General features: G+C 39.8%; 2 protein-coding genes across 2 annotated transcripts; both read right to left on the bottom strand.

Annotated features, from left to right (window-relative positions):
- Positions 1 to 57809: 57809 nt before the first annotated feature.
- Positions 57810 to 201978, bottom strand: LOC150077712 (clavesin-2-like). The gene is made up of 10 exons (XM_090385218.1): positions 201885 to 201978; positions 161658 to 161822; positions 158863 to 159105; positions 148155 to 148351; positions 81199 to 81271; positions 70917 to 71072; positions 62174 to 62416; positions 60740 to 60930; positions 59704 to 59814; positions 57810 to 58290 (listed from the first exon to the last, which is right to left on the bottom strand). The coding sequence occupies exons 2-10, from the start codon at positions 161809 to 161811 to the stop codon at positions 58090 to 58092; spliced, it is 1569 nt and encodes a 522-aa protein (XP_090241344.1). The 5' UTR covers positions 161812 to 161822; positions 201885 to 201978; the 3' UTR covers positions 57810 to 58089.
- Positions 172481 to 172933, bottom strand: LOC150077713 (uncharacterized). Its single transcript, XM_090385217.1, has one exon. It carries the CDS (start codon positions 172931 to 172933, stop codon positions 172481 to 172483), a length of 453 nt encoding a protein of 150 aa, XP_090241343.1.
- Positions 201979 to 227024: the final 25046 nt, after the last annotated feature.

Raw genomic sequence — 227024 nt, 5'->3', positions numbered from 1 at the left:
AAAGAACGGACCCAGCTACTTTTCAACAGAGTCACCAACTTCATAAACAACTCTCTGTTAGAAGATTCTCTATTCGATCCGCCATGCAAACCTCCAATACTACTCCCAAGAAATACCCAAAGCAACCTGATCGAAATTGAATTCCCTCTGTTTCTAATAAACATATGTAGCAGTGGAAGTGGGGGGGGATATTTTTTTATTTTTTCTTTCTTATTATTATTTTAGACCTTGTTTTTTCTTTCCCCCTTTTTTCTTGGAACCATAAAGGCCGATGCTTAAGAAATTTATTTGATTTTCTTTTCTTGAAGCAAGGGAGGGGGTTCTCAATTTCCTTCCAAGGCCCACATGCTACCTGCTGCATAATATATATTATCCATTAATTTTATCAGAAGATACAAGTTCTAAGGACTTTATTTTATTATTTTTCTCTTTACTCTAGCTTCCCTAGCTTGGATAGTTCGTACCACTAATTGTTAATAGTTGGTGTCAATATCACACATAAGCTCAAGATAAAACAACAAACTAGATTTATTTTACACAAGATATTTACACACACTTTGTAATTCATAATATCGAAATTTTACAACAATCAACTATTACTATACATGTTATGATGTCTACACTCATCTTTGTTCTTCTAACCATAATTGTAACTTCCTCATCTGCTATACAGAATGCTAATAACTAACCAATACAATCATTTGAGGTTAACACAATCATTTGAGCCTTTTCAGGCTTAACAACTTTCCTTGTTCTCAGACACTTCAAATCACAGATGAGTAACTCACACACTTTCTTTCTCTCTTTCTCCCAAGTTATTGACTCTACTTCCTGTCTCTTACAATATATTCTGTCCCCCTGGTTTCAGTCCTTTACAAAATGTCCTGTCCATTACTTTTTTCTTTCGTTTATTTATTTCTAACACCGTTTCTGTTAATAAATATTCTACATAAACTTACTTGCTTTCCTTTTCTACCACCTGGATGAGTTTTCCTTCTTTGCTTCTACAGCTATTTCCTCGCAGGACTTGGCCACCGCAAACTCGCTAGATGTGCTCCCGGCTCGACCTCAGATGTTCCTATTGCGCACAGAATCTTCCTCCAGGACTGTTGCCTTTTTTTTCCTCAGTGGATAACTCGAACGACCTTTCTTACTCTGACCCTTCTGCCTTTTTTGCTATTATTCTACCCACTATACTTCCATTTTTTCGGAACTCTCTATATACGCTTCCCGCACTCCCAAAAATATCTTTCCGCCACTCTCACACCTCTCCCCGGAATTTCCTCCGGATCCTCCTTCCAGGCTTCGGGACTCTGACTTTCGGGCTCTCTTTTTCCGTCTTCTTCCTGCATTCGAGTTTTGTTTCCAACTCTCCCTTATTTTTCGTCCAATCATATTTTTCTCTCTCTCTTCATCTTTAATTTCATTCGCTTATTTTTTTTTCTCATCGCCTGGACCGCGTCTGGTAGGTCGAGCTCCCTTCTTTGTGTTGACAACATCCGGGCTCTAACCAATCTCAAAAACTATCTTTGGGATGCCCGCAACCTTCCTTCCTTCCTTCCAACCTCTTCCTTCACGCTTCCTTCCAAGACACCGTCTGTGAAATTGGTGAGAGTGCCTCCCGTGTCGGCCTGTTTGTAGTTTGTTTACCGCTCGAACACGGAGAACTCTCTGATCTGGGTCTTCCTTTTGGCTGGAGTACCAAAACCACTTTAGGGTGTGTGGGCGTTCTTTTGTCTCCCGCTACCGTCAGCAGCCACATCCCTTTTTCTGTACACACGAACTGTGTCAAACTGGCCTACCCATTGTATCACAGTTCGGTCAGCGTCCCTCCTGCTGCTACGCTAATCTCTCACTTTCGAAGTGTAAACAGACCAGCAATTCTGCTGAGTGCTTAAATGTTTTTTTAACTTAGTTATTTATTAAAATTTGATAATTTAAATTCCTAAAAATATAAGTGTAAGAATAGATCTTACATTCCCTAACACTCCGTCAAAAAAAAAACAAAACGTTTCCCTTTTTTTTTTTTTTTTTCTATACCGACCAATCCTCCTCACTAATTTGTTAATCTTTGCCCTACCTATTATTTATATATATATCTCTCTATCTCACTTATGAGTAGCTCTCTATACAATTTTTTTTTTTTTTTTTTTTTTACTATCCTAATTTACATTAGCACTGTCTAATTCTACTCCCATCCTATGTACTCATGAATTAATCCTCCCACTAAATACAATTGCTGGAGCCTGTTTCATTCTTTCAGTTTATTTGCCCTTTCTGCACTTTGATTCACAAATCCTGCTTTCCACTGTCCTTTGATTCTACTGCGGTTTGCTACTTCCGTTCGAGGCCTGTGATCTTTATTTTCTAGTCTCTCTTCCTTTTGAGATATTTGACCTGAATTTTGTCTGACTTTCTCTGTTAGTTCTATTATTCCCACATGCACCATTTTGTTTTCTGCCTGTTGTCTTGTTCCGTCATTTTCTCTAATTCTTCTCCTTCTCCTTAATCTTCTTAACTCCTCCTGTGCAATCAGAACTTTATCAACACCTTTTTTTCTTTGCGGTAACCTTCGGCTCGTTCTTTGCATTTGCCTCTCATTGCCTTTCCTTATGTTTCTATTCGCTTCCACCACTGCAGTCGGTGTCTTACTTTTAACATCATTTTCTGTCATCTGATAACTAACCTCGACCCTATTTGGTCTATTCTCGCTTGCACCAGGCCTGGATTTCAGGTTTGCTGGGCGCCATGGATAGAACCGACCCCTCTTCAGTTTCCATACCATTCTTGGGTCATCAACTTTGTATTCGGCTCTGTGATGTACCCTTCGTGCTGGGCAAAATCTACCTATATGCCCATAGTTACCACAGCTATAGCATTTTACCAGACAGTGATCAATTTTTCTATTATTCGGTGTGACACGAAATGAATGATTACTGTCCTGGAACTTACCTCTCTGATTGCTGTACCTTCCCTTATTCCGGCCTGCTCTATCTTCATCTGCATAAAATGACTTATGTCTAATTTGCCTATGATCTAAAGAATTGACACGTATGTGTTGTCTTTGATCTTCAGCCTCCCTTGTTCTTCTGTTCCTGAGACGTTCACTCCTACCATTTGACCTTTGCCCTCGCGTCTGAGTTGGCCGACCTGCTCCCTGCTCATATGGATAGTGGGTGCCTTCCTGATACCCCCTCTGGCTATTCCTGAGTGGACACTGTCTTGCGAAGTGTTCTCTGTCACCGCAAATGAAACACCGTTTCGGCCAGTCCCATTCATTGCCAAACCCTTCAAAATTTACTAATTCCCTCTCACGTTTCCGGTTCATTGACCCCGTATTGTCTCTATCGCTTTCAGCCTGTGAATTTACCCTTTTTCTTACTACCGTCGTCAGTTCGGCCAATTGTTTTCCGAGCAATTCGATCTGATTTTCCAGATTTTTTCTTTCCGGACCATCATCTTTGTCTGGCCGAAGGCTCTTATTCTCTATAGATACTTGGTATACACTCTCCTTTCGTTCTTTCTTAAAATATATCTCTAGTCTCTCCTCATCACGTGCCAGTATAAGGGCGTGTGCCAAAGAAGATGGGCTGCGTCTGAGGAGTTCTTTTTTGTATTTCTCTTTTACTCCGGCGATGAATTGTGCCATCAGTATTTTGTCTAATGCTTGTATCTCCTCTATTTTGCTCTCAGTGGCTAATTTCACTTCTACGAACTTCCTATGGAAATCTTCTACAGTCTCCTTACCCGTTTGTATGCAATTATTGAAGCAATTTATGCCTTCCATAAATGTGTATTTCTTATGGAACAGATTTATCAATATTTCCCCGAATTGCCTAAGTGTGTCAACGTCAGTAACTTGTGTAGCTCGCTGATATTTAAGTAGGGCTTCGCCTTCTAACTTATATTCTGCCAACGCCACCACCTCTATGTCCCCTAAGTTTTCATTTTCCTGGACTATTTCTAGTTTACGTAAGAATACGTCTACCCTTTCAGTGGGCTCACCCTTAAATAGTTTCAGGTATTTGCTCATTTTAAATTTATTACTTACCCTCGAGTGCACGCCTAATTCAACGGAACTCTCCCTCTCCCGTTCATCTCTCTCGCTAGTTGCCATCTGTGATCTTAGAAGCATTGTTACAATATATTCCCTCCAAAATGTATAATCTTATCGATTATTCCAATTAAACAAAATAATCTACTATGACTAACCAATTAAACAATCAATACTAATCAACTCCAATTTAAACAATCAGTACTAATCAACTTCAATTTAAACAATCAATACTCATCAGCTTCACTTTAAACAATCAATGCTAATTCAATCTCAATTAAACAATCTTCAATAATCAAGCACCATTAAGCAATCCTCAATATTCAATTACAATTTATCACTCAATACTTGTTAACCACAATTAAGCAATCACCAATAATCAATTACAATTTATTGATCAATAATAATCAACTACCATTAATCAATTAATAATAATTCACTTCACTTAAACCTTCAATATTACCTCAATCAACTTCAATTAAACAATCAATGTTAATCTACTACAATTTAAATAATCAATACTAATTCAACTCTCAAGAAAATTAAACAATCTTCAATAATTAACCACAATTAATCAACCAATAATCATTAACCACAATTACTCAATCATCTACCTGTTGAATGGATTACAATCACAATAAATTACACCTTCAATAAATCAAATTAATTTTCTGGCTCGCCAACTGATTTTGAATAGTTCAGTAACTATTTTCTTTGGTTCTCCTTGCCTGGGAGAATTATCACTCTCCAACACTCTAAGGCCAAATTTTCCAGGCTGGATACATCACTTTTGGGGGGAACTATCTTTGTTATCCGATTTCGGGAAGCTATCACTAACTGTGAGAAAAATTCTGGCAGGCACTCGCCAATTGTGGGGGGGGGGTTATTTATTTTATTATCTTCTATTTATATATTATCTATTTATACACAATATATATATTCATATCCCTCCTTGGAACCTTCATTAGGCCGATGCTTAAGAAATTTATTTGATTTTCTTTTCTTGAAGCAAGGGGGGGGGTCCTCAATTTCCTTCCAAGGCCCACATGCTACCTGCTGCATAATATATATTATCCATTAATTTTATCAGAAGATCCAAGTTCTAAGGACTTTATTTTATTATTTTTCTCTTTACTCTAGCTTCCCTAGCTTGGATAGTTCGTACCACTAATTGTTAATAGTTGGTGTCAATATCACACATAAGCTCAAGATAAAACAACAAACTAGATTTAGTGACAAATGGGCCTGGAGTACTGGGGTCCATAGTTTAACAGATATTTATTTAAAGTATACCCAGTAAAATAAAATAAAATAAAATATTTCCAGAAGCTTTCGGAACTCGTGTCCCTTTCTCAACTGACAGAATTTTTAAATACATTACAAGCAAACTGTGGCACGTTACTCTAAGGCCAAATTTAACGAGTAACGTGCCACAGTTTGCTTGTAATGTATTTAAAAATTCTGTCAGTTGAGAAAGGGACACGAGTTCCGAAAGCTTCTGGAAATATTTTATTTTATTTTATTTTACTGGGTATACTTTAAATAAATATCTGTTAAACTAGATTTATTTTACACAAGATATTTACACACACTTTGTAATTCATAATATCGAAATTTTACAACAATCAACTATTACTATACATGTTATGATGTCTACACTCATCTTTGTTCTTCTAACCATAATTGTAACTTCCTCATCTGCTATACAGAATGCTAATAACTAACCAATACAATCATTTGAGGTTAACACAATCATTTGAGCCTTTTCAGGCTTAACAACTTTCCTTGTTCTCAGACACTTCAAATCACAGATGAGTAACTCACACACTTTCTTTCTCTCTTTCTCCCAAGTTATTGACTCTACTTCCTGTCTCTTACAATATATTCTGTCCCCCTGGTTTCAGTCCTTTACAAAATGTCCTGTCCATTACTTTTTTCTTTCGTTTATTTATTTCTAACACCGTTTCTGTTAATAAATATTCTACATAAACTTACTTGCTTTCCTTTTCTACCACCTGGATGAGTTTTCCTTCTTTGCTTCTACAGCTATTTCCTCGCAGGACTTGGCCACCGCAAACTCGCTAGATGTGCTCCCGGCTCGACCTCAGACGTTCCTATTGCGCACAGAATCTTCCTCCAGGACTGTTGCCTTTTTTTTTCCTCAGTGGATAACTCGAACGACCTTCCTTACTCTGACCCTTCTGCCTTTTTTGCTATTATTCTACCCACTATACTTCCATTTTTTCGGAACTCTCTATATACGCTTCCCGCACTCCCAAAAATATCTTTCCGCCACTCTCACACCTCTCCCCGGAATTTCCTCCGGATCCTCCTTCCAGGCTTCGGGACTCTGACTTTCGGGCTCTCTTTTTCCGTCTTCTTCCTGCATTCGAGTTTTGTTTCCAACTCTCCCTTATTTTTCGTCCAATCATATTTTTCTCTCTCTCTTCATCTTTAATTTCATTCGCTTATTTTTTTTTCTCATCGCCTGGACCGCGTCTGGTAGGTCGAGCTCCCTTCTTTGTGTTGACAACATCCGGGCTCTAACCAATCTCAAAAACTATCTTTGGGATGCCCGCAACCTTCCTTCCTTCCTTCCAACCTCTTCCTTCACGCTTCCTTCCAAGACACCGTCTGTGAAATTGGTGAGAGTGCCTCCCGTGTCGGCCTGTTTGTACTTTGTTTACTGCTCGAACACGGAGAACTCTCTGATCTGGGTCTTCCCTTTGGCTGGAGTACCGAAACCACTTTAGGGTGTGTGGGCGTTCTTTTGTCTCCCGCTACCGTCAGCAGCCACATCCCTTTTTCTGTACACACGAACTGTGTCAAACTGGCCTACCCATTGTATCACAGTTCGGTCAGCGTCCCTCCTGCTGCTACGCTAATCTCTCACTTTCGAAGTGTAAACAGACCAGCAATTCTGCTGAGTGCTTAAATGTTTTTTTTAACTTAGTTATTTATTAAAATTTGATAATTTAAATTCCTAAAAATATAAGTGTAAGAATAGTTCTTACAGAAGTCAATTATTTTCTCGGAAGAGAAGAAATTCAACTTGCATAACTCTGATGGGAGACAAACGAGACGTGGTGAAGACTGTGTGGTGCCTACAGTGAAATTCCCTACAAGCCAAATGATTTGGGGGTGCATTTCGTATCGCGGATTAGGACACCTGCAGTTTATAAAAGGTTCCGTAGATGCCAATGGATACCTGGCTATATCGAAAGGCAAATTACTATCAACCATTAGAAACCAGTTCAACCTGCCAAGTAACTGCATCTTTTAGGATGGCTCTGCTCCTTGTCATCTGGTGAAAAGTGTAAGTGGGCACTTCTGTAGTTACTTTAGCTTCATTTCTGCATTAGAGGTTCGACAGTAATGTGTTTACATTTGTTACAGGTGAAAGAACGGTCCATTACAACTGTAGCTGGCCAGAAAACAGCTCCGCCGGACCTGAATCCTATAGAACTGTCGGCATCGTGTGGAATCTGTAGTTGCCAGCCAGAGAGAAACCAAAGACCCTTCGTGAACTTCATAATTGGTGTTTGGAACCATGAACTCTCAGTTGATTATCTTCAGAAATTGATCTTTTCAACGCCTGGACGGTGTGCTGCTGTCATCAGGGCCAGAGGCGGTTCAACTAAATATTAGTTTTCACCCGGTGAATTGTTCATTTTGTTTTCCATTTAAAAAGGAAACTGAAGCAAATTCTGATAACATTTCAGCCATAATTGTCGTGTTTACCAAAACTGTTGTTTAAAGGTTGCAAATGCTCATTTTGGAATACAGACAGTCCTCGTATAACATTTGTTTACACTACACAAATTCAATCATACACGATTTATAAATAGGGGAACGATATCGTATATAAACACGAACCAAATTCGCTTATGCACGATTCGCCTTTGTGTTTACAAGAAATGGCAGTCGGACGCGAAATCACCCCAACTGAACGCAACACATTAGGAATGAAGAGAAGATTCTGAAAATGTATTTATGTTTTTGATATCAGTGAAGGGGAAACGCATTTCACCATAATAGCGTAAAAACCCACATAATTCCAGCTATCGGTATTATCGCAAATGCAATTAGATCGAGTTTACTATCAGTTTATAACAGATTCCACTAGCAGGATCTCAACTGGAAATTGTTTTTATTGTTTTATGGTCGTAACTCCCAGAAATGTGCTTTAGTAAAATGTGAGGTGTTAATAGTGTATCTCTGCCTTTACGGTGTTGTTTATTCAGTTGCTACACGCTCACAGCTTTGTTTATGTGTATCAAGGGTGCCTCCTCAAACCGCGGGCTGGGTTAAAAATTTGTAGTGGCCTCACACTAGCGTTTATGGCCAAAATCACACCGGTCCGCGGCCCACCGGGGTTTCCCCGGTAAGGCTTATGGCCAGTCCTCCTCTGTCGATAAAGAAAAAAATATTAAATTGTGAAACGCTTTGAGCGAAATGAAAGACCATGTGATATTGCACGTGCTACAGACCTAAATGAGGCAACGCCGAGAATTACAAAGAATGCAGAGAAAATAAAAACAACTTTCATATCGGGAACAACTCAAAGTGTAATTAAAATCCATTAGATTAAGACACAAAGAATTGGAAGAGATGGAACGGCTGTCATCTGTTTGGATAGAAAATCAAACAAAAAACAAGTTTGCTTATGATAGAAGCAAAAGCATTAGCAATATTTTATTACGATTATTTATTGTGTTTGGTAATGTTTTGGTTACAAATGTGTGTTCAATCTTGGGTGGTCGGCACCTAACCCTATTTTTCCCATAGGACCTGTTGTTTATATTGCACGAGGGTTTCTAGGAACACAACTATCCTGCCATACGAGGACTGGCTGTATTTTGAGAGCACCTGTCAAATATTACTTAGCTTTGCCTTAACTATTAATAAATATCTTTTGTTTATATTTCTATTTGTGATGCTACTCATTAATGTAACATACCATCGTGAAAAAGAGTTAGAAATGTGAAATTCCTAGGTGATGCACTTTCTTCGAACGTTCTCCCCTCACTCAGTAGAAAAATCCTGGTTTCGAACCCCCGTCAATGCCGCTGGGAAGTTTTATGGGCTTTTTCACAACATAGCTGAGTTAGTAGGTTCCAGGTGGCGGCTACATGGTTTGTAGTAGTAGAGGCATGCGATGAAAGAAAGCAAACATATGAGTTTATGTAGCATCAGCCAAAAATACTAGAAAGCAGAAAGATCTCAAAATTTGAAATGTGTACTATATCCATCCACTATATACTTGAACTATACACTGGTGTTCAAAGAAAGTGCATCACCTCTTAAAATTCTAATTATCGTCCGAATAACGTAAGTATTCCCTAAAAAAGTTCGTTCAGTTCCTCCTTGAATTTATTTAAGCTATCAACTTCCTCGACAACAGATGGAAGTTTGTTCCAGAAAACAACTACCCGCTGGCTAAAGAAAAATTTTGGCAGATATATTCCACAACTGCCTTTCCTAAATTTGAATTCATGCCCTCTCAGGTTGGTAATCTGAGTAAACCGAAGAATCCATTCAGAATTCAGCGTGCTCAACCCATTCAAACCACTCAATCAGATCACCTCTCACGTGCCTAGTCCCCAGTCGCTGCAATTTGCTGAACTTCAGCCTCTCTCTCTCTTGGTAAGAGGACCCCTTCGTTCCCCTCATCAATCTGGTTGTCATTCTCTGTATTCGCTCAAGCAAATCTACATCCTTCCTAAAATGAGGCTTCCAGACCTGTACGCAGTACTCAAGGCGTGGCCTGACCATTGCTTTATACAAACGGATAATCACCTCCTTTTTCCTACTAGAAAAATTCCTGTATATCATTAACAATACCATTACCTACTCTGTCAGCCTGTCTGCACTGCTTAGAAAACTTCATATCTGACTGCACAATTACTCCCTGGTCTTTTTCAAGTTATACCGCCCTAAGTGGAGTACGCTGTTGTGCAAAACGTAAGGACTAGTCAGGTTTTCACATGTAGTTTCTCATAGGAGTGGCCTGGAAATGGGAAAAGCAAAGGAAAGGAACCTCGTGAGGTACAGAAATGATGAAGAAAACAACACCGACACAACAAAGGATACAAAATGGTTCAGAGGGACTTTATTCAAAAATGGCAACATAGCACTGGCTGCCATGATACAGATGCATCACTGCCAAAGATGGAACAAAGGGAAGAGGTGGTCCTCAGTTGTAGATATGGCACCCCTAATGCCGATGCAGGCTTTGCACCGCTTGTCCATACTTAGAACAATGTTGTTGGTATGTTCTTGCGGTAACATCGTCCATTCCTCTGTCAGCGCCATCTTCAGCTGGTGAACATTTTCTAGTGTGTGTGGACATGCCGCTAGGCGTCTCCCCCAGAGCCCCCCATATGAGTTCAATGGGCTTTATATCTATTGAACGGGCAGGCTAATCCATACAAACAATGTTCTCACTTTCCAAAAGCATATCAGCAGCTGCAGTGCGATGGGGTGTGGCGTTATCATTCATAAACACGAACTCGGGGTCAATGACACCTCGGAACAGACGCACATGGGCAAGGATTACCTCAGTTCAGTAGCGTGCACCGGTTACAGTACCCCCCTTCCAGTATCTGGAGTTGTGTACGTCCATCCAAGATAACGCCTCCTGGACGAGAACACCTCGACCGCCATCGATCCCTTTCAATTGTTTGTGGGGTGATACTGTGTGCCAACCTCTCGCCGGATTAGCTGACGACCAGAATCGCTGCTGAGACTGAATCTACTCTCATCAGTAAAGAGTACCTTACCCCATTGCGCTGCTGTCCAGTCCTTGTGTTCGATGCTCCACTGTAAACGGTGTCTCCGATGGGCAGATATTAAAGGGACACAGCGTACAGGGCATCGGGTAAACAGTCCACCTTTGTGGAGTTGCCTGGCCACAGTAAACCGCGATATCCTGCATCCTGTGCAGCTGGTTTGCAATGGATCCCGCTGTCTGGTGCCGGTCCCTCTTGGCCTGTAGAAGTATATAGCGGTCATTATTGGGCGTTGTTTTTCGTGTACGACCACCACTGGTCGTTCGAACAGCTGTACCTGTCGCTCTGAAAGCCGACCACGCACCTGAGATGATGCTATGGGCGATACCGAACTCTGCAGCCACTCTCCTCGCACTTCGACCTTCCTCGAGCTTCCCAATTATTAGACTCCGGGTAAAGTGATCCAAATATTGTCTACTGGCCGCCATTTCGTTGTCTGTAGCACTGTACGAAACCAATCGAACGGCTGTAACAATCCTGCTCACCATTCAGAATTTTTCACTTAACTGCTGAACTGCTGCTTTTATCTGTTTATCTTTTATCTTTTATCCTCGTGAGCCTTCTCATCACGATTCAAATTTTTGCACGTGCACTAGCTTTCTACTGAACGGCCAGTTATGCAAATCGCCACAGGCTGTTTCGTTTGATTTTGTGGTAGTAACCTTTAGAAATAGTCTTGATCTTTAAGTTTTGCACACCAGTGTACCACACAGTTGGTACGTTTCTCTGGGGTTACTTCTACTCATATGCAGTACTTTGCATTTTTCAATGTTAACTCAGCCCATCTGCGCAACTTTTCTATATCCTGTTGCATTAGCACAATGCCATCACCGTCATTAACAACTCTACCAACCTTTGTATCATCTGCATACTTGGACATTAAACCTGATATACCTTCATCAATATCATTGATAAATATACAAAACAACAGTGGACCCAACACCGAACCCTGTGGGACTCCACTAATAACTTTAGTCCACGAAGAGCAGCGTCCATTGATTGAAACTCTCTGTCGTCTTTATCCATTGTAGAAACTTGCCCTTAATAACATACTGCTCCAATTTCAGCATCAGCCAAAAAATATTTTCGAAAGCAATTCAATTAAAAAGAAAAGAAAAACCTCCCATTTTACCCCTCCATTCGTTCCAAATGCCTGTCCAGTTCAGCCTTAAATTTATTTAGGCTATCAACTTCCACAACAAAAGATGGAAGCCTGTTTCACCAATCAACTACCCGCTGGCTAAAGGCAAATTTCCGCACATCTATTCTACAACTGTCTTTCCTCAATTTGAATTTATATCCCCTTAGGTTCGTAATCTGAAGAAGTGGAAGAATCTCAACAGCATCCAGCTTGCTCAAGCCATTCAAGGTCTTATACAGCTAAATCAGATCACCTCTCAGGTGCCTACTCTCCAGGTGCTGCAATTTGCAGAACTTAAGCCTTTCTTGGTAAGAGCACCCCTTTGTTCCCCTCACTAATCTTGTTCCCCTTCTTTGTACTCGATCTAGCAGCTCAACATCCTTCCTAAAATGAGGCCTCCAGACCTATAGACCATGTTTTACTGTAGGTGTGGCCTGACCATTGCTTTGTATAACGGAATAATCACCTCTCTGTCCCTGCTAGCAAAATTCTTATATATCATTGACAAGGCTCCATGACCTGCCCTGGCAGCCCGTCTGCAATGCTCAGAGAACTTTATATTCGACTGCACAATTAACAACAGGTCTTTTTCACTTCCCTGAGTGTTTTTCCACATTAATATACGAAATTTACTGAATAATGTATAAGGCGCGGACCGAGCCACGGACTGAAAAAAGCCCATAAAAAGTTGCTTCCATTATTGAAGGCGAAGAGACTGTCCTGCATATGTGCAGGACAGTGTTTTCGCCTGCACTCAACAGTCTCGTAGCCAGAATGAAGGATCTTTGAGCAGTATTTAATTTCGTTCGCACACTAACGAGGCTGGTGCATCACGTCTTGAATAAACCATCCTTTAAAATAGCATCACCTGTTTTTTTTTTTCTGACACACACACACACACACACACACACACACACACACACACACACACACACACACACACACACACACACACACACACACACAGAGAGAACTCGTTTGCTGTGGTTAAAAAAAAAAGGCAAAAGAATCTAGAAGCCAAAGAGTCTTCAAAGGCCAAAAGGAGGAAGGAAACCCATTCATTCATTTTTTTTTATTTATTTATTTACACACTCAAATATTATGTACAATCTCAAGAAACATAACAAAAATAAATAATTGCTTAACCGTACAGTTCTTAACTGTACGGTTAAGCAATTATTTACAATTCTTCAAGGTTAGTTTCCTAATAATTTAGGCACGTTTATACACAAAATCTCTTGGTTAGACGTCCAGCATCACTTAGAGGAGAAAGGAGTCTACCTGTCATTTCCTGTTGCGTTGATGGCTATCTTCCGATATGATCTTCCCAAAAGTAAGTTAATCTGGATCATTATGACTGCGCAGTAGAGTTTCTAGCCGCAAGTCTTTTCTTGAAAACTGCTGCAGAGAACTGTTGAAATGTAGTGAAGACATCACAATTTTCAATGAGCAAATGTACATTATTTTCTGTGAGATCATTTATTTTACTCAGCAGTACCTGTCTTTCATTCAGATAATCGTTACATTCAAAGAGAATATGCTGCCATGTTTCAGATGCACCGCAGTGACAGAAAGGTTCCGGCTCAAGGCCCCTTTCAAAAAGTTTATCCCTGAGCGACCCGTGGCCAGTCATTAAATGTGATGTGGTCATGCTAGGCCCAAAGTATTTTGAGACTGTGGGTAATGATGCTAATTCAACATTTGGAATGTATCTTCGTGTAACCTCACCATGTTCACTTTGAGCTCATCTTTGCTGCCAAACAGAAGTGAGTTCCACCCAGAGTCTTCGTTTTTCCTCTTTTATTCTGTTCGTAGGGTCTGTTAAAAAAAACAATGTTAAAAATATTTACAGAAATTTCTTTTTTGAGATTGTAAATCATACCCCTGTAGGAGATAAAGATCCAGAGGCAGGGTTCCTGCTAGAACGTATAGAGCATTATTCGACACCGTCCTAGGAGCTTGAAGAAGAGTGAGTAACACCGAACGCTGCAATGAAAGAAGTTTAGTCCTAATCTTAGTTTTTGACACCCTCCAAAACCAAACACCTGCTGCGTACGCAGAAATCGGTAGGAAGATAGTCTTATAGTATAAAGACAATGTCTTTTTGTGAAGCTTTTAATTTTCTCAGAAATTTTGGACACGTGAGTATGAAGGTTTAGTTTGTTATCGATTGTAAGTCCCAAGTACTTGGTGCTGGATACGTAGGGGATTTGATAACCCTGGGACATCTGCCATAATTGAATTGCTTTCGAAAATCCATGAAATTAGCAGTAGCAGCCCCTAGTTCCACTACAGTAAAAAGGCAAACATCGGTAGATCCAATAGAATTCTGGTTTTTCCTCCTGATCTCTGCCTGTTCTGGAGTATCACAGTGGGGTAGATCCTTTGAAAACAAATTAGCATCGATCGTTCCAACAGTAGAGTGCCAGTCTGTTGTTGCTAGGTTATTACTAATTACAGTCTGATCTACTACACTATATCTACACTTATCTACACTTATCAGTTTATTCCTCATTATTTTATATATGATCCCCCAGGGGTTGGTATTCCCAACTTCCTTGACCAAGTTTTGCCAGCAGGTCCTCTTACTTTCAGATATGGCTCGATGGAATAATTTTCTTTTCTCTCTATAACTGTTTTTCAGCCATTCAACGTCCTCGTTAGAAAGATGTCTACTATGCTGATACAAGCGTCTGGCTTGTTGAGTTTGAAGCCTCAAGTCAGAAAGCTGAGCATTCCACCATGGCATTGAAGGCTTTCTTATGTTTGCTTTTAGTTGAGTTTGACAAAGCTATATATAGATGTTGTTGAACCGTGTCTACATATTCTGAAGCCGATAGCTGGTTTAATACTTTAGCATCCTCCCCATTAAATACCGTACACAGATAATCCTTGAATTTTTTCCAGTTGACTTTATCCATACGGTATCTTCTTAAGTCATGGACAGTCAAGTCATTGTGTTGGGAGTTCTTTGATATGTTGAACGTGATAGCCCTGTTATCGCTGTTCACCAAGGAGGGTTTCACGTCACAGTTTCCAATTTTGTCTTCCATCCTTATGGAAGTAAGTGTGACGTCAATGTTTGATTCTTCGTTGGTAGTAGAGAAAGTAAATGGTTTATTTTGTACATTTTTAATACAAAGGCCGTGAGCCATAATTAAATCTTAAAATTGAGCTCCCCAGAGACGGTCGTGTTCCAAGCCGCTAAGTGGATTTTTCTTATTTATTGATTTGAAATTATTGTTTTTCTAAAACTTTTGATTTAAATTTAGTGGTATAACATTATTTTGTGATTTTCTGATTACCTTGGTGTATTTATTCTTTACTCGGCCTTGTAATTGCATAAAAGTATCGGTAAAGGTTTCCACGTGTTTCAACTCCGCTACCGTTCGTAAATTTCCCGTCATTGTGATACGATAGTTGTATGCCGTACTAGATAGCGTTAGTTGAACTTCGTTAGCAGTTAAATTGTACGTTTAAATAAATACATATAACGACTTAGATTACAAACGTAATATAATTAATTATATTTAACATAATTAATAACATAACATAATTAATTATAATTAATTAATAAATTAATAGAATCATGACTCAGACCAGAGCAGCAAAGCAAAAGGCTCAAGCTAATGGAAGCGCTGTGGCTCAGAGCAGAACTGAGGGGGGCAGTTGTCCTCTGACTCACAGCCTTATAAAATGCACTGTTTGCTTGATGTTTGCAGAGCAATCGGGTACGGGACATGATACTGCCAAGGGGGATGTCTTCGTGTGTGCGCGATGCAAGGAGAGTATCGATATCAGGCAACAATTCGGCGTTCTTGTGGGCCTATATGAGAGCTTGAAGGACAGGGTGGATGCCCTCGAAGAAACTAAATTGAGGGGCCCATCAAGCTCTCAGCTGCCCACATCAACACCAGAGCTTGCACTTGGGCATCGCGTGACACAGAGACAACCCCCAAGGCAGAATGCGCTGGTCCCGAAGGAACTAGTAGTTGTTGGTGACTCTATTGTCAGGGAAACGGGGAACATGCTTTGTAAAAAAGATAGGTAGAACAGGACCAGGGTATGTCTGCCAGGGGCAAAGGTTGATGACGTTGTAGAGCGGATATCATCTTTTAAGGGCACAAAAGGTGATATAGTTGTACACGTTGGCACTAATAATATTAAGAGTAGCAGACCGGCAGAATTACTTAACAAGTACAGGTCACTGTTGAACAAAAGCCGAGAATTAGGGTTGAATTTGAAAGTGTCTGCAATTCTGCCCAGACACGATAGGAAGGAGTATATGATGAGAGCCTTGTCGATCAATTCGGCCCTGGAAAGATTGTGCAAGGCTCAAGGGGTAGAATTTTTTTCAGCCTGGACTGTACTTGTTAACAGGAGAGATTGCTTCTACAGGGATGGGATACACTTAAATAGAAAGGGTGCAAGAATATTTGCTGATGCTATCGAGGCAGTGTTAGGTGGGTCGGAAAACTGCTAGCTTGGGGGGAGACAAAGACCAATAGATTGACAGTAGCCACTGGCAGAGGTGAAAGAGATTCTGGCACTGCTTCTATTAGAATGAGCAGAAGCCTGGAAAACAAGATGCATGGTATTTCAGAGACTGCTGGGAGCCATTGCGGTACAAGTAAACACATGGGTTGTGTTAGGGTAGCTAAGAATAGAAACAGGTGCAGGTATACTTGCGTGTACACCAATGCTAGGAGTTTAGTAAACAAATTTGATGAATTTCAGGTATTGCTCAAAACATCAAAGGCAGATATTGTTGGGATATCAGAGACGTGGTGTCACACAGATATAAGGGATGCAGAACTGCAATTTGGGGAGTACAACGTCTACAGAAAGGATAGACAGGATAGGAAGGGGGGAGGGGTTATACTATTAGTTAAGAAACACATAAAAACCAAGGAAGTGAAGCCAGTCGACATCGCTGGACAGTGCAGTGTTGAGTCAGTTTGGTGTGACATAAGCATTGGGAGATCAAAATTGAGAGTAGGAGTGTGCTATAAGCCAAATGACTCTGATGAGTATAATAAGGAACTGTACAGGGAAATAGAGTGGGCCAGTAAATCAGAGAGTCTTATAATGGGAGATTTTAATTTCCCAGATATTGAATGGAATTTGGGGGCTGGTTACTCACACACTAGCAGGGCTTTTGTGGATTTATTGGATGATTGTTTTCTACATCAGCATGTTCGGGAGGCAACTAGAGGGAGGAATACTCTTGATTTGATTATCAGCAGTGATTCTTCATGCATTAAGAATCTGCAGATAAATGAACCACTAGGTGGCAGTGATCACAGTGTGCTGAAGTGGGAGTTAGTGAAAGAGGTAACTACCATTATGGGGTAAAGGGAAGGGTTATTGCTTCCGTAAAGGCGACTACGATGGACTGAGACAGTATTTAAATTCTATACAGTGGGACCAACTGATGATGTTACCAACAGCAAATTCAAAATGGGAAGCATTCAAAGAACTTATCTTGGAAGCTACTAGGCTTTACATACCAACTAAGAAATATTGTTCAAGGTTTAGGCCTAAATGGTTGTCAGATGAACTAATGAGGCATATGGCAGAGAAGAAAAATTCATGGGATACTTACAAAATAACACATGACACAGAAGCCAATGATAGATACAAGTTGATATGCAACCAGGTTACAAAGGAGGTTAGGCAGGCGAAGGCAGATTACGAGAAATCCTTGGCAAGGGATGCAAAGAAAAACAGCAAAGAGTTCTTTACTTATCTAAACTCTAGAAGGAAGGGGATGAATCAGATTGGTCCACTTGATATTGATGGGTCAACTGTTGATGATCCTGCTCAGGTAGCTAACAAACTAAATGAATATTTTGCATCGACATTCACACATGAGGAGTTATTCAGCAAGGGGAATGCCAGAGGTGTATTCAACTCTAGCAGTCAGCTACAGAAACTTGTAATAACTGGGAGTAAAGTGGAGGAGAAACTGTTGAAGATAAACACAAGAAAGGCACCCGGGGTGGATGGGATCTATCCAGTTATATTAAAGGAGGCAGCAAAGGAAGTAAGCAAACCCTTAGCCATAATTATGAGAGCTTCCTTGGACTCAGGGGATGTACCCATAGACTGGAAATGTGCAAATGTGACCCCAATCCACAAAGGAGGATCAAAGGCTGACACAAGTAATTATAGACCTGTGAGCTTAACTTCTGTTCCAGGAAAATTAATGGAGGCACTGGTTAAAGAAGCACTGCAGGATCATTTAGACAAGACTTCAGTTATAGCTCAGACACAGCATGGTTTTGTTAAGGGGAAGTCTTGCCTGACCAACTTGATTGGATACTATGATGCAGTCACAAAAGAACTGGATGCAGGGAATAACTTTGATATTATATACTTGGATCTTAGAAAGGCTTTTGATACTGTTGCACATGGAAGACTGCTACACAAATTGGAGCAGTGTGACATTGGAGGCAAATTGCTGCTATGGATAAAGGAGTGGTTGAGGGGGAGAAGACAGAGAGTGGTAATCAATGGACACTGCTCATCGTGGACTAATGTTATTAGTGGAGTCCCTCAGGGCTCAGTGTTGGGTCCATTATTGTTTTCTGTATTTATAAATGATATTGATGATGGTATATCACGCTTAATGTGCAAGTATGCAGATGATACAAAGGTTGGCAGGGTTGTTAAGGACACTACTGACGCTATGCTGCTGCAACAGGATCTGGAAAGGTTGACAAGATGGGCTGAGAGGTGGCAAATGAAGTTTAACATTGACAAATGTAAAGTACTACACATGGGAAACAGCAACCCCAGAGCAACGTATCAACTCTGTGGTACTACACTGACAGTGGTAGAGAATGAAAGGGACTTGGGGGTGATTGTGCAGGCAGATATGAAGTTCTCTGAGCAGTGCAGACGGGCTGCAAGAGTAGCTCATGGAGTATTGTCAATGATATACAGGAATTTTTCCAGCAGGGATAAGGAGGTGATTTTTCCATTTTATAAGGCAATGGTCAGGCCACACCTAGAGTACTGTATACAGGTCTGGAGGCCTCATTTCAAGAAGGATGTAGAGCTGCTGGAACGAGTACAGAGAAGGGCAACAAGATTAGTGAATGGAACAAAGGGGTGCTCTTACGAAGAAAGGCTTAAGTTTTGCAAATTACAGTGTTTGGAGACTAGGCACCAGCGAGGTGATCTGATAGAGGTGTATAAAGCCTTGAATGGTTTAAGCATGCTCAATGCTGATGAGATTCTTTCTCTAGTTCAGAAAAATCACCTGAGAGGGCATAAATTCAAATTGAGGAAAGACAGATGTAGGATAGACGTGCGGAAATTTGCCTTTAGCCAGCGGGTGGTTGGTTGGTGGAACAGACTGCCATCCCTTGTGGTGGAGGTTGATAGCCTAAATACGTTTAAGGCTCAGCTGGACAGGTATTTTGAACGAAAAGAAGGATGAAGTGGAAGTGGTTATTTTTTATTTATTTATTTATTTATTTTTTTTTTTTTTTTGGCTGATGCTGCATAAGCTTGCTTTCTTGCATCAAATGCCTCTACTAATGCTAATGCTAATGCTAATCAGTGAAGCCACTGTTCCAGAACGTCGATTTGGCGTTCAGGACCGCCGCAGGTCCGTCAGGAAGGAAACCCAATGAGTATGGAAAGATAAATATTCGCGTTATTTTCAAGGTTTGCTTTAGTTGCTCTTAATAATGATGAAGAGATCATCAGCATACGCCAACATTCAGATGTCATGTTGATCATTACTGAAGGAAAACTATTCATCTAATACAAGATTCCATATCAGTGGGTCCCAAGATGGGCCCTAGACACTCCCTTTTTAAAGAGGTCTAGACAGAGACTGATTTTTTTCTTTTTTCTTTTTTTTTTTTTGACTTAGATTGAACGTCAGATGAAGTAACTTTTGATGAAGAGATAAAGCATGCCGGGAAAATTTGCACATCTCAAGAGTCGGTGGTTGCCCACTAAAGGGTGTAGAAGTCTCCCTCAAAGTCGATGAAAATAAAATCACGTATATTTGTACGTTGATTCATTAATAATTCCTTTTAACTGAAAAAGGGCATCCTCGTCCTTGTTTGAATCCATGTTGTAATGATGACGCAAGATTAGTCTCATTAAGAAAGTTTTTGAACCGAATATACAGTACATTGAACGTTCTAAAAGTTTTCCGATGTGCGAATGTGCGACCGAAGGGCAACAGGCCTATAAGACTTGAGATAATGATGGAACTTATTCGGCTTAGGAATTTATTTAAAATATCAGTGGGCTCCATATATCCGGATATGTACCTCTTTACAGACATATAATTATATAAAAATAATAGATGTAAAGGAAGAATCGAGTAAAATATTTTTAAAAAGATGCATTCTATCATACCAAAGCTAGAACATTTGTCCTCTCTGGCGGGCAGGACAGCAACGTGTAATTCATCGTTATGGTTCAAATGATGTGAGTAAAGATAAAAGCATAAAGGCAAGCAAAACCAATTGAGGTATATTCTTCATTTAGCTTATGATTTCAGATTAGAATAAGGTATCAGTGGTTTCGTCGTTTTGTGGGAAGAGCTGGTCAAGGATTTTATTCACAGTACCGTTCCAGTTTAAGGAGTCAGTATCACTGGTAATATCGGTGTGTAGAACTTCTCCTGGAGAAATTTTATTACGGTTTAACTCGAAAATGGGTCTCCAAGTGTGAATCCAGCATGATTGACGAAATCTGGCCGTGGTTTTATTTTTTATTATGTATTGCTTTAATATGTTCTCTTTTTATGTTTTCATATTCCTCACCAAGTCTGCCGATATAAGAATTGGAGTAGCTGGGAGTCCTACTCGTTCTCCAAAGAAAACGTTCGGGCATGATGGACTCGTTGCTTGATTTCTCTCAACTCATTAATCCACCATGGAGTACATTTGTTGGTTAAGTCTTTTTCCTTGTCGAACTGGAAACAATTTTATATATGACCTTTTGAATGAAAATAGACAGTTCTTCCAGATCTAAACGGGACAAAAATTCAGGATTATCAAATGGTAGGTGTCCAAAATGGTATCAAAGTTTTACTATGTTATGACGAGAAAAGTTTCACACATCTCTGGGAGTCGAATTAGTAGACCTCATTCTTTTAATCTTTACAAAAAACTATAATAGTTGATTTGTGGTGATCATGTGAAGGGTGCATGATTCGAGAGGTGAGAAGGTATTCCATGCTTTTCCTTCACAGATGATATGGTTCGTGTAGATACACAAGATTTCATAGAATGTGCGGATCGCACCTTTGGAGATTGTGGTGATTTACCACCTAGCACAAGACAATCTATAGACCCAACAATCAATAACACCCCTCTGGCACAGATAAATTTCCCCTTTTCATCATTAAAATATGTAGTCCTTACCTGTGGGACTTACTGGCCCATACGTTCAACAGGATAATTGAAACGGCCACTTTTCCTGAAGCCTAGAAAACGTACCAAGCAAAACGAATTCCCATAACCAATAGACCTAAAACCTGGAAAGACTACAGACCAATTTCCATAGGATGCAACTTATTAAAAATCTTTGAGAAATGCATAACCAAACAATTAAATATGACAATTTTGACCACCGTCCATCCTATATTCACTCAGTCATTGAAAACAGATCAACTATTACAAATCTATTAGAGACAAGTTGCAGGATCCAAACCGCCCTGAACAATAAAAGCCAGATGGATATCCTCTTCCTGGACATTAAAGCCGCTTGTGACAGGATAGCAATTCAACCCCTTCTTCCCTCCATGGAAGCTCACTGTCGCATTACAGGAAGCTTAACAATAATGTCCTCACTAACAGAGAGGATATTATCATTAAGCATGAAAGCTTTTAGTATCGATTACCTACGCCGATAAAATGTTCTTTCCATCCAGCAATAATGTTAGTGAACACAAGGTTGCTCTACAAGCCACGCAGCAGTTAACAGACCTGGCCAACTTCCTGGCTTCGATTGGTCTCGAAATAAACCTTCTCAAAATTGCCCCGATGTCTTTCTCCAGAAAGCATAACAAGCATAACATTACCATACTCTTAAATGGTCAACCCATACAGAGAGTTGAATATCACAAAGATCTGGGAATTACCTGGGACAACAAGTTATCCTTCACGGAGCATTTCACTACCACAAAGAAGAAGACCCTAGCCGCCATCTAGCCCTTAAGACAGGAATTAACTGGGGTTCATAATGCTGAACTAGTGAACGAATGCATTATTAGGTGCGTTGCCTCGGTTGCTTTATACGCGTCGGTCATTTGGTCATCTCTTCCAGAAACGTATGTTAAAACCTTCCTAAGCATTGAATATTGTCTTCTTAAGTGGTTAAAGCGGACCTTCCAATTCCCTTCACTGTATCAAGAGGCATTCTGTATTTAAATATGTAGTGGACACCTTGTTTTCAGGATAAATATTCATATCCTGGCCAAGTTACTGACAGGTATATATGATGCTTGAGTCCTATCAGTCATCATCTTGCACCCCACGAAATCTGGAACAAACACGCAGTCTGCAAATCAAACCACTCTGGTCCAACCTAATCTCCTTGAAAAGCTTTAAGAGAATGTTCCCGCATAACACAATGGAAATCCTGAACCAGTTTCAATTAAACTGTGAAAATTTATGCTCCAGCAAGACTTACAGAACTTCCAACAAATAACAGAGTCACAACAGTACTAACTGGAAACCATAGTCTCCTGCATACGGTGCAAGTAAAAATTAAATTTGAAGCCTGCCGCCGTTGATGGCCGGCCCAATGCGGAGTTCTCTCAAAGTCCCTGCCACGGTTTCGGATTTAGTTTTGGAGGTTGACTGCCTAGCAACACATCTTTTTGCTTCTCAATGTTATGCTACCGTCAAGCAGTTCGTGTGCGAAGTTTTGTAAGCTTTGCATGTTGTGGATGCACCCCTTTGCGACATCCCAGCACGAAGAACCTTTTTATTTTTAAATTGCTAATTTTTTGTAATTATATTCTGTGAGTTATAATTTTTTATCCCCTATAGCTTGCACGATGTACAAGGGGAGATTGTAAGTAGCAGTCGCCTGAATAAATAAATAAATAAAGATCAGTGAGTAGAGTATCTGATAAATGCTGAAATTCGTCCGTGTGTGGGAGCTTTTCACGATGTGCATTAAGTTAGATGATTCTTAATTTAGAGACCAGAATGTGGGGCTCAGGAGGAGAAGGACTTGGATGACTAGTAATCTCAGTCGAAAGAGTAAGCATTTTTGTTTTTCTTTTACGACATGCACAACTGGGGTTTTATATGCGCAGTTTGTATAAATACGCGTATGTACAGATTGGACACAGTGGTCTCCAGTGGATATTTCTTGTTTGCAGGTTGAAATGCGACCACATGAAAGACAGCAGTAATGCTTGGTTACAACGATAAAAGTAAAATCATAGTTTTTAAGACTTTTAAAAATGTCTTCTGATATTTCATTTTTATTTAATTCATTATGCACATCGAAAGATAAGTCTTATCGGGCCGAGTTATTCGTAGGAAGTTGAATTGTAGGAGTCACAGTAGGAGAAATCCTAGAAGCAGATGACCGTTTTCTTTCACTATGTGGTTGAACAGAGGTAGAATGATCTTTCAAAACAGAAGCATCAGATCGAGTCGTAGATGCCTCAGAAGCAGATTTAGCTTTAAGTTCCTCTGTACGAGGGTCATGAATCCTGCCCCTTGCCCCATTTTTGCAACTATGAGTGTTTTATTTTTAATGTAAAGATTAACTGCCTACTTCGGGCTGTTCCAGTATCTGGGCGGAAATTTCGCATTTTCTCGAACTAATGACGAACTTTGTTCGTGTCTTTTTGATGAGGTGAGCCGTCCATTTTTGCCAATGTTTGAAGATTCCTGGTAATGAAGATCGTCATGTTTTTTCTTAAAACTTTCTTGGCCTCTAGGGGAGGGAAACAAGAATGGGATCCATATTATAGGGTTCTGGAACAAGGTCTGAATTTATTGTAATACTGTACTTATGATTTTAAGAACTTTGTTGGGTCAGCCTTACGATTAGTTGATTTTTATTCTCAGAAAGGGAAGAATCAGAGTTAGTATTATAGAGATATATCCCGTGTAATGCAAGGGTTCCAAGGGCGAGAGGGTGACACAGCGCTAAGGTATCATTAAGTAACTGGGAGTTGCCCATTTTCGTGTTGGTTCCGGTTCTGAAACCTCGGGTTCCGAGAAGACGCACGATGTTATCCTGGCGTTAGGTTGTCATTTTCAGTTCGTGTCTTTCTCATGAGGAGAGCTGTTGGTTTTGATACGAGTACGCTTACATTTTTTAAAATTTTTCTCGACTTTTTGTTGGTTTTAGACAGAACCAGACTGCCTATTTTTCTCTTCCTGGAGTCGGATGCCTGTTTTTATTTTTGTCCATGTTCGCCCTCTTTAGAAATGTCTGCAGCGTGTGGATTATCCTCCTCGACCTCACTATCAGATATCATAAATAAGAGGCAGTAAGATCTTGAGACGCAGGAAGAAGGAAGCATCTTTAGTTCTTCAGCTGGAGAAGCGCGTTATTTACTGGACGCTGCCACGAAGAAATTGTCAGCCAGGCGGCAGACGGATGTGGTAAATGAAATTTCCAAGAGACAGAATGACTAGCACTGTAGAATGAAGGGTAATAAAAGGGCGTGAAGCAGACTTTTATGACTTTCTGTAAGTCTGTGAGGAATTATTTTCCGAGGATGATTTAGGAGAACTATTTATTCTAAAACAGCAGAATTTATGCAGCATATAGACCAATCTTCGAATAAAAATCGGCTTGCACCAATAAATGTTTTTGTCTAACTTTTTAAATTTAAGGTCGGAGAGTTTCTGGCCATGCGTTTCTGTAAGAAAAGAAAAATCGTCCGAATAAAGCAAACAAGAGCATGTGGATGGGTGCAAATTTTTCTGAAGGTAACCGAGGAGGCTTACAATTAGGCGTATAATTTGGCTGTCCTGTCTCATCCGAGAACGAACTAAAACTCTGAAATGGTATTGAGAAACGAGCCTCTCGGAAGTAGAAGAAGCAACCGGAAGTGGTAAGAGTATCTGAGAAATAAGATAATGAGGTATCTAGCAATTATATAATTTATGATTTTGGGGGAACTGGAATAACTGGAATACTTAAATGGAAATATAAGGCAGTGGAGCGAAGCAATCAGGTGGAAAAGCTTTCTAAAGTTAGCGATTGGCAGCGTCACAATCGATACGATCAGGTCACCGGTTTAGACCCTAATAGAAAGTGAACACGAAGCCTCACAGCCTCCGCAGGGCTGTGTTTTATGAAAAATCTCACATTTTTCTTTCATTCATGCAATCATCAAGACATTTAGGCAGACAACTGATTTTACTGCAAAAGGTAAGATAGCTGTCGTTCATCCCATATAACTTATTCCCACAAGTTTATCTAATTAAAGCGGAGCTGGAAAGCAAGGTTCGACACCAAGCACCCGACAAATTTTAAGATATAATTTTGGGGACAATCTATAGTGTATCTAGGACAATTTATGACAACCTATAGAAATGGCCATATGATGCAAGGGCGCCTAAAGCTTATCCTGCACCAGCTAAAAATTAAGTAAAATAGGATATAAAATAAATAATTAATAAAAGAAAGGGAAACACTGACAATCTATGCATTACCCACCTCCCTTAGGTAAAATGTAAAGTGCGTTTGGGGTCAAACGACACCAGGGGTTTCCCCCATCTCCGCGTACTTTACATTGTCGTGTGATACAGTTCGCTATAAAGGCCAGAGATTTAAAAGTGTATGAATAGTGTAGTGTGTAATGTCATGACCTTTGTTCTTCTGGCCATTTAGCCGCCAGACCCCTGCTGAGACCCGACGTTTCCCCCCCCCCTTCGCCCCGTGGAGGCAGACCAAGTACACCAATATTTTGAATAAGTACTCTGGCAGGTCCTGCCACCTTGTTTCTGAGATTTTAGTGGCTAGAACCTAAAAAAATAAATAAATAAAAAATAAAAATTTGAGAAGTGACACGTGGTGGTAGCGCTAGAATTATGAGGCCGAAAATTGTGGCCGAATCTAATTTGGCTGTAATTAAATTTGGATGTGTGGGGCTTTCGCTTACCTGCAGGTAGAGTGGGGGGAGACTGGAGGCTGGGGGGGCGACAGACAGAAGAATGGAGTCGATAGGGAGGATGACTCCAAGATTTGGTGCAGCATACCTTAGCCCGGCCAGAAGGGAAAGTGTGGGTGGAAAGGAGTGGAGGAGACAGAAGTACCATCGCCGTCCCCCGGCCAGGGAGAGGGAAGAAAAATGGCCCAGGAAAGGGTGCCGCCTGACATTGCCAATAAGGCTAGTGTGCAGTTCTTCAGTCGGTGGAATGTTATTTCTGGGGCATTGCCTGTCCGAGGTTTCCAAAAGTCCAGTTTATTTTGTAGCCAATCATGGGTTATGGTCCAGTCCGAGGTTATTTACTTAACAAGTACAGGTCAATGTTTAAAAAAAAGCCGTGAATTAGGGTGGAATTTGAAAGTGTCTGCAATTCTGCCCAGACACGATAGGAGGGAGTATATGATGAGAGACCTGTCGATCAATTCGGCTCTGGAAAGATTGTGCAAGGCTGAAGACGTAGAATATTTTTCACCCTGGTCTATACTTGTTAACAGGAGAGATTGCTTCTACAGGGATGGGATACACTTAAATAGAAAGGGTGCAAGAATATTTGCTGATGCTATCGTGGAAGTGTTACGTGGGTCGGAACACTACTAGATTGGGGGTATACAAGGACTAATAGATTAACAGCAGCCGCTGGCAGAGGTGAAAGTGATTCTTGCACTGCTTCTATTGGAATGAGAAGCAGCCTGGAAAATAAGATGCAGGATATTTCAGAGAACGTTGGGAGACGTTGCAGTACAAGTAAACACAAGGGTTGTGTTAGGGTTGCTACGAATAGGAACAAGTGCATACAGGGTGATTCACTACCAGTGCGACAAACTTGCAGAAGGTGTAGGGGGCACAAAGACGAATCGGAATCACATAGCATTGCAGGGTCCGAAATGCTTTCGTCATGAGGTAGAGGACGTTGAACGGAGGTCGTGTGAACAGGGATCCCGCTGAAATTCAGCAATTTCGAACCGGTTCCCGAAGCAGTAGGATGGACGAGTTTTCAAACGTTGAACTGGCCGACATGCACCTCGCGTATGGAGCTGCGGACTGTAACGGGCGCGCCGCTCTGCGCTTGTACCAGGAACGTTTCCCGCACAGGCGTGCTCCTCATCATACGATTTTCGCACATGTGCACAGGTTATGTGAGACTGGTTGTTTCACGAGAGGTACCATGAATCGAGAGCGAACGATGAGGACGCCAGACAATGAGGAGAATTCCTACGTCTTGCAGAAGGCAATCCGAGTACTCGAGCGATAGCCCAACGATTGGGTATTTCCCAATCCACTGTATGGAGGATACTGTCAACAAACCAAATGAGTTCATAACATCTTCAACGCGTCCAATCATTAGAGCCTGCGGATTATCCACTCCGGAGGACTTTTGCTACTTGGTTTCTTCAACAGAAACGGTTCGCAAATGCTGACTTCCAGCGGGATCGCTGTTCACGCGACCTCCCGTTCAACGTCCTCTACCGCATGACGAAGGCATTTCGGACCCTGCAATGCTATGTGATTCCGATTCGTCTTTGTGCTCCCTACACCTGCTGCAAGTTTGTCGCACTGGTAGTGAATCACCCTGTATATATACGTATACACCAATGCAAGGAGTTTGGTAAATAAATTTGATGAATTTGAGGTATTGCTCAAAGCATCAAAGGCGGATATTGTTGAGATATCAGAGATGTGCTGTCACACAGATATAAGGAATGCAGAACTGGAATTTGGGGAATACAACGTCTACAGAAAGGATAGACATTTGCTACTTGGTTTCTTCAACAGAAACGGTTCGCAAATGCTCACTTCCAGCGGGATCGCTATTCACGCGACCTCCCGTTCAACGTCCTCTACCGCATGACGAAGGCATGCGGTAGACAGGATAGGAGGGGAGGAGGGGGTTATGCTATTAGTAAAGAAACACAAAATCCAAGGAAGTGCAGCCAGTCGACATCGCTGGACAGTGCAGTGTCGAGTCAGTTTGGTGGGACATAAGCATTGGGAGATCAAAATTGACAGTAGGAGTGTGCTATACGCCTAATGACTCTGATGTGTATAATACGGAACTGTACAGGGAAGTAGTGTGGGCCAGTAAATCGGAGAGTCATATAATGGGGGATTTAAATTCCCGGATATTGACTGGAAATTCGGGCTGGTCACTCACACTCTAGCAAGGCTTTTGTGGATTTATTGGATGATTGTTTTCTACAGCAGCATGTTCGAGACGGAACAAGAGGAGTAATACTCTTGAACTGATTACCAGCACTGATTCTTCATGCATTAAGAATCTGCAGATAAAGGAACCACTAGGTGGCACTGATCACAGTGTGCTGAAGTGGGATTTACTCAAAGAGGTAACTACTATCAGGAGTAAAGGGAAGGGGTATTGCTTTCGTAAAGGCGACTATGATGGTCTGAGACAGTATTTAAATTCTATACAGCGGGACCAACTGATGATGTTACCAACAGCAAAGTCAAAATGGGAAGCATTCAAAGAACTTATCTTGGAAGCTACTAGGGTTTATATACCAACTAAGAAATATTGTTCAAAGTTTAGGCCTAAATGGATGTCAGATGAACTGATGAGACATGGCAGACAAGAAAAATGCATGGGATAAATTTAAATTAATGCGTGACACGGAAGCCTATAGTAGATATAAGCTGGTCTGTAACCAGGTCACAAAGGAGATTAGGCAGGCAAGGGCAGAATATGAGAAATCCTTGGCAAAGGATGCAAAGAAAAACAACAAAGAGTTCTTTACCTATATAAACTCTAGAAGGAAAGGGACGAATCAGATTGGTCCACTGCATATTGATGGTTAAACTGTTGATGATCCTGCTCAAGTGGCTAACAAACTAATTGAGTATTTTGCATCTACATTCACCCATGAGGAGTTATTCAGGGAGTGGAATGCCAGAGGTGAATTAAACTCTGGCAGTGAGCTGGAAAATTTTGTAATAACTTAGAGAAAAGTGGAGGAGGAATTGTTGAAGATAAACTTAAAAATTCACACGGGGTGGACGGGATCTATCCAGTTATATTAAAGGAGGGAACAATGGAAGTAAGCAAATCTTTAGCCATAATTATGAGAACTTCTTTGGACTCAAGGGAGGTACCAATGGAATGGAGACGTGCAAATGTGACCCCAATTCACAAAGGAGGATCAAAGACTGACACAAGTAATTATAGATCTGTGAGTTTAACTTCTGTTCCAGGAAAATTAATGGAGGCACTGGTTAAAGAAATAGTGCAGGATCATCTAGACAAGACTTCAGTTGTAGCTCGGACACAGCATGATTTTGTTAAGGGAATGTCCGTATACAGGTTTCTGGCAGCCTTGTAGCGCTGTCTCATGACTTCTACTTCAGCTTCTGGCCAAGAGCGCCGGGCTCTTTGAAATTCTTTTCTGCGCGTGATGACCTCCTTCCGCAGTGACTGCAGATCCCGATTCCACCAAGGCACTGCCCCTGGGGATGGAATTTTCTTCTTAATTGCTATCTTGCTGACTTTGGTGATGAGTTCAGTAATCTTTCGTTCAAGGAGATCCGGATCCTCTTCCAGCACCAGGTCCTGCAGTCCAGCATTTACTGCTGTGAGGAGCTTCTCAGCAAACAGATTCCAATCTGCCTTGTTAATTGCATATCGGTTGTCCAGTTGTCTTGGGATCGGAGTTCTGATTAGTGTCCTAGAGATTTTCAGCGTGATGACACGGTGATCGGAGGTTGTCCAGGAGATTTCTACCCTCCAGTCGAAGACGTGGGCGGCCGTGTTGGTGGATGCAAGTGAGATATCAATCGTTGCCTCCCACAGTGTATTGCAAAAGGTGGGGAGGTGGTGCGGCTGGTTGAGTATGGCTAGGGGTGACCCCGCAAGGAAGTTTTCCAAGAGTTGGCCATTATTTGTTCCTCTTCTATCTTCGGTTGCACTATGCCAGGCAGGTGAGCGGCAATTGACATCTGCTCCGACGATGATTTTCTGGTTTGGAAGGACATCCAAGAGGTGTTGAAGGTAGTTTATGGAAAAAGTGATTTCTACCCCCGGTCTACAATATAAGGAGACCACATAGAAGGAACCTATAGGTGTGATTACGTGGGCACAAGCTGCCCAGGTCGTACATAACTGCGTCACTTTGGTGGCTGTTATATTAGGATTCCTGATGGGCACTGCCGCCCAGGGAGTATCTTCGTCACACTGAATGGTATTTTAAGTCAAAAGGTACCCCTTTACCTTTTTTGCGTTGGAATATGGCTCTTGGACAATAATTATAGCGGCATTTTCCTCGTCGGCCTTCACTCTGAGCTGGTCAGCCACTGCTCTCTGCCCGCTGTGCGTTGTGCTGAAAGATTTTGATTTCCGTGGTATTGAATTGTTTTGGCCTAGTTCCCATAATCGGTCCTACTCTGGTACATACTCTTGGCTTTTGTATACGAGGGGCACTTGGGATCTCTTATGGAATGATTGCTATTCATTTTTGCTGCCTTGCAGTTCGCACAGACGGGTTCTTTGGACTTGTTTGGGCAGCTATTAAAGTTGTGCCCTTTGTCGGAGCAGTGGCCGCATGTTGTTGTTGTTTGAACACAGGTGTGGGAAGTGTGGCCAAACCTGCAACATTTAAAGCATTTGGGAACGATCACATGTTCCCTGAAGCGGTGACAGCTCCACTCGATGTATATTCTCGTTTGGGTTTTTATCGCTTGCCAGGCCTCAGGGGAGAACTCCACAATCCAGTTATTGGCGTTTCTGTCTTTAGGCTTGGTCGCATATTTTGGAATTACTGACATTTGCGGGTTTTGGTCGGGGAGCCGATCCCGAAGGTTCCTTGTATAGATTTCCTCTGTTAGTTGCTGTGGGGTAATATTTTTTCCAACGTCAAAAATAATGGCAATTGGTCCCCTTCTCTTTGGCAGCTCTGCAGTTAAGCCTAAAGTCGCGATTTTAGGATTCCCTATTATTCCTTGTATTTCTTCTCTCGTCTCAGTTTCTGTCGCTATTCCCGTACTTCTAATCTTCCTTATTGACTTGATTCGTGTTGTCTTGAAGTCGTCTTTCATTGATTCCATTACTTTAGTTTTAATTTCCTCACTGGTGGTTGCTGGTTCACTCTCCTTCGGTCTTAGGATGATCAAATTTGGCCGCTGGACAGGTGGTTTCTTTTTTGTTTGTGCTACATCTGCCGAGGGAGAGGGAGCGGCGAGTGTCCTCAGCGCAGCAGAGTAAGAGAGAGAGCGCTGTGGCATTTGCTTTTCTCTCCCTTCCATGAAAGCTTCAAGCCTAGCTTTCGCCTTTTCTTGTTGGAAGTGTTCGTTCATTGCGATGGTTTCCAGTTTGTTCCAAAGGATTACTATGTCTCCTCTGACGGCCGTAGTGATCCTATTGTTGTTGTCTTTCATTATATTTTCCAGCTTGGTTCGAAGTATCGAGATCTGATCCAACACAGTATTTTTGTCAGTAGTGGGAGCTGGGAGAGGGCAAGCTGGAGTAGCAGGGGGGCCCTGCACATATTTCTCCAAGGATTCATTTGCAGCAGACGGGACACGCAGGACTGGAGTGGCAGTGTTTAAGCTAGAGGAGATAGCTGCAGTAGTCGAGTGAGCTGGTGTTGCGGGTGGGAGCTGAAAAGCTGGAGTTGACGCAGGTGGAGCATTAGCAAGGGACTCCAGGATGGAAGCAGCCACTGGTGTGGAAATGATAAAGTCCAGTTCACCCGTGAAGGACTGGTCCGGTTGAGTAGTACAAGGGCTTCTGTTTCTCTGTCTTGTCAAGGGATTTTTAGTAAGTTCTCCTGGGTTAGTAGCAGCTTCAACATGGCTTCGTTTATCGAGCTCGGTGGAATTCACTTGGCTGTTACTGACATGCCGCCTTCTACTACTCTGCAGCGGGCAAGGCGGCGTCAAGTGGGAGTCAAGCAGCAGTTTGGGAGAGAATCCACGGCTGAGTGGGAAGGGCTCCCTTGCCCATTCGCCGGCTTTTTTCGGCAGCAGCATGCAACGAATTTCGCGCGGGCTGCGCTTGATAATTTTTTCAGGCTTATATAAGAAAGACCTGAGCAGCCCTGGCAAATTTGTAATTTGCATTTGGAGCATTTAATGTATGCACCTTTGTTTTCTTCGTTGGTTTCTTTTTTGCAAAATCTGCAGATATTTTCATTTTTAAAACTATTCTCCCTTTCCATAATAAACAAAACAACTGGACGTGAGGACTACGTGTTTGGTAGTTACACAAAACTTAAGCCTGTTAGTCGCTGCAGCGAAAGAAAGCTTTCTCCAATTGTGAACGGGACCTCCTGCTGTAGAGTATTGCCACAGGCAGGGAGGTGACACGAAACGGAGAGGGAGCGAAGGGAAAATGTTATTGGTCAGCGAAGCTAGTGTCCACTAACTGCAAATTATGCTATACAAGAGTAACTACAAGCTAGCGTCCATCTTGAAGAAGTGCATTGTCCCAAGCCAAAAGGAGAAATATACAAAATACTTAACTTTTGCTGGAGCAACGCTGCTGAAACTTCATACACAAGTAGGCGGACGTTCACCGATGGTTACTGGATCACTTGAATGGTCGAGCATTTAATATAATTCACTTAAGCTACCTTTGATCAAGAGCGCTAAACACACACGGTATACTAATAGGCGCCACCTGGCGGTGCAGTCATTTCTGGGGACAGTGATACTAGTGGAGGGAAGAAGGTTCTATCGAAGATCTAGGTATTGATGGCAGTGGTATAAAATATGTTCCCAGTCTGCTGTGGCGCCACAAGAACAGAGAGGTGATTCAGCGAGGTTGGAAGTTGCAAGTTTGGCATTAAGGGAGCCATGACCAGTGAGTAAGTAGAGAGTGTACAGACCAGGATGAAACCATTTCTGAGTGGACTCTAACGTCGCAAAGGTGACGTTAGGGATGAACTTTAAAGTAACAAACCCTTAGAGGTAGCGGACCATCTCTCTTGCCAACTCTGCATCAAAATATTCCAATAGCGTCTTTTGTCTACCTTGGGATGCACAGTAACATCGATAGTAATACCAAGGAAGGTAACAGGGACAGCGTGCCTAATGTAGGAGCACAGGCCTCGATACACAAGAAAGAGATCGAGGGGCAGACAGCCATTAAGGGCCTGCAAAGCAGGAGTAGATACAGTCCTACAGGCCCTGCACGCTGCACAATTTACGTTGAATGCTCTGAAGTTTAGTCTGCACTGAAACCGTCTTAACATGCCAGAACGAGGGGGCCGCGCCATAGGAACAAATTCCATTTCTTCAGAATTCCATTTCTATCTAAATGATCCTGAATTCCACCCTCGATCGTTAGAAGAAGGAGAACCCTTTATGAATACATAAGGCACACGCCGTACACAATACCCTTCACGACTACAAACCAGGGGTTTACAGTAAAGGCTAAAACAATGTAATAAACAAGGATGAGATAGTAGAAAAAAAAACCCAATATTATTACTAATTATACGAGTGTAGGATTAAACATTGGAGAAAAAAATGGCAAATTTACATATGAAATATAAAAACAACAGCATGTTATCAGGTTAAATTATTCTCCAGGGAGCAGTCCTTTTACAGTGCTAGTGTTATCTGAGCAGGTGCAGAAAGTGAGAACAAGGTAGTGATGGATCCATGGCAGTGATAGGCAGGTCCTCGGGAGCAGGTTCTAATGTCCCGTGACGTGGTCCTGAGAAGGAAGTCGTTGGAGTATGTTCTGCCTTTTTTTTTTTATCGACTGCGAACTTGTAGAAGTCACCGTCCAATGAGTTCATGAACTGCAGCATTTACACGGGTAAGAACCCATCGGATAACTTTAACCGGCTTGGGGTGGCGCGAAGAACTGGATTGGCCCGGTGGCTTGGTGGTACCGGGATTCTCCATCCGTAGTTAGCCCAGAAGTCTGGTTTGGAAATAATGCCAACCATCATTTTAACAGCAAACACGGGAAGGACTCGTGTCTTTCTCTCATTATCCATGAGAGAAGGACACGAGTCCTTCCCTCATGGATAATGGCAGGAAGATGTCTGATGTTTAGAGCTGCCGCCATCCGGGTGGCCCTCCGGGTGCAAGGGGAAGCCGAAATTTCCACATGGCTGTCTTCAGTAATCAAAATTCGCCCACGAAAATCCGTCTCAGATACGTTGTGGCACTTGAGGTCCAGACTCCTGCGCCTTAAAGTATGACCTGTTAGACACATGTCTTAATATATCTGCACCCAACAGCCTGGTCATGGACATGCATAAGTTCTTGCTTAAGCATCCGCCGGAGTTGACAAAATTTTATTTGCATGTGTTCTATGTGTGGTAATAAGGAGAGCTTCAGGTCAAATATAACGCCCAGATCGGCGTGTTGCTGAACAACAGAAATTGGGGATCCTCTTAGATTGGTTCCGTTTGAGCGAGAAGGTCAACTGTTTCGACTTCTCAGGATTGATGTGAAGGCCGAAACTGGAGAGGAAGGCTTCGAGGTTCTGGATTTTCTGCAGGATTAAGGCATTTGCATAGTCAGCAGTGTCTGCAGGATTGATAGCAGTGAACAGCTTTATATCATCAGCAAAGTGATAATATCAGTTCGGCTCGTCACGAAAGGCAGAAGAACACCCGAGAACAAGATACCAAACAGGACCCCACCTTTTGGGGCTCCAGCTGTAATAGTTCTGGTGTAGCGCCGATTAGCATCGCGAACAATATAGTACTGTTCTCAAGCGTTGTCTGAATGGACCAGAGCACGTCTCCACCAATGAGGTAATAATCACGTAGTAGCCTTGCCAATGCGTGAACGGATACGGAATCAAATGCCGCCTGGACGTCGATATAAGTAACGGTGAGTTCGGAATAGTGCTCAAATGCCTTGAGGATCTTGGTAGTGGTGGTGATTAGATGTGTAGCGGTGAATCCTTGGTAGCGGTCTTACTAGATAGACATGCCATATAGGAGAGAAGAATTTTTGATGAAGGATTTTGTTAAATAACGACAGAATGGGATCAACAATAAATGTACTCAGGCATTTCAGCATAAACTACGGAATCCCGTCGGCGACAGATGCGGCTGTAGGTGCTACACTATTCATTGCATCAATCAGTGGTTGAGCGAACTGAATTTAAGGAGTCTGTTGAAATCGGATTGATTGGGAATTCCATTGGTGTAGTGGATTCTGGGTGAGCAGCGAATCTAGTTATATAATCGAGCCAACTGCTCAGATTGAGTGAGTCGATGGCGTACTCTGATTTGCTGCTATGGAAGGGCTTCCCCTTATTTATGGTAGCCTTTAGGTGAAGTTTTATCGCCTCCGTGTTGTTCCTAATAAAAAGCGCCGTAGCTTGGGAGAACGCAGTTCTGTCCAAGGGTGAGCCGGAGTTTTTCTACCTCTTGTGCGTGTTCTGTTTGACGTGGAAGCTTTCAGAGACTTTTGGACTCCACCAGGCCCGTGAATGCTTTGTAATGGTTGACTTCTTCGTTGCAGCATAGAGAGAGATAGTGGCTATCCATCTTGTCATTAGGTCAGTCCTGAGTTCAAGGTCGCATTCCTCAAGTACATCCCATGGGATTTCTTGGGCCACATAAACACCCCTTTTAGGATTGAAGTATTTGAGCGCTGTAATTGTTTTGGCTGTAACTTTCCTCCTTACAGAAGTGATGGCCATTTCTCTTAGCCATATCATTTGGTCTACTTTCTATTCATTTTTTTACGGCCATGTTCAATACTTTTTATTTATTTACTAACCATTTTAGTTTTGTATATCCTATCACTTTCTTTTGTTGCACAGAGAGAATGATGGGGTTATGATCAGACTATGTCGCTTGTCGGGTTTTGATTAGCTACACAATTTGCTGACGCGAACGCTAGGTCCAATGTGCTTTCGCCCCTCGTGGTTGGTGTGCTCACCAGTTTAAGACCTAATATGTCTAGACACTAACTCAGTCTTTTCTTGAGGCTCCCGAGAGTATTTGGGAGATTGAAATCCCCACACACGACGTGCTTCAGTGATGAATGGAGATGTTTAAGTTTGTGCGTCTGGAACTGGTGAGTTATACACTGCGACAATGTCGAGAGAAACGTTCTGGCTGTCGTTGTGTTTAGGCTTTAGTTTAACTAGAACTGCCTCGAAAGAGTCAGACTGGTTCGATACTGAGTGGAGGATAGAAAATACCTGCTCATTGAAAAAAAATGCAACTCCTCCTCTCCCTGCGGTTTTCTCTAGACGTGCACACCATCTGATATCTTGCCTCCATGACTTTCCAGATCCATGGTCTCCATGACTTTCCCTACTACTGAAGTTAGAGTGAACGGCAGGTAATTCCCCACTACACTCTTAGAACCGCCCTTATGTGTTGGAGATGCATTTTTTAAATTATTATATTTTAATAATTATATTAAATTATTATATATTTCTTACATAAACCTGTATTTGTGTAGTTAATTTGTGTGTGTGTTCTCTTGTCGATTTGCCTTGTTTTTCTGGACGAAAACCCAGTTACTGGGGGGGGGGGGGAACCTTGCTCTCTATGCATGAGACCGATTAACTCAGCCATAGAGTGAAAACAGCCCATTAAACTATTATATTTAGGCCACCCGAATAATTAAATTCATCTGCCGTGCTATGTCTTATGTCTGTTAATTGCGTGAATTATATAGTCGATTGGTCTGTTTCCTGGGCGAAAAAACCCCCAGATTCTGGGGGAAAACCTTGCCGTCTACGTCTAAGACCGACTAACTCAGCCACGGAGTGAAAAAAGCCCATTAAATTTCCTCGCGTTATCGACGGGATTCGAACGCGGGCCTTTTCCATCCGGTGTGGGGAGGACGGTTACAAAACCACTGTGCTACCGCGCAGACATATTGGAGATACATTGGCACCTTTCCAATCAAATGGATTCACTCCCGAGTCCAGTGATGCTCTGATAATTACCCTTAATGATTCAATGCACTCACTTGCCGCCTCCCTTAAGATATTATGGTATATGCCATCAACTCCACGCCCGTAGGCTCGAAAGATTTTTCATTAAATAAACATCTGAAATTTCAACATCATTACTTACATTTTTTTCAGCTTCACTCCTAGAATTTCTCATTGACGTGAAGGGTTTTCTTCTGTAAATATCGATGCAAAGTAACTGTTGAGTTTACCTGCAACTTCATCTAATACTATGCAACGTCCATTACATAAGGGTCCGATCTGGTTTGTTCTTCTCTTCTTTGAATTTATATATGTGAACAATTCCTTAACCCCCCCCCCGCCTCTTTGCTCTCTTTTCCAGCGATTTCCCATAATCTGCCTTTGCCAACCTATCCCTTTCAGTGGAGTGGCATTATTACACATCACTTTGTAGCTCTTATAGGCTTCAGTACTTTTTATTGCTCTATAACTTTTCCATGCCGTCTTTTTCTGCTCAAGTAATCTGGCAACTTCATTATTCATCCAACTTGGAATCCTCCTCGTGCAGTATTTTTTTAATGGTATATACGCGTTCAAAGCTTCTGTAATTAATGTTTTAAAGGCATACCATAATTGAATTCAATTGTATTCGCTATCTGTGGGATATGTACCCACGTACATCTTAACCCATCGTAATTTCCTTTCCTCAAGTTATAACCTATTCCTTTGCCTTTTATTACTGTTACCTCTCTCTTCATCATCCACCGTAGAACTCCGTGATCACTTCCTGCTACTGGTTCCTCTACTGTCAGCCCTGTTATGTCATCTGATTCATGTGTGGTGATGAGGTCTAGGATATTCTTTTCCCTAGTACTTTGTCTGACACGTTGATACAAATAGCAATCATCTAGTTGAATTAAAAATGTTGTCCCCCCATACGGAGTTTCGTTCCCATTTACTCCAATTAATTAGAGGCAAACTGAAATGACCCACAATAAGACATTGACTCTTACTTTCCCATTCCATTTGCATGTAAAGGCTTTAGTCATAATTTTCACAATCACCTGGTCTGTAGATTACTCCCACTCTCATTATACCTTTGCTTCCAACTATTTCACACCATACACATTCTACACTAGCATGCGAAATGACCGAATCCGGGACAGCTTTGGTCGCGTTCAGGCAGCTTTTGATAAGAAAATATTATTTACTGTTTTGGGGCTCTGGTGGTTTCCCCAAACTCCACGTAGTATACTTTGTGTCGCAGTACAAACTCTGTATTGGGACCACTCATAAAAGTCAGAGTGTGTAAGTTACTGTGCAGTCTGCATAAATCTGCGTTGTCCCACTGGCCAACTAGCTGCGGGGCCCTTAGAGAACCAAATTTCTTCGTTGCCCGTCCATCACAACGTAAAGGTGGGTAATCTATTAAGGTATAGGTTTCTGGCTTGGGCGAACCTTGGCGTCGCCTGAGCTTTCCAGCGAAGGCCCCTAAAAACATTCAAAAGTTTTTTTATTGGAATCAAGCGCGTGAGCGATAGTATTAGATGAGATGAAGAGTAAGGCAAAGGTAAAGAAGGTGGACGATAGGAATACTTCCACTTGTAGTGCAGAGGTTAAAGGGATAGAGGGGCGCCTATGTGAGGACTGTTAAGAGTAGAAAAAAATATTTGGAGAGGTAGAGCCCACCGGGAGAAAGGTTTGAATTGGAAGTGTGGGAATAAGATACCGAGGGGGCAGTGAGTAAAATCATAGAATCAGAGTGTCCTATGTGGCAAAAAGCGGACAAATTCTTCAAAACTTGGTTGCCTGGCAAATAGCAGACAAATAAAGAAGCGGTTGATTACTTTCTTCCAACTTGTTGCCGAAGGCATTCTCATAAGTACAGTAACGGGAACGTAAAATAGGTCAGAGTTGCAAACGTCGTGGAATAGAAGGGGTAAACTGGCATCAAACTCCCAACGCAATGCAACTGCTTGATCTTGTGATGCAGCGGGCAGGAGTTAGCGAGCAGTGAAGGCCAATAACAACGGAGTTAATATATCCGGCCTTCATGGGGGTAATCTTCCACAAGGATGCAGAGGATAACTCGGGAAGTCACTCTACAAAAATATTAGTGTAATTCACGAAAAAAATACATTAAACACTAAAAACGTGCAGAGCTAAAGATTAGGAAGCTGTCACACCGACGCGCACGCCACTTCCCTCTACACACACACACACATCATCCATAATACACACTTATTCTCATGCCCTTCCGTACGCCTATATTACATATTTACACATTTCGACGTTCTCTTGCACTTAAACATGAATATACAATAAGGGGGAGGGTTATCTTTATTCAAACAGACACTTTCTTGCAATCTCACTCACAAGTAAACACTGACGTTCAATCTCATTTTACAGTCACATGAGGGCCCACCCATGACGAGTCAAATGTGCACCCAGTCATACCCAAAACGTACATTTCCAAAATATAATTCGCATCAAAATGTTCACACAGGACAGGAAACACTGTCCTGTCTAACATTTTGACAGGCTACTCTTATCTTGGGTTGTCACAGTTTTGGTAATTGGGATCAGTCTGTGTTGAATGGTGGAGGGGGTCTTTAAAGTCTGGGTAGTCATGGGGGTTTCATGATCTCGAAGACCTTTTGAGGAGACGTGGTTGTAACATTTCCCCAACGTCAGTCGGTCTTAAATGGGGGCGAATGTCGAGAAATGTTTTGTTTTACTATGTGTGTTAGGCGCCAAAGCGACTAATTCAACGCACTTGCGTGTGTTCTTTGGTCGGTTTGTTGTTTGCTGGAAGAAAACCACAACAGAGATTGCTGGAGTAGGTACATGCGATCCTCGACTGGGTCCTCATGTGTGAAGATTGCAGTTATAGTAGATGTTCTACCCGGAAGGGCCAAGTGTATAATGGTATCTATAACCCTTATTGTGTGGGAGGGAAAGCTTCAGACTAATGTCAGGGACAGTTTCTCTTTACCTTCTTTTTTACCACGTGTAATGCTATCTGTACGTGCACCATATTCCGTTTAAGTCTTTTATTTAAAGTACGCATTTTTTTTTAATTTTATTTCTACTATTATTTTACCTCTTAGTTTTTAAGAAGAAAATTGAGATAATTTCCTTCTTAAAAAGGATTGAAAGGCGCTTCAAAATGACGGATCGTAATAAAAATAGTGCAGCCAGAATACCCCAGAATTCCTCTCCGCCTAAACTATTTTTGGAATCACGAGCCAGACAGTGATCAAGAATAAATCTTAAAAATCAGAAACAACAGCCCTCGTGGATACACAAGTGGTATAATCACTGTTCTCCTCACACCCATGGGAAATACCTCAGTTCGAATCCCGTGAACGACGCGAGGAATAATTACGAGTCTTTTTCAAATGGTGGCAGAGTTAATCAGTTTCGGGAGCTGCAGCATGATTTTTTCTCCCAGAAACTGGGGTGTTTCGTACACGAAACAGCAAACCGACCACACAATACACGCAATATTGCTATATAGCCTAAAACCCTCTTTAAAAAAAAGTTTTTTTTTTATCCTTAGAAAATTGTTTCGTAGAAATAAGATTTAGAATAGAGGCTGCCATCAAACTATGAAACAAACGATTGGCTTTCGTAAATAAAGAGAAATGGTCACTTACTTGAATAACCTTAATGCAAGAGCGAGCATCATACAACTCATATCCGATGCGATATATGGGAAAAGGAGACAGTCGAGCTGGCGCCTGCCTTGGGCTTATTATTTTTAATTATCCGAAATGAACCGAGTTGTCGACGCGGCGTCTTCTTGGCTTATATTAACGCTAGAAATGAAAAATGTTGAGGAGGTCAGCGTACTTCCTGTGGACTTCCCGCGAATTTCATCCCCTCTGATATTTCAAAGGCGGAGAAATTCGTCAGAGTAAAAATAATTCCACGAACCAAAAATGTTCGTTGATTATGAGGGGGGAAAGAAACAGCAGGTACTGAATTCTGATGAAGCTGACAGTATGGATAAATTTCGACTGTGTAGGATGTGTATGAAATAATGTAAGTGGCATTAGTGTGCTAGCAATTTTGATTTCAGAGTGTAGTAGGTTTTCTTTTTTTTTTTTAGGAGCATTAGCGACAAAGGCCTCATTGCTCCGTGTATATGGCTGTAAATTGTGTTCTGAGGGCCATTTTCTGTTTTCTAGACGAAAAACCTGCGTTTCAGGGAGGAAAAACCATGCAATCCTCGCTGAGACCGACTAACGCAGCCACGTTATGAAAAAAGCCCATAAAACTTCCTCACGTCATCGACTGGACTCGGACTCAAGTATTTTCCATCAGGTGTGGGGAGGACGGCGATTCAATCAACTATGCTAATCACGAGGGTTTGATTGCTTGCATTTTATAACCTAAATGAATTATGAAAATAGCCAACAGAATAACGAATATACTTACAGACCAGTACATGGTGCTTTTTCTATAATGGAGTTTTGGTTGCCTCGTAGGAATAATACCTTCTTCAAGTCAGGTCGTGAGTACTATATTTTCGTTCGGAATCCTCATGCGGATCTGCTGGAAAGTCGGCAGCCAAGAGAAAAGAAATCGAATACACTAAGTTAGTACCCTCTGGATAGGATGATGGTTGGTTGGTCTAGGGTCCTGCCCATCCAACAGACACCATACCATGGCTACACAGCCAGAGTGGTGTCCAATACATACAGTGGCTGGTGGCTCGCCCATGGCCAGGGTGGGACAGAGCACCAATGTAGGCGCTTCTACATAGAAACTCTTTCCCTATGTTCTTTCATTCTTATTACCTGGGTTGTTTGATCCCTCACTCCCCCATCCCTTTCCCCAAATTGGATGGTGCCATCCAACTGGGAGAAAGGGATGGGGGAGTGGATAGATGGCACTATCCACTTCGCCTGCTGGGTTTCCCTACTCCATCATATTCCACCCCCAGAGCAGGATGAGCATCCTAACCTGGGATTAAATGACTATGATTAAATACGTGCAGTCTTATAAACTGCGTCAATGGTACCTTCCCAAAGAAAGTAAAAGCACCCATAAATTCATGGATAGCCACAACATAAATGTATAAAATACACATTTGATTTATGGATACTTCAAAAGTTTTGCTGAACAAGAAATCAAAAAAAAAGTTCTTCGATCTCGAGTAGGCATATACTGTATGCCTGTCGCAAGGTATCGTCGTTCTGTAATTTCTAAAAGTATGAAGGATTATTTTTTTAAGTAACCGTGGTAATTGCATTTTGAAATTCAGCTAAAATTATTATTGCACTTTTCTTTTCTTTTCTTTTTTTTTTTTTTTTAATGGAAACCCCAAACAAGACAGGTATTAGAACCTATAGTACTTGGGTTTGAGGTTGAGAAGACGAAAGAAGATATTTGTTGACATTGGACTTGAACTTCTGTAGACTGTAATTTTCAGGAAATACGTATGAAGGAAGGTTGTTCCAGAAAACGGCAGTTGAATGAATAAATGAGGAAGATGAAAAGTTGGTTCTGTGCGTTTCAAGTTGGACAGTGTAAATGGATGTTGACTGGTTGTGACACGTGTCCGGAATGTTTTGAAAGAGAGAGAGCGGGAATTATAGAAGCCAATTCAGAAGAACAGTGCCCATGGAAGTATCTGTAGAAAAGGCATGCAGAAGAAACAGTATGTCTATGAGACAGAGAGTAGAGAGGCTCTGTTAGAGATGAATCATTAATTAACATAACTGCCCTCTTCTGAATGGAATCTAGAAGCCTGAGAGAGGTTTTGGGGGTACCACCCCACTTGTGGGAACAATATTCCATGGCAGGGCGGATTTGCGATTTATACAGAGTGAGCAGCTGTTTGGAAGAAAAGTAACGCCGAGAACGAAAGAGAAAACCAAGTTTTTTAGATGCAGAGGAAGCAATATTTGTAATGTGCTTGTGCCAAGAGAGATTAGAAGTCAGGGTAATCACCAATAGACATATGGTCTTGCCTAGAAATTAGTGTCACAGAAGATAAGCATAGGAGCAAAATAATTCTTTTTGCGAGATACAAGAGAGAATTGATTTTTAGGAGGTTTGAATCAACTAAGTTATCTTTGCCCCACTGGAGATCAGTATCTAAGGAATTGGTAGTGGATATTCTTGAGGTTTAAGCTGTTTATGAGGGGCACGTTTCTCAAACTGGTAGGTGGAATGCAATGTGCTATCATCAGAAAAAATATGGGGAGGATTTTCGGTCAATAAAAGAAGGTAATTAATATACAAGTGTGAAAAGATTGGGAGAAAGAACTGAACCTTGAGAGAGACCAGAATTAGTGGAGAAATTAGAAGACAAAGAGACATCTACTATCACCCGCAGTAAGCGGTTAGAGAGAAAACTGGATACCCAATTACAAAATACGTTTGGCAAACCATAAGATGGAAGTTTGTTTAGAAGACCTTTATGCCGAACACGATCAAAAGAAGCCTTTAAAATGTCAACAGCAACTCTTTGAGTTTCAGAAAGTTTTTCCATTGAATTTGTCCGTAGATGGGTAATATAAGCTCGACACCGACTAAATCCATACTGACAATCATTGACCAGATGCAAGGTGTCTAGATAGTTAATAGTTGGCAGTTAAGTGATTTATCCATTCCTATAGAAAGAGTAGAAGTAAGTGTAGTGAGACATAACGGCATGGGAGGGATTTGTCACCATTTTTAGGAACTGGCTAGATATGAGCAAATTTCTAAGCGGAAGGGAAAACACCTTTGATATAAGAAAGTAAAAACAAAATAAAAAAAAGCGACACAAAACAAGGTTAAGTTTAGAAGCACAGGTTTTGAGGACTAGTGGAGGAATACCATCAAGTCCTTGAGCTTTCTTAGCATGAGCATTGTTCAAAATACTTCTGACATCCTTTTGACGGACCACAGGATACATTTAATTGACAGTACTGGGAATGGTAGGAGGTGTTTACCAAAATCATCAATACACGAACTGGAATTAAAATAGTATGCTAGTAGGTCAGCTTTATCTTCAGCTGAAGTGGCAATAGAACCATCTGGTTTTGACAAAGGTGGGAACAGAGATGGAGAAAAGTTGCTGCGAATAGCTTTGGCACTATATCAGAATGCTCAGCTACCATTTCGACAAGAAGCACATTTTCTACTTTTTCTGTGTTCGAAAACTGGTTGAGTCGATCAATAACTGCTTTACAATTGTTGTGAGCTTTGGCGTAGGCGGAAAATGAAATTAAAGATTTGGATACAAGCCAATTACGACATACAACATTTTTCTTTTGAACAGCCAACAGATTTATTGGAAAAACAAGGTTTAGGTAAAGAACGATATTTTAATGTGGAGTGTAGAATAAAGGATTTCATCCCTACAAGAATAATTTCGCTGATAAGAACTGAGAAAACGCTGACATCAAAATGCTTGAAACATTAATGCGATCAAAGGAAAAGATGAAAAGAAATTTCGCAGATTATCCCATTTTGCGTTCTTGTTGTGCCAAACAACCCAAGGTTGACAATGGTTACGAGAGAAAGGCTCCGTTGGAACAGAGACCATCAATAAATTGTGATCTGAGGTGCAGAGAGCACCACTTAGATCGACCGTGTACTTCGAAGTGTTGTGAGAAAAAGATCAAGTGTGTTCGCTGCGTGGTTAGTATTGTCCGGTATTCTAGTAGGTAAATGAGCAATCTGTGCGAGTTCATTAGTAATTGCAAAAGTCTCAGTATCTCGAACACCTAGGACGCTGTGACTACAAAACAGAAGCCAGCTGGAGTTGTGAACATTAAAATCACCAAGGAAAATTACCCCAATGTTAGGAAAGTTGGACTGGAGAAAGTCCAGTTTCAAAGAGAGGAAGTCAAAGAGTTTCAAATGAGTTTAGTGGAGATAAAATGAATTTGAGAGATTTTAAGCCTCTGTCGGGTATTCTTCAGAGTTCTTGGCTTCAGCTTCCGTATCTATGCTCGTTGCATTCAGTCTGTTTAGTGTTTCACACTGTTCAGAATCTAGATATAGATCTCCATCAATTTACCTGAAAAAAAGAAGTACAGTATAGAAAAGAAGTCATCGCAAGCATAGAACAAAGGATTTATGCCACCACGATCATCCAGTTGAAAAGTGCTCTTATCTGCTGTAATTTGTTTTCTAAATTTTTTAATTTTCTGTAATTATTTTGCTTTAATTGTCTACTTCTCTAAATTATGCAATCCAGAATGTTTAATGTACCTTACTCAATCTTAAACTCACACTTTTACCCGTAATATTTGACAAATTTACAGTAGAAGCCTACAGACTCAAAATTTCGATGCGAGCTGTATAGCCTTAAATCATTTCTTGTTCTTCTCTTTTCCCGACATAAAACCCCTGTTTGCTGGCCGTGAAGAGCCGTGTTATTGCAGTGCAGTAACGATTAATTAATTAATCTTCTAAGCCGTTCATCATAGCGATAGAGCTATGAGGAACGGCTTAGAAGGTTAATAAATTAATCGTTACGAATCTAGCTCTTCACCAATCTAGCCGCTATACTTTGCACTTTCTCCAGAAGTTCTATGTAATCTCCAGACCTTGCTAAAATATCCCAAGTGTGGTTGCAATATCGTCTTATAAGGAGGAATAATGACCTCCTTTTCACTTCTTAAAATTCCAATAAATCATGGTACTCCATGTAACTTGCTTGTCCCCGTTTACATATCATGTTGAACTTCATATCCTGCATCGCAATAGCTCCTAATTGCAGTCGGTCCTTCTGAAGTAACAGAGACTGGTTCTAATCATTAATCACTCTTCATTTAAATCATCGACAAAATTGCACAGTTTCCCTTGTATTCCTCCATCAATATTATTTAGGAAGATAAGAAAAGAGAGGTCCAAGCTCTAATACATGAGGGATCCCTCTTGCTACTATATTCCATTCTGAAGAACTTCCGTTTATGAGCACCATGTCCTTCAACCATTCCCTAATCCAGCGATCTATCTTCCCTTTAATCCCGACTAGTTTTGATTTATACAATAACTTCTCATTAGGAATCACTCCAGACGCTTTCTTAAAATTTAATGTATAATATCAGAGTTGTTTCTCTCATTTAACTGCTTTATAACATCATAATAGTAATTTACCAATTTAGTAAGGCAAGATTTTCTCAACACGAAACCATATTGAGACACAATTAAGATACCATGCTTGTAGAGATGGTTGTATTCTCTATTAATCATAGTTTCCATAATATTGCCAACCATTGGAGTCAAGCTCACTGGTTTATAATTGTTTCTCTCATTTAACTGCTTTATAACATCATAATAGTAATTTACCAATTTAGTAAGGCAAGATTTTCTCAACACGAAACCATATTGAGACACAATTAAGATACCATGCTTGTAGAGATGGTTGTATTCTCTATTAATCATAGTTTCCATAATATTGCCAACCATTGGAGTCAAGCTCACTGGTTTATAATTGCCCATCGTATCTTTAGTTCTTCCCTTAAGGATTGCAGAGACATTGGAACTTCCCCAGTCCTAGGGAATAATTGGTGAATCTGATGATGATACTGGCATTAAAATTACTAATGGTTAAATGAATTCATGTGTCGACTTTTCAGTAAAATTGGACGTACACCATCCGTCACTGGGACTTTGCACTCTTTTAGTCTAATTAGTTTTTCAGATGGACTTCTCTCATCACTTCAGTATTTTCTCTTGGCACTAATGTGGTTTAAATAGTAAAATAAGATCAACATACCTGTTCATTCAACTCGGCAGCCATTTTTGCTGGATTGTCGATTATGCCTCCCTCACAGTTAGTCATTTTTAAAACTGATATAGCACTTCATTTTTTATTATTTTATTATAACCACCCTGTGCAGCATTCCAGGTGTACCAGATCAGCACGAGGTTCAGATATGCGCTGGTATTCACAGTATCTTCCATTTGGATCATGTGACCAATGGTATGTCCAGGAAACACGCTCCACACCACCACATCCAACATTCTGTACCGTCTGCGCAACAGGATGGTTCCGGTGCACTTAAAGACTAGGGTGGCGCTCGTCTTTGAATGCTGTTGCTGTAGCACTTGCTAAATCCTCACCGACAATCATACTTCCTTGGAAATATGTTAAATGCAGTCCATTTCAACTTTCTTGAGAACCGATCTGTGTACTAGTCTGTCATACGGATTTATACCACTTACCTGCACGCGTCGCACACTCTAGGACCTATTAAATTTTCATATTTTTGCATAGATTGTTGCACATGGCTCAAATCTCCATGTTCTTAATAAAGTGGCAAGCCAGTGCAGCATGTACAGTCGTCGTTTAAAAGTTGACAATGAATCTTTTAATTTCGATTATTTTATGTTCGGATATGACTTTGCCCTGGCGCATCCCCTGCTATGCCTGACAATTATCAAGATATAATATTACAGCCTACATAAACGTCGAAATTTTGTGATGTCACCATCACGTGATCCATTGCGAAACACCCTTTCCACGTTCACAGAATTGCAGCAATTTTTTTTAAGCGACGGTGATTGATGCCTTTGTTATTTTCTGAGTGGGTTTGGTCTCGCTTCGATTGACGCAGTATGAACAGTTTTTTTTTTCTTTTTTTTGTGCTTTCCAAGAATAATGCCGTGTATTATCTGATCCTAATTGCCTGTGTAGAACCACTTAAGTCAAGGTCACGGTGCAGATATCGATTCTAAAATAAACCAAAGAAGTTCTTGTGTCCTAATTACTTTTTATAGAGCAAAAATTTCGTCCATTTTATTTCAGAAAAGCGAGTTTTTCTGGCAGAGGAAATTTTGTTTCATAATTTTGTTATGATTTCATTATTTTTCACTTAAATTTTCCATTATTCTCTTTAACATAAAGAAATACAGATTTTTAAAATTTAAACTACCGTATTTGCTTTACATTATTTTACACTAGTTTATAGTAAAATTGGGCCTGAAAGAGAGTGAGGGCTCTGGAATATACTATGTATTCAATTATTTTAATGTAACATATTATGCCATTAAGGTTAATTACCGGGCTTCATTAGACTCAGGTGTGACTCCCTTGTACTGGAGATATAAACTGTTATTATCACTGAAATCCGTTTATTCACCGAATTCACTCCGACACACCCATTCCACTAAGATGGTTGTTAACGAAATGCCATTGTCCTCATGGGTAGCACAGTTGATACCACCTCCGTCCTCCTCACATCGGATGGAAAAGATCTCAGTTTGAATTCCCTCGTGACACAAACAATTTTTAATGGCCTTTTTCACAATGTGGCCGAGTTCATCGGTGTAAGGAGAGGGGTGCATTGTTTTTTTTCTCTCGGAAACACGAATTTCTCGTCCACAAAACGACAAATCGACCACAGAACACAAGCAATTCTACAAACAATATTTTATATTGCGCAATATGGTCTAAGTTGCTGATGAGACTAAAAACTCGACAACAACTAACAGCAATGCCATCATGTGGAATTGTTTATGAAAAAAGTTAAACGTGTGATGGAGACCTCGGTGTACGAGTAAGTCTTTTCTATTAATTTGCCACTATAGAATTTGTGGTCACAAATATCTCCCAAAATCAATTTGGTGGGCACTGAAAAATATTAGCGAGTTTATGAGGGGAAAGAAAATCTGTTGTAGTGTTTTAGGAGCAACAGCGACTAAGGCGATATTGCTCCTTGTATATTGGCTGTAAATTGCGTATGTTCTGAGGTCAACTTTCTGTTTGCTGAACCAAAAACCCGAGTTTCCTGGAGGAAAAAAAAAAAAAACATGCTACCCTCGCCTGAGACCGAAACTAGGCGCCATTGTGAAAAAAAGCTCATAAAAATTCCTTCCATCATCGACGGGACTCGAACTCAGATTGCTTTCATTCGGTGTGGAGAGGACAGCGTTTCAACCAACTGTGACGAGGGCTTACCTGTATCGCACTCGGGTGCAAGCACAAGGTACAATTCTTGAGAGAGGGCTGGGATGAGGGCTCTGAACTCTCTTGAAATAGCAAATGCGATAGGAGATTCATTAAAGTACGAAATTGTATTTTGAAGACATTGCTACAAAACATGCAAGTCCACTTCAAAAGCAAATTTCCGATGTGATGTTTGTCAGTGATCTGGTTATCATGGCCGTGATCGAATGTGATTAGTCTACCAATATATTATGATCTTTCACAGAGTGTAGGTAGATTTTTGTGGCAACCGTCAATATTGAGTTCTGAGGTGCAAATACAAATTGCAAAAATAATTTCCGCAGTTTATTACTGTAATTTTTAAACCCAGTAAGAAAATCGATGTTACGTTTCTTCGGGCGTTGCAAATTTCAAATAATTCACGTTGCTCTTGCTGTTTGAGGTCTCTGTAAAATCAAATGAAATTGCTCAGATTCTTCAAACAGACAACCTGCTCGTCTGTTACATGTAGGAGAGAAAGAAGGAAAGGATTTAGGAGTTACGATGATTATAATCAAACTACCTGAATTTGATTGGCTGTTGAAGGCAGTTCATGAATCGGCCAATCGTTCGAGAATGTAAGACCAGGGTACGTTGGCATTACATGCAAACACTCACAATTTCTCAAATTTTCTCAAAAAGTTAAAGTGCAGTTTGATAGGAGAAAGGAGCAGGATGGGATGATAGCATTGCTCAATGCGATGCCATTTGTTTTGCAAATATGCCGGAGTCACAGCCCTGCGAATTTTGGCAAAGTGCCTTTCCTTTGGGTCATCCGGAAACTGAATATTGCTTTGATAAACTCTTTGGTCAGAATGGGCCCGCATTAGCAAAATCCAGAGAAATAACGTGGTCTGAAGCACCTGTTGAGCAGAGAATTCGCCTTCTTGGGTGACTCACAAGTGGGGTCCCTCAGGGATCGGTGTTTGGACCGCCTCAGTTTCTGATTACTGAAGGGGCCAATGGATAAGGTTCAAATATTAATTTTAATATTACTTCAGAAAAGCAATGGCAGATCATTTTGTACAAAGCAATTATTTCATCTGCCAATTCGTGTTCCAAAAGCGGGTTTATTGTGGCAACGTTTATGTTGGCGCATGCTGTAACTTACCATAAAATTTGTTTGTTATTTTATGCAAAACTAACCGAAGATGTGTTTCATAAACCTTATTTACCTGCTTAACAACCTTGCCTTGCCGTTCTGGTGCGGGATTGGTGGCACTCTGGAGAACTCCTGAGTGCGGGATACAGAGTCCATTGGCCTCTGGTGATCATGCAGGGGCACCTGTCCCCTGCTACTTTAACTCCCACCCCCAGATCCCTATTTTCACCTCACAAAGAGCGGACTGCTCCTTAACTTCAGTCCGTCCTCCTTTCCCTCTTTCTGTTCCTTCTAACTCGTACTCCTGCTCTGTTTTCCTCCCCCCCCACTTTTTTATTTTTTATTATTATTTTTTTTTATTTATTTATTATTTTTTTTATTTTTTATTATTATTTTTATTTATTTATTATTTTTTATTTTTATTTATTTATTATTTTATTTTTTATTTATTATTATTATTAATTTATTTATTTTTTTGATTTTATTATTATTATTTATTTATTTTTTTTTTTTATTTTATTATTATTATTTTATTTATTTTTTTTTTCACTTGACCTTTGTCAGGAAGCTTAGGCAACCCTGGCAAAGGCCAGCCAGAGTATAATGGGCAGCCTGGCTCACCTCCCAGTGGTGGTGGCGGGCAACGTGGGGTCCCACTAGGGGCTCTGCGGCCAAGCAGCCAGAGACACAACAACAAAACTTAACACTACTCTGACAGAAACCAGACATTACACTTTTTCTGGCTTTTACAGAGATTCTGTACTTCTTCACAAAGTACCATGGTGCAGATGTGGGAAACCACAGGTGGCGCCTTTCACAAAACACTATGCCACTATTAACAACCTTGCCGGTGAAGCTATTTGTCTGCTACTGGTCAGTAGTTTCCAAGCCGCGCTCTAACTACAAAGTCGAATAAATGAATCAGTATTAACAAGCGTTGCATGGTCACCTTTAAAATCGATATAGTTCAGGTCAACGCACGTAACTATCAATAGATAAAAATCACACAATGCGATGGGGACAAGGAAACTAGCAAAACTGCTGGAGTTGTTTACTGCCCCGAAATTGAGAAAAGCTCCGACTACAAGTAATATTTGCTTGTAAGTCGTGTGTCTCCAGAGAAATGAATAAAATGAATTTTTAGTCGGGGTGCCCGTTCAACTCTTCATACATTAGAGAATGAGTTGGCAGGCCCGTGCTTATGGCACATGAGCGCGCTATCTTCGGTTAATTCAAGAAATCAGTTTGATATCTTGAATTAACATTGAGGTTGAAACCCTTCCTGCGATTAAAAGCAGCATTGTAAAAGGTTTGAAGGGCCTGGAAATTGTTGACAGAAATGAGTATCTTCTCACCTCCGGGACACAAAGTTTGGTACTGTTGCCTTAAGAGCCAATCTTAGGTCCTCGTAAATGGAGCATTCAAAAAGTACGTGGGGAGAATCTTCCCGTAGCCCACATCGACAGCAGACCGTATTGAAAAGTCTAAATTGGTAGAGTTTTGCGTTAAGCCAACCATGCCCAGTTAGTATTAGTATTAGTAACGGCCGCATGGTGCAAGAAAGCCTATGGCTTATGCTGCACCAACCAAAAAAAAAAAAAAAAAAAATCCGAACAAAACAATGATAAAAACAAAAAAATAAATAAACTAAATAATAATAATTAATAATAAAAAAAATAAAATATAAATAAAAAGGAAATTAAACCTATCATCCTATGCGCTTCCCTTACCCGAAAGTACTATCCAGATGACCTTTGAATTTCCCCAAACTGTCGGCCTCTACCACCCATGAAGGCAACTTATTCCAGTAATTTATAACTCGCTGGCTAAAATAAAACTTCCTGCAGTCCAATCTAAACATTTCCCGCCGTAACTTGAATTTATGTCCCCTAGTTCTAGCATCATTTATAATCTTGAAAATTTCGTCCTCATTCATTTTACTGATGCCTCTCAGAGCCTTAAACACCTCATTCAAATCTCCTCTAAGGTGTCTAGTTTCCAAACTCTGCAACCCACATATTCGAAGTCTTTCTTCATAAGGACGCCCTTTTGCCGATCTCACCAGGCGAGTTACCCTTCTTTGCACCCTTTCAAGGAGCTCGATGTCTTTCTTTAGGAGCGGTCTCCATACTTGAACACAGTATTCCAAGTGTGGTTTAACAAAAGCCTTATATAATGGGATTATCACGTCCCTATCTCTACTTGCAAAAGTTCGATAGATCATCGATAGGACACCATGGGCCTTCCTTGCAACCTTTTTTCAATGCTCAGAGAATTTCTGTCTGACCGTATCGTAACACTCAAGTCCCTTTCCTCCAGTACTAGGTTTAGTTGAACTCCACCAAGTGAATAAGTTTTTTTGGGATTACTGTTTCCCAGGTGTAATACCTTACACTTTGTTGGATTAAACACAGCTGCCATTTTTCTGACCATTCCTGAAGTCTATCTAGGTCTCTCTGAAGAAGCTCAGCTTGACAGTGATCATTAACTACTCTACCAATTTTAACGTCATCTGCAAATTTAGACATCACGCCCTCTATTCATCAATGTCGTTTATGAAATCAAAAACAACAGTGGCCCTTGGGGAACCCCACTTCTTACATCAACCCAATCTGAGGAATAGCCATTTATCACAACCCTCTGCCTCCTGCCCTGAAGCCATCCTTCTATCCATCTAAGGATTTTCCCAGTGATTCCAACCTGTTCCAGCTTATAAAGCAACCGCTCATGTGGGACTGAGTCAAAAGCTTTGCTGAAATATAAATAAACAATGTTGAAATTATTCCCTAAATCTAGCTCGAGAGTGACCCTTTCGAAATGGCGAACCAGATTTGTTAAACATGATTTTCCTTTTACAAAATCATGCTGAGTATCCTTGAGAATTTCAATTCGATCCAAATGATCCTGAATTCCATCATTGCCTCCATGATTTTCCCTACTACTGAAGTCAGACTGACAGGTCGATAATTTCCAACTTCACTTTTAGAGCCACCCTTATGTATGGGAGATACATTTGCACTTTTCCAATCCAAGGAATCTCCCCAGATTCTAGTGATGCTCCAGTTAGTATGTAGGAGGTAAAAGCGAGGGTGAAAACCATTTTCTGGTGGGTGGATGATGAAAGTAGTGCAGTTACGTCGGGAAGGAAGTTTTTGGTGATATCCCCTTTTTCGGTAGAATTTCGATCAGCCTGAGGGTTAATAATGATTCCCTGAAATTCCGCAGAAATGGTTCTAATAGGTATAAATAAATCATTTAATTCAAAGAAATATTTATTTCAATTACCAACAAATCAGCCTCTCCACACGAGTACGCGAAAAATATTTAGCGCCCCTCACTCTACTTCAAAGCTAACAAAAACTACAGATGGAAAACAGATATTTCGTGGAAATAATAGGGATGGCACGTTTTTATCTTTATTCCGTAGAACAGCTTTTCTTAAAGTGAGGTATTCGAACACCTAAGGCCGCAGCACTGTTATTGTCCGCGAATAATATTCTTTATTTAAAAAAGTAACTTACTGAATTAAATTAATTTCGTGCGAATTTAAATAAAAATATATAAATTAAGCACACAGTGCAAAAAGTTGTGTAAACATTAAAATAGTTCTGTTTTAGGTAACACAATGTACAATTAATAACGAAACCTAAAAATCTCAGGAACTTACCTCTGAAATGCTTTATTAGTTAAGTAAAAGTTAAAATGTAATCAACTGATTAAAATAGTCACGTACAGAAAGGCGCACCTTCTCAATTGAAATTATCAAATCACCCTACGCCTATAATGATTTGAAGCACTGAAACCAAGAGCCTGATGGAGAGGCTTTCGTTATCATCATCAGTTGGTTAGTGAGGCCGGAATGAAGAAGAGTGATTATACATGTGTTTCAATTCCCATGATGCAGTTTGTCCGCATACAGAAGGTTTAGAGACCTTCATTGACAAGGTCTTCTGGCCACATTGCAAACTTTCTGAAAAAGTTGTTCAGTAGTAGTTTAACAGTGCTTCAATGCAAAATTGCTAAATTTGCATTGAAAGATGTTTTCAATTATTAAAAACGATACATGTAAACGCACCCTTGTACGTATGTCAGTATTATTTCAACTTCGATGGAAAAATTATCTTATCTAACAGTTGATAATTCTTGGAAAGTATACGCTCTTGATATCAGAGGATGCAGTTTCTGCTGATAAACTAAACAATGTGTTAAGATCGTTATGAGAAAAATTGGGATCACTGGGCGCAGCAATCGCACTTGAACTGATAATGTGCTTAAACCACTTCAAGAAAAAGGTTTATAAAAGTGACATACAGATGGCACTTCAAAGCTCTCAATTAACAACGTCTCCAAATCCAAATCATTTGGACCATAACAATAATCGCAGAACGAAATCCTTTGTTATGTGACCAAGGACTTAAACACGGTTTATTGAACAAAGCCAATTTTAACCGACACAGCCCACTGGCTAGGAGTATCATATATTATGCATCAGCAGTTTGGCCTTTGGCTTTCCACCATCTTATCTGAATAGTATCCCAATTGCAAACACTGCCTTGGAATAAACTAGATGACAAAACGCTTTCGCAATTTCTACATCGGTCCTCTGCACGTCTCTGAACATGAAAACTTGAAATTTCACAAAAATCGTCCAACACCAAATATTTTGCGCCATTAACGATGTACAAAAATACCGGATTCCATTAATTTCTTTTGTCTTTGAATGGAGAAGGAAGATCCTAAAAAATTCAACCGAGCTACCGCCTCAGAAGAAAACTGTACAACATTCCATGTCTCAAGCGCATTTTCCCTGACAGCGCTCTTTATCTTTGTAATTACTTGAAGATTGATCCAGTTACACGAACATAAAGGCCGGTTACATGACCTTGAAGTTTAAACAAATACAAAACTACTCTGTCTGCTGGACTTAATAAAATCAACCTTGTCGACTTTCTTGATCACTGGTCTTTCGTTATTACATGCACATGCTGTTACTGTATATATGAATAAGTTGAGCGAAGATGGCCTTATTGCCGGGCAAAAATTAAAAAGCTGATTTACAGAATACCGTGGAATCACTGGACATAAAGGTCGTTAATAAAGTTCAAGTTTAAGGTTCAATATCGTGTATACATGGCCTTATGGTTCAAATGTTATTATTGTGCTTTTCCACACGATGATTTAGAATTTCAGTTATTTGGGAAACAAAATTACGCCAGGAATAGTGAAAGTGGTTGAACAAACTTATCGAAGAAAATATCTAAACCTTAAATCTTGCTCATTCACTTTACAAATATATGTGGTCTCACTTCCAATCTCAGTAATGTCCATTTCCTCGTACAATTTGCCTGACCCCACTTATTTTTAGGGTCTATAATCTAACGATGGACCCTTATGATGTCACTCGGTTGTCTGTCTGTCCGTCCGTCTGTCACAGCATTGTATCTCTGGAACCACTCAACCTATTGACTTGAAATTTTGCGTGGGTTTTATTGTGCCATATTGAACGTTGTTGACAAAAATTTGTCTGAGAAATGGGGGAGGGGTAAAATGTGGGGGACAAAACTGTTGTCGATAACCTATAGCTTATTATATACACCGCTGGAAAGAGCTCAACGAGTAGGTTTAAAATATTTTTAAAATTAAAAATGGCGGCACCAGACAGGAACATGTCAGTCATTTTAGTGCCCGCCCCCCTATTTCCGTCGCTAATGGAGCTAACAATTTAAAAATCACCTTAGCTATGCGTTTATCTAAAGTCAAAATACCATCATGTCTCCAGGCCAATCACCAGGGGGGCATCTTCAGGGCTCAGTCCTGGGACCTCTCGTGTGGAATATGATCCTACAAGACTGGCTTTCTCGCTCCTTGCCAATACCAAGATTGTTGCCTTTGCGGACGAACTCACGATCGTGGTGTCCGGCCGCTCTCGAAAAGCCATAGAAGACAAGGCTAATCGGGTCCCTGACGACCTCTCTTCCTGGGGCGCACTAGATAAACTACGGATAAATCCAAGCAAGGCTAAAATGATGCTGTTTAAAAATAAACTGTACCTCAGGCGGCCTCCGCAAGTTGAAGTCTCTGGGATACAGCTCCCCATTGTTACATTTCTATAAAGACCTCTCCAGCATAATCGAAGTTACAGCTGTCTATGTGGACCCATGGTATACATGGGTGTTTCAGCAATTAGTCTTATTATCCTGTTAACGTAATGTTTAATTGTCATTCATATTATATTAACATATAATAGTTGGTCTATATTGCAACCCACGTGAGGGTTGCATGGTTTTTTCTTCTCCCGGAAACATGGGTTTTTCGTTCAGCAAGCCGACCACAGAGCACATGCAATTTAGTAGCATATTACATATGGCCTAAGTTGCTGATGCGCCTAAAACCCAACAACAACTACAATAACTAATTATTATTAGCCACAAGATTTGACGTTGTTCTTAGTAGAGAAGTGATGAAACGCAGGAGGCAATAAATTAGGGGCTATTTCAAAAATAATTGATACATTTACAAATAATTGAATATGAAATCACACATACTCCAAATTCAACACTGTACTGAATTTGGTATGACTCCATCGAAGTTACTCTTATAGGATGCTGATGAAAGAAAGATTAACGACATTGGGTCAAACTTTTGCAATTATGTGGTATCAGAATCTAATATTCTGTAAATGCATATTTTCCGATAAAAATAATGAAAATGCACTGAAATTATCCATATCAACCAGATATTTTGCGTTTAGTGTCGCCAATTACTAGGTCCAGCAGTAATTTCACCAGAGAGAACTAGTTCAAGGGTATGGTACATTCAATCGAAGTGAAGAAAGTTGGACTGACGTCAGCTGAAGCTGAGGAAAAAACGAAAGTTATTCCAAGAAACTTTTCTTCAAATAAGTGTGTTTGACCTATCACTAGGTTAGTATATGTTTTGATTTACCAATGACAAAAGGAGTGTTGTTTTTGTTAGTGAAATCAAAGGACGTGCTTGCATTATCATAGAGACATTAATTCTGGTGGAAAACTAAAAATTTCCATGTTTTGTAATGCACCCATTCAAGGGCGATTCCCTGAAACAAATGGGTCTTCTAGAGGGAAAATACACAGAAGATCACTAATACATTATCATGGATATTTCATAGTGAAATTTCATTAACTTCATGAAGAGTTCAAAAGTAAATTTCACGCCACTTGAAGATAAAATAATTTAAATGCTTCCCAGAGAGTTCCGATAAAAAGTAGCCATGTTTGCAGGTTCTCCAATATTATCTGAATACGCGTAACAAGATACATCCGTATCAAACTTTAAATATGACTTGCAGTCTTATTTCTTTTAGATATTTGGAGAGAATTGAGTGTACTATCTGAGAAAGAAATGTTAACACGATCGTGTTCAAAAGAAGATCCTCTTGATGTACTGTATTTTTTGATCTTTTTAAAAATTTAATTCTTGTGTATAAACATTATTAAAAATGATATATAGAATTTGCCTTATAAGAAATGTCATTCTTGCTTTGAAGTGAAAGTCTGAAGGCAGATAATGACTGCAAATCTTGAATTTTTCAATGTTGCTTGTGCTTTCTCTGGCACCCGAAAAGTTTGAAAGAAAGAAAAAAAGGATTAGTATCCGTAAAATGGTTACAATCAAGGTGTTGAAGGCAAATTATACAGATTTCAAGGGAAAGAGACAAGACAGATTCTAATGAGTATTAATCAGGCATTTCAGACTTTAATTTACAAAGTTTTCATAAAAGTCCAAATATTCACTATTTGTCGTCATTGTATTAAAATCGACAGATTGTATTGGACGGATGGCTTCTTGAATGCAACTGATTGTAAATTTATGTGAGGGTTCACACGTTGCCGTGGAGGTCGAATAATCAAAGAGTAATTAGAGACTTCCTCTGCAAATTGACTACAGTCATAAATGGGTCTTGTTTCCATGTAAGCAGAATAAATGATAGCAGACGAGGATCGCTAAAATTCCTCAGGGGAATCTTCTTGATTGTTCGAAATCAAACTTTATCAGTTGAAGATCAGGAGTTGTCGGAATCATCTGCAGATAAGTGAAACCCAAATTTATTGAGGTTGTGCTGCCAGGTGTCGTTCCAGGAGAGAAGAGACTCGAACCAGGGCATAGAGTTCATGGGTTCCAGCAGTCCATTGTATTCGTTGGGTAAAATTTCTGGTGGGAGGTAGTCATGTAAGGAACTCATGTCTCCTCCGTGGAACTGGAACTGAAAGGGAAAGCAAAATATGAGTAAGATTTTGTATTCTAAAGTGAACAAAGAGACCTCTTATTATTAAAATCGTACCTTATGGCTTTTCGCTTTGGTTGAATGGATGACATTGTATTTTAAGTTTCAGTTCTTTAGCAAGCAGATTCTAGATCATAAATGTAAGTTAATTGTAATGGTGAGGCAAAGAAGCTGTCATCGCATACAGTGGATGTGAAAAGTATTTTCAGTGAATTATAGGTATTTTTAAAGAATTTGAGACTCGAATTGCTGAATGGGTCCCTTCTTTTTAAAACATTAAACGCCATGAGAATCTCTTGCTTTCCAAATGGCACAGAATTTTATAATATACGAGAAATTATGCAGGTTTCAGAAAATATCATTTTAGAAAATAACAAACATTGTAAAATGGACAAATCAATACAGGCGTCTTTCGCTTAGCGTATTTAACTGGGGGCTTAAAACAGAGGGCTAAGTGAACCCGCGTTAAGCGGGGGTGTTTTATCCATCGACTATAATGCAAAAAGTTTTAACTGGTTGGCATGACCCGTGTTTATGGTTGATTTTAAGGCACCATTTCCCTATATAAGAATATTAAATGTAGCAGAAATATTTAAAGCTTTAAATATCAAAATTTAAATACATAAATTACGCGTAAAACAGAGTATATGCTAAATAAAATGCAAGTTTGCCTTAATGTTGCGCAACTTTACTGTATACTGTATTTACATTATTTGCTATAACGCTTTGTGATACGATTTATTTTAAAGTTGCTCAAAACCACTAAATGTAGTATAAATTATAATATCGGTTAAAGGTCAATTTAAATCGAAACACATGCCTTTGAAGGAGGTACTGTGAATTGAATTTGATTAAAAAACCGAATTAAACAGGAAAATTTAAATGGTTTTTTTAATGGGCCTCTCAGGCACTGAGACACCTCCTAATGGATTACTCTTCCCAAGGCGTTTGAAGTGAACAAGTGCAATTCCAAGGAAAACAGAGCACAATTCTTGGGGAGGGAAACAGAGCGCTATAGAGAACAAGTGCTGAGTGAACTGCTTTATAGCGGGGAACAATTGTATTAAAACCAAATGATTTGATTTGTTCATTTTATAATTAGAGAAAGAGTAACTGTGATTTTCAACATTATTTTATACTATTTAGTAAGGAATTAGCGATGAGACTGCATCATAATGAACTGTAAAATTTGAGAAATATTTATATTCAAGAACTTTGTTTAGAACTCCATAGAAGGTTTTAAAAAAGGGTTTAATAGGTAATAGCGTTTGAAAGAGAGATCGTCTTAAAGGAATACATGCTAAGGAGGAGGGGAGCTTGTGGTATTTTTATTTCAAATAGACTAACAAACTTCGCAAAAAAGTCATTTTTCTTTTAACCTTCCACACTTACCCTTTCCTTCAATTTTTCCTTCAGAAAAGGCTTCAAAATGGAGTACACAGCTTCGAAGACATAGGGATGGTTTACTATGTGAACTCCTTTTAAGCGAATCGGGAACGAATCCTAAAAATATAAAACTGAAAATCAAAGTTTGTTCAACCCGTGAGGTGATTATCCTTAGCTCCAGAAATACTGAGGCTATGAAGAATCATTTTCAGATGAAATAAATGTAATATCTTATTTAAAAGAACAGAACAAGGGAGAGAAGAGGAATGCAACATTAAAAGCTGTTAGTTTCATGAGCGGAAATGATGTGGCCATGTGTGGAAACTGTTAGTTGAAATTGGAAAATTTAAATTTGAAACCAATTCGCCGGACTGCAATGTGATTTAAAATCTCATGTGGCACTTTTAACACGCTGATACAAGCAGTGGTCCAGTCCAGCAAAAAAAATGAACTGCTGTTATTTGAGCGTTCTAACAACAGGTCTCAGTCTATCTCAGGAAAAGTGAAGCCACTGTTGATGATACATTTCTATCTGCTTGCTATCTATTTGTCCCTGAAAGTGGATCTCCCATTTCCACATAAACTGTTTCATCTGTCAAACAAGTGCGAGCCATGCTGAGAGAATTGATGATGACGCGCCTCAAAACACTATAATATTTAAACTGGTATCTCTAAGATGGGCAACAAATAAGGTTTATCAATATTAATTTGAAGTTCTCTTTGCTTAAGGGTGGGTTCTTGTTGCCTAAGGGTTAGTCATAGACAAACGTGTACGACTACTTCGGTCATATTTTGTCAGTTTTTCATGTTTTGTCATAATGTTGTATGCCCACAACTTTGCAATGGGTGCAATAACCAATTATTTTGGTCCAGATTGGAAATTAATAGGAAATGTCGTTTGTATTTATTTAATTCTTGAAATTCAGCAAATCAAATGTTTATTTCTGTTTGCAAAACAGAAGTTCACTCTAATCAGCCACGGTGTCTTTCGTGGCTGAAAGAATAAACGAAGTTCATAAAGACAAGGGACTGAAAATGGTACCTGAATTAGAGATAGGATTTTGAAGACGGCAGTCGGGCTGCTCATTTGTCGAGCATGGGCCCATTTGAATCCATTCAAATCAATTATGATTACAACGCCATTGATCTGGCTAATCTCGTTCTCAACGACTTTTTCCAAGGTGAGTACAGCAGCACGCATCCCTACGATAAACGGAAACCTTTCAGGTTCACCTGTAGAACAGAAATAAGTAAAATGTTATCGAAGATGTCTGAATATAAGCCTCTCAGACAATGTTTATTTTGATACTCAAACCAAACTCGGTAATGTTTACTTAATCAACTGAACGAATAAAATTTCATTATACAGAATTTGTCATCATATAAGAAAGGCATAGCGTTCTTTTGTATGTATGATTAAAAAGAAAATAGCTAGAAGAATATGTAGAAGTTTGTCGAGATGATCTTTTATATAAGCCTACCTTTCTATATATATAAATAAATCTGCAGCTGTTGTCAATCCACTGCAGAATGGATGCCTCCTCAACAAGTCATCTTGCGGGAATGGACCATAATCTGTCAATCTGATCCAATACGGGTTGGCAGATTGACCGTATTCAGCAGTCAGGGGAGATATATAAAAGGGAGACTTCTTTATATTAACAAGAATCCAGGAAGAAGATACAACTCCAGCAAAATATGCACCTTGATTAAACGCGCTAGAAATGAAATTTATATATAATGTTAAACGCTCTTCAATCAATGGATTCATCAAGGGCGATACCTCAATACGCTATTCCATCTTACTGTACTTTTTCTCCAAATTTTGTGCAAGATTGGTTGGGTATTTAGCCAGAAAACTTCGACTGCAGTTAAGTATTATCACACGGTTATTATAAATTTTAATTTAGGCTACTGAATAAAAAATTATGCGAATTTAAAATTTTCACAAATGAAGAAAAGAAAACCACTTATCGCGATCTGTCTATTTTCATGATGCGCAAAATCAGTTTTAAAAGCTCTGTGAGTAATTTTGGACCATAAACAAGGTTTAAAAGAATTTTAGCATAATTAATACATAGTAAATTTAATGTGTAATGGATTATTCGCACATAGCTGTGTCTGGCGATTTAGGGTGGCGAATTTGAAGGTTACAAGAGCATTTCATTTCCAATAATATTAGAATAACAAGTAGTTAATATTCTCAGTGTTTCATTTCAGATACGTTATTATGAAATATCAATAATTCATGATTTACAACAAAAAAAAAAAAAAAAAAGAAAAGAACAAACAGCAAATATTTCGCCTTTGCCCATCTCCACGTTGCCCATTCATTCCTTCCTTCCTTAACCAGCGCATGGCAACAAGAATAATATCCAACGTTTCATTACAACATATGGACAGCTTATGTGGAGAGCTTTGTATTATACGTACAAAAAAATAAATAATCGCTGACTTTCTATATTTAACAACTCACCCACTCGTAGAACCACGATGCTTCTCCCTTTGGAGTCTCTGTAGGGCAGCACTGCAACCAAATTTTTTTGGAATACTTCACTCAAGGCATCCGGAGAAAGGTTTCCATAGACGTCCGAGTGCTTCGAGCGATATTTGTAGTAATTTGTTATTAGTTTTGCTGCTCGTGTACAGTTGTACTTCCGGGCACGGAGGAACTTGAGCAGAAAGAACTCGTCCATTGGAAGAACCAAATCCGGAACACCTGAGAGGTTAAAAGACAAAAGAAAAAGGAGTCAAATATAAGTTTTCTATTTAACCATTTGAATATTAAATAAATTAACTTACAAAGAAATTATTCTTTTGGCAATTACGTGGGAAGAAGATTACACGAAAGAAATGAAGAAGATTATGATCAAACCTTTACTGTAAACTAATGTATGTATTTCTGAAGTTCGTAATAACTGTGTGGTTATATTAAGTTACTCAATGAACTATTCATTACTTATATGAGCAGTTCTTGATTTTAGAGTCGAACTTGCAACAGAGTGGATAATTGCAAAAATTTTAACTTCCCTACTAGCACAGTTCCCATCTTACATATTTAATTACTCAAGAGAAAAATGATAATTTCTAGGCATGATTCCAACTAAGTTGAAGGGAAAAAAATTGAGTGAAAATTTAAGTACTGAGGAAAAAAAAACTGTCCAAAAAAGTCTATGGTCTTGACTGTTTTCGATAGTTCATTTTTTATTTTATTTTATTTTATTAATAACAAGATAACCAACAGGTTACCATTAACAGTGTATCTGAGATGAGATCAATAAACATAATAACAATAATATGAAATCCAACAGGACGATAAACATTGATATAGATTCAAACAATAAAAGCATATGTACAAAAGAGGATTGTATTAAGTTAAGTTACCGGTAAAACAAGTAATAATTAATCCGTTAGAGAATAGAAAAATAATATAACAAATAATAAGCTACAATAATTAGATGTGAGCTAGTCACTTTGCAGTTTAAGTGAAGAGGCAAACTTGTGGATGGAGTTCATCAGTGATTGGGAGTTGTCAAAGAAGTCAATGCGAGAGTCATTTGCTGATTTGCTGATTCTGTTCAGTGGACTGAACTTCATTAAGTCCGTGTTGGCAGAGTCAAGGCGAAACGGTGTAAGGTTCCTGACTTGTCTACAAGGAGCATTGAAGTTTATTTTACTCAGGATATCAGATGCTTCGTAAATTCCAGTGATTACTTTGGCTAGAAGGGCGATGTCAGCAGTAACTCTTCTGGTGCACAGAGGCCTCAGATGAAAGTAATCACACAGCGATTCATAATACACTGAGTGATAGAATAGAGGATTGCGGTACGTAAGGTAACGGACAAAGTTTTTTTGGACTGCTTCAATTTTGTTAGTTAAAGTCTTTGTGTGAGGATTCCAGATGGGTGAACTGAATTCAAGGATTGACAGAACTATAGTTTTATAGAGGATAACCGCATATCTGTAGTTTTTGAACTTGTATGTGTTCCGTTTGATGAATCCCAGTGTTTTGAATGCTTTGCTGGTGATTTTAAGGACATGGGCATCGAATTTAGCACTGCTGGAAAAGAGAATCCCTAAGTCGTTAACTTGGTCACACCTTTCGATGATCACAGAGTTAATACTATACTCCGTATTTTCCTATTCCTAATACTATACTCCGTATTTCAATTTAGTGTTTATCTGTAGCCCATTCTTTATAGACATCTACTCCGATTTTTCTTTTCCAAAGATAACGGCAGCATCTTCCCTTCCAGGCATCTATAGTCAGACCGTGAAAAGGATCCTAGAAAGTTGGATGCATACTGCTTCAGGTTTTTGACACATTTATTACAATTTTGTAGAGGACTGCTTTGGCCACAGATCTCAGCATCCACACAAGAATGACCATAAAGGGGTCAAGAAACTAAGATATTTCACAACATGAGTCCAATATGCCGTTCACAAATAAATAAGAAGATAAACTGGACTTCCTGTTTCGCCGACCGGGCTAGCCAGGTGGGTAAAGTGCCTGCCCGGCAACCCAAAGGTCGCGGGTTCGAATCCCGCCTCGGGCTTGGATCAAAGTACTGCAAAAACCTTGGGAGGTGCATTATGGCCACAGAAGCTGATGCGCCAACTACAAAAAAAAACTTCCTGTTTCAGTCATTTGTGAATCGATAGCACCTCGATTTCGGCAATTTTTTCTATTCTAGGATGGCACTTCAACATGCAAGGAACCATAAGTATCAAAGCCATCCTTCAAGAAGTGAGTGCGGTTGTCTATTATTATAATATCCAAATTAGACGAATTAAACAAGTAACTGGAAGATTTACTTGGCAACACCAATTATGGCCTTTTGTGTTCACTAATCCTGCTTTCATCTTGAAAATACTTCCGTAAAGACAGACACATATACAGTACAAGGAGTACCTACCAAAAAATATCAAGACACACATTGGCGTCACTGCCAATCACAACCCTTAATCAGTCTCCTGTGGTAAATTTTAAGTGTATACCCCTGGCCCCCACACGAGACACTCCACCTTATTGAATAGGCTTTAAACCAATGAAATGATATACAGCTATAGTCCTCCATTCCTCTTGCAGAACAGCAACCAGCCCTACTACCGATATGAAACGCGATGGTCTGGTTCGCATTGGACATTGCAGTTTATCCCACAGTGACGTAAGGGATTAATTAAAATCTGCACCCTGCGCCGGCCACTCCAAGTTTTGTACATTCATGTCCGTTGGTTGGTTGTTGTTGAGTTTTAGGGTCATCGGCGACAAAGACCATGTTGCTCCGTGTCAATTTACAGACCATGTGGTAAACTAAGGTAGTTATGCGTCATACAGTGACAAATTTTGTAACTAATTTTTTTTCCCAATAAATGGCGAGCGCATTCTTTATTGTACCTGTTGTCCAAATTTCTCTCAGTACGAGCCTTAGAACTCGCTCTACATAGGGATACTTTAAAAGGGATATTTTAACAATTATATTATAGGGATATTTCAACAACCTTCTATATTAAGATTATTAAACTGTAATACTTAAACGTTTGATTATAATTTTTTGATTTTTGCAAATTTTAATCTGTGATTTTGATATGATTAAACTGCAATTATTGTCAGTAATCTGGTTTTTGTGAACTGATTATAATATCTTTATTGCAATCAGTGAATATAAATAAATTTTACATGGATGCTTGCTGCAATGCTCATAACAGCAAAAATGCTAGGAGTTTAACATAGAAACGAACTAAAACAGGAAAAAAAAAACAAAAAACAAGTTGTACACACGGGAAAACAGTTTTTTTTTTCACAATAGCAGCAAACCGATCAAGGAAAAACAATGACAGTCACTCGGCTGAAGACGAGCTGCTTCCTGATGATGCGTCTTCTGCAGGCTTTGTCCTCAATGAATTTCATGTAATCAGCATCCATCCCTTGGACGTTTTGGAGCATCTCCATTGGCAGGAATCTGTCGCCTGTCCTGAGACTCCATGCCACGGACTGTAAAGAAGGGAGGGCTCTTAAGGGTTTTGGGGGGATTCTCCATTTACACATCTGCCAAAAAACGTGGTGCATTAATTTCATTCGCTATCATTTTAATTGAGACGAGTAAGCGGAGAGTGAAGAATCGTTCTGAGACTTTTCTGCAGTTTAGAAGTTTGGTGATTTCTGAAGTGTGTAGCGTGTGTTTAGGGTCAAACGGCACCAGGAGTTTCCCCCATCTCCTTATAGTTTACACTGTGTGGTGATACCGTTAGCTACAAAGGCCAGAGGTTTAAGTGTATGGATCTTAAAACGTGTGGCGTCGTGTACCGTTGTTCTTCTGGCGATCTAGCCGCCGGACCCCTGCTGAGGCCCAACGTTGTCCCACTTTCGCCCCTTGGAGGCAGACCAGGAAGCCGGTAGTTTGCATTTAATCTGGCAGGTTCTGCCACCTAATTTTCTGAGATTTCAGTGGCTAGGACCTAAAAAAAAAACGCGCGTTGTATGTTGATCTCATACACATGATGTTTCTCCCGTTTTGAAGAGGGCGCATTTGAGATTTAATGGCCGAGGAGAGGGCGAAATAATTTAGAGAAGATAGAATTTTTGTGTGTGTCTTGCGCTGGCGTGCAGATAGAGAAGGGGGGTAGACTGAAGGCTGGGGGGAATAGCTGGGAAGGACAGGTCAATAGAGTAGACGACCCCAGCATGTGTCAGTCGGGCATGGCCATGCCCCGCCAGAGAGAAAGATGTGGGGTGGCAGGGGTGCAACAAGAAGACTTGCCTCCCCCCTTTGTCAGGGTAGGGAGGAAAGTGTTCCTGGCAAGGGAGCCGGCACAGGTCGCTGTATGGCCTGGAAGCTGCATGTCAGCTGGAGTCAGATCCTTGGTTGGGTCCATTTATAGGGTCCGAGTTTGTCCAATCCGGGTGTAGGTTCCTGTCCGTGGTTGTCACTTGGCAGCAGGACATGTCCCTTGGTCAGGTCCGTAGTTGTGGGTATTTAGTCTAGTCCGTGGTTGATTATGTCTCTGTGTGGAGTCATGGTTGATTTATGTCTATGTCTGGACTCATGGTCTTTAGTTGTTAGATCCTGAGTCCATTTGTTGAATCCAAGTTTGTCTAGTCCGGGTGTAGGATTCTGTTCGTAGTTGTCACTTAGCACCAGGACAGGTCCATTAGTCAGGTCTGGTCCAATCCGTGGTTACCTAAGTCTATGTTTGGGATAGAAATATTTAGTTGTTGGATCCTGGTGTTTGTGTCGTCCATGGTTTCTGTTTATAGAAGTGTTGCTGCTGTACTTGTCCATTCCTATGGTTGGGTTAACAGGTTCCGTTCGTTGTTTCTTCCTGGGACGCAGTTCCTTTGTGGATTGTCTTTGTGGTGACTGTCCGTGTGACTTATACGGTTGTTTGCAAAGTGAAACTTGTGGCTATGGGGCCGGAAGAGCATGCCTTCTGTCAAAAAGAACTTGTGCAAAGTTTGCCAATGCTTTGTAGCTATGCTCCTCACCCAGTAAGCGTTCCTCTTGATTCTCTGGTACATAGTGAAATTCGTCGGCATCGAAGTGTGCGCGCGAGGGGTGGAAGTTCCCAACGAAGAAGCCAATACTCATCAGGCGAGATGGTTTTTAGCGTGGTTTTCAGTGCCGACTGGCTGAAGAAACCGGTAAATATATTGAAGGGTGTAGTGAGTCTTTGTGATATGAAGGGAGTGCTGTTTGGCAAGCCATCTGGATCGGCATACCTTGTTGTGAATATCTGCGACATGGTGTTTATAGCTGAATTTTGGATCTAATCTGACCCTGCGATCTCTGTGGTTACTTGAGGGATGGAGGTTCCATGAATTTTCAGTTTTAGTTGAGTTGGGTATGATTTGAGTGAGAACACCATTTGTGGTAATCTAAAGAGAGAATTGTGCTAAGTATGTAACAAGAGTTTTTAGGCTGTTGATGATGGTTTCGGAAGCAACCTCAGGTTGGTAAAAGCTGATAAAAGTTCCTCGAGTCATGGACGGAATTCGAACACAGGTCTTTTCTACCAGCGTGGGAAGGACGGTGACGATACCACTGTGCTACACGCGCAGACAAAAATGTTCTTGTCTGTACTCCGGTACGACTACCAGGTCAGTAGAATTTACAATAAATCAATAAATACAAATGTTAATCGTATTTATCATTCACAGACTTCATACTCTGTCCACTCAAAGAGCGTGTGCTACTGCACTTGCGCTCTTGACCACTCAGCTAAGTCAGGCCTCTAGGATTGTGTATGTGTGTATATATATATATATATATATAATTAGATTTAAATAATGTTAAAAAAGGAATATTACATAATAAAAATAAAAAAAAAGGAGGGTACAGCACACATCAGGGGCAGCAAAACGCATAATCCTCTACATGATGCTTGAAATATAATCATATAAATTAGAATAAAGTTATATAATGAAATAAAATAATGCCAGCAGTACGGCAAGACAAGAGCGAAAAAACAAAATTAAACTTAAATTCAAAAGGAAGGGAAGAGAAATGTAACAAGAGTAAAAATATTGCAGCGAAAACTCTAAATTAATTTAGAAAATTTAAATATACAAATAATCATTCTTTGAAATTTAAAAGCCAATTAAATGAAATTTAGCGGTGCCCCCTCTGATGGGCACCAGGTCCAAATTTATGTGAAATATCACCAAACAGAGATTTAAACTGCTACAACAAAACCAAACAAAACAAAAATAGACTGACCATTATGCCCCATCTCAACAGAGGACCACAAGGCCAATAATGGTCAGGGAATCGCTGCATTTCGAACGCTAAACAAATCACCGCAAAGGAGAAACGATCGCAAGATCAGTCCGCCACACCGATCCCCAGATCGAATCGCCAATGCAGGGAATTGAACAGCGGTGGTCCTGATGCAGCGAAAATCAAAGATAGAACAGACATTAGCACTCCAGTGCAAAGCCACACTACTGACAAAAGCAAATTTAACCCGTTTATATAAATGAATAATGAACTATGAAATATGATTATATTTCAAGCATCATGTAGAGGATTATGCGTTTTGCTGCCCCTGATGTGTGCTGTACCCTCCTTTTTTTTTTTTTTTTTTTTTATTTTTATTATGTAATATTCCTTTTTTAACATTATTTAAATCTAATTATGTCACATGATAGTATTGGGCGAATTGCTAACGCTGCGCCTGTACTGCCATCTATAGTTCATTATTCATTTATATAAACGGGTTAAATTTGCTTTTGTCAGTAGTGTGGCTTTGCACTGGAGTGCTAATGTCTGTTCTATCTTTGATTTTCGCTGCATCAGGACCACCGCTGTTCAATTCCCTGCATTGGCGATTCGATCTGGGGATCGGTGTGGCGGACTGATCTTGCGATCGTTTCTCCTTTGCGGTGATTTGTTTAGCGTTCGAAATGCAGCGATTCCCTGACCATTATTGGCCTTGTGGTCCTCTGTTGAGATGGGGCATAATGGTCAGTCTATTTTTGTTTTGTTTGGTTTTGTTGTAGCAGTTTAAATCTCTGTTTGGTGATATTTCACATAAATTTGGACCTGGTGCCCATCAGAGGGGGCACCGCTAAATTTCATTTAATTGGCTTTTAAATTTCAAAGAATGATTATTTGTATATTTAAATTTTCTAAATTAATTTAGAGTTTTCGCTGCAATATTTTTACTCTTGTTACATTTCTCTTCCCTTCCTTTTGAATTTAAGTTTAATTTTGTTTTTTCGCTCTTGTCTTGCCGTACTGCTGGCATTATTTTATTTCATTATATAACTTTATTCTAATTTATATGATTATATATATATATATATATATATATATATATATATATATATATATAAAAATGCAATATAAAACATAAATAAAATAAAATATATATATATAAAAATGCAGTGATTCCCTGACTATTATTGGGATCTTGGTCCTCTGTCGAGATGGGACGTAATGGTCAGTCTATATTTTATTTTATTAATTGGTCACGTAATGTTGTTAGTCTACGTTTCCACTTTAGTGAGATTTCACATAATTCGGAAACGGGTGGCTTCAAGGGGAAGGGGGCGCCGCCTAAATTTCTTTTAATTGGCTTAATTTTCTAAATTAATTTAGGAACGTTGCTTCAACACTACCCTCTTCTTCTTTATCCCCCCATATATATTTTTCTGTTATTGTTATGCTATTTTATTTGGTTGAGTTCTTTTTCACTCTACTGGTTTGCCATGCTATTGGCAAATATCCTATTTTAATTTAGCTTATTATACGCAACATGTGGTGGATTGTGCTTTTCTGCTGCCACTGATATAAGCTTTCCTACTATTTTTCTTATTTATATATACATGTATTTTAATTTCTGTCTATTTTAATTTTTGGATTAAATGTGTATATATATATATATATATATATATATATATACACACACACAATCAGTATGTCGGAATTTTCGGCTGTCGAGATTTTGGGCCGCACCGAAATGGCTCATCAAATGGGAAGTCCCGATGGCTATGAAATCAGGGGCGTCCGTATACTTTTCTTTTTTGGAAGGTACTGTATGTATATTGTATTACAAATTTGTATTTATTAATAAAAAAAAATTCCTCCAGAATATGTGACTTTCGATTTCGAAAAAAATGTCTGCCGCCGGCACTGACCACTATTAATACATATTTTCTAATATTGGAAAAACAGCAATTGGCACACCTAAACAGTCCCAACAACCAATTAATGGCAACCTTTCGGATTTGTGTTGAAATTTGTCTTCGGGCCTGGAATTTTGGTTTTATAATATATACAAAGAGAAGTTGACAATCTACCATCTTAAAATTTGTATTTTTGGATCTCTTTGTATTATAGAACCAAAAATCCACTCCCGAAGACGGATTTCAATACAGAAATCCGAAACGTAGCCAATTAACGTATTTAGTTTTTGGGACTGTTTGGATCTGTTATAATAATTGTCCTCTCGTTCCACTACTAATTAAATCCTTCACTTGGAAAACTGTATTTACTGTTTGTGACTGAGGCTACTAAGCTGTAATGTTCTACTTTCATATCAATTAGCAAGTAAGCTGATGTAATAAATAATATTTGAAGTCCTTGACCCTATTGTCTTAGGTATTCGGCATACGAGCGTACGCCATTTGTTGGGCAATGTACTGAAAACTTCTATGCTAAGAATAAAACGTATATCATTATAAACACGCGAACCCAAAGAAACGGAGGGTTGCTTACCTTCCATCATCTTCTTAAGCCTTTCAAGTTCATCACCCATCGTATCAGGATGTTCGTGCAGCTCCCATAATGCCTTGATCCTGTCTTCGTCAGTTAAATTCCCATCATGGGTTCTGTACCATCCTCGAATGGAGCACATATTTTGGGACGGGAAATCTGTCGGAATTATAAGTTATAGAGGCAAAAAATTACTGTTTTATTTTTAGTAGCAGATTATTCCTTTCAAGAATAAATCAGGTTCTACAACAGTAGAATTTACAAAAGCATTTTGGTTGTCAGTAACGATTTTCGTATTTGGCCAGAAGTCTAACGCAACTAATCATAAGTTGTGTTAGACTTCTGTGCCACCGACAAACAATATCAAACGCAAAGACAAAATGCCTTGCTGCCATTGGTTATTATTATTATCAATTTATTTCTCTGTTGAAGAGACACCCCTGGAACAGCCATTGGCTAGAAGGGTGTGAGTTACTTTCTAAGATGTGAAGCGGACTCATGAGCAAAAGGTTACAAAGTCCATGGGACGTTCACCCTAAAAGGTTGAATACAGAATTTTGAAACACATGAGTAATTATGATTTTATAATAGAATGCTTAAATTTTTGGCATCTTTGAATATTATAGAATATTTAAAATTTTAACATCTTAGTTTGGCATCTAGAATACCGAGAATATATAGTTAAAAGGGATCAAAATTAATTACAGTTGCACAAGACGATAGGAGTCGGCAAAGACTTTCAATCTGTAGGCTTTTTCATTACAGCGCTTTTCAGGTTCGATTCTTAGTTGATTGAACAGTTCTATTGCGTTTGCTGGATAAAAAAGCGACTTAAGCTGTTCAGGTTTTTTAAATTGCTTTGAAGAGGATGTCTTGTTTCAGCAATCCTCGTGGCTTCTCGACGACAGTGAAACAGGCCGTCAATACTGGGAGCGTCTAATCTTCCTGTTAGCAGTTGGACTAATGTGAAAATGTTTCTTGTGTTGATTGTCCGTTTCCAGGGAGAAATGCTGAGATTGGAAAGTAGGATGGCCTAGAGATAGTAAATGTGTGATTCGAGATCCTGTTCTGCCATCTGAAGATTATTATTATTGTTATTTGGTTTTTTTAAGAGCATTAGCAACTAAGGCCATATTGCTCCGGGGATATGCGGTGGTCATTCCCTGACCTTTCTGCATCTTCCGTATTTGGTGGTGACGGGCTCGAACCCGGGTCTAATCAAGAAGCGTGTGCTACGCACTGCTGCTACTTCCCACCTGGCTACGGAGGCGCCTCCATCTGAAGAGCCTGTATTCATTACTTAGGAAAGCTTTTAGGTTGCTCGGGGGGCAGAGGACCAAATCTGTGAAGCGTACAGTGGGATGGGAAGTATACATTTTAAGATATACTTTTTAACAAGATCTGGATTTCTAATGCCAATTAATTCCTGTTTGGCAGCCCAGAGAGCTGCATATGTTTTTGCTTTGATGTAATCAAAGTGCTCGGAGAATGTTAGTCCCTCATATTTTAGGCTAAGGTCTACTTGCGATTTAACCTTTAGAACTTCGCATTCGCTTACCAGCATAGAGATATTGTTCCTGCTCTTTTTCTTTGTAATTGTCATCTGTGCAGATTTCCTTGGATTTAAATGTAGTCAAATGCAGTCGAGGTAATGTTCCAGTTCTTTTATTGTGTTATTGGCTGGTTGATTTGTTTGCTCAACTCGTTGTAGATCTTTAGATTTTACGAAAGATAGATTTCAGGTCATCAGCATATGTAATCAAGTTGTCTTTATGGTATGCAAAAAACGGTTCCAGAGCTGCAGAAAATAATGAGGAGAGAACGACTCCCTGTGACACTCGCTGCGAAATGAAATAACGGGTAATAAAATCGTCATTACGGATTATGAGACGTCTTTCCTTCAGAACGTTACAAATCTTCAGGAGATTGTCTTGTATTTTGAAGTAGAAAGATAAAATTTGTTCCAGAGCCTTATCAAGATACTGTATTGTCAAAATCTGCGAATATGTCTAGGAAGATAATATCGAGCTGTTCCTTATTGTTGAGAGCTTTCTGCATTCCAAAAAAAAAAAAAAAAAGGTCTAAAGGAGATTTGTAACAGTCGATCTTCCAGATAAGATGGAATGTAGGTGCAGAGGACGATGCCCGAAGCAGTGTTGGGTGAGGTGCAACTTATGGCTATGGGTCTATAGTCTTTGGAGTTTTTTTTTTTTTTATTTTGGGAATGGGCCTGACTACGTAGCTGTTCCATATACAGGGGAGTGTACCTTTATGAATGATTTCATTGAAGGTATGATGCAACACCTCGATAATGTAATTGCTGCTGATTTTTGCCATTAAAATGGGGAAGTTATCAGGATCAACTGTTGCTTAATTAGGAAGTTTATTTATGGCTTTCATGACGTTTTCTTTGGTAATTGTGATGATTGTTAGAAGTATCTTTCTGAGTAAGTTTGAGATGGATTCTTCTTTTACTGCGATTCGGTGAAGTAGGTCGGTTATTCTCTTCCTGTTTTCTTCGGTTCCTAATTGGTTGGGAGTGGGAAGTTGTCCAAATGTCTTATTGAACCGTTCGGCAAAGACCTCGGCAGTCATGACACCATTTTTTTTTTGTTATCACCAATAACCCTTTTCCTTGTTTGAGCTTTGATAATACAGCTGTGTAATGTGCTTGCCTTTTTAGCTTTATGAAGTGAGCACTCTTTTATACAGAATGTGGTCATTAGGATGTACTGTCTTCAGCCACTTTCTATGAAATCTTTGCTTATTACGAAAGACATATTTTATCAGTGGATTAAACCTGGTTTTTTTTTGCATTTCCTGATTATCCCTATGACCCGTGATCCGCCTTCATAGGCAATTTTTGTGAGCTTTAGTGCCAGTAGCAGGAGCGCTTCTTCTGCCAGCTTCGTGTTTAGTTCTTGCCATTTGTATTCTCGACGTTCTTTGAGGATGATGTTTGGCTTGATATACTTTAAAGAAAAGGTCGTTCTCTGCATGCCATTAAAATTTCCGCCATCCCTCTGATTGGTTCCAACAACATTGAATATGGTCTCTACAGCTATGGAACTGTGGTCTGACTTAAAGCGAAACAAGTTGTCCGCTAATATAATATTAAGTGTATAGTAATAAACACCATCTAACCGTTGTTCCCTCTAGTAGCTGGAGTAACCAGCTGTTTCAAATTAAGTTGTGTAAGAAGAGTCAAGATTTCTTTATGCGTCGATGTGTTTTGGAATTGGCATGTCAACGTCTCCTAACAGGATCGTATCTACAGCTGGATTGAGGTTAATGGTAAGTCATGAAAAGAGTTCATTTCTTGAATCCCTGGCATGCTCAGGAGGCAGGTACATTATATAAGACAGATTTGTAATTTTATTTTCCCATTGAAAAATGGTAGTACAGGTGGCTTCAAAGTCATGATTTGGAGAGGTGTTCCTTTGTAGACTGATATTCATCTTTATACAGGATCATGGTTCCTCCAACCCATTCAGTTCTTCCAGTGCCAACAGATTTGTATCCAAGCGGATTAGCTAGAATGTTCAGTAGTATTAGTAATGGCCGCATGGTGCAAGAAAGCCTATGGTTTATGCTGCACCAACCAAAAAAAAAAAAAAAACTGAATAAAACAATGATAAAAAAATAAAATAAATAATAATAATTAATAAAAGAAAAAAAAAATTAAACCTATCATCCTATGCGCTTCCCTGACCCGAAGGTACTGTCCAGATGACCTTTGAATTTCCCCAAACTGTCAGCCTCTACCACCCATGTAGGCAACTTAATCCAGTAATTTATAACTCGCTGGCTAAAATAAAACTTCCTGCAGTCCAATCTAAACATTTCCCCCCGTAACTTGAATTTATGTCCCCTAGTTCTAGCATCATTTATAATCTTGAAAATTTCGTTCTCATTCATTTTACTGATGCCTCTCAGAGCCTTAAACACCTCAATCAAATCTGCTGTAAGGTGTCTAGTTTCCAAACTCTGCAACCCACATATTCGAAGTCTTTCGTCATAAGGACGCCCTTCCCTTTTGCCGATCTCACCAAGCGAGTTACTCGTCTTTGCACCTTTTCAAGAAGCTCGATATCTTTCTTTAGGTGCGGTCTCCATACTTGAACAAAGTATTCCAAGTGTGGTCTAACAAAAGCCTTATATAATGGGATTATCACGTCCCTATCTCTACTTGCAAAAGTTCGATAGATCATCGATAGGACACCATGGGCTTTCTTTGCAACCTGCTTACAATGCTCAAAGAATTTCATGTCCAACCGTATCGTAACACCCAAGTCCCTTTCCTCCAGTACTGGGTTTAGTTGAACTCCACCAAGTGAATAAGTTTTTTTGGGATTACTGTTTCCCAGGTATAATACCTTACACTTTGTTGGATTAAAGCATAGCTGCCATTTTTCTAACCATTCCTGAAGTCTATCTAGGTCTTTCTGAAGAAGCTCAGCTTGACAATAATCATTAACTACTCTACCAATTTTAACATCATCTGCAAATTTAGACATCACGCCCTTTATCCCTTCATCGATATCGTTTATGAAAATTAAAAACAACAGTGGTCCTAATACTGATCCTTGGGGAATACCGCCTATTACATCAACCCAATCCGAGGAACAGCCATTTATCATAACCCTCTGCCTCCTGCCCTGAAGACATCCTGCTATCCATCTAAGGATTTTCCAGTAATTCCAACCTGTTCCAGCTTATAAATCAACCGCTCATGTGGGACTGAGTGAAAAGCTTTGCTGAAATCTAAATAATGTCGAAATTATTCCCTAAATCCAGCTCGTGATTGACCCTTTCAAAATAGCGAACCAGATTTGTTAAATATGATTTTCCCTTTACAAAACCATGGTGACTCTCTTTGAGAATTTCAATTCGATCCAAATGATCCTGAATTCCACTCTTGATCATTGCCTCCATGATTTTCCCTACCACTGAAGTCAGACAGACAGGTCGATAATTTCCCAATTCACTCTTAGAAGCACCCTTATGCATGGGAGATACATTGGCACTTTTCCTATCCAAAGGAATCTCCCCAGAGTCTAGTGATGCTAGCATAATTAGCTTCAATGGATCAATGCACTCACTTGCCGCCTCCCTTAAGATTATAGTGTATATTCCGTCAACTCCAGGAGCCATTCTGGCCTGTAGGCTCGAAAGTTTTTTAAACAAATAATCTTGCGAAATTTCAATATCATTAATTTCATATTTTTCAACTTCGGTCGCACAATGATCCGATCTGGTTTGTCCCTCTCTTCTGGGGAATTTATATATGTGAAGAATTCCTTATCCCTCCCTCTTTGCTCTGTTTGCTAGTGATTTCTCATAAACTGCCTTTGCCTGTCGAACCTTTTCTGTGGCTCTATTACAGATCATCTTGTAGCTGTTATAGGCTTCAGTACTTTTTATTGCTCTGTAACTTTTCCATGTCACCTTTTTCTGCTCAAGTAATGTGGCAACTTCACTATTCATCCAACTTGGAACCCTACTCGTGGAGTATTTTTTTAATGGTATATACGCATTCGAGGCATCTGTGATTAATGTTTTAAAAGCGTACCACAGTTCAATTGTATTCATTCTCTGCGCGATATCTACCCAGTTAATAGAGGCCATGTAGTACCTTAAGGCATCATAATTTCCTTTTCTGAAATTAAAACCCATTCCTTTGCCTTTAACTACTGCTACCTCTCTCGTCATCATCCACCGTAGAACTCCGTGATCACTTCCTGCTACTGGTTCCTCTACTGTCAGCCCTGTTATGTCATCTGATTCATGTGTGATGATGAGGTCTAGGATATTCTTTTCTCTAGTACTTTCCCTGACATGATGATACAAATAACAGTCATCTAGTTGATTTAAAAATTGTTCCCCATGTCGAGTTTCCTTCCCATTTACTCCAATCAATTAGAGGCAGATTGAAATCACCCATAATAAGGCATTGACGCTTACTTGCCCATTCCATTTGCATGTAGAGGCTTTCGTCATAATCTTCACAACCACGTGCCCTGTAGATTACTCCTACTCTCATTATACCTTTGTTTCCAACTATCTCACACCATAGATTCTGTACTAGCTCGTGATGTGGCATGTGAAACGACTGAATCCGGAAAGCTATCGTCGCACTCAGGCCGCTTCTGATAAGAAGCCTTACCCCACCACCCATTCTATCTACCCTATCCTTCCTGAATACATTATACAAGCCGTACTGAAACTGTTCATCCCCAATTTCCGGGTGGCACCACGTCTCTGTAAGTCCTATTATGTCCGCGTTACTTGTTTTAACCAGCAGTTCGAATTCGCTCATTTTACTGACGACACTTCTAAGATTACTATATAAACAATTAAGACTTACTGTTCTTGTATATTTAACAACCCTAACAAAACCCTTGAAGCTTTTTAGGCTCTCCTCCCTGGAATTAGCTACTCGCTCACTTGAAATGTTTCTGTCCCCAGAACATCTAGATAATATGTCCAGTTGGGGTAATAGATAAGAACTCTTGAGGTATGGGCAAGTATGTGCTTGTCTGTTATTGCGTAACCACATTTCAATAAAGGAAATGTAGTCAAAGTCAGCCATCGCTATGCAGGTTTGTATCGCAGGAAGCTCGTTGGAAATGCTTCGAACGTTCTGGAAAAAACGCCGCACGCTCACAAACAATCCCCTGTCTCAGAGAAGGGAGAGGATTTGGTTGCTACTGTGATGTTTCAGAATGGCTATTTGATCTTGATTTTATCATCCATCTATTCCTGTATGGTTTGACCAGCGACGCTGCCCGCCAGTCCTGAAAATTCAGTAGCAACGAGGACTGTCCCATTGGGCACATGACAACAAATGAGGCTATTTGTTGTAATGAAGTTATAAAGTTATGCTAGTAAACATGTTGGACTAATTAATATCAATAAATTATTTAATTTATATAAATAGACAATTTAAATTATTTATTATATTAAACAATTTTATAAATTGTTGACACAAACACACCCTTATATCGAGCATGGTTCACTGCTGTCTGGCCTGTTTATTCGTTGGAGGGGATCATACGCCGTACTTATACCACGTGACCATATTTTAGAGCATATTTTATCGATTTCTGTAGTGTGGTCTTTTTTGATAATTATTATGCAACCCCTATAAATGTCCTTTATACCTTAAGTTTCTCGCTGTCTCCTCATTTCATCGTTATACCATGATCCACCAACGTATCAAATTTTTGCCCAACTTAATCGCAAGATGCACGAGTTATACCACGATTTTTAGGTGTTCTGTTTATTTTGTCGAAGAGTATATGTAATATAGTGTTCCAAGAGAAATATGCATTTTATTTTGAGTGCTTTATGAAATGAAATGCTGATTCCTTCAATTAGATTATAAAAACTCAGAAGGGCAAAAGCATTAAATACATTTTAGATAATTTCGAAAGATTTGGAAATGGCTTTTAAAAGTTTGCCTTAAGGAAAGTGCATTTAAGGAATTAGTACTCATTGGCTGATTTATCTTAATCTAATGTAATTTAATGTGTTAAGTTTAGCGACTTCTTGAGTTTATTTTGTAAAAATATTTTAGAGAGAGAGAAGGAACACAAAGAAGGTGTTTAAACTTCACAATGATTTCGTTTTTAATGAGTAAGTTGAAGAACATGAAAATGAAGCTCCCGTTTTACGAACACCATATGCTCCTGCAAAGCAGTTCGTAAATCGGAAGCAATTTTCTCCCTAAATATCATGGTATTAGTATTAGCCGTATGGCGCAAGAAAGCCTATGGCTTATGCTGCACCAGCCAAAAAAAAAAAAAAAAAAAAAAAATTCGAACAAAACAATGATAAAAACAAAAAATAAATAAATAACTAAATAATAATAATTAATAAATAAAAAAAAATAATAAAATAAAAAATAAATAAAAAGGAAATTAATCCTATCATCCTATGCGCTTCCCTACCCGAAAGTACTATCCAGATGACCTTTGAATTTCCCCGAACTGTCGGCCTCTACCACCCATGAAGGAACTTATTCCAGTAATTTATAACTCGCTGGCTAAAATAAAACTTCCTGCAGTCCAATCTAAAAATTTCCCCCCGTAACTTGAATTTATGTCCCCTAGTTCTAGCATCATTTATAATCTTGAAAATTTTGTCCTCATTCATTTTACTGATGCCTCTCAGAGCCTTAAACACCTCAATCAAATCTCCTCTAAGGTGTCTAGTTTCCAAACTCTGCAACCCACATATTCGAAGTCTTTCTTCATAAGGACGCCCTTTTGCCGATCTCACCAGGGGAGTTACCCTTCTTTGCACCCTTTCAAGAAGCTCGATGTCTTTCTTTAGGTGCGGTCTCCATACTTGAACACAGTATTCCAAGTGTGGTCTAACATAAGCCTTATATAATGGGATTATCACGTCCCTATCTCTACTTGCAAAAGTTCGATAGATCATCGATAGGACACCATGGGCCTTCCTTGCAGCCTGTTTACAATGCTCAGAGAATTTCATGTCTGGCCGTATCGTAACACCCAAGTCCCTTTCCTCCAGTACTGGGTTAAGTTGAACTGCAACAAGTAAATAAGTTATTTTTGGATTACTGTTTCCCAGATGTAATACCTTACACTTTGTTGGATTAAAGCACAGCTGCCATTTTTCTGACTTTTCTTGAAGTCTATCTAGGTCTCTCTGAAGAAGCTCAGCTTGACAGTGATCATTAACTACTCTACCAATTTTAACATCATCTGCAAATTTAGACATCACGCCCTCTATCCCTTCATCAATGTCGTTTATGAAAATTAAAAACAACAGTGGCCCTAATACTGATCCTTGGGGAACCCCACTTCTTACATCAACCCAATCTGAGGAACACCCATTTATCACAACCCTGTGCCTCCTGCCCTGAAGCCATCCTTCTATCCATCTAAGGATTTTCCCAGTGACTCCAACCTGTTCCAGCTTATAAAGCAACCGCTCATGTGGGACTGAGTCAAAAGCTTTGCTGAAATCTAAATAAACAATGTTGAAATTATTCCCTAAATCTAGCTCGAGAGTGACCCTTTCGAAATGGCGAACCAGATTTGTTAAACATGATTTTCCCTTTACAAAACCATGCTGAGTATCCTTGATAATTTCAATTCGATCCTGAATTCCACCCTTGATCATTGCCTCCATGATTTTCCCTACTACTGAAGTCAGACTGACAGGTCGATAATTTCCCACTTCTCTTTTAGAGCCACCCTTATGTATGGGAGATACATTTGCACTTTTCCAATCCAAGGGAATCTCCCCAGAGTCTAGTGATGCTCGCATAATTAGCCTCAATGGTTCAATGCACTCGCTTGCCGCCTCTCTTAAGATTATAGGGTATATTCCATCAACTCCAGGAGCCTTACTGGTCTGTAGGCTCCAAAGTTTTTTCATTAAATAATCATGCGAAATGTCAATATCATTAATTTCATATTTTTTAACTTCGCTCCCACAATTTCCCATTGCCACAAAAGGCTTTTCATTTGTAAATATCGATGCAAAATAACTATTGAGTTCATCTGCAACGGCAGCTGGTGTATTTATTGCTATCCCCTTTCCCTTACGTAAAGGTCCGATCTGGTTTGTCCTGCTCTTCTTGGCATTTATATATGTGAAGAATTCTTTATCCCCCCTCTTTGCTCTGTTTGCTAGTGATTTCTCATAAACTGCCTTTGCCTGTCGAACCTTTTCTGTGGCTCTATTACACATCACCTTGTAGCTGTTATAGGCTTCAGTACTTTTTATTGCTCTGTAACCTTTCCATGCCACCTTCTTCTGCTCAAGTAATGCGGCAACTTCACTATTCATCCAACTTGGAACCCTCCTCGTAGAGTATTTTTTTAATGGTATATATACGCATTCAAGGCATCTGTGATTAATGTTTTAAAAGCGTACCACAGTTCAATTGTATTCATTCTCTGCGCGATATCTACCCAGTTAATAGAGGCCATGTAGTACCTTAAGGTATCGTAATTTCCTTTTCTGAAATTAAAACCCATTCCTTTGCCTTTAACTACTGCTACCTCTCTCGTCATCATCCACCGTAGAATTCCGTGATCACTTCCTGCTACTGGTTCCTCTACTGTCAGCCCTGTTATGTCATCTGATTCATGTGTGATGATGAGGTCTAGGATATTCTTTTCTCTAGTACTTTCCCTGACATGTTGATACAAATAACAGTCATCTAGTTGATTTAAAAATTTTGTTCCCCATGTCGAGTTTCCTTCCCATTTACTCCAATCAATTAGAGGCAAATTGAACTCACCCATAATAAGGCATTGACGCTTACTTGCCCATTCCATTTGCATGTAGAGGGTTTCGTCATAATCTTCACAATCACCTGGTCTGTAGATTACTCCTACTCGCATTATACCTTTGTTTCCTCTCATAGTGAAATGGAATAATTTGGTAATGATTTAATCAGCAGTGAAAGGTAAATAAAGAGCACTACTGCAGCGCATTATAAAAATCGGCCTCTCTGCCCTTTCTCCTCTCATTAAAAAAGAGAGGAGAGTTTTTAACTCTCCTCTCATTGTATAATGAGAGGAGAGTTAAAAAATAATAAAATCTTCACTTACAAAAACACATTAATGCTCGTTGTAACGGGCTTCCACCCTAAATGATAATCAGTACATGATAATGACCTTGATATTGATACCAGTAAGTCGATTCATAACTGAGAAAAACATTAGTGATGCGTGAAAATGTTACTAGGCAAGAAACTACTAAGTGTACGGAAGCAAAGGTGATTGACTTACCTTTTGTTTGACCTGAAGGGCAGAGGGGCAAAGAGGCCGATTTTTATAATGCGCTGCAGTAGTGCTCTTTATTTACCTTTCACTGCTGATTAAATCATTACCAAATTATTCCATTTCACCAACCTGGTGGAGCGAAGATGAATATCCAACAGCGGTCTGAACCTAAATATTTCTCTTTTCCAGAGTGCAAAGCGACTTCCTTGAGGCATGCTTTCTCAGTGACGCATTCGCAACCAGTTCTTACTCTTGCGCAACCACTTTCTTCTTGTCATTATCCCAGAGTAATAAAATAAAATTTAACAAACTTGCTCAACGAACCCATTAGATTAAAACGAACTTGACCCGGAGAGCAGGACAAGGAAATGAGAGCACAAGGTCTGCATTTTACTAATGCAGGTTGTTCGGCCATTCTGTTCGAAGGGTATGGAAAGTTTAGAATTTTTAAATTACTAATAAATTGTTATTCCTACTAGTTAAACTAAATTAGAATATTAATATTTTATAATCTGAGTCTTCATGTTATTCTCTAATTAGAAGCTTTGATGATCAAGCAGCAGGACATTAACTTTAAAGTAAACTAGATGTCAAAATGAAAACTAAAGCTTTAAATATATTTCGGGATAATCCTCTTGGCAGCCAGGCTCGAGATCGCTGGTAGAGCTGTTGGAAATATTTTTTTAATCATTTGAACTGACGGTCACCAATTCCTTTGCATTATTTATTTTATGGTTTTAAACTATCAAACTGTTCTTTTATCGTGGATTTGATTTCGGAAAATCAAGCAGTAAGCATATATAACAAGCATATTATATACAGCGCAATATAGCCTAAGTTGCCGATGTTCCTGAAACCATGCAACCAAATGTAGAATCAAGGCAGCTTTTGTCCATTATCCATACAATGCAGAACCTACTTTGCGCAGATTACTCGCTTTCTCAACTCTTCGGTCAGAATTGCACGAACCATTTCTATGTTAATGTGAAGTTTCCTTTCTATCATTCGAAGAGTCATTTGACGAGCAGATCATCCAGAAACGTTTCAAAATGTGAAAATCATGCGAGCGTGTTAAGGATTCGGTACCACACTTATTTTGTCAATTCGTAGGTTTCAGTTGCACTCGAAACGAAATTTAAACTACTTCCCCCTAAAATGAATTTGTAGAGGGAAGTGATAACTATAGTCAGTGCAGTTGAAATATGTAAGGACTAAAATTTAAAAAGAATTATATATAACATGCATTTTTGCACAACTGGAAATTTAAATGAAGTACAGACGATGAATATTAAATACGACATACAACTCGTGCCCATTTGGTTTATACATTGATTAGAAGTTCCTACAGTAAAAGGAAAAATTCATAAACAGCAACTTTCTCAAGTAACCACCACCAACCCCCGATGGAAGTTTCCACTTATTGATAAGGAAGCCAACCTCTTAAGGAAGCCAACCACATACTCTTAAGTATGCTGTTCGAGGGCCTATATTTGAAAAGCATACTTACAAAATTTGCCTACGAAACACTGGATTATTCACAGTTGCCCTACGGACTATGTTACAGATTCAAGCGTACTCATTACTCCACCAGGAGAAGTTCATTTTTCTCTTTCTAATACTTATTAAACATTGGCAAAGAAGGGGAAAAACCTGCAGTAGAAACTGTCGTATGGAGTGCGTATAATAACGAAGCTGAATAGGGTTTACTGTCAAGCGGCACCGGGGGTCCCCCCCATGTGCTTATACTCCACGTAGTATACGCTGTGTCGTAATACAAACTCATGAAAAATTAAACAGAAATGGATACTTTCTGTATTTAACAAACCAGGTGGAAAATCCTGCAAGACCAAAATCTTAAATACACGCGCAGATATTAAATTTCTGGTCAGAGCATTGCGTTGGCCTTGATCTCGGTAACAGCAATCTTTATATTATGTTTACAAATACCTCACCCTCCCCTGTTTATTCGAAGTTTCTTTAAAAGGTAGAAATAACACAAGAGACAAAGTTAATTTCGCACTATCCATTCGCAACTGCAGATTGAAAAAGTGTTTTCATATTTTAGAAAATTTCTGGTTGCAGTTTGGAACTGTCACTTCAACGCGGTTTTAATTTTACCGAAATCGCTATTTTTATAATTTTAAAACATTTCGCCACAAGAATTATAAACAGCCGAAGCAGATCACACGAACATCTGTATTACTTCAAACCTCATTTGCCTAATTAAAATTCTTACTTTTAATTATTGAAGGAATCATACTTACACCACAGAAAATGGGGAGATCTACGCCTTAAAGCAACCTAGAACACTACCGGTAAAGTGCATCCGCTGACCTCTAGTGGTAGGCACTTTAGAAACAGCGTCAAGAATATCATAAAACGAGGAAAATGGCTACGCTGTTTCAGGTTGAAATTTCAGAAATTTATTGGAGTATTAGCAATAGTCTTTCTTTAAAATGAGCACAAATTCTAAAATTATTATAAACTTCACAGAAAGGCGAAAATGATTCAATACTTTTAACTTGGAGTGCAAACATTAGCATTTCTCTCACAGGTTGTCTCGATAACTTTTGAACTGTGCCTCTGTCACCTCAATAAAGGCACTATTTGTCGATATTAAATCTAAATAAAAGCAGATAACGATGAGATAAATGCCAAAGTCCGATTAACTAGTGTCAGTGCATTCTAATTCAACTAGATTTCATTAGTTGCTGAGATAAGAGGAGAAATACGATACAGTATTTGATCTCGTGGTACAGGCTTCAAACTGTAGCTGCAACTACCTACTAATGACATGAACATGATTTTCTCCGGATATTTGACACTCACACACTTTCTCTTGTCAGCCCTGAAAAGTAATCAACGGTTTTTCACAACCACGCAATCTCTAGTGCATCTAGACGACGTCAGCTGGCGCACTTCTAGCTGTATTGTGCTGCGAGAGAATATACTTCCGCCAATAAAAGAGTTACAATGATATGGGATTAGATATACAATACAATACAAGAAGATAATTTCAAACAGAAAATTACCAAGTTTGAAAAGCACATTACAGTTCGTTTTTATAACAAACATTACAACGACCATTACGGTGTATTCACTGAAACTCAAACGGCTCACATTGCATACTATGAGCTCGTTAGCATTCAGTAGAACTATCTCAATAACTTTTCACATTGTGAGACAGTCCTACAGCAATCAGTAGGACTATCTCACAAACTTATCAGGTACAGGGTTCATTCTGCTATGGGTTCTGGTGCCAGTTGTGAATTTTATAAATGGGGGAAAGGTAAGTCTAATGAACATTTATCTGTCTGTTGCATAACCTCTTCGTGGCTTTAGAACTGGAATGCCTAAATTCGTTCAGATTCAATGGAAAGGTCAATGTTTTCATCCAAAACTTTAAATCTAGGATAGTACATCATTTACAAGTCTGTAAGGCTACTTTTTTTTCAAGTCCTTGAGACTGACTTGGGAACTGTAAGTGCAGTCCTTTCGCATTTTGAAATAAACATTAGAAAATGATTCAGAAACTTCCTTTGATGAGAAAATATCAATGATATTTTTTCAAAACGCAGAGTAGTGTTATCAGAAGTGCGTGGATTACAAACGAACAATTTCTGACAATTTTGACAAATTTCTCATAATTTCTCGTTTTCAAATAAACGCAAAACGTTTTCCAGTAATTATTGGGATGTTTATTGCTTTAAAATTCATTGACCTTGATTACCATGGGATGAATTTAACTTTAGTGATCAGATCCAATTAAAATTCAAAGACATTTTTTAATTATTTGTTATTATTTTTAATTTTTTAAAATTTATTATTGTTATTTTTTATTATATATATATATATATATATATATATATATATATATACAAGGACAGACGAAGGCTGTAGGGAGCCCACCTCCTGGTGGTTAGGGATACACTTATTTGTTGCCCACCTCCCCGTGGTGTAGACGTACAGTCTGCTGGTTTTCCAGGTGATCGCCTTCCTGGTGACAAAGAGTCCAGAAAGAACTAAAGAACACACACACACACACACACACACACACACACACTGTGCAAAGACAAAAAAAACTATTGTTTTTAGGCTACCAGAATAATTAAATTCACATTCAAAGAACAGACATAAGACACACAGCACTGCCGTGCTGTGTGTCTTATGTCTGTTAATTGAATGTGTTCTATAGTTGATTTGTCTGTTTGCTGGAGGGGAAAATCTTGCTATCTACGCCTCAGACCGACTAACTCAGCCACGGAGTGAAAAAAGCCCATTAAAGTTCCTCGCATCATCGACGGGATTCTAACCCGGGCCTTTTCCATTCGGTGTGGGGAAGACGGTGACGATACCACTGTGCTACCCTCGCAGACACAGCGCAAAGACAACATTACACGCATTTCTGGCCATTTTACAGAGTTTCTGTTTCATCACAAAGTACCTGGGCGCAATTGAACTAACGTTCCGGAGCCTCCGTACATACGATACTATACATGTCTCCATGTCTCCATGGACTTTGTGCGTGTGATCACACCGGGTAGAAAATGCCCGGGTTCGAATCCCGTCAATTATGCAAAGAACTTTTATTGACTTTGTGCACTGAGTGACTTAGTTATTGAGTGTCAGGCGTGGAAAAAAAGGTACTCCTCTAAAAAAAAAAAACAAATCGATCAGATATCACACGCAATTTACGGACGATACCACTGTGCTACACGCGCAGGCACTGCGCAAAGACAACATTACACGCAATTCTGGCCCTTTTACTGAGTTTCTGTTTCATCACAAAGTACCTGGGCACACGGGCAGATAAGAGAGTTCTTTGGTGGTCCTAATATGACAGATTATCTTTTGACCATAGATTTTTACCAGGGGACGATCAGCGAAGTTTCCAGGAGCACGATCCAAAGAACCCTCCTCCGTACGAGCCCTTGCAGTAGGTGAGTGGTAAATGTATTCATCCATACGGCTGCAAAATCACTAGCGACCCATAAAATTTGCATTTGAACAGCTCATTGGACCATGGACAACTGGAAAACAGTTGCCTTCTTCGATGAAGAAGGCAACTGTTTTTAACCACAATTAACCACAACCCTCGGCCTTCTGCCCTGTAGCCAGTGCTATTCATCTTAGAATCTTTCCAGTAATCGCAACATGTTCCGGCTTACACAGTAACTTAACTTCTCATGACGAACTGAGTCAAATGCCTTGCTGAAATCTGAATCAACTATATTGAAATTGTACCTTACATCCAGCTCATGAGTAACTGTGTCAAACTACCTTAGCGCGTTTAGTTACACATGAGTTTTCCTTAACAAAATCATGTTATTTTCTTTCAGAATGTCATTTCTACCTAAATGTGCAATCTTGATCGTTGCCTCCAAGATTTTTTGTACCACTGAAGTCAGACTAAACGGTCTGTAGTTACCGACATAACTTTTAGAACCGTCTTAGCGTATTGAATTGGCGATACGTTGGCATTTCTCGAATCAAACGGAATCTCTCCTGAATTAATTCAAAGTATTATTGTAGTAATGCGGTTCCCTGGGTTTCCCCTATTACCGCACGCCTGAATTAATTCAGGAGAGATTCCGTTTGATTCGAGAAATTACAAGGGTATCCAATGATACCCTTGTAATTAACCTCAGTGGTATAATATACTCTCTCGCCGTCTCCCTCAAATTTACTGGGTAAAATGCTATTAATTTAAACTGTTAATGAACAGTTCGATGAAGTATTGGTTGATCATTTTTAACAACAAATTAAAGATTCAAATTGAAGAATAAGGATAACATTTTCAAACGTAGAATGTTCAGGAAAAGTACCATCTTTAGGGGATTTTCTGATTAAGGCAGTTATTCAAAAAATCTAAAATATATTTTCGGAATAACATTTGCATCTTTTGGAACATAAGATTCGAACGATGAACCACACGGCCAACAGTATAATCGGAGGAACTTCAATGCACTCCATGGTAAATACTAATAGGATTTTCCGCCTAATTGTGACCTTAGAAAAAATAAATTAAAAGAACTTAAATCCAGATTATTTGCACACGATTTCTTCGTGACACTAACTTACAATCTACAGCAGCAACTGTAGCATCAATTAAAGTGATTCACCTTCTTGCAAAAAAAAAATGCAAACCATTTTCTGATGGTCAATTCATCAAAGACGCAATTTTAGAAATAACAGATTCTCTTTTTGAAAATTTTAAGAACAAAAATGAAATTAAAAGTGCTCTTCAAGATCTGCAATTACTCGAAATACTGCGAGGCGACGCATCAAAAAATGAGTAAAAATGTAAGCGAACGATTGCGTGCTCACATTGCTAATTTTACAACAGGATGAATCTACAGACGTCAGTGATACAGCTCAATTGCTCGTTTTTATTCGTATGGTTTTTGATGATTCTGCCACTAGAGAAGAACTGCTGGGTATGGTTTCGTTAAAACACAGAACTAGAGCTTGATATATTTAATGCACTCAAAAATTTTATTAAAAAAATTAAATTACCGCTATTTAAGCTCGTATCAATAACAAAAGATGGAGCTAAACCAGGGACAGGGCATCTTAACGGATTCATCGCATTGTGCCAAAAGGATGATGAATTCCCAGATTTTTTGAGTTACTACTGTATCATCCACCAACAACTGTTAGCCAGCAAAAGATTAAATACTAAAAGTGTTATGGACATAGCTTTCGAAATCTTGAATTCCATCAAAGGACAATCTCTTCAAAGGAAACTTTTCAAAATGCATTTCGATGATATTACCCACACATGTGAGGTGGCTGAGTCGGAGTAAGTCTCTACAGAGATTTTAAAATTTTCTGAATGAAATTAAAAAAAAAAAAATGTTGATCAAAAGGGAGATGATTAACAGAAACTACAAGATACGGAGTGGTTGTGTGATTTGGCTTTTTTGGCAGATTTTGCCAGTAAATTAAATGATCTGAATTTGGAATTACAAGGAAAAAATAAAAATGTGGGTGACACAATTATTAGTATTTCTGCATATAAATATCAATATTTGGCAATGGCTGAGGATCTCAAAGAAAAAAATTCGATCATAATTTGCAAATATGCAAGATCATTTGCAAAAATATCCAGTTTTTGAATTTAATAGTGAGAAATATGTTTCTGAAATTGAGAAAGTTGTGGATGATTTTGAAACCAGATTCAGTGATTTTAAAACAATTGAAGACATTGTTCAATATATTTCTTATCCATTTAATGTCCACTTAGATACGAAACAAATTGCAGAAAAAATCACTGAGATTTTTCACATGAAGAAAATATTACTTGAAAATGAAATTATTACATTTCGATACGATATCTTCCTAAAAGCCAGATCACAGGAAAAGGCTTTTGGAAACATGTTTGCCGAGAAAAGTACACAAATGTAAAAAAATACAGTGAACTTTTAAATTCCTATTTCGGTTGCACATATCTACGAGGGTGATTCAATAAAGAATCGTTCTCACCTGCTTCCACATGTCGCAGAGTCGTGATCTTTTGTGTGAAGCATCATACATATTTCTGTACTAAAGGTGTAAAAGTTCAGTCCTATGTCTTAATTTGTTTTTCTCTTACAGAGCTGAACGTCTGACAAAGTTGAAGCCAGAGCTGTAATCCGGTATCTGTTCGTGAAGGGGAAATCTCCTAAAGAAATCCACGAGGAGACTGCTGTATATAAGAATGAAGCCTCATCCTATGGCATTGTAAATCGGTAGAATCTGAGCCCATTCCAGGTCGTTCCCATTCAGCCATTATGACAGCACGATCAGAAAAGATATCCGGCGATCTTCCATTAATCATGGGAGATCGCCGGATATCTGTGCGTGAATTGTCCCAGGAGGTGGCGCGCCTCCGTAGCCAGGTGGGAAGGAGCAGCAGTGCGTAGCACACGCTTCTTGATTAGACCGGGGTTCGATCCCGTCACCACCAAATACGGAGGATGCGGAAAGGTCAGGGAATGACCACCGCATATTCCCGGAGCAATATGGCCTTAGTTGCTAATGCTCCTAAAAACCAAATAACAAACAACCCAGGAGGTGAAGATTAGTGTGGGCTCTATTGAAACTTCATGACCAACTCCATTTACGGAAGTTGAGTGCATGATGGATTCCCCGATTATTGACTGGTTTTCAGAAGGCTGATCGACAACAGAAATCACAAGAGTTGTTAGCCCTGTGCCAAAAAATTAAGGAAGACGTTTTCTCTCATCTAATCACTCAGGATGAAAGTTGGATACACCATTTCGACCCGGAAAATAAAAAGCAGTCCATGGAATTGGCGACATCGTGGTTCTCTACTCACCAAGAAGGCAAGGGCCCAAGCGTCAGCAGGAAAGGTCATTCTGACAGTGTTTTGAGATGAGAAATAATTATCTGCCGAAAGGTAGAACAATTACAGGTGCCTATTATGCCAACTTACTCACAAAATTGCGGGAGAAAATCAAAACATGTAGGCGAGAAAATCAAAACATGTAGGACCAGGGTATGTCTGCCAGGGGCAAAAGTTGATGACGTTGTAGAGCGGATATCATCTTTTAAGGGCACAAAAGGTGATATAGTTGTACACGTTGGCACTAATGACATTAAGAGTAGGAGACCGGCGGAATTACTTGACAAGTACAGGTCACTGATGAAAAAAAGCCGTGAATTAGGGTTGAAATTGAAAGTGTCTGCAATTCTGCCCAGACACGATAGGAGGGAGTATATGATGAGAGCCCTGTCAATCAATTCGGCCCTGGAAAGATTGTGCAGGGCTCAAGGGGTAGAATTTTTTTCAGCCTGGTCTGTACTTGTTAACAGGAGAGACTGCTTCTACAGGGATGGGATACACTTAAATAGAAAGGGTGCAAGAATGTTTGCTGATGCTATCGAGGCAATGTTAGGTGGGTCGGAAAACTGCTAGATTGGGGGGATACAAGGACTAATAGATTAACAGTAGCCACTGGCAGAGGTGAAAGTGATTCTTGCACTGCTTCTATTGGAATGAGCCGCAGCCTGGAAAATAAGATGCAGGATATTTCAGAGACTGCTGGGAATCATTGGGGTACAAGTAAACACATGGGTTGTGTTAGGGTAGCTAAGAAAAAGAACAGGTGCATGTATACTTGTGTGTACACCAATGCTAGGAGTTTAGTAAATAAATTTGATGAATTTGAGGTATTGCTCAAAACATCAAAGGCAGATATTGTGGGGATTTCAGAGACGTGGTGTCACACAGATATAAGAAATGCAGAACTGGAATTTGGGGAGTACAATGTGTACAGAAAGGATAGACAGGATAGGAAGGGAGGAGGGGTTATGCTATTAATTAAGAAACACATAAAATCCAAGGAAGTGAAGCCAGTCGACATCGCTGGACAGTGCAGTGTCGAGTCAGTTTGGTGTGACATAAGCATTGGGAGATCAAAATTGAGAGTAGGAGTGTGCTATAGGCCTAATGACTCTGATGAGTATAATAAGAAACTGTTCGGAGAAATAGAGTGGGCCAGTAAATCAGAGAGTCTTATAATGGGGGATTTTAATTTCCCAGATATTGACTGGAATTTGGGGGCTGGTCACTCACACAGTAGCAAGGCTTTTGTGGATTTATTGGATGATTGTTTTCTACATCAGCATGTTCGGGAGGCAACTAGAGGGAGTAATACTCTTGATTTGATTATCAGTAGTGATTCTTCATGCATTAAGAATCTGCAGATAAATGAACCACTTGGTGGCAGTGATCACAGTGTGCTGAAGTGGGAGTTACTCAAAGAGGTAACTACCATTAGGGGTAAAGGGAAGGGGTATTGCTTTCGTAAAGGCGACTACAATGGACTGAGACAGTATTTAAATTCTATACAGTGGGATCAACTGATGATATTGCCAACAGCAAATTCAAAATGGGAAGCATTCAAAGAACTTATCGTGGAAGCTACTAGGCTTTACATACCAACTAAGAAATATTGTTCAAGGTTTAGGCCTAAATGGTTGTCAGATGAACTAATGAGGCATATGGCAGAGAAGAAAAATGCATGGGATACATACAAATTAACACGTGACACGGATGCCTATGATAGATACAAGTTGATCTGTAACCAAGTTACAAAGGAGGTTAGGCAGGCGAAGGCAGATTACGAGAGATCCTTGGCAAGGGATGCGAAGAAAAACAGCAAAGAGTTCTTTACTTATGTAAACTCTAGAAGGAAGGGGATGAATCAGATTGGTCCACTTGAGATCGATGGGTCAACTGTTGATGACCCTGCTCGGGTAGCTAACAAACTAAATGAATATTTTGCATCGACATTCACACACGAGGAGTTATTCAGCGAGGGGAATGCCAGAGGTGTATTCAACTCTAGCAGTAAGCTAGAGAATCTTGTAATAACTGAGAGCAAAGTGGAGGAGAAATTGTTGAAGATAAACACAAGAAAGGCACCTGGGGTGGATGGGATCTATCCAGTTATATTAAAGGAGGCAGCAAAGGAGGTAAGCAAACCCTTAGCCATAATTATGAGAGCTTCCTTGGACTCAGGGGAGGTACCCATTGACTGGAGATGTGCAAATGTGACCCCAATTCACAAAGGGGGATCAAAGGCTGACACAAGTAATTATAGACCTGTGAGTTTAACTTCTGTTCCCGGAAAATTAATGGAGGCACTGGTGAAAGAAGCACTGCAGGATCATCTAGACAAGACTTCAGTTATAGCTAGGACACAGCATGGTTTTGTTAAGGGGAAGTCTTGCCTGACCAATTTGATTGGATACTATGATGCAGTCACACAAGAACTGGATGCAGGGAATAACTTTGATATTATATACTTGGATCTTAGAAAGGCTTTTGATACTGTTGCACATGGAAGACTGCTGCACAAATTGGAGCAGTGTGGCATTGGAGGCAAGTTGCTGCTATGGATAAAGGGGTGGTTGAGGGGGAGAAGACAGAGAGTGGTAATCAATGGACACTGCTCATCGTGGACTAATGTTATTAGTGGAGTCCCTCAGGGTTCAGTATTGGGGCCTTTATTGTTTTCTGTATTTATAAATGATATTGATGATGGTATATCAGGCTTAATGTCCAAGTTTGCAGACGATACGAAGGTTGGCAGGGTTGTCAAGGACACTACTGACACTATGCTGCTGCAACAGGATTTGGAAAGGTTGAGCAGATGGGCTTCGAGGTGGCAAATGAAGTTTAACATTGACAAATGTAAAGTACTACATATGGGAAACAGCAACCCCAGAGCAACGTATCAACTCTGTGGTACTACACTGACAGTGGTAGAGAATGAAAGGGACCTGGGGGTGGTGGTGCAGGCAGATATGAAGTTCTCTGAGCAGTGCAGACGAGCTGCGAGAGTAGCTCATGGTGTATTGTCAATGATATATAGGAATTTTTCTAGCAGGGATAAGGAGGTGATTATTCCCTTGTATAAGGCAATGGTCAGGCCACACCTAGAGTACTGTATACAGGCCTGGAGGCCTCATTTCAGGAAGGATGTAGAGCTGCTGGAACGAGTACAGAGAAGGGCAACTAGATTGGTGAATGGGACAAAGGGGTTCTCTTACGAAGAAAGGCTTAAGTTTTGCAAATTACAGTGTCTGGAAACTAGGCACCAGCGGGGTGATCTGATAGAGGTGTACAAAGCCTTGAATGGTTTGAGCATGCTCAATGCTGATGGGATTCTTCCTCTAGCTCAGAAAAATCACCTGAGAGGGCATAAATTCAAATTGAGGAAAGACAGATGTAGGATAGATGTGCGGAAATTTGCCTTTAGCCAGCGGGTGGTTGGTGGGTGGAACAGACTTCCATCCCCTGTCGTGGAAGTTGATAGCCTAAATAAGTTTAAGGCTCAGCTGGACAGGTATTTCGAACGAACAGAGGGGTGAAGTGGAAGTGGTTATTTTTATTTATTTATGTTACTTTTTTTTTTTTTTTTTTTTTTTTTTTTTTGGCTGATGCTGCATAAGCTTGCTTTCTTGCATCAAATGCCTCTACTAATGCTAATGCTAATGCTAATGCGTGGCATGCTGTCCAAAGGTGTGAGAATGCTTCAAGACAATGCCCCAGTTCACACTTCTGAAATTGCAACAACAAAAGCGGTCACTTGTGCATATATGAAATATTGCCCCATCCAGCCTACTCACCCGATCTTGCACCATCGGACTTCTTCTTGTTTCCTTCCCTTAAATCATTTCTTCGGGAGACTCACTTCCCTGACGACGTGACACTTATTTCTGCAACAGAATCATGATTCAAAGACCAACCTCATCTCTACAAAAATGGTATCCGTAGCCTCATCCATCGATGGGAAAAATGTGTAAATCTGCACGATGGCTATGTAGAGAAGGACTAAAACGTGTGCCAAGAATCGACCGGCTAGCACCTCTTCTGCTAGGTCAGGACGATTCTTTATAGAACCATCCTCCTACGTGAATCGGCCTTTTCGTATTTGAAAAATCAAAGACGAAGAACTGCTCCCGATCCTCACTAAGCAAATTCTGCCAGACAATCTTCCTCAAATCCATTATGCACTCCCACATAGATCAACTGTGATCAGCCCTCTACTCTTACGGATTTGCCTACAGAAGATTCTTTACGGTTGGCCTTATTACAGCATATGTCCGATTTTGAAAGCTTGGCAGATGACATGAAAACACGAACTTCACATAAATTAAAAAAATTAAATACGTATGAATTTAAAATAAGCTTTCTGAGTTGTATTTAATTTTAAAATTTATAAACAACATTTTTCAATATGTGTTGATTAACGTTTTTTAAACATGTGCATTGAAATTCTATTGAGCTGGTAGATCGCGGCACATTTCGAAGAAAAAAAGTATATCGCATCACAAATTAAGTTGGCCACCCCTGACATATAGGATGCCCTGTCCTATCGATGATTTATAAAACAATAACCTGTAGATAAAAGGGATATCATAATCCCATCGCACTTAGAAAAGTATCCAGGTATGGAGACCATACTAAAATACATACATACATCACAGAAACGTGGCTAGAACCCGGTCAAGAATGTATTGCGATCACCGTCCCAGCTGGATACGAGTCTGCCTTTACATCGAGATATAACAGAAGAGCGGAGAGGTTACCGCCATCTTTTATAGACAATGCCTTTTCACACTGATCTCTACCATTTCAAGTGAATCGCAAGATTTTGAAGCCCCCTCTGTCAAACTCAAGTATCAATCTACCGTACTTCAAGTGACTGTAGTTTATGTGCTATCATCACCATCTCAAGACTTTATCCTTGAAGTAGCAAACTGGATCCTGCACCAGCTGCAACCGGCCACTGTAAGCATCGTATGTGCTGACTTCAATCTACCCCCTCAACTTAATAACCTAAAGCAACTGTTCCTGTCTCACCTTCTTACCGCAGATCTCTGCTTGTCAGAGAACTCCCAACTCGTGGGCCTCACCAATTTGGTCTAATACTAGCCTCCATACCATGCATCATTGATAACACCTTAGAGAATGTGCTGAACCCTGACGATGACTACTTTTAATGCTATTTCAATTACCAGCTAATCGCCATCTTCCAAATCGGCAGAACAAAACCATGTCACATATCAGCTCTACATTCCTGAACATACCGAGATGCATCCAGACAGCGTCGTTAATCCCTTGGTCGACCCTAGAGTCAAGTGATGTCCAGCTAGCCGTAACCCTCGTTACCATTACCATTAGCAAAGGCACATGATGCAAGAAAGCTAGCTTATATAGCATCAGCCAAAAAAAAAAAAAAAACAAAAAAAAAAAACACTCATTTCACCCATCCACTCGCTCCAAATGTTCGTCAAGTTCTGTCTTGAATCTATTTAAGCTATCAACTTCTACAACGACAGGTGGAAGTTTATTCCAGCAATCAACCACCCGCTGGCAAAAGGCAAACTTCCGCACATCTATCCTACAACCGTCATTCCTCAATTTGAATTTATGCCTTCTCAGGCGATTATTCTGAGCAAGAGGAAGAATCCCATCAGCATTGAGCATGCTCAAACCGTTCAAAGCTTTATACACCTCAATCAGATCACCTCGAGGTGCCCAGTCTCCAGACACTGCAATTTGCAAACCTTAAACCTTTCTTCTTAAGAGCAACCCTTTCTTCCATTCAGTAATCTTGTTGCCCTTCTCTATACTCGTTCCAACAGCGCTACATATCCTTCTTAAAATGAGGCCTCCAGACCTATATACATTATTCAAGGTGTGGTCTGATCATTGCCTTATACAAGGGGATAACACCTCCTTATCCCTGCTAGAAAAATTTCTGTATATCATTGACAAGACACCATGAGCTACTCTTGCCGACCGTCTGCACTGCTCAGAAAACTTCATATCTGCTTGCACAATTGCCCCCTGGTCCTTTTCATTCTCTACCACTGTCAGTGTAGTACCGCAAATTTGATACGCTACTCTGGGATTACTGTTTCCCAAATGGAGTACTTTACATATATCAATCTTAAATTTAATTTGCCACCTCTCAGCCCATCTGCTCAACTTTTCTAGATCCTGTTGCAGCAGTGTAATGTCATTAGTGTCATTAACAGCCCTGCAAACCTTCGTATCGTCTGCAAACGTGGACATTAAGCTTGATATACCCTCATCAATATCATTTATAAATACAGAAAACAACAACGGACCCAACAGTGAACTCTGAGGTACTCCACTAATAACATTAGTCCACGATGAGCAGTGTCCATTGATTACCACTCTCTGTCTTCTCCCGCTCAACTAACCCTTTATCCATAGCAGAAATTTGCCTCCACTGCCACACTGCTCCAATTTCAGCAGCAGTCTTCAATGTGCAACAGTATCAAAGGCTTTTCTAAGATCCAAATATATAATATCAAAGTTATTCTTTGCATCCAGTTCCTTTCTGACTACATCATAGTATACAATCAAATTAGTCAGACAAGACTTCTCCTTTAACAAATCCATGCTGTGTCCGAGCTATAACTGAAGTCTTGCCTAGATGATCCTGCAATGCTTCTTTAACTAGTGCCTCCATTAATTTCCCTGGAACAGAAGTTAAACTAACAGGTCTGTAATTACCTGTGTCTCCCTTTGATCCTCTTTTGTGGATTGGGGTCACATTTGCACATCTCCAGTCCATGGGTACCTCCCCTGAGTCCAGGGAATCTCTCATACTTATGGCTAAGGGTATGCTTACTTCCTTTGCCGCCTCCTTTAATATAACTGGATAGATTCCATCCATCCCCCAGGTGCCTTTCTTGTGTTTATGTTCAACAATTTCTCCTCCACTTTACTCTCAGTTATTACAAGATTATCTAGCTTACTCTCAGAGTTGAATACACCTCTGGCATTCCCCTCCCTAAATAACTCCTCGTGTGTGAATGTCGAGGCAAAATACTCATTCAGTTTGTTTGCTATCTGAGCAGGATCATTAACAGTTGAATCATCGATTTCAAGTGGACCAATCTGATTCATCCCCTTCCTTCTAGAGTTTAAGTAAGTAAAGAACTCTTTGCTGTTTTTCCTTGCATCCTTTGCCAAAGATTTCTCGTTATCTGCTTTCGCCTGCCTAACCTCCTTTGTGACTTGGTTACAGACTAGCTTATATGTATCATAGGCTTTTGTGTCACATGTTAATTTATATGTATCCCATGCATTTTTCTTCTCTGTCACATGTCTAATTATTTCATCTGACATCCATTTAGGCCTAAATCTTGAACAATATTTCTTTGTTGGTATGTAAAGCCTGGTAGCCTCCAAGATTAGTTCCATGAATGCTTCCCATTTTGAATTTGCTGTTGGTAACATCATTAGGTGGTTCCACCGTAAAGAATTTAAATACTGTCTCAGACCACCGTAGCCACCTTTACGAAAGCAAAAACCCTTCCGTTTACTCTTGGTGGCAGTTATCTCTTTGAGTAAATCCCACTTCAGTACGCTGTGATCACTGCCACTTAGTGGTTCCTTCTTTATCTGCAGATTCTTGATGCATGAAGAATCATTACTGATAATCAGATCAAGAGTTTTACTCCCTCTAGTTGCCTCCTGAACGTGTAACAGAGGTTGCAGGATGTAAGCACTCAGGCTGTTAAGCATACATTTCGGAATTCAGTCAGGTCCAGTAGTAGAAGTACTAATTGGACTATATCTGTAACAAGCTATGCGGCTACAAGAAAGATCACAATTTCCTCTTACTCTAAAGCATGGTGGTTCCACGACTTTAAGGAGCGATTCGTCCTCAAGCAACACCTACATAAAGTTTGGAAGTAATCTCACAACGTTAGGGAAAGAATTGCCTATTCTAGAGCTCTAGCTGAGTTTAACCTCCAGAAATCCACAGCGATCAAATTGTACCTTGACAGGACCATACGCAGAGGGAAAGTTCCATATAAGGATACACCTTCAGGTTTTCCCCCTCAACTTGATCCCCAAAAGCTGGTTTGACTACATCACTAAGTTTACCACCACTGTCAACGCAGAAGACTAGCCCTTGCTACCAACATTTGACACCAGTTTTGACCCATTGACAACCATAATAATACCGAGACAAGAATTAGTTAATGCCATCAATTCACTGCCAGGAACCTCTACTACTGGACCTGATGGGATTCGGAAATTTATTCTTAAGAGCCTGAGTCCTCACATCCTGCAACCTTTGTTACATTTCTTTAACTCAGTGTTCTCAAAACACTGCTTGCCACAACAATGGAAGGAATACCTTGTCAAACCAAGGCCAAAAATTCGAGTTCCATCACTTGTGAAACATTACAGACCGATCTCAAATTCATCCTGTCTGTTGAAACTGCTAGAAAAAATACTGCTCCCGATCCTCACTAAGCAAATTCTGCCAGACAATCTTCCTCAAATCCATTATGCACTCCCACACAGATCAACTGTGATCAACCTTCTAGCAACGACTAGCAGACTCCTCACAGCCTTTGAGAACAGAGACGAGCTGGCAGCCACCTATGTAGACATTGAATCTGCATTTGATGCCGTGCACATTCCATCTCTCCTAAAACTACTAGAAAAGCACCATCAGACAGGAGGCGACATCTTAGCTTTCCTCACATCTCTGCTAAATAACTGAATAGTCAAATTATCTGTAGATAACTCAGGATACCGCAAAGTAATCTCAGTTGGAGTCCCGCAAGGGGCAGTGCTATCTGGCTTCCTCCTCACCGCCCTTATTGCTACACTGGTAATCCAAAAGTTAAATATCCTGTTATACATACTGACGATCTAAAGGTATTCACGCCAATAAACAATAAAAGCAAGCCAAAACCCTCACCAAGTCTCAGAACAGCTAATCTCCACTCTCTCCTCAATATGTATCTACCTCAAACAATTTGGTCTGAGTATCAATCCCGAGAAGTCAGAAATAATGGTCTTCTCGTTAAAGAAACTGCCAACAAAAATCTATCTAACCATCAGTGGAGCCTCCATCCCTCTTGTCCAACATCACATTGACCTAGGAATGAGTTTCGATCCGAAGCCTTTTTTCGGCCAGCAAGTAGACGTACTCCTCACAAAAGCCGCCAGACTGAGATGGATATGTAAGCAACATTTGTAACAGACAAATCCACCATGGTGAGATACTTCTCAAAAATAGTGTATCCGCCACTTCTCTATGCTGCAGAGATTTGGGCATCTGCATCGCCTTCTACCATCAAATCAGTTTTCTCACCTGAGTATTGGCTTCTGAAGTGGGCGTGCCACAAACTTAGCCTGCCTCTACAGCTCCGGACCACCGATATGGCCAATGCACTTACCATTCCAAGACTCAAGTTGCTCATTAATGAAAGAAGGCTCGTCACAACAATCAAACTCATGACCGGTCTCATCTCCTCTCCCTCCTTCTGGGAAAACTGTGCATGGAGGAAACCACCGGAACGACTACGAGCAATCACCCAGTTATGTCCTCTGCAAAGACGCCTTCATCTATCGGACCGGTTTCTTCCTCAGCAGATGTTATCTCGAGTCCAGGACCTAGATATTGACTTCAATAAGTTCTGTCGTGATAGACAATATAGGAAAGGAATACTCAGTGGGGTAGCCAAGGCTAGTACTATTATAATTTGATTGTTGAGAAATGTATATTCTTAACCCAAAGAACTACGTACATATTTATGCACTTCAATGTATATCCTTATTGTATGTATTGTGAAGCAAATGATTGTACACTCACTTAATGTTCTATATATGTAGTATACTAAAGTTATTTCTCCATTCTCTGAATGTTTTAAATTTTTGCACTTATTTATCATTTCTATTATTTATTTATGCATTTTGGTTCCTGAGGCAATAATGTCTCTGCAGTACAATGTTAATCCCTGGCCACTGTGCCGTGATGGGCTGTTGCAACTAATATTATGTAAATTATCATCCTAAGCGTTGCAATAAAGATTCTTCTTCTAAAAAGGACGCTGAGCTTCTTGAAAGGATCAAAAGATCGGCAATTCTCATGGTTAGATCGACCAAAGGACAACAGTACGAGAAAAGACTTCAATTGTGTGGTTTACAGTGCTTGGCAACAAGGCAAGCTCTGTAGGTCTCAGAGGGGACCCGAATGAGATTTATAAGGCTCTGAGGGGTTAGTAAAATGAATTAAGGCAGAAGTTTCACTGTTATAAAGAATTCGATGCCTTAAGTGCAAATTACAAAGAAAGATGTTTAGAATCTATTGTAGGAATTTTAACCAGTAAGCAGTTGAATATTGGAAAAACTTTTCTCTGCAAATAGTTGAAGCTGATAGTTTGAAGGTATTCAGAAGTCAGCTGGACTGGTGCATACATAAGGAGGGAAGAGCATAACTTGTATTGCTTATCATTTTTTTCTTTTTTGGCTGGTAAAGCAAAAGCCTTTTGGTATCCTTACCCTATATGGTTAATTCTAAGATTATGCACTTGTTGGATTCTAAGATTATGCACCAGAAGAACAACGATACACAACACTACACTTACAAAATCCATACACTTTAAATCTCTGGTCTTTACAGTGAACTGTCACACCCACAATGAAAGCAACGTGGAGATGGGGGAAACCCCTGGTGCCTTTAGACACGAACACACTATACATAATACACGATAGGAAGGAGTATATGATGAGAGCCTTGTCGATCAATTCGGCCCTGGAAAAATTGTGCAAGGCTCAAGGGTTAGAATTTCTCTCAGCCTGCTCTGTGCTTGTTAACAGGAGAGACTGCTTCTATAGGGATGGGATACATTTAAATAGAAAGGGTGCAAGAATATTTGATGATGCCGTCGAGGCAGTGATAGGTGGTCGGAAAACTGCTAGGTTGGCGGGATTCACAGACTAAAAGATTAACAATAGCCTCAGGTAGAGGCGAAAGTGATTCTTGCACTGCTTCCATTGTAATGATCAGCTGCCTAGAGAACAAGTTGCTGTTGTTTTCAAGAGCTGCTGGAGTCATAGTGGAACAAGTAAATATATGGGCTGTTAGAGTAACTAAAAGTAAGAATAGGTGCATGTATACTTGCATGTACACCAATACTAGAAGTATAGTAAATAAATTTGATGAGTTTGAAGTGCTGATCAAGGCAGCAAAGACAGATATTGTTGGGATATCAGAGACAATCCTTTCTGTTAGTTAAGAAACACATAAAATCCAAGGAAGTGGATCCAGTTGATATGGGTGGACAGTTCAATGTTGAGTCAGTTTGGCGTGATATAAACACTGGGAAAGGTAAAATGAGAGTAGTAGGTTTTAAGACCTAATGACTCTGATGAGTACAACAAACAATTGTGCCGAGAAATTGAGCGGGCCAGTAAATCAGACTGTCTCGTAATGTGGGATTTTAATTTCCCGGATATTAACTGGAACTTGTCGATTGGTCACTTGCACCCTAAGAAGCCTTTTGTGGATTTATTTTAGGATTGTTTTCTAGAGCAACATGTTCGAGGGGCAACCAGAGGAAGTAATACTCTTGATATGATTATCAGCAGTGATTATTCATACATTAAGAATTTGCAGATAAATGATAAATCGGACATCAGTACAGTGTGATCACTACCACTAGGTGGCAGTAATCACACTGTGCTGATGTCGGATTTCCTTAAAGGTGTAACGACCGTGAAGAGTAAAAGGGAAGGGATTTTGTTTTCTTAAAGGTGACTGCAGTGGTCTCAGTCAGTTTTTAAGTTCTTTGATGTTATTTACCTATGATGTTACCATTGGTGAATTCTAAAAGGAAAGCCTTCTGTGACTTAATGTTGGAGGTCACTAGGCTTTTAATACCAACTAAGAAATACTGTTTAAGGTTTAGACCTAAATGGATGTCAGATGAGGCTCTCGACAGAGAACTAAAATGAATGGGATGCATATAAATTATCAGGCGACACAGAAGCCAATGGCACAAATAAGATAGTCTGTAATCAAGTCACAAAGGTGTTAGGCAGACGAAGGCAGGTTACAAGAAATTGTTGGCAAAGGAATCAAAGGAAAACAAAAAAGAGTTCTTTTCTTATGTAAACTCTAGAAGGAAGGGGATGAATCAGATTGGTCCACTTAACATACAGTAGATGGTTGGTTTATTGTTGACCCTGCACAATTAGCTGATAAACTGAATGAGTATTTCGCATCTTCATTCACACGTGAGGAGTTATTCAAGGAGGGGAATGCCAGAAGTTTATCAAACTCTAACAGAGAAATAAACGATTTTGTAATAACGGAGAACAAAATGGAGGAAAAATTGTTAAAATTAAACATAGGAAATGCACCTGGGGCAGATGGAATCTATCCAGTTATATTGAAGGAGGCAACAAGGGAAATAACCAAACCATTAGTCATAATTATGAGAGCATCCTTAGAATCAGGGCAGGTCCCCCATGGGCTGGATGGGGGCAAATGTATCCCCAATTCACAGAGGGAGTTCAAAGAGTGACACAAATAATTATAGACCTGATAGTTTAACTTTTGTTCTGCGGATGATAATAGAGTCACTGGCTAAAGAAATAATGCAGGATAACCTAGAGAAGATTGTAGCAATAGTTCAGACACAGCATGGGCTTGTTAAGGGAAAATCTTATTTGACAAATTTGATTGGATACTACAATGTGGTTACAGAGGACTCGATGCAAAAATGAATTTTGATATCATATACTTTGATTTGAGAAAACCTTTGATACTGTTGCACATGGAAGACTACTGTTCAAATTGAAGCGGCATTAGGGGCAAGTTGTTGCAATCGTTAAAGGGAGACGGTAGAGAGTGGTAATAAATGGACACTGCTCTACGTGGACTAATATTATTACTGGAGGCCCTCAGGGTTCGGCGTTGGGCCCATTGTTGTTTTGTGTATTTTTCAAAGGCAATCGATGAAGGTATATCAGGCTTAATGTCCAAGTTTGCATATTAGTTGAGAAGTGGCAACTGACGTTTAACGTTGATAAATGCAAAGTACTACGTATGGGTAGCAGTAAGCGAAGAGAAACGTAACAACTGTGTAGTACTACACACAAGGAGGTGGAGAATGAAAACGACCTGAGGGTAATTGTGCAGTCCGATATAAAGTTCTCTGAGCAGTGCAGACGGGTTTTGTCAATGATAAATAGGAATTTTTTCAGCACAGATAAGAAGGTGATTATCCCTTTGTATAAGGCAAAGATGAAGCTACACCTTGATTACTATGTATAGGTCTGGAGGCTTGAATTTAGGAATGTTGTAGAGTTTCTAGAACGAGTACAGAGAAGGGCAACACGTTTGGTGACAGGAACAAAGGCGTGCTATTACCAAGAGAAGCAGTATCTGGAGTACTAGGCACTTGCGAGGTGATCTCATTGAGGTGTATCAGGCATTGAATGGTTTGAGCAGTCTCAATGCTGATGGCATACTTCCATTTGTACAGATTAAGAACCTGAAGGGGAATAGATTCAAATTGAGGAAAGACAGTTGTAGAATAGATGCACATAAGTTTTCCTGTAGCTTGTAGGTAGTTGATTGGTGGAAAATACTTGAATCTGTTGTTGTGGAAGGTGACAGCTTAAATAAATTCGCGGTTGAATTAGACAAAAATTTGGAGTGGCGAAATGGAACGTTTTTTTTTTTTTTGTCTGATGCTGTATAAGTTTTCTTTCTTACATCATATGCCTCAACTAATATGAAGATATGAAGTTTTCTGAGCAGTGCAGACGGTCTGCAAGAGTAGCTCATGGTATCTTGTCAATGATATACAGGAATATTTCTAGCAGGGATAAGGAGGTGATTATCCCCTTGTATAAGGCCAATGGTCAGGCCACACCTTGAGTACTGTATACAGGTCTGGAGGCCTCATTTCAAGAAGGATGTAGAGCTGCTGGAACGAGTACAGAGAAGGGCAACAAGATTATTGAATGGAACAAAGGATTGCTCTTACGAAGAAAGTCTTAAATTTTGCAAATTACAGTATCTGGAGACTAGGCACCAGCGAGGTGATCTGATTGAGGTGTATAAAGCTAATGCGAATTCTAACGTGGTTTACTGTTGAGGTTCTGCTACTCAGTGGGAAACAGGCGATCTCCGGTTGAACAAATCTTAGAACATAAATGTTTAAAAACTTCTTTAACATTGGGCTTTTATTCCTTTTATACTCAATTCTTTAAAGTGTTTGGCAAATCCCTCCTTAAATTTATACAAAATTCCATTTCCATAAGAGACGTCGGGAGATAACGTAAACAGTCACAATCAATGTGAATAATGGAAAATTTTGCAAGGATTTTTATTATTATTATTTTTTTGTGTTAGTTTACAATCTCGGGCTCTAAATGTGTGCCTCTCTCTACCATGTACCTTACTCTGGAAGCACCAGGGTAAGATACCGGGAAGTATCTCCTTATACGCTGTATTCTCTTCTAATTAATAAGGAAAAGGAAATTGAGGTGTTATGGCTTTTCTTACGCTTTCTTCCTTTGTCCTTATGTCACCGTAAGCATTCTTTTTCAGAGGTATATATCAAATACACCACAATTCCCTGCACTCTCTGCACTTAATCTCATTGTACTGCCTACCACGAACTGATATCGCACCATATATTGAATATCTCCAGTCAGTCATAATACCTTCCAGCAAAATCCTAGTAACGATGGATGCCAATTGTAGATCTCGCTTGTGGCATAGCCGGGTGGATGGTCACGTAGTTTCCCAGAATGTACAGCGATTAGAAGATTTCCTTTCATCTTCTCCATTTGAGGTCCTTAACAAACCACATCACCTTTCTACCTTCAGCAATACCCTGTGGGAAAGCAACATTGACGTTACAATCGCCACACGGTCCATAGCACAAAAGTTCTCATGGATGGTTCAAGAGGCCTGGACCACCTCAGACCACAGGTCCATCTCCTTCCATCTATCGAGACAACTTGATAGTACTCCTTCCATATACCACGATATCATCAGATACTCCACCAAAACGGCTGATTCGAATGCCTTCAAGGACAATATAAAATCAAAGCTACAAATGGATACATCGCAACTAAACCATCTTGATCCACAGGAGCACCTCTCCCTCCTAACAAGCACAATCAAACAAACATGTGAGAGAACTATGAAAAAACGTCAGAAACACCTAAAAGCAGTCCCTTGGTGGTGCAGGGAACTAGAAAACCTAAGGCGCCAAGTCCGCACTGCCCGAAAAGCCTTCCAGAGAGCGAGGCACTCCTGGCCTCCTGCTGAGGTCCAGGCTCTATGGGAAGCATATAGAAGATATCGTAACGACTACACAAGCCTCATTCGGCAGAAAAAGAAAGTGTCTTGGCAGAACCTTGTGACAACTACCGGGAAACGCAGATCCTTGGGGTGTCTTTAATCGCATTGTTATGAACAAGCTGCCCAGGGGAGAGATGTTAAATGCAACCCTGACTCCTGATGGCAATCCAACACACACATGGGCTGAATCCATGAATAATATTCTGAATGCCCTACTTCAGAGTGATGAGAGTCCCCTCAATGATGAACAAAAGCAAATTAAGCAAGACAACCAGGCATTCTCCAACAATAAAATAGAACCTCCTTTCACCTCTGAGGAAATGAACTAAGCACTTGACAGAACAAAAATAAATAAATGCCCTGGTCATGATAATATTGAGGTTGAGGTCATCAAGAAAGCAACAACACATCTCCCAAACCACCTATTAGCACTGTTCAACAAATGCCTTGCGAAAGGAATTTTCCCTGATTCTTGGAAGCAGGCAGTGCTTCGACTCATCCTAAAAGGTCCAGATAAAGATCCTACTCTACCCAAATCGTACCGCCCCATTGCTCTTCTCCCGGTCTTGGGAAAGGTAATGGAGCGGTTGCTTCAATCCAGATTATCCACCTACTACCAGACAGCCAACTTAGACTCTCCAAAGCAGTATGGCTTTAAGCCAGGATGCTCCACTGAAGACGCTATGAACAATCTCCTCAACACAGCAAACTGAACCACAGAAAAATATCTACTGGCTATCTCCATTGGCTTTGCTGGTGCCTTTGATTCCATCTGGTGGCCCAGCATTGTCAGGAGATTACGTCAACTCAATATTCCACTCAACCTCTACCGCTGTCTCCAGAACTACCTCTTCAACCGCTCAGTAACTGTTCAGACAAATTTTCAGAAAACCTCCCGACCAGTTGTTAGAGGGTGTCCACAGGGCTCAGTTCTTGGGCCCTATTTCTGGAACTTGATACTAGATGAATTCCTTCTTATGGATCTAGGTCCTGTGGACTGCATGGCTTATGCAGATGACCTCATCCTCCTTATCAAAACTGATTCTAGAACTCAGCTTGAGCAAATTGCCTCCCCTGCCTTAACGATCCTCCAAAATTGGGCAAACAACCACAAGTTAGTCATCTCTGGGGAAAAAACGAAGACTATCCTCCTCGAAGGATCCTTGGACATAAGAAGACCGCCCCAAATTAAAATCTCTGGGCAGACATTGCAACTCAAAACAGAACTAAGATATCTAGGAGTAACCTTCGACTCCCGATTAACATTCTTACCTCATCTTAATTACCTCTCCAACAAAATACGTCGTTATACTGCCATGATCGTAAGAATTAGCAGAGCAGACTGTGGTTTGAAGAGGAGGACTCTCATGCTACTTTACAAAACCATCTTCTTACCAGCTGGGTGCTATGGTGCAGCCATATGGTTCCCTCGTGCCATCATTGCACGTAATAAAGCAAAGCTACATACAATTCAACGCAATATCCTACTCACTGTGACTAGAGCTTGCCGCACAGTCAGTAATCCTGCCCTGCAGGTCTTAGCAGGTACTCTTCCTCTGGACCTGGAGGTTATTCGTCGCGGCCTTGCATACCACATAAAGAGAGGAATTCCCACCACCGTTCTGGATATAACACTCACTCTAGCTAATGATCCAAAAAACGAAATGAAACAGATTTACTCTAAGCTCTTCCAGCATTGGCAAAGATCTTGGGAGCAAACAACCAAAGGTGAAACAACTAAAAGATTTCTTCCACAAGTTATGATAACTGCACCAAAACCTCCTCCATGGTACTCACCAGGCCTTCACGTCTCGTTCTTCCTCACTGGTCATGGATCGTTTCGGGCCAAGCTGCATACCCTGGGTCTCACCGATTCTCCTCTCTGCACACGCGGCGACAATGAAGACTGGATTCACCTCATGTATAATTGCCCTCTTTATGATTTACCCAGAAGTCTCCTAATTACCAGAACTGGAAATATAACCAGTGGGCAGGAACATCTCTACATAATTGACGAAACCAACTACAAAGCCTTCACTACTTTTGCCCAGACTGTATTTGAAATGCATCAAATTCACCTACAGCAAACTGTTCAACGCACCCCCATCTTATAATGAACCCAAAAATCAATTCACAGAACATATCCCGAATGGAATCAAAGAAAACACAAACAGGATATTGATCTTTATCCTGACCTAACAGGAATCTCTCGACGTTCACAAAGGAAGCTATCTGACAAACCCACGAACCCAAAAAGGACTTTTTACAATAGACACAAGAACTCCAAGCAATCCTCGAACGTCATGAATCCATGGGCCTCCTCTCATCCCCTAAGAGAAGGTTGTCCAAGTCCTCTACCCAGTGTGGGACACTGCTCATTGCCCACAAGTCACCCCTGGAAGAAGAAGATTAAATTGCTGACACTGGGCCCCCTGCCCAATGTGGCACCCACTCACTTGCCGGCACCTCCTCTCTTCAAGGTGTAGGACAATATCTGATTTTCCTACTTGTGTAGGAACTCATATAAATACTCCTCTGGGAGTGGGACTGGTATTTGACATCAAATGCAGGGTCATGCTATTAGGCAATCTGACTTTGTGGGTCACTTGAACTCACAATCTTTTCTCTTCTTCCTGAGGTAGGGTGGGCTCCCCCCTTTGGGGGAGCCCACCCTACCTCAGGAAGAAACCCTGAAGAAGCTTACCTCAAGAAGCAAAGGGGAGCCCACCCTACTTCGCCCTCTTTCTTTTGCTTACCTTCTTTCTTCACCTCAATCTCTCACCCCTTCTCCTATTTAAAAAAAAAGAGAAGGGAAAAAAAGAAAAAAAAATTTATTTTATTTTATATATTTTTATTATTTTTTATTTTATTTTTTATTATTTTTATTTTATTTTTTATTTATTTATTTTTTTATTATTTATTATTATTTTTAATTTTTATTTATTTATTTATTTATTTATTATTTTTATTTTATATATATTTTTTATTTTATTTATTTATTTTTTATTATTTATTATTCTTTTAATTTTTATTTATTTATTTATTTATTATTTTTATTTTATATATATATTTTTTTTTATTTTATTTTATTTTATTTATTCATTTTTTTATTTTATTTATTTATTTTATTTTTTTTTTTGGCTCTCCCTGGGAAGCTCAGGCTAACCCCAGGGTCGGCCAGCCAGAGTTCTCTTCCCACATACCTGGTCCGGCTCCCAGTGCCAGTTACGGTAACTAGCAGTCTGTGGTGTTCCACGGGCCCCAGGCTAAGCGGCCAGATGAACAACATAACCCGCACTAAGCAAACATAAACATACACTAACACATGCTATCTGGTCTTGACAGTACTGTCTTACTTCACAAGAGATTCAAATGCGGAGTTGTGCAAAAGCACCTGTGCCGCTTGTCAAAAAACACTATGTCACTATGTCACTAGTCCGACGCTGGATAGATCTTATATCCCACCAACTACTTGATTTTCCTGTACATTGTAGCTGGCTCTGAGCGTTCATATTTTTCAATCTCTTGGCACTGCTCATTTAATCATGCTTCTTTTGCCTCTTTGCATTCCCTCTTAATTTCCTTGTCCGTCTTCCGATATTCTTCGCTGCGTCTTGAAAAAATTTTTTGCCTTTTCCTCATCAAGCTCAGGATGCTGCTCGTGATCCACTGATTTTTACTTTTCCTTTCTTTCTTTGGAATGATCTCACATGCTGTGTTGGTCAGGGCTTCCTTCAGTGCGTGCCATTTGCTGTTTCCTTCATTTGAAAAAAGTATCTCATACCTGCCTCTGACCGCCTCAGCATATGCATTCCTGATGCCATCATCTTTCTGCAATAGATCAAATTCCAAACATTCCGTTCTTGTGCTTTGTTTGAGTTTTTTCAGCTTGACCAGGAGTTTGACTACTACTGGTGCATGGTCCATTGTGGAGATGGGGTTAATTTAAAATTAACCGCATCTCCACAGTATTGAAGCAGTCAATAGGCAGCAATACAGCATTACTCTAGATCAAGTTTTCATTAAAAAATGTTACTTTTTTACTTATCCGTTATCGTTCCAACTTCTTGCCAGGTCAATAAGGAGACCAGTTTTCCCCACTAAGCTCTCTCTCTCATCCCAGCTAACGCCTCGTTTCTCCACATCGCTCTTCACCTCTTCTTGCCTTCTTCTCGGAATTCCTCTTGGTGTCTTATACTCCAAATTCATTTCTAATGTCCTTCCCTTTGGCAGTCTGTTATCCTCCATTCTCTTTACATGACAAAACCATCCCAGTCGGTTCCTCTCAATCTTTTTCTGTAATCGATCTTCTTTCAATTCTCTTTACATGACAAAACCATCCCAGTCGGTTCCTCTCAATCTTTTTCTGTAATCGATCTTCTTTCAATTTCTCCCGAATTGCCGCATTTGTTACTCTCTCTCTCTCTCTCTCTCTCTCTCTCTCTCTCTCTCTCTCTCTCTCTCTCTCTCTCCTGGTCTTTCTACACACACACCTCTCAGAAACTTCATTTACGTCGCTTGCACTCTGGTAATATCCCTATCCCCCATTACCCATGATTCCGATCCATAAGTTATTACTGGTACATAATAAACTGCAAAGAGTACAATCTTATACTTAACCCATACTTCCTTTCTCAAAACCGGATCTTTTTTCAGTTATAAAACACTCTTCCTTGATCTGCTCTTCTATTTCTATCTTCTTTCCCTCAATAAAGATGCTAATCCCTTCCTCGCCGTCCTTCTTTGTCTTCATTAAGTTACTCTTAGTATTACTAAACTTTAAATTATATTTCTTTCCCTCTACCACCCAGCTTTCCACTTGCTCATAAATTGACAAATCATTAGCAAACATCATCACTTTACTATTTTATTATTATTGTTTATTTATTTATTTGTATTATTATTATTATTATTATTATTTTATTTTTTTTTTTTTTTTGGCTGGTGCAGCCACAGGCTTCCTTGCACCATGTGGCCATTGCTAATACTAATATTATTGACTGAATATATTGAATGGGGGTAGCCCTCGTCAACGTACCATTTTAGGCATCCTATTATCAATATTTACCCTCATAATCATTATTTTATTTTATATTTTTGTTATTTTATTGCTAATTACATGTTTATTTATAGGGTATAACGAAGTAGTAGTAGTAGTAGTAGTAGTGGCATGTGATGCAAGAAAGCAAATGTATGAACTTATGCAGCATCAGCCAAAAAAAAAAAAAAAATCACACCATACCCTCCAAATGCCTGTCCAGTTCCTCCTTAAATTTATTCAACCTATCAACTTCCACAACGACAGATGGAAGTTTGTTCCAGCAATTAACCACCCGCTGGCTAAAGGCAAATTTCCGCACATCTATTCTACATCTATCCTTTCTTAATTTGAATTTATGCCCCCTTAGGTTCGTAATCTGAACAAGTGGAAGGATCCCATCAGAATTCAGCGTGCTCAACCCATTCAAGGCCTTATAGACCTCAATCAGATCACCGCGCAGGTGCCTAGCCTCCAGCCACTGCAATTTGCAGAACTTAAGCCTCTCTTGGTAAGAGGATCCCTTCATTCCCCTCACCAATCTTGTTGCCCTTCTCTAAACCAGAACACCTATCTTAATCTTTAAAGGGTTTTTTTTTTGCCTAATGCTCGCTTTGTACTCTTATACTTTGTACTCTAGAGTAATACGCTTCACTGTTTCTATTAGATAGCATAGTATTGACATTTAATTAATTTAATTTATTGATTTTATTAATTTAAAGTATCATGCCCCAAATTAGAGCAGAAAAGCAACACGCACAAAGTGGCAACAGTGCTGTGACTCGGGGGAGAACTAAGGGGGGGGGGATTCTCCAACGTATCAGAGCCTAAAAAAATGTGCGACTTGTGAAATGTTTGCCGTACTATCTGGAACGGAACATGATATTGACATGGGAGATGTCTTTGTGTGTGCGTGATGTAAGGAGTGTAAGGAAATCAGGCGACAACTCAGCGTTGTTATGGGCCTATATGAGGGTTTGAAGGACAGGGTGGATGCCCTCGAAAGATCTAAATTGAGGGGCCCATCAGGCCCTCAGCTGCCCACAACAACGCCAGAGCTTGCACTTGGTTATCACGAAACACAGCGGCAACCCCCAAGGCAGAATGCGCTGGTCCCTCAGGAAATAGTAGTTGTTGCAGACTCTATTGTCAGGGAAACGGGAAACATGCTTTGTAAAAAGGATAGGTGGAACAGGACCAGGGTATGTCTGCCAGGGGCAAAGGTTGATAACGTTGTAGAGTAGATATCATCTTTTAAGGGCACAAAAGGCGATATAGTTGTACACGTTGGCACTAATGATATTAAGAGTAGGAGACCGGCAGAATTACTTAACAAGTACAGGTCACTGTTGAAAAAAAGCCGTGAATTAGGGTTGAATTTGAAAGTGTCTGCAATTCTGCCAAGACACGATAGGAGGGAGTATATGATGAGAGCCCTGTCGATCAATTCGGCCCTGGATAGAATGCTCAAGGCTCAAGGGGTAGAATTTTTTTCAGCCGGGACTGTTATTGTTAACAGGAGAGACTGCTTCTATAGGGATGGGATACACTTAAATAGAAAGGGTGCAAGAATATTTGCTGATGCTATCGAGGCAGTGTTAGGTGGGTCGGAAAACTGATAGCTTGGGGGGATACAAGGACTAATAGTTTAACAGTAGCCGTGGGCAGAGGTGAAGGTGATTCTTGCACAACTTCTATTAGAATAAGTAGCGACCTGGAGCGTGGGGTGTTGGGGGTTTCAGGGACGGATGGCAGTCATCCTGAAATAGGTGGGTATATGGGATGTGTTAGGCTAACTAGGAATAGGAGTAGGAGCATGTATGCTTGCATGTATACCAATGCTAGAAGTATATTAAATAAATTTGATGAATTTGAAGTGTTGGTCAAGACATCAAAGGCGGATATTGTTGGGATATCAGAGACGAGGTGTCACACAGATATAAGGAATGCTGAACTGGAATTTGGGGAGTACAATGTGTACGAAAGGATAGACAGAATAGGAAGGGAGGAGGTATCATGCTGTTAATTAAGAAAAACATAAAATCAAAAGAAGTGCATCCAGTTGTATTTGGCATAAATGTCTTCTAAACAAGCTTCCATCTTCTGGTTTGCCAACTGTTTTTTGTAATTGGTTATCCAGTTTTCTTTCTGATCGCTCACTGAGGGTTTCTGTAGATTGCAGTTTGTCTTCTAACTTCTCCACTAATGCTGGTTCCCCCAAAGGTTCAATTCTTTCCCCCACTCTTCTCCTCTTGTATATTAATGACCTTCTTCCATTGACTGGAAAGCCTATCCATAGTTTTGCCGATGATAGCACATTGCATTCCACTTTCCATTTTGAGAAACCTTGTCCTGCTCAATCAGCTTCAACTTCTCGAAATCTGCTACCAATTCCTTAAATGCCAATAACCAGATAATTTCCCTATGGATCAAGACAACTTAGTTGATTTCAATCCTTCTAAAATTCAGCCGTATCTTATACCTATGATGACACAAGTTGAAATATCTCTTTTGGGGATCACCCTGACTTCTAATCTCTCTTGGCACAAGCACATTACAAATACTGCTTCCTCTTCATCTAAAAAACTTGATTTTCTCTTTCGCTCTCGGCATTACTTTTCTTCGAAATATTGTTCCCGTAACTGGTGCTTTGAACCCCAAAACCTCTCTCAGGCTTCTAGATTTCATTCAGAAGAGGGCAGTTAGGCGAATTAATGACTCCTCTCTAACTGAGTCTCTCCACTCGCTTTCTCATAGACGTACTGTTTCTGCTACATGCCTCTTCTACAGATACTTCCATGGGCACTGTTCTTCTGAACTGGCTTCTATAATTCCCGCTCTCTCTCTTTCAAAACAGTTCGAACACGTGTAGCCACCAGCCAACATCCATTTGCTGTCCAACTTCAAACCCACAGAACCAACTTTTCATCTTCCTCATTTTTTCATTCATTCAACTGCCGTTTTCTGGAACACCCTTTTCCTTCCTATGTATTTCCTGAAAATTACAGTCTACAGAAGTTCAAATCCAATGGCAACAAATATCTTCTTTCGTCTTCTCAACGTCCAACCCAAGCACGGTACTAAGTACTGTAGGTTCTAATACCTCTCGTGTTTGAGGTTTACATAAAAAAAAAAAAAAAAAAACCCAACCGTACGGAAAATTAAATTAAATATTATGCCACTTCAGTATAATTCCACGATAAAAATACTTTCGCTCATTTCAAAATTGATATTTGATAAAAGGGTTTTATAGTTGTTGAACGTGTTCTTCCTGTTTTTCGTATTGTCTGTCTGGTTATTGTGTGCATGCAGTTCCAAAAAAAAAAAAAAAAAAACCTTAAATATTATTCCCGTTCTAAAGCTCTAGATAGAAATAAAAGGCTAAATGTTGATGTTATTCATGTTACCCATATGTTTTTAGAAATGACACACGCAATATGTTATGCTACCCGAATTGCCGGAAGAAGTCAAGTGGGCACAAGGCTCCTGCTGAGTGTATTTCACAACCTCAAATGGTTGATACGCGCATATTCACAAGAAACACGCTTGGCTTTATAAACAGTGTAACCACCGACCTGGATAAATTCTGCCAGCTGCACACCTACAGACGCCAGAAGCTAATGGACACATACACGAACCTACGGTTATGACTCACAGGGACACCACCAGAAGGAAAGCATGGACTGCCTAAACGAAGGAAATATCTTCTTATACATATACTTCACGTTTTATCGTGCACTTTTGATCAAATATTATCTTGCTTAGTTTGGGACACTACAGTATTCCCCAGTTTTCAAGAATGTAATTTTAAAGGATTCTGTAAATACTGTTCCTTTCAGGTTAAGCACACATATGGCTCAATGTACCCGCAGACATATGTCCCTGCCTTAACCTGTGAATGTAATAATTACCCCCCCCATAGCTTATCTTAGAGTAAATTTGAAATCTTTGCCATTTGTAAGTTGTTAAATTCTTTCTTTAGTTGTTTATTTTGTGCAAGTGCATTAACTGAAACGTCTTGTGTTAAAACCAACTCTACTCCAAAGATTGCAGGCATGAGTCAAAATATATGCAAAAACTGCAACCTTTCGCTGCACGTGCTAGAAGTGGTATGTCATGGCTGTAACAATGGGTATCACTATCGATGCTCATTGAAAGAAACAACCTATAAAGGGATGGCGAAACAAAAGAAACAGCAGTGGAGGTGTATATTGTGCAGGAAAGAAGAGAGGGAAGAAAGTAGTGATATTTCCTACTCGGCCGAAGAATATCACGATTTGCTGCATTCATCAACTGTAGTAAACGAACACTTAGAGGTTACACAAAAGCAGGCGAACACCCTAAATATAGAGTACATACTAAGGAAGATATCCAGCAAAATCCATTTGCTGGGTTTACTAATAGAAATATTACCAATAAACAAGCAAATCGAAGACCTGCAGACAGAAGCAGAAGATATCAAGAAATCGATTTCATTTGTCTCAGATTCCTTTGACAAAATGCAAAAAAATCAAAAGTAAACTGCAGGACTCCAACGCTGCAATCAGCAAAAGAATTCTGGAACTGGAAGCTTCATTCAAGCAAAATGAGGAAAATTCCAACTTCCTTAACTTAAGGATTGACTCAATAGAACAACAGTTGTTAGCAAATAATGTAGAAAGAGTAGGATTAACTGGACTAGCGGGTCAAGATCTAGAGCGTGTTATACAGCAACTAGCACTTGCATTGAAGCTACATCATAATAAAGAAGAAGTAGCACACTATTACACACCTAAACAATAAGAAAAAAAATGACAAGCTTACACTAATTGTGAAATTTTCAAATCATGTAGTAAAGGGCAAATGGATTAGAAAGGCAAAGGAGATCCGACTGACAGCAAATGATGTATATCAGAACAATAGCAATATTCCAATCTACATAAATGACCAATTAACAACTCACCTCAAGCAGTATTGTGTTTTTGGGAAATTAAAACAATTAATAAGAACACACAGTTACAAATTTTTACGGTTAAAACATAGAAGGATTTATGAGAAGAAGAATGAATCATCAAGAGCCATAAGAATTTTGAGTTCAAAAGATCTGCAGTTTATAAAATAGACTCTTTTATTGTGCATAATTGAAATTTCTTGAAATCTAGAGCTAAAGTAAAATAAAGACATCAGGTATGCTTTTTGAGGAATCACAGGTTTTTAATTCACCATTACATTTTTTAAATAATTTCAATATTCAAGCCCTTATAATTGATAAAAATTAGTTCTTTCTGGTAGCTCTAAATATCAGGTCATTAAGAAAAAATTGGTTTAACTTTTTGCAATATATAATTGAAATGGAAGAATTTATTTCATGTATAGTTTTAACAGAGGTTAACATAAAAAGTGTGAAATTTCTAATTATACCATACAAGGTTATGACAAGATCTATAAGTTGAGACAGTTGAGAAGGGGTTGGAGGAATAATAATATATTATAGAATATGCTTAAAGGCAGTACAGGTTTACCACTTAACTCAGTCTTGTGAAAACTGCTGTGCCAAATTATTAGGAGGAGATGCAGAAAACACATTCAGGATTTGTGCTATCTATAGGCCACCATCAGAGTCTATAAACAGTTTCCTAATTGAATTAGATAACACAATTCTGCTATGGGAAGACATACAGGCTGATAAGATCTTACTAGTAGGAGATTTAATATTAATTTACTAACCGATGAAACTGATAATGTGACACTCAGATACTTTGCAATCTTAAACAGTTATGGATTTGAACATACCTTATTTGGAATAACTAGGCAACAAAGGATGGAGGGTGATAGAACAGTAAGCGCTTGTTTAGATCACTTTATAACAAACATCAAGTTCAAGTATGCTAATTCTTACATACTACTAAATCAATTTTCAGATCACAGAACATGTATACTAATAGTAGATTAGTATTCAAAACAACATCCATGTGTAGATATAAAATTAACAAATGTTACGAAGAAAAATTATTTATCAACAGGTAAACTGAAACAGAACATAGAAAACACGTTAAGACAAGAGCAAACATCTTACACAACAAATGTAAATGTCTTTTCAAATAAGATAATACAAATGAAAAACAATTCGAGGTTTAATCCAGAGAGAAAAGTAAATCATTCAGCTTGCAACACAAATTCTAGGAGTAGCAGGATTAAGCTTAAGAAACCTTGGATGACTAACGAAACAGAAGAATTAATGGTACAAAGGAACAAATACTTCAGGCAGTATAGAAATTGTCCATCAAATATAGAACATTATCACAATTATAAAACACTGAGAAATAAATTGACAGGTATGGTTAGAAAACAAAAACAAAAAAAAAAAAAAAACACTTTTTACAATCAACCTTTTCTGGATAAGCAGATAACTCAAAAGGATAAATGGAACATTATAAATAACCTGTTAAATACAAGGAAGAAATTATCAAGGGGAAATCAAATTGAAACACTATTAGAACAGATAGATGGTACAAACAAACAATATGAGGCTGAAAATAGGTTTGCCAAAGCTGTATCTCAACAGATCTCAACAGATATTACATTGATTATTTCCAAAATTCCTTTAATCAACAAGATAATCTTCCTCAGATAGTGAACTCTTGTGTAGTCTTAACTCCACAGTATACTGAGATTCTTAAGATTATAGAACAGTTAAATAACAATAAATCTTACGGACTGGACTGTATTACAGTAACCGAAGTAAAGAGAAATAAAGAGCAGTTCTCTGTTCTCTTGGAAGAGCTTATAGCAGGGATGCTAGAGTCGGGAAGCTGTCCTACAAATTTACTTTCATTTAAGGTGAAAGTGAATTATATGAAAGTAAATTACAAATTTACTTTCATATAATTCATTTATAAAAAGGGATCACCAGATGACTTTTGTAATTATAGACCAATAACAATACAGTCAGTTATAAATAAGATAATAGAAAATTATATTTTTTTTCCCACATAAGCAAATATTTACATCAATATTGACTGTTAAACAACTCTCTATTTTCATATCAGAAGGGTAAGAGCACACAGATATTATTAGAGAACTTAGTAGACTCTTTTAACTTACATTTAAACAACAATAACCTCATAATGATTTTATTTATAGACTTGACCAAAGCATATGACTTAATTGACATCCCAATCTTTAAACAGAAATTACTGAAATATGGTATAAGGGGAAGAATCAATCAACTCTTAACATCTTATTTAACCAAAAGAAAAATCACAGCTGAAGTAGAAAAGACAAAGGGAAAATCATATAATGTAAAGAGAGGAGTACCTCAGGGCACTCATGCTGGGCCAATCATGTTCAACATCTATATAAATGACATATTCGAAGTAATTAAGAACTCCTTTATAAAAATTTATGCAGATCATATAATCTTATATATAATTGGAAAGAACCTGACAAAAATGGCAAACGATTTACAGCAGGAAGTAATACATTTAAAAACTTGGTGGCATGATAATAAATTAGCACTCAGCTCTGAAAAAAACAAAATTTTTGGTAATTAGACCTCCTTATCAAACCGTGGACATACATCCCTCTATTAAATTACATGAACATGAATGCCTACATGATCAGAATTTCCAGAATTGCAAACGTCTGACTGTGGAAGAAGTTTCAAATGATTGTTACCTTTGGTTATGGATTGACTACAGTCTAAGTTGGGCAATGCATATAAAAAATTTGTACAAAAAATGAGATTTTATGTGTACTTTTTTACTACATTAAGAATAAGTTAAATCTTAGAACAAAACTTATCTTATATTATGCATTAGTGGACTCCCAACTCAATTATTTAGTAAATGTATGCGCAAGAACAAATATAACTGAAATAAGGGTAATAAACAACTTAATTAACAGGAATGAATTTGAGACGTTTAATGTGCACAAACTCATGGAATGACCTGGATAAGAGAAGAAAATTTTTGTTGAAATATAAAATACTTTATCCAGTTCAAAAACTGAAGTTAAATTTAATCTTGAAAAATCTTAACACTATTTTTGAACAGTCGAATCTGCAAAGGAATGTCTCACATAATTTAAGGAACCCAAAAGCAATTGTTTTGCCTCACCCTAGGGTACTAAATATACAGGGTTATTCAAAATGAAGTCTGAGGTTTGTGTACATCAATTGATTGAAACCCCGGACTTCATTTCGAATAACCCTGTATTTGGAGATAGGCATACAATGAATATAATAAACAACTTGTTGGCTAGTGTAGATTTCAGGCTCAGGAGAAGTTATTCTAGCTCCAAATTAAAATTATTAATAAGAAACTTTTTGATACTTAATGATATAGTAAATTAGAATTGCTATGCACATAAATTTCTATCTCTGTTAGCATTGCTGAAGGTACTATGTGTTGTGATTTCATTATCTTTTCTGTTAGATAACAAATGTTTATGCAAAAACTGTTGTAAATGAAGAATTACAACTTGTTTTCGAGAAATTTCCTTTTCTTAACAAGTTCATTTATTGTAAACAAATTCTCTGGATAAAAAATAAATTGTATTGTTATTATTATTATCATTATTATGAAGGATTACTTCCAGAAACACACAGCAGCACTCCACCAGGCCATAAGGAAAATAGACAAGCGGTATACGACACTCAAACTAAGCGAGGAGTCCCCCCCCCCCAACCAGGAGGTACAAACGAAGCTAGAAAGCTGAGCAGAGAAGACACTCCACGGCACACACTGCAATGATCTCCATCAGCGTCACATAGATAAAATTGTTCCAATGCATGGCTCACGAGCCGGACGCTCTTACCCGAGACTGAAGGATTCGTGCTCGCCATCCAAGACCAGGTAATCAACACCAGGAACTATAGAAAACATCATCGCCAAGGAGCCCGGAGTGTTAGATGGCACATGTCGACGATGCCACCTGGCCTCAGAAACGACCCAACACATCACCGCGGGATGCAAATGATCACCCAGACTGAGTACACTCTTAGACACGACTAGGTAGCCAGGATAATACATCAGAAGCTAGTAAGGAAATACCAGTTGATCGAAGAAAGTGTACCGTACTCCAAGTACGAACCCCAGGCAGTACTAGAGACCCCAACCCACAAGCTGTACTGGGACCGTGCCATAATAACGGATAGATCATTCCCACACAACAGACCGGACATAACCATTGTGGACAAGAAGGAAAAGGATACCTATCTGATTGACATAGCGATACTCAACACTGGCAACCTGCAGAAAACCCATGGGGAAAAAATCAGAAAGTACATGAACCTAAGACAGGAGATCAAAGAGATGTGGCATATGCAACAAGTAACGACCATCCCGATCATCGTGTCAACCAGAGGTATGGTACCAAAGACCCTTCATAACAGCCTGGCAGCAACAGGTCTCCCAGCGAACACCTACAAGGAACTCCAGAAAGTTGCAATCCTGAACACCTGTAGAATTGTCAGAGAGTTCGTCGACCAACAATATCACCAGACAAAACAATCACTCTGTGTAATTGGTAGCAATATCCGTCACGAGGTGGAACCCGCAATCAGGGAGAAATAATATAATAATAATGACCTCATCCTGATATTGCAAATTAAAATAGTAATCAGTATTTCTATGAATATGCTAAGTAATCAGGAATTCTATCTCACTGAGTATTAGTTTCAGTTTGGTTCTTTCAGCATGATCTAATGTGCTGTTAAATAACTGTGTATAAGGCTATTGCTAGACCACACTTGTAATACTGTGTTCAAGTATTCCGACCGCACCTAAAGAAAGACATTGTGCTTCTTGAAAGAGTCCAAAGACGGGTAACTCGCCTGGTGAGATCGGAAAAAGGGCGTCCATATGAGGAAAGATGTCGAATATGTGGGTTGCAGAGCTTGGAAACTAGGCACCTTAGGGGAGAGTTGATTGAGGTGTTTAAGGATCTGAGAGGTATAAGCAAAATCAATGAGGACGAAATTTTCACGGTTATAAATGATTCTGGAACTAGGGGCCATAATTTAAAGTTGCTGGGGATATGTTTAGACTGGATTGCTTGCATGGGTAGTAGAGGCCACATGGCGCAAGGAAGCCATAGGCTTCCTTGCGCCATGTGGCGATTGCTAAATTCTAAATACCAAACTGTATAAAAATGAGGTGATGAAGAAATGTACCAAAATAAATAGAAATCTAGAACCTTTCAAAAAACTTAAGATTATGTTTGAAATAATTACACAGAATATAATTGAATATATTCCATCCATCTCAGGTGCCCTTCGTATGTCCATCCTCAACAATTTATCCTGTGCTTTCCTTTCAGTTATCACAAAGTCATTTAACTCCTCGTTAGATTGAGAAACTTCTGGCATACCCTTCTCTAAAGAATTCCTCATGCGGGAATGTAAATGCAAAACATTTATTCAATTTGTTAACTACCTGAGTAGAATCATCAACAATCGAACCATCGATATCGAGTATCCCAATATGATTTAAAACTTTCCTTCTGTTAACATAAGCATAGATGTGTTTGCTGTTTTTCTTTGCATCCTATGCCAGAGACTTATCATTATGTGCATTAGATTGCCTAACCTCCCTTGTGACTTGATTACAGACAAATTCATATCTACCATAGGCTTCTGTATCACTTGATAATTTAGATGTATCCTGTTCTCTTTTCTTCTTTACCACGTTTCCATAGTTCATCTAATATATATTTAGGTGCAAGCCTTGAAGAGTGTATATTCAAGATTTAATATTCTTCTTAACTAACAGCATAACCTCTCCACTTCTTCTTCCTTGTCTGACCTTCCTTATAAATTGCACTACCCATATTCAAAGCAGCATCACTTATGTCTGAGTTACACTGTCTTTATAAGAATATTAATAAGATTAATATTCTTATTCACTAGATTCTTTAATATCTCTTTAATATGTCTTCGTCATCCCTACATTGTATGCATTTCATGACGTAATCAGTGCTCCAAATTTATTTAAAGTGTTGTTAGGATTACTGTACATGCAAGTATACACGCACATGTTCATGCTCTTAGTTATCCTAGCACAGTCCATGTATTTATTTGTTCCATGATGACCCCAAGCAGGGCCTGAACTCCCAGAGTTCTTGCTTTGCAGGCTGTACCAATGTACAAATAGTAGCATTACAAAGATCATTTTGGCCTCTGTCTGTGGCTTTAGTTAAGGTATTAGTCTGTGAATCCACCCACACTGGCAGTTTTCCGACCCACCTAACACTGCCTCGATAGCATTAGCAAATATTCCTGCAAAACCAGTCTCTTCTTAACAAGCACAGACCACCCCAAGAAAAAATTCTACCTCACGAACCTTGCACAATCTCTCCAGAGGCCAATTGATTGACAGGGCTCTCATATACTCCCTCCTATCGTATCTGGGCAGAATTGCAGACACTTTCAAATTCAATCCTAACTTGCGACTTTTTTCAACATTGCTCTAGACTTGCTAAGCAAGTCCTCAGAATCTCCTACTCTTAATATCGTTAGTGCCAACGTGTACAACACTATCACCTTTTGCGCCCTTAACGGATGACATCTGCTCTACAACATCATCTACTTTTTGCCGGTGGTAGGCATAACTCTTTTTTCATTTCAGAAGTAACATTAGACGAATTTAAGTAGTCTTAGCTTAGCATGCAACTGTTTGACAGAAAACCTTGATATTAAGCTTTAATTTCGGCGGCGTAAATAGAAAACAAATATAATACAATTAAATACAAATATTATGTGGGTAAAAATTTATCTCAAGAAAAGAATAATTAATTGGTAATTGAATTATTTATTCATTTATTATTAACACAAAATATACACAACAGTCAAGAGCCCAATTAAAGTGTATAACAGAGGAGTAAAGTAGATGAAGATTCAATGATTGTACATAAACAAATAATTAAATAGAAGAATAACACACAGTTACAATCATAGTTCTCTAAAGACGGGAAGAGTCCAATTCAACGAAATCCACGGAATTCATGACATAATTATCAGCATCCTGAAGAGAATCTCAAGCAGGCTGTAGCAGGAGATATTACCACACACACACACACACACACGACAACTTCCACCTTGAACACATCTGTCAACCAGCCACCCTGCTTCAGATAGTTCTATGAAATTCTTTGTTGTCCATAGCCATATCCAGTCATATTTGTACACGAGTATCAAGTTCTTTTGCAGAAGGAGTTCTTGGAAATCTTTGTCCTAGAGTTACTGATGTGGAAAGTGGTCCTCTGTCTAGTTGGCACCGGTGGAACGGGAAGGTAAATACTGCGCAGAAGATACGTATGGTAGGTTGAACCAGTGAAGATGTGATAAAACTGCTTTAGATACACAAGAGTTCGCTGAGTTTCCAAAGATTGAAACTTGAAGTAAGATCAGAAATTCGGGTAGAAAACCGTTGGTAAAACAAGGGATTACGTCTGGAAAGATAATGGATGTATTTCATTTGCAGAGATTCAATTTGTTGTAGGATTTATGTGTAGTGCAGGTTCCATATATGAGCAGCGAACTCCAGTATAGAGAGAACAGTTGCTTTGAACAAGAGCACAGAGAACTGAGGATCTATAAATCTGATTATCAGATTGTACTGATATCGCTAGACAGACAGAACTTACCTTTGAAGAGTAGTGGCCACCCTTGCTCCAGAACGACTCCCACGAGCATAATGCAAAAAAATATTCGCATTTTTACGGGATTCGGACCCATTTTTTTTTTTTTCGCATGGGGTGAAAGGACAACGCATTTGTATAAATTTAAGGAAGAACTAGACAAACGTTTAGAGCGGATGGACGGGTGACCCGGGTAGTTTTTTTTTTTTTTTTTTTTTTGGCTGCCACTACTAATACTAATACTACTCTTGAAAATGTTACAGTTCCGGGGCAGGTAGTTCGTCTTGAGGCAGCTGAAACCTCAGAAGACAGTTTCTGTGCTGTCCTTTACATATGTTTTCTATGAGTTAAAGTCAGGCATCGATATGTATTGGTGCTGTAACACTTGAATAACTTGGTGCAGCTCTTCGGGACACCTCTGCTATCTTAATCTGTTTCTCCACAAACAGACTCAATGCTACCTTCCGTTATGATTGGTTCAGTTCAATCCTGCAAGCTGCTGTTCACTGCAGTGAATCTCTTATAGGTTGACCGTGCAATTCGGCCACAAAGGACATGCTTGGTATTCTTGTACAACTGAATTCAGTGATGCATGTCGATACCAGTCTACTTAAAACTGCAGTGACGGACAAAAAAACTGCATCACCTGAAAAAAAAGTAACATTTGTAGTGAAACGTATGACATATTGTTCGATTATAGTCATTTTGTTTATATCAAAGCAAAGGTATTGCGTCAGATAACGTTTTATTGCATCAGAGAGTAATTGCAAGGTATTGCATCAGACAGTAATTGCAAGGTATTGCATCAGCCGTTTCTATATACACGGCGTTGGAAGGGTATACGCGCTCATTAGTATACAGTTTTGCAGAGGCGCAAGCATAGCTACATATGTTCAGTTCACACCAAGAAAAAAACGTGTAGCTGTTGCTCTGTCCCAGGAAGGGACATATTTCTACGGGTGATATCGCTGATAAACTAGGCAGCCACCAGTCAACAGTATCCCGGGTGCTGAGATTAAAGCATGAAACCAGAGATGCGAAGAGAAGACCTGGATTAGGCCATAAGAGAGTAACTACGCCTTCCCAAGATCGATATTTGAAACAGCTATGCCTTCCTAATCGCCATGCTAGTGTTCCTGATCTAAAACTGGGCTTTGACATGGTGTTGCAACAAGTGCACGAACTATCCAAAGACGACTTTCGGAATGTTGCCGGCATGGCTATCAGCCCAAGAAGAAGCCTTTGTTGACCCAACAAATGAGGAAGAAGCGACTTGTTTGGACTGAAACGAAAGTTTCAGTCCAACTCATCTTTTCTGACTAATCGTAATTCAGCCTGCATGGCTTGGATGGGAAGCGATATGTCAGAGGATGAAACTCGGAGGCATGACATCCTGACTGCATAACACCGATGTAAAGTCCCCCCCACCCGGTCAGATGGTCTGTGGATGGATAACAACCAAAGGGATGGGGCGAATAAGTTTATTAACGGAACGGTGAATGCAGAAACCTACACTGCTATCTTGGAGGAGTGCCTGAAACCTATGATTAGGGATCACTACAGACACGTCCAAAAGTGCATTTTAACAGGACTCAACACTTTGGGACACATCAAAATTGGTACGTTTTATGATATTTAGATTTAATGATGAGTTTGTCTTCTTGTCTCACAAGGCTTAGAACATACTTTAACCAATGCTTTCCCTCGTTTTTCTCCCTTAAGACATACTGTACCTCAGAAATGCTGGCATTACAGTGTTTGCAGTGTCATTACAGTGTTTGAACTGGCCCGGCAACAGTCACATTTGAAATCTGTTGAAAATTGCAGGTACATAATGTCGTGTAAAATTGCTCAAAAGAAGCCAATAAGTAAGATTTAGCTGAAGGAGAGCATTTCAATGGTGTGGCACCATGAAATTAGGCAACCGTATATCCAGAAGTTGATTAACTGTATTCCAGATCATTGCAAGGCTATAATAGCAGCTCGAAGAGGAACAACAAAATATTGCAACTTTATTTTGCTGATTTACAGTACATAATACTATTATGTTAACTTGACATTTCAGTTTGTACACGGAAATGCAATAAAATGTATGCTTGGTTTTAATGATTGCCATGTGCATGATTTCGCATATTTCCATTAATTACGCATTTTACACTTAGGAAAGATATTTATGGCAAGTAGGTATAGCAGGTGAAGTCTTTTTATTGGATTTCATTCACGGAGATATATATTCCAATTAAGAAATGCATTTCGAACATTTCTGCAACCTATAGTGCAGCGCAAAACACATTATTTGCAAAATTCACAAGTGATCCATTTTTTTTTTTATCCACCACTGCACCTACAGCGATAAACAAAATTATGTGTACATGTGCTTGTTTGCATTTGGATCAATTCCTTGAGCTGCACAATTTCAATTCGATTTTGCAACTCGATTATAATTTAATATTGGCTTTAATTTAGCTTGATATATATATATAATTTAGCTAAATCTGAATGGAAAAAGATCATCCAATCGTGTAAAGATGGTGAGTGTTTTGCACTCGATAATGATTTTCACGAATTGTCGATGCCACCGGTAGCTAATTCATCCTTGGTAGTTGGGTAGCCATATTTCTCGAACGAACTACACTCACTGCACCATTTCAGTATTTTTTCATAGAGTGCCATTCCATCGAGAGGCTCCAAAGTGCCCCCATACTCTGATGGCAAACAGCATGGTGGGATATATTGATGTAAAGAATTGAAGTCACTTCGGTGAAGAACGACCTGAAAATGAGAAGAAAAAAAAGTGATTAAAAGACAGAAAAGTCACAGAGAGCTAAAGTAATTTAAAATTCAAAGAAAAACATAATAGTGCATTCAAAAAAGTAGACATATGGGGGGGGGGTAAAAGTTATTAAACGTACACGATCTGACGATTTGTTGGAAAAATACAGGACCATGCTGAGGAAATGTCGCGAGCTAGGCCATAATGTCTATGTGTCTGCAATTCTGCCCAGACACGATAGGAGGGATTATATGTTAAGTGCCTTGTGGATTAACTCAAGACTTGAAGGAATCTGCAAGGCTTTAGGGGGTAAATTTCTGTCAGCAAGGCCCACAAACTGTAGGTAGAAGGAATTTGTTTTGTAGAGACGGGATACACTTAAACAAAGGTGGTGCAAACGTTTTTGCCAGTATTATTGAGGATACCTTAAAGGTTCAGGGAAACTGCTAGTTAGGGGGGATGTGGGTAATACTGACACGCGTTTATCTGATAATATTGGTCAATGTAACTCTTGCACATACTTTAAGAGTTCTTATCTGTTACACCAACTGGACATTATCTAGATGTTCGGGGGACAAAGACGTTTCACGTGAGCGGGTAGCTAATATCAGGGAAGAGAGCCAAAAAAGCTTCAAGGGTTGTGTTATGGTAGTTAAATATACAAGAACAGTAAATCTTAATTGTTTATACAGTAACGTTAGAAGTGTCGTCAATAAAATGAGCGAATTCGAACTGCTGGTTAAAACAAGTAACGCGGACATAATAGGGCTTACAGAGACGTGGTGCCACCCGGAAATTGGGGATGTTGAGTCTCAGTACGGCTTGTATAATGTATTTAGGAAGGTTAGGGTAGATAGAAGGGGTGGTGGGGTAATGGTTCTTATCAGCAGCAGCCTGAGTGCCACGATAGTTTTTCCGGATTCAGACATTTCACATGCTACTATAGAGTCTGTATGGTGTGGGATAGTTGGAAACAAAGGAATAATGCGAGTAGGAGTAATCTACAGACCAGGTGATTGTGAAGATTATGACGAAAGCCTCTACATGCAAATGGAATGGGCAAGTATGTGTCAATGCCTTATTATGGGTGATTTCAATTTTCCTCTAATTGATTGGAGTAAATGGGAAGGAAACTCGACATGGGGAACAAAATTTTTTAATCAACTAGATGACTGTTATTTGTATCAACATGTCAGGGAAAGTACTAGAGAAAAGAATATCCTAGACCTCATCATCACACATGAATCAGATCACATAACAGGGCTGACAGTAGAGGAACCAGTAGCAGGAAGTGATCACGGAGTTCTACGGTGGATGATGACGAGAGAGGTAGCAGAAGTAAAAGGCAAAGGAATGGGTTTTAATTTCAGAAAAGGAAATTACGATGCCTTAAGGTACTACATGGCCTCTATTAACTGGGTAGATATCGCGCAGAGAATGAATACAATTGACCTGTGGTACGCTTTTAAAACATTAATCACAGATGCCTTCAATGCGTATATACCATTAAAAAAATACTCCACGAGAAGGGTTCCAAGTTGGATGAATAGTGAAGTTGCCACATTACTTGAGCAGAAAAAGGTGGCATGGAAAGGTTACTGAGCAATAAAAAGTACTGAAGCCTATAACAGCTAAAAGGTGATCTGTAATAGAGCCGCAGAAAATGTTCGACAGGCAAAGGCAGTTTATGAGAAATCACTAGCAAACAGAGCAAAGAGGGGGGATAAAGAATCCTTCACATATATAAATGCCAAGAAGAGCAGGACAAACCAGATCGGACCTTTACGTAAGGGAAAGGGGATAGTAATAAATACTCCAGCTGCCGTTGCAGATGAACTCAACAGTTATTTTGCATCGATATTTACAAATGAAAAGCCTTTTGTGGCAATGGGAAATTGTGGGAGCGAAGTTAAAAAATATGTAATTAATGATATTGAAATTTCGCAAGATTATTTAATGAAAAAACTTTCGAGCCTACAGGCCAGTAAGGCTCCTGGAGTTGATGGAATATATCCTATAATCTTAAGAGAGGTGGCAAGCGAGTGCATTGAACAATTGAGGCTAATTATGCGAGCATCACTAGACTCTGGGGAGAGTCCCTTGGATTGGAAAAGTGCAAATGTATCTCCCATACATAAGGGTGGCTCTAAAAGTGAAGTTGGAAATTATCGACCTGTCATTCTGACTTCAGTAGTAGGGAAAATCATGGAGGCAATGATTTAGTGTGGAATACAGGATCATTTAGATCGAATTGAAATTCTCAAGGATACTCAGCATGGTTTTGTAAAGGGAAAATCATGTTTAACAAATCTGGTTCGCTATTTCGAAAGGGTCAGTCACGAGCTGGATTTAGGGAATAATTTCGACATTGTTTATTTAGATTTTAGCAAAGCTTTTGACTCAGTCCCACATGAGCGGTTGCTTTATAAGCTGGAACAGGGTGGAATCACTGGAAAAATCCTTAGATGGATAGAAGGATGGCTTCGGGGCAGGAGGCAGAGGGTTGTGATAAATGGCTATTCCTCAGATTGGGTTGATGTAAGAAGTGGGGTTCCCAAGGATCAGTATTAGGACCACTGTTGTTTTTAATTTTCATAAACGACATTGATGAACGGATAGAGGGCGTGATGTCTAAATTTGCAGATGATGTTAAAATTGGTAGAGTAGTTAATGATCACTGTCAAGCTGAGCTTCTTCAGAGAGACCTAGATAGACTTTAGGAATGGTCAGAAAAATGGCAGTTATGCTTTAATCCAACAAAGTGTAAGGTATTACACCTGGGAAACAGTAATCCCAAAAAAACTTATTCACTTGGTGGAGTTCAACTAAACCCAATACTGGAGGAAAGGAACTTGGGTGTTACGATGTGGGGGGGGGGATATTTTAATTATTCCTTCTATTTATATATTTTATTATTATAGACCTTATTTTAATCTATCCCTTAGCTATTTCTTTCCCCCTTTTCCTTGGAACCATAAAGGCTGTTGTTGTTATTTTCTTTATTCCTTAGAATAAAGGGGGATCCTCACTTCCCTTCCAAGGCCCACACGCTACCTGCTGCATAATATATTATTCCCTTAATTTTATCCTGTTTGTTCATCAGAAGATCCAAGTACTGAGGACTTTATTTTATTATTATTTTTTTCTTTATATTAGCTTCCCTAGCTTGGATAGTTCGTACTACTAATTATAACTCTGAGGTCAGTCTATTAAGACGAAACAAGGGGAATTAACATAACAAGTATTTATTAACCATTTGTATAACAATTATTTACACACACTATATATTCATGATTATCAAAATTTTACAACACAGTACTTATTATTATACATGAAATGGTGTCCTCCCTTAATCACTGTTCCTGAACAATTCATAAATTTCCACTATATTTTAATACTAAATCTTAAATATTCTATCTTGTACACCTTTATATGGTCATATATATATATCCTTTCCAACATAAACTGAATAACTCCAATAATTTTTCAGTCTCTCTCTTACATACTCTATGGAGGAAATTTCTACTGAATACAATTCACTCCGTTAATAGCATTTAGACAATTTATGAAATCAATTCTTACTTTTAACAAGTTTCTTTAAGTTTCTTATCAATATCTCTAATCACAGATAAGTAACATTCACTCACTCTCTTTCTCTCTCTCTCTATTTCTATTATATCTTATTCGTATCCTTACAATATAGTAGTTTTCACGTTACAATACTTCTCAAAGTGTCCTGTCCAATTTTCTCCCATGGATTTCTTTACAACACCGTTCTGGTTAGTAAAATTCACTAAACTGACTTACTTGGTATCTTTTTTCTACCACCTGGGTGAGATTCCGATCTTTCAGGTCTTCCTCCGATTTCTTCCCTGATCTGCTAGGCCTACAGCTCTTTTCTGCCTCCACGCCGATCTTCCCACACTCAGGACTTTCTCCAGGTCATTCTGCCTTTCGCTATTACCTTTACCCACTCAGCTATCATAATCGGACTTTCTATATGCGTTTCCCGCACTCCCAAAATTATCTTTCCGCCACTCTCACGCCTCTCCGGGGTTTTCCTCCGGATCTTTCCCTTCCTGGCTTCGGGACTCTCACTTTCGGGCTCTGGCTCCGTCTTCTTCCTGCATCAGAGTTTTTGTTTCCAAGTCTCCCTTATTTTTCGTCCAATCATTAGTTCTCTATCCATCTTCATCTCTAATTTCATTCACTTATTTTTATTTCTCGTCGTCCCGACCCGCGTCTGGTAGGTCGAGCTCCCTTCTTTGTGTCGAGAACATCCGGGCACTAAGCAATCTGTAGAACTATCTTTGGGATGCCCGCTACCACTTACCTCTTCCATCACGCTTCCTTCCAAGACACCGCCTGTGAAATTATTGAGGGTGCCTCCCATGTCGGCCTGTTTGGACTTTGTTTACTGCTCGAACACGGTGAGCTCTCTGATCTGGGTCTTCCCTTTGGATGGAGTATGAAACCACTTTAGGGGTGTGGGCGTTCTTTTGTCCCCTGCTACCGTCAGTTGGCTACTGCCCTTTTTCTGTACACACGAACTGCGTCAAACTGGCCTACCCATTGTATCACAGTTCAGTCAGCATCCCCCCTGCTGTTAAGCTAATCTCTCAGTATTGAAAGGTGCACCGCACAAGCAAATCTGCTGAGTGCTTATCTGTTAAAAACATTAGATATTGTAAATTATAAATTCCTAAAAATATATGTAAGTATAGTTCTTACATCGATACGGTCAGACATGAAATTCTCTGAGCATTGTAAACAGGCTGCAAGGAAGGCCCATGGTGTCCTATCGATGATCTATCGAACTTTTGCAAGTAGAGATCCCATTATATAAGGCTTATGTTAGACAACACTTGGAATACTGTGTTCAAGTATGGAGACCGCAACTAAAGAAAGACATCGAGCTTCTTGAAAGGGTGCAAAGAAGGGTAACTCGCCTGGTGAGATCGGCATAAGGGCGTCCTTATGAAGAAAGACTTCGAATATGTGGGTTGCAGAGTTTGGAAACTAGACACCTTAGAGGAGATTTGATTGAGGTGTTTAAGGCTCTGAGAGGCATCACTAAAATGAATAAGGATGAAATTTTCAAGATTATAAATGATGCTAGATCTAGGGGACATAAATTCAAGTTACGGGGGGGAATGTTTAGATTGGACTGCAGGAAGTTTTATTTTAGCCAGCGAGTTATAAATTAGTGGAATAAGTTGCCTTCATGGGTGGTAGAGGCCGACAGTTTGGGGAAATTCAAAGGTCATCTGGATAGTACTTTCGGGTAAGGGAAGCGCATAGGATGATAGGTTTAATCTCCTTTTTTTTATTAAATATTATTATTTAGTTATTTGTTTATTATTATTTATTTTTATTTTTTTTTAAAATTTTTTTATTTATTTATTTATTTTTATTTTATTTTATTTTTTTGGCTGGTGCAGCATAAGCCATAGGCTTTCTTGCACCATGCGGCCGTTACTAATACTAATATTAATATCATATAAAAGAGAAATCATGGGAGTCTAAGTATTCTGTTCTTATTTGCTGTTTTCAGATCATACAGTGTTTTGAGTTGTGGGAGGGATTTTGTTTCTTATTTTATCCTTTTATTATTATTATCATCTTTCTTTGTGTTATTATACATTTAACTCAGGGTTTCTTAGATGCCCTCACACCTACAAGACCCCACTGTTTGCCACCTGACTGCTATGCTCTGCAAAATATCACAGACGATTCTCAAGCTCTTGAGGGTAATTTCCATTGATTTCCCTTAATCAGAGACCAGGACTCTCTCGCGTAATTGCGGGAGAGCAAGCTCTTAACTAGGCAAGCAAGGCGTGTGTTGATTAGACTAACAGGACTCAAATGAAAACAAAACATAAAATTTATTACATAAACATGTTCAAAATTATATACAATTGAATAAAAGAAAACATACATTCCTAATATACAAAGTCAACTCAGAGGTACTTTGCATAATCATTCCCATCACATTACCTTTCACTAGATAATGTGAATTTACCATTGAATGAAAACACCTGATTCATTCTTCTTGCTCTAACTAACTCCTAACACTTATACATTCACTATACTCATTCATTACTCCTGGGTACTATTCCGTTTCTTACATTAACAATCAAATATGCTACTTTCATCATTATGCTCAGTGTTCTCACCACTCTGTTACAATATACTTGTAGACCAGTCAACTTTCCTAAAGTCTCTACTTGTCACTAGTCATTCAGATAAACCAACAATCTACATCAGTAAACCATTATGTTCATAGTTTCTCGTATAACTTACTTGTCTATAACTTTAAATATCCTCTACTACTTAATATAGTGCTCACCTACTTCTATCCTTTTCTTTCCTTTCCAGGGAGGTTTCAGGCTTGCAACTTAGGCTACCTTTTATGGCTCTCCTTCATCTGCTTTCTCCAGTATCTGCTTCGGATAGATTCCGGAACTCTTGGCTGCATGGGTCTGGCGTCCCTTCTCTGTTTTGAATGCGCTCCTCCTCCTTTACTAAAGATCGTTCTGATGGATCTTGCTCCAAGTGGTCGTTACCTTTCCTGGCACACTTACTGTCTTTCATAACTCCATTTCCTTATCATCCTTGCCTTTCCCGTTACTCCTACCATTAACTATTTTTTTCCATTAGCATCTAGGCTCCTTTCTATCACTCCCTATATTTCTACACTCCCGACTTACTTTATTTTTCTCTCCTCCGACTTTTTTTCTCCCCCCCAAACTCCTTCTTTCTTGCTTTTCCAGAGAGGACTCCTTTCTTTTTTCCGCTCTCTCTTTTTGTTCCCCTGAACTCCATACCACCCCCTTTGACCGGCCCGTTTCCGTTCGGGACTTCAACCAATCTTTTCTTTTCTATTTAAATTTACGTTTCGTTTCATTCGCTAATATTAAATTTCCGTGCTGTCCCTTTAGCGCGCCATCCAACCTCCCTTTTGAATATCTTTATTTATTTTCCCCAGGCAGTATGCCCCCTTGATGTCGACCGGCCACAGCCACAAAACTCATTTCCATTTTCGCACCTTGCCTTCTAAAGCATCAGAAACCTTCCATCACAGACAGCCAGACGTCAGTCTTAATTTGAAATCGAACATTTGAAGTGCATCTACTTCCTGTTTAGTCTGACGGTGTAACCGATCAAAGGAAACGCTTCGACTAATCCGGTCTCCCGACCTATTGTTTGCTCCCAAGCAACCCCTTTCACGCCTATTCACAAATGACCCCCGCTACCTATTCCTGTTGTCTTGTTTGTTTTCGTGTACATTGGGAGCTGCAAGTCTATCCGTCTGCTACTAGTTATTCTCACGCTTACCCCATCCCTTCATTAAATTTTTTCCTGATTTGATCTCACCGTGTGAAAAACCCACTATCTTTATTTTATTAAATTTGTAACATTTTTCATCTTTCAGTATCACTATATCTAACGTTTTTTTCTTCTAATTAATCTCTTAGTTTGCAAAAGCAATCCCACTGTCGTCATTGAAATTTACTTGTAAGATCTTATATCTTACAGAGTGATGGGAACCAAATTTTAATGTTAAATTTTAATTTAATGGGTGCTTACTCTTTTCAGGAGCTTCTTGCGAAGCAGGAGCTTCGCAACACAGTTGTAGATAAAAGTGAACAGAGCCGATTGATGCATAATGTGGAAATTCTTTGGACGTATTGGAAGGCCATTCTGAAAGAAAGGAAGCAGTTTAGTAGTAGTGATGGTAATCACATGTGCCGCTACGTAAAGACTTAATTAAACTTAATTACTTAATTAGACAAGATCCACTATTTTAAACAGAATAAGGCATAATTCCACACTGATGTGTTTCCCATACTGTTTTTTTTTTTTTTTCAAATTTGCTTTGTTCTGAAATTGAGTTAATAAAAATGGAAATATGCTTTTTAATCATACCTAAGGGTTGCCCAGGTTGCCGTTCAAATTTAACTCATTGTGTGAGTAATTTAAGTGGATATTTTTGTTTATATTTCTTTCAGGCTGGACTTAACGCAAAATGGGAACCTCTTAAAATTCCAATGTATCAATTGGTTGGTTGAAATGAAATGAAAGAACCACCGTGTGTATTTTCTGTCCTCAAACTTCATATGTACTTTGCCAGTAAATAAGATGCAACTGGCCTTTCGATGAAACAAGCTAATAGATCTGTGGTGAGAAGAAAGCAGTTCTTCTGCATTCACATGGATCTACATTTCTAATTTGCTGGCTAAAGTAATTGCAGGTTTTAGAAATAGGTGGCAGAATGTACCGCTATTATTAAACAATATAATAAGAAATATTTTCTAGCAGAAATTTCCAACAAGATACAATTCAACAGAATTCAGTTCCCGTTTTTACCATAGGTCCATTTAACTAAGGAGGTATTAATAAATTCCATTCTAGGTTCGATACTTAACGTAGGTATCTGTTGTAAACATAGATGTCTCATTTATCGCTAAAGTAAAGGAAATATTAACGAAAGGTCTTTTAGAAAAAAAGTAGTAAATTTGCAGTATACGCGTATATTCCAACCTTTAATTTTGTTGCATCAAATCTTTCAGTTGTTTTAAGACTTTGCGTTGGCAAACATTGGGCACTTTTCTCAATGATAAATGAACTAGCATATACCATTCACCCAGGAAAGGTTTGAAATGAACCTGTAATATTTTGTAATTCATTGAAAACAGCTATTGCTTCTTTAATTCACTTCAATCATCTATTAAACTTCAGGTCTCCTAACCGTCTTGCTATACCAAAATAAATGCCACTCCAGTATTGTGATTGTTCTGTTTAACTATGTAACAAAATATTTGAGATTTGATGAGTATTTAAATGAAACATTTTGTGCCCCTCAAAAAGTCCCAGATTTCTTAGTTATCACAATGCATCATGGGGATTCTTAAAGGAAAAAAAAAACGTTTTAAAAAACGTTTTGATTCCAATGATGGATAAAGAAAGCTGTAGAGGATGTTTTTCAACTGGTAACACCTAAGATGCTGAGCGGAATAACACCTTGAACCAGATGAAAATCATTATATGCATTGCATACTTATTCATTGGAGGGAGGATAAACTTGTTTATAACTATCTATAAGCTAGAATAATATTCAGTTATGTACATACTAATATATATCATAGTATTTTCTAGTATATAATTTAATTCACATAAGCAGAGAACACTAGAGGAATACAGTATTTCCATAGCAGTAAAAAGCCATTAGCATTAGAAGAGGCATATGATGCAAAAAAAAAGGGAAGCTTAGACAGCTTCAGCCAAAAAAAAAAAAAACTCCAATTTCACCATTCCATTGGTTCCAAGTGTTTGTCTAGTTCAGCCTTGCATTGTTTTAAGCTATCAACTACCACAAAGACAGAAGGAAGTTTATGCCACAAATCAGCTACCCGCTGGATAAAGGCAAACTTCCGCACATCTATTAAACAACTATCTTTCCTCAATTTGAATTTATGCCCCCTGAGGTTTCTAATCTGAGCAAGAGGAAGAACCACATCAGCATTCAATCTGCACAATCCATTCAAGGCCTTATACACCTCAATCAGATCGTCTCACATGTGTCTAGTCTCCAGACGCTGCAATTTGCAGTATTTAAGCCTTTCTTCATAAGAGCACATCTTTGTTCCTCTCACCAGTCTTGTTGCCTTTCTTTGTACTCATTCTAGCAAATCAACATCCTTCCTAAAATGAGGCCTCCACACCTGTAGCAGTACTCGAGGCGTGACCTGACTATTGCCTCATGCAAGGGGATAATCGCTGCCTTATCCATACTCGGAAAATTCGGGTATATCATTGACAAGACCCAATGACCTATTCTGGCGCCTGTCTGCACTGCTCAGAAAACTTCATATATGGCTGCACAATACCCCCAGGTCTCTTTCATTCTCCTCTACCATGAGTGTAACTCCACTCATTTCGTACATTCTGGGGTTATTCCTACCCATTGCAGTACTTTGCATTTGTCAATGTTAAACTTCAATTGCCACTTCTCAGACCATCTGCCAAACTTCTCCAGATAGAGGTGCAGCAGCAGCATACTCTCTTTACTGTTATTAACAACCCTACCAACCTTTGTATTATCTGCAAACGTTGACGTTAAACTTGATATATTTTCTTCAATATCATTGATAAATATACAAAACAACCATAGGTCCAACACCGAATCCTGGAGAACACCACTAATAATATTAATCCACGAAGAGCGTGTCCATTGATTACATTACCACACTCTGTCTTCTCCCACTCAACCAGCATTTTATCCATTGTAGCAATTTGCTCTTTATGCTAAGCTGCTCCAATTTTTATAGCATTCTTCCATGTGCAACAGTATCGAAACTTTCCTGAAATCCAAGTATATGATATCAAAATGATTTTTTTGCCTCCAGTTCCTTTGTGACCACGTCCTAGTATCCAACCGAATTGGTCACACAAGATTTCTCCTTAACAAACCCATACTCTGCCTGAAAGATTTCTGCAGTCTTGTCTACATGATCCGGCAACGCATCTTTAACCAGTGACTCAATTATTTTAACTGGAACACAATTGAAACTAACAGGTCTGTAATTACTCGTGTCTCCCTTTGATCCCCCATTGTGAATTGGACATACTTTTGCACTTCTCCACTCTGTGGGGACTTCCTTTGAGCCCAAGGATGCTCTCATAATTATAGCTAAGGGTTTGCTTACTTTCTTTGCCACCTCATTTACTATAACTGGATAGATCCCATCAACCGCGGTGCCTTTCTTATGTTTAACTTCAACAATTTCTCCTCCACAATGTTATCAGTTATTACAAAATCACTAAGGTCCCTGTTAAAGTTTGATAAACATCTTGTCCTCTCTTCCTTGAATAACTCGCCATGTGTGAATGTAGATGCAAAATACTCATTTAGTTCGGCAGCTATCTGAAAATGATCATCTACAGTCAATCCATTGATATCAAGTGGACCAATATGATTCGTCCACTTCATTTTAGAGGTTTTATAAGTAGAGAAACATTTTCCTGTTTTTCTTTGCAACCTTTGCCAAAGAGTTCTCGTAATCTGCCTTCGCCTGCCTAACCTTCTTTCTGACTTGATTACAGACTAGCTTATATCTGCCATAGGATTCTGTGTCGCCTGATAATTTATATGCATCCCATACTGTTTTCTTTGCATCCTTTGCTAAAGAGTTCTCGTAATCTTCCTTCGTCTACCCTAAACTCCTTTCTGACTTGATTACAGACTAGCTTATATCTGCCATAGGATTCTGTGTCGCCTGATAATTTATATGAATCCCATACTGTTTTCTTCTCTGCCACAACCATCATTAATTCACCTGACATCCATTTGGGCCTAAACGTAGAGCAGTATTTCTTAGTTGGAACAAAAAGCCTAGTAGCTTCCAAGATTACTTCCTTGAGTGCTTCTCATTTAGAATTTGCTGTTGGTAACATCATCAGTTGGTTCTAGCTTATAAAATTTAAAAACTGTCTGAGACCACTGTAGTCACCTTTACGAAAGCAAAAACCCTTCCTTTCACTCCTGATGTTTGTTACATCTTTAAGTAAATCCCACATCAGTACACTGTGATCACTGCCACCTAGTGGTTGCTTTGTCTGTAAATTCTTAATGCATGAATATTCCCTGCTGATATTCAGATCAAGAGTACAGAGTGTGTTTAGTGTCAAACGGCACCAGTGTATTCCCACGACCAACATTATTACTCGCTCTGGTTGCCTCTCTTTCATACTGCTGTAGAAAACAATCATGCAATAAATCCACAAAAACCTTATGCAGCATCAGCCAAAAAAAAAAAAAGGAAAACAGAAAATTTCTCATTTTAACTATCCATTACCTGCAACGGTTTGTCTATTTCTTCCTTGAATTCATTTAAGCTATCAACTGCCACAACGGCAGGTGGAAGTTTGTTCCAGGAATGAAACACACGCTGGCTAAAGGCAAATTTTCGTGCATATATTCTGCACATCTAGTCTTTATTCAAATTGAACTCATGCGTCAGGTGCGTAATTTGAGCTATAGGAAAAATGCCATCGGCATGGGCTTTGCTCAAACCATTCAAGGCCTTTTACACCTCAATCAGTTCACCTCGCATGTGAGTAGTCTTCAGACACCGCAATTTACAGAAATTAAGCCTTTCTTGGTAAGAGCATCCCTTTGCTCCCCCTCAGCAATCTCATTGCGCTCCTGTGTGCTCGTTTCAGCAGCTGTATACTTGTACCTTCCGGGTAGCATACTTGGTAGATCGTCGTCCTCCCCACACCGAGTATAAAGACCGAGTATGAGTCCCATCGATGAGAGCAGGAAGTTTTATGAGTCCTCTTCACAACGTGTCAGAGTAAGTCGGTCTCAAGCGAGGCTACCATGGTTTTTTTTTTTTTTTTTTTTTGGAAACTCAGTTTTACCTCCATAAAAAGAGAATAAACGACCTCAGAACATTCGCAATTTAAAGATAATATACGTTCACTGAGCAAATGGCTTTAGTTGCCGATGCTCCTAAAACCCTACTACAACAACATAAGCAGCACATCCAAGCCTCTAACCTGTATGCAGTACTAAAGGTGTGGCTTGAACATTGACAGAATCCCATGGTCTTGTTGGTCTGTCTGCACTGCTCAGAGAACTTAATATCTGAGCTCACAATTACCTCCAGTTCTTTTGCATTCAGCACTACTAATGTTTTTTTTTGTACTTTACTTCGTATTTACTACTAAAGCGTGCAGAATTTTGCATTTGTCACTATTAAACGTCAGTGCTACTTCTCACCCATCTGCATAAGTTTTCTTTATCCTGTTGCAGTAGCACACTGTCATTATTCTCATTACAAACCGTGGCAACCTTTGTGTCATCTACAAACTTGGACAATTACCTTGATATAACTTCACGAATAGTATTATAAATATAGAACACAATAATGGGCTCTAAACAGAACCCTGGAAGACTTTAATAATAACATTAGTCCACAAAGAGCAGTGTCAGCTGATTACCACTCTCTGTCTTCTTCCGTCATTTTATCCCCAGCAGCAACGTGCCCTTAATGCCATACCGCTCTAATTTGCACAGTATTATTTTAGGTAGAACAGTATCAAACGCTTTCCTGAAATCCAAATATGATTTCAAAATTATCTTTTTTTTATCCAGTTCCTTCGTGTCCCCATCGTAGTATCCAAAGAAATTGGTCAGAGAAGATTTCCCTTTAACAAATTTGGCTGTCCCTTGCCTGTTCGAATACAACAATAATTTGATAAAATATTTTACCTGGGAATTTTAACACTGATGGAACTGACATTCGGATGACACACAAATGAAGTGGACCTAATATCGGCGACGTCTGTTTGGTTTGTGGCAGAGAAATCCTCTGCTTGCACCTTCATGATGTTGGGACTGTTAGTAACGCTGTGTAAAACCCTCGTATATGTTTTGAAATACGACAAAAAATCTGTTATATTAGAGTCACTCCCTGAAATACGGCACCTAGCATAGTGGAGGTCACCCTTAGGTACGAAACAATGTAAGAAGAGGTTGAGGTGTGGCGTCACACCACATGGATGAATTCCCCCCTCTCTGTGCAAGGAGGCAGCCGTAGGTGGTAGATGACTCTTCAACTGTTGCAATACCACAAATTTTCTTAATGAAATTTCAAGCATCCAATAAACAAACACATATATAATCTCCAGAGAAAAGCTCTGGAAACGTCCCCATCCTTCCATCATGCAGTATAATTGATGCCTTTTGAGGTTATGATGGACATCATGACGGGATACAATCTTCCTTACATTTCGAACATACAGCTCTAAAACTGTGTTCGTAGGTCGGCTGCTAGGTAGTCCACCAGACCTAACTTATTGGTAATTCTCTAGGAAGATTCCAGTATAATCTCCATGCCTCTACTCTGCCAAATAGTCGATGCCACGTTAAGTTAAAGAGTGCGTGTTTGTGTGTTATGGAGGTTTAATGGCGCATAAGCTGCTGGGGCTATAATACACCTCAGGATGTTCGGCACATCGTGAGGTGTATTACGCCGATTCCTCTCTATGCTTCGGAAATTTTGTCATCTGCCTCATACCTTCAGAAGTATCTTAGGTTAGAGTATTGGTTGCTTAGATGGATGAACAGGGTGGTAGGCTACCCCCTAACTATCTCCAGATCTATCCTACAAGCAAATCTAGGCACCACTCCCTGGAGACATATCATCATGACAAAAAATGTTCTCACGTTTGCACGGCTTATAACGAGGTGAATTGATGCTCCATCAGTATCCGCATTAATCTCTGGTCCGAGGAGGGCAAGAGGGAAGCACCCCGACTCCTGTCTCCCTCTACGTCTTACTCTGTCAAACATTGATTCCTCAGGGAATCAATGTTTGACAGAGTAAGACGTTTCCAGCCAATTGTCTTCGGATCTTCAATAAATTTAGGATCCACCCTGATAGGTTCTGTGAAGACAAGCCCTACAGGAAGGAAATCCTCAAGAACTGTTACCAGATTATGAACCTATAATACTCACCTGCTCCTGGACAGACCTTTTTTTTTTTTTTTTTTTTAACTTGCCTATTTGTATATGACAAAGACTTTCTGTCTTCATGTAATCATGTATATTACTGTATATTTTGTACATTATTGTTTATTTAATCCTGTAAAAGTCTCGGGTCAAGCACGAATGTACCCTTGTTTATTGTACATTGTGTTCCTCGCGCCTTAGTCTGTATTCACATCCTTCTGGCACAGAGCCGTCCCGGGGTGACCCAAGGTTTCTTGGAAAATAAACTGATTTTAATAATAATAATAATAATAATAATAATAATAATAATAATAATGCGCCTATATGTTAAAGAGATGGATATGATCTTCCCACGTGTACACATGGTACGAACATATCCATCTCTTTCTCTGTGTACACCCAATCCAAAAACTGTATTGCTTTATAGAGCATGTCCTAGCCACATTTCCTTACTACTGAACACGTCGTGACTTGTCAAACTAATAGAAGAAACTTATCCGCGAAAAGATCTCAACCTGCCAAACACGAACTCATTCATTTCACAAATATACGTGGTCTCAGTACCAAACTCAATGATGGCAATTTCCTATTAGAATCTACCAAACCACCCCATGTACTTTTTCTGACAGAATCATCCTAGTTATCGGTTGCTTCAACCGCTGCTCATATCAGTTATGATATTATTTGGTCTATGATTCCTTTTGATTCAAAGGTGATACTTGTGCATGTGATATTCCTTGTAATTTGGAATCTCTGCTTTTCGAACTACTCTGGCTTAAAATTCCATTACTCCACTGTAGTAATTTTCCTGGGTGATTTTAATGTTCACAACTGCAGCTGGCTACCGTTTTCCAGTCACGCTGACGTATTTGTCGAAATGCTGGGGCTTTTATGATTACTAATGACCTCTCACAGATTGTTCATTTACTAAAGAAAATATCAGACAAACCTATCCACACACACCTTCAACCTTAATCTTTTCCTCGCACAAACAACCACTCCTAATACACGGTCCAGGTGAGTGGTCCTTTAGACATCCGGGATTACAACCTGGTGATGGTCTCTTCTCTGTTGAACCCTTTTTTGTCTTGGCTGTTCGGAACATTGTGTTGTTTGTTTTAACAAGAATGCAAAGGGGATGATATGCTAGATTTTATATCTTCTTTTCTCTGTCTGGATAACTGCTTTAGATCTTCTGATGCCAACGTTTTCTCTGATCATGCCAGTGAAATTATTCTTGTAGGGATGAAATGCTTTATTCCACACTCTACCTTAAAATCTTGTCCTTTATTTAAACCTTGGTTTTCCAAGAAATGTGCTAAGGCCAGTTAAGAGAAGACCGCTGCATATCGTAATTCGTTTGTTTGCAAATCTCTAAGTTCGTTTTCTGCCTTCACCAAAGCTCGCACCAATTGTAAAGCAGTAATTAATCAGTACAAACTAGATTTCAAACAGGATAAGAGTAAAAACTTGGCACCCTTTCCTTTAAAACGCATCTCAACTACACCAGGAAGAAAATTAGGGGCTACACGGCCCTCATCACCAGTGTCGCAAAAATGGACTGGGGGCTAAACAGCAAAACCCTCAAGCTCATATACAAAGCAGCCTTTATACCGATAGCAACCTATGCATCGGGAGCATGGTACTCTAAGGTCACCATGGCAGTAAACCACAGGTTACTCTACTCCATTCACAGAGCCATGCTATTAGCCATCACACGGGCCTGCAGCACAGTAAGCACACATGCGCTGCAGGTGTTGGCTGGAACCCTTCCTCTCGGCCTGGAAGTGGCCAGAATCGGAATCCTCTATGAAATTTCTAAGGGGAACGCCTGCACCTTCATGGGCTTCAATGCAGATCCCACTGTTAACCGAGCAACCGAAAAGAAAAGACTCACTGCCCACCTCACGCAAATATGGCAAACTAGATGGGACAACTCTTCCAAGGGAGAGATCACTAGGAAATTTCTCCCCAACGTGGAGAAATTACATCCGAAGGCCCTGCTGTGGTTCTCACCGGGTCTCTATACAACCTTTCTACTTACCGGACACGGAGCATTCAAAGCAAAACTCACAGCCCTGGGCATCACTGAGGACCCTGCCTGCTGCTGAGGAGAGTCTGAGAGCTGGCAGCACCTCATGTACGATTGCCGGCTCTACGATGACCATCGCTGCCAGCTTATCTCCAGGATCACCTTCTTGTCCAGAGACAGAGAAAAGCACCTACTCGACAGTAAAGAGCAATACATTGCATTCTCCAAATTTGCAGAAGACCTCTACAAGAGGAGACGTATCCTCATCGTACAACAACCAAACCGTGACCAACAGCAATAAAACAAATTCAAGCTGAGAACTGATAACGACTAGGTGTCATGACTGCCGCATCGTGGACCCTACAAGGAAACCGATTCTACTAAGAATAAAGGACACGCCTTATAACCATTAGAATGACCACAACCCTGGACTTTTCAAAGGAACACACCGACCTGGACCGTGCAGTTCGCTGCCACCAAGCCATATTGGTGAACAAAATCGAGCACCTGACTCGATTACTTTAAACCCAAACCCAGGCGGGAAGAGGGGAGACACCCTGTCCCCCCCTCTCTCCGCCGACCCTCCTTTTCCTTCTGGTGAGGCATGGACATGCCTCACTGACCACCTGGGGACACCTACTCTGTCGCCCCATACTTCTACCTTTACCCCCCCAGCCTTCTGCCTCTCCTCCCCCCACTCTATCTATACACGACGCAAACGCCCTACATCCTAAATTAATCAAATCCAAAATAATTTTCGCCCAGTCTCGCCTATCATATGCATTGCCGTGCTCCTCTCGTTTGAATGTATGAACGCTATGCGCTGTATGCAAACATTCAAAAAGAAATTACAACTGCATGAATATATATATATATATACACACTCTTATATATCTTCAATTATTATTATTATTATTTTTATTATTATTATTTTTTTATTTTATTATTTTTTTATTTTTATTATTTTTTTATATTTATTATTTTTTTATTTATATTTATATTTTTTTATTTTTTATTTATTTTTTTTTATTTATTTATTTATTATTTATTTTTTTATTTATTTTTTATTTTTTTAGGTCCTAGCCGCCGAAATCTCAGGAAATTAAGCGGCAGGACCTGCCAAAGTAACTTAAGTGAGTTCCTTGTCTGCCTCCACGGGGCGAAAGTGGGGCAACATTGGGCTTCAGCTGGAGTCCAGCGGCTAAATGACCAGATGAACAACGGTACACGACACCACACAAATACAATTCCCACACAATTTTAAATATCTGGCTTTTCCAGTCAACTGGTTCACCCAAAATGTAAACTACGCGGAGATGGGGGGAACCCCTGGTGCCGTTGGACCCTAAACACACTTTCACTTTCACTTTCCGGCATCCCCCTCTCCCCATACTTCTTCTTCAACCCATGCGCGGTACTAAGTACTATAGGTTTTGATACCTTTCGTGTTTGGGCATTTCATCAAAAAAAAAAAAAAAGACACGATAAGAGAGAGTATATGATGAGAGCCTTGCCGATCAATTCGACTCTAGAGGATTGTGCAAGGCTCAAGGGGTATAATTTTTCTCAGCATGGTTTGTGCTTTTTAACAGGAGATACTTCTACAGGGATGGGATACACTTAAATTAAACGGGTGCAAGAATATTTGCTGATACTATCGAGGCAGTGTTAGGTGGGTCGGAAAAATGCTAGCTTGGGGGGGGGATTCACAGACTAATAGATTAACAGTAGCAGCTGGTGATTCTTGTACTGCTTCTTTTGGAATGAGCAGCAGCTTGGAAAATAAGGAGTCGCGGATTTCAGAGACTCCTAGGAGACATTGCGGTACAAGTAAACACATGGGTTGTGTTAGTGTAGCTAAGAATAAGTACAGGTGCAAGTATACTTGCGTGAACACCAATGCTAGGAGTGTAGTAAATAAATTTGATGAATTTGAGGTATTGCTGTGGAGAACTGGAATTTGGGGAGTACAATGTGTACAGAAAGGATAGACAGGATAGGAAGGGAAGAGGGGTTATGCTATTAGTTGAGAAACACATAAATTCCAAGGAAGTGTATCCAGTTGACAAGGGTGGACAGTGCAATGTTGAGTCTGTTTGGTGTGACATAAACAATGTAAAGGGACAATGAGAGTAGAAGTGTGTTATAGGCCTTGACGGTGATGAGTACAATAAATAACTATACAGAGAAATAGAGTGGGCCAGTAAATCAGAGAGTCTTATAATGGGGAATATAAATTTCCCAGATATTGACTGGAACTTGGGGGTTGGTCATCCGCACACTAGCAAGGCTTTTGTGAATTTAGAAGATGGTTGTTTTCTGCAACAGCATGTTCGGGAGGCAACTAGAGGGAGTAATACTCTTGATCTGGTTATCGGTAGTGATTGGTCAGGCAAAGAGTTTAGGCAGGCAAAGGCAGATTATGAGAAATCCTTGGCAAAGGATGCAAAGAAAAACAGCAAAGAGCTCTATAGTTACGTAAACTCTAGAAGGAGGAGATAAATTGATGATCCTGCTCAGGTAGTTAACCAACTAAATTAATAGTTTACTTCTACATTCACACATAAGGAGTTCTTTAGGGAGGGGAATGCCAGAGGTGTATTAAGCTAGGGTAGTGAGTTAAATGATTTTTTAATAACTGAGAGCAGATGGAGCAGAGGAAATTTTGTTGAAGATAAACATAAAATGGCACCTGGGGTGGATGGGATCAATCCAGTTATATTAAAGGAGGCAGCAAAGGAAGTAAGCAAACAAACCCTTAGCCATGATTATGAGAACTTTCTTGGACTCTGGGGATGTTCTAAATGTTTCCCCAATTCACACATGGGGTTCAGAGTGGTGATACAAGCAATTACAGTCATGTCTGTTTAACTTCTGTTCCGGGGAAATTAATGTAGGCACTGGTTAAAGAAGCACTGCAAGAACGTCTAGACATTCTTAGTTATAGTTCGCACACAGCATGGGTTTGTTCAACGGAAGTCTTGTCTGACCAATTTGATTGGATAATAAGATGTAGCCACGGTGGAACTGGATGCAAAAAAAATATTTTGATATCATATACTTGAATATTAGGAAAACTTTAAATACTGTTGTATATGGAAGGCTTCGGTACAAATTGGAGCATTGGAGGCAAATTTCTGCTATGGATACTGTGATGGTTGGTTAGGAGAAGACAGAGAGTGGTATTGAATGGAAACTGCTCTCCGTGGACTAATGTTATTAGTGGAGTCCCACAGGGTGCAGTGTTAGGTCCTTTGTTGTTTCCTATATTTATAAATGATATTGATGAAAGTATATGAAGCTTAGTGTCTAAGCTTGAAGACGATACGAAGGTTCGCAGAGTTATTAATGGCCCTAATGATAGTTCGCTACTGCAGCAAGATCTAGAAACGTAGAGCAGATGGGCTGAGAGGTGGTAACTTAAGGTAAACATTGACAAATGTAAAGTACTGCATATGGACAGCAGTAACCGAAGTGTAACATATCAACTGTGTGGTACTACACTCAGGGTGGTTAGAAAATGAAAAGGACCTGGGGTATTTGTGTAGTCAGATACGAAATTTTCTGAGCAGTCAGACGGTCTGCAAGAGTAGTTCATGGTGTCTTCTCAATGATCAAAAGCAATTTTTTTCGTTAACCCCTTGTATAAGGCAATGGTCAGTCCATACTTAGAGTACTGTGTACAGGCCTGGAGGCCTCATTTTAGGAAGGATGTAGAGTTGCTAGAACGAGTACAAAGAAGGGCAACAAGATAGGTGAGCGGAAGAAAGGGGTGCTCTTTTGAAGAAGGTGGTGCTGTTTTTTCAAATTTCAGTGTCTGGTGACTAGACAATTGCGAATTGATTTGATTGAGGTGTATAAAGCCTTATATGGTTTGAGCAAGCTCAGTGCTGTTGGGAATCTTCCTCTTGCTCAGATTAGTTGCCTGCGAGGACATAAATTCAAAATGAGGAATCACAGTCGTAGAATAGATATGCGGAAATTAACCTTTAGCTAGCAGACGGTTGATTGTTGGAACCAACTTCCATTTGTTGTTGTAGAATCTGACAGCTTAAATAAATTCAAGGCAGAACTAGTCAAGCATTTGGACCGAATTGATGGGTGCAACAGGAAGGGTTTTTTTTTTTTTTTTTGGCTCATGATATATAAGCTTGCTTTCTTGCATCATATACATGCCTTTGAAAGGTTAATTGCAACACAATTTTGCACTTGACCTTTCAAAGGCAAGCACAACATTGTCAAGTGAGTGCCAGTCAACAGTTAACACTTGACCTTTCAAAGGCTTTTAATCGTGTTTGACGAAAGGATCTTCTAAATAAACTTGCATGTTATGTAGCATTATAGCCAAAGTAGCTTATGCCCCATATCAACAAGCATGTTATGTTTTCTAACTTTAGTTTTCTAAGTGGCTTTTGTAGTTTAGTATCTATCTAGTTTTCTCTCTGACGAATCACTGCGGTTGACTGTAGATGACTGTCTGTCTTCTAACTTCTCCACTAATGCTGGTGAACTCGAATGTTCAGTTCTCTCTTCCACTCTTTTCCTCTTGTACATTAATCACATTCTTCCATGGACTAGAAATCCTATCCATAGTTTTGCTAAGGGTAGGACGTCGCCTTCCATCTTTAAATTTGCGAATCCTCGCTCTGAACAAACAGCTTCAACTTCGCGAATTTACGGGGCAAGTTTAGCTTAGTTGATTTCATTTCTTCTAAAACTCAGTCCTGTCTTATATCTCGCAAAGAGGATTCTTCTGCTCATGTGTTCTGCTTATGTTTTGTGACACTCTGATTTCTACTCAAGGACATTCGCCTCTATTGCGGATTACCTTTTGTTATAATCTCTCATCATTTAAGCACAGCCGTCGTGCGAAACAGTTCGTAGGATCGCACCAGCACCAGGTGGAAAAGACCTGAGTTCGAATTCCGTCAATGGCATGAGGGATTTTTATGGGGCTTTTCATAACGTGGCTGAGGTAATCTGTGTCAGGCTAGGGTAGTATGGCTTTTTCTCCCAGAAACCCGGGTTTTCGTTTCGCAAACAGAAAATTCACCAGAGAACACACAATTTACAGACAGTATACACGAAGCAACATGGCCTTAGTCGCCGATGTTCCTAAAACCCAATAACAAGAACGCAACAACGGCTTAAGTACACAAATAAGGCTTCCTCTGCATCGAAAGAAAAAAAAAAAAACCTCAACGTCCTCTTATTGTCCAACTTCAAAAGAAGAGAACCAACTTTTCTTCTTCCTCATTGGTTGACTTCAGTTTTCTCGAGCAATGTTACTCTTCTCTGAATACAAAAGGAAAATATATGAGAAGAATAAAAAGGAAATGACTCAAACAGAAATCAGCAGTAGTACAAGCACGTAATAGCAGCAGAAAAATGGGCTGACAACAACTGAAGAGCTCTTTTCTATTTTCCCTTTCTAGTCATAACTCGTGACATCTATCAAAGTATTGCATATAACGTTTGGGGCTGTTCTAGGGCCCAACCCGTCTGCTCTTTGCCCTTTCCTATGATCTTTTATAATGAGGCACATTCATTTCTCATTCTGTACACTTTTGAAGTCCATCATGTCTTAGAACATTTCCGTTCGCCATCAAATTATTTTTTAAAAAGCAATATTGTATGGTGATTTCCGTGGTGTCATTTTTATGAGGGAATTGCTGTTTTCTTGCATTTTTTGGATATTTTAATAGTGCATTTCTACACTATAATCATTGAACTAAAGAGCAATTTTAGAGAAATTAATCAGTAGTAGAAAAAAGTATATGAAACACAGTGGATCACTCACCTGAAACATATTTGCGATGTTCATTGTTTTTCTGAATTGAAAATATTCTCTTATATGACTCCACGAAAACCCTTTAAAGTTTATAATAATGGACATTCCGTTAACTGTACATGGCGCAAAATGTAGGCTCCACTCCAATAGAAGCATAAATGCACGTGTGGTCATAGCCACAGATTGACTGGTCGGATCAGCAGAACCTGAAATTACAAAAAAAGCAGAAAATGTAGAAAATGGTGACGCCAATTGGTTTGAGCATTTTTCAGTGAAATATCCACTGATAGAGTTCATGCGAGTGACTGCTGTTTCTCAGTGCTCCGCTGTTACCCACGAATTCATATGGTTGCAGAGAGTGGTTTCGCAGTCAGTGACATAGTGCTTATATAACAACTTTAAAAATCATTCAAGAAATCAAGCTTATACAGCATCTCCCCACAGAAAAAATACAATTCTGAAAAAATAAAAGCCAACTCTCATTTCATCTATTCATGCCCTGCAGTTTTTCTAGTACTTCTTTGAATTATAATTTAAACTATATCGTACACTGAGATGAGAGAATTCATGGGATACCTGGTTCCTGGGCAACGCGACGTTGGTTGTCACCCCTCTCTCTAATGGACGAACCCACCGCTTGAAAGGTAGATAGGTACACTGATTCACTGCATTCACTTAGACGGTGATTCGATGTCAGTATGGACAAACATTGAGAGTTAACCGACTTTAAATGAGGGATGATAGTGGGTGTCCGACGCATGGGTCACTCAATCGCGGAGGTGATACAGAAATTGCACTATCCCCGATCAACAGCATCAAGAGTGTATACGGAATATTCCATTTCCGGAATGATTCCTGTCTTCTTTACCTGCTTTAATATTTTCTACTTTTATATCAAATATTTGCCTTCGTCAACACTGTACATTATACACTGAGTGATCACTGAATTATGACCACTCACTAATACTTCGTAGGTCTTCCTTTGGCCCTTAGTACAGCAGATGAATAAATGCCGACTTGGCATTTATTCAACAAGATATTAAAGTGATTCCACAAATATTAAAGTGACTCATCCGACCAGTACACCTTTTCCAGTCTTGTAACGTCTAACATGCATTATTTTTGCACCAGGCAAGTCTTTTAAGCCGATGAACCTTGATTAAGAGAGGATGCCATAGGGATTGTCCGCTGGTATAGTCCATACATGCCAGCATGCGACGCATGCTCATGCCAGATATTATTCCGGTATACCCCATGTTCTATTGGGCACTCAACTCTTCAACTGTGCTGCGCCTGTTCGGCTGGACGAGTCGTCGGACCCGGCGCTCACCTCTAACATCAACCTTCCGCTGAATTTTGCGTTTTACCATCGGCTCGTTGTTTTACCATTTTGCTCCAGTGCTGGTAAACTTTAACTAAGGCGGTTCTCGAACACCTCACCAGTTCAGACGTTTGGGGAATTGAGGCACCAATTCGTCGAGCACCCACAATCTGTCCTTTATCAAAGTCCGATAAATCCTTCTTTTTGCCCATCACGCTTGGAATTTTATTCCTTACTGAACAAGTATCTATGCTACGTAGGTCGACTAACTCTGGACCTCGTCCTCACGTGGTCAACGGGTCGCGTTCAGTTTTCATAGAGATGGTCATACTTCATTGATCCCTCAGTGACAAATATTTTCTTTCGTTAATTTTTTTTTCGTGCAAATATATTCACGTGTATCGTGATGAGTCCCAGCAGTTCTAAATCTGCTGGTAGATTCAAGAAACTACCATTCCAAGCCCCGTGCACTTGGAATGGTTGTTTGCGAGGAAAGCAATCTGTGCAAGGTCATTAGTAATCGGAAATACTTCAGAATCTCAACCTGCTTGGTCCTGTCACTTAAAAATGAAAGCCAGCATAAGTTGTGAAATTAAAAATCACCACGGAAAATTACCACGATGTAAGGAATTTGGACTGGAGGAAACCGAAGATCTCCAGTGATTTAGAGTTAGGATAACGATAGAGACAACAGAAGAATTTTACCGAATCTACTCAAGTGATTTTAATCTAAAAAAATCAAAAACGTAAGATTAAAATTATTAAATCTCTGACAGGAAACTCTCAGGAAAAGTACATGAGGCGTTGCAGTCTGTAATTACATATGGACATCATTGAGATTGCACTGAGACCACATATATTTGTGCAATAAATGAGGAAGTATTCGGAACGTTTAGATCTTTTCGCATACAAGTTTTTTTTGTATATTTTTGACTATTCGTGATGTATTCAGTAATAAGAAAAGAATGAGAGGACATGGAGCGTCGAGGGCAGTAAGATTATACACTAGCTGATCCGAAAGCATCTTGGAGAGTGTTACCTATAGTTTCGATCCGGTGGACTATCTGACTGCCTGCACTACTGAACCGTTTAGAGCTGTACACTCAAAATGTAATGAAGATCGTATGCATCTCCCCATGATGTCCATTATAACCTGAAAAGTTACAATTTGTACTGCATGATGGAACAGATGAGAGCAAATGGTCCGAGCTTTCCTCGAGACTAAAATGGGTTCCACTACCACTTCACGCCTCCAAAAAGCAAAAGTGGTGGTAGTGCAGTGGACGATAACAGTCAGCTACCAACTAGTATTGCCTGATAGCAGGCAATACTAGTTGGAAGCTGTAGGATGGCACTCCTCCGTGTAGTATGGACCAGATTCTTTCACCTACTGCTTAAATTGGTTCGCACCCGGTCACCACCAGTGCATTGGGCGCCATATTTCAGGCTCGCACATGGTGGGCCCTCGTGGGCAGCACACCGGGTGGAAAAGACCTGAGGTTGCTTCCTGTCGATGACGTGAAGAATCATTGCGGACCTTTTTTTTTAACATGGCTGAGTTGGTCTCAGTCGTGATTGTTGCTGTTATTGGGTTTGAGGAGTATTGGCAACTAAGGCCATGTTGCTTCCTGTATATTATGTGTGTAAATTTTCTGTTTGCTGCCCGAAAATCACAAGTTTCGGGAGAAAAAATGCTACCCTCGCCTGAGACCGACTAACTCAGCGACGTTGGAAAAAGGAGGAAAAAAATTGCTCTCATCATCTAAGTGATTCGAACTCAGGTGGGAATATTGTGATTTCAACTGTGCTACCCACATGGGTCTCAGTCTTGGGTGGCTTGGTTTTTTCTTTCTGTAATTCTGATTTTTCGTCAAGCAAAGAGTAAATCGACCACAGAACACATGCAAGGAACGCCTTAGTTGCGGATGCTTCAAAAACAACAACACAGGGAATTATTCTCAGGTTTAATAACAGCCCCACCATCGTAAATATGCAAGAAGAGGGTGTAGTTGTTGCAGAACGATTAAAAGTAGCTGAAAATCCCAAAACATGATTCAAGTATTACCTGAATATCATTTCCATCAGCGTTTTAGATCCCAGGTATAACAAGCCCAGCTTGTTATATTTAAGAAAATGTCTATGTCAACTTGAAGGACCACCAGTCCTTAATATGACAGCATTAAGGACCCTTATTGACACAATTTGTTCATGCTCTGTTGTACATTATTGACACCGGGCGTGGTTGCAGAAAGGGGGAGGAGTACTGATGGCTTTGAACAGTTAAAGTTTATATGTGTGGATGGTTGCCAGCACAATGGAAGGGTGATTAAATATTTAAACATAAGAGCATTAGACATGTGAGTTCCTTCTTGGAAACCTAAACTTGTTCTTGAGCAACGTCTGCTGGTCAAATTTATTTGATGTGTGTATGTGTGGTCTGTGTGAAAGGGGTTGACTGGATAGAAAAAAAAATGATGAAGTCGAGAAGTTAGTGCTGGCATAAACAACAGACATAGCTATGGTAGTGCAAATTTGGCTGTATCCCATAAACAGGAAACACTCACTTGCACACTATGTGCCAGTGGGTGTTTGCACATAGTGTGCATTTCAAGGGAAAACCAAATGTGGTGGGCAGTCTTGACTTTCTCAAGGATACACAATGCTTTCTCCTGCATTCAGAATAGAGTCTGTTTAATATTTTTATTGGGGAAACTGTTCTGGTGACACTGAAAACCACAACAGTTTCCTGGACATTACTACTGGAATGGCAAGTAGTAAGCAAATTCCTGAATTTGCTGCTTAACTATACCACAAATCAACGCAACTCATTGCATATGGAGAGTTTGATCTCTTACATAACCTTGAGCACCTGAGAAGAAGACTGCGTCTAGGTCTAAGTGAATTAGACTTAAAACAGCAAGATTTACATAAAATCAGAATTCTGAATTTATACAAAAATTATATTTAAAATAATTAAATGCACAAGGCATAATACTTTAAGAGTTTAGTATCTATATAATATCGGTGTTTTGATACACCATAGACACTCTTAAAAAACTACAAAGTAGTTGTTGTGGGCATCATTTGCTCTTTCTCATATTGTGCTCTGCCTTCACGACGAGTTGCCATGATGCTGCACTACCTCAAATAAGTAACGCTTCACTAATAGAGAAGGCTATTGTTACTTATTCTCAGTGAGTACCACCACCCAGACATGTTTTGAAAAAGGTATTGGATAAAGATGTCCGTTATCCTCAATATCCCTATTAGGCTGAGCAAAGAAAAAAAGAGGTAGGAAAGTGACAGTAAGAGAAGGAGAGGAAAAAACATGCCGTCGAAGAATGAAAGGGATTTTTTTAGTTGTTATTCACCTGAATTCAAAGCTCCTTGCCCCGAATGGGCAATGTGTCCCCCTGACGGGGATATTTATTACCCAATCGGAGTCCTACATGTTTCTGGCTATTTGGCCTTCATCAGTGGGTGGGTAGGCTTGCTGGTTAGACCAGACATGTTTTCCAGTTTCCAGATATTTGTATGGAAACTACCTTCAAGGATCCTATATGGATCCTGCTTTGGGATTGCCTAGCGGCCTGTATCGCTGAAAAAAAAAAAAAAACTCCCTGTAATGAGCAGACAGGGACGGACACCCTTGTCCGCTCATATCTTTCACCTCAACCCGATTGGGCTGCTCAATCTCCCACTGACACACTCCGGGAAAGGCCCAGTTCATATGACCACCTGGTTGGCGACCGCCTGGAGTTGGCTTGCCCTACATCGGTTCTAGGGTCATCCCCCTCTTCCACACTCCTGTTGCTTCATGCAGCCTTCAAAGCTCGGCTGCCGTTCATCTGGGAGAGAGACCAAACACCTGCAGCTGGCTTGGGCCCTTTCCTCTAATAACTAAACTAATCTGTTTGGTACATACGCTTCCCTAGCCTAGCCTCATCATTACCATCTAAGCTGCACATATATGTTGTCATCTATAAGCCGACATAAAGGTGTGGGGAAAAACCATAGTTGTAGGAATCTTTGTTTACCAAGTTGTCGTAATTCTAATAGCAAAAATCTTCTTATTGCACCATGCATCGTTCGAAGGGTGCATTTTGACACCTCCTGTGCAGAGCCGCCTTCTTTTCTTTTCCTGATTTTCCAGGCCTGATATTTACCTTCATTTAGGAGGTATATCAGGATGCGTGTTGCTCTGGAAATGGGGGCCGGGAACTGTAAGAATAGTACTTGTTCCCTGGTCAAGCGTGGTATTCCCATCGTTTTGTGTACACTAAGCCAGATGCGCTGAGTAACCGGACAAGAGAAGAATGCATGTTCCACTGTTTCACACGCCTTACAGAAAAAAACACTCAACATTCGTGTGCCCTCGAAATTTGGCTTTGTTCTTCTCCACTGGCAGGTGTCCGTGTATTATTCTCCATGCCAGGTCCTTCCGTGACTCATAACCTATATGATGGTGTAGGTTGTCCAACATCTGAGTCACATCTAGTCTCAGCCAACTGCGTGGCACCGGAACTGGCGGTGTATTCATGTCGGATAGCTTCCAGTATATTTCCTAAATCTTAAGCTTGGTTCCCATGTGCAAACCCCCTGCAGATAACTCTTGTAAGTGTTTGATTGCCAATTTGTAGAAGGGTGTTATTATTTCTACTGTTGGACCAGTGTGCTCCTCTCCTAGTAGTTTAGTAAACCGTCCCATATTGTACTTTGCTAAGGCAGCAGCTGCATGGGCTCCCCGTAGGGCAGTCCAAATGTGCTTTAACACATATGCCCACCTTAACCACTTTAACCGTGGTACTGCATAACCTCCCTCACACTTCCTGCAGTATAGTTTCTGCTGTGTCACTTCTTGCTGTCTGCTGTTCCAAAAGAACTTAAATAATCTTCGAGTAAGCTTTTTCTGCACGCAGTAATTAAATGATGTAATTGACACAGTATTCATCAGCATCGGTATCAGAATCGTCCACATAATACACACCCTTCCGGAGAAAGATAGCATCCCCAAATTCCACTCTGACAGAGCGACCTCCCAAGAATCTAGTAATTGCGGCACGATACTACCGGATATTTCACAAAGCGAACCCCTCGGATGGTTATAGGTGTTGTCGAGAATGTGAGGCCTGCTGGCAATTGTACTGGAGCCTCAGTTCCCCACTGTTGACATTTCGTCTTGCTTTTGTTTAGACATAGGCCGCTGGATAGGCTGAAATGACTGAAGGTTTCCAGCGCTCTTTGTAGAGAACTGCTATCCGCCAAAGTTAGGATCACGTCATCTGCATGTGCTACATATTTGCAATCAGAGTGTGGGCCAGGAAGATGAACCCCGCTAATGTTTTTAGAAATAGCTAATTGCCTTAATATGGGTTCTAATGCCAGCGAGAATAGTACAGGGCTTAGTGGGCACCCCTGTCTAACTCCTCGTTCCTGTTCTATTTTCTCCGAGCTGTGGCCATTAATCAAAAGAGTGGTTTGTGCCCCTTTGTACAGACTGATGATGGCTGTTCTTAGCAAAGAACCCGTTCGGACCGTATGCAGCAGATTTTTAAGGTATTCATGGGAAAGCTTATCAAAGGAATTTGCCAAATCCAGTACAGCCACCACTACACTGTATTGTTTTTGCTTGCAGTATACCTGCAAATCTTTTAGAAATGACAGATTTGCCATCACAGATCTTGTTGGAATTGCATATGTTTGATTGGGACCTATGATGTGCCCTACTGGCCTCCACTCGCCCACTTCTTTCCCCATTTTACCCTGTTTTTTGAGAAATATGGTTTGGGCTTCTATAAATTCTTTGGGGACAGCCCCTTCCGAGAAGAATTTGGAGAAAATGACGGCCAAGACTGGCCCAATTTCCTCCCAATGCCTCTTATAAAATTCCACTGTTAGCCCATCTGGACCTGGCGCTTTACCTCCTTTCATATCTTTCAATGCTGATGATAGTTCACTCATGGAGATAGGTTGATCCTGTTCATGTCGATGAACTGCCAAGAACCCTGGTAATTCCCAGCTTTCTAGTAAACCTGGTCCTTTAAATGCTGTATACATTTCTTTGTAAGCATGTGCAAAACACTTAATGATGTCACTAGTGTTCTGATATTGGTGTGGGCTACCTGTATTTGATGGATTAAACTGCTGTCTCTGCGTGATCTGTTGAATTGCTTAAAGAAGAAAGCAGACGACTTATCAGCTTTCTTGTAACATATACGCATCTGGATAGCTTCATTTTCTGCCTGCCTCTCTAAGAGCGACAGGATTTCTTTTTGTATTTCCCTTTTCCCCCAGATCATCCTGACAAGACTTTAGGAGTCTCCGAACTTCATACAGGTGTCTTAGCTCTCTCTTACTTTCCAGGTGCTTTTCCCTTGTTAATTTTTGAAAAGCTGTTTTTATTGAATTTTTGTAGTGCACCCAGCTCCCTTCTGTCCAGTGTTTATGATTTCTCAAAAGCTGTGTTAGTCTTTTAATATCCGGCGGGTCACCTTGCAAGAGCACCGGTTTTAACCTCCAGGGGCCCTTCCCCTGTTCTACAGTTAGGCTTAGTGGAAAGAGCACCGGTTTTAACCTCCAGGGGCCCTTCCCCTGTTCTACAGTTAGGCTTAGTGGAAAGTCCATTATAACTAATTTGTGATCTGTTATTGCGCGGGGTCCCGAAATGTTAATATGTCTTACCCGATTTATTTTATCTGATATCTTGCTTGGGACATAGAACCGGTCAATGCGGGTCCCTACCGTTCCCCTAGACCAGGTTGCTCCGTGACTTATGGGATATTTCTTTCTCCATATATCTATCAGGTCGTGTTTTAAGCTCAAGCTGTTGAGCTCCAAGGAGCCCTCTGTGCCAGTTGTTGGATCCCCCGTACCTGTCTTATCTTTAACTGGGTCTAACACGCAATTCCAGTCTCCTCCTAGTATAATCAATCGGGCCCCCACCATAAAAAGATGTAAACTACTAAATATCCGCCTCCGCTCTGGAGCGGTGTTTGGTGCATATACATTCATCAGTCTTATTGTATGCGACCCTATTCTCCAGTCAATGCAGACTATTCTCCCTTCTATGTCCCTTTGAAGATTGCAGAATTTTCCTATGACCGGTGGTAAGACTATGATGCCTACCCCCTTGGAATTGCTTGAGCCAAAACTCCAGAAGCTTAGACATTTGTATCTGTTCTGGAATTTTCGCACTTGGACACTGTTAAAAAAATGACTTTCTTGGATGAATAAAATTTTTACCCCTAGTAACAACATGCTTCTCCATACATGATGCTGAGCATGCCCTTGAGCAAAACCCCTTATGTTCCAAGTACCTATGATTACCATGTAGAAATCTGATCTATTGTGTCAGGGATACGCTTAGAGCATACAAGGTTCTGCCTAACTCTTGCTCATGTCCTAATAACCATGAGATTCGGGAATTGTTTAGCTGCTGCACTACTCCCAGTACCGTCTGTCCTGCTAAGTTTCCAAAAAATATGTCTCTCCACATGAATTGGATGTTGTTTACTTTACCTCCTTGAGCATGCTCTACCACTATTCTCGGCTTTCCTAGCCGCTGTTCCCATTCTTCTAATTTAACAGTTAATGTTTCCGATCCTACTGGCACGTATTTTTTTAAATGCTCCACCCCCAGTAATTTGTCACTACCCTCGCCTAATGTCCCTTCTGTTTCGGAGTCATCTGAACTTAGTTCATTCAGATCTTGTATTGTGTCCTTTCCTTTTTCCTCTTTCCTCTTTCTTTTTCCTTCTACCTCTAGACTTTCTTCGTCTTTGTTGTCCCCCCTCTTCATACCTCTTGCTATTTCCACTATTTCCATTGAAGTTGGGGTATCTTGACTTATGTCTATAACCCCTTTTTCTTCCCCTGTTCCTGTTCCTGTAATTAGATTCACTGGTTCAGCTGACAGTATCTTTTTTATGACTCCCTGTGGCCTTAAAATGACCATATTTCCCTTTTCCGAATTTTCTTCGCCTACTTTTTCTTCCCCTCCTCTGATGGCATCTGCATATGATCTAATTGAGCAGCTTCCCGCTTTATGGCTTGTCTCCCCACATTTGTTGCATGCTTTGGGGCAGTCACTGCTGATATGCCCCACTTCTTTGCAATTGAAACAACGCCCATTTGTACAATTCGCGCCTAAATGATCCAGGCTGCCACATTTTAAGCACCTCTTCTCTACCCCTCTGTAATTCAGAAGTAGTCGATTTCCCGTTACATAGATGATGTTTGGAACTGGTTTTCTCATTTCCATTTGCACTGTTACTTTTCCCGTATACAACTCTGGAAAGCCCTCCCACGCGTGCATTTCTATTCTCGAGACTTTTCCATATGCTTCTAATGAAGTTTTTAGATATGTGTTCGGCATTTCAATTGGGTAACGCTCTATGGTGATATATTTCCTGATACTACCCACCAAATGGGGGTGTATCACTTGGTTTTCAAAAGGGAAGCCCCTCAGCAATGTGTCTCTTGTCACGCAGTCTTTACAAACTACCTGGTATTTCCTCAAGGGTAGGAGGGTGAACCCCTGTAATCTAGATAAATTTACGCTTTTCGCTAAACCTTCAATTACTTGTCTCGGTTCATACTCTGCATCCAGAGTGAATTCCAAGGTCCTCTCACGTATATAGAAACTCATTTTGTAGAGAGAGAGAAAAAAAAAAAAAAAAGTAACAATTGTCGTGCCCGCAGGCACTAATCCCACCCTGGAAACTTTCGCAGGGTCAGCAAAAAAAAAACAACTTAATCTAAGAACTTACGATCTAGAAGAACCTTGAAGCAGCACAACCTCGTCAGGTGATTATACGAAAGAAGAACGTTATATCCGGCCTATCGTCAGTGGGTGGGCAGGTACCCTAGTATTGCAGACATGACGACCCAGTTGTGAAGTTAATCGCACAATATGAGAGATGCCAAAAGGTGTATAAGATAATATTTAAAATAATTAAATGCACAAGGCATAATACTTTAAGAGTTTAGTATCTATATAATATCGGTGTTTTGATACACCATAGACACTCTTAAAAAACTACAAAGTAGTTGTTGTGGGCATCATTTGCTCTTTCTCATATTGTGCTCTGCCTTCACGACGAGTTGCCATGATGCTGCACTACTTCAAATAAGTAACGCTTCACTAATAGGGAAGGCTTCACTAATAGTGAAGCGTTACTTATTTGAGGTAGTGCAGCATCATGGCAACTCGTCGTGAAGGCAGAGCACAATATGAGAAAGAGCAAATGATGACAACAACAACTACTTTGTAGTTTTTTAAGAGTGTCTATGGTGTATCAAAACACCGATATTATATACAAAAATTATAATATCACAAATATATGTATATTTAGAAAAGGCTTTCATTATGAAGTTCAAACTGAAATATCTTCTCACCCATGTCAGCAATGACAACTGTTTCTCCCTTCGATGTTCGGTAGGGCAAGACAGTGAAAATATCTTTCGAGAATAGCGGCTGCAGTTCAGCAATATCTGAAGTCTTGTAGTACTCTGGATTGTTCTTCCGACAGGTGTAGTAGTTCTTTATGGTGTTGAAAGCTCGTTCTACATTGTACTTCCTCACCCTCAAGAAAGATAGCAGAAAAGGGGAATCGCTCCTTGAGATAAAGTCCTTTTCCTCTGTTCAATAAATAATTCCAGTTTTATATTATCTATAAAAGGGAACAAAGAACATTTAAATAAATAAAATTGTTTTATAATTTAACTCACAGGTAACACAGTTGTAGATTTAATATCCTCCTAACACTTGGTGGAAAAAATTTGGGTTTGAATCACGTCCATGATGTGAGGAATTTTTAATCGCCTTTGTCACAACGTGGCTGACTTAGTTGGCCTCAAGGGTGCAATGATTTTTCTCCCGGAAACTCATGTGTGTTGACAAGAACACAGACATATTGATCACAAAACACACAAAAATTACAGACATAATATATATGCCACAATATTGCCTAAGTCACTGATGCACCTAAAACTTTACAATAACATTTTGTAATTCATTAATTCTACTTTAATATTTACATTATTCAGATTATAAAAAGGAAACAACTAAAATACAGTAAACTCCCGGTTAAAAGAAAGTGACTTTATTATGGACAGGTTTTCTAACCCCTTCTTCTGTCGTTATACCCCAGGGTGGGTCTTAGCCTTCTGAAGGATGTTCCACCAGTAAGCCCTCCAAGAATTCAATCTTCTGCAACTTCTTATTCTCGTATTCTTTAACTCTGCTTCTAAGTCATCCATCGCTCTTTTCCACGGTTTTCCACGGTTTCCATTTCATTATCCTCTTAGTTTTTCTGCTGTCATCCATTCTCAATGGTTACGAATAACAAGGGAGTGGTGAAAGGTTCAATGTACGTGGTGACATTATTGAGTAAAATTGCGTTATTAGACAAAATTTCTAATGTGAAAGTGTCGCGTCAGTGCAAAACATAAAACTAATGCGTCAACGGTACGATAAATCAAGACATTGGAACAAAAAAATCTTCCGCAAAACTGCAGCCATTATCATCCCACTGCAAGATGGAAGCCTCCTCGACGATTCGTGTTGGGAAATGGACCGTAATCTGCTACGCTGGTCCAGCGCGGGTTACCGGATTTACCGTATTTAGGAGTCACGGGCTTAAACCCCGGTTTACTCAAAGAGCGTGTGCTATTCTAAACCTGCTCCTCACCACTCGACTATGTGAAAACATTCTAATTGCTTCAAAAATTGGCTCTGTAACTCGTGTTGTTAAAAGAGAAAACATGGAAAAAGCTTTAAATCTGTGGAGAGAAGATCGAACTCAACTTAAAATTCCGTCAAGTTCGGTCATCATTCGTGAAATTCCAAAACACCTTAATCTACACTAGTGAAACTGGTGATAGAATTGGCGGGATACGTTTTTCAGCTGAAGAGGGTGGTTTAAAAATCGATATGGTCTTCATAAAGTGAAACTTGTAGGCGAGTCTGCATCAGTGGATTTCGTGGCTGCAGAAAGTTTCCCGACTGAATTAAAAAAATAATAATAATTATGCGTATGTTCCAGAACAGGTGTTCAATGCCAAATTGCTCACACCCACAACGGGATTCGAACCCGGGTTTTTTCCAGCAGGTGTGGGAAAGGTGATGACGATAGCACTGTGCTACTCGCAGAGACATGTGGTGATCACAGAGATGCTTTTAAGATTGTGGAATACGAGGTCTTGTGTGCTATTACATGTTTCATCTATTCTACAGAGACTATCACCATTCCCAGGGTTGACAGAACTTTACGCTCGACATTTTGTAAGAAACAACTCTGTCGCTAATTTCTTACCTCTCAGCTACTTTCACATGGTGCTTCTTTGCTGTGGAAGGTCTTTTGTCTCTGAAGATCTATTCGAAGTACCTCTTGGACACATCAACGAAATTTTAGTCCACACAGCTGAGTTGTAATCAACCCAGCTGTGTGGATACAGATTTACGTCGATTTCATTACATAAATGATTCGTTCATGCTTTTCTTCCTTTTACACAAGAAACAAAGCGATGTTCCCGTTTTTTACTCTCTTAACCATAATTTCTCAGAAACAGCATATTTATTTAAATTGCCTTCAGTAGCTTAACCACTAGCAAAGTTAAAGATAGCCGTTTAGCCGTTGTGGGCGTCAATACATTTCATCGCTCTGTATCTTTCCCGTGACCCATATTTCTGTTCTAGTAGTAACTTTGTACTTAGGAAGGCTGAGGTTCAAACTCTACGATGAATTTTCAAGAGTTGACTTTCTCTTTGCTCCCTTGTCGATAAATTATAAATTAATATTAATATTTATAAAAAAAAGTTTGGGGGCAATACGTTGGTTGTTGTGCTATTTTAGGTGCATCAGGAACTTATGGCGTATTACGCTTTATATAATTTGTCTGTAAATTGAGCTGAATTTTTTGTTGTATGAAGAACCCGAGTTTCTGGAGAAAAAAATATGACTCTCCTATCTGAGATCGACTAACTCAACCATATTGTGAAAGGGCCTATAAAAATTCCTCGCTCCATTGACTCACAGGTCCTTTCCACCAGGTGTGGGGGAGGAAGATGATTATAATAACTGTGCGGTCCACAATGAACAATACAGTGTCACCGTCGAAGTCATTCAACACCATTAATCACAATGGTCTATGAATAAGTGTATAACAAGCACGTAATTAAATTATCATACCTTTCAACTTGTCCCGGAGCAATTCGATGAATTTATCTCTCGTATTCGGGTCCTCCCTAAGTTCCTCCTTTGCCTTTTGTATATCAGCAGGAGAGAGATTGTGATCATCGTGTTTTCTGAAAGCATGGTTTGGCAATGAAACTTCGTTGGACATGATGGACAAATCTACATAAAGGGAAAAAAAGTCATAGTTAAATATATATATAATATTGATTTAAAAAAATAGGATATAATGATATAACTGAACGTCTAAAAAAGAAAGAAAAAGTATTAACTTATTAAACTGGATTGTGGATCCGGGGAACAACCCGAGTATTAGTAAAAGAAATACCGAGCAAACATAATGAAATATAGACAGAGGTATTTGTTGATGATGTTTCTTTTGTATTTAATGTTTTTTCGAAGATGATGAATTTTGATGATGATTCAAATGTATTTGATGTTTCTTCAACTGATATAAATATAGATAGAACTATCAGCCTGCATCTTTGGTCCCCGATGTAGCTCTATATTCACTACACTCCGCTAATTTCACCCATTCTGGTCTAATCATACAGTAAATTGTCAAAACATGACTATTCTTTTATCTTAAATTTCATACTGGGCTTTTTGCCTTCATTCATTTTTTAATTCTATCTTTCATTCAATTTTCCTTTAACAGATTTTATCAGAATTATGTCAGCATAATTCAGGATTTTACATTTATTTTTATTTAAATTTTATTCCTTCCTTTTGGTGTCTGTCGGTTCGTCTACGATGTATACGTTTCGTACCTGTACATCATAACAGAAACGAAGACCTTGCTTATTGCTGTGGCTCCTATAGTTTTGGTGCCAACCCCTTAGCGACGTAGTTAAAGTCTGAGGACCTACAGAATTAGGTACCATTTTTGTGATTTTTAGATTATTTTTATGCTAATCTTAATTCAGATAATCTGCTTTTACCTTTCGGGCTTTTTCAATTATTCCATTGTAATTACACTTGACATTTGTCTAAATAAATATATCCTCGTCGAGTACTCAAACTTGAAATACGACTCAGGGAAGCACCTGTCCTCGAATTCTTCGTCGTGAAAAAGTACTCAGTGATGATTTGTGGACTAACCACGGATGTTTGTCTGTGCCTATTTGTACTATTCCTCCTGAATCATTAGTGATTCTTTAGCAGCAGCCAAAGCTCGTGCCTGCAGTATCACGAACCTGATCCAATAGCTGTCGTCCGTGGCACATGGAACAGCCTTGCTGATTGACAAATGAAACAACTCACCTTAGGACATGATGTTGGAGGAAGTGGTAACACCTTGGAATTAACACCTAGAATATATTTAAAAAAAAGTAAGAAGATACGCGGCCCTCATCGCTAGAGTCACTCGCAGGGACTGGAGACTCAGCCGTACAACCCTGTCCCTCTACTACAAAGTTCTCTTCATCTCTGCCATCACGTAGGGCTCCCTTGTGTGGTACATAAGGGCGGGACTAGAAGTGAATAAACGGATCATCGAAACAATTCAGAGGACTATTCTCTTTACCATGACGAGAGCAACTAGAACGGCTAGCATGGCTGCCCTCCACGTCCTCGTAGGGGTTCTCCCCTGAACCTTAAGGCTACCCGCTGCGGTCTGCACTACTATCTTGCTAGAAACGCATCCGCTACAATATATGATTTCACCACTGACATCACTAATGACCGCAACTCTGAGAGGAGAAGAATCACCGACCACCTTGTACAGATTTGGCAAAGGAGATGGAGCGACACAGAAAAAGCACAGTGACTAGAAGATTCCTCCCCACTGTCACCAAGCTTTACCCTAATGCGCCAGCGTGGTTTCACCCCGGTCGGAATACCACCTTCCTCCTTACAGGACATGGCCCGTTTAAAGCTAAGCTTTACCAACTTGGATCATAGATAAAGCGGACTGTCCCTGTGGCAACCCGGATTCCTGGAGACATTTAATGTTTGAATGCAATCTGTATGACAACCTACGCCTAACCACGGCAATCCAATATATACCAGACAACCAAGAATCCAGAATATTAGACCCTCAAGAGGACCAAAAAATGCTCAGTCAATATGGCTTAGATCTATTTTCCAGAAGGAAAACAGTGACAGAAACACATCAAAGGCCACACGACTAGAAAGACTGCAGGGGGTCAAACAATTACGTGACATACACAGGACAAGACTTTAGGGGATTTGAATGGCCTACTAGTGACCCAAAACCGCACTCCCTTGTGTGGCCTTGTTTTTTTCCTATTTCCTGGGGAGGGAGGAGGAGAGTATTTGCTCTTCTCCCCTCCTTGCTCCCCATATTTTCACTCTGGTTGGGCATGACATGCCCCACTGAAAATGGGGGGGTCACCTTCCTATCCGAACCCGCTTCTTCCTATTCCAGGACTGGCATCAAAAATTTCAAACAAAGAACCGACGGCAAAACTGCAACTGTCAGAAAAGGTTGAAGTTAGAGGTGAGCGGTGGATCCGACGACTCGTACGGCGAACAGGTGCAGCACTGTTGAAGGGTTGACTGCCCAATACAATATGAGCCGAGCCGGAACAATATCTGGAATGACTATGCATCGCACGCTCTCACGTATGGGCTATACTAGTAGATGACCCTTATGGCATCCTCTCCTATCCAAGATTCATGATTCGTGTCCAAGATTCGTGTAAAAGACTCGCCTAGTGCAAAGGGCATGCAAGTTTGACGCTAGAAGACTGGAAGGTGTGCTGGTCGGAGGAGTCACGTTATTTACTCCACTCCGTGGATGGTCGTGTACGGATTTGGCATCAACAAGACGAGGCTCTTGATCCATCATGCACGGTATGAAAAGTGCAGGCCTCTGGAGACGGTTGTATGGTGTGGGGAGCATATTTCACTGACAGGAACGTGCATGTGGAACAATGTATCAGTGGCGTCCGCTATCGTCAACTGCTTGCTGACTGTGTACACTCCGGTATGATACACGTTTTCCAGAATGGGCGATGGTCTCTTCCAAGATGACAATGCGCTGAGCCATCGGGCACCCGTTGTGCAGTTATGGTTTGAGGAATAGTTCTGACTTCCAGCATATCGATTGGCCTCCGAACTCCGCCGATATCAATCTTATGGAGCACTTGTTGGACACTATGGAGAAGCATATCAGGCGTCTGGATCACCAATCACTTCCATACTTGCATTGCTGCACGCATTACACACAGCTTGGTTGGCCATACCTCCAGAAAACTTAGGACATCTTGTTGAATCAATGCCACGTCGGATAGCTGCTGTACTGAAGGAAAAAGGAGGACCTACGAAGTATTAGGTAGGTGGACATAATCCAGTGATCACTCAGTGTATATATTATTATTATTATTATTATTATTATCCTTTTATTAACCACAAGAAACTGTGAGTCACCCCAGGATGACAGTGTGCCAGGAGTATGTCAGATTTACATACTGAGGTGCAAGGAACCATGTGTACAATGTACAATAGTATATACGTGCCCGACCCGAGATATTTACATAATTTAACTTACATATGCTTCAAATAAAACAAATTTTATAGCAATGGACATCAGAATTAAAAATACAAAAATAATAAAAAACTAAAAAATAAAAATACTAGAATAAAAAAAATAAAAATAAATAAATAAAAAATGCAGCAGGAAAAATTTCCAGTTGTAGGTGATCGTCACAGGTTCAATAGTTGGAAACATTCCTTGAGGCATACCTTTCTATACAGCTTGTCCTTACAAAACTTATCAGGGTTGATGCCCAGTTTATTGTAGATTTGGAGGCAGTTGGCCGGAAACATGCCACTAAGGAAATCAATATTTGTAAGTGTAAACGGGAGAGGGTGGTAGGAGTCATGGCGTTCACATCTTGTCTTCTTTGGGCCAGAGCTTAACGGGGATACAGATCCATGTTAATCTCTGGCCCAAATGGAGCATCTATACGAACAGATGGAGCATCTATTCGGAATGTGATAAGCCAAGCGAGCATGAGTACATTTCTTGTCGTAATGAGAAATCTCCAGGTAAGTGGTCCCTAGATTAGCTTGGAGGATGGATCTAGAGATAGTAAAAGGGTGACCCTCCACCCTGTTCATCTATCTAAGCAGCCAATATTCTAGATTAAGGTACTTTTTTAGGTGGGGGGTAGGAGCAGATGACCAAATTTCAGATGCTTAGAGAGAGATAGGGGTAATGCACCTCAGATTGTTCAGACAGAACAGCGCTGGCTGATGCACACCAACGAGCTCCTGACGCACTGCCCAAAGTTCCGCGTATGTCTTCTGTCTCATCCTGACAAAGTGTGGCTGGAAGGTGAGTCCAATATCCAAGGTGGGGCCTAGGTCTATGTGAAAAATTACCCTTTTGCCGCCAACGAAGATTTTAACATCATTTTTAACTTTTTTTTTTTTTTTTTTTATCGGTAGTTGAGCAAATTTGTATGGGTTCATATGCGACCCAATTATGGCTAGATAGTTTTCCAGTTTCATTATCTGTGTAGAGGCCTGTTGGTTAATATTCAGTATCTTATCAGGATGGTTTGAATTCACGTAGAACTTCAGATCATTGGCATAAAAGACAAAGTTAGAATTACATGCTAGAAAGGTTCCAAAACTTCTGCGAAGAGAATTGTTGAGGGCACACTCCCTTGTCGGATGCCTCTTGTGATGTCGAAAATTATCTGGAAATCGTTAACAGTAACAGACAGATGTCTGAGAAGTAGGATGGACTTTAAGATGTGTAGAAATGTATATGCCAGACCGAAGTAGTGCTTCAGAACAGTAAAGAGAGTTGGTAGGTATAATCTGTCGTATGCCGATAAATGTCCTGGAAGATGATGTCAATCTGGGATTTGTGATTTGATGGCATGTTGGAATCTGAAGGGGGTATCTAGAAGATTTGTAGTTGTTGATCTCTTATGCAGAACGGTATGAAGGTACTCGGGCCTGTGACCAAACCAGTGCTGGGCAATTGCTGGCTGAATCGCTTTTTCAAAGATTTTAAGTAAACAGCAGCTGATGGAAATTGGTCGCAGATCTTTCGGAGATTTGGGTTTCCTAATCTTTGGAATGGGCTTGACATGGCAAGATCTCCAAATTGATGGAACTCTTCAAGATTGTAAGATTCGTCTGAAAATGTGGAGTAGAAGGTCAATAATGTACGTGCTGCATATTTTTACTATGAATAATGGGAAACCGTCTGGTCCAACAGTAGCTTTGTCAGGAAATTTGTTGATGACATTAATCAGGGTCTCACTAGATATTTTTATATCATTCATCTGTGCCCTAGGTAACCAGTCCTCCTGCGAAGGAGGGGATCTGGATCTGGAAAATTTGCCTGCAGAAGGTTACACTGTACCGATTCCTGGACAAGTTTTGATCAATGATACGATGGTTTGTCTCGTGTTGTAGAATCGTTCTACCCTTCTTCAACATATCAAGTCCAGCTTGTTTTAGGAGTTGTCTTTTCTTTTTTAGGAAGCAAGCTCTTTCTTTTAAAATATAGTGAGGTCTGAGGAAAGTTAAAATTTCTGCCATTTCTGGTTGGCCTTCTGCTTCCTGATGAAGACCAACTTGGTTTCCTAATTAAAACACCGATTCGACTTGCTACAAATCCTAACTTTCTTGGATGCACCACGGGGTGCAATTAACGTCAATTGTTTGTACAAGGCAATAGTGGCATCCACCATCGACTCAGAATAGAGTATCCCCAGTCAAATCTGCTCAAGCACTGTAAAATGATGTCCAGCTTGAGATATTTAGTAGATGAATTCCACACTGCTGAAGTATTTGCCAAAAATTTGTCAAGGATTGAGACTATTGATATAGAGCTTTTGGTTTCATTTTTGAGACCTCTTGATTAATGAGGATGACTAAAACTCATCATTGAAAAATCTGAAAAATGACAATACAAAAGACCCAGATGACTCACCAACCGTATTTTGGAAAAAGTCTGTCACTACTCTTAATGCTATCATGCTTCATATTTGTAACTTATATCTGAGGCTGGGCATTTATCCAAAGCATTTCAATCAGATTAACATACTTGTGGTATTCCAAAAACGTGACAAGTGGTCTGTATAAGATTTTTGACCACTCCCCAGAAAAAAAAAAAGCCTTTCTAAACTATTTGACACAGTAGTGCATAAAGAACTTTTCAATATTTTCAAGCCTTACATATATCAAAATTAATATGGCTTTGGTCGTGGAAAGTCAGCATGTGTATGGAAGGTTTCTCTGGGAGTCCTATTGCTGTTATCTAGGGTCACATTGCTGTTGTGGCTGAGGAGCTGTATAATACAACGTTCGAACAGTGTCATCATCCACCAAGTGAAGCCTGAACCATTTATCCAACTCTGTGTATATGTATGTTTGTTCTCTGTGAACATATTGCTGCGAGGCTGTTATGCAGGGTCACAGTGCTCTTGTGTCTGTGAAGATATATAATGCAGTGTTCCCAGTGTCATTAACAATCAAGTGAAATCAACTTTTTATCCAACTCAGTGTATATGTTTGTTTCTGTTCTCTATATGTCGTCATTCCACATTGTCATTAACTATCAAGTGAAATCTGAACCTTTAATTCAACTCAGTGTATATGCATGCATTGTGTTCTCTGGGAGCCCTATTGCTGTCATGAAGGGTCACATTGCTCTTGTGGCTCAGGAGCCATATAATGCAACGTTACCACAGTGTCATTATCAATCAAGTGAAGTCTGAACCATTTATTGTGTATTTGTATACTCAGTGTATTTGTATGTATCTGTTCTCTGTGTACTTATTTGTATGTATCTGTTCTGTATGTACTTATTGCTGCTAGGCTCTTATGTAGAGTCACATTGCTCTTAAGGCTAACGTTCCCATAGTGTCATCATCTACCAAGTGATTTCTAAACCTTTTATCCCACTCAGTGCAATACTTCACAAAATGTGATGTCACCTCTACAGATTATGAAATTAATGATTGGATTATGGACCGGACACAGTGCTTTATTATTAAAATTTTCTGTTTATACTCCGGCACGACAACCAAGTCAGTAGAGTTTACAATAAATCGTCAATACAAATATTTATCGTATTTAGTAGTCATGGACCGGTCACTTAAGGAACGCGTGCTAAGTATTCTCGCTCCTGACCACTCGGCTACGTCAGTATTGTTGTTCTTACATTATTACTGATTGGGTAGATCCACACCACGATGAGTATTACTACCAAGTGCCCAGGGTGGCTGTTATGTGTTGTGTTACTGTACATCTATGAACACTGACTATCCTACGGGTATTCAGGATTGCAACTCTCTTGAGTCCGTTGTATAAGTTCTCTGGGAAATCTAGTGTTGCTAGGGTCTTTGGCACCAACACTATACACTACGTTTGGCTATTATATTCTGGCTCTTCAAGTGGCATGATATCCTCTTGGTTATGCAGCTGGTCATAATCTTGTATATCATTGGGATACAACTGATAGGCCTGTCTGGATTCTGTTGGGTCTCTGTGGGGTTATTATTTTTATTATTATTAATTTATTTTTGTTTCTTGTACTGGGCATGAGTCTTTAGTCTTGCTTTTAATTTTATGAATTAAATCAGCATGCCTCTTTTTATATATATCACAGGACATTTCATGTGAAGATATTAGTAATTCAATTTGCATTGGACTACACATAATTCAAGTATCTTTCATATGAAATGAGAAAATTCATAAATAAAAAGAATTTTAATTATATAGTGGTTTTTTGTTTTTTTTTTGTTATTGTAATGCTAACTCAAATAATGATCTTTTTTTTTTTTTTTATGGAAACCCCAAACACGAAAGGTATCAAAACCTATAGTACTTAGTACCGTGCATGGGTTGAAAGAGAAGTATGGGGGGGGGATGCCGGAAGCTTTGCTCTAGAGACTAAACATGGGTTTCACCACTTCAAGCCTCCAATAAGCAAAGTGGTGGTATTGCACCGGTCGATGAGAGTCATCTACCACCTGAAATAATGCTAAATTCCTTTCGTTAAAGAAAATAACTAACCCAGCAAAGAAGCAGTCTAAATTTAGTCACATAGAATTCCAAATTATTCATTCATTCCAGATTCTTCGTATTCCTGTGAAGTGTATAAAAAACGAAAAATGTATTAGTGGCTCTGGTTAGCAGAGAAATATTAAAATTTATTACTAATTCAATAATTTTATTTAGGTGAAAACAAGCAAATTTCCATATTTTACCAGAGAAATGAATTGAAAATATGAGTAGGGGAGAAAAAGAAAACACCAAGGTTGAAAACGTGGGATTTGAACTGCGTTACTTTACGTTACCACACGACTACTATAACCATTTATGTAGGCTTCATATAGTCCGAAACCTTTATTTATGTTTGCTATTTATCCGCCGTTCTTAGGGTTCTTTTTTTCTTGTATTGGAATAAAAATAAATGATGAAAATTATATACTAATAATCGGCGAATTCATATATTTTGTCCAACGCAATAACAAAACTTTAGAAAATGCTCCAGGAACATTGCGAATTTCTTCGCACTGTTTCGCCCTCTATTATTCGCCCTCTATTTCAAATTTAAAATACACCAAAAATTTTCGCCCAACCTTTTAGGCACTTTAGAAACAGGCTTTCAGCGTCAAACCCCATATTAGTGCTTTAATGTAAGTGATTTAAAATCAACCGCGGTCGTTCCAATTTTATTTTAGGTCCTAGCCACTAAAATCCCAGGAAAGTAAGTGGCAGGACCTGCCAGAGTACAATTGACTCAATGGTAACACCCGGCTAGCCTCCACGTGGCGAGGTATGGGCAACGTCTGGTCCCATTAGGGGCCTGGCGGCCAATAAGCCGGATAAACAATGGGCACAACATATAACACTACTCATGACCCACACACTTCTAAATCTCTGGCTTTGACAGGGTACTGTCACCGATACATAGAACATTCGCGGAGATGGGAGAAATCCCAGGAGCCGCTAGACCCTCAATACCTCATACCTCTCTCATACCTCTATTATACCGACTTACAGAATGAACTACAACTCATTACTGGTTCTTATGACAGGGAGAATAAGCCTTCTCTGATCCAATCACAAGATGCATTTGAAGCTTTTAACTTATTTGCAACACGAGCATTTAAACGACGAGAAGAAACGAGAGCTGCTGCCATGAGATAGCCTGAACCCGGATCAAGAGAAAGACTTGAACAACGACTGAAATTATCTCTGAAGACTTGAACAAGGACTGCATTATTTCTGAAGACTTGATCAAAGACTGATATTATTTCTGAAGACTTTCAGACTTTCACAAGAACTGCAAACCAGAAAGAATTCATAAATATAAAGTATTTCAATATTTCAAAGAAGCTTCAACTGCTACTTTCTGCATTTTGTCTCACGAACTTGAGGTGATACATCGTGATGGAAACTAAATCCTTATTGATTGGAATGACGAACCTACTGTGTTAGAAATCGTAAATAGTGTTTATAGTATGTAGTTTGACTCTAGTGCTTCAGCTCTGCCATACCATATTTTTTTCCTATCCTGGAACTTTGTTTCGGTATAGACTAGCATGAAGGTAGAAGATCCTGGCCGCCTCCACGTGGCGGGGATGGGGGGTGGGAAGCTGTGACCAGGTGTTGCTGCTTCCCACTTGCTAAGAGCCAGGTACCGGCCGACTACATAACAACAGAACACATCATAACATTTACACACCCAACACACTACATACAAATGGCCGGTTCTGGCGTGAGCCTCAAAACAAGAAGTAGTAGCGGCTAATGGGAGAAACCCTGGGGTCCGCCACAACAACACATGAATATCCCCTGAACATCCCCTGTTTCTATGCCCCGAAATTGGAGCCTCCACTGTCTATGCGTTTTAACATGTAGTTGGAATTGCCATTATCGTCTATGGGAGTGCCCACTCCTCATGTTACTACTCTGTGATGGAGGGTACCTCTTCCTCTGAGATATCCGCCGGTTTTGAGTTACTTGTACAGAGGTGGAAAAGTCATTTTCTTCTCCTTTGTTTGCCCAACCGTTTAACTTTAGATGTTTGGCAATTACGGCAGAAGATTCTCCGGCACGAAAAGCAACGTATCGTCGGGGCCTCAGGTTTACTCTCACAGTCGGCACAGGACATTTGCTGAACACCTGTTCTATCCTTCATTGTATCAATCTGAATTGAAAGTGAAGGTGCCGACTTAAAAGGGGATGAAAGATAGGCAATCCTGCATTTTAGTGTCGTGAGTCACGGTCAGCCCGCAAGTCACCGCCAGTTCCAACCTGGCATGAACAGTATTCTGACCGGCAGTCCTCACTTGACTGACCATGCGCGACATTGAAGAGTTCGCTCATTTTCTTCGATTTCTGCGATGTTAAATTTCAGCAGCTTTTCTTGCCTTTGTTTCTTTGTTACCACGCATTTGTGCAACAGTTTCAGGTGATGTAAGAACTTGTGCGTGCCGCTTGCATTTGCTCATAAAACCACTGGGTCCCCTAACAACAGGTATGGCGCAATGTTTTCAAACAATTTGGGGGCAGCAGGAGTGTTATTAACAAGGCTTGTCCCAGCAGCTGTAAGCTCAGGTCTTTCCAGGTTATTGTTGTTTTCAGGTTCTTCTTGGACTGTGACAGTTCATCCAACATGAATGCATGGTCTGGAATTATTTTTGGATTCCAAGGAATGATTCCACAAGCTAGAAATCCGATATACTCCATTGTTGACTGTTGCTGCTTTACACCAAGCTGTGTTCAGTGGCTCTGGAAATTGAAGTCTGGAGATTTTTGGATCTGGATGATTATGCACCCATGTCCGAAAGGCTTGCCCCCAATACGTTTTAATTGCTTTAAAATGATCGATCCAAAGGTTGCAGCCAATGAGTAGTGTGCCTTGGGAGACATAAGAGTATAATGCCATTTTGGGCAACGAAATCCAAAAGTTCAACATTTAAGCAGTGTGAATTATGTCCATCAAAAATAAGTAAATGCTTGCCTGGTTCCTTTCGTTGGGTGAAATGATCCTGCAGGCATTTCTTGAAAATTTTTGTTCTCACATAAGCTGACATTTGATTGATAACTACTTGAATACCTGATGGCAGACCATCCACAAACTCCTTTTTCTTGTTTTTTCCTTTAAAAATGCAGTATGGTGGTAAGAAATTTCCTTCTCCATTCAAGCAGGCTATCAATGAAATAGTGTCTCCTTTTTCAGCACTTGCCACGCAGCTAACTGATTTTGCTCCCTTACTGGCAACTACTTTTTCTGGGTTATTGTTCAATTGTAGTCCCGATTCATCCATATTGCTAATTCGTCTCAGTTTATCTACTAAATCGTTTTCCACACAAACACTCTACAGGACGTTGAAATGAGCGTCACATTCCTTTAACCCTAACTATGGAAACACCATGTGCTTTCCGAATTGTTAATTCCCTATATCTCTTCATGAATAATTCAAACCAATCATATCCAGCTTTTTCTTTTTCAACACTAAAATGACGCGGAATGCTATCCTTGATGGCAAATGTATACTCGAGGTGTCTAATGTTATGTTGGGTTAATGCAAAACCATTTTTTCCCAATCTCTGAATGTAGTCAACCAGTTCCTTTTCTTCTACTGAATAAGCCTTGCATCCCAGTCACATCTTGTGGACGTTCCCATCTTTTATTATCCTTATTAAAGTGCGAACAGGAACCTCATAGGTTTGGGAAACTGATCGAACAGATGTCGTTTTTTTCTTAACTTCGTTAACAGCCTTTTGTAGGTCCTCTTCAGTCCAAGTTGCTCGTAAATTCTTCTTAACATATGTTCGCGGCATCTAGTCTCTAATAACAAAATATATGTACTAACAAAGTAATAATAAGTGTACTTACTGATAAAAACATAATCATTTTATGTTTTTAAAACTTAAAAACATAAAATGATTCGGGATAATATGTCGTACACGGCCCTTGACTGCGAGGCGTATAACCCCAACTTACATCCATTTTTTTAAAAATCCCGCTTAAGATAATTCATTTTAAACATGGCGGCCTACTGATGCCATGAGCATACATATCTGGCCTAATACTTTAACCCACCTATTCACTTTATTTACACAAATGTTTTACTTTTCCTTTCACTTCTGCATTTTCCTGTACCTTATAAAGTTATGGCTATCAAAAATACACATAAATACCTTGTAATTCTGGTGAAAATCAGTCAAAATCGCTTTCCGTCATCACCATATACCTCAAGATGGTTAGCGCCACGTCCGTGGTTGTTACCATGTGGACAGTATCGCCACCTATACTTGGGTTTTATTAACAGCAGCATATGCGGCATATTACCCAGTGTGCCATATTTACCCAACTTACTATATACAGGGTGTCTCAGAAATATTGGTACAAACGTTTAGGGAAGGTAGGTAACATCTAAGGGAATGTGAATCGCATAGGAACCCATAACCGGAAACGTCCCCGTAAGTCGGTAGACGGCGCTGTTCATCAGTTCGCGAGAGGGAAAATTTCTGGTTCACTCATTCAAGCAGTAGTCGCCGCATGAAGAGCATGCATCCATATACGAACTATGAGCTGCTGACATGCACCTAGCGTATGGATTAGCAGAGGGCAATAGACGAGCGGCTCAACAAATGTATGGAGAACGCTTCCCAGACAGACATGTACCGGACCACCGTTTGTTTGCGCGTGTTCATCAAAATCTGTGCGATTATGGGTCATTTAGAGGTAACAGGAGTAGTGCGGGCAGAAAACGTTCGATGCAAACTCCAGCCATGGAAGAAAGTGTGTTGAATGCCGTTCAGAATACTCCCACTACCAGCACACGTGCCGTTGCCTCTGCTTTTGGAGTGTCTCGTTGCACTGCACAGCGCGTCTGGCACGACGATTCATTACACCCCTTTCATTTCCAAAGGGTTCAGTTACTGCTCCCCCAAGATCATCCTGCACGTGTGGCTTTTGCGCAGTGGTCTCTCCAAGAGAGTGTTCAAGACTTGAGTTTTTCAGCCTACGTTTTGTTCACGGATGAAGTTTATTTCAATCGGGAAGGCTTATTCAATCAGCACAATGCTCACGTGTGGGCTCACGAAAACCCACACGGTGTGCGCCCCCATGCGGCACAACATCGCTTCGCAATAAATGTGTGGGCAGGTATGGTTTGTGACTGTTTAGTCGGCCCATACCTATTACCATCCCGCATGAACTCCGCTAAATATCGGATCTTTCTTGAACAAGTTCTACCAGGGTTTCTTTACGATGTTCCAGCAAATGTGAGACGCAACATTTGATTTAAACATGACGAGGTGTCTGCCCATTATGGAAGGTGTGTTCGTGACCATTTGAACCGGCGTTTTGGGCGTTGATGGATTGGCCGTGGTGGACCCGTTGCCTGGTCCCCACGCTCACCTGATTTATCGAGCCTTGATTTCTTTTTGTGGGGGGCCTCAAATCTATCGTGTATGAATCGCCTATGGAGACGGAAATGGATCTCTTGGCGAGACTCGTCTGCGCTGCAGCTACTGTCAAAGAAACTCCAGGTGTGTTCGACCGTGTCTGCCAATCCATGCTGCGTCGGTGTGACGCATGCATGGCGTCTCATGGTGGAACCTTCGAGTATCTGTTGTCACATTATGAAATGCATCCATCTCGTACTCCCTTGTTAATATTATGCGAAATAAATGTTTGTCACTCATTACTGTCTTGAGCCATTTCTGCTTCTTGTGCCTCTGCTAGTACTTTCCCGTCACGGTTTCGGTTATGGTTTCCTATGCGATTCACATTCCTTTAGATGTTACCTACCTCCCCTAAACGTTTGTACCAATATTTTTGAGACACTCTGTATAAGAAAGTTAAAACCATTGGATCCATAGCATTAAGTACTATATGTATTTTTATTTAATTCACCTTTTCACAAGTGTAATAATTCACAAATTATTACAAATAATCACAAAATATACTCATATTATTATTTTCAGGCAATACAAAATATATTACTTGAAAATAATAATTAAAAATAATTACTTGTTCCCATTATCGTTTTTATAACTATCTACTTTTATTTTTATAATCAAATTCTTATGTAGTCCTCGAGGTTGTCTCAGATATGCCAAACAAGCTATACTTGCTACCTGGGAGTCTAAAACGTTGATGGGACTGATATTCTAGTGACACTCAAGTCACGTGTACCCAATTTCGACGACGTCCGGACTGTCTGTGACAGCCAAATCCTCTGCTTGCACCTTCACGATGGTGGGACTGTTAGTAATCTTGGGTATAACCTCCATGCACAAGTACATGGTGGGTGACCACCCAGGTGTGAACCAACGTAAGCAGGGGTCGAGATGTGGCGCCCACACCACATGGAGGAACGCCGCCCCTCTATGTTACCACGTAATACTAGGTGGTAGATGACTCTCATCAACCGGTGCAAACGTACACCTCAAACAGATCATAGATTGAATCTGAAGAAGCCTAAGAATCCCATCAGCATTGAGCCTGCTCAAACCATTCAAGGCCTTGTACACCTCAAACAGATCATCTCGCAGGTGCCTAGTCTCCAGATGCTGCCACTTGCAGATCTGAAGCCTTTCTTGGTAAGAGCACCTCGCTGTTCCTCTCACCAATCTTGTTACCTTTCTTTGTACTCATTCTAGCAACTCTACATCCTTCCTAAAATGAGACTTAAATGAGACTTTAATTTACCTCCATCCAGCAAAAATCTTTTCTGGCTTTGTTGTGTGACAGTTTAAAATATTATGGTTAAGACCAATAATTTCAGCACCTACCGGAGATATTAATATCCTTGACTAAAATCTTCTCTAATGCTTTTGAATCCATAGAATTACCAGTTTCAGTTTCGTTTGCCTTGGACCATGTTCCAAAATCAAAACAATTTAGCATCATCGATAAAAATAAGGTACCTGTTTATAAACAAATACCTTTTAGTCTCAAATATTAAAATCAAAATGTCTCTAAAATTGCATCATCATAACTTTGTTATCTCTCCACCGTCTGAGATTAATGGTGGAACCCACAATTCGGTTCATTTTTAAATTTAAAACATTTGAGTAATTTTTAAAAATTAACTTCAAGAAGGATTGCCTAACCTTCTTCTTACATTGTGATCACTTTAACAAACTTAAAAAAGAAAGAAATACAAAAGTTCACCTCAGACAAAATTAATGCATCAAATTTAATGACAGCATGTCATCAGTTGACAAGCTAAACACATCTTGGAAAACCACAATCAAAGTGATGATCAAAAACTTTCCTTCAAAAGGCACTGTTAGCTTGGATCATATTCCTCTCTTCATGATCAGAAAATTGTTTATATAATTGATCGTCTTGTTTTTACTTTAAATTAAGTTATCACTAACTTTTTTAACCTAATGGGTAGATTACAAACTTTCACGATTACCTAAATGCAAAATTATTTCAAGCAATAAAGATTGAAATCAGATCTCAATAAAGCAAAATTATTTCAAGCAGATCTCAATTTCCTTTTCAGTCCTAAAGCTTCTTTGAATGACATTTTCTCCCCAACATTATTAAATACTATTCCCATTCCAAACTAATCAAATTCACTGTGAAACTAAAGACAGGTCCATTGAGACTAACTTGCTTATAACTAAATTATTTATTCTAAATACCTTTAACTAAAAAAAAGAAAGAAAAGTGTATATTATTGACATAATATACACTGATATTAATTATATGTTTGATTCTGTCTCAATTCAACCTTTGCTTAATTATCTCAAACATTTTTACCAAATCACTGGAAACCTTTTAAACTTTTCTCTAACCTCCTGAAAGTAAAAGTTCTTATTTCTTATTCTTCATTAAATACTGTTTTTTTTTTCTATTTATGGGACAACAATGCAACAGAAAAGTATTATATTGTGCAGCAGTTGGAAAAGAAAGAATTTTTAACAGGAAGTATATAAAATATGTCCCTTGGTTGAACCAGAGAGATTCTTTCACCTCTCCCTATAAAGCTTGGATTAATGAAGAATTTTGTTAAGACTCTAGATAAAGAAGGAAGTGGAGAGAGATTCTGCAATACGGAAACCGACCGGGCTAACCAGGTGGGTAAAGTGCCTGTCTGGCAACCCAAAGATCGCGGGTTCGAATCCCGCCTCGGGCTTGGATCAAAGTACTGCAAAAACCTTGGGAGGTGCATTATGGCCACAGAAGCTAATGCGCAAACAACTACAAACAAAAAAAAAAAAAAAGCAATACGGAAAGGATTTTTATTGGGCCACAAATAAAGATTTATTTGAAATAAAGTTACACACTGAACTAGCAGTTTGTCAGTAATTTAAAGCAGTTGTGCATGGATTTCTTTGATGAAAACAAGATAATTATTAATTCTTATGTCACTTTTACTGCAATATTACAAAGATATGGACTGCCAGATGTCTGAAAATTTATATTCTTCATTCCAATCTCAGTTTTTTCTTAAATTTGGGAATGCAAGTGATGAGTAAGGAGGAGTACTTTCATCAGGACATTTCCACAATTGAAAAGCAGTACCAGGGTTGCTAGGATACTGCTTAGATGACAGATTAATGCTGGTTTCCTAAAGAGAAGCAAAATGGACTATAAAAAAAACTTTCTCTGGGTGACGACTGTTTCTAAGGAAATAGAATGCATATAGTTCATTATATGTTTGATTAAAGTATTTTATATGTTCAATCATAAAACGAATGACTCATTTTTAAGATTGCATATACAGTATATTATTGTATAATATTTGAAATTCGTTGTTCATTAAGTTACAAAAATATTTGAGTATATCTTTCAATGGATGAGATAAATACATAATTTGGTATTTAGCTCATCCATAGATAATACAATTTTCTTATTCATTTATCAGAATCATAAAATTTCCTTACAATTCTGAGAACTCTAAATTTCCTTTATGATTTGCAAATTTTGCTCTGAAGATATGAAAAAAAAAATTTCATACCTACTGTGTGTGTGTTGCCTCAGGAAGAATAAGGATGCCGTCAGCATATAATTTACTCAATCCATTTAAAACCTTAAACAGGTGCCTAGTTTCCAGATGCTGAAATTTACAGAATTCAAGTCTATCTTGGTAAGAATAATTTTTATGCTCCTGACTAATCTTGTTGCTTTTCTTTGCACTCTTTATAACAGATTCACATTCTTCCTAAAATGAGGATTCCAGACTTGCATGCAGTTTTCAAGATGTGGCCTAATCGATACTTATACAACAGGATAATCACATCTTTGTTCCTGTTGGCAAAGTTCATTTATATCATTGACAGAACCACATGAGTTGTTCTAACAGACTGTCTGCATCACTCAGGGTGTTTATGTCAGTCTCTATCTATAGGTCTTGTTTTTTTCATTATCAATTGCCTTCTGTTTGGTGTTATCCAAGTGGAATTTTATTTTGGAATTACCACTACCATGCCTTTAGCCGTGTTATATCTGAATTTTCATTTTTTTCCACCCATCCAAATAGCTTATCTACATCTTGTTAGACTAATATACTCTGATAATGTTATTTACTAGGTCTACCTTTGTATCATCAGCATACTTATCATTAAATTGAAAATACCTAAATTAGCGTTATTGAGAAGTATCAGAAATGATAAGCGATCCAACATTGAACCTTTAGGGATCCTATTTGTAATCAGGGCTGTAGGGGAGGGTATATGCAGGTGCATGCCATACACGCTCTGGATTTTTTTTTAGGTGAATAGCGTATAATTTCGGGTTTTTGAAAGACTTGAAAAATCAGATATTATTAAAATATTTACTGAAAGTTAAAAACAAATTATTAGAATTTCATTCTTAGGCAATACGTATAATTTTACGCAACTTCTATGAGACCAGAACGAATTCGATTAATAAGCCTGATATGCACAGTATACTCTCTGCTTTTCATAACATTTATAAGTATACTTTCTGCTAATTTTACGACTGCAGCATTGCTTGTAATATTGGTCCATGAAGAGAAATGACTGTTTATTAGCATTAGTAGAAGCATATGATGCAAGAAAGCAAGCTTATGCAGCATCAGCCCCAAAAAAAAAAAAAAAAAACCTTCCACTTCACCCCTCCGTTTGTTCCAAATACGTGCCCAGCCTTAAATTTATTTAGGCTATCAACTTCCACGACAAGGGATGGAAGTCTGTTCCACCTACCAACCACCCGCTGGCTAAAGGCAAATTTCCGCACATCTATCCTACATCTGTCTTTCCTCAATTTGAATTTATGCCCTCTCAGGTGACTATTCTGAGCAACAAGCAGATTCCCATCAGCATTGAGCATGCTCAAACCATTCAAGGCTTTATACACCTCAATCAGATCACATCGCCGGTGCCTAGTCTCCAGACACTATAATTTGCAAAACTTAAGCCTTTCTTCGTAAGAGCAACCATTTGTTCCATTCACTAATCTTGTTGCCCTTCTCTGTACTCGTTCCAGCATCTCTACATCCTTCTTGAAATGAGGCCTCCAGACCTGTAAACAGTACTCAAGGCGTGGCCTGACTCAAGGCGTGGCCTTATACAAGGGAATAATCATATCCTTATCCCTGCTAGAAAAATTCGTGTATATCATTCATAAGACACAATGAGCTAATCTTGCAGCCCGTCTGCACTGTCAGAGAACTTCATATCTGCCTGCACAATAACCCTCAGGTCCTTTTCATTCTCTACCACTGTCAGTGTAGTACCACGGAGCTGATACGTTGCTCTGGGGTTGCTGTTTCCCATATGTAGTACTTTACATTTGTCAATGTTAAACTTCGTTTGCCACCCCTCAGCCCATCTGCTGAACTTTTCCAAATCCTGTTGCAGCAGCATAGCGTCAGTAGTGTCTTTACCATCCCTCCCAACTTTTGTATGGTCTGCAAATTTGGACATTAAGCTTGATATACCATCATCAATATTATTTATAAATACAAAAAACAGTAATGGACCCAACACTGAACCCTGAGGGACTCCACTAATAACATTAGTCCACGATGAGCAGTGTCCATTGATTACCATCCTCTGGCTTCTCCCACTCAACCACCTCTTTATCCATAGCAGCAATTTGCCTCCAATGCCACACTGCTCCAATTTGTGCAGCAGTCTTCCATGTGCAACAGTATCAAATGCCTTTCTAAGATCCAAGTATATAATATCAAAGCTATTTCCTGCATCCAGCTCTTTTGTGACTGCATCATAGTATCCAATCAAATTGGTCAGGCAACACTTAAAAAAACCATGCTGTGTCCGAGCTATAACTGAAGTCTTGTCTAAATGATCCTGCAGTGCTTCTTTAACCAGTGCCTCCATTAATTTTCCTGGAACAGAAGTTAAACTCACAGGTCTATAATTACTTGTGTCAGCCTTTGATCGTCCTTTGTTAATTGGGGTCACATTTGCACTTCTCCTGTCTGTGGGTACTTCCCCTGAGTCCAAAGAAGTTCTCATAATTATGGCTAAGGATTTGCTTACTTCCTTTGCTGCCTCCTTTAATATAACTGGATAGATCCCGTCCACCCCACGTGCCTTTCTTGTGTTTATCTTCGTGTAGACTAGACATGTACAGTATCTTATATAGGACGGCGCCTGAACGTCAATTCATCTCAGCCTTCGTACACTGTGATGATTACAGAAAGCACTGTAAAAGGCCAGAAATATGTGTAAAATTATGTTCGTGCAGTGTGTATGTTGTTGTGTTCTTTTGTTGTTTCTGACCGTTTTGTAACCAGGCAGGCGATCACCTGAAAGCCCTCCCAGTGTCCGTCTACACCACGGGGAGGTAGGTCACACACTACGCATGTACCGCGACCGTCCTCCGATCGCTCTGGTTTACCAGCTCTTTTTGCCCTAATATCAGACCAAAACAAACAAAAAAATATAATAATAATAATAAAAAAAAATAAAAACTAAATAAATATATATATATATATATATATATATAAGATAAATGAACAAATTTATTTAGTGCAGAATATAATATATGATAAAAGGTAGAAGCAAAGAAAGTACAGTGTACCCTGGTAGCGAAAGGCTGGGTGAACGAAGTAGTTCTTAGAACGAAGTAGTAGAACGAAGTTTATAGTGGCTATATCATTCGTTACATTGATATCCAGATCCAAGAAATGGGCTGCTGTATCCGAGACGTTTGTTTTTTCCAATATAAGTTCTGCTGGGTACAAGTGCCCATACTCCATGATGAAGTTCGGGCAGTTGATCACAATGAGATCATCGATGTATCTGTATAGTATTAGGTCCTGTGGAAAAGAGGTTTCTAAGTAAGCGGTTGCTTACTTCCTTTGCTGCCTCCTTTAATATAACTGGATAGATCCCGTCCACCCCACGTGCCTTTCTTGTGTTTATCTTCGTGTAGACTAGACATGTACAGTATCTTATATAGGACGGCACCTGAACGTCAATTCAACGTCAAGCTAGCAACCCCGAACTACCCGAGCACCACTACAAATCTCTACCTCAATCATCTTTCCACTTTACTAGCTTCTACCTTTTTATGCCCTGTGCGTCATTAGTTTATCGACCGCAACACCAGGGCTCTATTTTTCTATCTTTACCCATACTTTTTTCGCCTTAAACAAAGTTTAGCTTCCCTCAACAGCTACTTTGTCAGTTATCATATTTCTTACCTATCCTGGGCAGTTTGGACATCATGTATTTAACCTACCGTAACCCTCCGCCCACTTATTTACGTACACCAAAATTTGTATACGCTAGACGCCGCTAGCGTACCCGCACATAAATACTAGCGTATCACATCGACACACACTTTTCTGTCAGTCCTGCCAACAGCGGTAAGTCAGTCTTTCGTATACTACTTGACTGTCGTCGTGCATTCCCTTTGTTCTTTCTCAACTTTCATATGGTTGTACTTACTTCTGTAAGGTCATCCATGTTCTGTATGCATTTCCTTAATTTTAACTTTTTACCTATCATAATTACTTTTTACCTATCATAATTAATTTTAACTTTTTACCTATCATAATTAATTTTAACCTTTTACCTATCAAAATTATTTTACCACGTGTTCCCTTACACGTGCTTTGGCATACAGAACATGTCGGAAACAGAAGTAAGAGCATTGCTATATTTTTTCATAATTTTGGTGGATGACCTCTGACGAAGACACAAAAATTATGAAAGACTTGGCAATGTATTTCCTCCTTGGTCGTTTGTTCAAATTTTCACTTGGTACATATTCTTTCAATTATTACCCTTACTGAATTCTTTACCCCCCCCCCCCCTACTTCGTTCACACAGCCTTTCGCTACCAGGGTACACTGTACTTTCTTTGCTTCTACCTTTTATCATATATTATATTCTGCACTAAATAAATTTGTTCATTTATCTTATAGACATTATGGCTGTAGGGTACTTTTTGCGATAGCAGTGTCCCTGAGCCATAACTTATTCTATTATAACTCTGTCTTATCTCTTTCTGCTTTCCTACATCTTTTCTATTACTTTATTATTATTATATATTATTATTTATATATATATATATATATATATATATATATATATATATATATCTGATAATTAAAATAAATATGATATTTAAAATAAAAACATCAGCCAGTAGTACGGCAATAATGCAGAGCGAAACGAAACGTAAAATAATATAAAACAAACAGGGAAGGGAAAGTAGCGGTAGTAGGACAAAATTTAAATTTGGTACGACAAATAAAGATTTATTTATTTATTTAAAAGGTAGTCGATAATCCCCTGTATAATTTAGTCAATTAAGTCATTAAACCCAATTAATAAAACATGATGTAAATTTAAAATAATGCCAATTATACATAATTTAGCGGAACCCCCTCGAAGGTACCATTTCCAAAAGACGTGAAATATCACCAAAAAAGGGTTAAAGAAACTACCAAAAAAAAACTACCTAAAGAAACTACCACGAGGCCAATAATGGTCATGGAATCGCTGCATTTCAATCGTCAACGTCATTTCAATTTTCAACGATTGAAATGCAGCGATTCCATGACCATTATTGGCCTCGTGGTCTTCTGTCGATATGGGGCATGATGGTCAGTCTATTATTTTGATATTTTAGTTTTTTGGTAGTTTCTTTAACCCTTTTTTTTTGGTGATATTTCACGTCTTTTGGAAATGGTACCTTCGAGGGGGTTCCGCTAAATTATTTATAATTGGCATTATTTTAAATTTACATTATTTTATTAATTGGGTTTAATGACTTAATTGACTAAATTATACAGGGGATTGTCGACTACCTTTTGTCCTACTACGCTACTTTCCCTCCCCAGTTTGTTTATTTTATATTATTTTGCGTTTCGTTTCGCTCTGCATTATTGCCGTACTACTGGCTGATGTTTTTATTTTAAATATCATATTTATTTTAATTATCAGATATAATTAGGCATCATGTGGAGGATGTGCATTTGCTGCCTCTAATGATAGCTACATAGCCATATTTATTTATTTTTATCACTTTTGCCTAACTTTTACCTCACATAATATATATATGTAAGAAAGTAATAAAAAGTAGATAATAAAATCCTGTACATCAGGCAGCCCAAACCCAGGGAACCAGCAAAAATTAATAAGTAAATAAATACAAATAAAAAGTGAAAAAAAAATTAATAAAATAAAATATAATAAATTTAAAAAATAAATAAATAAAATAATAATAAATAAATAAAAATTAGAAAAAAAATAAAATATAAAATTTAAAAAAATAAAAAGAGAAAAGAAAAAAAGAGGGGGAAAAAAGTATATACATATGTATATATCTGATCCCGCACTGGCCTTTGGCCAGTGCCAGCAATGGTCTCCACTAGAAAGGCTAGGAGGTATTCCGTAGTTGAATGAAAAGCTTTTCTCCGGCGATCTAAAGGATGACGAACAAATTCTTGCAGGGACTGGAAATTTTTTTTCTGATGCTCAGGAAGTCCGGCTCATTTCCGGGGACAGTGATACTGTTGGAGAGAAGAAGGGTCTGTCGAAGATCTAGGTATTGATGGCAATGGTATAAAATATGTACCCAGTCTTCTGGGTCACCACAAGAACAGAGAGGTGATTCAGCGAGGTTGAAAGTTATAAGTTTGGCATTAAGGGAGCCATGACCAGAGAGTAAGTAGAGAGTGTACAGACCAGGATGAAACCATTTTTGAGTGGACTCTAACGTGGCAAAGGTGAGGTTTGGGATGAAGTTTAAAGTAACGAGACCCTTAGAGGTAGCGGACCATCTGTCTTACCAGCTCTGCATCAAAATATTCAGACAGCGTCTTTTCTTTGCCTTGGGATCCACAGTGACATCGATGGTAATGCCAATAAAGGTGACAGGGACAGCGTGCCTAATGTAGAAGCACAGGCCTCGGTACATAAGAAAGAGATCGAGGGGCAGACAGCCGTTAAGGACCTGCAAAGCAGGAATAGACAGTCCTACAGGCCCTGCACATTGCTAAAAGCATTTTACGTTGAATGCTGTGAAGTTCAGTCCGTACTGAAACCTTAACATGCCAGAACCAGTTAGCCGCGCCATTGGAAAAAAATTGTAGAAACACAGCTTTGTAATATAACCGAAGAGAACGAGAATTAAGACCCCAAGATTGTTTAGAGAGACGCAGAAGTGAGAAGGTATATTTTTTGACTTTCTCTGAAAGATCTTCCAAGTGTTTAGTAAATGTAAGTTTACTATCAATGATCAGACAAAGAAATATTAGAGAAGAAACCATGGAAAGTGATTTGTTTTGAAGTTTTACAACAGGTGGCCGTGAAATATTAAGCGAACCCTTAACCAGCATTTTAGTTTTCGATGAGGATATGGATAATGTATTTGTGGTGGACCATTGAGAGAGATCTGACATGATTAAGTTGGCAGTACTTTCAAGGGAGGCACGGGAATTACCCTGGATCAGCAGGGTGAGATCGTCTGCATAAGCCAGTTTGGAAGTATAAGGAATAGTTTTAAGGAGCCATTCGTCAAGAACGATGTTCCAGAGAAGTGGTCCAAGAAGAGAGCCTTGGGGGGCAGCCCCTAGTGATAGAGCGGGAGATGGAGTTAGATCCAGAAATAACAGAAACTGTACGGTTTTCAAAATACCTTCTTAAAAGGTTATAGAGAGGAAGAGGACAATCGGCAGCACGTAAGCGAGCAAACAAACTAGACCATCATAACAGATCAAACGCTGCAGAAAAATCAACAAAAATAGCAAGAACGTATTTAGAATTTGCAGAGTTAACTTGAGAAAGGAATTCGACGACTGCTTCTTCAGTTTCTCGTCCAGTTCGGAAACCATATTGATTGTCTGATACAAGAGGTGTTCGTGAACAGTGAAGTGCGTCTTATAGCAATCAGCATTTCAAGCCTTTGGACCAAATGCGATAACGGAGCAATAGGACGGAAGGACTTGCCTATTTGAGTGTTTGAAGGTTTAGGAATTAAACTAGTTTAAGAAGAACTATCTTCCAGATAACAGGGAATGTACTTTCATTCGTACATTTGTTAAATAGAGTCCGAAGAACCATTGGACGTAGCTTGTGGAATTTTTGATAAAGATGCCCTCATGAAGGTAGAGGCCCGGACAACCAGAGTTAATTTTTATGACAGCTGTGTCCATCTCCAGCTGCGTAAATGGCTGAGATTCAGAAGTAGTAGTGTAGGAGTTATTGAGCTGTCTTATTTGTTGATGAGTAGTCAAGTCATCCTCTGGGCGATCACAAGGGAGCAGATTGTCCAAGATAGTGTTGATGGTGTCCTTTCAAATGAGAGTTTCGGTGCCGTTTGCGGGTACCGACCAATAAACAGTAGGGGAATAGGATTTATTCCTCGTAATGCGATAAACAAGGTCCCATGGGTCCCGATTGCCAGTAGAAATAATAAAGTTCTGCCAAGATTTTATTTTACAGGTAGTGATGGTTTTGACCTATTGTCTTTTGAGAGCCTGATATTCTGTTTTAAGACTTTCGACGTCGGGAGGTTGCCAGTTCCTGCGATGTCGTTGGTAAGTACGCCTAGCCCGATGCACTTGCTGACGAAGCAGAGTAAGTTCTCGGTTCCACCACGGAGTGGGATGAGAAGACTGAATTTTCTTTTTGGCTACTTTATAACAGCCGTGGCTGAGAGCATCATTAACATAGGAAGCTAATTCAGAATCTATAAAGTGGCGGATGAAGTTTATAGTTTCAATTGGGAAATCAGTGTTGATTGAGTCATTAAACCGGTTCCACGTGATGCGTCGCAAAGAAAGTCTTCTAAGGTCCTGTAGTGGAGGATTATATGAGTGTGCAGAGCAAGTCACGGAGAAGGTGATCGCACGATGGTCACTTAAGCAAATGTTAGTATTTACTGTCCAGTCATTAATGTTTGAAGAAACGGTGTAAGAAGTAGTAGTGATGTATATATTTGATTCGCCATTTAGAGAGCAGAAGGTATAAGGTGAACCGGGTTCATTTAGAACCGTCAGCTCATGTGAAAGGAGAAAGTTTTCTATGAGTGAACCCCCCCCCCCCCCTTGTTATCAGTATGGTCGGAGTGCCATAGACGGGATTTGGCGTTAACGTCTGACATTATAATAAGTTTGGCAGTACCTACCAAAGAAATAACTTGATCGAGGTAGGCAAGATGAAGTGTAATGTCGGAGGTTGGTGGGCAGTATAGTGAAACTAGAAAGTAAGAGCCATGAGGAGTAGACACTTATGCAGACCATGTTGATTAGTAAGACTAATTATGTTGACTACGTCCAATTTAGAATTAACTATGACGAAGGCCATACGTGGTTCAGCATGTTCCGGCTGAATAACCCTAAAAGAGATAGGGTATCCGGTTATTTTACCGCGGAAATGGTATGGTTCTTGTAAGGCTATAATATCGTATTTAATTTCGTCGGTTACCTTTCGGACTTCATCGGCCACCAATCGTGACCGCTGAGCATTCACTTGAAGCAGGCTAAGTTCAGACACTGATTCATCTGCAGATGAAGAACTGGTAAAAGACAATGTATCCATAGTTGATCCGTTGTCTTACAAGATCTATGATACGCAAAAGTTCTGGAAATTTGTAGTCACGAATTGCCTCATTCGCAGCGGTCCTCAATCGTGCAATCTCTATAGTTCTTTTATATTCAGGACAGTTAGGATCGCGGATAGAGTGCCGAAAGTCTGTTTTACGCCTCTTGCAATTTATGCAGCCGGCAGGCTAATCCTTATGAGGGCATTCTGCATGCACATGACCACTACAGGCACAATGTCCACAGGATGGGGAGTTATGGGTACAGTATTGTGTTGTGTGCCCATATCCCAAGCACAAAAAAGCACTTAGTAACTATTGTAAATGGCCTATGCCTATGTGAGCTACAAGCAAGAAATATTGTCTATTGGCGAAATACACCTGTAAATTTTTGGGGAGAAACTGATTACCCAGTGTACTAATGACAAGGACCTTGACTTAATTGTGAGTCTGAACGAGGTTTCTTTCTTAATCTCCTCCATTGTAAAGTCATAGTCAGCTAGATTTTTATTGTACAGTTCTTCTATTATGTCCTCCTTACTTAGATCCTTGGGCGCGTCGTAGATAATTATGGAAGGGTTACTTTTTTTAGGAAACTCCCGTAGAGATTCTAGCAGAGGACAGGGAATCTGATGTTGAGATGCTATTTAAGTTCGACTTAGAGGCCGTTTCCAAAATTACGCTTTTCTTGCGTGATGATTTGATTGATTTTATTTTGACTGTTTTAAATTCTGTCTTCAAAGTATTGGTTACCAAGGTTTTTACATCAGCGCTGCTTTTAAAATTGCTGTTCTCTAACGCTCTAAGTACCATTACATTCTCACTAGGTTTAGCTATTATTTCCTTCAGTATGGGTCTATTTCGGGCTACATCAGCATAAGATCTAACAGAAGGGGATCCCTGTAGCAGGAGGTCCTCATTTTGCACTTTCCTATCAGCAGGGTCCTGAACTTCTGGCTCTTGTACATAATTTGTTTTATTTGGAGTTATTGGGGAAAATGTTTCTATTATTTTGTCTAGAAGATTAGCTCGCATATTTATTTCATGATTAGTGGCCTTCAGTATTTCATTTTCTATCAGGAGGGCCGTTGTTCTTCCTCAAGTTTGAACCATTTGTCCATAATAGCATCTCCTGCCTTTTTAGTTACTCTATTGGTCTCTTCCAGAACAAAGCTCCTCATATCTTTACGCATTTCTGAAATCACCTCATAGACCGAAGATGCGTCCTCAGTAATATTTAATTCTTCAGTCGTTTTGTTACCTTCAGAATTTGCGTTTGTCCCAGCTTATTGATCAGTAGATAAACCACCAGCAATATCTTTCTCAGGAGATGATTGTGGCATTTTCGGAAGCAATAAGGGGGTGCTGTCGTTTCCTCCCTCAGATATATCTGTATGTTTTCTGACACTAGTATTATTTCCATCCATACTGATTCCCGATTCCATGTTATCCAACATCTTCAACAATTTCTCCTCCACTTTACACTCAGTTATTTCAAGATTATCTAGCTTACTACCAGAGATGAATACACCTCTGGCATTCCCCTCACTGAATAACTCCTCATGTGTGAATGTCGATGAATGATATTCATTTAGTTTGTTAGCTACCTGAGCAGGATCATCAACAGTTGACCCATCGATATCAAGTGGACCAATCTGACTCATCCCCTTCCTTCTAGAGTTTACATAAGAAAAGAACACTTTGCTGTTTTTTCTTTGCATCACTTGCCGAAGATTTCTCCTAATCAGCCTTCGCCTGCCTAACCTCCTTTGTAACTTCGTTACAGATCAACTTGTATCTATCATAGGCTTCTGTGTCACGTGTTAATTTCTGTATCCCATGCATTTTTCTTCTCTGCCATATGTCTCATTAGTTCATCTGATATCCATTTAGGCCTAAACCTTGAACAATATTTCTTAGTTGGTACGTAAAGCCTAGTAGCTTCCAAGATAAGTTCTTTGAATGCTTCCCATTTTGAATTTGCTGTTGGTAACATCATCAGTTGGTCCCACTGTATAGAATTTAAATACTGTCTCAGACCATCGTAGTCGCCTTTACGAAAGCAATACCCCTTCCCTTTACCCCTCATGGTAGTTACCTCTTTGAGTAAATCCCAATTCAGCACACTGTGATCACTGCCACCTAGTGGTTCATTTATCTGCAGATTCTTAATGCATGAAGAATCACTACTGATAATCAAATCAAGAGTATTACTCCCTCTAGTTATCTCCCCAACATGCTGATGTAGAAAACAATTATCCAATAAATCCACAAAAGCTTTGCTACTGTGTAAGTGACCAACCCACAAATTCCAGTCAATTTCTGTGAAATTAAAATCCCCCATTGTAATACTCTCTGATTTACAGGCTCACTCTATTTCCCTGTACAGTTTCTTATGCTCATCAGAGTCATTAGGCCTATAGCACACTCCTACTCTCAATTTTGATCTCCCAATGCTTATGTCACACCAAACTGACTCGAAACTGCACTGTCCAGCGATGTCGACTGGCTTTACTTCCTTGGATTTTGTTTCTTAACTAATAGCATAATCCCTCCTCCCTTCCTATCCCATCAGCATTGAGCATGCTCAATGCTGATGGGATTCTTCCTCTAGCTCAGAATAATCACCTGAGAGGGCATAAATTCAAATTGAGAAAGACAGATGTAGGATAGACATGCTGGAAATTTGCCTTTAGCCAGCGGGTGGTTGGTTGGCGGAACAGACTTCCATCCCTTGTAGTGGAGGTTGATAGCCTAAATAAGTTTAAAGCTCAGCTGGACAGGTATTTTGAACGAACAGAGGGGTGAAGTGGAAGTGGGTTTTTTTTTGGCTGATGCTGCATAAGCTTGCTTTCTTGCATCAAATGCCTCTACTAATGCTAATGCTGTCTATCCTTTCTGTAGACGTTGTCTGCGCGTGTAGCACAGTGGTGTCTTCCCCATACCGGATGGAAAAGGCCTGGGTTCGAATCCCGTCGATGACGCGACGAACTTTAATGGGCTTTTTTCACTCCGTGGCTGAGTTACGTGGCCTCATGCGTAGATAGCAAAGTTTTTCTTCCCAGTTACTGGGGTTTTTTCGACCAGCAAACAGGCAAATCAACCATAGAACATACACAATTTACAGCACAAATACGGGTTAATGTGTTTAATTACGGGTAACTCTAAAATCATAATTTGATTTTTTTCGGTAGACGTACTCCCCAAAGTCCAGTTCTGCATTCCTTATATCTGTGTGACACCACGTCTCTTATATCCCAACAATATCTGCCTTTGATGCTTTGAGAAATTCCTCAAATTTATTTACCAAACTCTTAGCATTGGTGTACAAGCAAGTATACATGCACCTGTTCTTCTTCTTAGCTACTCTAACCCAACCCATGCGTTTACTTGTACCGCAATGACCCCCAGCAGTCTCTGAAATATCCTGCATCTTGTTTTCCAGGCTTCTGCTCATTCCAATAGAAGCAGTGCAAGTATCACTTTCACATCTCCCAGTGGCTACTGTTAATCTGTTAGTCCTTGTATCCCCCCCAAGCTAGCAGTTTTCCGACCCACTAACAGTGCCTCGATAGCATCAGCAAATATTCTTGCACCCTTTCTATTTAAGTGTATCCCATCCCTGTAGAAGCAGTCCTTTCTGTTAACAAATGCAGACTAGGCTGAAAAAAAATTCTTCCCCTTCAGCCTTGCACAATCTTTCCAGGGCCGGAAGTTGATGGAGAGTTATAGTAACTCTCCATCAACCAACACTTATCCTTTAACATGTATGTTAATATACACGTTAAAGGATAAATGATAGAGGGGATACACGTAAACAAAGGTGGTGCAATAGTTTTTTCCAGTATTATTGAGGATACCTTGAAGGGTTAGGGAAACTGCTAGTTAGGGGGGATGTGGGTAATACTGACACACGTTTATCTGATAATATTGGTCAAAGTAACTCCTGCACATACCTTAAAAGAGTTCTTATCTGTTATCCCAACTGGACATATTATTTAGATGTTCTGGGGGCAGAAACGTTTCACGTGAGCTAATGCCAGGGAGGGAGCCTAAAAAACTTCGAGGGTTGTGTTAGGGTTGTTAAATATACAAGAACAGTAAGTATTAATTGTTTATACAGTAATGTTAGAAGTGTCGTTAATGAGCGAATTGGAACTGCTGAGCGAATGTTAAAATGAGCGAATTCGAACTGCTGGTTAAAACAAGAAACGCGGACATAATAGGGCTTACAGAGACGTGGTGCCACCCGGAAATTAGGGTTTCAGTACGGCTTGTATAATGTATTTAGAAGGATAGAGTAGATAGAAGGGGTGGTGGGGTAATGCTTCTTATCAGAAGCAGCCTGGGTGCAACGATAGCTTTCCCGGATTCAGACGTTTCACACGATATTATAGAATCTGTATCGTTTGAGATAGTTGAAAACAAAAGTATAATGCGAGTAGGAGTAATCTACAGACCAGGTGATTGTGAAGATTATGACAAAAGCCTCTACATGCAAAAGGAATGGGCAAGTAAGCGTCAATGCCTTATTATGGGTGATTTCAATTTGCCTCTAATTGATTGGAGTAAATGGGAAGGAAACTCGACATGGGGAACAAAATTTTAAATCAACTAGATGACCTGTTATTTTTATCAACATGTCAGGGAAAGTACAAGAGAAAAGAATATCCTAGACCTCATCATCACACATGAATCAGTTGACATAACAGGGCTGACAGTAGAGGAACCATTAGCCGGAAGTGATCACGGAGTTCTACGGTGGATGATGACAAGAGAGGTAGTAGAAGTAAAAGGCAAAGGAATGGGTTTTAATTTCAGAAAAGGAAATTACGATGCCTTAAGGTACTACATGGCCTCTATTAACTGGGTAGATATCGTGCAGAGAATGAGTTCAATTGAACTGTGGTACGCTTTTAAAACATTAATCACAGATGCCTTGAATGCGTATATACCATTAAAAAATACTCCACGAGAAGGGTTCCAAGTTGGATCAATAGTGAAGTTGCCGCATTACTTGAGCAGAAAAAGGTGGCATGGAAAGGTTACAGAACAATAAAAAGTACTGAAGCCTATAACAGCTACAAGGTAATGCGTAATACAGCCACAGAAAAGGTTCGACAGGCAAAGGCACTTTATGAGTAATCACTAGCAAACAGAGCAAAGAGGGGGGATAAGGAATTCTTCACATATATAAATGCCAAGAAGAGCAGGCAAACCAGATCGGACCTTTACTTAAGGGAAAGGGGACAGTAATAAATACACAAGCTGCAGTTGCAGATGAACTCAACAGTTATTTTGCATCGATATTTACAAATTAAAAGCCTTTTGTGGCAATGGGAAATTGTGGGAGCAAAGTTAAATATGTAATTAATGATATTGAAATTTCGCAAGATTATTTAATGAAAAACCTTTCGAGCCTTCAGGCCAGTAAATTTCCTAGAGTTGATGGAATATACCGTATAATCTTAAGGGAGGCGGCAAGCGAGTGCATTGAACCATTGAGGCTAATTATGCGAGCATCACTAGACTCTGGGGAGATTCCCTTGGATTGGAAAAGTGCCAATGTGTCTTCCATACAGAAGGGTGGCTCTAAGAGTGAAATTATCGACCTGTCAGTCTGACTTCAGTGGTAGGGAAAATCATGGAGGCAATGATCAAGGATGGAATTCAAGAACATTTGGATCGAATTGAAATTCTCAAGGATACTCAGCATGGTTTTGTAAAGGGAAAATCATGTTTAACAAATTTGGTTCGCTATTTCGAACGGGTCACACACCAGCTGGATTTAGGGAATAATTTCGGTATTGTTTATTTAGATTTCAGCAAAGATTTTGACTCAGTCCCACATGAGCGGTTGCTTTATAAGCTGGAACAGGCTGGAATCACTGGGAAAATCCTTAGATGGATAGCAGGATGGCTTCAGGGAAGGATGCAGAAGGTTGTGATAAATGGCTATTCCCCAGATTGGGTTTATGTAAGAAGTGGGGTTCCCCAAGGATCAGTATTAGGACCACTGTTGTTTTTAATTTTCATAAACGACATCGATGAAGGGATAGAGGGCGTGATGTCTAAAATTTCAGATGATGTTAAAATTGGTAGAGTATTTAATGATCACTGTCAAGCTGAGCTTCTTCAGAGAGATCTAGATAGACTTCAGAAATGATCAGAAAAATGACAGCTATGCTTTAATCCAACAAAGTGTAAGGTATTACACCTGGGAAACAGCAATGCCAAAATAACTTATTCAATTGGTAGATTTCAACTAAACCCAGTAATGGAGGAAAGGGACTTGGGTGTTACGGTACGGTCAGGCATGAAATTCTCTGAGCATTGTAAACAGGTTGCAAGGAAGGCCCATGGTGTCCTATCGATGATCTATTGAACTTTTGCAAGTAGAGATAGGTACGTGATAATCCCATTATATAAGGCTTTTGTTATTCCACACTTGGAATACTGTGTTCAAGTATGGAGACCGCACCTAAAGAAAGGCATCGAGCTTCTTGAGAGGGTGCAGAGACGGGTCACTCGCCTCGTGAGATCGGAAAAAGGGCGTCCTTATGAAGAAAGACTTGGAATATGTGGCTTGCAGAGTTTGGAAACGAGACACCTTAGAGGAGGTTTGATTGAGGTGTTTAAGGCTCTGAGAGGCATCAGTAAAATGAATGAGGACGAAAAAATTTTCAAGATTATAAATGATGCTAGAACTACGGGACATAAATTCAAGTTACGGGGGGAAATGTTTAGATTGGACTGCAGGAAGTTTTATTTTAGCCAGAGAGTTATAAATCACTGGAATAAGTTACCAACATGGGTGGCAGAGGCTGACAGTTTGGAGAAATTCAAAGGTCATCTGGATAGTACCTTCGGGTCAGGGAAGCGCTTAGGATGATAGGTTTAATTTTCTTTTTTTTATTAATTATTATTATTTATTTGTTTTATTTTTTTATCATTGTTTTGTTCGTATTTTTTTTTTTTTGGCTGGTGTAGCATAAGCCATACGCTTTCTTGCACCATGCGTCCATTACTAATTCTAATACTAATACATCAGTGATCAATGAATTGTGACCACCCCATCCGTAAGGGACTATGCTGTGTTGCTCACAGTTTAAAAAAAAAAAACAAACAGCTGCATACACTCAAGTAGTGGTAATTTGCATCTGGTCATACAAGTAAAAGTGATAAAGTAGTAGTTACAGGACATAGTAAAGATATCACAGTAGTAGTTACAGGACATAGTAAAGATATCACAGAGTTTTAAAAAGGCGTGATTGCGGGAGCTTGTGCATTTGGTATTTCCATATCATAAATGGCACATCCTCTTGATTGCTCGTGGCTCACTGTGGTCAAGGTGTATTGAACAGGCCAAACCACCTGCTGCTGATAGAACTATAAAGAATTATGCAAGGTGGACATTCCTGGTGAGCAAAGTGTTCAACACGTATGGGCTCAATGGCAAGTTAATGTGCAACAGTTGACATTGCAATCAGTGGCGGATTATCCATTATGACAATGAGGCATGTGCCTAAGGGCCCCAAGCCAAAACATATTCTTATAGTGTTCTAAAATAGATTAATGTTTTCAGTACACATAAAAATCTTGATTAATTTAAGCAAAAAATTCAAAAATACAAAATTTCATTTCTTTGCCACCTAACTTTTATTTATTTTTTATTCTTTTTTTTTATTATTATTTTTTGGGGTCCCCAAATATAATTTGCCTAGGGGCCCCAACTATCCCTAATCCGCCACTGATTGCAATACGGTATGAGGAATGCAACAATATTCCAAATGACAATGTGCTGCACACTCAGACATGGGGTCCCAGAGCAGAGGACCCTAGAGACATCCTCTTCTCATCATTGATCATCATCAATAGCAATGCTGTAATGCCAGAAACATGCCTATTGACAATGGGGGAATGTAAACAAGTGTGCTGGTTGGATGAGTCCAAAAATGCCTGGTGCAGTATGCCAAAAAATGCCTTCATGTGTGTTACAAGCAGCATGAGTCCATGGGCCCATTGTGTACGGGTGCCCACTATCCAGGTAGGTGGTGGTGTTTGCTTAATCTTGCACCCATTTTTCTGGACCCCTGCTGCATATGGACCAACGTTTCACTGTGGAAGTTGCCAGTATACAGAGCGGCAGATACAGAGTCGCGCATGATTCGTGAAAATTCCCAACAAAGACTTCAGGGGATATTCATGTGTTGTTGTTGTGGACCCCAGGGTTTCCCCTATTAGCCGCTATTTTACTCCTTGTGTTGAGGCTCACGCCAAAACCGGCCATTTGTATGTAGTGTGTTGGGTGTGTAAATTTTATGATTTGTTATGTAATCGGCCGGTACCTGGTTCTTAGCAAATGGGAAGCAGCAACACCCGGTCACAGCGTTAAACCCCCCATCCCCGCCACGTGGAGGTGGCCAGGATCTACTACCTTCATGCCAGTCTATACCGGAACAAAGTTCCAGGATAGGCAAAGTTGTGAGAAAAGGAAAATGGAGAAAAAAAAAATTGCTGGAAAAGTTAGGGGTGGTGGGGAAGGAAAGAAGTGCAGCGGGGAGTCAGAGAAGGGACCCGCAGTAATAGGAAGTTAAGAGAAATTGAGAAAAGATAAAAGAGAAAAAAATGGAGGAGGTGGAGGCAATTTTCAGCCTTTGTAGAAGCCACATGTCGTGGTGAAATCCTATCCTAATTTAGGATTAGCAATTCCTATCCTGCGAGCAGGATTAGGCGATGTCAAGCGCATCCTCAATAGATCCTTCAGCTTGAAGTGTAGCTCTTCCAACGTTGAAGATTGGTTTGGCACTCCCATCGTTTGATAGGAAATCCTCTTGGTGCAAAGGCGTATCAGAACTCTACACCGGACCAGGAGAAGGTTCGGTAGTTGCAGCAATCCTTAATTGCATTGTTAGATAGGTATCCAATGGCATGCCACAGCTGAAGCACTAGAGTCAAACTACATACTGTATACACTATTTACGATTTCTAACATAGTAGGTTCGTCACTCCAATCAATTAGGATTTAATTTCCATCACGATGTATCACTGCAAATTCGTGAGACAAAATGCAAGAAGTAGCAGTTGAAGCTTTTATGAAATATTGAAATACAATATATTGATCAATTCTTTCTAGATAGCAGTTCCTGTGAAAGTCTGCAAAGAGAATGAGTCCTTGATCAAGTCTTCAGAGATAATTTGAGTCGTTGTTCAGGTCTTTCTCTTGATCCAGCTTCAGGCTATCTCAGGGCAGCAGCTCTAATTTCCTCTAGTCGTTTAAATGGTCGTGTTGCAAATAAGTTAAAAGCTTCAAATGCATCTTGTGATTGGATCAGAAGAGGTTTATTCTCCCTGTCGCAGGAACCAGTAATGAGTTGTAGTTCATTCCGTAAGTCGGTATAATAGTGACACTCGAAAAGGATATGATCTGCGTCCTCTTCACCTCCACAGAGACAGAGGGGAAGGAGACAGTCCAAGTTTATACAGCTTGCTATTGAGGCTGCCGTGACCTGACAAAAGGTATGTTCCATATAGTCCAGGAGCAAACCACAATAGTTCCCTTTTCCTGAATTCCCTTACATTCGGCAAGTACTGTCTTGTTACCTTTCCCGTCTCCGATACAGACCAGTCATCCTGCCACTTATTAACCTAAATAGTGCGCAATCTTTCCTTTTCGGTTGTTATTGGAACAGTCAGGTCAAGTTCCACGTTATCAAGAGAAGTAGGATGTGTCTTTTTCAGGTGGTATCTCAAATATCTATACTTGACCTCATATTGTATTGGCATCCTTCCTGTCAGGAGCTGCAAAGCTGCAGTAGAAATTATCCTACAAGCTCTGGATAACATAAGAAGGGCAGCATGCTGTGCTTGCAATAGCTGTTTGATAATGGCACACTTGGTTGCTCTATAACCCCAAGCGTCAGCACCATATATGATAATGGTCAGGAATATAGTTATAATACAATCTCAGTGAGTGACCTTTAAGGCCCCCACTCTTGTCGTGTTACTTGTCTCATTCTAGATAATAATGACTTTCATTTTTCTTTAATGTATTTTGTATGGTGTATAAAACTCATACCATCATCCAGAATAATTCCCAAGTATTTTGTGGTTGAACTTTATTTAATAGCTTGTCCTTTATATTTTATTTTAGGGGACGGCCTCTGTCTATCCTGCCTTTAAGCAAGATCTGGGACGGTTTACTTGTAGATATCTGGAGTTTATGCTTGTCAGACCATACAGACAGCTCCTGCAGTACTCGGTTGGCAACATGTTCAAGAGACTTCCTGGAGTTTCCTTGGACCATGATGGTTTAGTCGTCTGCATGTGAGATCATGGTTGTTGCATCAAAATGTTTATTTAACCAGGAGTCGAACACTAAGTTCCAGCACAGGGGCCCAAGAACAGACTCCTGTGGGCATCCTCTGGTAACTTTTTTGACACTTGAATGGAACTGTAAGATGTAAAATCTTACATGTTAATATTTTAGAAATGAGTGAGCTTTATTTAAAATAAAGGTTAGGAAATAGCAAAATAGGACAGTAAACATTTTCAGTCACAAATATTTTTCTAGTCACTCACAAGGATTTAAAAATTAGACAAGGTTGAATTAGAGAAGGGAGCGGTAAGCTATCAGCAATTAGGGATACATTTCAGTTCCCACCATGGCAGCGACTACTGGCGAGCAGGTGGCCAGAAAGAACAAAAGGGCTCTAGACTGAACATCGTGGGTCATCCCTTTGTCGGCCAGGTAGTAAATACGGTCAAATTACTCTGGCTAGCAATCTATTTGCGTCTGACTGTCGGCGATGGCAAGGTTGTTGGAGCAATGTAAAATAAATCTGCTAAGTTTAACGAGGGGTGGCGAAGGTGACGGCGTACTTCAAAGCAGCGGATTGCCTGGGAAAAATTTGGAAATTTATTAAAATGAGCTCTGAATATACAGCTTGAGAAATTTTAAAGGACGAATAGGAAATGATGAAAATAAGACAAAATGAGAAGATTGGGTAAAATCTGAGAAAAGAGGCAGGCCCGACATAAGGAGGCGGTACGTGATTCAGATGACAAAAAGTGAGTGAACGGGGAGAGAAAAAACACAGTTGAGATTTCGTTTGTGTTTTTGTGAAGATGAGTTAGACACACACAGTTGAAGATTTCGTTGGTGTTTGTAGAAATGGGTTAGTAAAAACACACACAGTTGGGCTTTTGTTGGCGGTTTGTGGAGATGAGTTAGGAAAGACAGACGTGAGTTTTTTGACAGTGTTAGTGGGAAAACTGAGTAATAAGTTGTGTGGGGTTAGATAAGTCCTGTCCTGTCCTGTCAGCCAGTTAGGAAAGATCTGACAAGGTAAGATGGAGTAGTGAAGGGTTAGATAAGTAAGTGCAGTCAATAAGTTAAGAAAAGTCAGTGGAGTCTCATAATATAAGAGAACAGTCGAGTAGTCCGTTATCGGAAGGAAAGGGTAGTGGCCCGTATGCAGATGAATGAAGTATAAGGAGAATAAGCCTGTCCGTTGTCTAAAGGCAAGGGTAGTGGCCCGTATGCAAATAAGTCTGTCCGTCGTCGGAAGGCAAGGGTAGTGGCCTGTATGCAGATGATTGAAGTGTAAGGAGAATAAGCCTGTCCGTCGTCTAAAGGCAAGGGTAGTAGCCCGTATGCAAATGACTGAAGTGTATGGAGAAATAACCTGTCCGTTATAGGAAGATAGTGAAAGTGGCCAGCGTGAAAATAAGTAGTGTAAGGAAAGAAATAACCCTAATCCATCATCTGAAGGCAAGGCGCAGATAAGTGAGCTGAGAAGATAAAGTTGTATTTCCTAGTCCGCCAGAATAGCTGAACCGAAGGTTAAGTAGCAGTATCGAAGACGAGCCCATAATTTCCTAAAAGACACAAAGATGCCTATTCAGACGTAGACTACAACTCATGGAGAAACTTGAGGTTCTGAGATGAATGCAGTTGGTAAACGGTGATGCCATCCCCAGGCAAGGAGATGAAGGCCCCAAAACGGAGAAATCCGATTCTTAAAATTAAGTGACTAGATATATATAGTATTCTCCCTCACAAATAAAGGACTGTTGGAACTCTAATATCAGATTAGTATAATGTTTAGAAAGATGTTATAGGAAGGATATATAAATATATACATAAATATAGAGATAAGTCAGATGATAGTTTTGATTAATGCATAATTAGACATATGTAGAAAGGAAAAGGAGAGAAATTTGATATTTGTTATTAGTTATTGTCTAACATATAGGTATGATATATTTTGGAAGGGAAGGGTAGAGAAATACAGAGAAAGAAATAGCCTTATGAATGTAGCTAACCCTTGGGACCAGCATTAGCCCAGAAATTGATGTCAAATGTACTATCTGTCTTGATTAAAGAAAGTTGTGAAGTTATATTCCCCAAGACAAAATGGGGCACTAATTAAATTAAGAGTGAAATTCCTAAATCAATTTATAAGGTAAGAATAAGATTTATATAAGAGAAAGAGTGTGAACTAAACCTCTTAAGTAATTTATTGTTCATGTGTGGAGAAACAAGAAACTAAAATAAGTTTACGTAATGATATTGATTGAGTTGTATTGAAGTGGATAACCTTGTTTAGAGTAAAACCACTGTATTTAATTGTCATATATAACTGATAATACATAGGCAAATTTGAGAAATAATAATGTGCTTGAGAGTTAATTTTTGTATTTATATAAGTGTAAATAAAATGTTATGTTATATATTAATGTGTGTGTTGTTTGTCATTCTTGAACACTCGGCCTAGCCGAGGGGAGTTATAAATAATTGAGAAGTTCCCTCGAATTTGGAATTCTCCTGTAAAGTAAAGTCAGATGTGTAAGTGGGGAAATCAAATTAAGGTGGACAACAACACTCATAAGGGAACAAATAAACAAAATAAAAATTAAATAATTTTAAAAAAATAAAAATAAAAATATTTTTTTAATTCCACCCCCCACAGAACCACGCTTAACAATAAGCGAGCTCTGCGAAAAGTAGCTCATCAGCAACCGGTATATAGGTGAAGACAATTCAGCCTCCCAGAACCTCTCCAGGGCACTTTGCCACCAAAGGATGCCAAAGGCCCCTTTGAAGTCCACAAAGAGACCGAGCAGATATTTAGTCGTAGTTTCCCGCTGTATCTCAAAACGAGAAGCAATGGCATCTTCGGTTCCTGTACCCTTCGTAAATCCGAACTGTACAGGGGAAGAAAGTCCTTTCATAACATAAGTAGTCAGAAGTCGACTCGCAATAACTTTTTCAAGAGCCGTGCCCATAACAGGGAGTAAGGCAATAGGCCTATATGACAGCGGATCAGATTCTGGCTTCTTTGGATTTTTGAGAAGAATTTAAGTTAGCAACTTTCCAAATTGCAGGGAAAATACCTTGATTAAGACAAGAGTTGAATAATGTTGCAATAACTACAGGAACCGTTTTCCATCCCCAGCACAGACTGGCAGATACAGCGGCAACAGGAAGATAGAGTGAGTGTCGCGCATGCTCAGTCAAGTCAGAACTGCCAGTCAGAATAGGATTTACGCCAGGTTGGAGCTAGCGGTGACTTGCAGGCTGACCGTGATCATGACACTGAAGTGCAGGATTACTGAAGGGTTTTGCTAGGTGGGCAGTAATCAGGAATGTGAGAAGGCAGGGCGAAAGAAACTGTCTTGATGCCAATTCGCCAACTTAGCGGCTTGAAGCGCAGTATAAATTCCGTGAAAGCTCAAAATTAATAGTCAAAGTAAAGTTGAGTGTTTTCCAGGCAAAAAGCTGACAAGTTCCAAAATTCGGTTGCCAGGCATTTAGCAGACAAATTCAAACGTTTGATTGCCAAGTTTCTTCCAGCTTGTTGCCGAAGGCAGTCTCACAAGTAGAGCAGGAGCGTAAATAGGTCGGAGTTGTAAACTGCCTGTTTGTTATTTGGTTTTTAGGAGCATCAGCAACTAAGGCCATATTGCTCCGGGGATATGCGGTGGTCATTCCTGACCTTTCCGCATCCTCCGTATTTGGTGGTGATGGGCTCGAACCCCGATCTAATCAAGAAGCGTATGCTAGGCACTGCTGCTCCTTCCCGCCTGGCTACGGAGGCGCCGAGAGGGAGTTGTAAACGTCGTGCACTACAGGGCGAATAGCTCCCAACATAATGCAACTGCTTAACCTTGTGGTATAGCCGGTTGCATAAGCAAAGTCAGCAAATATGAAAACAGTACAGGCAAGAAACAAATCACGTATAAACAATAATTACCTAAAGTTTCGTGGTATTCTTCTTCACCAAGGATGCAGGGGATAACTCAGGAAGTCGCGGTACGAAAATATTACTGAGACTCGCTAAAAATTACATTAAACACCGCAACTTGACATAAACACTGACAACTTGAGGAATTCATGATTAGGCAACCGTCACACCGACGCGCACGCGTACTTCCCGTTTTATCAGTTGGTATAAACCACTTCCTCGGTCGACCTTCGTACACCAAAAACAAGTTTAAAGCGATATGATATACAAACAAAAATAAGGAGTAACCAAGTGTTATCGAACTGTTTTTTTTTTTCTATATTTTTGTTTTTATGTTAACTTCCTCCTATTTGACTTGACAATATTTTAATTATAGTTTTATCTATCATTTTTGGTTAGTTCCCCTTTAAAGTAAAAACTCCCCACTTTCGCATCTGACTAGTATCTACTCAGAAAATTTCAGGTTCAGGGGAACCGCTCTATATATCTATAATTTTTATTCCCCTTCAGATAGGTTGGTATTCAGAACAACAAAAACTACACACATATTGGATAAAAATAGTTTATTGTACATACAGTATTTACAAAGATACATCAACACAAAATGAATTGATTAAACACATGACAAAATAATCTAATTTCACCTACTTAGTACTACAGTATTTGTATATGAGCATGGGTAAATTAGCCTATTGAGTGCACTCTAGTAGGGCTATTTCTCTTACATACATCATAATCAAAAATCCCTGCTTTTAAGAACTGATAATGTTTCTTCTTACACCTGAGCTCAGGTAACTTTCAAAAGTCTTAACATTTCTCTTTCCATTACAAAACAAATTTCTTACTCCAATAATTTGATTAATCTTCTATGCTTTTAACTTCTGTATATATTGTTACCCCCTTTTCCAACACATTATAATTTGCAACTTTCTCTAATCCAGTTAATCATACCTCTGCTAATTTCTACAATTAAATACTTGAACATTTGAAGGCTCCATCATCTATCTATTCCCTCTAATTCCCTTCCAAAATTCATTCAATTATTAAGACAGTTGTTAACAAGGTATTAGTCACTTCTCTATTCCCTTCCAAAATTATTTATATATCTATTAACTTGCTCTGGCTAATTTCCTTCAGTTCATACCTTTCACTACTTATCATTACAATATAGTACTTCTTATACATGTGTCACAGTGTTTAGTCAAAAGTTCTGCTAATCTGTTATCGGGGTGTCTATAGCCTTTGTGTAATGGTGAGAGTACTTAAGTAAAACAAATCACTTACTTAGTTTTCTTAGCGTACTTCGCGGTACATCCTTTATCAATCTCTAAACGAGTAGTGGATCTTTTCCATCTGGGTCGCATCTCACAATCACTGGGGCAGTGCGACATTAGTTAATGGATTCCTTCTTGGGTTTCGGGTACCTTTTATTTCTTAAGAACGAATTATTTTCATCAGGTCAGAACAGCTGCTTCATCCGGGCTCACCAAGGCTCCTACTTTAGCTCTGCAAGGCTGCTTCTTTCGATTTTCCAAGGCTCCTACTTTAAGCTCCACAAGGCTGCTTCTTTCGGTTCACCAAGGCTCCTTCTTTCAGCTCCTCAAGGCTGCTTCCTTCGATTCACCAAGGCTCCTACTTTCAGTTCCACAAGGCTGCTTCTTTCGGTCCACCAAGGTCCCTTATTTTCAGCCTTACAAGGCTGCTTCTTTCGATTCAGCGAGGCACCTACTTTCAGCTCCACAAGGCTGCTTTTTCGGTTCACCAAGCCCCTTAGCTAACTCCTAACAATAACTAATTTTCACTAACACCGACAAAAATCTCAACTCTGTGTCTACTAACTCATTTTTACTAACACCGACAAAAATCTCAACTTTCTGTGTCTCTCCAACCCCTTCACTCTCTTTTTGTTCTACTCCTCCATCTTATTAACACGTTTGCCACGCCTGTTACCACTCACCCCTCTCCAATCTTATACTCCTCCTCGGATTTCTTCTCCTTTCATTTGTTAGAAGATCCTTAGTCAGCCTGCCCAGAAACACGTGTTTCAATTCTCCCCCTTTTACTGTTCTACCGGATCTGCACCATACAGTGTGCCCTTAGATGTTTGCCGATTATCCGAAAAAAACACTCCCCTCTCATCTAACACCTTGACCCTGTAACGTTTTAAAAACACGAAACTCACATCTAGTGACCACAGCATCTATTTAAGGAAACTTATATGCTGGTCAAGAACCCACTTCCTGTTTGCGCCTGATGGTATTCTGATTGAAGTAACTTTCACTTCAAGATAAACCGCTCCCTTTCCTGAGTACAACCCAGCATAAATCTTAATTCGTCTGTTTGTGCTTGGACCCATGCTGCTTTACTGTAGTTTTCTCTTTGTTTATCCCAATAAAGTCCAATAAAATCCAAACCAAACCTCTTTGTTTATCCCCCGAGTATAACGAAGTTAATGGCTCGGATCTTGCCTTTGTTTCTTACCCCGCAGGAACCTATCTATTCGCCGAATAATTTTCATTATTTATCTTACGCGATAATACTATTTTATTCAACCTGAGACGAGAATCTGTTAGTTAATAAAACTAACTTCCAAAGTCTTTATACGAATTTTATTTTGTAAGATTTTGTATCTTACAGAACGATTATTTTTGTTAATGGCTGATACGACGTGCATCTTCCCCTATCCACTAGGATGTTAAGTGAATAATTAGAGTTGTAGGCTGTGATATCTAAATGTAACACGTATATCAACGAAATACTACATCTAATGTAGAAATACTAAATCGACCTGAACAAATTCGCTGTTGACCGGACTTACCGGAAAAAAAATATCACTAATAGGAATAATCAGCAATAACTGATGTATACCTTGCATCTGTTCCTGTCTGATTGAGCTGGTGCTCTTATCACGATGTTAAGCCAGCCCAATAGACTTAACTCTCGTAAGGAGTTCTCTACTTTGTATTAAAATATGTTTTCGTTTGTAAAATTACATTTTTTGTGAATAATTGTTCGATTTTCCCGGAAGTTTCGACATCGTGATGTGTTTTTTAGAATTTAGAGTAGCACGACTTGTAGTTAGGTCTGCACTTTTTCTCTCTTGGAAATTCTGGTTAAAGCGAGTAAGGTACAAGCTATTACAGACACAATAATGCTTTATAATGTTATTTGCTTTGGCTCTTAAGCCGCACATCTAACAACCACCTAACATCTAGTGTATAATCTGTTAGTTATTTTATTATTTTATTTTTTTTGCAGGTAGACGCAAACTGGTAATCTGAGGGCGGACAACCGGCCATCACAAGTGATGTGGTGGAAAACACAAAACGGAAGAGTAGAGTCTGTAAGAATAAGATGAAACTTTCAGAGCATAACAATTGCTACTTGTCATTAACATTTATCATTCTTGTCACTGCTCAAAATACTCCACCCAATATTTCACCCCCATTTTCTTTATCAAAAGAAATGTATCGCCTGCGAGGAGTTTTGCCCAACTAAAGCTTTAATCTTCAATGTCGAATTGCCTGCGTTTCTCCATGAAAAATTCAAGATTTTGAAGTTCTTCATGAGATCCAATATTAAGTGAATGATAACCCATTCTGTGAAGTGTTTTTTTTTATAGATGGTTTCTTCCTATTCTTATCATAGTTCTGCGAATCTTCTGAAGATATTAATGGGGTCTTTGTGATTTCATTTCATTGTATTTTTCGTCTGTTCACGTAATGTAAGGTTTATCCGACTATGGACAAAATCACTTTATTTTCTACCTTCTGTTGGAAAATGAACTTCAATGAAGCTTACCTGTCATATGAACTCTTATAGAAGTCGATGGTGAAACGACTTCTGAAAACTAGATGAGCGCACGATTTTCGTAGTTCTATGAAGATACACCCAACATATACGGGATTAAGATGGCTCTTGGAGGAAACAGAGACACCCACCCACATCACTCTAGCTAAAGCCGTGCCTGTAGAATTAATCAGTTCTTGACAGAGGTGAGCTGTTCCAACAAGAATCGGAGGATATTATTCATTTAAAGCGGAGACCCAGCATATTAATTATGCACATTGAAATTTTAGCTGTCCCGCACGTCCAGTTGCAATGAATGTCGTTATAGGCAGTTGATATTAATTCAATTCAAAATGTGTTCCTGATGTATTCTTGGTGTTAATCGTGCCATTTCAGAGTTATCTCTTCCAATAAAACAGCTGAGGTTTGGGTTGGTAAAGTCATGCATCTAGGTTACCATCACCGTACAACAGATGCGCTCTGTGGAAATAAAGCTGGTAAGACAAGGAGGCCAAGGGAATCATACTCTAGATTTACGCTACGCCGAAGATGTATGACTACAAAAATAGGGAATCGAACAAATTTTTAAGCAGCCGCCTTAAGAAAGTCCAAACGCAATCTCTTGGTATGGCAACAGACTTTCGCCTGTAACTTAAATTTGGAAAAATGACTGGTTGGTTGTTGAAGGGTTTTAGCTGCATCAGCAATTTATACCATAAAAATGGCGCGAGGGAAAAACTATGCTGCCCTCGCTTGAGACTGATTACTTTGCCACTTTATTTAAAAGGCCCATAAAATTTCCTGGCGTCATTGACGGGTTTCGAACTTAAGTCATTTTCGCTCGATGGGGACAAAACAGTGATTATACCACTGTACTATCCACAAGAACTTGGAAAAATGGAGCGAACGTGTACATTTGTGTAAGAAATTGGACGTAAATTTGTATACCCAATCCTGGATGCAAGAGGTTTCGAATTTCTCGCCAAGAAATTACTAACCTGACATACTGGACACCATGTTAAATAAACTACAGCCATGTTCCATCTCTCTTATCAATGACCAACCTACAAGAGGTGAAAATAGACTTGATCTAATTCTGTCTTCTGGTAAATGTATAATTGATGTACCCCCCGAAATGTTCTTTCCATCCGATCATAGCCCAATTGCAATGCTCATAATGCTACCGTATGTGGACTTCAATGTCAAAGAAAAAATTAAGAGCCAGCTTGTCACTTCGCCAGCCTTTCTGGACCCAAATAAATGCTTATTTGCTGCCAGCTGTATCCCGTGGGAATGTCTACTTAAATGTGATGCCTTATTTGCAACAACTCTCTTAACAAGTTGGATCAACTCTATTACAGAATTTGCGGCTTCCAAAGTAGTAAGGATGTCATCAAAATCTAAAACCTGGTGGAACTCTAGCCTATCTACATTGTTTAAACTAAAGCAAACTCTGCACAGAAAATGGAAACTGTCTAATGACACACAAGATAGAAGTAACTACTCGAGGGCCAGAGCAATATTTAATAGGGAAAAATCTAAAGCAATCAACCGCTACATAAAAGACACACTTGACAGGGGAAAGCTACCTCGTTGCACACATAAAAGTGACACAAATCAGAGGCTGGACAAAGAAGCGTGGATGGACCACATCAGCAGATTCTCCAGCATATATCCTGAGTCTCAAGTCAGGGAGTTTGAGTGGGATCAATTAGTTGACAATGAGATGGAGTCTATTCCTATCACTAAGAAGCACTAATACAGAGTATTAACTCCCTCAAGCTAACTAACACAGCTGGAGTTGATGGAGTCCCCCACTTCATGGTAAAGTGTCTTAGTCCTTACCTAATTGAACCACTCCAAGCAATTTATAGCTCTATCCTTGCTTGCCGAGTTTTCCCTGAGAGCTGGAATAAGTACGCTGTAATTCCAATGCCAAAAATTACAAAGCCTAACCTTGTGGAGCACTATAGGCCAATATCTACCGCATCTACCCTGTTAAAAGTACTGGAGAAAGCTCTGTTGCCAAAGTTGTCGAATCAGATACTAGCTGGGCAGCCTCAACAAATTCATTATTCAATGACTGCAAGATCAACAATAACTAACCTCCTCACAGTTCAGGCCACGATACTAAATGCTTTCCAAGCCAGAAAGGAAATTGCAATAATTTATGCCGATATAAAAGCAGCATTCGATAGTCTGGATGTACATGCCTTACTTCATCTGCTCCAACACGCCTTCCAAATAAAAGGAAATTTGCTGAAGTTCCTACAGGCCCTACTTACTTGTCGGTCCATTTATTACCGCACAGATAATCAGATCCTCCAACGCCAACTCCATGCAGGAGTTCCACAGGGTGGAGTTTTATCAGGACTCCTCTTTACCGCCATGAAGATCCCGTTCTGCAACGGTAGGGATGATGTATGCACTTATGCAGATGATATTAAGATCCTAACACCTATCCAACCGTCCATGAACAATAGGGCATTATGTGAGCAGATTAATTATAAGCTTCTGAACTTATTCGTGTACTTGGACAAATTTGGCTTGGTCCTAAATCCGCAGAAGACCGTAATCATGGTGTACTCGCTCAAAAAATCGCCTACGCTCGTACACCCGAAACTTCATGGCAAACCTATCCCAGTTGTTGAGACGCATAGAGATCTCGGAGTAACATTTGATACGAAACTCACGTTCAACTCTCATATTGACCTGACTGTAAAGAAAATGAACTACTTACGTTGGGCAACAAAACAGCACCTCTTGCACGTGAAACAGACTGCAACAACCGCACGATATTTAAGAACCACAGTGTATTCAGCCATTTTGTATGGTGCTGAATTGTGGGCGTCAGCCACCCCTACCCACATTAGGAGAATATATGCGAGTGAATTCTGGCTGCTGAAGTGGGCAAACCATAAGCACCACCTCCCACAACAGTTAAGGACCACGAAGCTCTCTGAACAGCTTAAACTGCAGCGTTTACCAGACATCATTGCCTGGAAACGATTAATAACCACAATCAAAATGATGACTGGCACGATATCATCACCATGCTTCTGGCAGCTTTGTGAGTGGCACATCCCGCCATCTGCATTAAGAGGTACAAAATCCTTGAGAATGAAGACCAACAGACTGAAGATGGCCGACAGGTTTATACCCGCCAGTGCGTTAGAATCAATTCAGTGCCTAACACATATCGGAATTGACCTACTAAAGCTCATAGAAGACCCGAATTATAGGAAACAAACCGCAGTGTGGCTCGCTGAGGCTACTGTTGCCTAGTAGTTGTGTGAATTTCTGTCAAGAACTGTGTGTACGCAATTGAATAATGTATATATCGCACAAGTTGATCAGTGGATGTGATGTTAAGATGAACTTTTGTATTACAATTGCCAGGACTCTAGACAGAAATGTAGTGAAGGGTAATGCAATTTATATGTCATCTTTTCATGTATATTTATTGTATATTTGTTGCCCTTTCTTGTATATTTTAGACATTCTTTTATTCACATTTTATGGTAATCCCCTGGCATTGTCTGCCGTGAAGGGAATTTGTCGCTTACCAATGTACTCATATATTTTAAATTTGGTAGGACAAATAAAGATTTATTTATTTAATAACTGAAGAATAACTGATTTTTGTAGTTAAATCGATACCAAACAAAGTTTAACTGAAATGGACACGGGTCCAAAATTTTGCTTAAAACGTTTCGGAAATTTTATTAGCAAATAGATAACAAATGTGATTAAAAGGGCTCGAAATATCAGACTTTAAACTCTTATCATGAGAGATTCTGGAAGCATGCCAAATTCTTTGGGCTCACCTTCAGCCAGCCGAGGCACTATAGAGGGATATCCACTGCATCCACGCTCCTAAAGCTACTGGAAAAAGTCCTTCTTCCGCATATAACACGCCATCTTCTTCCACAACTCTCAAAACAACTCCATTATGTTCTTCCTAATAGATCAACTGTCTTCAACCTTCTGGCAGTCCAAACGAAAATTCTAAATGCATTTCAGCCCAGATCAGAAATGGCGGTTGTTTATGCCGATATCGAAGCTGCTTTTGATAGCCTCAACGGCTCAGCCCTTCTGAATCTCCTAACCAATTTCTTTCGGATCAAAGGTGGCGTTTTCGCTTTTCTGCACTCGCTCCTCTGGAATAGAACAGTGTACCTCACTCATCGCAACCTCTGCTATACCCGATCCATCAATGCTGGTGTGCCACAAGGTGGTGTTTTATCGGGGTTACTTTTTACCGCCCTCCTTATTCCGTTTGTGTGTAACAGAGATGATGTTATTACCTACGCCGACGATATAAAGTTCCTAAAGGAAATACCACCATCAGCTGACAGGGGAGTGATCACATCGGAAATCTGTAATAAGATCACAGCTTTCTCTAGCCATCTCAACCATTTCGGTCTTAAACTGAACCCCCAAAAATCCGTTATTATGGTCTTTTCTCTGAATAGGTGTCCCACATTCTTACAACCCGCACTGAGGGTGCAGTAATTCCAAGTGTAACTAAACACAAAGATCTCGGTGTAACCTTCCACCCAAACCTCAGGTTCAACTGTCACATCGAATGTGTTCTACGCAAGATCAGCCGAATGTGCTGGATTGCCCATCAACATCTTCTTCATAACATAGACGCAAGAACCACAATCAGATATCTAGAAAAATATGGGCATCCGCAGTACCTTCTCTCATGAAGCCCATCTTCGCCAGCGAATACTGGATATTGAAGTGGGAAACCCACAAACATCGACTCCCCCCCTCAGCAGAGGACCACCAGCATGGCCGAACAACTCTTAATCCCGCGGCTGCCTCAAATAATCAGCATGAAGAGAATTGTGACAACAGTCAAAATGCTGGTTGGCAAAATCAACTCCCCTGACTTCTGGCATATATGCCAGTGGCATGTTCCACTTCATTCCTTACGAGCCACCCCTCTTCTTCAGCTACAGCGGAACAGGCTGAAGATCAGTGACAGATTCCTACCTGGCCAAGTACTTCCTACAGTACAAGCCCTGCTAATGATCGGAGTTGACCTCCAGAAATTCGCTTCGGATCGCAATTACAGGAGCTCGTTGGCCGAACTTGTTCCCCTTTTGTTTGGCCCCTGATGTCGACTCATACCGATATCTCCACCTACTATGAGGCGCAGAACGGCATGTCGCAGGCACATCGACGAACTGTTTCACAAGAAAATGCAATAACGAACATCAATTTGGCACTGTGAAATATTCTGACTTGTGTGAATATGCTTAAATATGTGCTTTGTACATATGAACGTGTACATCCCTTGGTGTACTGTCTGCCTCACAACTATGTACATACTCATATCTATTGAATGGTTAATGCTACGTTTTTAATTGTTATGTTATCTTTTATACTGTACAAATTTTTATATTAGCCTATATCATTGTCAAGCCCCTGGCCTCCTGGCTGTGGCGGACATATTAGTGTATCTTTACTGTACAATAAAGATTTTCTTCTTCGTATAATCACTGTTTTGCCCCCCATCGAGCGAAAATGACCTAAGTTTGAAACCCGTCAATGACGCAGGAAATTTTATGGGTCTTTTAAATAAAAAAAGTTAATCAGTCTCAAGCGAGGGCAGCATTGCTTTTCCCTTGCGCCATTTTTATAGTATAAATTGCTGATGCGCCTAAAACCCTTCAACAAACATCCAGCCATTTTTCCAAATTGAAGTTACAGGCGAAAGTCTGTTGCCATACCAAGAGATTGCGTTTGCACTTTATTTAGGCGGCCGTTTAAAAAATTCTCCGAATCCCTATTTTGTAGTCACACATCTTCCGCGGAGTGTATATCTAGAGTTCTAGTAAATCTAGATCCCCTTGGCCTCCTTGTCTTACTGAGCGCATCTGTTGTACGGTGATGGTAACCTAGGTGCATGACTTTACCAACCCAAACCTCAGCTGTTTTATTGGAAGAGATAACTCTGAAATGGCACCATTAACACCAAGAATACGTCAGGAACACATTTCGAATTGAATCAATGTCAAATGCCAATAACGATGTTCAATGCAACTGGACGTTTGGGATAGCTAAAATTTCAATGTGCATAACTAATATGCTGGGTCAAGGCTTTAAATATATATACTATCCTCTGATTCTTGTTGGAATACTTCACCTCTGTCAAGAACTGATTAATTCCATAGGCAAGGCTTTAACTGGTGTGACATGTGTGGATGTCTCTGTTTTCCCCCAAGTGCCCACTTGATCCCGTATATCATTTGGGAGTATCTTCATTGAACTACGAAAATCATGCGCCCATCTAGTTTTCGAAAGTCGTTTCACCAAAACACCCCAATAAAAGTTGATATGAAATTGATATAACAGGTAAGCTTCACGGTAGTTCATTTTCCAATAGAAGGAAGAAAATAAAGTGATTTTGTCCATAGTCGGATAAAACGTTTAGAGTACGTGAACAGAGGGAAAATACAATGAAACGGAATCACAAATACACCATTAATATCTTCAGAAGATTCGCGGAACTGTGATAAGAATAGGAAAAAACAATCCATAAAAAACACTTCACAGAATAGGTTATCATTCACTTAATATTGGATCTCTTGAAGAACTTCAAAATCTTGAATATTTCATGGAGAAACGCAGGCAATTCGACATTGAAATTTAAATCTTTAGTTGGGCAAAACTCCCCGTGGGTGAAACATTTCTTTTTAATAAAGAATTAAGAGGTATTGGGTGAGGTATACTGAGCAGTGACAAGAATGATAAGTGGTAATAACAAGTGGCAATTGGTATGCTCTGAAAGTTTCACCTTACTCATACAGACTCTGCTCTTCCGTTTTGTGTTTTGCACCACATCACTTGTGATGGTCGGTTATCTTGCCCTCAGATTACCAGTTTGCGTCTACCTGAAAAAAAAAAAAAAAAACAGCTAACAGAACACCCCCACTAGATGTTAGGTGTGCAGCTTAAGAGCCAAAGCAAATAACGTTATAAAGCATTGTGTCTGTGATAGATTGTACCTTACACTCGCATTAACCAGAATTTCCAAGAGATAAAAAGTGCAGACCATTCTACAAGTCATGGTACTCTAAATTCTAAAAACACATCTACATCTGATGAACCCTTTTTGTGTTCATTAGATGTAGTATTTCGTTGATGTACGAGTTACATTTAGATATGGACGAGGCAGCCGCCGTATAGTGAAGACGTGCAGCTTAACGCTCCGTAGAAATTTGTTTAAAAAATGTGCTTTAACTTCAGTTTTTATCTCAAAATGTGTTCTCACTCAAAGATGTCAACTATTAGCGTGGACTCCCCGGTAAGAAAATTTGAAATTTCTGTTGGGAAATTAGCAGGTTATTTGCGTTAATATCTGTATCCTTTGTTTGCCAGACCGCAGTGGTCACCATGTGGCTGGCAGCAGGGATATAGAGCGGCGCCGCTATTTCGTGGTTGCCACGTAAATACCCTGCACTTGACTGGGGAGGGTGCCCCCATCAATACTAAACCCAGGCTGAAAAAGAGCCCTAACTTTGTGTGACAGTAAAGTTCACTTACACCTATAACTACAAGCAGCTCTTAATTCGATTCAGGTTAATTTTGAATATTATTTTGTTCTCAGTGATAAAGGCAATTGTCCGTTGCTTTTCCGGATTGTATGACGACATACAGAATTCCATGCCTGCACGAGCTACCGACACTAAGCTTCTTATCATTTCTGGAATTAACCCCTCAGGGCTCATTGACCACTCCTCACTCACTCATGGTGCCTTCAGCGACTTTACACGTATTCGTCATTCAGTTTTTGGCTGTCTTCAAGGACGCTGATAATCCTTTAAATTGCAAATACCTACGGTTTCTGCAGCCATGAGCGAACATACTACTTGCACAGGGTGTGGTTATCAAGTTGACTATGTCTTCGTGTGCAATCCGTGCAAAGCCGTTCGCCTCTGTGAGCCATGTAGCCCATACGCTGATCTGAAAAGACTCGCAAAGAAATTTAAAAATTCTTGGAAATGTCAACTTTGCAAACAAGCAGACAATGACTCGAGGAATGTCGATCACACTCCACTTAATTCACAAACTGATCCGGAGTGCGTATCCCGCCGTGCTTTTATTCAGCTAAGTAATTCTGTAAACGAAATTCAGACCGCAATCTCTCAACTTTCTTCTGAGTTTACACAGTTAAAGGACTCAGGGCAACAGAGAACCGACATCACAGGTGCTAAACCTGATGAACTTCTAGAGCTGAGGATACCTGAACCCGGTGCGTCATGTTCAGGAACCACGGACGCTGTTGTTGAGAGTACCGAGCGGTTGATCTCCCAAATTAATCAGCTTGAAAATGAATTATTAAACTTCAGGACACCCTCATCAGAAACAATAGCGAAAATAGATCATGGAAATGAAATCTCAAAAGCAAAACTGGCAGAGCTACAAGACGACATCACAGTTCTACACAAAGAAAACAAGGAGATGAAATTTATACTCCTTGATATCTATAATAAAATCGAACTTTGTAAGCTAGCAGATCCGAGCAAACTCACTAACCTTCTGAACTCAGACGATCTTCGTAGATTATATAAAAATTACCCAAAGGGCATTACAGTATCAGTCTGCCCCGAATGTAGCAAAAAATCAACCCCCAGTCCTCCAGCAGAATCTCCAGGTAAGAACGAATCTGAAAAACGGCCAAACACTGGACATCATCGAGCGCCATCTTCCCGCTCCAGCCAGCTTCTAAAAACAGATGGGAAAGGGCAAAAGCCACTCACAAAAGCCTATCATTCACGTACGCTCAAGAAGAACCTGAAAAGGGCAACTGATGTTAATCACCATTCAACAAAAGAGAGGTTTCCACAATTACAGAAGCAGGCTCCACCAACGGTCAATGGCACCGCATGTAGAAACTCTCTTACTTGCAATAATCAATTCTCTACCTCTATGCCAATGAGGCAAAAGTCATCATTTCCACCTTCACACCCAACTTCTCGCAATGCCTCTCCTGTCATACCTCACTCGCACTTACCTTCTTCACAAGGCCTGGAACTCAGTGTCGGAGCGAATTCAATATTCGAACTAGCGGAATCTGCCACACCACAATTTCCACTCCCAGCTCACCCCACTTCAAATCCATCCTATCCTATGCAATCAGAGGAAAGTACACGTATGAACTTCAGAGTGAGCCAACGAACAAGTACAGCTTCACGTGAATGGTTTTGAATATTGGCACATCGACCAACTCCAAACTGCAGCTTTCCCACACACCTCCCAGACGGCAGAAGTCCAGACCTTCTAGTGGACTTTTCATATCTCGCTTAGCTCCAAATACTACAGCAAATCATGTTGCTGAGGTTCTACGTGATCAACTAAACCTTCGACTAAAGGTGCACCAACTTCACACCAGGAACCCCCGCTGCTCATCGTTCAGGGTTGAATGCACACAGGACCTGTTCATCTTAATTGGAACCGAATCTATCTGGCCTATTGGCACCATTATTCGACCCTTCTATAATGGGAGAACCAGTCACCTTCCCCAACCTCCACCTCTGCCCCAAAACCAAGTCTGCAACATCACCACCCACAGCTGACTGGATGCATTTCCAGACAACCTACAAAGATCTCAGCAGTCCTCCTTTCATACAACTGCTCTGCCAAGCCCCACAGTTAAAGCACCACCCCACCATGATAAGAGTATCCAGTCCCCTATGTGATGGTCCCCATAAAATACCAGTCCATATTTCTTTAGGAAGTCGTGCCGTTCGCTCGCGAACATGTCAACTCAGAACACCTCCAATCAGGACGGAAGTTCATCGAACACATGTCATCAGGGTGTACTTCCAAAATATCAGGTCCATTAGGGACAAACTAGACTCAGGAGAACAGATCTTCCTCTCCCAGGTCGCTGATGTGGTCTGCCTCGCAGAAACGTGGCTTCGACCTAATCAAGACACACTCTTCTGCTCAGCTATTGCTGGTTACCACATGCTGTCTGCCTCCAGGGAGCAATCTAGAGGCGGTGGAGTAGCCATACTATACGACACCTCCCTATTCTCATATGTGAATTCGACCTCAACTGCAACTCAAGCTTTCGAAGCGATTATAGTCTCGCTACGCTTCCACTCCAGCCACATTGATATCGCAGCTGTGTATATTCCCCCAGGGCCTACAATTGAAATTATTGAAGATCTAGAGAACTGGCTCTTAAACCACCTTCGTCCGTCTGCACAACGCCTTGTTTGTGGTGATTTTAACCTGCCTCCAAACCGACATCACCTCTTTATCAGGCTCTGCAAATTCTTCAAATCCATCAATATGACACGGGTCAATGAGAACCCCACCAGGGGATTGAACCTACTGGATCTCGCTTTTGCTTCAGCACCATGCACAGCTGAGTATGATCCCATCGCATTCTTCCTGTCCGATCACCAGCCCATAGTTCTGACATGGTCATTGCAGGTGCCAAACTTTAACATCCCTGACAACAAAATAGTCAAATACGTTTCAGCACCTAAATACTTTAATCCTCAACTCTGTGTAGAAGCAGCATCCTGCATTCTTTGGTATGTCCTCATTGACTGCGACCTCAGCCTCGCAGTGACACTCTTGTGTAACTGGATTAAATCCGTCACCGACTATGCTGCAACCAAAAGAGTAACAGTAACTCCCCGTTCCATATCGTGGTGGACTGCTGACCTCAACAACAGCTTCAAAATGAAACAAGTCCTACATGAGAAATGGAAGCTTACGAATGGCAGTCAAGACAGAATAGCCTTTTCCCGCGCCAGGGCCCACTTTAATCGAAAGAAAGCTGCGGCAATCCAAGTAAATCTTAACCGCACTCTGAGGAAAGGAAAGCCATTCTATGCTGCCCCACATGGTGGATTCAATCATATGCTTGATCTTCAAGAATGGCTCAAATACATCGCCAGGTTTTCAAATACAACCACAGCCCCATCTACAGATGTCCAGCCTGACTATGAAAGCCCTTCAGATGTCCTAGAACCATCCAGATCACGTAACAGGAGCTCATACGTGCCATCAATTCCCTTCCCACAACATCCACTGTTGGGGAGGATGGAATTCCGCAATTTATGATCAAATGCTTGAGCACATTCATCATAGACCCTCTTCTCTCGGTCTACAACAGATGCCTCGCTGAGCATTATTTCCCACCTCAATGGAACAAGTACAGTGTGTACCCCATCCCTAAAAACCAATTTGCCACAAACGTCAGCCAGTTCTGATCCATATCAGTTGCCATATCAGAATCCTCCAGACGAAACCACCTGAAATCCACTATGCCATCGCAGGAAAATCAACAATCACCAACTTGGCAGCCACCACAGAACGCATTCTCTCAGCATTCGAACAAAGAGCTGAGATAGCAACCACATACCTCGACATAAGCGCAGCCTTTGATGCCGTGTCGATCCCAGCCTTGCTCCTCCTACTTAAGGAGAAATTTCACATTCGTGGTGATATGCTGTGCTTTTTGGAATCTCTTCTCTGTCACAGAATACTTGTTCTCCATCGGCAGCAACATACCCTATCCTGCGACATTACTGCTGGAGTACCGCAGGGTGATCTCCTATTCCCCGCTATCATCGTGCCCATCATTGCCTCAACGAATGGTCTCCTATGCTATGCCGATGACCTCAAACTGCTGACTCAAATTAACCCTGGCGACAACCCCGTTCAGCTCAGCAACAGTATCAATTCCCAACTTAAGGATCTAGAATTGTATCTGGCAAACTTCAATCTAAAAATCAGCCCACTGAAGTCTGCTCAGGTTATATTCTCCCTTAAATCCATGCCGACAGTACTCATCGTTTCACTCGCAGGGGTACGAATACCAAACGTACCCTCGCACACAGACCTTGGCGTTCTGTTTGACCAAAAGATGTCCTTTGTCAACCAGTTAACAAAATCAGTACCAAATTCTCTCGTCTACGGTGGATCTCAAAGCAGCAGCTGCAGCACGTCCGACATCCTGTCACTGTTAAAAGGTTCATCACCTCCACCGTCCACCCTGCCATTCTGTATGGTGCAGAAATATGGGCCTCTGCTGCACATACAAACCTCAAGCGGCTGTACACCGCTGAATTCTGGTTACTGAAATGGGCCAATAACAAGCTTCGGCTACCTCCCGCTACAACAACCACCATGATGGCACAAGCACGCGACATCCCGAGGATGAAGTTCCTGATCGTGGAAAAGAGGCTGGTCTTCACAGCCAAACTCATCACAGCCAAGCCTAAGTTCGGTACCAACACTCGTGGCTCACCACACAGGCTTGTACTCACTGAGAGATTTCTTCCCAAGCAGATCTCGCTGCCCTCAACCGTGTGGACGCCGACATTGACAGCATAATAAGTAAGAAGGACAGACACAACTTTATCAAAGCCCTTGAACCCTGATATATTGTAAAGTTGTATTTATTTCTATATTTTTGTCTAGCTCTGTGTTTTTATGCTGTATTTGTATTTCTTTTGCATTTGTGATCGGTATTTTGTATGTGTTCGCTGTATTTTGTAGCCTTTTGTATTTGTACGCCGTACTATCTTTTCCCTAACTGCTATATGTGAACCCCTGGCGCTCGTCGCCGTGATGGGATATTGTGCTGTAACTTTACTTCACAATAAAGATTTATTTATTTATTAATATCACAGCCTGCAACTCTAACTATTCACTTAACATCCTAGTGGATAGGGGAGGCGCGTCGTATTAGCCATTTACGAAAATAATCGTTCGGTGACACTTGGTTACTCATTTGTCCCTGTTCGTATATCCAGGAGTGGGCAACTTAATTTGTGATGCGATCTACTGTTTTCCTTCAAAATGTGCAGCGATCTACCATTTCAAAAATTTCATTGCACAAATCGAGGGATTACTGTATATTTAAAATTCGTCGTGATCGACCGAAATTAAAACCGTGATCGACTCGTTGGCAACCCCTGGACTGTATCCTATCGCTTTAAGTCTGTTTAAGTCTGTTTTTTATTGTACGAAGGTCGACCGAGGAAGTGGTTGAGACCAACTAATATATACACTGAGTGATCGCTGAATTATGACCACCTACCTAATACTTCGTAGGTCCTCCTTTTGCCCTCAGTACAGCAGCAATCCGACGTGGCATTGATTCAACAAGATGTTGGAAGTGTTCGGGAGGTATGGCCGACCAAGCTGCGTGTACTGTGGTCAGCAATGCAAGAATGGAGGCGATTGGTGTATCCAGACGAGGGATATACCTTTCCATAGTATCCAACAAGTGATCTATGAGATTTATTTCTGCTGTCTGATCACAAGGCCTTAAGCTGTCAAATAAACATATCACAGAAGAGTAGATGCACTATTCTTGTTCCAGCCAAGCTGAAATTTAGGAGAACAGGCTGGCAATTATTAGGGCGTGAACTTGATTGCATTGATTGGTTCTCCTTCCCACGGATTAATTATCTTGAACAGTCACCGATCATCTTATTAGTACAATCTCCTATATCATTCAAGAGTTCGTACCTGTCAGTAAAAATTACAGGAATAGATTCCCTCATTGGATCACGACAGACATAACTGCGATTATCTGAGCCAAAGAACAGTGCAGATAACACTTTAAGGCGACTCATGATGAAACATATATGGCACTGTTCAAGGAACATAGAAGCAACATTAAAAGCATGATCAGAAATCAGTATGCTCGTTATATTCAATCCGTTCAACGCAGTTTCACAGTGAATGGAGACCTGAAGCCATTTTGGAACATTCTTAAGAATTCTAATAACTGCTCAACAGGAATCAGGATCATTGATTCCGATTGCAGGCCTATAACCTGTGACAAAACTAAAGCAGACCTTTTTGCGACCTTTTTCTCCTCCTTTTCCGAGAAAACTGCAGCTACTGCTGCTTCAACTTATCAACTTCAAGTCATTAAGGATGATACACTAAATAATCTCTCGGTGGACATAGCCGATATCATTCAACCGCTTCGGAAACTTACAAAAGATTTTTCAGCTGGCACAGATAAGATTCCACTTATCTGGTGGAAGAAATGCTTTCCACAATTTAAATATATAATATTGCATATATTCAATCTTTTCGTTAAGTCTGGTATTTACCCCGCTCAATTCAAAACAGTTAATGTTATTCCTATCTCAAAGAGAAGCGCAATCCACTCACTAGAGAATTGCCGTCCCATCTGCCTTCTGAACTGTCTGGCAAAAATTTTGGACACTGTCATTCACAACCGATTAATGGAATATTTTCATCATTTCATCTGCGACTGCCAACATAGCTTCACCAGGGGCCGATCAACTACCACTAATCTTCTCACTATCTGGCAGCCGGTTCTAGACACCGTCGATCGCGGAGGACAGGTTGATGTGATCTACACGGACCTTACTAAGGCTTTCGACAGTGTCCCGCACAATCAGCTTGCTAAAAAACTAGGGAACACTTGATCCTTTACTATCCAGGTTGATGAGTTATATTTCATATCGAACGGGCAGGAAGTCTCAAGGGAATTTTTCCCATCGAGAGGAGTACCACAGGGATCATCTCTTGGGCCTCTTTTATTCACCATCTTTATCAACGATCTACCGCAATTTTTTGAGAGAGGTGATATTAAGATCCTAATGTTTACCGATGATGTGAAACTATATTCACGTATCAGCAGTCAAGATGATGCAGTTAACCTTCAGGCTGCTCTCAATTCTTTTGCTGATTGGGTTGCTTTGAATGGGTTGGAGGGTAATCCTAGGAAATGCAGCTCTATTTCCTTTGCAGCAGCTTCGAGGAAAACTAAGGCTTTAGTTAATCAATATTACATCAAGGAGATGCCGATTTCCAGAGTTGATGAAGTTAAAGATCTGGGAGTTACTTTTACAGCTGCGTGTGGGTTTGATAAACATGTTAGAAATATATTAAACAAAGCGAAAAAACAAATTGGCTTCATTAAACGGCAGACGTACAGAATTCAAGATCCTCAGTTCTCTGTGCTCCTGTTCAAGACAACGGTACTCCATATACTGGAGTTTGCTTCTCCTATATGGAACCTACACCATGCATATTTGATACAGCAAATAGAATCGCTCTAGATGAAATTTATCCACTAAATTTCCAGACGTAACCGCATGTTTTACCACAGAATCTTCTACCGGAATCTCTGTTCCTACTTCAAGCTTCAATCTCTGGAAACTCGACGAACTGTTCTTGACTTAAAACTGTTGTACCGTATCTTCGCTGGTTCAACCTACCTGCCGGATCTTCTGTGCCATATTGACCTTCACACTCCAGCGGTGGATACTAGACAGAAGACTACATTTCACATCGGTAACTCTAGATTAGAGATATCGAGGAACTCCTTCAAAAGAATATTGGCACTCATGCAAGTTTGACTTGGATATGGCTGTGAACAAAAAACAGTTTCACAGAACTATTTGGAGTAGGTTGACTGATTGACGGATGAGTTCTGGGCTAAAGATGTCCTCATTAATTCGTATGTGTGTGTCTTGCATGAACCTGCTCTCTTCGATTTTTCATGGCGCTGGATTTGATGTCATGTATAATTTCCGTGAATTGGACTTTTCCCGTTTGAATGAACTTTCATTGTACAAAGTGTATTATTCTACTATTTATTTTTATGTTTTGTACAATCTTTGTTCTATTATCTTTTTTTCTACTCTGTTATACACTTTAACAGGGCGCATGCCTGTTGTGTATATCATATGTTAAAAATAAATAAATAAAAATGCTGGAACTCAGAACTGTGTTCCTCAAACCATTCCTTCACCACAAGTGCCCGATTGCTCGGCGCATTGTCATCTTCGAAGACACCATCGCCATTCGGAAAAAAAATTAACATAGTGTGGTGTACACAGTCAGCAAGCAGTTGACGATAGCAGAGACCACTAATACGTTGTTCCGCATTCACGAGGGGTCTAAGTTCCTGCTAGTGAAACATGCCCCACACCATACAACGGCCTCCACCGGCATGCACTTTTGATACCGTGCATGATGGATGAACAGCCTCATGTTGTTGAAGCCAAATCCGTACACGATCATCCACGATGTGGAGTAAATAACGTGACCCATAGGACCAGCACACCTTCTTCCAGTCTTCTAACGTCCAACTTCCACGCTCTTTGTACCAGGCGAGTCTTTTACGCCGATGAACCTTGGTTAACAGAGGATTCCGTAGGGGTCGTCTGCTGGTATTGCCCACACGTGCGACAAATGGTCATGCCAGATATTGTTCCGGGTTGGCCCATGTTGTATTGGGTAGTCAACTCTTTAGCAGTGCTGCCCCTGTTCGCCTGTACGAGTGGTCGGACCCAGCGCTCACCTCTAAGTTGAACCTTTCGCTGACCGTTGCAGTTTTCCGTCTGGTCGTTGTTTGATCATTTTGACGCCAGTCCTCGTACACTTTAACTACGGCGGCTCTCGAACACCCCACCAGTTCAGCCGTTTGGGAAATCGAGGCACCAGCTCGTTGAGCACCCGAAATCTGTCGTTTATCAAAGTTAAATATAAATCCTTCCTTTTTCCCATCACGCTCAGAATTTGACTACCTTCTGAACCACTGACACCTTATCTATGCTACGTAGATCGACTAACTCCGCACTTTCAAACCTCAGCTGGTCAACGGGTCGTATTCAGTTTTCATAAGGGTGGTCATAATTCAGTGATCACTCAGTGTATGTCGTATAGTAGCAAAAGGTACTATAGATAAGACAGGAAACTATCAATTGTTTTCGGCTGTAATACTAATATTGTATTGCGTTGATGAAAATTAATCTCTATGTATTTATTTGTTAAATTTCCACAGCACGATGCCTTTTTTGATCGAAGGATCGATGGAAGGCATACAACAGTGGAATCAAAATGGAACCCTCACAGTGGATTCAGAGTGATATGCGGGAAATTAAATTACGCACACCATGTATTTGTCTATTTTAAAATAAGAAAAAATGCACAGTGTATATTAAAAGCAAGCAGCCGTATCTTTTTCCTCCGTTTATACAAGTTTGAGAAGTTAGTTTAAAAAAAAAAACATGCCCAATTATGTCAGAAATCTTTAAATAACGTTCACCTTCAATAAAATAGGAATCGCTTTACATGCCTCTCGGAACAAGTCTGTTTATAGACATTATATCAGTTTTACATTTTGATAAAACATCTAATAAGTTGTTTTTCACATGCTGCGAAATGTAGGATGACCAAAGAGGAGATTATAAATATTTGGAAGAATGAAGACATACATAATGAAATCCACTAAGCTTCATTTAACTCTTTATAGAAACGTGAAGAGTATACTTGCTTATTCTCTTTTGTGGATCGGTGTCTTGTATGTTAGACAGTTTATGTCTGCGAACACGACCACTAGGTCAGAGGAGCTTACAACTAATCATTTTTACAATGAAGAAAATCGTTCACCGTATTTAGTAGTCACACGAACTTTAAGTACTGTCAGCACAAAAGCAGGCGTGACTGCACTCTGGCGCTGACCACTTTGCTACTTTGGTTCTGAATTCTGTTTCAAATTGCAGAAATTTTTATAGGCCTTTTCTGTCCAGTTGTAATTAGCTGATGTTGGATTCAGCCTGTATTGTTTGTCCCTTCCACCTGTGAATTGTTTTGGTGCAATATCACCAAAGGTGCTCACGATCGTGGAACCATATAAAAATGTGCAGTATAGGGCTCTTGGCCTGCTTACCCAATGGCTATGATTTTCATCTCCGAATAAAATTAAAAACGAAGTGTTATTACTGTTCATGCAAGATGGTGCCTCTCTCCACCCACGTTGGTCGACAAGTGAAGGAACTGCTCCGTTCAACATTCGGAAATCATCACATCATAGTTTCCGCAGTTCCCACCAGACTGATAAAATAGAATAAAATAAAATAATGATTATGCAGCTAATCATTGATAAACGGTTACATTGAATGGCACTTTTTCGAGGGCTAACCCCATTCAATATATCCCACCAATAATTAGCAAGGCTAACTGTTTCTGTTGTTATCTGCCTGTTTAACTAGGTCCAAATAATAAACATAGAGGCGATTTATGCTAGACTTTAAATTTAACAGCAAACAGGCAAGCTAACAGCGAGCCCCACAAATAGCTTTGAAACATAATACAGAAAAAAGATTGCCAACCATAATTTTCACTTCAGTTGTGGTGTTTTTTTATTTTTTTTATTATTATTTATTTTTTTTGTACATGTTCAAAAGAAAGCACATGTATAAAATAAAATAAAACAAAATAATAAACACCATACCTAAAGTGAAAATTATGGTTGGCACTCTTTTTCTGTGTTATTTGTTTCAAAGCTGTTTGTGGGACTCGCTGTTTCTTGCCTGTTTGCTGTTAAATGTAAAGCCTAGCATAGATTGCCTTTACGTTTATTATTTTGACCTCATTAAACAGGCAGATAACAATCAGAAACAGATAGCCTTGCAAATTATTGGTGGGATATATTACATTGCAATGGAAACCCAATCCTGAAACTATCGTCGAGCCTTACTCGTTGTTTTTGTTATTTATTTATTTTTTTTTTTTTTGGCTGCCACTTCTAATATGGAAGATATAGTATTAGAAATATTTTCCGGGTTGAAATATCTCCCTGGGGAAGATATTTCAACCTGAGGCAGCTGACACCTCAGAAGAGAGGTACTGTGCTGTCATTTGCATATGTTGTCCATGAGTTCAAGTCAGTCATCGATATGTATTGGTGCTGTAACATTTGGGTAACTAGGTGCAGTTCTTCGGGACCCCTGTGCTGCCTCTATCTGTCTCTCCAAAATCAGATACAATGCTACCTTCCGTTACGATTGGTTCAGTTCCATCCTGCAAGCTGCTGTTCACTGCAGTGAATCGCTTATAGGCTGACTCTGTTATTCGGCCACAAAGGACATAATTCTAGGACTTGTCAGACATTCTTGTTCCACTGAATTCAGTGATGCATGTCAATACCATTCTACTTAAAACTGCGGTGGCGGACAAAAAACAAACTGAATCACCTGAAAAAAAGTAACATTTCTAGTGAAACGTATAACATATAGTTTGAATACAGTCATTTTCTTTGTCGCAAAGCAAAGTTATTGCATCTGATAACGCTTCTATTGCATCAGACAGTAATTTCGAGGTATTACATCAGCCATTTCTATAAATACGGCGTTGGAAGGGTATGCGTGCTCATTAGTATCCTGTTTTGCGGAGGTGTAAGCATGGCTCCATATGTTCACTTAACACAAGAAAAAAAAAAAGGTGTAGCTGTTGCTCTGTCCCAGGAAGGACTTTCTACGAGTGTTATCGCTGATAACTTAGGGTACCACGAGTTAACAGTATCCCGGAGGCTGAGATTAAAGTATGAAACCAGAGATGTGAAGAGAAGACTTGGATCAGGCCACAACAGAGTGACTACGCCTTCCCAAGTTCGATATTTGAAACGGCTATGCCCTCGTAATCGCCATGGTAGTGCTCGTGATCTAAATCTAGACTTTGAGATGGTGTTGAAACAAGTTTTTTTTTTTTTTAGGAAAACCACAAACACCTGTGGGGTATAAAACCTATAGGTTGAGAGAAGACGAGAAAAGATATTTTTTGACATTAGACTTGAACTTCTGTAGACTAAGTTTCAGGAAATACATTAGAGATGAATCGTTAAATAACCTAACTACCCTCTTCTGATTGGAATCTGGAAGCCTGAGAGAGGTTTTGGGGGCACCGTCCCAGATTTGGTAACAATATTCCATGATAGGGCGCATTTGCGATTTGTACAGAAAGAACAGCTGTTTGAAAGAAAAGTAATGCCGAGAGCGAAAGAGAAAACCACGTTTTTTAGATGCAGAGAAAGCAATATTTGTAATGTGCTTTTGCTTGGTTGTTTTTGATTTTATTGGCGCATTAGCTACTAAGGCTATAATGCGCCAAGACCATATGTGCTTGTGCCAAAAGACATTAGAAGTCAGAGTAATCCCCAAAAGAGATATATCATCTTGCCTAGCAATTGGGGTGTCAACCAAGATAAGTATAGGTGCAGAAGAATCCTGTTTGCCAGATATAAGGCAAGACTGCGTTTTAGAAGGATTGAAATCAACGAAGTTATCTTTGCCACACTGGAGATTACCTGGACATCGGCATGTAAGGAATTGGTAACGGATATTCGAGAAGGTGAATGTGATTGAGCAGGGCCCGGTTTCTAGAAATGGAAAGTACAATTCAATGTGCTGTCATTGGCAAAACTGGATAGGATTTCCTGGCAATGGAAGAGAATCATTAATGTACAAGAGATAAAGATTGGGGAAAGAATTGAACCTTAGGGGACACCAGCAATAGTGGAGTAGTAAGAAGACAGTGAGCCATCTACCATAACCCTAAGTGACCGATCAGAGAGAAAACTGGATAACCAAATACAAAAACAGTTGGAAAACCATAAGATGGAAGCTTGTTTAGAAGGCATTTATGCCAAACACGATCGAAAGCCTTTCAGACGTCTAGAGTGACTGCTTGTGTTTCACCATACATTCCCATTTAATTTGTCCATAAATAGGTAACATAAGCCAGAATATCACCAGTGGATCGACACTGGCGGAATCCATACTGGCGATCGTTGATCAGACGGAAGGTTTCTAGGTAGTTTAAGAGTTGGCGGGTAATTGATTTCTCCGTTACTTACAAAGAACAAGTTTAATTTCAGGAGCACAGGTTTTGAAATCAAATGGAGAAAAAACCATCAGTACCTGGAGTTTTCTTAGCATCAAGATTCGCCAAAATCCTTCTGACATCCTATTGATGGAGAAATAACATCACGACCTGTAGCTTTCTGAGCATCAAGATTCGTCAAAATGCTTCTGACATCCGTTTGACGGAAGACCACAGGTGGCATTGAATGGAGCTTGTTGGGAATGGTGGGAGGTGTTTTACCAAGATCATTAATACATGAGTTGGAAGAAACAGGGGATGCTGGCAGATCAGTTTTATCCTTGGGCAAAGTGACAACAGAATCATCTGGTGTTTACAGAGGTGGAAGCAAGATGGGCAAAAGTTGCGGCCAATACCTTTCGCAAGAGAGAAGAATGCTCGGCTAACATTAGGGCAAGAAGCAAATTTTCTACTCTTAGCCTGTTCAAAGAACATCTAGTTTGGACTGATTAATAACTGCTTTACAATTGTTGCGAGCTTCGGTGTAGGCAGAAAATGAAACTGAAGAATTAGAAACAAGCCAATCACGATATGCAACATTCTTCTCTTGAACGGCCTTAGCACATTTATTGGAAAACCAAGGTTTATTTAAAGGACGAGATTTTAAAGCAAGAATAATTTCACAGACACGATCTGAGCAAACGTTGACATCAGAAGTTT

This window comes from Mastigoproctus giganteus, chromosome 11 (genome assembly GCF_048544385.1).
Source record: "Mastigoproctus giganteus isolate SK-2022 chromosome 11, ASM4854438v1, whole genome shotgun sequence".
Classification (NCBI taxonomy): domain Eukaryota; kingdom Metazoa; phylum Arthropoda; class Arachnida; order Uropygi; family Thelyphonidae; genus Mastigoproctus; species Mastigoproctus giganteus.
The sequence above is the reverse complement of the archived record's forward strand: the minus strand, read 5'-3'. Positions and strand labels throughout refer to the sequence as shown.

What these genes read in the sequence shown, in the direction of transcription:
- LOC150077712 (XM_090385218.1), bottom strand. Translation starts at nt 161,811, where the DNA reads ATGTCCAACGAAGTTTCATTGCCAAACCATGCTTTCAGAAAACACGAT. An exon ending in GCTCCGGGACAAGTTGAAAG is followed by an intron (nt 159,106 to 161,657) that starts GTATGATAATTT and finishes TTTATTGAACAG; the next exon opens with AGGAAAAGGACTTTATCTCA. An exon ending in GCGTCAATGCCTTATTATGG is followed by an intron (nt 71,073 to 81,198) that starts GTGAGTTCAATT and finishes TAATTCCGACAG; the next exon opens with ATTTCCCGTCCCAAAATATG.
- LOC150077713 (XM_090385217.1), bottom strand. Translation starts at nt 172,933, where the DNA reads ATGGATGAATCGGGACTACAATTGAACAATAACCCAGAAAAAGTAGTT.